This window comes from Rana temporaria, chromosome 7, assembly GCF_905171775.1.
Source record: "Rana temporaria chromosome 7, aRanTem1.1, whole genome shotgun sequence".
NCBI lineage: Eukaryota > Metazoa > Chordata > Amphibia > Anura > Ranidae > Rana > Rana temporaria.
This window is the reverse complement of record NC_053495.1, coordinates 20,724,198-20,985,290: the sequence shown is the minus strand read 5'-3', so window position 1 is coordinate 20,985,290 and position 261,093 is coordinate 20,724,198. Positions and strand designations below refer to the sequence as shown.

Below are 261,093 nucleotides of genomic sequence, written 5' to 3'. Positions count from 1 at the left end.
TGCTAGCTTACAAAAAACACTATCGCCTCCTGTCATCCAACATTTGTTGACCGAAAGTTGGACAACAATTGTCAAAAGGAGTGTACTAACGGTAAGATTTTAGGACAACAGTCTGTCAACAGACAATCCTCTTCCAACAATCAAACCGTGTGTGCGAGGCTATAGTGTGTGCCTTTATTCTCAGAATGATCTCCCTCTGGTTCAATGTTACAAATTATTTACGTTCCTAAGCTTGCAACATTGTATCCTGACACCGATGCATTGTTTTATTTTCACTTAGGCTTAGGTCACACCTTACAGCTGTGATCATGTGCGTTGTGTGTAGAAAAGCACATTCATTTCAGTGGGCTATTCTATGCAAAATAGACCCTTTTTCAAAAATGTGCAGCACCGAACTGCATGGCTCTGTGGTCCCATGCGGTTTGGCGCACACGTTTTCAGATGAATGGGGGTACCATTAACAATGACCACTGCGCATCTGCTAAATTATGCATTTTCCGGACATGCATAGATGTGGGCCTGGCCTTAGAGGCAGAAGACCTCAGCGGAGAGAGAGGAGACCCAGCAGAAGAGGGAGAAGAACTGGCAGAAGAGGGAGAAGCGCGGAGAAGAAATCAGAATAGAAGCCGGAGCTGGTTTAATAAATTACTGAGTACTGTTTTTATTTTTGACACTTTTTTTTTTTTTTTTTTGTAAATGGGAAGGCACCCCCATACTCGTTCACATAGGGTGAGGAGGGGGCCCTTGTTAACCACTTAAGACCCGGACAATTAGGCAGCTAAAGGACCCGGACAGGTTTTGCGATTCGGCACTGCTTCGATTTAAGACAATTGCGCGGTCGTGCAACGTGGCTCCCAAACAAAATTGGCGTCCTTTTTTTTCCCCACAAATAGAGCTTTCTTTTGGTGGTATTTGATCACCTCTGCAGTTTTTATTTTTTGCGCTATAAACAAAAATAGAGCGACAATTTTGAAAAAAAATCAATATTTTTTACTATAATAAATATCCCCCAAAAATATATCTAAAAAATGTTTTCCTCAGTTTAGGCCGATGCGTATTCTTCTACCTATTTTTGGTAAAATAAATCGCAATAAGCGTTTATCGGTTGGTTTGCGCAAAATGTATAGTGTTTACAAAATTGGGGATAGTTTTATTGCAGTTTTATAAAAAAAATTTTTTTTACTACTAATGGCGGCGATCAGCGATTTTTTTCGTGACTGCGACATTATGGCGGACACTTCGGACAATTTTGACACATTCTTGGGACCATTGTAATTTTCACAGCAAAAAGTGCTATAAAAATGCATTGTTTACTGTGAAAATGACAATTGCAGTTTGGGAGTTAACCACAAGGGGGCGCTGATGGGGTTATGTGTGACCTGATGTGTGTTTACAACTGTAGGGGGTGTGGCTGTAGGTGTGACGTCATCGATTGTGATTCCCTATATAAGAGATCACACGATCGATGACGCCGCCAGAGTGAAGAACGGGGAAGCTGTGTTTACACACGGCTCTCCCCGTTCTTTAGCTCCGGGGACCGATCGTGGGACTCCAGCGGCGATCGGGTCCGTGGGTCCTGCAGCTTCTGACCTGGTCGTGGGCACGCGCCCGAAACCCACGGCTGGGTACTAGCACAGGACGTACCTATACGTGCATGTGCCCAGCATGGGTGTAGGAACCCTTACAAATCTGGGGGGGACAGCATTTTTACTCGCCAGGTATATTCGTATCTCAAGCCAATAAATCAAACTATTAAAGCAATCCAGAGAGGGTAATGCGAAGAGTGGCTGCGTTTGATGGGCACAGTGGCTGTGTGTAATTGGCACAGTGGATGCATTTGGGCACAGTGGTGACAATTGGTGGGCACAGTGGCTGCGTTTGATGGGCACAGTGGCTGCATGTGATGGCACAGTGGCTGCATGTGATGGCACAGTGGTTGCATGTGATGGCACAGTGGCTGCGTGTGATGAGCACAGTGGCGACAATTGATGGGCACAGTGGCTACTACGTTTGATGGGCACAGTGGCTGCATGTGATGGCACAGTGGCTGCATGTGATGAGCACAGTGGCGACAATTGATGGGCACAGTGGCTGCATGTGATGGTACAGTGACTGCGTGTGATAAGCACAGTGGCGACAATTGATGGGCACAGTGGCTGCATGTGATGGCACACTGACTGAGTTTGGTGGCACAGTGAGGCTGCAATTAATGTTTTTTTTTCTTTAGTCAGAGAAGGCAAGCTCAAAATAACAAACATTTTTTTAAAGGAGTTCTCTGACCTAAAAGTTTTAACCCCCGCTGTGCCCGGGCTGTAAAAAAATAGAAAATAAACTGTCACTTACCTGCCTACGATCCCCCGTTGTTCCGATATCGCCGTCCCGTTCTCCGGTCCCGGGCCCCTTCCGCTTCCTGTGTGTCGGTGACTCATAGTGCGCTCAGCCTATCAGCGGCCGCAGCAATGTTCCGTCGCGGCCACTGATAGGCTGAGCGCACTATGAGTCACCGACACACAGGAAGCGGAAGAGACCGGGACCGGAGAACGGGACGGCGATATCGGAACAACGGGGGATCGTAGGCAGGTAAGTGACAGTTTATTTTCTATTTTTTTACAGCCTGGGCACAGCGGGGGTTAAAACATTTAGGTCAGAGAACTCCTTTAAACTGCTATTTTGTATTTAAAAAATGATGGTCACCTCAGGCTGAGGTGACCATAATTTTTTAAATAAAAAATAGCAGTTTAAAAAAATGTTTGTTATTTTGAGCTTGCCTTCTCTGACTAAAGAAAAAAAAAAACATTGAGGTCCTCAGCTCAGTCCAACACCCCCCCTCCTCCCTCCTCCCCAATACACAATACTTTCTTACTTTTTACCGGTGCTAGAGGAAGCATGCGGCTGCCGTAGAGAGCACTGATCATAGAGGTGCCTGCGCAGTTCTTACAGGAACCATATTGGCAGATCACCGGCCCTGTGTACACTCCATGCATCTACAGGAATGGAGTAGGGTGCAGACACCGGTATCCCAAGTTACATCATCGGTGGTCACAGAGAGGACAGAAGATGGCTTCAATGCTGTATGTGTGATAGTATGATGTCATAGAAAATGCACCACAGACTGACTGGATTTATTAAACTAAAATCATTTGTAACTCCTCACAGATTGTATGTTAATACTAAAAGTTTACATTGAAGTTACTACAAAAGGCAGAATTATCCTCCCAGCTTCCACATGCTGCAGGCATTACAGATAAGAGGTGTGTCATGACTAGTCATTTCTATCAGGCATGCTCTTTTCTCTGGTCACTAAATATGAATTATCTGCTTTATTATAGAGCTTATGTCATGAAATGGCCGGAGCTGATATAGTAGAGCCCTTGTACAGGTGGCTGGTGCACCAAGGCCTTCATTTACACCTGTGGGTGTTCCTGAGCGGCAGTATAGGTCGGTATGGCAGCACACTGCATAGGAGAGTACATACACACTACAGGTGGTGCTCTTACCAGTTTTTACTGTAATCAGTAAGGCAGGCCCAGGCGCAGCAGCAGGCTCCTCGTGAGTCATGACTTGTTCTCTGACGCCGACAGTCACTCTCGCTCCCTCCTCCCTCTCTCACCTCTCACCTCCGGCCGCCGGCGTGACGTCACGCGGCGCACGTCGGTGGAACTGGAATGTACCAAATCAATCCTCCATGGGGGGGGCGAGGAGACGCACAGGAGGAAAGGGAGCCAGCCAGGAGCGCACGCGGCAGCCAGTGAGTCGGCGCCAGCGGGCACACAATTTAGTGACTGCGCTGTCACATCTGGGGGGGATTTTACCATACATGTCCCCCCTGCATTATTTCCTGGGGGGGATGCGTCCCCCCCGTCCCCCCCGGTTCCTACGCCCGTGGTGCCCAGCCGTGCCATTCTGCCGACGTAAATGTGCAGGAGGCGATCCTTAAGTGGCTAAAGGGGGTTTCCAGATTCCAATAAGCCCCGCCGCCCCCCGACAATCACTGCCCAGGGATGTCGGTAAGAGGCCCCTCAACAACAAGATGCTTTTGGGGGTGGGGGAAGGAGGCCCCCCCCCCTGCCCCAAAGCATCAACACCCCAATGTTGAGGGCATGTGACCTGGTATGGTTCAGGAGGGAGGCGGTCGGTCGGCGCACTCGCTCGTCCCCACCCCCTTTCCTGACCTGTAGGGCTGTGTTTTGCGGATACGGATCTGGTATGGATTTATGGGGGGGGGGCGCACCACGCTGTTTTTTTTTTTTTTTTTTGGTGTGAGGGTTCCCCTTTAAAATTCATACCAGACCGAAGGGCCTGGTATGGTCTTGGAGGGGGAACCCCCATGCTGTTTATTTGGTGTGGAGTTTCCCCTAAAGATTCATACCAGATGCAAAGTGCCTTATTGGGATCAAAGTTGGATCCCCGTTCATTGAAGTCGGATCCATAGTCGTACGACTGTTGTGTCCCCTGATAATTTTTTACATTACTAGAATATCCAGGAGTACCTGAACCATGAGATTTGTCTCTAGTGAATTGACTTTTAATAAAGCTTTGTTATTATTATGTTTACTTAGGAACTGCATGATGAATTTTAAATGCCATAATTTATGCAAATCGGTCTTGTGACACGAATATCGCATGCAGGGCTGTTGTTAGAAATCACGGGGCCTCGTACAGCCTACCTGGCAGGGCCCCCCCCCCCCCCTCATATATAAAAAAAAAAACATTTTCACAATAAATATACTAAAATCATTCTTAGCGGACACACAGATAACAGAGAAGCTGTGTAAATTAGCCCTTTTTAAAATAGTTTTCAACGTTTTTGAACAAAAACATTTGATAATTTTTTTTTTTTTTTTTTAAATAAATAAATTATTTTATTTTACAATTTTTAAACAATTTTTTTTTTACAATGGATTAAAAACAATACAGGGGTAATTTTTATTTATTTGTTAATAGGACAAGGAAGCCGGCAGTTGTGTCTGTGTCTCTCCCTGCAACAGCTAAAAGTCGGCGCGAGGGTTTTCAGCTGCTGCCAAGTGCCGCACAGGGCATTCTGTAATTGCCCCTCCTTCCCTCTGGTGTTTGGGCCCCCCTGTGTGCCTAGGCCCCCTACAGGAGGACTGGTGGTCCCCCCCCTATCAGCGGCCCTGATCGCATGCAATAAATGTTAGTGAATTGCCCCCCCCCCCCTCCCTCAGCTGAGGACATACAGTAGGTGTCCTAATCCTATTTTTTTTATTAATTGTTCCACATCCACTGGCTGTTAAATGCACAGGGATCTCCGACGGCGTTCCCTTTCCCTGGAAAGTTTGTGCCCCTAAAACTGTGGCTGCATAGAACGTAGTGTCTGTTTTCTTTAGAATTCGGCAATGCATAGTCCTTTCTTTGTGTTCACCCATCTTCCTGAAGACCCCCTTGTGTCCCTCATCAGCATTCAGCGTGATTAACTCTCCGCTCGCCCTCCGGTTCACCCACCTCCACACCATGTGCTGACGGAGCACCTCTAGTGCCAGCATCAGCATCCCCATGGCAACCACGGCAAGGTTTCCCTGGCAACAAGAGTGCGCCTGTAGCACCTTCTCCCTAGCTGATCCTGCCTCCCTTGTTTAATCTCTACCTTCGCCCCCTCACATGTGAAGCCCTGCTTGCCCACTTGTATTTAAATCTGCAGGCAGCCTTTTCTTAACGAATGTCCCTAGCCACCAATCGGAATGTAACCCTCTTCTCCTAAATTTCAAGGTCCCGTGTATCTAGGTCCGAATCCCTGCATGCTTCTATGAAAGAAAAATTCAAGTTTATGTACACAGCACCAATAATTCGGCGTGAGCTTAACTTGCGTCCGGCCATATTCTGAATCGACTTACGCAAACGACGTAAAAATTCAAAACTCCGCGTGGGAACGACGGCCATACTTAACATAGGATACCCCTCACATAGCAGGGGTAACTATACGCCGGAAAAAGCCGAACGCAAGCGGCGTAAAAAAAAAGCGACGGGCGGACGTTCGTTTCTGAATCGGCAGAACTCCTCAATTGCATATTCGTCGCGTACAAAAAAGGAAACGCCACCTAGCGGCCAGCGGGAGATTGCAGCCTAAGATCCGACGGTGTAAGACACTTACACCTGTCGGATCTTAGGGAGATCTATGCGGAACCTGATTCTATGAATCAGCCGCTTAGATCCGACCGTCGGAACTTTGAGATACGACAGCGTATCGCTATCTGAATCCGGGCCCAGAAGTGGCTGCAAAGAGATCAGAACTGTGATGCAACTAAGGAGGGGAAAAAAGTTGAGTTGTTTTTAAAAAAAAAAAAATTGCTTTTTTTTTTTTAAGACTCTGGGCCAGATTCAAGAAGCAATTGCGCCTGTGTAAGCATAGGTTACACAGCGCAATTGCTTACTTGCTCCAGCGTAGCGAATGCTCCTGATTCAGGAACATCGCTACGCCGACTGCAGCCTAAAATCTGAGTGGCATAAGGCTCTTATGCCACGCAGATTTTAGGCTGCATTCTTGCTTTGGGCGCTAGGGGGCGCTCCCATTGTGATCTGTGTATAGTATGCAAATTGCATACTAACACCGATTCACAACGTTGCGCGAGCCCTGCGTACGCAAATTACGTAGTTTGCGTACGTCGGGTTTCGCGTAAGGTTACACATCCTAATAGCAGGCGCAGCCAATGCTATAGGATACCCACGTTCCCGCGTCACGATATTTAAAATCTACGTCGTTTGCGTAAGTGAATCGTGAATGGCGCTGGACGCCATTCACGTTCACTTTGAAGCAAATGACGTCCTTGCGACGTCATTTGCCGCAATGCACGTCGGGAAAGTTTCCCGACGGAGCATGCGCTCTACGCTCGGTGCGGGAGCGCGCCTAATTTAAATGATTCCCGCCCCCGGCGGGATCATTTACATTGCGCGCGCTTACGCCGGGCAATTTTGCCGGCGCGCCCTCGCAAATTACGGAGCTACTGCTCCATGAATCGAGGGCAGCGCAAAATATTTGCAGGGGCGCAGGGCAAAATCGTTGCCCTGTGCCTCCGCAAATAAAGCGCAAATGTACCTGAATCTGGGCCTCTGTACTTTAGGAAACTGCACGTCATTGTACATATGTGTACATGCATTTCAGGTTGGGTATATATGTAATGGCAGAGCCTTCTGGAGCTTGTAGTTCCACAATACAGAAAGCCCTCTTTTGTGGTCTGCTCTCCTCTATTCGCGCCGTATTTGTCCTTCACGGAGTATTGCTGCGCTGGTGACGTGAGCGGCAAAGTCCGGAATTTTTCCACTTCATTTGTGTCACCTTCTACATCGTCCCGTTGAAGGGTAGATTTGATGCCACTTAACTCCAATGGGCACTTCATAAATCAATGCCAACATCCTGATGTGCAGCTTTATAGCTCTGAGCTGGCAGATGTGGCGGACTAGGTGACACAGTCCTTCCTGGCTGATGTGAAACGCCAAATCACTGGAAAGTTACTGAGAATTCTATTAGTTATGTGGATGGACCCAAACATCTCGTGATGTCTTCCATAGATTTCTATGAATTTGAAGGTCAACTCCCTAAAACAGAATTTGCATTTTAGTTGAACTCTTAGTAAAGGTAGGTGGTCATTTGTGACATCCTCCATGTTTCCCTCCTTCTTGGGCACCAACTTGCGGCGGCGGATCGTAAATCCCCTGGCGGAATTCAAATTCCGCGGCTAGGGGGAGTGTACTATTTAAATCAGGCGCGTTCCCGCGGCGATTTAAATGAGCATGCGCCGTCCGCGGAATTTCCCGGCGTGCATTGCTCCCACTGACATCACTAGTACGTCAGTGGTTTCGACGTGAGTGTAACTTGCGACGCGCGTCTTTCTGAATCGGCGTACGCAAACGACGTAAGAAATTTTAAAAGCGTCGCGGGAACGACGGCTATACTTAACATTGGCTGCGCCTCATAGAAGCAGGGGTAAGTATACGCCGGGAAAGCCGCTACGGAAACGTCGTAAGAACACTGCGTCGGGTCCGCGTATGTTCGTGAATTTGCGTATCTCGCTGATTTACATATTATTCAACGTAAATCAGCGGGAACGCCCCCGGCGCCATTTTTAAGTTGATAATAAGATCCGACGGTGTAACACAGTTACACCTGTCGGATCTTAGCCATATCTATGCGTAACTGATTCTATGAATCAGGCGCATAGATAGGAGCAGTGTAAGTCAGAGATACGACGGTGTATCTGGAGATACACCGTCGTATCTCTTTGTGAATCTGGCCCAGATCTACCTAAGATCCGACAGGTGTAAGTGATTTACACCGTCGGATCTTAGGCTGCAATCTCACGCTGGCCGCTAGGTGGCGCTTCCGTTTGTATACACGAGGAATATGCAAATGAGGAGTTTAGCAGTGTGTCTATGGGAAAGTTTGACCATTCTTCCAGAAGGGCATTTGTGAGGTCAGGCACTGATGTTGGACAAGAAGGCCTGGCTCGCAGTGTCCCCTCTAATTCATCCCAAAGGTGTTCTATTGAGTTGAGGTCAGGAATCTGTGCAGGCCAGTCAAGTTCCTCCACCCCAAACTCGTTGGAACAGGAAGGGGCTATCCCCAAACTATTCCCACAAATTTAGGAGCATGAAATTGTCCAAAATTTCTTGATATGCTGACCCCTTCACTGGAACTAAGGGGCCAAGCTCAAACCCTGAAAAACATCCCCATAATCCCCCCTCCACCAAATGATTTGGACCAGTGCACAAAGCAAGGTCCATAAAGACATGGATGAGCGAGTTTGGGGTGGAGGAACTTGACTGGCCTGCACAGAGTTCTGACTTCAACCGGGTCCAAATCATTTGGTGGAGGGGGGATTATGGTGTGGGGTTGTTTTCCAGGGGTTGGGCTTGGCCCCTTAGTTCCAGTGAAGGGAATTTCTAAGGCGTCAGAATACCAAGAAATTTTGGACATTTCATGCTCTCAACTCTGTGGGAAGAGTTTGGGGAAGGCCCCTTCCTGTTCCAACATGACTGCGCACCAGTGCACAAAGCAAGGCCCATAATGCTTAAAGCGGTGTTCCGGCCAAAAAAAATACACATACTGCAGCTACTGGCTTTTAATAATTGGACACTTACCTGTCCAGGAGTCCAGCGATGTTGGCACCGCAGCTGATGTTTCCAGCAGCTGTTGGGTGCTGCCGCCACCATTGCAGGTAAGGGAACCCGGCAGTGTTGTCTTTCGACTTCACTCCAGGAACCGTACTGCACATGCTCCTCTCTTCTATTGGCCTGGCGGCCGGGAGCGGAGGAGGGAGCCCTGCAATGACGTCTCGGGACGCGGCCCGGACTCCCAGAAACAGGGAAAGGTGCCAATTGTGGCACCGGGGGGGGGGGGGGGAGAATTCAGATGAGCGGAAGTTCCACTTTATGCCCTGTACACACGATCGGCCCATCCGATTAAAACAGACTGATGGATTTTTTTTTATCAGTTATCCGATGAAGCTGACTGATGATCAGTCGTGCCTATACAACATTGGTTAAAAAAAAAGATCGTTTCAGAACGCGGTGACGTAAAACACAACAACGTGCTGAGAAAAATTAAGTTCAATGCTTCCGAGCATGCGTTGACTTGATTCTGAGCATGCATGGATTTTTAACCGATGGATGTGCCCACAGACGATCGTTTTCTTCTATCGGTTAGTTAACCATCAGATGATTTTAAAACAAGTTCCTAGTTTTTTAACCGATAGAAAAAAAAAACAATGGGGCCCACACAATCGGTTAGTCTGATGAAAACGGTCCATCAGAGCGGTTTCATCAGACAAACCGATCGTGTCTACGCGGCATTACGGTATAACTCCGCTTTAACCACTTCCATACAGGGCACTTATACACCTTCCTGCCCAGACCAATTTTTAGCTTTCAGCGCTGTTGCACTTTGAATGACAATTGCGCGGTTGTGCTACACTGTACCCAAACTAAATTTTTATCATTTTGTTCCCACAAATAGAGCTTTCTTTTGGTGGTATTTGAACACCTCTGGGATATTTATTTTCTGCAAAAAAAAAATTACCGAAAATGTTGTTTCTGTTATAAAACATTGTAAATAAGTACGTTTTCTCCTTCACTGATGGTACTGCACTGACAGGCACTGATAAGGCGGCACTGATGGGCACCGATGAGGTGGCACTGATGTGGCATTGATGGGCAAATAATATGCGGCACGGATGGGCACTGATAGGTGGCATCAGTGATGCCCATTGTGGGCACTGATTGGCATCCATTGCGTCACTGATTGGCATCCATTTTTTGTGTCCTCATCCCTGGTGGTCTAGGGTGGCATACCTTTATTTTTATTTTTTTAATCCCTGGTGGTCTAGTGGGCATCCCTGGTGGTCTAGTGGGCATCCCTGGTGGTCCAGTGGGCATCCCTGATGGTCCAGTGGGCATCCTCGGGGGGGCTGTGCTGATAATCGATCAGCACAAACCCCCCCCTGTCACAGGAGCAGCCGATCGGCTCTCCTCTACTCGCGTCTGACAGACGCGAGTGAGGAAAAGCCGATTACTGGCTTTTCCTGTTTACATCGTGATCAGCCGTGATTGGACACGGCTGATCACGTGGTAAAGAGTCTCCGTGAGTCTTCTTATCTTAGCCTAATTTAAGCGTATCTGGTTTCCAGAATACGCTTAAATTTACGACGGCGCAGATTCAGAGTTACAACGGCGTATTTACATATACGCCGACGTAACTCTTTGTGAATCTGCCTAATAGTGTATGTTTTCAAGTTGTCACCCGCTGTATCTGAGCCCCTACTGTTGCATCCTATTCAGCGATCCTATCAATGAAAGCAGCATAATATTTGTGCTTGTTGGCTAACATTTAGCAGCAGAAGCACCTCACGGATCATGATGTTCTCTCTCATTCACCAGCAATAACTCTGGAAGGATGGCCCACTGAAGGCTGTTGCAGCTTTAGAACATCTCATTCTGCTCCACAGAGGAGCCCAGATTCCAGGCTGGAGATGGTAACACATGGGGCTTGTCATTTCTCTGTCTCCTTATCAGAGGCGTCACCAGCCTGGGGCCACAGGGGGCCCTGACCAGGGCTGTCTTAATGAGAGGGCACACCTGGGCACTGCCCAGGGGCCCCAGCTGCATGGGGGGCCCCTGCCCTTTCCCCAAAGCAGCTGGTCCTTGAGCCCGGGCTACCCCTCTACACCCCAGATATCCCCCCAGCACTCTGACCCCTCTACACACCAGATATCCCCCCAGCACTCTGACCCCTCTACACCCCAGATATCCCCCCAGCACTCTGACCCCTCTACACACCAGATATCCCCCCAGCACTCTGACCCCTCTACACCCCAGATATCCCCCCAGCACTCTGACCCCTCTACACACCAGATATCCCCCCAGCACTCTGACCCCTCTACACCCCAGATATCCCCCCAGCACTCTGACCCCCTCTACACCCCAGATATCCCAAAGCACTCTGACCCCTCTACACCCCAGATATCCCCCCAGCACTCTGACCCCTCTACACCCTAGATATCCCCCCAGCACTCTGACCCCTCTACACCCCAGATATCCCCCCAGCACTCTGACCCCTCTACACCCCAGATATCTCCTACACCCCAGATATCTCCCCCAACACTCTGACCCCTCTACACCCCAGATATCTCCCCCAACACTCTGACCCCTCTACACCCCAGATATCTCCCCCAACACTCTGACCCCTCTACATCCCAGATATCCCCCCAACACTCTGACCCCTCTACACCCCAGATATCTCCCCCAACACTCTGACCCCTCTACACCCCAGATATCTCCCCCAACACTCTGACCCCTCTACACCCCAGATATCCCCCCAACACTCTGACCCCTCTACACCCCAGATATCTCCCCCAACACTCTGACCCCTCTACACCCCAGATATCTCCCCCAACACTCTGACCCCTCTACATCCCAGATATCCCCCCAACACTCTGACCCCTCTACACCCCAGATATCTCCCCCAACACTCTGACCCCTCTACATCCCAGATATCCCCCCAACACTCTGACCCCTCTACACCCCAGATATCCCCCCCAACACTCTGACCCCTCTACACCCCAGATATCCCCCCAGCACTCCGACCCCTCTACACCCCAGATATCCCCCCAGCACTCTGATCCCTCTACACCCCAGATATCTCCTGCCTTCTACCTACTTGATGTCTGTTTACCTGCACTGTCTCTATTGTAGGGGCCCCAGAGCATTACTTTGCCCAGGGGCCCATGATGCTATGAAGACGGCCCTGACCCTGAAACATCATACTGGTTTCCCCCCCCCCCTCCCATCTCCTTATTCCTTCTTTTGTTTTTCTTTTAATAAATATAAAATCTGGAGAGCAGAGGATGAATCCAGCTGGAGAAGGGCAGACAAAACCTCGGCCCAGAGCAGGCTCAGGTGTTGTGTGATGGAGTGTGGTGGCTGATGTGTGGACAGGTCTGCGGCCCATCTGCCGTCTGTAGCTCCAGAGTCACGATCTCCCACCATCTGTCTGCTGTGCAGCTCTAATGAGCCCATAGAAAAAAGAAAAATGTTCAGATTTACACTCAGTGTTGCGGAGAACGGACTAGAAATTTGTGATTATAGAAGAAAGAGGTCACTTTGCTTTCTCTGGAGAGGAAATGGTCACCGATATGACCCTTGTCTGTGATTGTGGTCTTGGTACCCAATGTATGACCTGCCCCATCCAACGCCAACAGCTGCCATGGATCGACCGCTCATTCACAGGGATGGTAAATAGTGTTGCTCACGAATATTCGCATTGCGAATATTCGTTACGAATATGGTATATTCGAATATTCGCGAATAACTCGAATTTCGCGGCCAAAATTCGCTATTCCGAATATTCGTATTTTTTCAAATTTATTTTTAAAACGGATCACATCCTATCGACGTCTAAAAGCATTGCTGGTATGATTAGAGACCCTGGGCCGAGTAGCTAAGCTGAGGCGATCCTTTTATGTTGCTGAATATTCGCAATCGCGAATATTCGATTTGCGAATATTCACGAATACTTTCTCCGCCCTTCTTTTGCATCAGAGCCAATCAGAGTTCTCCTACCACAGTTGTCAACATTTCGCAATCAATTTCGCAAAAATATTTTTTTGATAAAATATCACGAATATTCGTTTTTAGCGAATATTTCATGAATATTCGTCTATATATTCGTGATATATCGCGAAATCGAATATGGCGTATTCCGCTCAACACTAATGGTAAAACCCATACTAAAGGTTCGATAAAAAAAAAAAAAAAAAAATAACAAACCTATCATAATTACCTCCAATGTGCAGTTTGTTTTGCACAGAGTGGCCCCGAACTCCGTCTTCTGGGGTCCCCCGGTGGCTCTGGCGGCTCCTCCCCGCATCGGTAAACCCCTTAGGAGAAGCGCTCTTTTCCGGGGGGTTACCTTGCTCCTCCCTCCCATTAATCTGTATGTCATTTTTTCCTTTATATATATTACAGGGCTTTTTTTCAGGGGGAACTTGGGGGAACTCAGTTCCACCACCTCTGGCTCAGACCCTTTGGTGTCTGCTCACCACAATCACTTGTAAACACAGAAGTCTGGTTTCTGTGTTTACAAGTGACAGCTTTGTAACCTCCTGAACTCTGCACTCTGCAATTCTGGTATTTAATGCCCCTTTAAAGGGGCTTTACAATGCCCACAAGCAAAATGACAACGGCGTGGACATAGTTTTATAAACTATCTTTTTTTGAATAACTATGCGGAGCGGCGGCGGATTGTAAAATAGTAAGTGACCAGATTTATATTATAAAAACGCAGGATGAAAGGACATACATTTAAAAAAATGTTAATTGTGGTTGGAACCCCGCTTTAATTATGGATTGAATTCAGCAAACAAATATTTGCATACAGAAGGAAAAAAAGAGAAAAAAATGTCACAAGATGAAATACTTTTGTGGCTTGTGGGAAGATATGTTGATACAAACAGATTAGAATCTGTAACCCGGGTGCAAACAAAATGTATCTTTCTGATTTAGAGACTTCAGAAGGAAAAAAGTGGCAATAATAATGTGACTTTATTGTACATATATTAACTTCACTGTTTATGTTACACATGTTGGAAAAAAAAAAAAAAATCAAGATAAAATGTACTCTTCAGCTTTGGGTTGTTTTTTTCGTAGTCTTTATTTTTGGTTTATTATTGTATAGGTTTTGAATTGATTTATTTAATAGAGAACCAGAAGTTGTAGACATCATTATATTGAATGTAAGAGCCTGGCATACCTGAAGCCCCCCCCCCCCCCCATCACAATGCGCACCTGAAAACTCAGCAACTAAAGCCCCGTACACGCGATCGAAAATTCCGACAAGAAAACCGCAGATTTTTTCTGACGGAATGTTGGCTCAAACTTGTGTTGTATACACACGATCACACAAGTCTGAAATTCCGACCGCCGAGAACGCGGTGACGTACAAGACGTACGGCGAGCCGAGATCAATGAAGCTCAATAGGCAGTTCTGCTCTTCTGCTTGATTCTGAGCATGCATGTTTTTTTGCGCTTCAGAATGCATACAGACGAGCGGATTTTCCGACAAGAACTTTTTCCGTCGGAAAAATAGAGGGCCAGATTCACAGAATAAGTACGCCGAAGTATCTGCTGATACTTTCAAATTTGCCGCGTCGTATCTTTATTTATTTGTAATTCACAAACAAAGATACGACGGCATTTGGCTAAGATCCGACAGGCGTACGGCTTCGTACGCCTTCGGATCTTAGGATGCAATACTTTAGAGGCCGCTGGGTGGAGATCGCGTTGTTTTCCGCGTCGGGTATGCTAATTAGCTGTTTACGGCAATCCACGAATGTACGCGCGTTCGTCGCATTCTCTTACGTCGTCGCTAGTTGGCTTTTCGCGTCGCAAAGTTACGGCTGCTATTTAGGTGGTGTAACAATAGACAGTCCATGTTAGTTGTCCGGCCGCTGTGGGAGAGACCTGTCAAAGTGGGCCAGTCTGGATGAAGTCCAGGGCCAAATTTTTGTCCCAGTCCAGCCCTGGGGAATAGGTTCGATTTTTTTGTTGTGTGGGATCTTTCCTCTTTGTCCTGGTGACCAGGGTAACTATAAGAAATCATGGGGCCTCATACAGCCTAAATGACAGGCCCTTCACCCCCCTCTTATCCCCCAAGGATTAGCAGTGAGGTGGCACAGAGAGAAGACTGTGGCTAACAGCCACCTTAAGGAACATCCCATATCCCTCGGCTTGCCTTCCTAAGAGGTCACTGATTGGGCAGCTTCAAACTGCGTGCGGTACTGTCTCATACCCCAAGGACACCACATTGGTGGTCCTGGCAACCACCTGTGGAGCGGGCATGACTCTGTATGGGCCACTTCACTTTCTAAATGGCTGGCATGCAGCTTGTGTGAGCTCAGACCAGGCACTCTTTCTCTGTGGTCAGTGAGCAGTGTAGAGGACAGTGATGGTGCCAGGAACTACTGGGGGGTGGGCACAGCAGGCGGCCCCTGACCGGCCTAGCCATCTTGCTAAACCAATGGGGCCTGGTACAAGAGGACTGCTTGTATCCCAACCTGCAGAAGTAAAGAAACTAAGTTTATTTCAGGGGTTTCCAAACTTTTCAAAGGGCCAGTTTACTGTCCTTCGGGCTTTAGGGGGGCTGGGCTGTGGCCAGTGGCAGTAGAAAATATCCCAGTGTCAATAGGGGAAAACAATGCCCAATCATTGATTTTTGGGAGGAAAAGTGCCCAATTATTGGTGTCAGTGGGAGGAATGGAGCTCATCATTGGGGTCAGTGGGAGATATAGTGCCCCCATCATTGGTGTCAGCAGAAAGAATAGTGCCCCATCATTGGTGTTCATAGAAGAAATGGTGCCCTATAATTGGTGTCATTGGGAGGAATAGTGCCTCGTCATTGGTGTCTGTGGAAGGAATAGTGCCCTATAATTGGTGTCATTGGGAGGAATAGTGCCTCGTCATTGGTGTCAGTAGGAAGAATAGTGCCCGATTATTGGTGTCAGTAGGAGGAATGGTGCCCCATCATCGGTGTCAATGGGAGGAATAGTGCCCCACCATTGGTGTCAGTGGATAGAATAGTTCCCCAAGGGCTGAATAAAGGCAAGTAAAGGGCCATATCTGCCTTGTGGGCCACAGTTTGGAGACCACTGGTATAATTTAATATTATAGAGCTGATCTGGTGATATCAATGGGCTTTTGAACTAGATTTAGCTTGGGTCTTATATTAATTTTAGCCACCAAAAACACAGCAGGGCTTGCCGTTTAATGTTCTGTCTTCCCAACCCCTCTCCTTCCCTGCCTGTCAGAAATCCCCAGTGTGAAAAATAGTACAAGTGCTACAATCCTCTCTATTACTGTAGTATGTAATGTGAAAGGTGTATGTTTCTGTAATCTAATTGAGTCAAATACCTTCTTATAGCGTCGCTCAGCGCTTCTGTGACTTGCCTGAGCTGTCTTCCCTGCCCCCAAACACTGCACAAGGAGGGGCCGAGTGCCCCCGCTGACAGCCAGGAGAATAGAAGGGGAGAGCAGCGGCGCGGCGCTTTCATGGCCCGCACCGCGCACAAGGAGGAAGGGGGTTCGAGATCCCCCGCTGACACCTAGGAGAAGAGAAGGGGAGAGCAGCAGGAGATCCGCTGAGCGCCGAGCGGCGCTATAAGAAGGTATTTGACTCAATTAGATTACAGAAACACCTTCAACATTGAGAGGATTTTAGCCACTTAACCTCCGGACCATATTGCTGGTCAAAGACCAGAGCACTTTTTGCGATTCGGCACTGCGTCGCTTTAACTGACAATTGCGCGGTCGTGCGACGTGGCTCCAAAACAAAATTGGCGTCCTTTTTTTCCCCACAAATAGAGCTTTCTTTTGGTGGTATTTTTTTTCACCTCTGCGGTTTTTAGTTTTTGCGCTATAAGCAAAAATAGAGCGACAATTTTGAAATTTTTTTTTTTTTTTTTTACTTTTTGCTATAATAACTATCGCCCAAAAATATATAAAAAAAACATTTTTTTCCTCAGTTTAGGCCGATACGTATTCTTCTACATATTTTTCGTAAAAAAAAAATCGCAATAAGCGTTTATTGATTGGTTTGCGCAAAAGTTATAGCGTTTACAAAAAAGGGGGTATTTTTATGGCATTTTTATTAATATTTTTTTTTTTACTAGTAATGGCGGCGATCAGCGATTTTTTTTCGGGACTGCGACATTATGGTTGACACTTCGGACACATTTTTGGGACCATTGGCATTTTTATAGCGATCAAGCTATAAAAATGCATTGGATTACTATAAAAATGGCACGGGCAGTGAAGGGGTTCCCAAAACCATAAGACAGAAAAATTGTTAGTCCAAAAATTATGTGATAATGGTAATGTCCATGTAACAAAAAGACTGCAGATATATGTGCCCAGCTCAAATTTCATGAATCGGTTTACATCCACTTTAAGGAAGCAGGGTTTATGATAGTTTAATTTATTTAAAGTGGAGGTTCACCCGAAAAGTAAATTTTTAACCTTAGATTGAGGCTCATTTTGTGAAGGGGAATCGGGTCGTTTTTTTAAAAATCGAAGCAGTACTTACCGTTTTAGAGAGCGATCTTCTCCGCCGCTTCCGGGTATGGTCTTCGGGACTGGGCGTTCCTATTTGATTGACAGGCTTCCGACGGTCGCATCTATCGCGTCACGATTTTCCGAAAGTAGCCGAACGTTTGTGCGCAAGCGCCGTATAGAGCCGCACCGACGTTTGGCTTCTTTCGGCTACTCGTGACGCGATGTATGCGACCGTCGGAAGCCTGTAAATCAAATAGGAACGCCCAGTCCCGCAGCCCATACCCGGAAGCGGCGGAGAAGATCGCTCTCTAAAACGGTAAGTACTGCTTCGATTTAAAAAAAAATACCCGATTCCCCTTGACAAAATAAGCCTCAATCTAATGTTAAATTTTTTTTTTTCGGGTGAACTCCCGCTTTAATTTACTATTCTTTGTATTTTTTCCATTTTTGTGTGTATTTGATCACTATTTGTGTACTGTTGGTTTATTTTTATTTTATTTCACTCTTTCTGTTTGATTTTTTGTGAACAAAAGTAAAACAAAAGGCTAATGAAGGGCTATTTTTTTTTCCCACTAGAACAGATCCAAGGATAATTGAAAGAAGCTTCTATAACTGTAAAGCCTCGTACACACGATCAGTCCATCCGATGAGAACGGACCGATGGACCGTTTTCATCGGTTAACCGATGAAGCTGACTGATGGTCCGTCGCGCCTACACACCATCGGTTAAAAAAACGATCGGGTCAGAACGCGGTGACTTAAAACACAACGACGTGCTGAAAAAAACGAAGTTCAATGCTTCCAAGCATGCGTTGACTTGATTCTGAGCATGCGCGGATTTTTAACCGATGGTTGTGCCTACTAACGATCGTTTTTTTTCCCCATCGGTTAGGAATCCATCGGTTAAATTTAAAGCAAGTTGGCTTTTTTTTTTAAAGATGGTTAAATAACCTATGGGGCCCACACACGATCGGTTTTGACCGATGGAAACGGTCCATCAGACTGTTGTCCTCTGTTTAACCTATCGTGTGTACGAGGCCTTAGAAATCCCCCCTAAAAAAACACCAACTTAATTGCACTTTTCTTCTTGACTTCAATGCATTTCACCAAATTCTTTGGGAAATTAAAATTTCCACTTTTGTTCTTCCCTAGTTAGGGGATTTTACAAAAAACAGAGGAGAGAAAAGCAAGGGGTGACATTTTTTGTTTTTCTATTCAATTGCCATAGTAGGCTCAAACCACAATTCTGGAACATCAGGATAAGGATCCTCACACGACTTGACATAACAAACCCAGTTTTTCTTCTTCCAGTCTTTTGTTTTCTGTTCATCTTTCTTGTTTTTGGAGAAATAAAATTCCGGGAAGGTTTCTTAGGACTGGTGAAAGAATACCGTACATACCGACCAACACGTCCTGAAGTCTTCTTGGACTTTTTTTTTATTAGGCAAGAAAAGCAATCAATTTGAAAAGTAGAAGCCACTTTCCTCCAACACTCCCGTACATCTTAGAAGCCATTAATAAATACATCATGACATTTGTACAAGGCGGTATTCTCCCCACAAGGGCACCACAAAAACTTCAATAAAGTTTGCTCACTCTATTCGTAACCTTGTCAAATTTTCCTATTATTTTGTAAACTGGGTTTCTGAATGGGAATGTGAGGGCACGTGCAACCATTTCTTCTTCATTAATTAGAGCATTTTATTATGGTATGTCAAGCCACGTACACACGACCGGTTTTCCCGGTGACTTGTCGTTATGGTTCCCCTATCCAGATGGTTCCTGTAAGGACTGCCCAGGCGCAATCCTTGCTGACAGAAATCTCCGAACCTCGGCCGGCATCCAGGCTCATTCCTTAAAGTGGATGTTCACCCGTACATATCATTTTTTAACCACAGATTACTGCTCATTTTGTCTAGGGGAATCGGCAATTTTTTTTTTTAAATCGAAGCTGTACTTACCGTTTTAGAGATGCATCTTCTCCGCCACTTCCGGGTATGGGCTGCGGGACTGGGCGTTCCTATTTTGATTGACAGGCTTCCGATGGTCGCATTCATCGCGTCACGATTTTCCGAAAGTAGCCGAACGTCGGTGCGCAGGTGCATTATAGAGCTGCACCGACGTTCGGCTTCTTTCGGCTACTCGTGACGCGATGGATGCGACCGCCGGAAGCCTGTTGGAAGACTGTCAATCAAAATAGGAAAGCCCAGTCCCGAAGACCATACCCGGAAGCGGCGGAACAAGATCGCTCTCTAAAACGGTAAGTACTGCTACGATTCCCCTAGACAAAATGAGCATCAATCTAAGGGTAAAAACATTTTTATAGGTGAACTCCCGCTTTAACATCCCCGTGGATTGGAGGATGTTAAAAAAAAGAGCCAGGAGGCCGAGCAAAGCGAGGACGCGAGGCCGACTGGCCACTTTCCTCAAATTCCACGTCGCCCTGGATGCCGGCCGAGGTTCGGAGATTTCCGTCGGCAAGGATTGCGCCTGCACAGTCCTTACAGGAACCATCTGGATAGCCGGAACCATATTGGCAGATCACCGGCATGAAAACTGCCGGGAGAGCTTTTGGACAGGAAAACCAGCCGTGTGTATGCTCCCTAGCAGTTTTCCCATCAGGAAAACAGACGGGAATCCCAACGGGAAAATAGAGAACCTGCTCTCTATTTTCTCATCGGGTTTCCCGGCAGAGTGTTTGGGTGAAAAACCGCGCATACTCGATAACGCTTCAACGCATGCACGGTAGCATACAAGGTTAGTGTGGGGTGTAGCAAGATGGCGGCGAAGGCATCGAATGTGACGAGACACCGGCTCGTCGTAGTCGATGACATCACCGCGTTCTTGCCATTCAAAAGAATGGCAGGATTTTGTGTGGCCGTGTGTATACACGGCTTTTCAAGTCAAGCCTGCCAGGAATCCTGTTGGGAATACCGATGTTTTTTTTTCCCGACGGGATTCCCGGCCGTGTGTACAGGGCTTTAGAGTAGAACTCCAGGCAAAGGTTATAATTTTAGGATCTAATGCCGCGTACACACGGTGGGATTTTCCGACAAGAAAAGTTCTATGTGAGCTTTTGGTCAGAAATTCCGACCGTGTGTAGGCTCCATCTGACTTTTTCTGTCGGAATTTTCGACAGCAAAAATCTGAGAGCTGGTTCTCAAATTTTCCGATGGGAAAAGTTCTTTTCGGAAATTCCGATTGTCTGTATGCAATTTCGTTGCACAAAAAAAAAACATGCATGCTCAGAATCAATTCAACGCATGCTCGGTATCATTGAACTTAATTTTTCTCGGCTCGTTATAGTGTTGTACGTCACCGCGTTCTTGACGATCGGAATTTCAGACAACATTGGTGTGACCGTGTGTATGCAACACAAGTTTGAGCCAAATTTCAGTCGGGAAAAAAAACACAGGGCTAGATTCAGAGAGAATTTAGGCCGGGGTATCTATAGATACGCCGCGTAAATTCAAATCTGCGCCGGCGTATCTTCTTTCTGTATTCAGAAAGCAAGATACGCCGACATTAGCCTAAGATGCGACTGGCGTAAGTCTCTTACACCGTCGTATCTTAGGGTGCATATTTACGCTGGCCGCTAGGTGGCGCTTCCGTCATTAAATAGAATATGCAAATGACCTAGATACACCGATTCTCAAATTTACGTACGCCCGGTGCAATTTGTTTACGTCGTTTACGTTAGGCTTTTTCGGCGTACGGTTACTCCTGCTATTAGGAGACGCACGCAATGTTAAGTATGGCCGTCGTTCCCGTGTCGAAATTTTAATTTTTTACGTCGTTCGCGAATAGGGCTGGACGTAATTTACGTTCACGTCGAAACCAATGACGCCCTTGCGGCGTACTTTGGAGCAATGCACACTGGGAAATTCCACGGACGGCGCATGCGCCGTTCGGGAAAACCGTCAATCACGTCGGGTCACCAACAATTAACATAAAACACGCCCCCTCATCCACATTTGAATTCCGCGCGCTTACGCCGGCCCAATTTACGCTACGCCGCCGTAACTTAGAAGGCAAGTGCTTTGTGAATACAGCACTTGCCTCTCTGACTTACGGCGGCGTAGCGTAAATGCGATACGCTGCGCCGCCGTAATTATGCGCACCCCTACCTGAATCTAGCTTACAGTTTTCTTGTTGGAATTTCCGATCGTGTGTACGCGGCATTAGAGTAGATCTATACTGTTCCAATGGACCAATGTGAGCGGAAACTGACTTCTTCTAGCTGGTTTCTTCCATGTTTGGAATTTTTATGTATATATATATATTTATACAGTATATTATATATATATGACACAGATTTAAGCTCGTTCGTAGCTCATATAGTACTGTGCAAATGTTTTAGGCAGGTGTGAAAACAATTCTGTAAATTACGAACGCTTTTAGAAATAGAAGTGTTAATAGATTATTTTTTATCAATTAATGAAATTGAATGTAAATGAACGGAAGAGAAAGCCAAATCAATCAAATCAATATTTGGTGTGACCGCCCTTTGCCTTCAAAACAACATCAGTTATTTTAGGTACACTTGCACAGTTTTGAAGGAACTCGGCAGGTAGGTTGTTCCAAACATCTTGGAGAACTAACCACAGATCTGCTTTCAGAAATAGAAGCAATAATATATATATATTTTTTTTTTATCAGTTAACAAAATGGAAAGTACCGTATTTTCCGGCGTATAAGACGACCCCCTAATTTTCCAGGAAAAATTTTGGTTTTGGGATATACTCGCTGTATAAGACTACCCCCTTCTTACTAGTCTTTCTGGAAGCTGAGGGGTAGCCAGAACCGCTGACAGAAACAGGCTTTTTCAAATCTCAGGCCTCGTACACACGACAGAGTTTCTCGGCAGAATTCACCGAGAAACTCGGTCAAAACCCGGATTCTGCCGAGAAACTCTGTCGTCTGTACAGTTTTGGCTCGATGGAGCCGCCGAGGAACTCGATGAGAAAATAGAGAACATGTTCTCTATTTTCTCGTTGTTCTATGGGAGAAGGCAGCCCGCCGAGCTCCTCGGCGGCTTCATCCCAAAACTCGACGAGGAACTCGACGTGCCAAGCACGTCGAGTTTCTCTGTCGTGTGTACGAGGCCTAACTGTGCCATTACATTACATGCCCTCACTGTGCCATTACATTACATGCCCTCACTGTGCCATTACATTACATGCCCTCACTGTGCCATTACATTACATTCCTCACTGTGCCATTACATTACATTCCTCACTGTGCCATTACATTACATGCCCCCACTGTGCCATCACTTGCCCCCACTGTGCCATCACTTGCCCCTCACTGTGCCATCACTTTCCCCTCACTGTGCCATCACTTGCCCCTCACTGTGCCATCACTTGTCCCTCACTGTGCCATCACTTGCCCCCACTGTGCCATAACTTGCCCTCACTGTGCCATCTCTTGCCCCCACTGTGCCATCACTTGCCCCCACTGTACCATCACTTGCCCCCACTGTGCCATCACTTGCCCCTCACTGTGCCATCACTTGCCCCTCACTGTGCCATCACTTGCCCCTCACTGTGCCATCACTTGCCCCTCACTGTGCCATCACTTGCCCCTCACTGTGCCATTACTTGCCCCCACTGTGCCTGATACCGCGCACTTTTTTTGCCCTGAAAATCAGGGCAAAATCGTTGGTGCGCAATATACGCCGATACCTGCTACCGAGCGCAGTACACTCGGGTATAGTCGGGCAGGCTCGGCTCCTCTCGCGGTCACGTCCTGTGCGTCCTGTACGTCCTTTACGCGAGAGGAGCCGAGCCTGCCCGAATATATACCCGAGTGTACTACGCTCGGTATATGCCGGCGCAGTGGTTCAAACTCAGCGTGGGAAGCGGGGATCGAGCGGGGAGGACACCACGATGGCCAAAGAAGGACGCCGGACCCGACGAGGAGGACACCACCGAAGCCGCAGACGGACGCCGGACCCGACGAGGCCGCCGATGGACGCCGCGCAAGACAACAAAACTGTAAGTACTAAAATGTTTTTTTTACAGGAATGCGGGTCCACATTAGGGGTGCGCACTATACGCCGGAGCGCGCAATACCCCGATAAATACGGTATCTACCTGTATTTCTCAATCTTGAGGACACCATTGATCCTGACCATATATTACAACTTACCTGCCGAGTTCCTTCAAAAACGATGTAACTAGAAGAATTGATGCTGTTTTGAAGGCAAAGGGCGGTCACACCAAATATTGATTTGATTTGGATTTCACTTCTGTTCATTTCCTTTCCATTTTGTTAATTGATAAAAAATAAACTATTAATACTTCTATTTCTGAAAGCATTCTTCATTTACAGCATTTTTTCACACCTGCCTAAAACTTTTGCACAGTACTGCATATTATATAAAAAATAAATGTTTAAAGATGTATTAACAAATAAAGAACTGTAATAATTTGTGTCTTTTATATCTGTCCAGCGATTAGCGTTAAAGGATGTTTTTAAATATTTGCCTGGTGTTCCACCTTTGTATATGAGTAGATGGTTGATGTGGTTTTTAACTACAGTGGAACCTCGGATTGCGAGTAACGTAGTTAACGAGCGTTTCGCAACACAAGCGATGTATTTGAAAAAAATCCTAACTCGTTTTGCGAGTGTTGTCTCGCAAAACAAGCAGGATTCAGGCCAAAGCGGTGTGCAGTACCACGTTTGGCCTGAGGTGAGGGGTGTCGGCGCCGAGTGGAGCCAATCGGCACCGTTTAGAAATGCTCGGAAAGACGAGGAAATACTCAGTTCCCGAGCCTTTCCGAGGTAAGCCGAGCTGTCCTCGGGCCTTTACGGCTTTTTCAGAGGCTCTCCTGGGCCCCCCCACCTCTGGCCACATGTGGTATTGCATGCCATTGAAGTCAATACAGAACTAATTCTTTTTGTTTCCATTGACTTCAATGGGGAAACTCGCTTTGATATGCGAGTACTTTGGATTGCGAGCACTCTCCTGGAATGGATTATGCTCGTAATCCGAGGATCGGCGCCGTTCAGAAATGCTCGGAAAGATGAGGAAATACTCAGTTCCCGAGCCTTCCCGAGGTAAGCCGAGCTGTCCTCGGGCCTTTACGTCTTTTTTAGAGGCTCTCCTGGGCCCCCCCCACCTCTGGCCACATTTGGTATTGCATGCCATTGAAGTCAATACAGAACTAATTATTTTCGTTTCCATTGACTTCAATGGGGAAACTCGCTTTGATATGCGAGTACATTGGATTACGAGCATTCTCCTGGAACGGATTATGCTCGTAATCCGAGGTTCCACTGTACAATGTTATTGGGCTCCAGTACTTCATGTTCTTCAAACGTATAAGATATTACATTTAGCCTGACATTATTTTGGATAATTTGGGGGAGGGACGGGGAAGGACTGAGTGCAAGATCAACAAGATTTACTGTATATCTGTTCTTTCATGTCCTGGGAACATGACACAGTGCAAATGACAAAAAAATTATAAAAACAGTATAAAAAAAAATAATGGTGAACATTTTTCATCAAGAATTTTATGTTGCCACAAAAAAATAAAAAAAAATAAAAAGCACAGTGATGAAAACACACCACAAAAAAAAAATCCTTTCCACATCTTCTATAGATTACCCCCCTTCATATGACAATTTATATACATCTCTCATTAATTCTCTGTCAATATTTAAAGATTTGAAGTAATCCCGTTGGGCTGATCTGTAGAATCTTTCATAAAGCTCTGACGATAAAGCTGAAATAAATGATCTTTTTTTTTTTTCTTTTTTTTCGTAAAGGACGCCAAATTCTTCCTGCTGCCGCTTTCCACCCACCGGCTCTGTGTCTCTCGGACCGCCGCTCTGGTCCGTTACCCAACGCATTTCCCCCACGGATAACTAGACAACGCACTCAACTTTTCCGGGAGTCTGTAAAGAACACGTCAAAATTGCTTATTTTTACCCTGTTGCGAGAAGTTTTTTTTCTTTGTTTTTTTTTTTTTTTTTGTACGAGCAATGTCAATGTAAAAATAAGAAATAAATAGTTTTCATGGCACTGTACAAAAGGCATTTTGCTGGAATCAGGCCAGCGCACAGTTTAGCCATAGTAACGCCTATAAGGCTTTGTTCATAATGTACATATATGTACAAAGTTATCGAAATGAAAAAAAAAACATTTTTTTTTTTTTTTTTTTCAGGCAAGGTGGGGAAATACGTCTATGGAGATTTGTTTTCATAAGTAGAAACGCTTTGATTTTTCTTTATTATAAAATTGGAACATATTTGATATCGGGTTCTTATGCAGCACCCTTTTGTAATATTTTTTTTTTTTTCTTTTTCTTTACAGCGATGGCAAGTAGAAAGATGGTGGGGTAAAAAGTCTTATTTCATAGCATCTTTACAAGTGATGGTTGAGTACATCCACGGTGGCGTGTAGGGTGTAGGGAACGGGTGCGCTGTTGCTGGTTCTTCCATAGCAGAAGGGGGGGGAGGGGAGGGAGTCTTGGTTTGGTGGAGCAGGCACCGTTTTGGTGGAAGAAAAGCACTCTTCAAGGCTGAGATGCAGAACCAGGCTTCACCGGTGGTGGGAGGGTGGAGAAGGGTTCAAGGCAGTGTGGCAGAGGGCAGCAATACAAGAATCGTAGGGCAACAATACCAATGGGGTAAGATGGCTGACAGCCTGAAGACATTCCTGCGTTGGTGAAGGTATCCCGTTTTCCCCCTTTGAATTTTCATCTATTTAATATCATCTGTGGAAAGAACACAATATTTGTATTAAAATAGGTTACCATCACATTCTATTAAAAAGGGGGGGGGGGAACTAATGCGCAAAACCACTCTAACCAAGGGCACTATAAACTGAATAATAAAGTATAAAAGCAAGTAAAATTAAAATTAAAAGCAGCAGCCACTACTATAGGTGCTCACACATCGAAGATAATATGTAGAAGAGGGGGTGTAGTGGCGCTTGCCAATAGGGAAATAATAAATGGTCAATAAAAACATAAACGTAAACAACACATCAACGTAAATGCCTAACCAATGTATCCAATTAAAGCGGAGTTCCGGCCACAATTTCACTTTTTAAATATAAATACCCCTGTAATACACAAGCTTAATGTATTCTAGTAAAGTTAGTCTGTAAACTAAGGTCCGTTTTGTTAGGTTGTTACAGCATTTAGACACTTTATAAAATAGAAATTGACTGGGGCCATCTTAAGTGTGGGCATCATGAAGCCAGACTGTACGACTTCCTGGATTTCAGCCTTGCAGATCCTGCACATGCTCAGTGCTGCAGATCAGGTTTCAGCACCTGTGCTGTCCAAGTCACATGATTCTTTGAGACTGGGGAGTGCACAGACTCCTGGAAAGTTACACCCACTACATTCCCAGGAGTCTGTGCGGTGTAGGTTAGGAAGCATTACGCACCTAGGTGCAGGAAGTGGGAAGATTCTGCCTAGCAACAACACTTTGAAGGCAACTAAAAAAAAAAAAAAAAATTCATAAAGGACTAATGACATTTTTTAAAAAATACTGATGTAATGTTATATTTATGGGTGGAACTCCACTTTAAACATGTTCCACTCCTATTTCCTTATATCCCACCGTACATCAACAACCATGATGAGAGGGATGGACACCGTGAAGATAATGAAATCCAAAATAAATGAATGACTAGAAATGATTTTTCGGTCTTTAAAAATAATTCAAAATATTAAATAAATAATAAAAAGTGAAAAAAACTCCTTAATGGGTGAAGAAAGTCCAGTGCAAAAATAAATATATGTATATATATAAAAAAGTGATAAAGTAAAATCCAGAATAAATAATCAATAGTAAAGTGCCAAAAGGTAATAAATATATGCAAAAAAGTCTATATGTGCACAATAAACCGTGCTAAATAAATAAATAGTGTTCAAAAATGGCAGTGCTTCAGTAAAATTTCCAAAGTGCACAGCGCTTCAAAACAAAGTCCATTGATTATTTATTCTGGATTTTACTTTATCACTTTTTTTTATATATACATATATTTATTTTTGCACTGGACTTTCTTCACACATTAAGGAGTTTTTTTCACTTTTTATTATTTATTTAATACTGTGAATAATTTTTGATGACCGAAAAATCATTTCTAGTCATTCATTTATTTTGGATTTCATTATCTTTACGGTGTCCATCCCTCTCATCATGGTTGTTGATGTACGGTGGGATATAAGGAAATAGGAGTGGAACACGTTTAATTGGATACATTGGTTAGGCATTTACGTTGATGTGTTGTTTACGCTTATGTTTTTATTGACCATTTATTACATCACATTCTATGACTTCAGTCCACATGAAAGTTCATTTTCCCCCAGCTGGGAAAGCTGTTTACTTTTCTTTATTGGTTATTTTTGGGAGGCAGATATTTCTTAGATAAATAAGGGCAATAACAGCATGTTCAAATCCTTAACAAGAATTAAAAACTGTCTAAATGGATGCTTATTTATTGGATAGGTTCCAATGCAAACCGGGTGGTCAGCCTACGCTTTGCCACAAGGTGGCGCCCTAAGTCCGGTTGTCATTCCAGATACAAGTTTTAAAGTTTTGAACAATTATTTTTTTCATACGATTCTTGAATTCACATCTTTGTGCTGAGTTTGGGGAATATTGCTGAACACAAGATGGGATCTTAATTTTATATTTACATATTTTCCATACTTTAAAAATGATCTGTTTACAGCTTTAAAATCTGCTCAACTTTATTTGTTATATATTTATCCTTTAAAAAATTATACTTTTTTATATATACATTCTTTTTATACTTTAAAAATTATTTTACATTTACTGTACATCCTTCTGTATGTTAAAAATAATTTTAATATTTAAATCGTTTATTTGATTTTAATATTTAAATCCTTTATTTGCTTTACATATCATTTTTTATATTTACATCATTTATAAACCTGAAAGTACAAAGTTATTTATTTCAATCTTTTACACACTTTTAACATAATTTTTATATTAACTTACTTTACAATCTTTTCACCTTATTTTTTAAATTGACAAAAATTTAAAGATTGTTTTTTGTATTTATACACCCAGGCCCGGATTCACATAGCACTTACGCCGACGTATCTCGAGATACGCCACGTAAGTGTAAATGTGCGCTGTCGTATCTGTGCGCCGTGCCCACAGAACTAGATACGCCTGAAATTAGGCTTCATCCGACCAACGTGAGTTTCCTACGTCGTCGTATCTTGGGCGCATATTTACGCTGGCCCCAAGGGGCGCTCCCATTGATTTACGATTCGAATATGCAAATGAGTGAGATACGCCGATTCACAAGCGTAGTTGCGCCGGGCGCATAATATACGCGGTTTGCGTAAGGCTTACGTCCGGCGTATAGTTATTCCCCATCTATGAGGCGCAACTCAAGCAAAGGTATGGACCTGGGAACTATTTTACGTCGTTTATGTAGTAGTACGTGAATAGGGCTGGGCGTAGGTTACGTTCACGTCCTAGGCAGTGATCCGTCGTATCTTAGGGAATAGTTTTGACGTGATTCTGAGCATGCGCACTGGGATGCGTCCACGGGACGGCGCATGCGCCGTTTGTTCGGCCCATCATTTGCATGGGGTCACGGTTCATTTAAATGGATCACGCCCACTTCCACCTACTTTGAATTAGGCCGGCTTACGCCTACGATTTTACGTTACGCTGGCGCAACGTTGGGAGCAAGTGCTTTGTGAATACTGTGCTTACCTCTCTGTGTTACGTTGGCGTAGCGCATATAAGATGCGCTACGCCGGCAGAAATATGCGCCGATGTATGTGAATCTGGGCCCCAGGGGGTAATTTACAAAGGTCAAATCCACTTTGCACTACAAGTGCAAACTACAAGTGCAAAGCGCACTTGAAATTGCACTTGGAAGTGCAGTCGCTGTAGATCTGAGGGGGACATGCAAGGAAAATAAAAAACAGCATTTTAGCTTGCACACGATTGGATGATAAAATCAGAAAAGCTTAATTTCAGATCTACCCCTCTGATTTACAGCAACTGCACTTCCAAGTGCACTTTCAGTGCAATTTCAAGTGCGCTTTGCACTTGTAGTGCAAAGTGGATTTTCCTTTTGTAAATAACCCCTTATATTACCAAAAGTATTGGGACATCTGCCTTTACACGCACATGAACTTTAATGGCATCCCAGTCTTAGTCTGTAGGGTTCAATATTGAGTTGGCCCACCCTTTGCAGCTATAACAGCTTCAACTCTTCTGGGAAGGCCGTCCACAAGGTTTAGGAGTGTGTCTATGGGAATGTTTGACCATTCTTCCAGAAGCGCATTTGTGAGGTCAGGCACTGATGTTGCACGAGAAGGCCTGGCTCGCAGTCTGCACTCTAATTTATCCCAAAGGTGTTCTATCTGGTTGAGGTCAGGTCTCTGTGCAGGCCAGTTCCTCTACCCCAAACTCGCTCATCCTTGTCTTTATGGGCCTTTCTCTGTGCACTGGTACAAATCATTTGGTTGAGGGAGGATTATGGTGTGGGGGTTGTTTTTCAGGGGTTGGGCTTGGCACCTTAGTTCCAGTGAAGGGAACTTTTAAGGCGTCAGAATACCAAGACATTTTGGACAATTTCATGCTCCCAACTTTGCGGGAACAGTTTGGGGATGGCCCCTTCCTGTTCCAACATGACTGCGCACCAGTGCACAAAGCTTGGCCATTCATACGACCGAAGCCTATGAATCTGGAAGGAAGACCTGGTGAAGACGGAAGCGCCTACATCGGTGACACCGTGCCGCTGGAGGGCTTCGCTTTCAAGTCTGTCATAATGTGCTAGTATGAGGTGCATACTAACATATTATGACTAAATGGTCCAGGGCCCCTTTTATTTTTATTTTAATTTTTGCTGCAGTTTACTACTGCTTTAAAGATTTTATTTTATTTTTTTGCATCTATATCCTTTTTCTATATCCTCATCCTTTACATATTTTGAACATTATTATTTATATTGTTTTATATACTTAAAAAAATATTTTATATTTACATTTCCTACATATGTTAAAATATTTGTATGTTTACGTCCTTTAAACATACATTTTTATATTTACACCCTGTACATGCATTAAAGATTTTTTTATTTTAAATATTCTTTATTCGATAGGAAAGAATTTAATATTTTGCATTCCAACATACAGCTAATATCAATATTCACTGTAACAGAAAAACAAAAACAAATCTAGTAAAAACATTAATGAATAATGTGATACATAGTAGTTAAATTTTCCAGACCAAAATTAACATTAGTTAAGTAAAATATCCTCCCCGAAATTAAGATTAGATATGTAATAAATCCTCCCCGAAATTAAGATTAGATATGTAATAAAAGTAATGGGAAGTAACAAAAAAATAATTTAATTACTTAATAAAAAAAAAAGAGGGGAGGCGGCATATGGTAGGGAATAAGGGGTAAAGTAGGTAGAATGATAATTGTCATAATTCAGCAACTGGTTTTAATTAAAGTCTTTCCTTCATTTTAAAAATATTCCAATGAAAACATGTTTTACTGTAATCTGCAGTTGCATTATGGGATGAGAGTATTGGATCTTTCATTACATTAATATCTTCAATCTTTGACAACCATAGTGACAGAGTAGGAGGATCTCTCCATTTCGAAGAAATACATCATTTAGCGGCGTTGATGAGGTGCCGCAAAACATTTTTTTTTAAATTTATATAATTTAAAAACAATTTTTATATTAACATCTTTTAAATATTCTGAACATTAATATTTATATTGTCATGCTTTACTTACTTTAAAAATATGTTTATATATTTACATCCTTTAATTTAAAAATGTTCATTCTTTAAATGTTATGTTATATTTTCAGTCTGACTTTATTAAGTTTTGAATTTTAAAAATGTACAGTATTCAGAGACAGTGGCGGCTGGTGCTAAACATTTAGGGGGGGGGGGGGGGGTAGGGGAGACGCAAACAAATCCCTCCAGGTCCGCACTCACCGGAGGATGCCTTGCGTTCCACGTGACGAAAATCCGGAATCCGGAAGTGACGTGATGACGAATATTGATTCGCTAAAATCAAAAGTGGGAGGGTTCGGGGCGCAATGCTCTGCACCCCGAGGACAACCTGAAACAAGCCAATTAGAGCCTCAGCCTCATATCACATGCTTTTCAAAAATTTACGGACCTAACAGACACTCATTAGTCCGGCGCCCTGCACAGTGCACACACATATGAACGATTTATTTTTTGACAAATGATATTATTATGACTAACATTTTTTAACTTGTTAAAGTAGCTTTTTTCTTTGGCAAACTAACTTTGGGAACTTTGGGGCCCCCTGTGGACCGGCCGCCACTGTTGGGTTGTGGAATAGACATCTTTGTGAATAGCAGTTGTTTGCAGTACATTGACTGGTAAACAACTGTGCAACAAGATCTGGTAAAATTATGTTCGCCGAACATGAGAAAGCCTTCTGTGGCTCATCTGGTCCTTGATAAGCTATATAATGGTGTATAAGCATTTAGAAGAAGGTCAGAGCAGGGCTGTCTTAATGAGAGGGTACACCTGGTCACTGCCCAAGGGCCCCAGCTGCACGGGGGGCCCCTGTGTTTTCCCCAAAGCAGCTGGCCCTTGAGCCCACGCTGCCCCAAAACTGGGGGCCCTATGATGGCACTGGGAGTGATATATACACAGGGGAGGCAGTCTGCCTCCTACCTACTTGATGTCTGTTTACCTGCACTGTCATCATTGTAGGGGGCCCCAGAGCATTACTTTGCCCAGGGGCCCATAATGCTATTAAGATGGCCCTGGTTCAGAGGGTAGGTCTAGTTGGCATAGGTGTATTAAGGTGGGGTCCTAGACTATACAGAGATCAGGATATCTCAGGTCCCTGATTATGAATATATAACTCACATAGGCAATGAAAATGTTGAGTACAGTTACCACTGAAGGAAAGAAAGGTTGGGGGTTATATTTTCCCACGCAGTGGGTCTGTGCATGTGTTAATGTGTGAGCAGAGATATACATACCTAATCCTCCAATTCTCCCCGCACAAGACTGGTCCCTGCGGTTCCTACCCCCAGTGGTCTTGAATAGTGGACTGTTCCAGACGTCATCACCCCCAGAGAAGGCTCCAAAGACCATGAACAGTTCATCTCCAAAGACCATGAACAGTCCACCTCCAAAGACCATGAACAGTCCACCTCCAAAGACCATGAACAGTTCATCTCCAAAGACCATGAACAGTCCACCTCCAAAGACCATGAACAGTCCACCTCCAAAGACCATGAACAGTCCACCTCCAAAGACCATGAACAGTCCACCTCCAAAGACCATGAACAGTTCATCTTCAAAGACCATGAACAGTCCACCTCCAAAGACCATGAACAGTCCACCTCCAAAGACCATGAACAGTCCACCTCCAAAGACCATGAACAGTCCATCTCCAAAGACCATGAACAGTCCACCTCCAAAGACCATGAACAGTCCACCTCCAAAGACCATGAACCATTCACCTCCAAAGACCATGAACCGTTCACCTCCAAAGACCATGAACAGTCCACCTCCAAAGACCATGAACAGTACCATGGGGGAGCACTGTTTTTTTGGATGATCGAAGTATAAGGTGAGTATAAGCTTTCTGCTCACCCCTAGACCAAAAATATTTTTGTCCATAGTTAGGCTAGTTAACCTCCCTGTCGGTAATCCCGAGTATGGCTTTGGGTTGAATTTTCACTACCAAAAGCGGTAACCCCGAGCCACACTCGAGATTGCATCAGTACAGTGGAACCTCGGATTACGAGCATAATCCGTTCCAGGAGAATGCTCGTAATCCAAAGCACTCGCATATCAAAGCGAGTTTTCCCATTGAAGTCAATGGAAACTAAAATAATTTGTTCCATATTGACTTTAATGGCATGCAATACCGCATGCGGCCAGAGGTTGGGGGTCGCCGAAGAACCTCAGGAACACACGAAAAGGCCCGAGGACAGCTCGGCCGACCTTGGCAAACCATGGAAAGCCTCGGGCGTATTTCCGAGTCTTTCTGATCATTTCCGAATGGCGCCATTCGGCTCTGCTCCCGCTCCCCCCACCTACTGCACACTGCTTTGGCTTTAATCCTGCTCGTTTTGCGAGACAACACTCGCAAACTGAGTTAGGATTTAAAAAGATGCAGTGCTCGTATTGCGAAACGCTGGTTAACTGCATTACTCGCAATCCGAGGTTCCACTGTATCTTGGGAAAGTTACTTACCTTGTTCCCAGGATCCTGCAATGTCCTTCTGCTGTGTCTGCGGGTTGTGTCCTCCGCTCGATGTACTGTGTGCCAGGCTCCGTTCCCTGCAAGCGTCGCAACGCATGGGGGCGGAGCTCGGCACCAAATTCAAAAAGCGAAAAAAAAAATACACATACAGTACACTGTATTCTTACAAATTACATTACTGTATCAAATCCTTTCACATCTCTTTTGTCCCTAATGCTTTCTCTGGTGCCCTGCATGTAGTTTTATATTATATATACTGTCCTTTCTGCCTGGAAACTGGAGATTGTCCATAGCAACCAAAAAGTGTCCCTTACGTCAAAAGTGATTTTAGACCAGCTAGAAAACAGCGATAATAAATTAGAATCACTTGTAGAATTGAGCGATAGCGATTTGTGGGGAAATTTGTCATTAAACACTGAAAGTGACGACAGCGACAATTCTGCGACTGAGAAAATTTCAGTGTTTTTGATTTGATTACATTATTGAATCCATTTTATTATTATTATATTATTATTTGTTATAATTATTTATAGTTATTTATTATATTATAATTTATGATTTTGTGTTTCAAACTTTATCATACCCGGGATATGTACTAGACTCTTGTTTGGACAGATTTAAGTGAGTTATTTCTAAGAATTACAGACCTACAATATAAAACGCTTTGAGACGCAAAAATCTGACATAATCATACTGCCAGGGTGTGTAAAGATTGTTTTTTTTTTTTATAAAACATCATTTTTTTAATATATTTGTTTATATTCTTGATACACTTAACATTTTAATTTAAATCCTTTATATTATACAGTAAAACCTTGGTTTGAGAGTAACTTGGTTTGAGAGCGTTTCGCAAGACAAGCTTATTTTTTTAATACATTTTGACTTGATATACAAGCGATGTCTTGATATAAGAGTAGCGTCATGTCACAACTGAGTATAAAATAGAAGAGAGACGCCTCTAAGTGTAGCAATATGGTTACTTGCTACAGTTAGAGGCGCCTCTCTATCGTTACATATAATGAAGGTACAACATTTAGCAACATATTGCTACACTTAGAGGCGCCTCTCTTCTCTTTTATACTCTGGAGCTCCTGCTGGATTTTGCTTCTAATCCCCTTGTGGAGGCTTCCATTTGTGGATGGACATTTTATGGTCACACAACTTATCACATTGCTATAATCTTTTTATATGGACTATAAACTGAAGGACCTAGGAATAAATGGTTGTGGAACGAATCATTTGAGTTTCCTTTATTTCTTATGGGGAAATTTGCTTTGATATACAAGTGCTTTGGATTACAAGCATGTTTCTGGAACGAATTATGCTCGCAATCCAAGGTTTTACTGTATTTATGTTTTAATATATACCCATTTTACATTAAAATACACTATATTGTCAGAAGTATTGAGGGGGGACGGCCCTTTCCTGTTCCACCCTCCATGACAACATTTTAGCATAAAATGAGGCATAGTAGCGCGAGCTACAGTATGCCTGTCTTTATTTTTTTAGCCCGGTACTCACTGTGTAATTGTAGAGACAAGATTCCGACTCCCCGCGGGGAATGGGCGTTCCTATGGAGAGGGAAGATGATTGACGGCCGGCTCTGGCACGTCACGCTCCCCGAAGACAGCCGGAACAGGTCTCGGCTCTTCACAGCGCTATACGGCGCCTGCGCACAGACTATGCGCAGGCGCCGTGAAGCGACAAGTCCTATTTTGGCTATTTCCGGAGAAGCGTGACGTGCCAGAGCCGGCCGTCAATCACCTTCCCTCTCCATAGGAACGCCCATTCCCCGAGGGGAGTCGGAATCTTGTCTTTATGATTACACAGTGAGTACGGGGCGAAAAAAATAAAGACAGGCATACTGTAGCTCGCGCTACTATGCCGAATTTTATGCTAGAGGAGATTTTATTTTTATTTTTTATTAATAACGCTTTAAGCGAGTTTGGGATGGAGGAACTTGACTGGCCTGCACAGAGTCCCGACCTCAACCCAATAGAACACCTTTGGGATGAATTAGAGACTGCGAGACAGGCCAGCATCAGTGCCTGACCTCACAAATGCACTTCTGGAAGAATGGTCAAACATTCCCATAGACACTCCTAAACCTTGTGGACAGCCTTCCCAGAAGAGTTGAAGCGGTTATAGCTGCAAAGGGCGGGGCCAACTCAATATTGAACCCTATGGACTAAGACTGGGATGCCATTAAAGTTCATGGGGTAGATTCACGTAGAATGGTGTTTCTTTGTGTGGGCGTAACGTATCCTATTTACGTTACGCCTCCGCAACTTTTACAGGCAAGTGCCGTATTCTTAAAAGAAAGTTGCGGCGGCGTAGCGTAAATAGGCCGGCGTAAGTCCGCCTAATTCAAATTGTAAAGAGGTGGACGTGTGTTATGTAAATTAACCCTGACCCGCCGTGATTGACGTTTTACACGAACGGCGCATGCGCCGTCCATGGAATTTCCCAGTGTGCATTGCTCTAAAGTACGCCGCAAGGACGTCATTGGTTTCGACGTGAACGTAAATGACGTCCAGCCCCATTCACGGACGACTTACGCAAACAAAGTAAATTTTTCAAATTTAGTCGCGGGAACGACGGCCATACTTAACATTGGTGCGCCGCATATACGCCTCATATAGCAGGGTTAACTTTACGCCGGGAAAAGCCTAACGTAAACGGCGTAAATGTACTGCATCGGCCGGGCGTACCTTCGTGAATTCGCGTATCTAGCTGATTTACATATTCTAGTCGTAAATCAGCGCACACGCCCCTAGCGGCCAGCGTAAATATGCAGTTAAGATCCGACGGCGTAAGAGACTTACGCCAGTCGGATCTAATAGAAATCTATGCGTAACTGATTCTATGAATCAGGCGCATAGATACGACCGGCCAGACTAAGGCCCCGTACTCACGACCAAACATGTCTGCTGAAACTGGTCCGCAGACCAGTTTCAGCAGACATGTTTGGCCGTGTGTTGGCCCGAGCGGACCATTTTGGGACGGATCGGACAGGTTTCCAGCGGACAACTGTTTCCCGGACTTGTTTTAAAACAGTCCGCTGGAAACCTGTCCGCCCGGACATGTACGGTCGTCTGTACAGACCTACCGTACATGTCCTGCCGCCCGCATCCCTCGCATGCGTCGAATGACTTCGACGCATGCGTGGAAGCATATTTAAGGCGGCCCGCCCACGTCGCCGCGTCATTGTCGCGGCGACACCGCGTCATCGACGCGGCAACACCGCGGACACGCCCCGCGTAATGTTTACGCGCGGGCTTCTGTTCGATGGTGTGTATAGCCATCGAACAGAAGTCCCCGGGCAGTCCCCGGCCAGACATGTCCGATGGAAACGGTCTGCAGACCGTTTTCATCGGACATGTCCTGCCGTGAGTACAAGGCCTCAGAGATACGACGGCGTATCTGGAGATACGCTGCCGCATCTCCTCTGTGAATCTACCCCTATGTGCGTGTAAAGGCAGGAGTCCCAATACTTTTGGTAATATAGCGTATCTTCAGTTCATGAATTACACTGATTGGCTGAGCTCTTGCTCCATTGGGATTGGTTCGCTCATCATTATTACCTACCATGACCTGTGTATGGGGTAAATGCTTAAACTGCTGTCCCAGCCTCACTCATGTCAGCTGGAAAGCCAGTTCTCACATCTGCCCCGTCCACAGGTAACGGCCCACCATTGTCATTGGCCATCACACAACCGGTTTGTAGCCCCTTTACCTTTGTTATCTGCCTTCAGCTCTTCGTGTAGCAAGTCGTTCTGTCTGTTGCCCAGGACAAAGGCCAGGAAGGAGAGGATGAGGGCGTTTAAGATGCCGATGATGGCCAGTATGTAGGCCCAGCGGATGGAGCAGTCTCCGAGAGAGTATTTCCCAGTTTTGTCTCCGCACATGTCTCTGATGGTCTCGGCGTCCCACCCATCCGGAAATATCATGCAGGCAAGCACCAGGCACAGAGCTGGAAAAATAAGAATTATAACATTAATCAGGGGGTGTCTGGTTTTAACAAGGCCCCATAGTTAAATTATTACTTCTTAACTTACTATTCTCATTAAATGCTCTCCTGATTGTACTACTACCATGTAAAGATAATTACTAATATGGCGGCACCCTGTAAAAAAAAAATTAACAGAAGCCCCCTAAAGAGTATCTAATCCTATTAACAAAAATATAATTTATAACAGCTTACTGGTCCTTAACAACTTGCCGACCAGCCGCCGTAGTTTTACGGCGGCAGGTCGGCTCCCCTGCGCAAAAGCACCTAGCCATACGTCGGCTCTCGTGCAGGCCACTAGGGGCGCGTGCCCGGCGGGCGGGATTGCTGCCGGGCACACGCGATCGCTCGTTACAGAGCGGGGACCGGGAGCTGTGTGTGTAAACACACAGCTCCCGGTCCTGTCAGGGAGAGAAATGCTGATCTTCTGTTCATACAATGTATGAACAGAAGATCGGTCATTTCCCCTAGTGAGGCCACCCCCCTACAGTTAGAACACACCCAGGAAACATACTTAACCCCTTCCCCTCCCCCTAGTGTTAAAGGAGTTGTAAAGGTAAACGTTTTTTTACCTTATTGCATCCTATGGCGGCCCTGTAGGTGTGTGCAGCCTATTGCATTAGGATGTGCACCCCAAAGCTCTAACACATATCAGTGTGTGTGTTTGTATATATATATATAGCAGTAGGGTAATGAATAGTGTCAGTAGAACAGTGGACAATGTCAGTAGAGCAGCAGATGGTGTCAGTAGGGCAGAGAGTAGTGTTAGTAGTTTATTTTTTATAAAAAAAATGATATTACTTTTTTTTTACAATTTTTTTCTTACTTTTTACAATTTTTACAATAATCTTTTTTTACTATTTTTTTTTTACTTTTTGATTTTTTTTACTTTGTACAATTTTTTTTAAACAATTTTCATTTTTTTTTTTAACAATAATTTATTATTTTTTTTACAATCTTTTACAAGCTGCATTGGGGGACTTTGGTGAAATATCAGGGGTCTAAAGCGACCCCTGATGTCTCACTTTTGAGACAGAGAATCCCCCAGTCCCTTTCAGCAGCCAAGCAGCAGGGGAAATCTGGGCAGCAAAGGGTGATTAGGGTGTGCCCAGGCACACCTGGCATACCCTGTGCGCACGCCTATGATGAGGCTACAGAACAGGAGTGCCTACTGCACTGTTATTTTTCAGGAGGAATTAAAGGCAAAATGTCGATTTTTTTTAGATTACTGCTTTGGAACAATTAACATTTCTAGATGTTCAGTTACAGAACGATGTAGTTGATTGGCGTAGCCATTAATCAAAAAGCATGTTTGTTAAGATCCAGAAGAATTTTGCTAGCAGTGGAGAGAAGGCAGCGGTAGAAGAGGTAGACATCTGTTCTTTATATTTGTTATTATAGGGCTTTACACCCTAGAGGTTACACCAAACACATAAAACGATCCTTAGTTCTTATATAAAACAGAGCCCAGCAGAGAAGGGAAATGTCTCTATTCTACAGAAAGCTTGTAAAATCGCTGGAGAGATTCCCCAGTGTTACTTTGTCAACTGACATAATTCTGTGTTCTATAAAGAAACAGAATAGAAATTTTCTCCCGCAAGCTCTTAATGGGAATTGTATGTTTTCTGTCCACTGTGCTAAACGTAAGTGACTTTTTAAGTAAAAACAAATCTATTTAGCGTCTTTTTTCACCAATAAAACTAAAACAGAGATTATAGCTGGTCATACACTGTACGAAATTCATCAGTAACCCGCCAAAATTTGCTTAGTGGGTGGTCCTGTCACAGATCCCCCCGGCTCTAGGAGCCAGCTAAAAAAGTAAGGATCCAGAAAACGCACCCCGTCCCGACGAGCTTGCACGCAGAAGCGAACGCATTCGTGAGTAGCGCCTGCATATGTAAACGGTATTCAAACCACACATGTGAGATATCACCACAATTGGTAGAGCGAGAGCAATAATTCTAGCCCTAGACCTCCTCTGTAACTCAAAACATGCAACCTGTAGAATTTTTTAAACGTCGCCTATGGAGATTTTAAAGTGTAAAAGTTTGTCGCCATTCCACGAGCGGACGCAATTTTGAAGCGTGACATGTTGGGTATCAATTTACTCAGCGTAATATTATCTTTTACAATATAAAAAAAATTGGGCTGACTTTACAGGTGTCTTATTTTTTAATTAAAAAAAGTGTATTTTTTTTCCCAAAAAAGTGCGCTTGTAAGGCCGCTGTGCAAATACGGTGTGACAGAAAGTAACGACCGCCATTTTATTCTCTAGGGTGTTACAATAAAAAATATATATAATGTTTGTGGGTTCCAATTAGAGGCAAGGAGATGGCAGTGAAAACACAGTGAGAAACACATTAGAATTGCTGGATTGCTGTTTTACTTGTAATGCCAACGGCCACCACAAGATGGCACACCACAAGATCACAGAAGGAAGCTTAGGCCTGTAGAAGGCCACAAAGCCGTGGCCTCAATGGCAGCTACAGTATTTGTAGCTGCTGACTTTTAAAAAAAATTCGTCAAATACGTGGGGTCACACTAAATTTGAATAAAACACGCCCACATCATCCAAATTTGAATTAGGCGGGCTTAGGCCGGAGCACATACGTTACGCCGCCGTAACTTAGGGTGCAAGTTCTTTCTGAATACGGAACTTGCGCCCTAATTTATGGCGGCTTAACGTCCGCACAACATTACGCAGGGCTATCTGAATCTAGTCCATTGTGTTTACTATGCTTCAGTTTGTGAAGCTATTCCTGTCTATTCATTCTGTGCTGCTGAGGCTGCAGAAAAGGTGAAACATCAGAGGTCTGTTTAGAACCTTGATATTTCACCAAATCTCCCCAAAAAAAAAATAGAGGGCCAGATTCACAGCAGAAATATGCCAGCGTATCTACTGATACGCCAACGTATTTTCAAATTTGCCGCATCGTATCTTGATTTGGAATCCTCAAACCAAGATACGACGGCTTTTGGCATAGATCCGACAGGCGTACGGCTTCGTACGCCTTCGGATCGTAGGTGTAATTCTCCGGCGGCCGCTGGGTGGAGTTCGCGTCGTTTTCCAGCGTCGGGTATGCAAATTAGCTGTTTACGGCGATCCACGAAGGTACGCGCGTTCGTCGCATTCTCTTACGTCGTCGCTAGTCGGTTTTTCCCATCGCAATCTTAAGCCTGCTATTTCATGGCTTAGAAGTATGGCCGTCGTTCCCGCGTCGAATTTCAAATTTTTTTTTTTTGCGTAAGACGTCCGGGAATACAAAATGACGTAACGCACGTCGCCGTTCAAAAAACATGTCGGGGCGCCGTAATTTCGCGCAAATTTCCTAACAGAGCATGCTCAGAACGTTCGGCGCAGGAACGCGCCTAATTTAAATGGTACACGCCCCATTTGAATTAGGCGGGCTTGCGCCGGACGGCTTTACGCAAGTTTACAGGCAAGTGCTTTGTGAATCAAGCAACTTACGCCGAAAACTTGCGGCGGCGTAATGTAAAGGGGATACGTTACGCCGCCGTAATTATTCGTGAATCTGGCCCAGAATTTTTTTTTTCAATAAAAAATACAATTTAAAATAAAATAAAATGGTAACAAAGAAAAAACAGCGGCGAAACGACCAGGGTCACAAAGATGGCACTTGCGACCAGGCCCTGGTGTTCCGCCTCCATGGTGTGGGGCCCTTGAATGATTTCTTACACCGGGGCCCTAAAGGCTCTAGTTACGCCTCTGGTTGCCATTGCTGATCCTCTAAAAAGCTATTTGCCTGTTACCATGGTGATCCTAAATCTTCAATGATTTATAGATCTCTGACTCATTACTAGTATGCAAATCGGCCGCTCTAAATACATTTCCGACTTTACTTGCGGCACGCTTGTTCCTGATCTTTGAAAATATTGAAGCCCCAGAAAGCCAACAACTAACTAGCTTCCCTATTAAGGTTTAAAGCTCTGCCTTCTGTTCCAGTAAAAATATAATGACGTTCTTATGTGAGAAAGGAAAAGATTTGCAATTCAAACAGCGATACAATATTAATAGGAGGGATGTGACACTCTCTCCTTTTTTTTTTGCCCAGAGGACCCGAGCAAAAGCTCATCCGCGGAGAAGAGCCTGTGATTCAGACACAAGTGTAGGTGCTTCTTATTATACTTTGGGTTAAAGCGATGTTCCTCCTCTGCAAATTAGAATCAGTGGCTGGCATTATGTTTAATGAAAATCCTTCTCCCCAGCCACCCACCTGCTCTGGCAAACACTTTTAATTTTAAGATCCGCTGCCTCTCAGACAAAATCTATTTACCGCCTGTACATCCCTCTTAAGTTTGGGCTCCGTTGGGGTCGCCTCCTCTAATATACTTGAGAATTAAGAGCTAACAGAGGGTAATAGAAAACTTTTATCCTGTGCACTTAGCTGATACCGCTCTAGCATGTGATGGTACAACTTCCTCCATGACTGGTAATATAAATCACTTCAACCTGACGGAATGTTGGCTCAAACTTGTGTTGCATACACACGGTCACACAAATCTTGTCAGAAATTCTGACCGTCAAGAACACGGTGACATACAACCAGTGGTGTAGCGCGGGGGGTGCGAGGGGGGCCACCGCCCCGGGTGCAAAATTTAGAGGGGTGATGTCACGAGTGTGAAGAGGAGGGAGCGCCAACAATAGATGGGACATAGGAACAAATGCATGATGTCACCACTCTAGGCTTTACCAGTCATTATCAAGCACGCTCTCCTCTTCCCTACAGCCACCGCTGTCTCACACAGTGGATCATGTGACCAGATATTTATTTATTTATTTATATATTTATTTATCTCGCTATCTATCTATCTATCTATCTATCTATCTATCTATCTATCTATCTATCTATCTATCTATCTATCTATCTATATATCTATCTATCTATCTATCTATCTATATTTATTTATATATCTATCTATATTTATTTATATATCTATCTATCTATCTATATTTATTTATATATCTATCTATCTATCTATATTTATTTATATATCTATCTATCTATCTATATTTATTTATATATCTATCTATATTTATGTATATATCTATCTATCTATCTATCTATATTTATTTATATATCTATCTATCTATCTATCTATATTTATTTATATATCTATCTATCTATCTATATTTATTTATATATCTATCTATCTATCTATATTTATTTATATATCTATCTATCTATCTATATTTATTTATATATCTATCTATCTATCTATATTTATTTATATATCTATCTATCTATCTATCTATCTATATATATACTTATATATTTATTTATTTATATATCTATATCTATCGAATTATTTATATATATATATATATATATATATATATATATATATATACATTTTTATTGTGTATTTAGCTGATTGCTCCAGCTCAGCTTTAAGGTTTATCCTTATTTTCTGTTTATCACTCCAGGTCCACCAAGAGGATCCCCAAGGTTATCTGCATTCAGCACCTTCTCTCTTATTTTCAGGTTGTTTATTCTGGGTTTCAGCTTTGAATTTGCAATGTCGACTAAAAATTCCGGGGTCATTCATCAAAGACCGCAAAGTGATGCTCCTCTAATTTTTTTGTAGGTCCAGCAAGCCTTTGCGGACAACTGATTAATGATTCCGGCAAGTACCCAGTTTGTAACCTCCACCTGCATCCGGAATTGGCCAAACAAATTTGTCTTGTTCATTCTGGACTTGGTAATTCAGATTCCCCAGCCCCCCCCCCCCCGGCTCCTCTGGGAGTTCTCGCAATTATTTGTGGTCATATCCTCAGAGGCTCCACTTCAGAAATCAATAAGAACTGAATAGAAGCAATTTATGTCTAAAGGAAAAGAACAGGCCCTCTTGAACCAATATGTAGCCTGGCAGAACTCCATGTCTTAAGAGTGTCTAAATGAGCAACTGTAAGTGGGCTATTGGAGTTCTTCATTGACATCCTTCTTTTGAAATAAGTAGGTTACACCAGGTTAAAGGAGGCATGACTTCCCGGCAAAAGTTTGGGCAAAAAAGAGGTGGGAAGGTACAAACACGATTAGGTCTGGCTCTCAAGAAAACATCAATTCTAGTGTCTCCATTAGAAATTCTTGTAACTAAATGAGTCGGCAATTTCAAAAAGTATAAGGCCCGGATTCACGCAGAATCGCGTATCTTTGTGCGGGCGTAACGTATCCTATTTACGTTACGCCTCCGCAACTTTTACAGGCAAGTGCCGTATTCTCAAACCAAAGTTGCGGCGGCGTAGCGTAAATAGGCCGGCGTAAGCCTGCCTAATTCAAATGTGGTAGATGTGGGCGTGTGTTATTTAAATTTAATGTGACCCCACGTAAATGACGCTTTTTACGAACGGGGCATGCGCCGTCCGTAAAAGTATCCCAGTGAGCATGCTCAAAATTAACCCGCAAGAAGCCAATGTGTAAATGACGCCCAGCCCTATTCGCGAACGACTTACGCAAACGACGTAAAATGTTCAAAATTTGACGCGGGAATGACGTCCATACTTAACATTGGTACGCCGCATGTACGCCTCATATAGCAGGGGTAACTTTACGCCGGGAAAAGCCTAACGTAAACGGCGTATCTGTACTGCGTCGGCCGGGCGTACGTTCATGAATTTGCGTATCTAGCTGATTTACATATTTCTAGGCGTAAATCAGCGTACACGCCCCTATCGGCCAGCGTAAATATGCAGTTAAGATCCGACGGCGTAAGAGACTTACGCCAGTCGGATCTAATACAAATCTATGCGTAACTGATTCTAAGAATCAGGCGCATAGATACGACGGCTCGGACTCAGAGTTACGACGGCGTATCTGGAGATACGCCGGCGTAACTCGTACGAGAATTCGGGGCCACTGTCTCTTTAAAGTGAACCTGTCACAGGCCCAGGCAATCAAGACTAAAACTGGATTTACACTATTAGATTATTTTTTTAATATTCGTACAAAAATTCTCAGTACATTTGATGTTTGATGAATGTTGTTCGAACATTTTGTTGGCTTTAAATTTCAAAATAAATGGACTTTACAAAAGGGAACCACGAACCACAATATTTTCCATCATGCTCCTTCAAACTGTCTCATCCCTACAGTTGCAAACAACTGATGAAGTGACCCCTCTAACGATTAGAAAAATCTAATTAACTTTCTTAAAACTAAAAATTTTGACCAAAATTCTACTAGTGTATGGCCAGCTTTAGAAGGGAATGGAAAGTCCCCTTAAATATATATAGATAAGGAAAAACATCCAAGTGCAAAAACAATTAGTTCCAGTCCATAACATGATTAGACATCAACCATATCGAGTGAAGAAAAAACAAAATCCAGTGAAGAAATATTGCATCCACCACCACCAATAGATGAAATGGCCGCTCATCTCAGGTAACGACCATAGGGTTAAACAAAGCTTTTGGTAACCAAGAGGATACCTGCTGGGCACCACGTTATACGACTCCACGATATCTGCCGTGATGCTCAAAATCCACCATTCACGGTCCGTAAAAACTCAGAAAGAGCACAAGAACACTATAGCGCAATATAGCCAGTAAAATGTAGTACATTTAATGAATATCTGCCTACGATATGCAGGAGAAAAAAAATTGCCTCCTCACCGCACTTCCATACACTGTAAACTCAGGAAGTGATGTCACAGGCTGCACCCGACGCGTTGCGTCACTGGTCACCCGACTTCCTCACGTGACCAGCTTTGTTTGACCTTTGGTCATTACCTGAGGTGAGTGGCTGTTTCATCTATTGGTGGTGGATGCAATATTTCTTAACTGGATTCATTTAGTTTTTTCTCCACTCAATTTGGTTAATGTCTAATCACATTATGGACTGGAACTAATTGTTTTTGCACTTAGACATTTTCCTTATTTATATATACTGTATATATACTGTATTTTTATCTTTATAAAAAAAATGTTCATACCTATCTGAAGGTTAATGGTTTATGTGTTTGATTGATCACTGTTTACACTGTTTACAATTTATACACTTGTGGTATGTTAATTGAATAAGCGCACCATTTATACCCCTTATCCTTTTTGTAGCTAGTGTTGGAGTTCACTAATTAATGGTAGTAACTGTTCGTTTAATTTTCTATTTTAGTTTATTTTATTATATTTGTTACACATAGCAGCGTGCAAGTATACTATTATGCACTTATTGGTTTCTATGAAGATCTGCACTATATTTTGCACTCTCCAGTTTTAGCAAATAAACTCCATAGTGTAGCTGGGCCTTGTTCTGGCCCTGAGCAGCTATCGCTTGGATCTCAATGAGAGCTCAGCAAATGATGAACTCTGGGGTTGGGATTGAGGAGCACCTAAATAATACAAAGGGTCATATTACTAAAAGGTCTTTTTTTAAATGTTTATTGGTTAAGAGCATCAAATACAGCCAACATGCTTTGGGAGAAAGGTCCTGTCCTTCCTCAGGACTTGAGCAGTGGATGTTAGAATCTCAATGAGATACAGAAGGATCAGGACTGACCCAAGACATTGTGCTGCCTGGGTCCGAGAATCAAATGCTGTCCCCCCCACCAAACAAAAAATCACTCCCACCAAAAAGGCCCCCACATCCATTATTTTATATCATGATACATAAAACTAAAATTTCATTTATCAGGAAGTTGGATTTTGCACTAAATACATAAGTGTGAACCTAGGTTAAGGGCTAGTGTAGAATATAGACAGGCTAGTGTAGTATATAGACAGGCTAGTGTAGTATATAGACAGGCTAGTGTAGTATATAGACAGGCTAGGGTATATGGACAGGGTAGTATATAGACAGGCTATGGTATATTGACAGGCTACGATAGAATATAGACAGGCTAGGTTATATAGACATGTTAGGGTAGTATATAGACAGACTAGGGTATATAGACAGACTAAGGTATATAAACAGGCTAGTGTAGTATATAGACAGGCTAGGGTAGTATATAGACAGGCTAGGGTATATAGACAGGCTAGTGTAGTGTATAGACAGGCAAGTGTAGTATATAGACAGGCTAGGGTAGTATATAGACAGGCTAGGGTAGCATATAGACAGGCTAGGGTAGCATATAGACAGGCTAGGGTAGTGTATAGACAGGCTACTGTAGTATATAGACAGACTTGGGTAGTATACAGACAGGCTAGTGTAGTATATAGACATGCTAGGGTAGTATATATACAGGCTAGTATAGTAAATAGACAGGTTAGGGTACATAGACAGGCTAGGGTACATAGACAGGCTAATGTAGTATATAGACAGGATAGGGTAGTATATAGACATGCTAGGGTATATAGACAGAATAGGGTAGTATATAGACAGGCTAGTGTAGTATAAGGACAGGCTAGGGTATACAGGGTAAACTTTATCTTGCTCTACATGTTGCGCGCCATTCGCTTCTTCAGGAGCATTGGGGTGATATGTAGTAAATAATATAAACTTGCAGCTAAAAACAAACAAAATGCAGGGCAGCTGCTGAGGAGTCGAATAATCCCATCAACCAGTGTAGTGGGGTATACAGAATCAGTTTCAGAGAGAGCCAGCAGCTACAGATGGAGGGATATTATTATTTACTACATATCACCCCAATGCTCCTGAAGAAGTGCATGGCGTGTAACATGTAGAGCAAGATAAAGTTTACATCGCTTCACTGCAATATAACCACACTCTGGGATTTATTGTTACTATGAAGTAATCTTTCCCTTTCCATGTAGTTGCATTATGGTTATATACAGCTGCAATTTTTAACCATTGGCTGATCTAGTAATGTGGATTTAACATACACCTATTTGTTATGTCTATATAATAAAATATATTTTTTTACATATTTTGTTTTGTCGTGCCTAAAAAGTCCAAGCCTATATACACTGAAAATTCTCTCAAATCTGAATGGGACGTGACACAGTTTACTCCATGAAGTGTCCACAGTACCACTCTTGGTTCCACCCCCTACCCACCTCCGTGCACTGTCCCTTGGTCCCACCCCCTACCCACCTCCGAGCACTATCCCTTGGTTCCACCCCCTACCCATCTCCGAGCACTATCCCTTGGTTCCACCCCCTACCCATCTCCGAGCACCGTACCTTGGTTCCACCCCCTACCCACCTCCGAGAACCGTACCTTGGTTCCACCCCTACCCACCTCCGAGCACCGTCCCTTGGTTCCACCCCCTACCCACCTCCGAGCACCGTCCCTTGGTTCCACCCCCTACCCACCTCCGAGCACCGTCCCTTGGTTCAATCCCCAACCCACGTCTGAGCACCGTCCCTTGGTTCCACCCCCTACCCACCTCCGAGAACCGTACCTTGGTTCCACCCCTACCCACCTCCGAGCACCGTCCCTTGGTTCCACCCCCTACCCACCTCCGAGCACCGTCCCTTGGTTCCACCCCCTACCCACCTCCGAGCACCGTCCCTTGGTTCAATCCCCAACCCACGTCTGAGCACCGTCCCTTGGTTCCACCCCCTACCCACCTCCGAGCATCGTCCCTTGGTTCAATCCCCTACCCACGTCTGAGCACCGTCCCTTGGTTCAATCCCCTACCCACGTCTGAGCACCGTCCCTTGGTTCCATCCCCTACCCACCTCCAAGCACCGCCTCATTTAGAGAATACAGAACTAAGTACCATTTTGTGGTGCTATGGAATATGTGTCTGAAAACAAGAAAAGCAGTTAAATAGATTCCCCATAGCCAGCAGCAATATACCTCCCCAGCAACAATGGACCCCTGCAACAAAATAGCACTCCAAAAACAACAGACCCCTGCCAGCAATAACAGATCTCCCAGCAGACAGCATCAATATACTATCCAGCAGCCAGGAATAATAGTCCCCTCCCTCAAAAGTAGACCCCTTCCAGCAACACTTGTTCCCCCCCAGCAACATATGCTGCCCCCAACACATTTCCCACCAGCAACAGTAGACTGCCTCGAAAAAATAGATTTCCTCCAGCAACAATAGATCCCCACAGCAGCTAGCATCAATAAATCTTCCAGGAGACCCCCCAGCACATACTGTATATTCTAGGGTGACCAGACATCCCCAGTTTCAGGGGACAGTCCCCTGATTGAGGACACTGTCCCCGGACCAAGTCTGTCCCTGGTTTTGTCCCCAGATTGGATTTAATAGGGGGCAGGGGCAATTCCAAAGACAATCACTGCAGAATTAAAATAAAAACAATTAGAATTACACCCCCCCCCCGCTTCGCCATGCCTACTAGCATAGGGGGGTTGTATTTTTCCCATTATCTGTGCCCCTTTCTGATGATCACGTGCTGGTCGAAGCGGAGGGAATATTTCTTCAGTTTCGGGCGCATGCCCATTCAGCTTCGCTCGCATGTTCTTCTGCCTTGGCTCAAATCCTGGCCAGCCACCTGCCTATCTCCTTGCCTTCCCTGGCGGAGTGATCTTCCTCCGCTCCCCATCCAGTAGTAGCCGGGGCCCGAAGAGTAAGACTTGAGAGGCTGTGAGGCGGGCGGCGACGGGCAGAGAGTCGCTGATTGTTGCCATTACTAATAAAGAAAAAATATGTCCCCGGATTTCATTTAAAAAATCTGGTCACCTTAGTATATTCAGTGCTGGAGGTGCCAGAACTGCGTTCCCCCCATGTTCCTGCTGAAAAAAAGCCCTGCTTACACATTATCATGAAAAAATATCTCTAATGCCAGGTCCATTTGTTTTTTTTACAATCGAAGCCGTACTTATCGTTTTAGAGATGCATATTCTCCGCCGCTTCCGGGTATGGGCTGCGGGACTGGGCGTTCCTACTTGATTTACAGGCTCCCGACAGGCTTCCGACGGTCGCATACATTCGCGATTTTCCGAAAGTAGCCGAACGTTGGTGCGCAGGCGCCGTATAGAGCCGCACCGACGTTCGGCTTCTTTCGGCTACTCGTGACGCAATGTATGCGACCGTCGGAAGCCTGTCAATCAAATAGGAACGCCCAGTCCCGAAGACCATACCCGGAAGCGGTGGAGAAGATCGCTCTCTAAAACGGTAAGTACAGCTTCGATTTTAAAAAAAACTACCCGATTCCCCTTGACAAAATGAGCCTCAATCTAATGTTAAAAAAAAAAAATTCGGGTGAACTCCCGCTTTAAGCCCACATAAAAACCATCATTCAAGACCAGCCTAGAGCTTGTATGGATTACAGGTAAAGCCCTAGTCTACAATTATATATCTAGTAAAAGCACATTAAAAGAGTGAACGGCTTTGCTCTGCTGTGGGATAGGCAGCGCTCTCTGGCTCATTTACTCCAATGATCTGCAGAGGGTTTTCTGTTGTGCGCCCAGGACCTGCGGCCATTTGTTGTGTAGGAGCGCACAGAGAGCCGGCTGGAAGAAGATACAGAAAAGCATCTATCAGAGAAGCAGGCCATTAACTTCACTATTCCTTAAAGTAACTGTATTGGCAGACGTTTAATGCAGATGGAACGAGAAGCGCCGCCATCCATTCATTACTGCTCCTGAGACGAGAGATTTGATTGCTAACCACACAGAACCGACCATTAGTGCCGAAGACGAATACACAGTGGAGATGTGATACGGCTAACTCTAAAAACACTCCAATACCGAACAAAAAAAACCTGCAGTTCTAATAATCATTGTTGGCTCGAATATTTTGTATATATTTGTATATTTTAGTATATAATACCCCCGAGCCTGAGACTCCAATTCCCATTACCTTTAATTACTCCAGGGAATCTTAAGTCTGTCATCTACAACATCTAAACTCTGCCTGACCTTTTTATGTGTTCCTGGAGAAGCTGCACCATCCAATCCTGGTGCATTTCGGCTCCATTCACACCTAAGTAAGGGCACTGGTGCCCGCGGGTTTTTGCACGCAGTGTTTAGGACAACCTGTTCATTTTCATGGGCTGCCCAAAAAATGCACGAAGCGCATATCCCTTTTTAACCACTTGCTTACCGGGCGCTTAAACCCCCTCCTGCCCAGATAAATCTTCAGCTTTCAGTGCTGATGCACTTTGAATGACAATTGCACGGTCATACAACACTGTCCCCAAATGAAATCTATAGCATTTTTTTCACACAAATAGAGCTTTCTTTTGGTGGTATTTAATCACCTCTGCGGTTTTTATTTTTTACGAAACAAACAAAAAATTATGAAAAATGTGTAAAAAATAAATCATGTTTCATATTCATGTATTCATATTTTGTTATAAATTTGTTCTCCTTCATTAATATGCGCTGATGAGGCGGCACTGATGGGTACTGATAGGCTTCACTGGTGGGGAGTGACAGGCTGCAATGATGGGCACTGATAGGCACAGAGAAGGCGGCACTGATAGGCATAGATAAGGCAGCACTGATGGGGACAGATAAGGCGATACTGATGGGCACAGATAAGGCGGCACTGATGGTTACTGATAGGCTGCACAGGTGGGGAGTGATAGGCTGCACTGGTGGGCACTGATAGGCACAGATAAGATGGCACTGATAGGCATAGATAAGGCAGCACTGATGGGGACAGATAAGGCGATACTAATGGGCACAGATAAGACAGCACTAATGGCTACTGATAAGATGGCCCTGATGGGTGGCACTGAAGGGCACTGATAGGTGTTACTGATAGGTGGCACTGTGGGCACTCTTAGGTGGCGCTGGTGGGCACTGGTAGGCAGCATTTTTGTGCACTGGTAGGTGGCACTGACAGGTTCGGGACTAATGTCCCTCTGACAGCCGCCAGTGATCGGCTTTTTTTTCTCCTTTTTTCTCAGCGTGAGGAGAAAAAATAGCCGATTACCGGCTCTGTTTACATCACATGATCAGCTGTGATTGGCTGACAGCTGATCACGTAGTAAGGGGTCAGGATCGACCCCTTACTCCAATCTGTGATCCAGCAAGTCTCATAGACTCGCTGATCACAGAACGAGCCACACGCGCCCTGTAGGGGGCACGCAGGCGGCTCGAGCAAGGGAGGACGTCTATTGATGCCCTCCCGGCAAAGTAGGTCCGCGCTGTAGCCGTCATTCGGTTATACCGCGGATCTGAAGCGGTTAAAAAAAACGCATTGCACCAAAACGCATGGTACTTTGTTTTTTTGGGGATTTTCGCACAGGAATTAGGCAAGATGTGTTGGGATGCCACGTTTACAAAAGTGATGTGTGTTTTTGTGCATTGTGGAAACGTCTTCATTGCCCTCATTTTCTGCAGCCATTTTTAATGAGAGTTTTATTTCTTGGCACCATATGATGTTGACTTGCTTGCGCAGAAGCCCCTGGTGCAGGACTTGGGGTAAGTGTTGGTGTTGAGTTTAGGGGTTAGATTTAGGCAGTGGTGGCCTACTGGATTTGGGGGTTAGATTAGTGTTAGGCCCCGTACACACGAGGAGACATGTCCGATGAAAACGGTCCGCGGACCGTTTTCATCGGACATGTCTGCTGGGAGCTTTTGGTCTGATGTGTGTACACACCATCAGACCAAAATCCCCGTGGACAGAGAACGCGATGACGTAGAAGACACCGACGTTCTCTAACACGGAAGTGCAATGCTTCCACGCATGCTTTGAATCAATCCGACGCATGCGCGGGATTTCGGGCTGCTGGTTATACGTCATAACCAATCGGACATGTCCGATGAGTCGTACTAACCATCGGACATGTCCGACGGACATGTTTCCAGCGGACAAGTTTCTTAGCTGGAAACCTGTCCGCTGGAAACATGTCCGCTGGAAACATGTCCGCTAGGCCCTACACACGATCGGACGTGTCCGCGGAAACTGGTCTGCTCGACCGTGTGTACGCGGCCTCACACACACTGTAACGCAGGGCTTGACAAATTTGCTTTGAATCTAGGAGCCAGCTAAAAAAGTTAGGTGTCAGTTTTTTCAATGGGGAAGCTGTGCTGGGAGGCTGTGCTTCCAAGAAGAAAGTGCTTAGAAGCACAGGTAGGTGACGCTGATGGACACTGGTAGGCAGCACTGTTGTGCACTGGTTGGGAAGGGGGTTAAACATCTAGAGCGATCAAATTGTTAAATGTGTGCCTAGCCAGTGTTTTTGTGTACTGTGTAAAGTGCTTTTACTAAGGCATGTGATGGATTTTTTCCCTGCTTTTCAGGGAAATAAAATCCATGACATCCCTGCTGTCAGGACAGGGCTCTGCCTTGTTTACACAATGATCGGCGGGTGCCGGTGGATCGGCGGGCGCCTGTGGACATTCATTCTCCGGAAGTGCAGGATCACATATTCTTTATGTAAATCTGCTATGGGGCGGTCGGGAAGCGGTTAATGACACCCACAGTGACCACTATACATTGCAGCTTCTATTTCTAATACATTATGGTCTTGTCAGGCTTGACATCTTAAGAATTGGAAGCAGCATATGTATGCAAGGGACGCTCCGGCTGTCAGCACTGGAAAAGGTCATAGTGAAGTTTCATTGATTGTTGTCATAATGTGTGATAGATGTATCACTGGCAGATTACGTCCAGGGTCCAAGAATGAGATATCTTTCTGCTGTCTCGTCCTAATTTATAGAAATAATTAGTGAACATTTTCCAGCTCCTCCTTAGCCATGAGGGTCAGCACCCTGCCATACTGTATGTATAAAGGTATTCAGTACTGCTGATCATCCAGGGTCGTCTTTATAGCATCATGGGCCCCTGGGCAAAGTAATGCACTGGGGCCCCACCAGCGTGCTTCAATTTACACATATACTTTCAAGAAATAAAGTATAAATGGTTGAATTAAACATCTTCTCATTAGTACTTTCAATAAAATCGATTTTACAAAAGGAAAACATTCCATAAATCAAAGACTAGTCAATACGAAGGTTACAGTACAGGGGGAATGCAGAAGGGCACAGTACAGGGGGGAAATGCAGAAGGGCAAAGTACAGGCGGGGAATGCAGAAGGGCACAGTACAGGGGGCAATGCAGAAGGGCACAGTACAGGGGGGGAATGCAGAAGGGCACAGTACATGGGGAATGCAGAAGGGCACAGTACAGGGGGAATGCAGAAGGGCACAGTACAGGGGGAATGCAGAAGGGCACAGTACAGGGAGGGATGCAGAAGGGCACAGTACAGGGGGGAATGCAGAAGGGCACAGTACAGGGAGGGATGCAGAAGGGCACAGTACTGGAGGGGGGGATGCAGAAGGGGCACAGTACAGGGGGGATGCAGAAGGGAACAGTACAGGGGGGAATGCAGAAGGGCACAGTACAGGGAGGGATGCAGAAGGGCACAGTACTGGGGGGGGGATGCAGAAGGGGCACAGTACAGGGGGGATGCAGAAGGGAACAGTACAGGGGGGAATGCAGAAGGGCACAGTACAGGGAGGGATGCAGAAGGGCACAGTACTGGGGGGGGATGCAGAAGGGCACAGTACAGGGGGGATGCAGAAGGGCACAGTACAGGGGGAATGCAGAAGGGCACAGTACAGGGGGGAATGCAGAAGGGCACAGTACAGGGAGGGATGCAGAAGGGCACAGTACTGGGGGGGGGATGCAGAAGGGCACAGTACAGGGGGAATGCAGAAGGGCACAGTACAGGGGGGAATGCAGAAGGGCACAGTACTGGGGGGGGGATGCAGAAGGGCACAGTACTGGGGGGGGGATGCAGAAGGGCACAGTACAGGGAGGGATGCAGAAGGGCACAGTACAGGGGGGGGATGCAGAAGGGCACAGTACAGGGGGGATGCAGAAGGGCACAGTACAGGGTGGAATGCAGAAGGGCACAGTACAGGGAGGGATGCAGAAGGGCACAGTACAGGGATGGATGCAGAAGGGCACAGTACAGGGGGGGATGCAGAAAGGCACAGTACAGGGAGGGATGCAGAAGGGCACAGTACAGGGGGGAATGCAGAAAGGCACAGTACAGGGTGGAATGCAGAAGGGCACAGTACAGGTGGGAATGCAGAACTACACAGTACAGGTAGGGTCAGGAGGGTACAACACTGGGATCAGGAGGGCACAGTAGAGGTTCTGGGCCACTTCCCGGGACACGGCCATATCAGGACAGTTTAGTAAAAAGCATGACTGTCCCAGCAAATCTGGGACAATTGGCATGTATGATGTAATGCAAGATTATTGTGGGGTCCCCCATGAACCTGGGGCCCCTGGGCAGTGCCCAAGTGTGCCCTTGCAGTAAGATGGCCCTGTGATCATCCACATGTGAGAACTCACAGGGCATGAGGAATGCCTGTTTGACCACTTGAAGTTCAGGCTTTTTATGTCAGAGTCTTTCTATGCCTCATGGCACTTGTAGTTCTGCAAGAGCTGGAGGTCATATCCCTGCCCTAGGGAATGAAATGGCGATTGTTGCAACACAATTTTTGGAAATTTTTGGAAATTTGAAAAAATACACTTTAACCACTAGACTACCGCCCGCCGTCAAATGTCAGCGGGACGATGAGCCTCTCGTTCTGGGAGGACGTCATATGACGTCCTCGCCTTCCTGAGCCACTAAAGGGCGCGCGCATGCACTCGCTGTGTCATTGGGAACCCGATGCGTGTACCCCTGCACTAGGGTACACAATTAACCCCTTCCCTGCCAGGCACATTTATACAGTAATCAGTGCATATTTATAGCACTGTTCGCTGTATAAATGTGAATGGTCCCAAAATAGTGACAAAAGTGTCCGATGTGTCCGCCGCAGTATCACAGTCACGATAAAAATCACTGATCGCTGCCATTACTAGTAAAAAATATAATAAATATATTTGTGTTTATAGCGCAAAAAAATAAAAACCGCAAAGGCGATCAAATACCACCAAAAGAAAGCTCTATTTGTGGGGAAAAAATGACGTAAATTTTGTTTGGGAGCAAAGTCGCACGACCGCGCAATTGTCAGTTAAAGCGACGCAGTGCCGAATCGCAAAAAGTGGCCTGGTCTTTGACCAGCAAAATGGTCTGGGGCTTAAGTGGTTAAAGATGTCCATTTCACATCTCCACTTCCCATGATTGAATCTATAACCATATTTTCTGAGGCAGGCAGCCGCGTCTGATGGACAAAACGTTAACGTTTCCTTTTTTTCCCCGCATTTCCTGTAGTTGAATACGAGCCCATTGTGTTCTTGACCAGTGATAAATCTAATTCTGTATCATTTTGCCATTTTTTTGCAATTTGCGCCTCTTCCTGTCCTGAACATTTGTCCTTTTTCTTCCTCCTTATTCGTTCTCGCTGTATTTTAGAAGTACCCGGAGCGTTCGGTTCTCTATGAGTCAACGAAAAATACTGACCCCAAAAGTAACAATGTCTCTGCGGCGCCTAGACACGAAATGATGTGCATTCATCCCGCTACCGGCTAAGGGAGGTAAAAGGGACCAGAACACAGGAATGCAGAAGGGCCAGGAGACTGAAAATGAGTAATTAGTAATTAGACAGCAAGTCCTACTCCGCGGCTTTGCAAATAATGCCACAATGATTTCCTATTAAACAGCGGTATGAGACATTGCAGTGTGGCTTCGTAATATATATCAGTTAGCCTGTCAGTGGTGCTTTGTGCCTGAAGACTCCTACGTAGCTGGTTATGTATTCAGGGCCAGATTCTCGTAGATTCCGGCGTAGCGTAGCGTAAGCTATTTACACTACGCCGCCGCAACTTTGTGGAGCAAGTGGCGTATTCTCAAAGCACTTGCTCCGTAATTTGCGGGGGCGTGGTGTAAATGGCCCAGGGTATCCCCGCGTAATTCAAATCGTTAAGCGCGCCCCCGTGCAGAACGAACTGCGCATGCGCCGGCCTTAAACGTAGCCCAGTGCGCATGCTCCGTAGTACGCCGCAAATACATTGGTTTCGACGTTAACGTAATTAACGCACAGCCCTAATCGCGACGAGTTACGTAAACGGAAAAACCCGACGCTGTCCCGACAGCCATACTTAACATGGCATACGACGGACCTTCGTAAACTTACCCCTCATATAGCAGGGGTAAGTTTACTCTTACAGGAAACGACGTAAACGACGACGAGGCGGCGCAAAAACGTTCGGGAATTGGCGTATCAGGCTCATTTGCATAGACAAATGAGAAATCGTCGTAAACGCCATCTAGCGGCCAGCCTGGAATTACATCTAAAATCCGACAGTGTAAGTGACTTACGCCAGTCGGATCTACGCCGTATCTATGCGTAAATGATTCTAAGAATCACTCGCATAGATATCCGGGCTCAGAAACAGAGATACGACGGTGTATCTGGAGATACACCGTCGTATCGCTTTTGAGAATCTGGCCCTCAGTTTTTACCATCACTTGTAAAAAAAATATTTTCTTAAAGGATAAGCCCACCCTAACACTAGTGGGCCAGATTCAGGTACCACTTACGCCGACGTATCTGTTGATACGCCGCATAAGTTGTAGGATGCGCCGTCGTATCTCTGTGCCGTATTCTTGAAAGCAGGTACGCCTGAATTTCGGCTTGATCCGACCGACGTAAGTCTCCTTACACCGTCGTATCTTGGGTGCATATTTACGCTGGCCGCTAGGGGCGCTTCCGTTGATTTACGCATCGAATATGTAAATGACCTAGATGCGCCGATTCACGAACGTACTTGCGCCCGTCGCAGTAAGCTACGCCGTTTACGTAAGGCGTACAGTTATCCCTCCTAAAGCAGGGGTAAGTCATGTTAGGGTATGGACGTCGGAACAGCTGTCGGATTTTACGTCGTTTGCGTAAGTCGTACGTGAATGGGGCTGGGCGTAGGTTACGTTCACGTCGAAAGCATTGAGCCGACGTATCTTAGGGAGTATATGCGACGTGATTCTGAGCATGCATGCGCCGTTCGTTCGGCCATGCATTTACATGGGGTCACGGTTAAGTTTAATACAACACGCCCACTGCCTTGCTACTTAGAATAAGGTGGGCTTACGCCGGCCATTTTACGTTACGCCGGCGCAAGAAAGGGAGCAAGTGCTTTGTGAATACAGTACGAGCCTCTCTATGTTACGTCGGCGTAGCGCATATCAGATGCGCTACGCCGCTCTAAAGATACGCCGATCTCTCTGAATCTGGCCCAAAATCTCTACATCTACAGACATCCACGATCTAACACTAACCTATCTAGCCCTGTGAAGAAGAAATCAGTATACATACCTTTTTTTAAGTCAATCCGATCCGGTCTCCAGTGGAGGAAACTCTGTAGAGGACACAGCTGACAACGGCTTTAAAATGAATGGGGAGTGACATCACCCAAGCAGGGGCAACCAGTCCATTAAGGGTGCCGCTCCCTCTATCCACGCCACCCCCTATAAGAATAATAGATAGATTCATGCATAGCATGGAGAAGCTGGCAGATCTTGCACGTGGTGTGCAACATGGGAGCAATAGGTGAGCAGGGACTGGAGTCAGTTTACACACGGCTCTCCCCGTTCTTCAGCTCCGGGGACCGATCGCGGGACTCCAGCGGCGATCGGGTCCCGCGGTCAGGGAGCTTCGGACCGGGTCGCGGGCGCGCGCCCGCAACCCACGGCTGGGCACTTAAAGAGGACGTACCTGTACGTGCTTGTGCCCAGCCTTGCCATTCTGCCGACGTATATGTGCAGGAGGCGGTCCTTAAGTGGTTAAGGAGTGGCCACGTGTCTTGTTAAACTCCCTTCCACGAAAAAGTTTTATCCCTATTGTGGGGTCACCAGTACGGTATTTATGAATTTAAATCATATCCCTTCTCAAGCGTCTTCTCTCCAGAGAATGGGTTCAGAGCTCGTAACCTTTCCTCAAATATCCTCCAGACCCTTTATTAGCTTTGTTACCCTTCTTTGTACTCGCTCCGTTTCCAGTACATCCTTCCTGAGGACCGGTGCCCAGAACTGGACAGCATACTCCAGGTGCGGCCGGACCAGAGTCTTGTAGAGCGGGAGAATTATCGCTTTATCTCTGGAGTTAATCAAAACTATATACATATATAAATCCCTTTAAGCAATTCTGGGCAAATGGAAAATAATTTTCTTCGTTTCTAGCGATCCTTAGATGCTGTGATGTATAATTACATGTAAACTTTATATGCTATTCCTCCAGAGAGGGGAACTGAGTGGTGGACACCGGGGGAAAGCGAGGTAATGAGGGAGCGAGTTAGTGGAGTAATGAGATAGAGGAGATGAGAGAGGGATAATGGGTCTGATTCATCAAGCTGTCATTGCCCTTATAGCATGATAAAACTGCGCTCTTACACACTGTTATCACATGGAGTAATGCTGCCTGATGCATCAAAGAGGAATAAGACACATTGGCCCAGATTCAGGTAGAATTGTGCGATATTTGCGGGGGAGCAGGGCAACGATTTTGCCCTGCGCCCCCGCAAATATTTTGCGCTGCCCTCGATTCACGGAGCAGTAGCTCCGTGAATTGCGAGGGCGCGCCGGCAAATTTGCCCGGCGTAAGCGCGCGCAAGTTAAATGATCCCGCCGGGGGCGGGAATCATTTAAATTAGGCGCGCTCCCGCGCCGAGCGTACAGTGCATGCTCCGTCGGGAAACTTTCCCGACGTGCATTGCGGCAAATGACATCGCAAGGACGTCATTTGCTTCTAAGTGAACGTGAATGGCGTCCAGCGCCATTCACGTTTCACTTACGCAAACGCCGTGAAATTCAAATTTCACGGCGCGGGAAGGCCGGCTATACTTTAGCATTGGCCGCCCCTACTATTAGAAGGGGCAGCCTTGCGCTAAAAGTAGCCGTACGGAAACTCCGTACCTGGCTTGCGCGGGGCCCGCGCAAGCTTGTGAATCAGTGGTAGTATGCAATTTGCATACTACACGCTGATACACAATGGGAGCGCCCCCTAGCGGCCCCCGCAAGAATGCAGCCTAAAATCTGCGAGGCATAAGAGCCTTATGCCGCGCAGATTTTAGCCTGCAGTCGGTGTAACGAGGTTCCTGAATCAGGAGCACTCGTTACACCGGAGCAAGTAAGCACTTGCGCTGCGTAACCTATGGTTGCGCGGGCGCAAGTGCTTCTTGAATCTGGGCCACTGGGGTTGATTTACTAAAACTGGAGCGTGCAAAATCTGGTGCAGATCTGCATAGAAACCAATCAGCGTTCAGGTTTTTTCGTCAAAGCTTAACTGAACAAGCTGAAGTTAAAAGCTGATTGGCTACCATGAACGGCTGCACCAGATTTGCAATCTCCAACTTTAGAAAATCAATCCCATTCTGCCAAATTCTTTTTTAATATCCACCAGGTCTCCATTTCCATTGGGGTTGTACAGAAGGCTTTGGCAAAGAGTAATTGTATCTTTTAATTGTTCATGTACAGTGTAATGGCAAATGTGTTTTAAAATACATACACTATGGCTCAGATTCACAGAGAGCACGGCGCACATTATGCCGCCGTAGAGTAACCCATATACGCTACGCTGACACAGCGCAGAGAGGCAAGCATGGAATTCAGAAAGCCAGTGCTCCCAACGCTGCGCCAGCGTGGCGTGGGTATCAAAGGCGCAGGCCGGCGTAGGTGGAAGTGGGCGTGACCCATGCAAATGAGGCGTGACCCCATGTAAATGATGGGCCGAGCGCCAGACAAGTATTTATAACGAACTGCGCATGCGCCGTAACGTGGACGCATCCCCCTGCGCCTGCTCACAACCACGTCGGAACAACTGCCTAAGATACGCCGGATCACTGCGTACGCCGTGAACGTAACCTACGCCCAGCCAGACACACGTCCAACGTAAAATGCGCCAGCTTGTGTTCCTTGGTGCAGACCTTTGCATGTCTGCTGCTGGGTTACACCTCCTTTATGGGGCATAACTTTACGCCGGACGTACAACTTATGCGCACCTCTCGTAGCCTGCGTCGGGCGCACGCAGGTTTGTGAATCGCCGTATTTCTCTCATTTGCATGTTTGAATAGCTAATCAATGGGAGCGGAACTATGCGCCCAGCCTAAATTTGCGCCCACTCTACGCCGGCGTAGGCAAGTTACGTCGGCGGGATGAAGCCTGTTTTTAGGCGCATCTTAGTTTGTGGGTCCGGCGCACAGATACGACGGCGCACATTTGCACTTACGTCGGCATTTCTTGTTATACGTCGGCGTAAGTGCTTTGTGAATCTGGGCCTATATTGTCAAAAGTATTGGGATGCCTGCCTTTACATGCACATTGACTTGAAAGGCTAAGTTCACCTTTTTTAACTCTTTGGCCTCAACACCAAATGATATGTCTGGCAGAAATCCAATACCTATTTTTTCTAAATTCCAGCTCCCCTATGTACCAATATTGCATTAATGTACTTCTTTTGCAAAAATAAAACAGCTTTCCATTTATTCTACACACGCTTACCTCACTGTCTTCATAGCTGTTTAAAAACACTGCTCCATTACTTCTGCCTTACTTCCTGGACAGACTTTAGGTCATGACAAAGGGAGGAGTCGACCAGCTGATCTCATTAGCACACACCCTGCATCATCTACCCTCAGTTGGTCAACTCCTTCCCGTGTCATGACCTAAAGTCTGTCCAGGAAGTAAGGCAGAAGTTATTGAGCAGTGTTTTTAAACACAGTGAGGCAGGAGAGGAAAGGGAGAAGGAGAGAGAGAAGGAGAGGAGGAAGGAGAAGGAGAGGGAGAGAAGGAATGAGAAGGAAAGGGAGAGGGAGAGAAGGAAGGAGAATGAGAGGGAGAGAAGAGGAGAGGAAAGAAGAGAGGAGAGGGAGAAGAGAGGAGAGGGGGAAGGATGAGGAGAGGGAGAGGAGAGAGGCGAGGGAGAAAAGAGGAGAGGAGGAAGAAGAATGAGAGGGAGAGGAGAAAAGAGAGGAGAGGATGAGGGAGAAGGAGAGGAGAGGGAGAAGAGAGGAGAGGAGGAAGAAGGAGAGGGGGGAAGAGAGGAGAGGAGGAAGGAGAGGGGAGAAGAGAGGAGAATAGGAGGGAGAAGGAGAGCGGAGAGGAGAGTAGGAAGGAGAAGTAGAGGGAGAAGGGAGAAGAGGGGAGAGGGAGAGGGAGAAGAGAGGAGAGGAGGAAGGAGAGGGAGAAGAGAGAAGAGGGGAGAGGGAGAAGAGAGGAGAGGAGGAAGCGGAGGGAGAGGGAGACGAGAGGAGAGGGAGATAGGAGGAGAGGAAGGATTAGGCCCCGTACACACGGTAGGACAAAACCGATGAGAATGGTCTGAAGGACCATTTTCATCGGTTCACCTCTGAAGTGGCCGTACGGCCTGATGTGCGTACACACCGTCAGTCCAAAAGCCGATCGGGTCAGAACGCGGTGACGTCAAACACACAACGTGCTGAATAAAACGAAGTTCAATGCTTCCAAGCATGCGTCGACTTGATTCTGAGCATGCGCGGGTTTTGAACCAATGCTTTTCTGTACTAACCATCAGTTTGGTCCGATGGGGCAGCGGTCCATCGGTTCGGTTTTGAAGCATGTTTTAAAATTTTGGACCGAAGGAAAACAGACCGATAGCCTATACACACGGTCGGTTTGGACCGATGAAACTGAACTTCGGTTCTTTCTCATCGGACCAAACCGACCGTGTGTACGGGGCCTAAGGAGAAGGAGAGGAGAGGTAGAAGAGAGTAGAGGAGGAAGGAGAAGGAGGAGAGGGGAGAGGAGAGAAGAGAGAAGAGAAGAGAGGGAGAAGAGAAGAGAGGAGAGGCAGAGGAAGAGTGAGAATAGAGGAGAGGGAGAGGAGAGTAGAGGAGGGAAAGGGAGAGGAGAGGAGAAGGAGAAGGAGGAGGGATAAGGAGAGGAGAGCAGAGGAGAGGAAAGGAGAGGAGAGAGAGAAGAGAGGAGAAATGAGAAGGAGAGGGAGAGGAGAGGAGAAGGAGAGGGAGAAGGAGAGGGAGAGGAGAGGAGAGGAGAGGAAAGGAGAGGAGGAGAGAGAGAAGAGAGGAGAGGAGAAATGAGAAGGAGAGGGAGAGGGCGAAGAGAGGAGAGGAGGAAGGAGAGGGAGAGGAGAGGAGAAGGAGAAGGAGGAGGGAGAAGGAGAGGAGAGCAGAGGAGAGGAAAGGAGAGGAGAGGAGGAGAGAGAGAAGAGAGGAGAGGAGAGGAGAAATGAGAAGGAGAGGGAGAGGGCGAAGAGAGGAGAGGAGGAAGGAGAGGGAGAGGAGAGGAGAAGGAGAAGGAGGAGGGAGAAGGAGAGGAGAGCAGAGGAGAGGAAAGGAGAGGAGAGGAGGAGAGAGAGAAGAGAGGAGAGGAGAGGAGAAATGAGAAGGAGAGGATGAAAACAACGAGAATATGGAGAAGGGGAGAGAATAAAAGGGGAGATAGTGAGAAAGAGGGAGGGAGGGATTAAAACGTAGGAGACTGGGGCCAAGAACGGTGTAAATAGAAAGAATAAAAGAGAGAAAGATAAAAGTAATACAAAGGTATTTGAGGGATAGAGAAAGAGAGGCGGTGGTGGTGGGGGGGATGGGGATAAATGAAAGAGATAGGTGATTACATATCTGCTGTAGAATCCCCTGCTAACATACTCCATGCTGACTTTAGGCGGAGACTGCACATTTCAGAGCAGTAGTTAATGTTCCACGGCGTCATTTATTGAGCCGTCAGCAATGTATTGGGAGGCAGAAGGTGAAGTGTCTCCCGGCATCAGCCACACAATATATACATTATACATTATTATTATTATATTACAGGATTTATTTATATATGCATTGGATGCAGCAGTGTATCCTCCTGTACTGAGCAGGTCCTTGTGTGCACTACAGAAATAGTCACATTGATTAAAGTGGCTGTAAACCCTTACATATACCCAGTGAAGTGAGAAGCCTCCGGATATACACAGAGATGAAACAAATTCTCCTACATAAGTTGTACCTGTTTATCTGCAGGCCCTCTCTCTTTCTCTCTTGGTGCGCATTTTTCATCAATTGCGGGCAGAATCGCAGCAATTCTACCCATGATTCCAAATCGCCAAGTGTGAACGGGGCCTAACAGTTACCTTTAGTGCTTCATACTAATTGACCAAATGTACGTTCAGCATGTGTGACAGGCGCACTTTATTTTTACTACTAAATGCTGCTGTTATGGAAAACTATAAATTGTAATCATTTTTTTTATTGTTAACAGGCTCCTTGCCACCATGATGAAGGAAAGTGGAATGCGCATTAAACCCACCTCATCCAATCATAATGAATTGTTCATGGATATTAAAGCAGCAAACAGAAATCTAATTGGTTGCTCCGCAGCACTTCGCTGTGAACATGCTCAATCAGGGCCGATCCTAGGCAGGGTGCACAGGGTGCATTGCACCCAGGCGCCTGCAGAGGTGGGGGCGCCGAAGTGCCAGAGTTCTCCCCTCCCTCCTTCTCTCCTTGTTTGTGTACTATGTCTGCAGTCTCTAACCATCTTCTGTATCATGTCTGCAGTCTCTAACCGTCTTCTGTATCATGTCTGCAGTCTGTGACCGTCTCCTGCATCATGTCTGCAGTCTCTAACCGTCTTCTGTATCATGTCTGCAGTCTCTGACCGTCTCCTGTATCATGTCTGCAGTCTCTAACCGTCTTCTGTATCATGTCTGCAGTCTCTGACCGTCTCCTGCACCATGTCTGCAGTCTCTAACCGTCTTCTGTATCATGTCTGCAGTCTCTGACCGTCTCCTGTATTATGTCTGCAGTCTGTGACCTTCTCCTGTATCATGTCTGCAGTCTCTGACCGTCTCCTGTATCATGTCTGCAGTCTATGACCGTCTCCTGTATCATGTCTGCAGTCTGTGACCGTCTCCTGTATCATGTCTGCAGTCTGTCACCGTCTCCTGTATCATGTCTGCAGTCTCTGACCGTCTCCTGTATCATGTCTGCAGTCTCTGACCGTCTCCTGTATCATGTCTGCAGTCTGTGACCGTCTCCTGTATCATGTCTGCAGTCTGTGACCATCGCCTGTATCATGTCTGCAGTCTGTGACCTTCTCCTGTATCATGTCTGCAGTCTCTGACCGTCTCGTGTATCATGTCTGCAGTCTGTGACCTTCTCCTGTATCATGTCTGCAGTCTGTGACCGTCTCCTGCATCATGTCTGCAGTCTCTGACCGTATCCTGTATCATGTCTGCAGTCTCTGACCGTCTCCTTTATCATGTCTGCAGTCTCTGACCGTCTCCTGTATCATGTCTGCAGTCTCTGACCGTCTCCTTTATCATGTCTGCAGTCTGTGACCGTCTCCTGCATCATGTCTGCAGTCTCTGACCATCTCCTTTATCATGTCTGCAGTCTGTGACCGTCTCCTGTATCATGTCTGCAGTCTGTGACCGTCTCCTGTATCATGTCTGCAGTCTCTGACCGTCTCCTGTATCATGTCTGCAGTCTCTGACCGTCTCCTGTATCATGTCTGTAGTATGTCTGGGGGTCTTTCTAACAGAATCCCTCTCTGTGTCCATCAGAGAGCCCCCCCTCCAGGTCCCAATAAAGTACTCTGCTTCTCTTCCTGTATTTTGTTTATTGTTAACAGATCATGTAAGGATCCCAGGGTAATGAAGACTTCGTAGGGGAGCATTTTTGTGGTTGAGTCATTGCCATGGAAACATTTGTAAAGGGGAGGAGTTAGTAAAATGACCACGCCCATGTGGGGGCGTAAGAAACATTTCTGCACTCAATACTCTTTGCATTGCGTTGTGAAATAATCCCATACCTGAGAGCGCAGTATAGTCCACATGAGCCTGCTCCAGCTAATCTGCGGTCACCCTGACATTAGCATATATAGATCCTTCAGCTGAACAGCATTTCATGTATATTATCCTGAAAGCCGTGTAACCCATCAGTCTATTGAATGGCCTTTATTCGATTTTTAAAAGGCTTGTAAGTATCAAGCCGGGGGTAGGATTCTTCATTCATAGCTGAGAAAAGAAATAAATTAACCTTTTCACTCACTGATCACCTGCTATGGATTTGTTCAGCATCGTCAACCTCCGTCCTGACAGCTACATTGTCAAAATCCCTTCTCTGACGCCGCGCCCCGTGCCTTCCCGCTTTCATTTTCATCTCAGCAGCTTGTATTTCACTAACATCTGTGGCCAGTCTGTTCTGCAGTCCCTCGGAAAAAAAAATCAATTTTTTTTCCGTTTACCTGTGGAACGCTGAAATTTAATTTTTACGCTTACATTTTTTTGAAGGCTTCTCAATAACTTTCCTAATATACACACAATTTAAGAAATGAGACCACCGCTTTCTTTTGTATCGCTGGCCTGAAATCTATGCAACATTCAATATGTGGGTAGAACTACAAGTCGTTTAAGCAGGGGCGGCCTGTCTATTGAGGGAGCCACCCCCCTGTCCATCGCCTCCTCCCCTATTCATGCGTCTGGCCATAGGTGTGCGCAGCCTATTGCATTAGGGTGTGCACCCCATAGCTCAAATATATTTGCATGTGTCTGCATGTGCATATACAGTATACTGATGGTGTCAGCAGAGCAGTGGACAGTGTCCAGGGTTGGACTGGCCATCGGGACTACCGGGAGTTTTCCAGTGGGCCGATGGCTCAGTGGGCCAGTTGTCACTCAGGGGCGTTGGGAGGGGGTGGCTAAAGCCCCGAATGGGTCCCCAAAAAGCCCGGAGTCCGCCCTGACTGTAAACATCCAGTGATGATTGGTGGGCAAGTGGGGGCGTGCGGCCGCAGTGAGAGTGGAGCTGTCAAAACGATGTCGGGGATGGGCGGGGTCAATATGCGGGGGCACCCCCATCATCAGTGCTTAGATGTGACAGCTCCACTCTCACTGCAGCAGCAAGCCCGATACCAATGTGCGGGGCCCCTTTCGTCCAGTACATTTGCAAACACTGCCTGTATACACTCTGACAGTCAGAATGTATACAGGCAGTGTTTGCTATGTACTGGACGAAGGGGCCACCGCACATTGGTATCGGGTCGTGCGGCTGCAGAGTCTGACTGCTGGCTGGGGAGGAAGGTGGTGGCCGCACCCGTTGCAACTACTGCATGTGCACGGTTCCAGTGCAGGCTGCAGAGTATCGCTGCTGGGTGGCGTGCATGTGCAGGGTGACAACAGTGAACCTGTTGAACATCCTGCCTGTGTGTCCTCTCAGACCTCTTCTCTCCCGTGTGTAACTCCTCCTCCTTCCCCCCCACAGCCGCTTTCATCCATGCAATACAATAGAAGACAGACTGTCCGAGCAGAAGGCGGAGCTGTCCAACTTTTCAAGTTTAAAAGCCTGTGATTGGTTGCTAGGGGCAGTCCTAGCAACCAATCGTCTGTCTGTAACATTGAAAGTTGAACAGCTCCCGCCTTCTGCTTGGACGCTTCGCATCCTCTGAGTGTCTTCTCCCTGCTGTGTAAGGTACGGGAGGGGGCACTGACATAAAGGGAGCTGTGTTGGTTGCAAAGAAAGAAGATGACTGTAAAGGATACCAGAAAGGAGGGGACTGTGTAATGAGGGGGGGACAGTGTTTGTGTAATGAGGGGGGGGACAGTGTTTGTGTAAGGAGGGGGGGACAGTGTTTGTGTAAGGAGGGGGACAGTGTTTGTGTAATGAGGGGGGGACAGTGTTTGTGTAAGGAGGGGGGGCAGTGTTTGTGTAAGGAGGGGGGGGCAGTGTTTGTGTAAGGAGGGGGGACAGTGTTTGTGTAAGGAGAGGGGGGGCAGTGTTTGTGTAAGGAGGGGGGGCAGTGTTTGTGTAATGAGGGGGGGACAGTGTTTGTGTAAGGAGGGGGGGGGGACAGTGTTTGTGTAATGAGGGGGGGCAGTGTTTGTGTAATGAGGGGGGGACAGTGTTTGTGTAAGGAGGGGGGGCAGTGTTTGTGTAATGAGGGGGGGACAGTGTTTGTGTAATGAGGGGGAGACAGTGTTTGTGTAAGGAGGGGGGGGCAGTGTTTGTGTAATGAGGGGGGGACAGTGTTTGTGTAAGGAGAGGGGGGGACAGTGTTTGTGTAAGGAGAGGGGGGGCAGTGTTTGTGTAAGGAGGGGGGGCAGTGTTTGTGTAAGGAGGGGGGACAGTGTTTGTGTAAGGAGGGGGGGACAGTGTTTGTGTAATGAGGGGGGGACAGTGTTTGTGTAAGGAGGGGGGGGACAGTGTTTGTGTAAGGAGAGGGGGGGCAGTGTTTGTGTAAGGAGGGGGGGCAGTGTTTGTGTAAGGAGGGGGGACAGTGTTTGTGTAAGGAGGGGGGGACAGTGTTTGTGTAATGAGGGGGGGGACAGTGTTTGTGTAAGGAGGGGGGGGGGCAGTGTTTGTGTAATGAGGGGGGGGACAGTGTTTGTGTAATGAGGGGGGACAGTGTTTGTGTAAGGAGGGGGGAGACAGTGTTTGTGTAATGAGGGGGGGACAGTGTTTGTGTAAGGAGAGGGGGGGACAGTGTTTGTGTAAGGAGAGGGGGGGACAGTGTTTGTGTAAGGAGGGGGGGCAGTGTTTGTGTAAGGAGGGGGGGCAGTGTTTGTGTAAGGAGGGGGGACAGTGTTTGTGTAAGGAGGGGGGGACAGTGTTTGTGTAATGAGGGGGGGGACAGTGTTTGTGTAAGGAGGGGGGGGGACAGTGTTTGTGTAATGAGGGGGGGGACAGTGTTTGTGTAATGAGGGGGGACAGTGTTTGTGTAAGGAGGGGGGAGACAGTGTTTGTGTAATGAGGGGGGGACAGTGTTTGTGTAATGAGGGGGGACAGTGTTTGTGTAAGAAGAGGGGGGACAGTGTTTGTGTAATGAGGGGGGACAGTGTTTGTGTAATGAGGGGGGACAGTGTTTGTGTAATGAGGGGGGGCAGTGTTTGTGTAATGAGGGGGGACAGTGTTTGTGTAATGAGGGGGGACAGTGTTTGTGTAATGAGGGGGGACAGTGTTTGTGTAATGAGGGGGGGACAGTGTTTGTGTAATGAGGGGGGGACAGTGTTTGTGTAATGAGGGGGGGGACAGTGTTTGTGTAATGAGGGGGGGGCAGTGTTTGTGTAAGGAGGAGGGGGACAGTGTTTGTTTCAGGAGGAGGGTCAGTGTATGTGTCTGTGATTTTTTTAATATGCAGCAAGGCGGGGGGGGGGGGGGTAAATGCACTGCCGCTGGTCATTGTAACTGATTTATTAGACCCCTTTCACACTGAGCCGCCCATAGCGTCGGCAGTAAAACGCCGCTATTTTTACCGCCGACAACTGCGTATAGTTTACTGTTTTTGTGCGTGTTTGCAAAAATTAAGTGGGCCGGTCTGGATGAAGTCCAGGGCCAAATTTTTGTCCCAGTCCACCCCTGACAGTGTCAGAAGTTTTTATTATATTTTTTTATTTTTGGAGCCACATTAGGGACTTTGGTGAAATATCAGGGGTCTATTTCTGTGCGTTACTGCGCGTTTAATGCAGTATATTTCTGTGCCTTGCTGCATGTTTAACGCAGTATATTTCTGTGCATTACTGCATGTTTAATGCAGTATATTTCTGTGCATTACTGCATGTTTAACGTTGTATATTTCAGTGTGTTATGTGCCATTTAATGCTGTATTTTTCTGTGCATTAGTGCACATTTAAGGCCGCATATTTTGGTGGAATCTGTGCCACACAGGATGATTAGGGTGTGCCCAGGCACACCCTGTGCGCACGCCTATGCGTCTGGCCCAGGGGTGGACTGACAACTCATGGGGTCCCCGGGCAATAGAAGATTATGGGGCCCCTGGGCTTACAGGTGGCCACCATGCCAGGAGGCAGTGCAGAGGCAGGGCAGCTAAAATCTCAGTATTTTCCCATCAAAAGCATGTCGGTTTCGGACATATCAGGGACAGATGTAAAAAAAACACAGATTTTTACATACATCCCTGGTTTTATTGAGTCTGGCAACCCTGGTGGGGCCCCCTAGTGGCATGGGGCCCTCGGCAGTGCCATCATGGGGCAAGCGTACGTTCGTGAATCGGCGTATCTAGTCATTTACATATTCTACGCCAAAATCAACGGAAGCGCCACCTAGCGGCCAGCGGAAAAATTGCAGGCCGTCGTATCTTAGCTAGGTTTAAGTGTATTTCAGTTTGAGCATACACTTAAACTTATGACGGCTTAGATTCCGAGTTACGTCGGAACTCTTTGTGAATCCAGCCCATAGGGTGCAGGGTAACCCATGACAGGAAACAACTTTAAACAATTAACTGGAAAGAAATAGATGTATCAACCCACGATGGGGGATTTGATATTCATCTTTTTCCAGTTACAGACTCTACATGTTTCATGGAAATACGCTTCTTCAGGAGTATAATCCAGAGAAAGGTTTATTCAGCAGGACCATCACCAACAAACAAGGCACCTCAGGGCTGCAATGGCAGTCTCCTGGGCAAGTGTCGGAGCCAGGTGAGGGTAACACAAAATAAAAAGCAAAAGGAGTCTTTATAGGGTTACACAAGGCATGGTGGGGCTGGAGAGGGGGTATAGTCCTCGAATAGGGAGCTCAGGGCTAATAGTAGACTGTTTGAAAGCAGTGTTTGAGATGCTGGCTAGGATTATTAGTCACTTAAAAAATCAATCAGTCCACTTTGACATCAGATCCTGAGAACTCAGCCAAGGATCTGGCAATTAGATAGTAAAATATGATAGAAGTAATGCCAATGCATCAAATCAGCTTTAGCCAGACATGTAACCAGCCATAAATCCCATAGTACCTGCTCCTAAAGGCAAACCCCGTCGCCATCGGCACCGCCGCTCATGCAAAAAAAGAATTGTTGCTCTACATAAAGATGGCCTAGGCTATAAGAAGATTGGCAAGACCCCGAAACCGAGCTGCAGCACGATGGCCAAGACCATACAGCTGTTTAACAGGACAGGTTCCACTCAGAACAGGCCTCGCCATGGTCGACCAAAGAAGTTGAGTGCACGTGCTCAGCGTCATATCCATGATGAAGAGGTGGAGCGGTCAGTACTCAGACCATACGCCGCACACTGCATCTAACTGGTCTGCATGGCTGTCGTCCCAGAAGGAAGCCTCTTCTAAAGATGATGCACAAGAAAACCTGCAAACAGTTTTCTGAAGACAAGCAGACTAAGGACATGATTACTGGAACTATGTCCTGTGGTCTGATGAGACCAAGATAAACGTATTTGGTTCAGATGGTGTCAATCGTGTGTGGTGGCAATCAGGTGAGGAGTACAAAGACAAGTGTGTCTTGCCTACAGTCAAGCATGGTGGTGGGAGTGTCATGGTCTGGGGCTGCATAAGTGCTGCCGGCATTGGGGAGCTACTGTGACATATTGAGCATGATCCCCTCCCTTCAGAGACTGGGCCGCAGGGCAGTATTCCAACATGATAACGACCCCAAACACACCTCCAAGACGACCACTGCCTTGCAAAAGAAGCTGAGGGTAAAGTTGATGGACTGGCCAAGCATGTCTCCAGACCTAAACCCTATTGAGCATCTGTGGGACATCATCAAATGGAAGGTGGAGGAGCGCAAGGTCTCTAACATCCACCAGCTCTGTGATGTCATCATGGAGGAGTGGAAGAGGACTGCAGTGGCAACCTGTGAAGTTTTGGTGACCTCCATGCCCAAGAGGGTTAAGGCAGTGCTGGAAAATAATGGTGGCCTCACAAAATATTGACACTTTGGTCCTAATTTGGACATTTTCACTTAGGGGTGTACTCACTTTTGTTGCCAGCGGTTTAGACATTAATGGCTGTGTGTTGAGTTATTTTGAGGGGACATCACATTTACACTGTTATACAAGCTGTACACTCACTACACAACTTTGTAGAAAAGTGTAATTTCTTCAGTGTTGTCACATGAAAAGATAGAATCAAATATTTTCAATAATGTGAGGGGTGTACTCACTTTAGTGTATATCTGCTGTATACCAATCTTATTGTTAGCGACCAGCTTTGAAGTCTGTGGCTGTTTTTATCCACTTGATTGCTTGCTTGAGCACCCGTGTGTCATCCATTTCTCTCACATGACAGCCAATGATGCTCTTATAAACACCCCCTTATGCTCAGAACTCCCATTCCCTATGATTAAGCTCCAAGAGGGGAGCTGAGCTGGGGATGTGGCGAGGCTGGAGTCCGGGCTCAGGCTGCCATTCATCTCACTTCATGCACATGGGTCTGCTTCATCATGTGCGGCTTATGGATCTTTTCCTTTAACATTGAGCTGTGTATGACTTATGCCCCTGATGCCCAACCTTTGGCCCTCATGAAATTACTGTACCAAGAAGCCAATAATCAAGCTGTATTCAAATCAATAAGTGTGTTAACATAGATTCTTTGTGCATTGATGCCAAGCCCAAGCGATATTCAACCCACTTGCTGTGAGCTAAGGACATCAAGAAAATGCTTCATCCTCTGGGGGATGCTTCATCAAGATGCCCCCTGGGCTCATAGGAGAATGCTGCAAGAAACTGCACTCGCATTACTACACAAGAGATGTTCTCTACAGCAGCCCTCAAAATTTACACTCGCCTGCTCGCATTTTGCGAGTAAATTTTGAGGGCTGGCGAGTGTGGGCTGCCTGGGAGCAGGGGGGGCGAGCGAGGAGAGGAGAGTCGCTGATGATGTCGCCGCCGCCTGGTTGTTCAAAGCGCGGGGAACATAACAGCTTTCAATTCAGGATTGGACGGGTGATCTGTCTATCAAAGTTTCCCGGACAAGGGGGGAGGAACACAGCTATTGAATTGAAAGCTGTTATGTCCCCCTCGCTTTGAACAACCAGGCGATGGCGGCGGCAGCGGCTCCTCTCTGTTACCCAGCACAGGTAGGCTGCGATATGGGGACATTTGGCTGCAATATGGGGACATTTGGCTGCGATATGGGGACATTTGGCTGCAATATAAAGACATTTGGCTGCAATATAAAGACATTTGGCTGCGATATGGGGACATTTGGCTGCGATATGGGGACATTTGGCTGCAATATGAAGACATTTGGCTGCAATGTGGGGACATTTGGCTGCAATGTGGGGACATTTGGCTGCAATGTGGGGACATTTGGTTGCAATATGGGGACATTTGGCTGCAAAATGGGGACATTTGCCTGCAATATGGTGACATCTAGCTGCAATGTGGGGACATTTGGTTGCAATATGGGGACATCTGGCTGCAATGTGGAGACATCTGACAAGGGGGAGGAACACAGCTATTGAATTGAAAGCTGTTATGTCCCCCTCGCTTTGAACAACCAGGCGATGGCGGCGGCAGCGGCTCCTCTCTGTTACCCAACACAGGTAGGCTGCGATATGGGGACATTTGGCTGCAATATGAAGACATTTGGCTGCAATGTGGGGACATTTGGCTGCGATATGGGGACATTTGGCTGCAATATGGGGACATTTGGCTGCGATATGGGGACATTTGGCTGCAATATGAAGACATTTGGCTGCAATGTGGGGACATTTGGCTGCAATGTGGGGACATTTGGCTGCAATGTGGGGACATTTGGCTGCAATATGGTGACATCTGGCTGCAATGTGGGGACATTTGGTTGCAATATGGGGACATCTGGCTGCAATGTGGGGACATCTGACAAGGGGGAGGAACACAGCTATTGAATTGAAAGCTGTTATGTCCCCCTCGCTTTGAACAAGCAGGCGATGGCGGCGGCAGCGGCTCCTCTCTGTTACCCAACACAGGTAGGCTGCGATATGGGGACATTTGGCTACAATATGAAGACATTTGGCTGCAATGTGGGGACATTTGGCTGCAATGTGGGGACATTTGGCTGCAATGTGGGGACATTTGGCTGCAATATGGTGACATCTAGCTGCAATGTGGGGACATTTGGTTGCAATATGGGGACATTTGGCTGCAATGTGGGGACATCTGGCTGCAATATGGGGACATCTGGCTGCAATGTGGGGACATCTGGCTGCAATGTGGGGACTCTGGCTGCAATGGGGACATTTTGCTGCAATATGGGGACTTGGGGGTTGGGCGGGGCAACTGGTGGCGAGTACGCCTCGAGGCCTGGCTAGTAGCTCAGGACTTCAAATTTTGAGCCCTGTTCTACAGGATTTAGAACCTTCCACCACCAGAGGAACAAAAGAAGGAAGAGGACCCCTTGAGGCCAGGGGAGGACTGGGTAGGGGGCAACGGCCCCCAGAGACAGATAAAGACTTAATAAAGTATGTTGGGCTGGTGGCCTTGATTGGATGAATGTGAGTGTTGATTGGGGTGGCATCTGCTCTTGGGTGGTCATGCAACATGTTCATTGTTCGGTAGACTTTTCCCAGCCAATCATTCTCTGAGAGTTATCTGCCCGGGTAGGGTCACCCATACTGCGCCATGCCAATGTGAATGCCAGAAAACATTAGTGTCTCTTTGTTTTTTAGGAAGGAATTTTATACTTTGGGCAAAAAAAGACCCCTCTGAGGAGAAGAGACTGCAGAGAGCACAGGAGGAATATTACTTGTACACGCTAGTTTGCTTTACACCCCTTGATGAGAAGGGAACGCATATTGACACAGGGAAATGGCTGTGGGAGGGCCAGGGCTGTCACGCTGCCACCTTGAAGCTGTTATTCATTGTTACAAGAGCAGACAGAGATTTATCAGAAGAGACAGCCGGGGACAGAGGGAATTTGGCTTACTTTTCTTATGTAATCTCTTTGGAGGTGCTGCGGAAATATGTAAAATAAAAAGAAAGCCTAAAAAAAAAAAACATTGCATACATAATAAAAAATATTACGGTAGTTTATTTATATGAATATTCTTTAATTAATAGTCAAATCATTTTTGTACTAGTCCCAAAATCTGCATTAATGCCCAAATGAACGCTCTTAATTTATGACTGCAGTAAGGCTGATAATGAATATGTAATGAATATGCCTCTTTCATTTTTTGATTGGCTAGGTGCTGCAGCAAGGATTGAATCTGAAGTTGTTATTTAACCACTTAACCCCCGGACCATTTTGCTGGTCAAAGACCAGAGCACTTTTTGCGATTCGGCACTGCGTTGCTTTAACTGACAATTGCGCGGTCGTGCGACGTGGTTCCCAGACAAAATTGGCGTCCTTTTTTCCCCACAAATAGAGCTTTCTTTTGGTGGTATTTGATCACCTCTGCGGTTTTTAGTTTTTGCGCTATAAACAAAAATAGAGCGACAATTATAATAAATATCCCCCAAAAATATATAAAAAAAAAACATTTTTTTTCCTCAGTTTACGCCGATACGTATTCGTCTACCTATTTTTCATTAAAAAAAATCGCAATGAGTGTTTATTGATTGGTTTGCGCAAAAGTTATAGCATTTACAAAATAGGGGGTATTTATATTAATATTTTTTTTTACTAGTAATAGCGGCGATCAGCGATTTTTTTAAGGTACTGCGAAATTATGGCGGACACTTCGGACACTTTTGACACATTTTTGGGACCATTGGCTTTTTTATAGCAATCAGTGCTATAAAAATGCATTGAATTACTATAAAAATGCCACTGGCAGTGAAGGGGTTAACACTAGGGGGCGGGGAAGGGGTTAAGTATGTTCCCTGGGTGTGTTCTAACTGTAGGGAGGGTTGGACTGACATGGGGAAATGACTGATCTTCTGTTCATACATTGTATGAACAGAAGATCAGCATTTCTCTCCCTGACAGGACCGGGAGCTGTGTGTTTACACACACAGCTCCCGGTCCTCGCTCTGTAACGAGCGATCGCGTGTGCCGGGCACGCGCACGGGAGTCGGAGGTGAGCGGCCTAGAGGCCTGCGCGAGAGCCGACGTATAGCTAAGGGCTCTCGTGCAGGGGAGCCGACCTGCCGCCGGCGGCTGGTCGGCAACCAGTTAACTTGTCTTTAAATCAGTACCAGGAACAGTACTTGCATGAATGAAGACCCGGGCTGCTCTGCTGCTTGATAATGTAATTTCTCTGCCCGTGGATACCACCACAGCCAATCCTCCGGCATACCTCCCAACTGTCCCTGATTTCGAGGGACTGTCCCTGACTTGGAGCAATGACCCTCTGTCCCTCATTCCTCCTCATTTGTCCCTAATGTTGGTCTGATCTATATAGTTGTATATGAAATAGACATGTGCACATTGAAATATTTCGTTTCGGAATTTCGTTTTCGTCCGAAAAATAAATTGATTTAGTTACTCCCGAAATTCGTTTTTATTTATTTTGTTTTTCGTTAAAAAAATGCATTCGTCCGAAAATCCAAATTAAAGCGGAGTTCCGGACACAATTTCACTTTTTAAATATAAATACCCCTGTAATACACAAGCTTAATGTATTCTAGTAAAGTTAGTCTGTAAACTAAGGTCCGTTTTGTTAGGTTGTTACAGCATTTAGACACTTTATAAAATAGAAATTGACTGGGGTCATCTTAAGTGTGGGCATCATGAAGCCAGACTGTATGACTTCCTGGATTTCAGCCTTGCAAATCTCGCACATGCTCAGTGCTGCACAAGCAGTGTCAGATCAGGTTTCAGCACCTGTGCTGTCCAAGTCACATGATTCTTTGAGACTGGGGAGTGCACAGACTCCTGGAAAGTTACACCCACTACATTCCCAGGAGTCTGTGCGGTGTAGGTTAGGAAGCTTAAGCACCTAGGTGCAGGAAGTGGGAAGATTAACTATTCTGCCTAGCAACAACACTTTGAAGGCATCTAAAAAAAAAAATTGTTTTCGTAAAGGACTAATGACATTTTTTTAAAACTACTGATGTAATGTTATATTTATGGGTGGAACTCCACTTTAAGGTCAAATGTGTCATTGAAGGCTTATGGTGTCTGTCGAATGTTCTAAAAAAAAAAAAAAGAAGATTCGACAGAATCTTAAAAAAATAAAAAATAAAAAAATTTGAATCTTCATGTCTCTCTATGTCGAATCTTCATGTCTCTCTATGTCAAATCTGTCATTGAAGGCTTATGGGGCCAGATTCACAAAAGAGATACGACAGCGTATCTCCTGATACGCCGTTGTATCTCTGTTTTAGGGCCGTCCTAACTATGTGACTGATTCATAGAATCAGGTTATGCATAGCTAGCCCTAAGATCCGACAGGTGTAATTGAATTACACTGTCGGATCTTAAGGATGCACTTCTAGGCCGGCCGCTAGGTGGCGAGGCCATTGCGGCCGGCGTAGAATATGCAAATGAATACTTACGGCGATCCCCGAACGTCCGAACGGCCCGTCGATCTAACAGTACGTTGTTTCCGTCGAGTTACGCCGCGTAAAATTAGGGCTGAGCCCTAGTTGTCCTAAGCCATGTTAAGTATGGCCGTCGTTCCTGCGTCGAAATTTAAAAATCAACGTCGTTTGCGTAAGACGTCCGTGAATGGCGCTGGACGCCATTTACGTTAACCAACAAAAGGGCAATACCAGAAGTATGATTAGCAGCCCTGAGTTATGGGTTTATTTATGGTCAACCAGATTGTCACAATTTGGATGTAAGACCCGTGCTGTCGCAAAAGAGCGCCTGAAGAAAATCCACCTTTACACACTTTTCTTAACCATTTCAGGCTTGCACCCTCCTACCCCTGGTCATGTAACCCCTCTGCCTAGGCTCTGCACTTTTCTTTGGGGGCTTTCTTAACAAGTAAGCTCCCCTGGTGAATAGTTGTGATCAGCGCTTGTCAAAACCACTCAGTGTGGGCTGCCACCAGGCCCGTCGCTACAGGACAGGCAAAACAAACAATTGCTTGGGGCCCGAGCTGGCCTAGGGCCCCCAACTTCCCCTTCCCAGGATGTAGCGTGGCTGAGCTCCTCTTCCTTCCACCTGGAGTCCTGTCAGTCCGGCTGGATACCGCGCGTGGTACAGGAGATTCAGTTTCCTTTTCCCGGCCGGACTGACAGTAAGTGCACACTGAGTGCTCACTTCCTTTCAGTCCTGCCGGGAAGACAGGAAACTGAATCTCCTGTACCCGGCCCGGGCACTATCTGATAGGGGACTGGGGAAGAGGCAGGGGGAAGAGGAGCTCGGCCACGCTACAGCGGCAGCCTACAGGGAAGAAGGGGAGGTAAGAATAGAAAAAAAAATTGTGTAGCGTTAACGTAGGCTTTGCATGGGGGGGATGCTTGGGGGCCCCCATTTTGCTTGGGGCCCCCAAATTCCTTCAAACGGCCCTGGCTGCCACTGCCAAACTCCTGGACGCCAGGCTAGTTCCAGGGCAGAGCACACCTCAGAGGCATCCCTTGGAACTAGCACTTCTTCTGGAAACAAACGAATGGCAACCCACTGCGCGGGAGAGGAGCCTCTGATGTGCCAGGTAACAGCCTTTCTGACAGGTTCCCTTTAATATGAAGCATTAATGAGATGAGCTGTTCTATAGCATCCCCTGATTAATCCAGAGTACGCTCCATGAGCCGGGGTGATGTGCAGATCTGTGTGCCTGGCAGATAAAAAATGTATACTCTTCACCCACTGCGACAGAGAAAAGAGCTTCCCACGCATGGCCGATCGCTGGGAAGGCTAGAGGCTCCTGGCATCAAAGCTTGGGATTAGATCCATGAACGCTCCAAATCCATATGAGCTCCGTGCAAAGCGTTCTCCAAAGACGACGATTAACCCATTCGCTCCAGGCAAAGGCCCACAATGCTCGGCTCGGCAGTAGGTCCTGGCGGAACAGCCTGTGATGTCCTGGGGGAGGAATAGAGCATCTTTTTTCAATCTAAAATCCCAACAGCAATATAAGCCGTACATGTGTTTCTCTAGAAAAAACTTTACAGGACGAGCCTTTCATAGGAAATGCCCTGCTGGGGATGGGTTGTGTCTGCTACTTACTGGGAAGACCAAAGTTAAAGTGAACCGGTTGCTTTGACCCGCATAGGCAAAGCAGAGGTTCATTTTAGACCTGTCACGCCATCAGGGCCACCATCAAGGGGGTACAGGCAGAACACCTGTAAGGTGTAAAATGTTTTTTTAATTATTTTTTTTATATATATTTTTGTTTCTATTTATTAAAGGGCCCAGAGGCCCCCAGGAGCCTGGAGGTCCCCAGGGCCCCAGATGGCAACCCCCCTTTTTTTTTATAAAAAAAAAATTAAATTTTTTTATATATATATATTTTTTTTATTTCTTTTTTTTCTTTTTATTAAAGGGCCCAGAGGTCCCCAGAGCCCCGGATGGCTACATTTTTTTTTTTTTATAATTGTTTATATATATATATATATTTTTTTGTAAGGGGCCCAGAGCTCCCCAGGGCACCCCCCCCCCCCCCCCCGCTTCTCAATTTTCTCAATTAGCGGCAGCACCTCCCCGTTTCTTAATTTGCTACAGCCCCCACCGCTTCTTAATTTGAGGCGGCAGCATTACCCTCCCCACCCTGGTTCTCTGCTCCAGAGGGCCCATGCCTGAAGCTGTTTTAGGCTGCATTCACACCTAGGCGACAAAACGCCTGAAGAGCGACGCTACAATACGCTGGAGGGGAGAAATAATATGATTCTCGATGGAGATGGTTCACATCTCCACGCCGAACGCCGAAACGCCAAACGCCTGAAGCTCAAACAAGTCCTGGACCCTTTTTTGTCGCGGCATATCGGGCGGCTTCGGCGTTCTCAATACCCGACAATGACCTATACAAAACCGCGGTTAAAAACGCAGCGTTTTGTCGCGGCAAATCACGGTAAAAAACGCTGCAATTTGTCGCGGCAAATCGTGGTAAAAAACGCCGCAAATCGCCTACGCCTAGGTGTGAATGCAGCCTAAGGGGCCTCATAATTCCTGATGGCGGCCCTGCACGCCATGGTCATGCCATGGTCAAAGGGAAGTAAAATAGAGGCACACTGGATTGGAACAGGACCTACAAAATACATTATAGTTTATAACCCTTTATTATTTAAAGGAGACAGAAGGAAAGAGTACAATGTTCAAATCCTGTACCCTTTTAGTCCATAAGAATATGTTTATTCATAAATCACAGGTACACCTACAGGTATGTAAACACTAACAAGAACTTCTCTTATGCCCCCGATGTGAGCTTTTGAACAGAAATTCCAACCTTGGGTAGGCTCCACTGGACTTTTGCTGTCGGAAATATCCGCCAGAAAAATATTGAGAGCTGGTTCTCAAATTTTCACCGGCTCTCACCGCTGTCAGTCTGCAATCATGACCGGGAAGACTACCCTGCAGTAGAGTTATCTGAAAGCGAGGCTTGAACCGCTCGTGAAAGGGACGACATCAATGGTGGTGAGGAGGACGATCTATGTGGACAGCTTTACCACAGATCCCTGCATAATTAGGTGTACCTGTTTTATTCATCAACCATGTGAGTTTCTAAATGTTGTCTTCATTAAATGTAACCGTATTGCTACACTTAGAGGCTCCTCTCTTCTATGTTATACTCTGTTGTGACATGACGCTACTCTTATATCAAGACATCGCTTGTATATCAAGTCAAAATGTATTCAAAAAATTAGCTTGTCTTGCAAACGCTCTCAAACCAAGTTACTCTCAAACCAAGGTTTTACTGTATATTAAAAAAGGCTTGAATTGATATCAACATGTTAAATCATTCTCAACCAGGGTTCTGTGGAATCCGAGGGTTCCCCCAGAGGTTGCTATGGGTTCCTTGACCTGTGGCTGATTGATCTCCTATCTGATGGTGCCTGTAAAGTCCCAGTACCAACACTACTTGGCAAAGCCAACTGAATAACATCCATGATCTTTTTTAGTTGTCTGTTAAGCCTCGTACACACGATCAGTCCATCCGATGAGAATGGACCGATGGACCGTTTTTATCGGTTAACCAATGAAGCTGACTGATGGTCCGTCGCACCTACACACCATCGGTTAAAAAAAACGATCGTGTCAGAACGCGGTGACGTAAAACACAACGACGTGCTGAAAAAAACGAAGTTCAATGCTTCCAAGCATGCGTCGACTTGATTCTGAGCACACGTGGATTTTTAACCGATGGTTGTGCCTACTAACGATCGGTTTTGACCTATCGGTTAGGAATCCATCGGTTACATTTAAAGCAAGTTGGCTTTTTTTTAACCCGATGGTAAAATAACCTATGGGGCCCACACACGATCGGTTTTGACCGATGAAAATGGTCCTTCAGACCGTTGTCCTCTGATTAACCCAGTGTTTCTCAATTCCAGTCCTCAGGCCCCCCCAACAGGTCAGGTTTTCAGGATTTCCCTCAGATGAAAAGGCTGTGGTGATTACTAAGGCAGTGAAACTGATCAAATCACCTGTGCAAAATAATGGAAATCCTGAAAACCTGACCTGTTGGGGGGGCCTGAGGACTGGAATTGGGAAACACTGGATTAACCTATCGTGTGTACGAGGCCTAAGGGTGCCATTCTGCTCATCACTCTAAATTCTTCCCACTGGCCACCAATGAAAGTAGGGTTGTCCCGATACCGATACTAGTATCGGTATCGGGAACGATACAGAGTATTTGCAGGAGTATTTGTACTCCCGCAAATGCCCCCGATGCCTGGCCGAATACTCAGCCCCCCACCCCCCCGCCGCTGCTACGCCACAACGCCGCCGCTGCTTGGTTAATACGGGCGGGGAACATTACAGCTTTAATTTGAATAGCTGTAGTGTTTCCCGCCATATAGACACTTTCGCCATTTCCCGCGTATAGACACTCCCCCTTGCTCAGGATTGGACGGGTGATCTGTCCAATCCCGAGCAAGGGGGAGTGTCTATACGCGGCGGGAAACACAACAGCTATTCAAATGAAAGCTGTAATGTTCCCCGCCCGTATTAACTAAGCGGCGGCGGCGCGGCAGCATCTAGGTATGGGGGACATGGCTGCTTATATGGGGGGGGGGAGATGGCTGCTTATATGGGGGACATGGCTGCATATATGGGGGGGACATGGCTGCATATATGGGGGATTTGGCTGCATATATGGGGGATATGGGGGACATGGCTGCATATATGGGGGGGACAGGGCTGCATATATGGGGGATATGGGGGACATGGCTGCATATATGGGGGGACATGGCTGCATATATGGGGGGACATGGCTGCATATGTGTGGGGACATGGCTGCATATATGTGGGGACATGGCTGCATATGGGGGGGGGACATGGCTGCATTTGTGGGGGGACATGGCTGCATTTGGGGACACATTTAAAAATAAGTATCGGTATTCAGTATCGGCAAGTACTTGAAAAAAAGTATCGGTACTTGTACTCGGTCCTAAAAAAGTGGTATCGGGACAACCCTAAATGAAAGGAGCATTTTTTCCATGGACCACCAATAAATTGGGTTTAGCAGAGATCTAAAAAGTAGGGGTTCCTCTGGGGTAAAAAGTTTGAGAAAGGCTGCTTTAGTGATGGGCTAGAATTTCGGTCCCACGCTATCCTATGTGTAGCCCTTTCTGTAAGCTGGCTTTCCGGCTCTGCCAGTGTTAATTTATAGCGGGAGTTAGACCCCATTCACACCTTCGCGTTTTGTCGCATGTAGCGCGACGCGAACAAACGCCAGAGGGACGAAAAGCAATGAAAGTCAATGGGGATGGTTCACATCTGAACGCTGATGCGCCTGACGCGCATCGCCTGTAGTCAAAAGAAGTTCTGGACCCTTTTCTGTCGCGCAATACGCGCGATATGCGCGTATTTGAGCGTTTTTGGTTTTCCATTGAAATCAATGTAAAACGCCAGATACGCGCGTATTGCGCGACAACAAGCGTTTGCTACGGGCGTTTTGTCAATAGAACTTGTCGCCCATGCAGAAGATTTAAAAAATCTACCAACATAGCAACAAGTGATGAAAAGATGATAGTTTTTCCTATTGGCTAAAAAAAAAAACGTCTAAGTACAAAAACGTCGGACAACGCTGTATGCAAACGCGCATATTAGCATGAATACGCGCGAAAAAAACGCCTAAAAAAACCGCCGGAAAACGACGCTATTGCCTACGCCTAGGTGTGAATGCAGCCTTAGGATGAAGTCTTCTGAAGCATACACTTCACAATGTACTGTACCACCTCATATCACAAGAGGCACTCAGCGCATTAATAGGAAAATACATTTTCTCCTCCTTCCAACAAGGCTAGCATTTAAGTGTGGTCCCTGTGCGGCAGGTCTGCATCCTGCAGGTAATTTCGGATGCCGTGTTGTTGTTAACATCCGCTCCTCTGCGGCAGTCTGGTTCTCGCCATCGCTATCCAATGCTAATTGCAAACTTCCATGCTATGGTAATTGTTGGTTCAAACGTATTTCTTTTAGTGGAAAAAAGCGGAGTAAAATGACTTCCTACACATATATCTCACCCCACTTTGAACCTTCTTTTCTATACAAGAGACTGAGATATGACTACTATAAAGGAAAAGGGTTCTGCTAAGGGCATTTGGTTAGCGTTTTTGTTATCAAGTCTAAATAAAGATTACCTTATTATCTGGAAAAAAGGTCCTTTTGGGTACTGCGGGGCCAAAAGGGCCATGTCACTAATCCTGGTGGAACTAAACCCTTAAAAATTTGCTAGGAAATAGAGTTTTCCCTTTTCTTTTTTGTGTGTGTACACCACCTGTGACGCATACTAAGGCAGTGTACACTCCAAGAATGTATAACATAACATACAGATTGTAAACTGCGCTAAAGTGTACAGTGATTTAATAGCGGAAAGCAGCACACATACTATGGGCCAGATTCAGAGAGATCGGCGTATCTTTAGAGCGGCGTAGCGCATCTGATATGCGCTACGCCGACGTAACTTAGAGAGGCTCGTACTGTATTCACAAAGCACTTGCTCCCTTTCTTGCGCCTGCGTAACGTAAAATGGCCGGCGTAAGCCCGCCTAATTCAAAGTAGCAAGGCAGTGGGCGTGTAGTATTATAATAAAGCGTGACCCCATGTAAATGCATGGCCGAACGAACGGCGCATGCTCAGAATCACATCGCAAATACTCCCTAAGATACGTCGGCTCAATGCTTTCGACGTGAACGTAACCTACGTCCAGCCCCATTAACGTACGACTTGCGTAAACGACGTAAAATACGACGCTGTTCCCACGCCCATACCTTAACATGACTTACCCCTGCTTTATGAGGGGTAACTTTACGACGGACGTACGCCTTACATAAACGACCTAGCTTACTGCGACGGGCGCAAGTACGTTCGTGAATCGGCGTATCTAGCTCATTTACATATTCGACGCGTAAATCAACGGAAGCGCCCCTAGCGGCCAGCATAAATATGCACCCAAGATACGACGGCGTAAGGAGACTTACGTCGGTCGGATCAAGCAGAAATTCAGGCGTATCTGGTTTCCTGAATACAGCGCATAGATACGACAGCGCATACTACAACTTACGCGGCGTATCAACAGATACGTCAGCGTAAGTTGTCTGTGAATCCGGCCCCTTGAGTTATAAACATAATTTTAAAGTAGTCACAACCACATGTTGCGTTAACCCCAACAAAAATTGAAAAGCATCATGAAAAGTGATAAACAGTTCATAAGTCCAATATAGAAAAAAAAACTAAAGTTAGATAGAAAAAAGTGCAAAGTGGCCCAAGAAATACACGATATTGCCCGTGGCTAGGATTAGTTGAAAGTGGTGCTTGAAAAAAGATGGAATAAACGCCACCAAAGTGCTTTCAGAGAGGCTTACCATTAAAAAAAAGTTTAATAGTAAAAATAAAGGAACTCAGAATTAAAACGCAATAGATAGCTATGCCCCAGAAGATGTCAGGTGTGACAAAATGCGTAGGGCGGAGCCTGCTGTGACGTCCTTCCCCCAAGGCCCAAGGCTTACTGGTTGTTGAAGGAGTAGCGGTGCATGGCATGCCGGTTAACGGTTGTCATGGGGGGGGGGGAGGGAAGAGAGGAGAGAAAGTAGAGAAGAGTTCAGAGCCATCCTTAACTGCACTGAGCAGTGCACCGCTCGCTCTCCCCAACTCTACCTACTTCGACCTGAAACCTAGAACTGTCCACACAGCCTGATGCCACGTACACACGATCGGTTTTCTCGTCGGAAAAACCTTGGATGTTTTTTCCGACGGAATTCCGCTCAAGCTTGGCTTACATACACACAGTCACACCAAATTCCACCCGTCAAGAACGTGGTGATGTACAACACGTGCGACAAGCCGAGATCAATAAAGTTCAATAGGCAGTTCGGCTCTTCTGCTTAATTCTGAGCATGTTTTTTTGCGCATCGGAATTCCATACAGATGAACGGTTTTTCCTCTAGGATTTTTTTCCGGCAGGAAAATAGAGAACCTGCTCTCAAACTTTTGCTGGCGGAAATTCCGACAGAAAAAGTCAGATGGAGCATACACACTGTCGGAATTCCCGTCCAAAAGCTCACATCTGACTTTTTCCGACGGAAAAAAACTATTGGGCTAGATTCAGGTAGGGGCGCGCAATCTAACGGCGGCGCAGCATATAGTATTTACGCTACGCCGCCGCAACTTACAGGAGCAAGTGCAGTATTCAAAAAGCACTTGCTCCGTAAGTTGCAGCGCCGTAGCGTAAATGGGGCCGGCGTAAGCGCGCGTAATTCAAATGTGTAAATTAAGTCCAGCCCTATTCGCGAACAACTTACGCAAACGACGTAAAAAATAAAAAAATCGAAGCGGGAACGACGTCCATACTTAACATTGAGTGCGCCTCATAGAAGCAGGCACAACGTTACGCCGAAAAAGCCTTACGCAAACGATGTAAAAAACGAACGCCGGGCGCACGTACGTTTGTGAATCGACGTAACTAGGTAATTTGCATATTCTACGCTGAAAACAACGGAAGCGCCCCTATCGGCCAATGTAATATTGCACACAATTATACGCCGTCGCATTCAAGTTACGTCGGCGGAGGAAGCCTATTTTTTAGACGTATCTGCCTTGGAGAATCGGCGTAACGATACGCTGATTTGAAATTACGGCGGCGTATCTGGAGATACGCCGCCGTAAATGTATGCTGAATCTAGCCCATTGTGTGTAGGCGGCATAAGAGGGATCGTGCACAGACCAATCTCCTGCCTCTTCTCACTGTGCCCCTTGTGGTCCTGCCCACTCTGCGCCAGTGCTTTAGGGTATTTCAAGAAGCAGCAAAGTGCATAGCACCCGTGCACTCAGGAAAAGGGAAATGCTAAGCTCTTCAACTGTCATAATGTATGGGGCTTGTGTTGCTGTCACAATCCTGTCTGGTTGGCTCCAGGAAAGGGCAGAAGGCTCAGAGGAGAACGGGAGATCATACAAGACGCTACAGGGAGTTTGCTGGAGCAGGTCACTGGGAACTAAACATTTTGCAATCTCTCTTTTTTTGTGAACTACTTACATGTCACAGATATCTCCATCAAGCGAATATCCTTGTTCCAGGTCGGATGATGGTTCACGTGACCTAGTTCACTTAACTCTACTCTTCACATTTTATCTGGGAGCTCTTCCAGAGATGAAGTTAGCAGCAAAAAGCAATTGTTGCTCTGCTAAATTCTAATCTGACCCACTGGGAGGAATTTAAGTGCAACAAAAGCTTTTAAAAACATCCGGGCAATAAATGTGTATCAGCAGGAAGAGATGGGGAAGAAGATATATTATCTTCTGAATGAACCTGAGCTCTCCCGGTGGGAGCAACTCTTTTAAAAGTTCCTTTGCACGGCTCTTCAATCAAAGTTTTAAGAACTTATTTAACAAAGCAGTTCAAAATGCGAAGGCTGTGGGCAAAGCACTGCAACCAGGGCAGATCCTAGGCAGGGTGCACAGGGTGCATTGCACCCAGGTGCCTGCAGAGTTGGGGGCTCCGAACATCTAACAGACTCTCTAACAGAAGCCCTCTCTGTGTCCATCACAGATGCCCCCCTCCAGGTCCCAATAAAGTACTCTGCTTCTCTTCCTGTATTTTGTTTATTGTTAAGAGATCATGTAAGGATCCCAGGTTAATAAAGACCCGAGGAAGGTAAGTGCCGGGCTAGGGGGAAACTGGCTGCATTTGGGGACAAATTGGCTGTATTTGAGGAGAAACTGGCTGTATTTGAGGAGAAACTGGCTGTATTTGGGGACAAACTGGCTGCATTTGGGGGGAAACTGGCTGTATTTGGGGACAAACTGGCTGCATTTGGGGACAAACTGGCTGCATTTGGGGGGAAACTGGCTGCATTTGGGGGGAAACTGGCTGCATTTCTGGACAAACTGGCTGTATTTGGGGACAAACTGGCTGCATTTGGGGACAAACTGGCTGCATTTGGGGGGAAACTGGCTGTATTTGGGGACAAACTGGCTGCATTTGGGGACAAACTGGCTGCATTTGGGGACAAACTGGCTGCATTTGGGGGGACAAACTGGTGGCGTTTGATGGACACAGTGGCTGGGTTTAATGGGCACAGTGGCGACAATTGGTGTTTTTTTTTTTTTTTCAGTTTGTTTGCGCCCCCCAAAAATCTTGAGCACCAGCCGCCACTGATGAATTGTTTAAATGGACTGGCTGATTTACGTGCAAATAAAGATATCCACAACTGTGGAGCTATTTTTTCCTCCATAGGCAAAATCGGCAGCAGTTGCCTAGAAAAAAGGTAAGGGGATGTTTTTTTTTGCCTTCCTCTGGATCAAAACTGTAGGCGCAGTGAAAGGTATTCCCTGATGGAAATTAATCTTTTCGCCATCATAATTGCCGACGTAGTTTTGTCACTGCGCTAGCAGATTCAGATAGAATTTTCCAGGTCAGAATGAATGAGCCAAATACAAGAGATCTGCCCAGTACAAATACATATACAAAAGATATAACCAAAGGCAGTTCCCTAATTCCCCCTGGGAAGAGATAGCAGCGATGGTTCGCTTTTTCTGTTCTTCTGAATGTATTCTATGCACTGAAGCAGAAAATGTTCTGTACATCTTACACAGTACTGTATGCAGTTGCAACAGAATGATAAATCATTAATATATAACTACCAGGACTAGTGCTAGGACTGTATTCTACGGTCACTGGACTTATTTGGTATCTTAATGGACAAAGTTTTGAAAAAGAATAAGTCTAAGGCCGGGTACTCACGAGCAAACATGTACGGTGAAACCGGTCCGTCGGACCGTTTTCACTGTACATGCCTGCCAGAGGGCTTCTGTACGATGGTTGTACTAACCATCGTACAGAAGTCCGCGCGTAAACACTACGCGGGGCGTGTCCGCGTCGTCGACGCGCCGATGACGCGCCGATGACGCGGCGACGTGGGCGGGCCTGCCATTTAAAGGCTTCCACGCATGCGTCAAAGTCATTCGACGCATGCGAGGGACGGCGGGCGCCTGGACATGTACGGTAGGTCTGTACTGACGACCGTACATGTCCGAGCGGGCAGGATTCCAGCGGACGGTTTTAAAACACGTCCAGGAATATTTGCCCGCTGGGAAAAGGCCCGGCGGGCAAATGTTTGCTGGAATTCGGCCCGCTCGCGCCTACACACGACCGAACATGTATGCTGAAACTGGCCCGCGGACCAGTTTCAGCATACATGTTTGGTCGTGTGTATGGGGCCTAAGGCCCCGTACACACGAGAGGATCGATCCGCTGAAATTGATCCGCGGATCGGTTTCAGCGGATAGATCCGCTGGTGTGTACGATCCAGCGGATATTTATCCACGGATATATTTCGGGCCGACCGATTTCCAGCGGATAAAAATTTCTTAACATGCTAAGAAATCTATCCGCTTGAATCGGCTCCAGCGGATCGATCCGGTGGTCTGTACAGACTCACCAGATCGATCCGTCCGAACCCATCCCTCGCATGCGTCGTAATGATTCGACGCATGCGTGGAATTCCTTATATGACAGCGTCGCGCACGTCGCCGCGTCATCATCGCGGCGACGGCGCGACACGTCATCGCGATGGGAATTCGGCGCGGATTTCGATCCGATGGTGTGTACACTCCATCGGATCAAAATCCTCAGAGGATTTATCCGCGGAAACGGTCCGGAGGACCGTATCCGCGGATAAATCCTATCGTGTGTACTAGGCATAATACATATCCAAACCTCACACACACTTACCTAAAATTCTTGAACCATATTATTTTAAAACAATACCAATGTATATGTTGGACTAATGAAGCTGCAAGCATACAGTATAAGAAGTCCATAATATGGATGAATTCCAGAGTGTATTAGCCTTAAATGTAGGACGGCGCGGATTCAGAGTTACGACGGCGTATCTACTGATACGCCAGCGTAACTATACCTGAATCCGCGCCGTCCTACATTTAAGCGTATGCTCAAACTGAGATACGCTTAAATGTTGCTAAGATACGAGCGGCGTAAGTCTTCCTACGCCGTCGTATCTTAGCTGTCTATTTACGCTGGCCACTAGGGGCGTGTACGCTGATTTACGCCTAGAATATGTAAATCAGCGAGATACGCCTATTCACGAACGTACGCACGGCCGTCGCAGTAAAGATACGTCGTTTACGTAAGGCGTTTTCAGGCGTAAAGATAAACCACCAAAAAGATGGCGCAGCCAATGTTAAGTATGGACGTCGGAATCGCGTAAAATTTTTCACGTTTTACGTCGTTTGCGTAAGTCGTCCATGAATGGGGCTGGGCGTAATTCACGTTCACGTCGAAATCAATGAGTCTTTGCGGCGTAATTTGGAGCATGCGCACTGGGATACGTCCACGGACGGCGTTCGTTCAAAACGTCATTTACGTGGGGTCATGCTTTATTTACATAAAACACGCCCACCTCTTCACAATTTGAATTAGGCGCGCTTACACCGGCACATTTACGCTACGCCGCCGTAACTTAGGACGCAAGTGCTTTGTGAATACAGCACTTGCCTCTCTAACTTGTGGCGGCGTAACGTAAATTACATACGCTACGCCCGCACAACTTTAAGCCGCCGTACGTGAATCTGGCCATTTCTCTATAGGCTTCACCACCACTCCTGCAGCAAGACATGTGTTCAAGCAATGAAAGTCATCCAAAAACTAGTATATTTGTAGGCGGGGGCCTAATGAGTGTACCCAATAATTCAATAGACATAGGCAGGGCAGCTGATAAGGGGGGTACCACCAGTCCTCCTGCACACAGGGGGGCCACAGCAAGACAAGGAGGATGATAGGTGCGGTGGTGGTGTGGTGGGATGGGGGGAAATTACAGGAACGATGCTTGTGCAGCTCTCTGCAGCAGCTGAAAGACGGTTTATCCCCCTCTCCCCCTGCTGGCTTTCAGCTGCTGCAGGGAGAGACACACAGGGTATCGTTCTGTAATTGCTCCCCCCTACTCCATCACACCGATCCCGCTTCCTGTCTTGTCCACATCTGATTTTTTTTTTCTTCTGTGTTTCTAGGCCCCCACCCACAGCTGCCAGCTCCCCTATGCCTCCAGCTGCTGTGGGTGGGTATACGCAGAGATGTTCAGGGTGGAGAGTGGGGGAAGAGACAGGGAAATATGCCCCAAGTAGAGTAATAATGTGGTGCGCATAATGGGCTGGATTCAGGTAGGACTTGCGCCCTCTTACGGAGGCGCAGCGTACCGCTTTAACGCTGCGCCTCCGTAAATTACCTGCGCTACGCTTCATTCATGAAGCAGTAGCTACGTAATTTGCGCGGGTGCTCCTTAAAACTGCCCGGCGTAAGGGCGCGTAATTTAAATGATCCCGTAGGGGGCGTGGATCATTTAAATTAGGCGCGTTCCCGCGCCGAACGTAGTGCGCATGCTCCGTCGGGAAACTTTCCCGACGTGCATTGCGGCAAATGACGTCGCAAGGACGTCATTTGCTTCAACGTGAACGTAAATGGCGTCCAGCGCCATTCACGATTCACTTACGCAAACGACGTAATTTTCAAACATCGCGACGCGGGAACGACGGGTATACTTAGCATTGGCTGCCCCTGCTAATAGCAGGAGCAGCCTTACGCGGAACCCGACGAACGTAAACGACGTAAACTGCGTACGTAGGACGTGCGTACGGTTGTGAATCGGCGTTAGTATGCAATTTGCATACTCTACGCTGACCACTACGGGAACGCCACCTAGCGGCCATCGTAAGAATGCAGCCTACGATACAACGGCATAAGAAGAGCCTTATGCCAGTCATATCTTAGGCTGCAGTCGGCGTAACAAGCTTTCTGAATACAGAAAAGTCGTTACGCCGGCACAACTAAGCATTTGCGCTGCGTAACTATGGTTAGGCAGACGCAATTGCTTACTGAATCCACCCCAGTGTGTCGTACCGAATAGTGGGTGTGGCCAAAATTGCTCTTACTGACATCATCGCTTTTCCCCCCAGTGATGTCGAACCTGCCCCCAGATAGCCACCCGCAGTGTGGTTACTTGGGGAGCCACAGCCGGTCTGAATAATGTGTCCAGGTTTCAGCCTGCCTTTCAAAACCTGGACTGTCGGGGTGAATCCCGAACAGGTGGCAACCCTATTTACACTGGACAGGACCCAGCACCCTTGTGAATGAGCCCTCAGACATTAGTTACACGCAGACATGTATTTATTAACTCAATACAGTTGCATCTTTTAGATTTAGCAGAATTTTTGTAAGTTGTCATGCTTTTAGTGTATTTTAAGTGAAAATATCATATTGATATTTTTGGTGGGGGGCTGATAAGGAGGCTGTACCCCATGATTTATAACAGCAGCTCTGGACATATATAAATGCTTAAACTTGCCTATATTGTAGAAATTGACTGTACACAGAAAGAAATAAGGCAACTTACAGCAATGGCACCACATTTGTTGCAGGTCATACACATCTTGAAGCAGAAGAGGGCGCTGTTTATCCACAAGGCACTTTCCAATAGTAATTAGGGAAGAAACAATATCAAGCAAGTGGACATTGATGGTCAGACTTTCAGGCCAAGGAAGTATGGTTTTGTAAAAAAATATATAATTTAATGGCATATAGATAAATTAAACAAGATATACAGAAGATAAAAATAAATACAAAAAAATAATCATAAATTGATTAACAGCAAGTGACCACTGTACATTCCTCGGAAGTCGCCAACGCACGTTTCGCCGTGGGGCTTCTTCAGGGCGAAGATGAGGAATATAAATTTAGCAGAGAGATAGAGACTTATATGACTGATGGTCCTCTGGCGGATGCATCCATGGGGCATACAAGACACAGGTGGAGACAAACAGGTCGAGAAATAAGCTTCAGTAAAGGCTTTCACATATCGAGAATCTTGGGTAGATCGAAAGGGTCAAAAATAGAAATCCAGGGATTGGAAATTATACACCACAGGGAGAGTTGTAACTCTAACGTAGACTATTTCTATGAGGTCCTGGACAAACTGGGACAGCCGATGGCAGCAAAGCAGCAATGTAGGGGAGCTTTCACAAGGGAACCCTTACTTAACAGCATTTGCAGAGGGCATTAGTAAAGGCCATACAACTGATTGCAGCAATGCGTCTGTGTCCCAGGGTGTACACACGGTAACAGCATTGCTGCAATCAGTTGTATGGCCTTTACTAATGCCCTTTTTCCATAATTTTTATTGTTTTCTAGATAATTTGTACAAACAAGAGGTTATCATACAGCATGTGTCAAATAACGCTTATATTGAAAGAATGGTAAATACTTTATCTTATTTTAATACCGAAAGCACACCAAATGATGCAGTATACTACTATTTAAAGAATCCTTAGTCAAGAGGGCTGCCCAAATCTCGCGGGACTTCAGTATCCAATAGGATTGCGTCGGAACTACTCCCTAAGATACGACGGATCACTGCCTACGACGTGAACGTAACCTACGCCCAGCCCTATTCACGTACTACGTAAACGACGTAAAATACGACGGCTGTGTTCCCTGGTCCATACCTTAGCATGAGCTGCGCCTCATATATGAGGAATAACTTAAGCCGGACGTACGACTTACGCAAACCGCGTATATTATGCGCCTGGCGCAAGTACGTTCGTGAATCGGCGTATCTCCCTCATTTACATATGTGCATAGAAAATCAATGGGAGCGGCAAATGCGCCCAGCGTAAATATGCGCCCACGATACGACGGCGTAGGCAAGCTATGTCGGTCGTAGGAAGCCTATTTTTAGGCGTATCTCAGATTGTGGGCACGGCGCACAGATACGACGGCGCATAGTTACACTTACCCGGCGTATCTCGAGATACGTCGGCGTAAGTGCTTTGTGAATCCGGGCCTTAGTCTTCAATCGACTCCTGCCAGCTTGAAAAAATGGCACAGCGCCACCATCAGGTTGGAGGATATACTGCAGCCTCCAACTGCCTACATATTGGTGTCATGAGGAGTGACTGCAGTCAACTGCCATTTGTCAGGTGACTCTCACCAGTTATTTCATCCCTCGCCTTTATGCCTCTTCCAGCTGCTGCAAAGTGGCAGTTGTCATAGTGGATATATTCTGCTGACCTATTCTCTTCCCGGGTGACCCGTATCAGCAGCTTATCACATTAACTCTAGCGGCAAAAAAAAAAAAAAACTGTAAAGACTGCATTTTTTCGAAATATACAGGGATCGAGGGACAGGCTTTGTTTCTGGAACAAAAATGTTGATTTATTTGGATTCTAACCTGCTGGCGTAGTGCACTGATTTGGAAGTGCTACTGCAGTGTTTTGCATAATAATATCACTCGGAGGCGATAGCCAAAAAACAGCACATTCCTGAGTCCAGAGTACATAAATGACAATGCACAACACACAATGCTAACACCCAGGGTGACATGCTGTTCAATTCAAAGAGTTGTACAATTTCTATTGCGGTAAGCTACCCAGGCTCTGCCATGTATGTGATTTCATGTTCTGCACTAATACAATAAGCAGTGTGATCTGTGTTTCTGGCAAAGAAACTAACTGCCTTTTAATGGACAGTCAAAGTAGCGAATTAAAGAAGAGATGAGGTGTAAAAAGGAAATGATGTTATAGCCTTTTTATGGTTTTATAAACAAACATAACTTTGAAACCTACAAACAGATTTGTGTCCATTCATGTCACAAAAAATCCATCTATCTTTCGAAAAATGTTCAGTAGAATGCTTGAAACCCCTCTCTGTGTATCTCTACCTCGTTTTACCCTTTCTGCGTCTTCCCACTATTACCCCTCTTGCTGCACCCCTTCCCGAACCCCTCTTGTCCTTCTGCTACCTTTTATTTTCTCTTTCTTCCCACTCTCTCCTTACCCATCTCACCTTCTATCTTTCCTCTCAGTCTTCTCCATTCTTTTCTCTCTCATCTCACTATCACTGTCTCTCTTCCTCCTTTTCCCTTTATTACGTTCTCTTTCTCCCTCTCTCCTCTCTTTATTCTGTTCTTTTCTCCCTCTCTCCTCTCTTTATTATGTTCTTTTCTCCCTCTCTCCATCTTGTTCTCTTTCCCCCTCTCTCCTTTTCTCTTTATCCTGTTCTCTTTCTCCCTTGCCCTTCTCTTTTTATCCTGTTCTCGTTTTCCCCTTCTCTCCTCTCTTTATCCTGTTTTACTTCTTCCTCTCTTTATCCTGTTTTTCTTCTTCCTCTCTTTATCCTGTTCTTCTTCTTCCTCTCTCCTCTCTTTATCCTGTTCTTTTTCTCCTCTCTTTATCCTGTTTTTGTCTCCGTCTCATCACCCTTTTCGCTTTCTCCTTCTCTCCTCTCTTTATCCTGTTTTTCTTCTTCCTCTCTCCTCTCTTTATCCTGTTTTTCTTCTTCCTCTCTCCTCTCTTTATCCTGTTCTTTTTCTCCTCTCTTTATCCTGTTTTTGTCTCCCTCTCATCATCCTTTTCTCTTTCTCCTTCTCTCCTCTCTTTATCCTGTTCTCTTTCTCCTCTCTTTATCCTGTTTTTGTCTCACTCTCATCATCCTTTTCTCTTTCTTCTTCTCTCTTCTCTTTATCCTGTTCTCTTCTCCTCTCTTTCTCCTGTTTTTGTCTCCCTCTCATCATCCTTTTCTCTTTCTCCCTCTCCTCTCTATTCATCCTTTTTTCTTTTTCTATCTCTCCTCTCTTTCTACTTTTCTCTTTGGCCGCGTACACACGATCAGTCTAAACCGATGAAAACGGACTGAAGGACCGTTTCATCGGTCCAAACCGACCGTGTGTGGGCCCCATCGGTCAGTTATTCTTCGGTCCAAAAATGTAGAACTTGCTGTACAATTCAACCGATGGACGCCTAACCGATAGGTCAAAACCGATGGTTAGCACGCAAAAGCATCGGTTAAAAACCTGCACATGCTCAGAATCAAGTCGACGCATGCTTGGAAGCATTGAACTTCATTTTTCTCTGCACGTCGTTGTGTTTTACGTCACTGCGTTGGACTCCCTTTATCTGATGGTGTGTAGGCACATCAGACCATCAGTTAGCTTCATCGGTTAACCGATGAGAACGGTCCGAAGGACTGATCGTGTGTACAGGGCTTTTCTCTATCTTTCCTCTTTCTCCTTTTCTCTATCTCCTTCTCTCCTCTATTTATCCTGTTCTTTGTCTCCCTCTCATCATCCTCTCTTTCTCCCTCTCTACTCTCTTTACCCTGTTCTCTTTCTCCTTCTCTCCTCTCTTTATCCTGTATTTCTTCTTTCTCTCTTCTCTCTTTATCCTGTCCTCTTTCTCCTTCTCTCCTCTCTTTATCCTGTTTTTTTGTCTCCCTCTCATCATCCCTTTCTCTTTCTCCCTCTCTTCTCTCTTTATCCTGTTCTCTTCCTCCCTCTCTCCTCTCTTTATCATGTTCTCTTTCTCCCTTTTCTCTCTTTATCCCATTCTCTTTCTCAATTTCTCTATTTATCCTGTTCTCTTCGTATTTTACGTTGTTTGCGTAAGTTGTATGTGAATGGGGATGGGCGTAGGTTACGTTCACGTCGACTAAGCATTGAGCCGGCGTAATTTACGGAGAAAATTCGATGTAATACTGAGCATGCGCCGTTCGTTAGGCGCGTCATTTACGTGGGGTCACGATTCATTTCCATACAACACGCCCCCTACCAGCCTACTTTGAATTACGCGGGCTTACGCCGGCCCATTTACGCTACGCCGCCGCAACTTACGGAGCAAGTGCTTTGTGAATACTGCACTTGCCTGTCTAAGTTGCGGCGGCGTAGCGTAAATAGGATACGCTACGCCCAACTAAAGATACGCCATTGTATCTGAATCTGGCCCCTAGTGTTATTTTCCAGGAGGGCTTCAATATTAGCCCTACCCCCGAAAATAAGCCCTAGTTCAAAATGCTTGTAAAATCCTATAATCCACTCTATTATAGTGGTATATAATGTACAATGTGTGTGTTTCTGTAATATAATTGCGGGGAAGAGAGCTCTGGTGGATAACAGAAGCGCAGAGCGGCGCTATAACGAAGTTATTTGGTATATTACAGAAAAACACACACAGTACAGTAGTTATATACTACTGTAATAGAGTGGATTATAGGATTTTACAAGCATTTTAACTCAGTTTACACTGGGGATTCCTATCAGACAGGGAGAGAGAGGGTATCACATTACATGGTAAGACCTACCCCAAAAATAAGCCCTGCTGTGTCTCTTGTTGCCAAAATTGATATAAGACCCGGGCTTTTTTTCGGGGAAACACGGTAGCAAGGATTGCATCAATATCTCCAAGGTGTGGAAAGGTGAAAAACTGTAACAAAAAGTTTCTAGAATCCCTGTAATATATAGTTCACACATTGGACATTTTCTTTAAAAAAGTGACATTTTACCTTAAATTTTCACTTTTAAGAGCTGATGGGTGCCACATAAATCTATTGCATGGCCATATACATCTAACAACTTGACATCCGGGCTACCTAGCTGTAGATTATAAAGGATGCGGGAAAAAAAGATTAATACACTGGTATGAATCAGGATGTACCTAAAACAACAGACATCGCAATATATTTAATCCAACATGAGATTAAAATGTAACCAGCAGAAACATATATAAACCTGCTGAGCTCTGCAGATGACAATAGGCAGACAGAGCAAAAGTGACTGTATAAAAGGTGTTTATACAGATGACTTGCAATAAAAGCCAAGGACAGATCTGTCTTCAAGCTCCTGTTACATTCATATTTAATCAACCATGATTCATCTGCTTGGTTTTGGTTTCCAAGCTGAAATGTCCCACATAAATCACAATGCAAATCACACGGCTCCTACTCTAAACTACATCCCACTCCGTGTATCTGCGAGTGCCAGCCTCCCGCAACTTCTACGTTTCCTTCCTTGTAAGATGTGTCCTTCAAGGGAAGCATAAAAGCTTAAAGTAAATAAAGTTGAGCAAACTTTATAACACATTCCCACCTACAGCTGTTCTTCAGCTTGTGGGAAATGTGACCTACAAAAGCATAAAAAGCACCAATTTATTTTTTCCTGGGGGAGAGGGTTTAGCCTTAGATCTCCAGTCCCTGCCTTCCACTAGTAAAGATCCCGTCCCCAAGTACAAATCTCCCCCTAGTACATTAACCTCCCCTCCAGGTATAGTTTCCCACTTGCAGTACAAATCTCCCCCAAGTACTGATGTCCACCCAGTACAGATATCCCAATCACCCAGTACTAGGGTGACCACGTGTCCCAGGTTGCCCGGGACAGTCCCGCATTCTGCAGGTCTGTCCCGGGCACCTTCACTATGGGACAATACAGTGTCCCGGAATGAAACTGACACAGGTCTCAGCATGAACCCCTCAGAGCTTAAAGCGGAGTTCCGGCCACAATTTCACTTTTTAAATATAAATACCCCTGTAATACACAAGCTTAATGTATTCTAGTAAAGTTAGTCTGTAAACTAAGGTCCGTTTTGTTAGGTTGTTACAGCATTTAGACACTTTATAAAATAGAAATGGACTGGGGCCATCTTAAGTGTGGGCATCATGAAGCCAGACTGTATGACTTCCTGGATTTCAGCCTTGCAGATCTCGCACATGCTCAGTGCTGCACAAGCAATGTAATAGTTTTCAGATCAGGTTTCAGCACCTGTGCTGTCAAAGTCACATGATTCTTCGAGACTGGGGAGTGCACAGACTCCTGGAAAGTTACACCCACTACATTCCCAGGAGTCTGTGCGGTGTAGGTTAGGAAGCTTAAGCACCTAGGTGCAGGAAGTGGGAAGATTAACTATTCTGCCTAGCAACAACACTTTGAAGGCATCTAAAAAAAAAAAAATTTCTTAAAGGACTAATGACATTTTTTTAAAACTACTGATGTAATGTTATATTTATGGGTGGAACTCCACTTTAAGTTGTGACCCCCCCCCAAACTAGTGAAGAACTACAGGTCCCAGCATAGATCTGTGAAATCTATGGGGTCACACCCTTAGATCTCACAGGTTCATGCTGGGAGTTTCAAAATTGGGGGGGGGGGGGGTCACATCTTTAGATATCATCGGTTCATGCTGTGATTGGTAGTCCTTTACTTTGGGGGGGGGGGTGACCTCCCCAAAGTTAAGGACTACAGGTCCCAGCATGAACCCCCCCCCTCCCCCAGAGCTGAAGATGTGAGACCCCCCTGCCCCCCAAATAGTGAAGAACTACAGGTACCAGCATAAACCTGTGAAACCTATGGGATCACACCCTTAGATCTCAGGGATTTCATGCTGGGTGTTGTAGTCCTTCAAATTGGGGGGGGGGGGGGTCACATCTTTAGATATTAGGAGTTCATGCTGGGACTTGTAGTCCTTCACTTTTGGGAGGAATGTGACCCCTAAAAGTGAAGGACTACAGGTCCCACCATGAACACCTCAGAGCTGGAGATGCGACCCCCCCCCCCCAACTAGTGAAGAACTACAGGTCCCAGGATAAACCAGTGAAAACTATGGGGGGGGGGGGTCACAATTTTTTTTAATAAAAAGTTATCTTTTTTTAGGAGGGGGGGCCCTGAATGGCAGTTTGGAAATGTGGTCACCCTACCCAGTACAGATCTCTCCCCACTACAGATCACCTCCCCCCAGTTCATAATCCCCCCTCCCCCCAGTATAGATTCCCTCCTACAATACAGCTCCCCCCCCCCAGTACAGATCTATCCCACCCCCCAGGTATAGATTCTCTCATGCAATACAGATCTCCCCCCAGTACAGATATACCCCCGCCCCACAGGTATAGATTCCCTCATGCAATACAGATCTTCCCCAAGTACAGATATATCCATCCCCCAGTACAGATCTCTCCCCACTACAGATCACCTCCCCCCCAGTTCATAATCCCCCTCCCCCATAGTATAGATTCCCTCCTACAGTACAGCTTTCCCCCCAGTACAGATCTATCCCACCCCCCAGGTATAGATTCTCTCATTCAATACAGATCTACCCCCAGTACAGATATACTCCTGCCCCCCAGGTATAGATTCCCTCATGCAATACAGATCTTCCCCAAGTACAGATATATCCATCCCCCAGTACAGATCTCTCCCCACTACAGATCACCTTGCCCCAGTTCATAATCCTCCCTTCCCCCCAGTATAAATTCCCTCCTACAGTACAGATATATTCGGCCCCCCCTGGTATAGATTTCCTCATAGAAAATACATGCAACGCCAAAAAGAAGATAGGTATAGAAAAGTGCCACTACATAGAGCCTTTGAGATATAGTGTCTGGAAAAAATATATTAACTACAGTTATCAAAAAATTGAATTTATTACAGTTATCAATGAACCAGGTACAATTCATAAAACCATTGATCCTCCAAGATCCTTCACCAAACACCATCCATAGACAATGTTGTCTGGGGACACACAGGACAAACAAACAGACAAGGAGCAGTCCCTGGCTCCTAGGCAGTAATGGAGCGGTACATGGAGTGTCAGACATTTAGGAGGATGATATCAACGCGTTTCGTCAGGACGTCCATGCTGTTTACATATTTTCCATGTTTTCTCTGATCAGTGTACACCAACAAGTCCACCAACAAGTCTACTGTACAGTGTTCCATCCCGTGTGTATCTCAGCTATATATATATATTTTTTTTAATTTTGCATTTGATTTTTTCATTATTCATATTAGGACTGTGGGCATTTGGCGGTGTCCCCTCAATTTTTGCTTTTTGCCATTTGCAGTATTTTTACATGGTTTCTATTGCAGATACATGTGTAGTGTATAGACGTCCTGTTTGTTTGTCCTGTTTGACCCCAGACAACAGACAACGTTGTCTATGGATGGTGTTTGGTAAGGGATCAATGGTTTTATGAATTGTACTTGGTTCATTAACTCTGTAATAAATTCTATTTTTTGATAACTGTAGTTAATATATTTTTTTCCAGGCAATATATCTCAGAGGCTCTATGTAGTGGCTTTTCTATACCTATCTTATATTTGGCGTAGTGTGTTTTTTCTATGTTATTTAGCCACTGAGCCCCACCTCTCTACTTCTGGGGTGAGTGGATGAGATCCTGGCGTTAATTCCATTTAATTTAAATGGTTTGGTTTCCATAATCCTTCGATATTCCTATAGATTTCATCATGCAATGCCGGTCTTCCCCAGTACAGCTATCCCCATCCCCTAGAACAGATCTCTCCCCACTTCAAATCACCGCCTTCAGGGATGGACTGGCCATTGGGACTACAGGGAGTTTCCCGGTGGGCCGATGGCTTAGTTGGCCACTTCAGTGACAGCGGACTGCTGCCCCCCTCCACTCCTCTGTCTCTCCCTCCCCGCAGCGCTCAACTGGGAGGAACAGAGAAGCAGGGGGAGGACCAGAGGAGCAGGGGGATGACAGAGGATCACGGGGGAGGGGACAGACAGCTGACTCAACAGCTATGGCGTGGGAGTTTATCACTTCTGCCTAATCTTGTCCCATAAGGGGGGGCACCGAACTGATTCTTTGCCTCGGGTGAAATAATGTCTAGCTTCCCCACTGGTACTGCCTATAAGAGTACCAGTACCAGCCGTTCTACTCTAATAAAGTAGAATGACTAGTGAAGGGGGAGGGGGGCTTGGGTGGCCAGGGGAGGTGCAGGAGTTGTCCGGCCACCATGGGAGAGACCTGTCAATGTGGGCCAGTCTGGATGAAGTCCAGGGCCAAATTTTTGTCCCAGTCCAGCCCTGCCGCCCCCCAATTCATTATCCCCTTTTCCCTTGGTAAAGGTTCCCTCCTGCAGTAATGATCTCCAACTAGTACTGATCTCCGCCCAGTACTGATATCCCCCTCCCCCAGTACAGATCTCCCTCCACTACTGATCACCTCCATCCAGTTCATAGTCCACCCTTCCCTCGGTATAGGTTCCCTCCTGCAGTACAAATCTCCCCCCAGTACAGATCTCCCTCCAGTACAGATATCCATATCCCCATTACAGATCCCCCCCCCCCACTACAGATCACCTCTCCCCTGGTCTTAATCCCCCTTCCCTCAGTATAGGTTCCCTCCTGCAGTACAAATCTCCCCCCAGTACAGATCTCCCTCCAGTACAGATATCCATATCCCCCATTACAGATCCCCCCCCACTACAAATCACCTCCCCCCAGTTAATGTACCCTTTAGTACAGCTATCTACCCAAGTACAGATTCTTACATTGTTTTATATTCTGATATATGCAACTGTAGGAGCTTCTCAAAATGGACAGCATCAGCCAAAAATACACAGACAGGAACTACAGGCAGGGGCATCTAGAGATCCCAAAAGAGAAAGAACCAGGAGCCAGTAGGTAGATAACCGGACTCGTCCTGTTACTAAAATATTACCAAAGAGGGGAGAGATTATCTTTTAGTAGATGAGGAAATCAATGACAAGAAGAGTGTAAATATGTGAGGTTATTGGTGTTGTAATAGTAAAACGCTGCGCCACAGTAAATATAATTGCTTGGAGTTCGATCGATTATCAGGAGAATCTTTGTTCTTGCCTCTGCTTTCTGGTGCGGCCAAACAGCTGCAAATATCTCATTTATATTCAAATTGCTTAGTATGGCAAGGTCACTGCAAGCCTGCTGCGGGTTGCAGGAAAATGAGCTGAAGCTGTTTTCAGTCACAAATGCACAATGAATAGTTAATAGAGAGATGGGGAGAGAGAGAGAGAGAGAGAGAGAGAGAGAGAGAGAGAGAGAGAGAGAGAGAGAGAGAGAGAGAGAGAAGAGAAGATAAATAGAAAAGGGAGACAGAGGAGAAAGAGAAAAGGGAGAGAGAGAGAGGAGAAATAGAAAAGGGAGACAGAGGAGAAAGAGAAAAGGGAGAGAGAGGAGAAAGAGAAAAGGGAGAGAGAGAGAGAGGAGAAATAGAAAAGGGAGAGAGAAGAGAAATAGAAAAGAGAGACAGAGAAAGAGAAAAGGGAGAGAGAGGAGAAATAGAAAAGGGAGGCAGATGAGAAATAGAAAAGGGAGAGGGAGGGAGAGAGAGAGAGAGAGAGAGAGAGAGAGAGAGGAGAAATTGAAAAGGGAGAGAGAAAGAGAGAGAGAGAGGAGAAATAGAAATAGGAGGTAGAGGAGAAATACAAAAGGGAGAGAGAGAGAGGAGAAATAGAAATGGGAGGTAGATGAGAAATACAAAAGGGAGAGAGAGATAGAGGAGAAATAGAAAAGGAAGAGATTGAGTATAAGGGAGAAATAAAAGAAGAGAGAAGGAAAGATAATGAGCGAGACTGAATGAGGAAAAGAGAGAGAGAGGAAGTCAGGCTGAGTGAGAGAGAGAAAGAAAGGGAGAGAGAGAGAAGGGGGAAGGAGAAACAGAAAAGGGTGAGAGATTACGTGAAAGGGAGAAAGAAAGGAGGAGAGAGAGAGAAGAAAAGAGAGAGACTGAATGGGGGAAAGAGAGAGAGAGGAAAAAAAGTCAGACAGGCTGAGAGAGAGAGAGAAGAGAAATAGAAAAGGGAGACATATATTGCTATCTGCGCCCCCATTAGCGAGATTCACCCTCACTATTTGTCCTGGTGAGTATTATAACCGAGAGTGAAAGTGGGTTGTCACCAGAACAAGAATAGAGGGGAAATCTTCCACTTGGTGAACTTCCTCACAACCAGAGATTCCCACACTTTGGATGGATTTTTTCTCACTTCCTGTTTTGGCTATGGGACCAGAAGAAAGGGAATTTTCCCCAATGGGTCACAAATGGCAAAAAAAATTAAAAAATCTGACAGGGGATATAATTCTCCCTTAGGCCAGCCATACACGATTCGGACCGTAATTGGGCAGGCTGAATGTACCCAGTTGAAATCGCACAGCTTGGGTACTAACAGCCTGCTGGATTCTCTTATGACTGTTGCTAGCAGCTGCTGTAGCCGCTAGCGATAATCGCTGTCTTCCCCCGCTTACTTGCTGAGAGCAAATAATTGCTGTTGGGGAAGCAGGCCTGTTGCTACAGGACAGGCAAAACAAACAATTGCTTGGGGCCCTGAGCTGGCCTGGGGCCCCCAACTTCCCCTTCCCAGGCTGTAGCGTGGCCGAGCTCCTCTTCCTCCCTCCTGGAGACCTGTAAGTCCGGCCGGGTACCGCACGTGGTACATGAGAATCAGTTTCCTGTTCCCGGGCCGGACTGACAGGAAGTACACACTGAATGCTCACTTCCTTTCAGTCTGGCCGGGAACACAGGAAACTGAATCTCCTGTACTGCGCGGTACCTGGCCCGGGCACTATCTGATAGGGGACTGGGGACCCATAATGATAGAACACCGGACTGACAGGAGGAAGAGGAGCTCGGCCATGCTACAGTGGCAGCCTACAGGGAAGAAGGGGAGGTGAGAATAGAAAAACATAGGGACTAGGGGGGGAGTAAGAACATGGGTGTAAAAAATGAGTGCAGTGCTAATGTAAGCTTTGCGTGTAGGGGGGGGGGGTTGCTTGGGGGCCCCCATTTTGCATGGGGCCCCCAAATTCCTTCAAACGGCCCTGTGGGGAAGTTGTGCTGATGGGGGAATTGTGCTGATGGGGGAATTGTGGTTGCAGGAAAGAAATTTTCACTGTGTATGTCCTTTAGTTCTACTTTACAAATATCGCCGGAAAAAAAAAGCATACAATGGCCGGTTCTCCTGAAAGGCCTGGCATTAATTAGCAGAGAGCACCAGTGTTTTGGGAATGGCTGCCCTTTTTGTGGTAGGTGGTATGAATAGTAATGCACCTATATGTCCTGTCTGGTGTAGGTATGTAGCAGGGGATAAAATGAGAGATACAGTGGGGATCGAAAGTTTGGGCACCCCAGGTAAAAATTTGTATTAATGTGCATAACGAAGCCAAGAAAAGATGGAAAAATCTCCAAAAGGCATCAAATTACAGATTAGACAATCTTATAATATGTCAAAAAAAGTTAGATTTTATTTCCATCATTTACACTTTCAAAATTACAGAAAACCCAAAAATGGCGTCTGCAAAAGTTTGGGCACCCTGCAGAATTTATAGCATGCACTGCCCCCTTTGCAAAGCTGAGACCTGCCAGTGTCATGGATTGTTCTCAATCATCGTCTGGGAAGACCTGGTGATGTCAATCTCAAAGGTTTTAAATGCCCAGACTCATCTGACCTTGCCCCAACAATCATGGGTTCTTCTAAGCAGTTGTCTAGAAAACTGAAAGTGAAAATAGTTGTCGCTCACAAAGCTGGAGAAGGCTATAAGAAGATAGCAAAGCATTTTCAGATGTCAATATCCTCTGTTCGGAATGTAATTAAGAAATGGCAGTCATCAGGAACAGTGGAAGTTAAAGCAAGATCTGGAAGACCAAGAAAAATATCAGACAGAACAGCTTGCAGGATTGTGAGAATAGCAATTCAAAACCCACGTTTGACTGCACGATCCCTCCAGAAAGATCTGGCAGACACTGGAGTTGTGGTACACTATTCCACTATAAAGAGATACTTGTACAAATATGGTCTTCATGGAAGAGTCATCAGAAGAAAACCTCTTCTACGTCCTCGCCACAAAAATCAGCGTTTGAACTTTGCAAATGAACATATAGACAAGCCTGGCGCATTTTGGAAACAAGTTCTGTGGACTGATGAGGTTAAAATATAACTTTTTGGCCGGAATGAGCAAAGGTACGTTTGGAGAAGAAAGGGCACAGAAATTAATGAAAAGAACCTCTGTCCAACTGTGAAGCATGGGGGTGGATCAATCATTCTTTGGGGTTGTATTGCAGCCAGTGGCACAGGGAACATTTCACGAGTAGAAGGAAAAATTGATTCAATAAAATGTCAGCAAATTTTGGATGGTAACTTGATGCCATCTGTGAAAACGCTGAAGTTAAAGAGAGGATGGCTTCTACAAATGGATAATGATCCTAAACACACCTCAAAATCCACGGGGGATTACATCAAGAGGCGTAAACTGAAGGTTTTAGCATGGGCTTCACAATCTCCTGACCTCAACATAATTGAAAATCTATGGATAGACCTTAAAAGAGCAGTGCGTGACAGACAGCCCAGAAATCTCAAAGAACTGGAAGAGTTTTGTTAGGAAGAATGGGCAAAGATACCTCAAACAAGAATTGAAAGACTCTTGGCTGGCTACAAAAAGCGTTTACAAGCCGTGATACTTGCCAAAGGGGGCAGTACAAGATATTACCTCTGCAGGGTGCCCAAACTTTTGCAGACGCCATTTTATTATTTTCTGGAATTTTGAAAGTGTAAATGATAGAAATAAAATCTAACTTTTTTTTACATATTATAAGAATGTCTAATCTGTAATTTGATGCCTTTTGGAAATTTTTCCATCTTTCCTTGGCTTCGTTATGCACATTAATACAAATTTTTACCTGGGGTGCCCAAACTTTCGATCCCCACTGTACAGGAATCATTTTCTATGAATCACTTGCTATCTTCTCCTTAACCATCATTATCCTATGAGTGCCATTGTGTACCCTGCTATGGATTTTCCTATTTTAGTCCCAGCAATAAAGGCCCTGTACTTATTACTAAGACGCCCACATAAATGTATATATATATATATATATATATATATATATATAAAGATACATATATAACACCTGACTCATAGAGGAAGTTGTCAGTCTTGTGATTAAATGTATTAGCAGCTTTGATGTAGTTACAAAGAAAACCCTAATAATATAAACCCTAACCCAGGGGTGCCCAACCTTTTGAAGAGCAAGGGCCACCCAAGCAACTTGGTAACCGGCCCGCGGGTCACAATGAGCGAAGCGGGTGGATGGCAGCCCTCTCTACTCTATAGAGCCCACTCTTCTTTTTTGTTTTCGTTTCGTGGTTCGGATTTGAGGTAGGCGTTTGTAAACAGAAACAAGTCCATTTACATTTGCTACTCCTTAAGCCTGCATTCACACCTTGGCGACAAGTAACGCCGCGTACGCGGCGTATTTTGCCGCGATTCGTGTAACTTTTTTTAACAAATCTTTCCCATTGCTGTCTATGGCCGAACGCCAATGCCGCCTGAAAAAAAGGGTCCGGGACTTGTTTTCAGGCGGCAGGCGTACGGCGTCTATGAGATGTGAACCATCTCATAGACAGCAATGGGAATTCGCCCCTCCAGCGTATCGAGCGTCGGGCGTCGGGCGTTTTGTCGCCAAGGTGTGAATGGAGCCTAAGGCCTCGTACACACGATAGGATAGCCAGAGGATAACGGTCTGAAGGACTGTTTTTATCGGTCAAAACCGATCGTGTGTGGGCCCCATAAAAAAATAGGAACTTGCTGTAAAATTTAACCGATGGACGCCTAACCGATAGGTCAAAACCGATCGTTGGGATTTTGATGTAAGGGGAACACTGATGGGGAGGGGCACCGATGAGGACTCTGATGTAAGGAGGGGCACTGATGGGTACCCCGAGGTAAAGGGGATGCTGGTGAGGAACCTGATATGGGGGGGGGCACTGATGGGAACCATGATGTAAGGGGGGGACTCTGATGAAGACTCTGATGTAAGGAGGATTTTGATGTAACGGGACTCTGATGGGGACCCTGATGTGAGGGGGGACTCACACAGGGATTTGTTTTCCCATGAATATTTGTAAAATATAGCCACAAAGTATAGTAATAGTGGAACCCTCTTGTGAGTACTTATATCACTCTTCGGGCACCATCACTTGTTCAGAACAACAAAATTATCCTTCCTGCCCAGAGGGCATTAGGAGAGAGAAAATATGGGACTTTAAATGTGCCACAAAGAAGTCATGCACATATATATGAATAAAACATTCACAATCTTTATTATACATTTAAAACAGTGTTAAAACAATGACCAAGTTTAGTATATATCATGTATAAATGCATCCATTTATTGTATCTAGTGTTGATTTGGATCGACGCGTTTCGGAAGTAACTTGCTTCCTCAGGATCCAACACCCTTTATACATGCAATTTTACCATTTAAAAGCAATTCTGGAATAGAAAGAAGCCTGACAACATATACATCAAATTCAGCTGCAGAGTTCTTTCCTCAAATTGGGGAGTTACAGGCCCGGATTTAGATAGGAGATACGACGGCGTATTGCCTGATACGCCGTCGTATCTCTGAGTCCGGCCGTCGTATCTATGCGCCTGATTCAGAGAATCAGTTACACATAGATTTCCCTAAGATCCGACAGGTGTAAGCGTCTTACACCGTCGTATCTTAGGCTGCAATTTCAGGCTGGCCGCTAGGTGGTGCTTCCGCATGTTTACGCGAGGAATATGCTAATTAGGTAGATACGGCGATTCAGAAACGTACGTCCCGCCGGCGCATATTTTTACGTCGTTTACGTTCGGCTTTTTTCGGCGTATAGTTACCCCTGCTATATGAGGCGTAGCTAATGTTCAGTATGGCCGTCGTTCCCGCGCTGAGTTTTAAAAAATTTTACGTCGTTTGCGTAAGTTGTTCGCGAATACGGCTTTACGTCATTTACGTTCACGTCAAATCCAATACGTCCTTGCGGCGTAATTTGGAGCAATGCACACTGGGATATTTTACGGACGGCGCATGCGCCGTTCAAAAAATACGTCAAAAACGTATTCTGAATAAAGAACTTGCGCCCAACGTTAGAGCGGCGTAACGTATCGGAGATACGTTACGCCAGCAGAAAGATGCGCGCATCTTTCTGAATCTGGCCCACAGTGTCCAGCACCTTACTTTGCGCTGGGGCGCCATTTGGTTGGATGCAATGCATTGTTCAAGAATACTGATTGCATTGTCTGACATGGATGTGACCATTAGAGGGCGCTCTCACCAAGCTGTAAATGAAAGAAGATCACGGAAACGAGCAACACAAAGTAGATTGATGATAACTTTCTGAAAAGTTTATAACAATAGGAGCAGACCTACGTCATGGCTGCCCCCTCGGAGTGCAGGGAGAACAGGCTCTCTTATTGGATGGAATGAAGCATCACTTTGCTTTGACCTCTTCCCCCAGGATTTATTTTTAATCTCCCTTTCTGCAGACCCTCTCCTCCTCACCACCAAGACCCCAAACAAAGCGAGGAAAGGAGAAAAAAAAAAAAACCCTTCGAAGTTGGTTGATTCTGGATTCTGGTCGCCATGGAAACTATCTGCAGCAGTGGCGCTATGTAATCAGTGGTGCTCTCTGGAAGTCTCCTGCTGCTCCCTCCTTCTCACCATTTATCTCCGGTCCACGTCTCTCTTCACTTTCCCGCTAACCCTGAGATTCGCTATTCCTTCCAATCCCATTGTCCTCATCCTTCCTCCCTCCTCGTCTTTTATACGATGATATGTGAGGTGCTATCAGTGTAACTGGTGCTATAAAACAATACAGGAATGCATGCCTGCCGCGATAAAAGAAAACCTGTGCTGAGAGGAATATGCGCGCTGACCGTCTTCAGAAAATGCCAACCGCCTAGCTGTCATGGTGATCAAAAGGGGTTTAGTGATTTTTAGCTGACCATGCGCGTCCATTTACGCTGTTTAGTGTGGAAGGGGGAATCCATTGATTTCCAGGGAAACATTTTTTGCGCTATAAACAAAAACAGAGCGACAGTTTTGAAAAAGATGCAATATTTTTTACATTTTGCTATAATAAATATCCCCCAAAAATATATATAAAAACAATTTTTTTCCTCAGTTTAGGCCGATATTTATTCTTCTACATATTTTTGCCAATAAACGTTTATTTATTGGTTTGCGCAAAAGTTATAGCGTCTACAAAATAGGGGATAGATTTATGGCATTTTTTATAATAATTTTTTTTTTTACTAGTGTGGCGGCGATCTGCGATTTTCATTGTGACTGTGACATTATGGCGGACACATCGGACACTTTTGGCACCATTGTCATTTATACAGCGATCAGTGTTATAAAAATGCACTGATTACTGTGTAAATTACACTGGCAGGGAAGGGGTTAACCAGTAGGAGGCAAGGAAGGGGTTAAGCGTGTCCTAGGAAGTGATTCTAACTGTGAGGGGGTGGGCTACCAGTGACACGACCCGCACGGTGGCAAATTCAAAGGGACGTACAGGTACGTTCCTTTGCCATTCTGTCGACGTCAAAGTACATGCGGCTGTCGGCAAGTGGTTAAAGTGTTACAAAACCCACAACAGTATAATCAGTCTGTATATGCAGTAAATCATGCTTGTTATACTCACTGTTGAACCTAAGAGGTTAATCCTCAGCATTGTGTAAAAAGGCTGTATGATCCTGTGTTCTCTGATCCTTCCCTTCTTCCACTGTCCCCAATCCATCTGCTTGGAACCTCTGAGCCATTATTACATTAAGGCACCTCTGAACCACCGCCATGTCAAGGACCCTCTGAACCAGCACCACGTCAAGGCACCTTTGAACCACCATCACCACGTCAAGGCACCTTTGAACCACCACCACGTCAAGGCACCTCTGAACCACCACCACGTTAAGGCACCTCTGAGCCACCGCCATGTCAAGACACCTCTGAACCACTGCCACATCAAGACACCTCGGAACCAGCACCAAGTCAAGGCACCTTTGAACCAAGTCCACATCAAGGCACCTTTGAACCACCACCACGTCAAGGCACCTCTGAACCACCACCATGTCAAGGCACCTTTGAACCACCCCCATGTCAAGACACCTCTGAACCACCGCCATGTCAAGACACCTCTGAACCACTGTCACATCAAGACACCTCGGAACCAGCACCAAGTCAAGGCACCTTTGAACCACCACCACGTCAAGGCACCTCTGAACCATCGCCATGTCAAGGCCCCTCTGAACCAGCACCACGTCAAGGCACCTTTGAACCACCACATCAAGGCACCTTTGAACCACCACCACGTCAAGGCACCTCTGAACCACTGCCATGTCAAGACACCTCTGAACCACCGCCATGTCAAGGCACCTTTGAACCACCCCCATGTCAAGACACTTCTGAACCACTGTAGCATCAAGACACCTCGGAACCAGCACCAAGTCAAGGCCCCTCTGAACCACTGCCACACCAAGCCACCTTTGAACCACCCCCAACGCCAAGGCACCTCTGAGCCACCACCCCGTTAAGGAACATCTGAGCCATCTCTGCATCAAGGAACCTGTGAGCCACCTCTACATCAAGGTGCCTCTGAGCCACCTCTGCATCAAGGTACCTCGGAATCAACACCACATCAAGGAATTGCCATCTAAGCTCAAAATTGAGAGCAGGTATGTCTTCAAAGCTGGCTCTTGAAAATACTATTTCCAGGGACAAATCTCAAAATCCTGAAATCTGCACCAGAAATCTGGGATAGTTGGCATTGAAACCTTCCTGCGTGTTGCTATAATAAATGTGAATCCTTTCTTCCTTTCCACGCCTAAACAGATAACCGCCCCGGGCCGATTAAAAGTTGATTAATGCGATACATTGCGTAAAGGGTTCTTCTAGCCATAAGTGATATCGTTTGAATACATCTCAATTTATCAGTGGCCTTCTGGGAATTTTCTCTTCCCGCATCTCAATGGAAAGACATGGAAGGGTATCGAAAGAACCCTTTTAAGTAGTGACTTATAGGTTGCCAAGCAACAGCACAGAGAGGTAAACAGCGTTTTGAAATCCCGGTGTTTGATGGTGGCGCGGCTCTTCTGCCTATCAGGTCCCATCTTCAAAGGTGTTTAAATAATTTAAAAAAAAATGGTTAAACTGTGAAATTTGCACAGTTGGGTATTTATTTTCGGATGAAAAATGGCTGCTGGCTTCTGTTTTTGGAACTTGGCCATTGTAATCGGGAACGACTGTAGATGTATTATAGCATACAGATAATTTTACGCTGGTGTATTATGGTTCTGAGTAAAAACCCATCAAAACATATCCAGATGGCACAGTAACTTCAGAAAATAGTCTTAATACTTCTCCTGTATCCAGTACAAAAGAAGATAATCCACTCATACAGGGCTTAAATCTCTCATCAACATAATACATTTTTTAGGAAGGCTGTTCAGGGATAAGATAATGGTTGCAGCAGCTTCTTCTTACACTTAAAGTGTAACTCCACTTTTAAGAAAAAAACATTCCCCTCCGGGTGATCTATTGTATGTGCATTGCAGGGATTTTAAAAAACTTTGTTGCAGATGCCTACCTTTTGTTATTCTGAAAAAAAATCGCTGTTTGTTCCCCTGTGCCCCTGTGCCTTAGTATGTCTAATGGGAGTGGTTTCATAATTATCAACCAGCTGCTGCAACTGCATGGCTCTAATGAGGAAAACTGCTGGGTCTGCATCCTAAAGCCCTGTACACACGACCGGGTTTCCAGGCAGTAAAAAGTCCACCGGGAATCCCGGGGGGAAAACCGAGAACCTGCTCGGTAACTTTCCCCCTGTACACACCAGAGGTTTTCCCGTCGGGAAAACTGTGGTGAGAGCTTTGGCCTGGGAATCCCGGCTGTGTGTATGCTCCACTGCAATGTTTCCCATTAGGAAACTGCTGGGAAAAAGACCGATGGGAATCGTGGCAGGAAAAATAGGCTCACCTGTAGGCTTACCTGTAGGTAAAAGTGGTGTAACTAGGTTTACAACCACTTTAAGTCAAGTGTTAGCACGACGGTACTGCTTTAACCACCTGCCGATTGCACTATAGTCGAAAGACAGCTACAGCGCGGTCATTCAGTTCTGGGAGGGCGTCAATAGACGTCCCCCCAGAACTACGCCTCTTGCACGCCTCCTACGCCACTCATCGGGCGCGCTTTGTGACCATTGTGTTGTGACACAGCTTAACACAGATAGGCGTAAAGGAGCAATCACAACGGCCCTTTACCATGTGATCAGCTGTGTCCAATTACATAGTATGTCTAGTGCAGGGGTGCCCAAGAGCAAGGGCCACATAAGTGACTTGGTAACCGGTCGCGGGCCACAATGAGTGGAGTGGGTGGATGGCGCCCCACTCGGCTCTATAGAGCCCACTCTACTCTCAGCACACCAAACTCACAGGTAATAGAAGTTTATGGTTCAGTGCAGGTAACCCACAGGTGCACTTCTCTGCACCTGTGGATCAGTTTGAAAGCAGCCCAGTAACCACTGCAGAACTTACCTTTAATAACAGTATTCTATTCTATTTTATTCCATCCCAGAGCAGGAGGTCCGTGGGCCACATCAGAGGGCTCCGCGGGCCACATCAGAGGGCTCCGCGGGCCACATGTGGCCCCCGGGCCACTGGTTGGGCACACATGGTCTAGTGCATCACTACAGTCATGTTTGTTGGCTGACTAAATTTTGCCATCTGTATGCAGAACAAGTTCACGGCCAACGCCCTTCGCACAAAGTTCCACGGATTTGTCCGATGGAAATCCGATCGTGTGTACGAGCCTTTAGGGTTCACACACACACACACTTCAATCTGAATATATAACACCAGCCAGCCTGGGTTATGTGCAATATCATTTCATTAAGTGGAATCAACCTAATTAAGGTGGCATTATGGAATGTAGCCGTCCATTTTGTTTTTTCCGAGTCGCCGTTTCTGCCATCGTGAATGTTCCTGCACACAGAGCTGTGACGATCATGATGACTGCTGTTGTTTATGCTCTGAAGGAGGATACCATATGTAAAGCAGAAGACAGTCTGCGGCACATGATATTGCCAAGGGGCCAGTCAGTCTGTGGGTGGATAAATATAGGTTCAGCTATCTCCTCTTATAATAGCCCTTCCTCCCATATATTCATAGGAATAATTTCACTACTGAGAACAAGAATCTAAATTAGCATTTCTTTGTTGAAGTGGCATTGTCTCTTCTGGTTTTAATTGTCTTATTAACTGGAAGCCTCTCAGTGATAATAGAGTTGAATTTCACTAAGCCTTCATCTCTCAACATGGGAAATGATAGATTATTAAAACTGCTGGCCAGTACACAGGGCTAGAAAACACATCCCCGGAGGTTCACGGAAATGCTTCCCTTTCTTGCCTAGTTTCTGGGCACCATCTGGTCACAATTCCCCTCTTTGGTCAATGGCATGGCTCCTGATTGTCCATCTTTTGGACTCATTTCCATTTGTCAATCTTCCCTCTTTAGGCTTCATTTCCATGGACGTTTTTACAGCCTTTTTTACAGCTTAAAAAAGCCTGTCCATGTTTTTTTCTTTTGAGCTGGAGCTCAAAAACGCAGCGGTAGCGTTTTTTTAGCGTTTTTGCGTGTTTTTGTGCGTTTTTTGAGCGTTTAACGTCTGGCGTTTTTACAGCTCTAAGACTGGAGCTTCAGAACGCACTGATCCTGTTTTTTTTTTTGCAGCTTAAAAACGGCTCAGCCATCTACAGCTCAAAAACGTCATGGTGGGCATGAGACCATAGACTAACATGGAGAGCCGTTTTTAAGCTGCAAAAAAAGCTCAGAAAAGTGTCTGTAAAAACGTCCATGGAAATGAAGCCTAATTGTATCCTTGTAAATGACTGTACTGCTTAATCTTTAAAACAAAAATATAAAGAGTATTAAAGGGACACTAAAGGTACGTTTCTTCACCTTAATGTGAAAAAACATCCGGGCTTACTTACCTGAGCCCATTCACCTGTGGCGCTCGCCCCCCTGACGTCCTCTTTGCCGCTGAGCCTGGTCGTTGATTGGCTAGAGTGGATGGATTGAAAGCAGCGCAGCCATTGGCTTGCGCTGCTGTCAATCACATCCAATGACGCGGCGCGCCGGGGTGGCGGGCCCTAGTGATACAGTGAGCGGCTATAGCCGCCGGCTGTATCACGGGAGCGCGCCCGCAAGAACTTACCCCCATGTGAGCGAGCTCGCATGAAGATGAAAAGTTCTTGTGGGCAGGACCAGAGACAGCTGCCGAGGGACCCCAGAAGACGTGGATCGGGGCCACTCTGTGCAAAATGAGTTGCACAGTGGAAGTAAGTATAACATGTTTGTTAATTTAAAAAAAATTCTCTTTACAACTCCTTTAATGAGCAAATAATACTTTTTCTCTTTGATCCAATGAACCTGCCAATTCTTTTAGATGATGGTTTGTTTGCCATGGATCACCCCCATTACTTAAAGTGATATTAAAGGTTCAGTTTTAAATAACAAACATGTCATACCTCCACTGTGCAGCTTGTTTTGCACAGAGTGGCCCCCGATCTAGCTGTTCTGGGGTCCCAAGTCGGCTTTTAAGGCTCCTCCCTGCATTAGGTAACCCCCTTCGGGAAGCTCTCTCCCGAGGAGGTTACCTTGCGGGCGTGCTCCTGTGTCACACACTCGGCGTCCATAGACGCAGAGTGTATGACTTGGCCCCGCCCCCGTCATTGGATTTGATTGATAGCAGCGCTGCACTGCTATTAATCTATCCAATGCAGAACTGAGAACCTGTGGAGAGAGCGACGCGGGATCGCGCCCACGTAAATTTAGGGCTCAGGTAAGTAAAATGGGAGGGGGGGGCTGGGGGGCCGGACATTGCAAGGTGTTTTTTCACCTTAATGCATAGGATGCATTAAGGTGAAAAAACACGTAGGTTTACAACCCCTTTAAGAATGTTCATAGTCTGAGAACAAATGTACTTTAACTAAAAGTACACCTGTGCCCACTGACACCAACAATGGGGCACTAGTCCTTTCACTGACACCAAAGATAGAGCATTGTTTACTCCTACTGGATGCCAGGACATCTTTCACTCACACTGGCCCTAGTCCGGCCCCCCTAAAGTCTGAAAAAGAGTAAACTGGCCCTTTGTTTAGAAATATTGGAGACCCCTGCTCTAGAGTTGGAAATCACTGATGTAGACACCGCTTCTCCACTAGCTTCCAGGTCCTGTCCCGAGCAGCTGTCCTGATGCATTCTAAACACAGGAGGTCGGCCACTCGGAAAGGCTCCATTTAGAGTATGCTTTGCATTTGCATGCAAAACGTTCTCTGTCATACCTGGAATTCTTCTTTAACCTTTGTAGCCCTGTTGTGATTTTCAGCCATTTAAGAAGATATATATATATATATATATATATATATATATATATATATATATATATATATATATATATATATATATATATATATATATATATATATTGCAGCAGGTGGAGCCAGAGAGCACAGATTTGGAGGCTGCAGTACAGAACAGACATAGAGATACATTTTTACAGCAAGGGGCTGGATAACTGCATTTTCCCAGGAGGCTTTGAGACAGGAAGTTCCAGGAGAGAGGGGAGTCAGGAGGAAGCAGTGAGGAGAGGGAGTCTGGAACAAGGACCCAGGCAAGACAGATCTGCATCAGAGGGTGATTTAAGACGGCCTGTGTCAGAGCTGTGTGTTTGCCACTGAGACACAGGCTCTATGCAATAGTTCTTGGAGAGACTGATGTTCGTCTACTGTGTCAGAGAGAGACTGTGTTTTGAGCGATAGAACTGAGGCCTGGTCGCAGGGCCGATCCAGCCACCGGAGTAATCCAGCCTGCCCAACTGAGTGAGGACAGCTGACGGAGGTTATTGCCAGATTCCCCAGACAGCCCCTAGACGATCTGAGTTGTCCTGCCGAAGGCTTTAAAAGACTGCATCCATTTCACAACCGTCGGTCTGAGGAGAGAGGGACATTCGCTTCCGCAGACAATCATCCTCCTTTCCCAAAGAGACACTAGAAGTGGTAAGCGGCCTTTGGCCATTGCAACAAGTGTACTTCCTACACCAGGGCCCCAACGTTGGCTAGCCTAGGACAGTACTACTGGCCAGTAGTTTAGGGTGGGGTAGATACCGCTAAGTATATATATATATATTACTGTTCATTGCATTCAATCTAAACGTATTATCTCATCCTGTTATTAGTTGTATTATATTAGAGTGGGGAGACGTTAAGGGCTTTTGCTCTATCCCACAGTTATTAAATCTGTTATAAAGCTTCACAAGGTGTGCTGGTGTGCTGTGGATTCATTGTTTGTGGTGGGTCACAGAGGTGAGACAGAAGACCCGATAATTCAGCGGCTCCTTCGGGGGTGAGCGCTACACGTGGGGGCTCGTCCGGGATTTCTTCTGATACCTCTCGCAAAGTGATAACCGCACAAACGAGCCAGCAATGGATCCAAACACCGCAGCAGAGTGGTGCAAAGAACAAAATGGCCAATTAGGGCTGAGTATAGTAATGGACATTCCTGCTGACAAATGGACAGAGGAACAGATCCGTCAAGCAGTAACTACACTAGCACCTGACCAGAAAGTGTTTGTAATAGACACGAAAATAGATCAAAAAGTCTCCCATACCTATGCCCTACTAGAATGGAAGAAAGGAGTCCCAACCTGCTTCCAGGGTGATAGCATCCAGCTAGCCGGAGAAGTTAAAGCACGGTTATTCCCTCTACTCACCTCAGCAAGTTGTCTGGAGGGACCAAGCCAGGCCATGTCAGACACAGTGGAAGTAACTACCACTTCTGTACCAACCACTAACTACCCCCCAGCTTCCTTCTTCATGGACATAGGAAAACTGGTAGAGAGCGTTAGAAAAATGTCCTCGCCATCTGTGAACTATGGCTACAGGAAGTTGAGAATTTTTTCTGGAGTGCAGCCTGTACCTCCTGGAGAAGAAGAGTATGAAACCTGGATGGAACAGGCTATGCAAGCACTGGAAGAATGGGATGTTCCAGAGGCTCAAAAGAAACAACGCATTACTGAAAGTCTGAAAGGCGTTGCAGCAGAAGCCATCCGAAATTTGAAATTCAGTCAGGAGTCTTGTACAGCATATGACTATCTTCGCATGCTACAAGATGAGTTTGGGCGCACAGAGAAAGCTACAGATCTAATCTTCCTATTTGAACACATGTTTCAACGGGAAAATGAGCAGCTTTCCGAGTATATTCGACGACTAAACAAAATGCTATACCAGATTGTACTAAAGAAAGGAATAGAAGCCAGGGATATGGATCAAGTTAGAATGAAACAGATCCTGAGAGGCGCTCTGAGTTCCGATCCCATCTGGATCCAGTTGAAGACCTTACAAGGGGGTACCTCTTTGCAATACTCTGATCTCATTAAGATGGTAAGGGAGGAAGAGGCTATCCTAGAGGAGAAAAAGAAGGGCTCAGGATTTTCATTTGCTGCTGAGGTTCGAACGCTCAATGTGTCGAATGGGAATTCAGAAGTGGACCAATTAAAGGCTCAAGTTTCCCAGCTGATGCAAATGCTAACCCTTTTGTCTGCAGGTGTCAAGTCGCCCCTTGAAAAAGTCACTTCAGAACCAGTTCCTGAATCTACTACTCAGGTGGTGCCTATCAAGAAACCGTCAAACATCTGCTATAATTGCGGAGGAGTGGGTCATTACCGAAATACCTGTCCGAGCCCATCGAATGCAAGAGGAAGTTATCGACCAGCGGGAAACTACAGAGGGCCCCAGTGAGGGAGCAAACTGGGTGCCCAACTACTGAAGACTGCTCTGATTCCCAGGATACCAATAAGAGGCCCAAGTCTTTACCCAGAGCCTCACCTGCTACGACAAAAAGATCCCCTCCCCTGGCGTCTGGTCCTGTGTCAGAGGGAGGCAAGGCACACCCACAACCTAAACACCCGGAAGGGGGAAGAAAACAACCACCACAAGCGAGGAAGAGGGCTAGAGTGCAGCCGACTGGGTCTATGCCTTCTACTACTCCGAAGAAGTTCCCTGACCAGTTGATAGGCCCTTCACCCATTATCCCAGTTCAAGTAGAAGGGGTTTACACGAAGGCTCTCCTCGATTCAGGTGCTCAAGTAACACTGATTTACCGGGACTTCTACCAGAAGCATTTGAAGCATCTACCCCTGATGGAGTTAGAGGATCTCGAAATCTGGGGTATTGGGACTCAGAAGCTTCCATATGATGGGTGTCTACAAGTGAAGCTGGAGTTCAGTTCGGCAACTGTTGGACAACCAGGGGTCTGTGACGCCTTAGCCATTGTATGTCCCCGCCCACCAGGAGCTAATCGAAGTTCTATGATTGTGGGAACAAATACTGACTTGGTGAGACGCCTTATAACTCCATTAGTGACGGAAGAGAGTTCTACTTCAGAGGAGATGCACCCGATGTTGCGGCCAATCTACCAGCGGATTATTCAAGAACAGAGGGCCCCTGCAGAAGTGGGACGGCTTTGGAGATTAGAAAGAGCAGAGAAGGTCTTACAGCCAGGCGAAATGACTAGTTTCCGGGCCTCAGTCAAGTTGAATTGGTCACAACCAGGCCCCTATGTGGTCCTGGAAACTGATCCCAGAAATATGAAGAGATCTGGAGTGGAATTGGTGCCTGAGATAATATCCATCAGAGCTCTACAGCGGGCCCGTGGGAGAGTCTCTGTAAGTGTATGCAATGTGTCAGACTCCCCAGTGACCTTGAAGGCACGGATGCCGATTGGACAAGTGGCCACTGCCACACCCCTCTCACCCACTGAATTGATAGAGGGAGTAGACAGAGAGATCCCAGCTGAACGATTCTATCCTAAAGATGCCCCTATCTCGCCTGAGTGGAAGAAGCGAATTCAGTCTCAGCTCCTCAAGTGGCAAGATTTATTCTCCAAGGATGAGTTTGATGTGGGGTGTGCTAGGAGCACTCAGCACCGCGTTCGCCTCCAAGATGACAAGCCCTTTCGAGAAAGGTCACGGCGAGTCCCATTGGGAGATCTAGATGACCTAAGGGAACAGCTGGCTGAATTGAAAAGGACCAGGATAATCCAAGAATCCAGGAGTCCTTATGCCTCACCCATCGTGGTAGTTCGCAAGAAAAACGGTTCCATCCGTTTGTGCATAGACTACCGCACACTCAACCAAAGAACCATTCCCGACCAATACACTACTCCTCGAATAGAAGATGCCTTACAGTGTCTGTCAGGAGCAAAGTGGTTTAGTGTACTTGACCTGCGAAGTGGATATCACCAGATACCCATGCATCCTGAAGATAAAGAGAAGACTGCTTTCATCTGTCCACTGGGATTCTTTGAGTTTAATAGAATGCCCCAAGGCCTCACAGGAGCCCCAGCAACTTTCCAACGACTAATGGAAAAGACGGTGGGAGACATGCACCTGATCGAGGTACTAGTGTATCTAGATGACCTAATAGTCTTCGGAAGAACACTGGAAGAACATGAGCAGCGGTTGGAAAAGGTCTTGAAGCGGCTGCATGAAGAAGGATTGAAACTTTCCTTAGAGAAGTGTCAGTTCTGTCTGCCTTCAGTCACGTACCTGGGACATGTTGTTTCAGCAGAAGGCATATCAACTGATCCTAAGAAGTTGGAAGCTGTGGCTTCATGGCCGAGACCTCGTAATATTACTGAACTCCGGTCCTTCCTAGGATTCTGCTCATACTATAGGAGGTTCGTAGAGGGGTTTGCCAAGATAGCTCAGCCTCTGAACACGCTTCTAAGAATGGAAGGAGCAGAAGATGAATCAATGTCATCAGCCCACGGAACTAGGAAGCCTCGTGAATCAATACAGGAGGAATGGACCGACCAATGTGAAAAAGCTTTCCTCCAATTGAAAGGAAGTCTAACACAGGCTCCTGTCCTTGCCTACGCTGATCCTGCCAAGCCTTATGAACTACATGTGGATGCTAGCAGAGAAGGGCTAGGAGGAGTACTATACCAGGAATATGATGGCCTCCTGAGACCGGTGGCATATGTGAGTCGGGGTCTCACCCCTTCTGAAAAGAATTACCCCACTCACAAGTTGGAGTTCCTGGCCTTGAAGTGGACAGTGGTGGAAAAACTAAAAGACTACCTGTACGGGGCCAATTTCGTGGTCAGAACTGACAACAACCCACTCACTTACATTCTCACTACGGCCAAACTGGATGCCACTGGGCACCGGTGGTTGGCTGCCCTGTCAGGATTCCGCTTCAGCCTCAAATATCGCCCTGGGGTCAATAACCAAGACGCGGATGCCTTATCCAGGAGACCCTATAGCACAGGGGTCCCAGAAACAGAGTGGACTCATTTGACTCCAGATGGAGTTCAAGCCCTATGCCAAGGGGTGGAGTGCCGAACCAAAGGAATGATTGGAGCAGAGGCCATAGGAGTCATGGCTGCCGGTGTCCCTAAAATGTATTGTAACCCTACACAGCTGAGGAGTGAGGGCCTGCCTACTTTTACGAAGAAGGACCTGAGAGTAGATCAGGCTGAAGATCCTTTGATCGGGTTAACTCTGAGAGCAATGAAAGCGGGTCAAAGAGGGCTCCTACTAACCGATTCACCAAAAGAGGCTCGTCTGGTCCACAAAGAGTGGGAACGGTTGAAACTGCTAGACGGGGTGGTCTACCGAAGGGGCCCCTCGGATGACTTAGAAGAAAAGCAGCAGTTGTTCCTCCCAGAGAAGCATAGAGAAAATGTGCTGAAAGCTTTGCATGATGACCATGGTCACTTAGGAGCAGAGAGAACTTTTAAACTGGTCCGAGACAGATTCTATTGGCCCTGCATGAGATCCGAAGTTGAAAGCTACTGCCATTCCTGTCTAAGATGTATCCAGAGGAAAACTTTACCTTCGCGGACTGCTCCAATGAGCCATCTGCAGAGTCAAGGGCCTATGGACCTGGTGTGTATTGACTTCCTCTGCTTAGAGCCTGACACTAGTGGACAGGGAAATATCCTAGTGGTGACAGACCACTTTACCCGTTATGCTCAAGCTTTTCCAACCAAAGATCAACGTGCTCCTACTGTAGCCAGAGTCCTAGTAGAAAAGTTCTTTGTTCATTATGGTCTACCTCAGAGGATCCATTCTGATCAAGGCAGAGACTTTGAAAGTCGACTCATCAGGCAGCTCTTGGATCTATTGGGGATTCAGAAGTCAAGAACCTCCCCCTATCACCCCCAGGGTGATGCACAACCGGAGAGATTCAATCGGACTCTACTCAATATGTTGGGAACACTGTCGATCAGGAAGAAACAGCACTGGAGTCGGCATATCTCTACCATTGTGCATGCTTACAATAGCACAGAAAGTGATGTTACAGGATACTCACCGTACCGCCTCATGTTTGGAAGAGAAGCCCGATTACCAGTAGATTTAGCTTTTGGCCTCTCCCTTGACCAGACGTCTATTGCCTCTCACCAGGGTTATGTGGATAGACTGAGGAGAAACCTGGCTTCTGCATTTGAGAAGGCCCGTTTGACATCCGGGAGTAGAGAACAAAGAAACAAACGGAACTATGACTTGAGGGTTCGGGTACAGGATTTACAGCCAGGTGATCGAGTTCTATTAAGAAATTTGGGTGCTTCGGCCAGACACAAACTAGCTGATAGATGGAGTTCTCAGATCTACATCGTCTGTAAACAATTGCCTGGCCTGCCAGTGTACCAGATTCGACCAGAGGGAAAGACCGGGCCACTGAAGAATTGGCATCGGAATCATCTCCTACCTCTGAATGAAGCTGTGCGGGTACCAGATAGAGATGAGTCTCCTTCACCCATTCCATCCACTTCCCGTCAAGCACCTGTTACTCGGTCCCAACAGCCACCTTCTACAAGAGAAAGTGAGGACGACAGCGATGAGGAAGATGTGTGTCCGAGTTGGATGTGGCCATCTGAACCTATGGATGTTCATCCAACTATTATGACTCCTGAGCCGGATTTGAGCAATCTAAGACCAGATGCCCCTGAATTTGTGCCTCAAGCAAACGAGGATAATTCTGTACCCTCTCAAGGGGAAAGTCTCTTGCCGGAAACCTCAGTGCTAGAAGATACCCCTGTTGAGCCAGTTGAAAAGGAAACTGAATTCCCTCAGTTAACACAGCAAGTAGAAGAGGACTCAGCAGATGAAGGCCCATCCAGGTTTCTAGAATCAAGGTCCAAACGACTGGTGCGACCTCCTCAGAGACTCACTTATGACTCACCGGGGAACAGCACAGAGGAAGCTATCACTACTGTACGCAGATCACCCAAAGTGTCCACCCTAACCACAGAGGTATCAAAGGACTTGTGTCCAATCCCGACCATCAGCACACCTTGGTGGAGTGTTCCTCTGCCCCCTCCACTTGCTAGACGTTGTCATAGACTGCATCTATCTATGCGCAGTAAAGGTATTCAGATGGTCTAGTATAAACTTTATATGTGCCTTTCATACTGTATACATTGTCTGTAGAACTTACAAATACAGTTTACCCTTTGGGGGGGACCCCAAAGACTTTAAGTAGGGGGAGAATGTAGCCCTGTTGTGATTTTCAGCCATTTAAGAAGATATATATATATATATATATATATATATATATATATATTGCAGCAGGTGGAGCCAGAGAGCACAGATTTGGAGGCTGCAGTACAGAACAGACATAGAGATACATTTTTACAGCAAGGGGCTGGATAACTGCATTTTCCCAGGAGGCTTTGAGACAGGAAGTTCCAGGAGAGAGGGGAGTCAGGAGGAAGCAGTGAGGAGAGGGAGTCTGGAACAAGGACCCAGGCAAGACAGATCTGCATCAGAGGGTGATTTAAGACGGCCTGTGTCAGAGCTGTGTGTTTGCCACTGAGACACAGGCTCTATGCAATAGTTCTTGGAGAGACTGATGTTCGTCTACTGTGTCAGAGAGAGACTGTGTTTTGAGCGATAGAACTGAGGCCTGGTCGCAGGGCCGATCCAGCCACCGGAGTAATCCAGCCTGCCCAACTGAGTGAGGACAGCTGACGGAGGTTATTGCCAGATTCCCCAGACAGCCCCTAGACGATCTGAGTTGTCCTGCCGAAGGCTTTAAAAGACTGCATCCATTTCACAACCGTCGGTCTGAGGAGAGAGGGACATTCGCTTCCGCAGACAATCATCCTCCTTTCCCAAAGAGACACTAGAAGTGGTAAGCGGCCTTTGGCCATTGCAACAAGTGTACTTCCTACACCAGGGCCCCAACGTTGGCTAGCCTAGGACAGTACTACTGGCCAGTAGTTTAGGGTGGGGTAGATACCGCTAAGTATATATATATATGTATTACTGTTCATTGCATTCAATCTAAACGTATTATCTCATCCTGTTATTAGTTGTATTATATTAGAGTGGGGAGACGTTAAGGGCTTTTGCTCTATCCCACAGTTATTAAATCTGTTATAAAGCTTCACAAGGTGTGCTGGTGTGCTGTGGATTCATTGTTTGTGGTGGGTCACAGAGGTGAGACAGAAGACCCGATAATTCAGCGGCTCCTTCGGGGGTGAGCGCTACACCTTTTTTTATCCATCTTTTTTTTTTAGAAATACCCTTTCTCATTTAATTGCCCTTATTCAGTGTCATCAATGGAAGTTTTAATGCCGCGTACACACGGTCGGAATTTCCGATAACAAATGTTCGATGTGAGCTTGTTGTCGGAAAATCCGACCGTGTATAGGCTCCATCGGACATTTGCTGTCGGAATTTCCGACAACAAATGTTTGAGAGCTGGTTCTCAATTTTTCCGACAACAAAAGTTCTTGTCGGAAATTCCGATCGTCGGTAGCCTTTCCGACGCACAAAAATCCTACGCATGCTCGGAATCAATTCGACACATTCTCTGAATCATTGAACTTAATTTTTCTCGGCTCGTCGTAGTGTTGTACGTGACCACTTTCTTGACGTTCGGAATTTCTGACAACATTTGTGTGACCGTGTGTATGCAACACAAGTTTTAGCCAACATTCAGTCAGAAAAAATCCACGGTTTTGTTATCGGAATGTCCGATCGTGTGTACGCGGCATTAGAAAGTAACCATTTTTCCACTTTTTATAAAACAAATAAATTAAAAATGATTTACAGTAATTCTTATATTTAATTGTTTATTTGTTCTACGCTTTAAAGCTGAACTCCAGGTATGGTTTGTATTGCATAGTTGCATTGATCCAGCTCGGACCAATGTAAGTATGCATATTCCATACCTATAAGACTGCTGTAAATGGTGACAATCTCTGTAGTAGTTTCTGCCACTACAGTGATCCCCACAGCCTTCTGAGCCCTGTGATGAAACCACCCTAGCTCTTCACCTCGTCTAATCTAAGAATATTTTACATTCATTGAGAAAAATACTGTGCAAGCAACCACCTCTTGTTATTATGCAGCAGGGAAGCTGTACAACTCCTGGAAGACTATAGTAGCGGCAACTACTGCAGTGACCCTCTGCTTCTTAAGGTATGGAACCCCTCCAAGGTGGACCAATGTAACTCTGTGATACAAACCATACTTGGAGTTTAGCTTTAAAACGCTAATCTGTAAATATTAATTACTTGTTTTTTCTCAAGTCAAGGAATGAGGTTAGATGCTTACCTTATTGCTTGCTCCCTCAGGCTTCCACCCCACTGCACAACAGGTCCGCCGAAACCACGCCTTTTTTCTGCGTGCTCACGTTATCACATAAATGAAGGGACCACTTACATCCCCGGATTGTCAGCCTTTCTCAATCTTCTTATCCTAGAACAGGGGTCTCCAAACTTTCTAAGCAAAGGGCTGGATTACTGTATTTTAGACTTTAGGGGGACTGGACTGTGGTCACTGGGTGTAGAAAATTCCCTAGTGTAAGCAATATATAGGCTTGGTTGTCAGTGGGAAGAGAAATAGTGTCCCATCATTGGTACTGGTAGGAGGAATACTGTTGGTATCAATGGCAGAAATAGTGCCACATCATTGGTATCAGTGGGAGAAAAAGTGCCCCCTTGTTGGTGTCAATTGGAGGAAAAGTGCCCCATCGTTGGTGTCAGTGGGAGGAAAAAAGCCTTTTATCAGTGGGAGAAATAGTGCCTGTGACGGGAGGGCCCGTGGAACCCAGAATCCCTTGGAAAGGTTGGGAAACCGTTGTTTCAACTCCCCGCAGGGTGACTTAGAAAATATATCTTGGATTACTTAAAATGGGACAGTAATATTTATCCACATTATCTCCCAGGATATATGTAAAGACTATTCTTGGTTTGTTTGATTCTGAACTCACTGTGTTAGTTGAGAAAGCTGATCACATTGTCCTCTGTACAATGTATGAGACAGCCCGACTCCTGCTGGAGCTCCCGCTATTGTGTGAAGGTGTCCTGTATTTATACTGTACTTACAGTATGATAATGTATCATCTACTGTGTGAAGCTCGGTGACAACAAGTCTGACCTGCAGTGGAATCCTGTCGGGCACGGAGTCACATTGGCTGCTTTAAGGGATTAGTTAATTAGCTCATGTTAATTTATGTTTCTGGTTACAAGTGTATTGTTAGAGTAATATGAGCAGGAGAGGAGAACCTCCTTTTTAACTGTATACAAGACTTGTATTTTGGTTTTAATAAACAGTCCCTGTTCAGCAATCAAACGAGTATCGTCTTGTTTGTCGTTGATTGCGTTTGGAATATCTGATATCTATATTCAGACTGGGAGGAAGTGGTATATGACGAAAGCACTCAAGAGGAGTGTGTGACGTTTCTTTACAGTGCCCCAAGGGTCAGATAAAGGCAAGCAAAGGGCCTGCTGGCCACAGTTTGGAGACCACTGCCCTAGCGGAACCCTTGAAATAATTTTCCGGTCTTAGGGAACCCTTGCTAAATGCTAATTTTTCAGGCTCAGTGGGAACAATGCCCTCTACGTTGATAGCAAAATCAACTAGTATAGTTATACTGTAGAAATATTGTACTAGTTAGAATTCTATGCTTACAGACAGCTAAAAGGTCTGTTTACATTGCTGAGAGGACAAGCTAGCTTCAATCTAGCCCCAATTCAGGCCTTCTATGTTATTTCATCCAGATTGATTTACAAATCCTTATTCAATCCCTGAAGAAGGAATCATTTTCCCCTGAAACACATAGGCGGTATTTGATGTTGTTAACACATTTTGAATTAGTTTCAAGCAAAATAGAAGTTTGCTCCTAAGCACATACCCAGAAGATAGCTAAAATGACCATTGATGTCATGCCTCCGGCTCTACCAAGTGGTGTTGGTCCCATAACTATGTAGACACCAACAGATGGGAGGTCAATTAGTCGCAGCTCATGGAGCCCCTAGCAACCTCTGGAGGAACCCTGGGGCACCATGCAACCCTGATTGATAATGGTTGCCTTAGATTAAACATGCATTTAACCATGTTTGACCGGTAGTGTATATCATACTGCAGTCTGAGTTTATTTGAGTCTACACTGCAGGCTATGGCCTAATATTTCCCAGCTCAGCTTTCTACTGTTCTTAAAGGGGTTGTAAAGGTTTACATTTAAAAAAATAAAATAACAAACATGTTATACTTACCTCCACTGTGCAGTTCGTTTTGCACAGAGTGGCCCCGATCCTCGTCTTCTGGGGTCCCTCGGCGGCTGTCTCGGATCCTCCCCACAAGAGCTAACCCCCCTCTGGGAAGCCCTCTCCCAAGGGGGGTTAGCTTGCGGGCGCGCTCCCGTGTGATACAGTCGGCGGCCATAGCCGCTGAGTGTATCACTCGGCCCCGCCCCCCAGGCGCGCCGCGTCATTGATTTGATTGACAGCAGCGGGAGCCAATGGCTGCGCTGCTATCAATCATCCAATGAAGAGCCCACAAGAGCTGGGGGAAAGCAACGCGGGATCGTTCCCATGGAAATTCGGGGCTCCGGTAAGTAAAATGGGGGCTTGGGGGGGGGGGGGCCCGAGAGTGCAAGTTGTTTTTTCACCTTAATGCATAGAATGCATTAAGGTGAAAAAACACAAGGGTTTACAACCCCTTTAAAGTGATTTGTAAGTCAAGGTAAATTTGAAGTTTCTGGAGCCAAAGTAAAGGAATGCAGATGCTTGGCTGGGCTGATCCGCAACCCCCAGAAACTCCCTTTCTCCAGATCTGCATTTTCCTTACAGGGCAGTCCTGGATCTCTCTTGTCAACCGCCGCCCGGAACGATTGGGGCAATCGTCATTGGCTGCTGAGTAAAGAAACAATTTGCATCTGTGATTTATAGGTAAAGCTGGATAATGTGGCCAAATTTGCTCACGTAGAGAAAGGTCTTGGTGCCCCACAGACTGATTGTCATCTCATCTATTCTCTCTTGCAACCTCCGCAGGCTAAAACTGCTGACTGCAGCAAATTTCCCTGCAAGGCGTTCTCTCCTCCTCCCTGGCTAAATTTAACGTAAAACAAGAATCTGCTAAACTATGCAAGTTGTTGATCCACAACTGCATACGAGGGCTCCCTGCATGCTCTCCAGAGGGCTGTGACGCACAGGGAATTTCTTTCTCACCAAAGCCATAAATAAGCCTGCAGAGGCATCCCTGCACAATGAGGGAAGATGAGATAGGAGACTCAGTAGCAGGAAAGGCTCCCCTGGGATTCAGATCAACACATACCCAGTCTTATTTAGCGAGACGTAGTGCAAAATGCAGTAATCTATAACAACACATCATCCTATTAATCCCCTGATTTCAATTAAGCAGAATCTGATTGTTTGATAACAAAGGTAGTTCAACTGACCAATTAGCAATGTTTTAGTGAATAAGCACAGGCAGTGGTGGCTGGTGGGTTTTTCTTTTGGGGGGGCGGCAAATAATCACCCCCTAGCCCAGCCGGTGGTGTGGCACTACCACCCTCCTAGCCCAGGTGGCCGGCGGTCCGGCACTTACCCAATCTAGGTGGAGGGCTGTAGTGTCCGCTCCTCCAACAGCTTTCTTCTCTGTGTGTCTCCTCTATCTACCGCCAAAGCGCTAGGCATCCAATAGGAAATTACCTGCCTCCTGATTGGCGGGGAGGAACTTTAGTGTGAAAATAGCGAAAAATTTATTCGGTGGGCTCAGAGCGCAGTGCTCTGTGCCTAAGCCCACCCTTTTTTAAGCCTATTAGAGCCCTTTTCAAAAAAACACCCACCTCACATTGGAATACATAGTCTGGCGGCCTGATATGTAGATCAGGGGGCTGGATGCATGGATAGGGGGAGCAGCGCCCGTGCGCCCTCTATTAAGGGGCCGCCACTGAGAACAAGTGCAGTGATCTTAGTTAGAAGGAATGAGGGTTTTCACATTACTGCAAAGTAAACAAGTAGACAAGTCTTGGGATAAACGTTCGATTCCACATCCCAAAAAAATCATAACAATTGAAATGAAACATTTCTTATAGTAATAAAGGGACTTTAAAGGCTTTGTACTCAAGGCAAAAACACATTCAGTTTTCGTAAAAGAATATACATTTTACTGCAGGGTGTTTTAAAAGGATCTGGCCTTTATGATCATATACACTATATTACCAAAAGTATTGTGACGCCTGCCTTTACACACATATGACGTTTAATGGAACACCAGTGAGTGAGTGAGTGAAAAACTTATATAGCGCTGCACATGCGAACTGAATCGCCTCTGGGCGCTTGTTGACCATTTCTCCTTTGACCTCAAAAGAGATGGGTTTTGATCTTTCTCCTAAAGGCCAAGTGGTTCTACTCCAACCAGTCTTAGTCTGTAGGGTTCAATATTGAGTTGACCCACCCTTTGCAACTATAACAGCTTCAACTCTTCTGGGAAGGCTGTCTATAAGGTTTAGGAGTGTGTCTATGGGAATGTTTGACCATTCTTCCAGAAGCGAGGGATAGAGTTTCCAGTTTTCTTATATCAGGTGACTGACCAGATCAATCAGTCAACAGGTGAACACAGACAGGGAGGAAAAGCAGCAGTCAACACCCGGGTGCTGGAATGAGGAACAGGGTAAAAGATCATGAAAACCCCCCAATCAAAACAAAGACCTTTATTATCACCATCCTCCATAATCCCTATATGTAGTAATGCCCATGTCCAACTTTTATCCATGAATCCACAGGTGACTAGATCAAGAAGTGGCAAAAAGGCATGCCATCAGAGACCCAGCGTCTGACATCACATCCATTGCGGGTGCCTGACCACGTGCATGCGCCTGCACCGGACATGGTGTCAGAAGCCGGGTCTATGGTGCTGATGGCTGGCCCAGTAGGAGTGTAAAAGGAGGAGGTGGTTTCCGTTCTGGTAGGCTTTTTACATCTGGTGATCTGAGTACATGCTTCATAGGTATGATCTATTAATGTTTTTGATCTGCGTGTAGCACTGCTTGTAGTGTATTTGTTTTTAAAACTTTTTGGCCTAGTCACTTGTGGATTCGTGGATAAAAGGTGGACATGGGCATTACTACTTATAGGGACTATGGAGGATGGTGATATTATGGCACAGAGTTTATGGGGTTCATGCATGCCCAGTATGTAGGAATTATGTGTTAATCCTCTGTACTGTACTGTATTTTATCTGTTCATATTGTGTGAGGTTACTTTGCTTTATGATTATTTTTAAATGTAGATGCTCCTGTGAGGTTCCTAAAGAAGCAGCAACCATGTTGCCAAACGCGTTGGCCTAAGCCATCAGGAACATACAAGTCTCTATTTCATCTTTGCAGAACCCTTTATGGGTTTAATGTTGTTTTGCTATATTGTGGAAGTATTTATGCTCATGAAGGTCAGATCCTTTTTAAACCATTTGTATTTGCTGCAATAAAAGTTTATATTCTTTTATGGAAACTGATTGTGTTTTTCCTTCAGTATGAAGTCTTTAAAGCCCCATTATTACCATTAGGAATGTTTTATTCCCATTGTTCTTTGTGACATTCACTGCAAAATAATAGGTTCAACTGATACTTAGTAATGATTCATGTTCTATATATATTTTACGCAATAAATATATATATATATATATATATTTGATCTAGTTGAATTTTTTCAGCTGCCTATAGGCCTTTGGGAGCATTTATTTTTTCAATTTTGATGATTAGCTTTTCCGCCCCCTTCTGTCTCTTTGTCTACTGGAACCCAGTGAAATAGCCGAGGTGCAGGGGTCCTTTAACCTTGAGTAAGCTCCAAGTCATACATGACTTCGAACTTATTAAGGGCTTTTTCCTAGAGGAGGGTGGGAAAGGTAATTATGAGCAGATTATAGTTGCAGACTATCAAGTAAACATATGACCTGAATTTGCATTGGGTAAAAGTTGACATTAATATACCAAAAACAATAAGTATGGGTTCACGGGCAAAAGGTATAGGTTCATATTAATATGCCAACAAAACAATCATGATCTAGTCATTGAAGTTGAGACTTTGGGCCAGATTCACGTAGATCCGCTCGATCTACGTGATTTAAGATCCGCTCCTGCAAGTTTGAGAGGCAAGTGGCTAATTCACAAACTACTTACCTCCAAACTTGCGGCGGCGGATCCTAAATCCCCCGGCGGAATTCAAATTCCGCGGCTAGGGGGAGTGTACTATTTAAATCAGGCGCGTTCCCGCGCAATTTAAATGCGCATGCGCCGTCCGGGGAATTTCCCGGCGTGCATTGCTCCCACTGACGTCACTAGGACGTCAGTGGTTTCGACGTGAGCGTGACTTGCGACGCGCGTGTTTGTGAATCGGCGTACGCAAACGACGTTAGAAAATTCAAATTCGACGCGGGAACGCCGGCTATACTTAACATTGGCTGCGCCTGATAAAAGCAGGGGTAAGTATACGACGGGAAAGCCGCTACGGAAACGTTGTAAGAAGACTGCGTCGGGTCCGCGTACGTTTGTGAATTTGCGTATCTCGCTGATTTACATATTATTCAAGGTAAATCAGCGGGAACGCCCCCGGCGCCATTTTTAAATCGAAAATAAGATCCGACAGTGTAACACATTGTAACACTGTCGGATCTAAGCCCTATCTATGCGTAACTGATTATATGAATCAGGCGCATAGATAGGACCAGTGTAAGTCAGAGATACGACGGTGTATCTGTAGATACACCGTCGTATCTCTTTGTGAATCTGACCCTTTATGTATAATAGCACTCATTGGCCAGTGCCTAGGGGTGGCTAGGTATGGAAGGTTGCACCAAGCCTCAAAATGTAAACCTTTTAAAAACGTTCTTATTTTGTATCCCTCTTCTACCCTACTTATGTATATTTGTAGCTACATTCACCAAGAGAACTGTAATGGGAAGAGGGTACATAGAATGTTGAGAGTCAAAAGACACTTTGCAGTTCCGAAAAACACGAGTCCATTAAAAAAAAAGTGTTGTTTTTGGTTTGTACAATTGAAAATTTGCTGTACATATAAAGTAGACCCCATACTCCCTCCAATACGACATTTGAGGAGTGAAGTTTTTTTCCAAAATAATTCTTCACAAAAGAATGGGACTTGTACAAAAAGGCATTGCCATTTTGGTGTGCCAACCACGGCATGATAGGATAGCTAAATGCAACCTTGAACACAGTTACCAAAATATGAAAGAAACTAGACATGTTCACTGCCGAAAAATTTGTTCATTTTAGTTTTTCGGGTCATTCGTTATGATCGCAATTCATAAATTCGTAAATTTGAAAATTCGTAAATTTGAAAATAAGAAAGAAATCCAAAAATTCGAAAGAATAACTAACTAACTAACTAACTAATAATAACTAACTATTAAATTATAGGTACTGGAATTTCGTTTCAGATTTGTCTGTTAGTGAATGTAACGAATACAAATTTATCTGAAGCTTCTAATTATCCGAAATAATGCTGCATCTAAACAAATGGAACAGTTTTATTGTGAAAAAACAAACAAACAAATGAAAGAGAACTAATTATTAATAAATAATAATAATAAAAAGTTTTTATAATAATTATTGTTATTTATTATTATTAATTTGCTACCCTCCATTCATTTAGATACAGCATTCATTATCTCGGATGATTTGTAACTAATTCGTATTCGTTACGCTCACTAACAGACAAGTTTAAAAGGAAATTCCAATACCTATAATTTAATATTTAGTAAGAGTTAAGTTATTATTAGTTACAGTAGTTATTATTTAGAATTTTAGGGGTTTCGGTTTTTTAAATTTACGAGTTTGCAAATTTGCGAATTTACGATTTTTCGAATATTTAAATTTACGAATATTGAGAAAATTTGTTAAGCGGGTTTTTCGGTAATTTGGATAATTCCGAATTAACAAATTTGTCTAAATTAGTTAAAAAACAAGTTCAGGAACAGAACGAATTGCACATTAAACATACCCCTTTTGTTGAAGTTGGCATTGATGAGTGGGCAGCAAAATGTACCCCCACAAGCGGCACAAATAAGCCTCGCCCACAGAGTGACCCTGGAAAACTAATCTTCACCAGTATCTAGGGTAAAGAGCTTGGTCCTGTTCTCTCCTCCCTCCATTGCCTCCTTATGAATCCACAAGGCTTACTATCATCGCTATGGCCCATAGAGAGACACTAGTGGGTGTGGACTCAAGTCATCAAGCAAAGACGCTAGTCAAAATTTAAATATATCAAGAGCACTATAGGCTTTAGTATGAGCAGGCACCTTGATATGCCTGCTTTTTTATCACTGCTGTCCATTTAGGAATTTTTAAACAACCAGTCAGAAAAGATCCTTCAACACTTCAGAAGATTGATAAATTATATATTTATAGCAGCAAAAATCACTATAGCCAGATCTTGGAAAACAACAACCCTACCATTTGACATCCTAAAAACGAAATGATTAATGAACATCTTTCAGACATATGATAAGGTTCAATTATTTGAGAAATCCTAGGATCCATAGATTAAATATCAAATTGATGGTTCTAAAACTATTTCCATTGAAATTACATAAAAAAGAAAAGTCGGCACAAGATACCTTATGGGGCAGATCCACAAAAGTATTACGCCGGCGTATCTCTTTAAACGGCGCGTAATTTCAAATTTTGCGGGTCTTATCTTTGTTTTGTATCCCGAAAACAAGATACAACGGCATCTCGGCTAGATCCGACAGGCGTACGTCTTAGTACGCCGTTGGATCTAAGCTGCAATTTTTCGGCGGCCGCTAGGTGGCGTTTCCATCGAATTCCGCGTCGAGTATGCAAATTAGCTAGTTACGGCCATCCACGAAACGTACGTCCGCCGCATTTTTTTTACGTCGTTTGCGTTCGGCTTTTTGCGGCGTATAGTTAAAGCTGCTGTCATGAGGCGTACTCAATGTTAAGTAAGGCCGTCTTCCCGCGTAGAAATTTGAAATTTTTACGTTGTTTGCGTAAGTCGTTCGCGAATAGGGATTTGCGTAGAATGACGTCACCATCGGAAACATTGGCTTGTTCAGGGTTAATTTCGAGCATGCGCACTGGGATACCCCCATGGATGGCGCATGCGCAGTTAAAAAAAAACGTTGTTTACGTCGGGTCACAACGTATTTACATAAAACACGCCCCCATCACAGAGATTTGAATGGCGCGCCATTACGCCGCCAAAGATACACTACGCCGCCGTAACTTACGGCGCAAATTCTTTGAGGATTCGAAGGAAAAAAAATAAGTTACGGCGGCGTAGTGTATCTTAGATACGCTGCGCCCGTCGTATTATTGCGCGCAGGTACGTGGATCTGCCCCTATATCTTTAACCTTTTTCCTTTCTTATCTCTTTTCTCTCTTTCCTTTCCTTTTTTTTATTTTGGCCCCATAAGGTCTCTGTTGGACCTATTGTAATATTCACCTACTATATTGGGATGACAAACTCATCCTCATTTGTTTACAAAAGCTTATTAGACTTCATGTACATTTAAGGGTACTTTTCTTTAGCAGAGTTTAATAACTTATATCGTATATAAAATATATCTATTAGATTTCCATGTTACAGTATATTAATTTACTTGCAAAATTTGAAAACATTTATTTATTTATTTATTTTTAGTCTTTACAATATATTTGTATAAACTATTAGATATTGTACCCTTGCTGTACTATTCAATGAATTTCATTATTTATACATTCTTTATTTGAAAAAATCTGAATAATAAAATATAAATATATATATATATATATATATATATATATATATATATATATATATATATATGTATATATATATGTATATATATATATATATATATATATATATATATTATATATATATATATATATATATATATATATAAAGTCACTTCAAGGAGGCTCTTAAAGGGTTAATCAGGAACATTTAGCGGGGGCAGTGCATGTATGTCTAAATGAGACAGTGTTTTCAGACATGACCTTTGTCAAATGTCAAACAGGCGCTCCTGTAAAAAAAAAAAAATCGGAGAGCATGTATCTAAAGGTCACACATGTAGTGACAGTGGCAGCTCTCAGCCAGCTATGTTCACACGCGTGACCTCCCAGGGTGTCTAAAAATCATATTAAGGCCCAATCAGGGTCACACAGGCTCTGTGATATCCTTTCCGGCTGTCCTTTAAAACTGAACCTTGTGTCCATCCCTGCTAAAATCCAACCAAAAATGGAGCCGCTAAATTCGCAATGCCTATTCTTTACATTGCAGCTATGAACTTTCAAGACTAGCAAGGCAGAAATCAATGATTTAGCAGATTGATCTCTGCAGGCACCTGAACCATCTGAATCTTTACACTTTAAAGTGGAGTTCCGGCCACAATTTAACGTTTTAAATATAAATACCTCTGTAATACACAAGCTTAATGTATTCTAGTAAAGTTAGTCTGTAAACTAAGGTCCGTTGTGTTAGGTTGTTACAGCATTTAGACACTTTATAAAATAGAAATTGACTGGGGCCATCTTAAAGCGGGGGTTCACCCTTAGAGAGCACTTTTTCCCCTTAGCTTCCTGCTCGTTTTCTCTAGGGGAATCGGCTATTTGTTTTAAAATATGTGCAGTACTTACCCGTTTACGAGATGCATCCTCTCAGTCGCTTCCGGGTATGGGCTGCGGGAATGGGCGTTCCTTCTTGATTGACAGTCTTCCGAGAGGCTTCCGACGGTCGCATCCATCGCGTCACGATTTTCCGAAAGAAGCCGAACGTCGGTGCGCAGGCGCAGTATAGAGCCGCACCGACGTTCGGCTTCTTTCGGCTACGAGTGACGCGATGGATGCGACCGTCGGAAGCCTCTCGGAAGACTGTCAATCAAGAAGGAACGCCCGCTCCCGAAGACCCATACCCGGAAGCGACGGAAGAAGATGCATCTCGAAAACGGGTAAGTACTGATCATATTTTAATACAAATAGCCGATTCCCCTAGACCGAACGAGCAGGAATCTAAGGGGAGAAAAAAAAAATTTAATAAATGGGTGAACTCCGCTTTAAGTGTGGGCATCATGAAGCCAGACTGTATGACTTCCTGGATTTCAGCCTTGCAGATATCGCACATGCTCAGTGCTGCACAAGCAGTGCAATAGGTTTCAGATCAGGTTTCAGCATCTGTACTGTCCAAGTCACATGATTCTTCGAGACTGGGGAGTGCACAGACTCCTGGAAAGTTACACCCACTACATTCCCAGGAGTCTGTGTGGTGTAGGTTAGGAAGCTTAAGCACCTGGGTGCAGGAAGTGGGAAGATTAACTATTCTGCCTAGCAACAACACTTTGAAGGCATCTAAAAAAAAAAAAAAATTCTTAAAGGACTAATGACATTTTTTTAAAACTACTGATGTAATGTTATATTTATGGGTGGAACTCCACTTTAAGAAGCTGCAGAAAGAAGAAATTTAAGACAACTCATACTCATTGACAGACAATGAGAGCTAAGGTGAGAAGGGTTGAGGTAGTGTCTCAGTCCCAAATTGGTATGTATAACACAGAATTATTATTTTTTTTTGCCCACAAGACTTTTAAAGAGTCACACCTCAGACAGTAGATATAAAAATATGAAAAATGTATTAAACCCTCTGGAGAAAAATAAAATAAAATAAAACCTGCAAGACAAAGGCATAATGAGCTAATATGCATAGCATACTAGCTCATTATGAATTACTTACCTGAGATTGAAGACCCCGCAATGGTCCTTGTTCCCCTCCTCCGTCGCCACAATCTCTCCCGGAGTGACTTCCGGGTATCGCGGCTCTGCCGCTGTGACTGGTCGGAGCATGCGTGAGGGAGCCGCCAGTCACGGCACGATCGGCACCCTCAGTGCGACTGTGCCGTTGTCTATGGTGCATGCGCCATAGACATCGATTCCTTTGCAAATATTTCCTAAACCATGTAGGTTTAGGAGATATTTCTTGCACCTACAGGTAAGCCTTAATCTAGGCTTACCTGTAGGTAAAAGCGGTCTGTAAGGCTGCGTACACACGGTCGATCCATGCGATGAGAATGGTCCGACGGACCATTTTCATTGGTTCACCACTGAAGCGGCCTGATGTGCGTACACACCATCAGTTCGAAATCCGATCGGGTCAGAACGCGGTGACGTCAAACACACGACGTGCTGAAAAGAACGAAGTTCAATGCTTCCAAGCATGCGTCGACTTGATTCTGAGCATGCGCGGGTTTTGAACCGATGCTTTTGTGTACTAACCATCGGTTTGGACCAATGGTCAGCCGTCCATCGGTTCGATTTTAAAGCAAGTTCTATAATTTTTGTCCGAAGGACAACAGACCGATGGGCCATAAACATTATAATTGCACTGATGTCAGTTTATGACATTTCTTCTTTCATTTCTGGATCCTGGCTCATTAAATATGGCTGCTTCCTAAGTTGTGTTTGGGTGACAGTTTCCAGAATAATGATTTCTCATTTAAAAGAGCAATTAAGTCTAATTTTCTCGATTTTCTGAACAAGTATTAGACACAGGGAATTCCACATCTGATAATTACATCTTGCGGACTCTAGGTACTTAATACTGTAACATTATCATGTAGAATCCAAGCTATCTAATAACTGTCTATGAATTATTTCCTAGGGCAGAATGATTAGCGCTATCATTTTTGTAGATCCTTTAAATCAGTCGCTTCCACTTAGCCAGAGCAAGGTATATTGATGAAGTAATGGAGTGAAAGAGGCACTTTCCGAAAGCAGGCGCTGCCCAATTATAAAACATTTATTTTATAATTTAATCGCGGTTTGCTTAGTCTAACAGCTCAGCACAAAATGTCCTCTTTGAAGCCTAACCCGCCTATGGAGCTTTGAATTGTACAGGAGACCTGTACTGGGAATATTTGCAATACAATCTGTTCAGCATTCACGCCCTGCTAGTGGGAATAACTTAATATTTTCCTCAGCTGGCTTCTGTTGGAAAAAAACATTAGTGTATCTATAGCCCAGACTATCTTTTTGTTTTACAGTAAAAACTTGGATTGCGAGCATAATTAGTTCCAGAAACATGCTTGTAATCCAAAGCACTTGTATATCAAAGAAAATTTCCCCATAAGAAATCATGGAAACTCAATTGATTTGTTCCACAAACATTTATTCATAGGTCCTTCAGTTTATAGTCCATATAAAAATATTACAGCAATGTGATAAGTTGTGTAACCATAAAATGTCCATCTACAAATGTGAAGCCTCCACAAGGGGAATAGAAGCAACATCCAGCAGGAGCTACAGAGTATAAAAGAGAAGAGAGGCACCTCTAAGTGTAGCAACATATTGCTAAATGTTGTACCTTCATTTAATGTAACCATATTGCTACACTTGGAGGCTCCTCTCTTCTCTTTTATACGACATGACACTACTTGTATATCAAGACATTGCTTGTATATCAAGTCAAAACCTATGGGCACGTCTATGGCGGACACCTTGCCGATCAAGGTGTCCACCATAGGCGTGCCCACAGGTTGTGCCCAACTCTGCATTATACAACAGAGGAGGGGCGGGTTATCCACAGCTGCTCAATGCATACTGGCATAGGACACACCTGGAATCTGAACCATGTACATAGCACATGCCTGGAATCTGATCCCTGTACACAGCACACGCCTGGAATCTGCACCCTGTACATAGCACACGCCTGGAATCTGATCCCTGTACACAGCACACTCCTGGAATCTGATCCCTGTACATAGCACACGCCTGGAATCTGCACCCTGTACATAGCACAGGCCTGGAATCTGCACCCTGTACATAGCACAGGCCTGGGATCTGCACCCTGTACATAGCACAGGCCTGGAATTTGCACCCTGTACATAGCACAGGCCTGGAATCTGCACCCTGTACATAGCACAGGCCTGGAATCTGCACCCTGTACATAGCAAACGCTTGGAATCTGAGCCCTACCTGCAGACGGCCATGGATGAGTGATCCAGTTTCAGTAAGAATTCACCAGCTCCATGGTTTTGGAAAGGCAAGCCCATCAAGATCAGGTTTCCACAAGCTTTTGCCTATAAAGTGTACTTTTTCAAAAGCACAGCACAAAACGCTTTACAGTAAAAAAAAAAAAAAATGAACAAAGCAGTCCTATATCTGTCTACTTATTTCAACTATGTTACATTGACTAATTGCAATGTTAGAAAAAAAAAGTAAAATAAAATGTCTAACTTCAAACGGCTCACACTTCAAACAACGCCCTGTAGCTTCTCCCGAACAGTGCAAGGTCCTGCCAGGTGGGCTTTCTGGACACATGGAGGCTTCCTATTATTCTCCGCTCACAATAATAGATCTGTAACCTCAATGCTGTGTCTCTAATTAGACTCAAGCCCAAGAGCACTCCACAAGGTTCCCATTCAAGTCTGTGACCTTTTCTGCTCCAGCTTCCCCTCACATCCTGTAATCAGCATGTGGACCCCTGGGGAGAAGAATTCCTGAACTTCTCGCAAGAAGACATTATGATACCTTCCAACAGAAAAACTATTAGAACATATTTTGGAGAAGCAATCATTAAAAGTGCACTTTTCATGTTAAATAGGGCCTGTCATTTATGTAAGAAGTAATGATCGAAAAAAAAAAATTGCAATGCCTTAAATCACTCGTAATAGATTTCGCAGTGCGCTTTCTGGTGCAAGGCAAGGGTCCTTTGGCCTGTAAGTTTACACATGACTGTGCAACAGTGAAACATACTATCTCTACCACTGCAGCTAATGCCAAAAAAAATCTAAAAAGGGGTGATCGAAATTTAGTTTTCAGTTTCTTGAAATTTCAGTAAAAACTGATGCCGCGTACACACGATAATTTTTCATCATGAAAAAAACGTTGTTTTTCAAAAACGTCATTTAAAATGATCGTGTGTGGGCTACACATCATTTTTCAGGTTCTGAAAAACGACCCAAAAAAATTCGAACATGCTGCATTTTTTAACTGGATTTACGTAGGGCGGCGTATGTTTGAGCCGGCGTAGCGTATCGTATTTACGCTACGCCGCCGTAAGTTAGAGAGGCAAGTGCTGTATTGACAAAGCACTTGCGTCCTAAGTTATGGCGGCGTATCGTAAATGTGCCGGCCTAAGCGTGCCTAATTCAAATGAGGAACAGGGGGGCGTGTTTTATGTTAATGATTCGTGACCCGACGTGATTGACGTTTTTAACGAAAGGCGCATGCTCCGTCCATGGACATATCCCAGTGTGCATTGCTCCAAAGTACGCCACAAGGTCTTATTGGTTTCGACGTGAACGTAAATTATGTCCAGCCCCATTTATGGACGGCTTACGCAAACAACGTAAAATTTTAAAAATTCGACGCGGGAACGACGTCCATACTTAACATTGGCTAGGCCAGCTTTTTGGTGGAATAACTTTACGCCTGAAAACGGCTTACGTAAACGGCGTATCTGTACTGCGATGGGCAAGCGTACGTTCGTGAATAGGCGTATCTCGCTGATTTACGCATTCTAGGCGTAAATCAGCGTTCCCGCCCCTAGCGGCCGGCGGAACTGAACAGCTAAGATACGACGGCGCAGTTTTTATCCCACTGAAAAAAGAAGGGGATTGCTCAGTTGAATTAACTCTTTGTGGCAAGAATAGGCACAGATGGCATGATATCCTATACTGTACAAGGTGCATCCACTTTACATCCACTTTAACTGAACAAGCTGAAGTTAGAAGCTGATTGGCTACCATGCACAGCTGCATCAGATTTCTCTGCTCTAATTCATCTCAAAGGTGTTCTATCGGATTGATATCAGGACTTTGTGCAGGCCAGTCAAGTTCCTTCACCCCAAACACACTCATTCATGTCTTTATGGACCTTGCTTTGAAAACACATCCTAGAAGCTTTAACCAGACACTGATAGAAATCACAAGACTGTTATATACTGCTGATGAGAAAAGGTATTTCGCAGTTTATATTTACTAAAGTAATTGCATTTCTGTGTTCTGTGTACTGTGGGAGACCAGATATAGTGAATGCAGGGTCCTGGGTTTAGTAACACTTTAAGCTTTATACAGCATGTATAGGAGTATAATCTTGATTTCAAATGTACTTTTTTAATTTAATAAAGCCTTCTGCATTGAGGATCCATTTTGCACCTAATCATAGTCACAAAGTTGCATAGTAGGAGAGGCTGTCCAAACTATGGGGGTGATTTACTAAAGGCAAATCCACTTTGCACTACAAGTGCAAACTACAAGTGCAAGGTGAAATTGCAACAACACTTGGAAGTGCAGTTTCTGTAGATTTGGGGGGGACATGCAAGGGTAATAAAAAACAGCATTTTAGCTTGTACAAGATTGGATAATAAAATCAGCAGAGCTTCCCCTCATTTCAGACCTTCCCCTCAGATTTACAGCGTCTGCACTTCCAAGTGCATTTTCAGTGCAATTTCATGTGCACTTTGCATTTGCCTTTCGTAAATAACCCCCTATGTGTGTGATTATATGTCGGTCTTACATTGTATATCCCTGTATGTTGCGGTTTCTCAGATGCTTATCGAATAGTTTCTTGAAACTATCGAGGCTCCCCACTGAGACCACCGCCTGTGGAAGGGAATTCCACATCCTTGCCGCTCTTACAGTAAAGAACCCTCTTGCAGTTTAAGGTTAAACCTCTTTTCTTCTAAGTGGCCACGTGTCTTATTAAACTCCTTTCTGGAAAAGTTTTATCCCTATTGTGGGGTCACCAGTACGGTATTTTTAAATTGAAATCATATCACCTCTGAAGCATCTCTACTCCAGAGAGAATAAGTTCAGGGTTCGTAATCTTTCCTCATAACTAATATCCTCCAGACCCTTTATTAGTTTTGTTGCCCTTCTTTGTACTCGCTTCATTTCCAGTACATCCTTCCTGAGGACTGGTGCCCAGAACTGGATATGCTACTCCAAGTTCGTCCGGACCAGAGTCTTGTAGAGTGGGAGAATTATGGTTTTATCTCTGGATTTGATCCCTTTTTAATGCCAATATTCTGTTTGCATTGTTAGCAGCAGCTTGGCATAGCATGCCATTGCTGAGCCTATCATCTACTAGGACCTCCAGGTCCTTTTCCACCCTAGATTCCCCCAGATGTTCTCCCCCATAGTGTATAGATTGCATTCATATTTTTGCCACCCAAATGCATTATTTTAAATTTTATCAACCTTATACCTAATTTGCCATGTAGTTGCCCACCCCAATAATTTGTTCAGATCTACTTGCAAGGTTTCCACATCAGTTTTTTGGCTGTATCTGTTGGTGTAAAGGAGTCAGGAAGGCATTCCCTACTTAGAGCGGTAACTATTCGTGTGATCTATCTGCTGAGATAAAGCTGCAGAGACAGAAGTATGATGACATTTGGGATCTGGTGTCCAGATTTTGTCTTTCTTTCTTTCTTTCGTTCTTTCTTCCTTTCTTCGCCTCCCTCTCTCTTCCCTTCTGTCTTCAAAACACCATTGCCAGTTGTGAACTTATCTCCTGCTGCCATGGTAATATGCATACACCAGTGTTTCTCAACCTTTTTCCAGTCGGGGCACCCTTAAAAAGTATTTTCAGTCTTGAGGCACCCCAGTCCAAGGCTTGGTTCACATTATGGTGTGTCGCAGAACACGCGCAAAATCGCGCTCATTCCTGACACACAGAATAATGCTCTGCTCGTTAGAGGTACCATTAATTCTTAATGGTACCCCCACACATTGGAAAATGTCGGGTGCTTTAGCTGCAGTGCAATTAAAAAAAAAAGAAGAAGGTTGGGGACTTGTTTCCCTGCATTTTTGTGGGTACAGAAGCCCATTGAAATGAATGGTCTGCCCTACATGCAGCTGCACAGATGTGAACCAAGGGCTTGTTAACATGTCAAAGGGGCGGTAAAACCACATGGTTGAGAAGTTTTTACCACCCCCAACTTCTCTACCTTTAGCTGCAGAGGCAGCAGCTGGGGTGTTCACATGCTGTGGCTGCAACTGGAGGTATACCGAGGGTGAATGGGGGTGCACTGCAACTACCCCGCAACTGTGTGCATTGCACGGTTGCGGTGTAGTGATGCTGCATTTACGGGCTTAAAACAGGTAGTAAAGAGGCAACATAATGCCTCTTTACGGCCTGTCAAATGCCTCTGAAAAGCGATCTGTGCATGGATTGCTTTTCAGAGAAGCAGCAGTCCTTGCTATCAAACAAGCCCTACAAAATCCATTGTCATGGTACAGGAATGGGGGGGGGGGGCAGGATTAAAAGTAACATACATACAGACTACAGACACAGGCTTACACATGCATACACATACATACCAGGGTTGCCAACTTTCAGTAAATTTACGAAGTTTGTAAAATCCGTACTTTTTTCATCTGTCCTTGAATGTCCATTGCGGACATGTAGGCTGCATGTCTGTAACTGACATTCATGGACAAATGCAAAAAGTATGGATTTTACAAACTCTTTGTAAATTTACTGAAAGTTGGCAAACCTGATACACACATACATACACACATACAGTCACATGTGCACACACATACAGACAGACAGTCACATGTGCACACACACACATACACAGTCACATGTGCACACACACACAGTCACATGTGCACACACACACACACACATACAGACAGACAGTCACATGTGCACACACACACAGTCACATGTGCACACACACACACACATACAGACAGACAGTCACATGTGCACACACACACACATACAGACAGACAGTCACATGTGCACACACACACACATACACAGTCACATGTGCACACACACACATACACAGTCACATGTGCACACACACACACACACATACAGACAGACAGTCACATGTGCACACACACACACACACACACATACAGACAGACAGTCACATGTGCACACACACACATACAGACAGACAGTCACATGTGCACACACACACATACACAGTCACATGTGCACACACACACATACAGACAGACAGTCACATGTGCACACACACACATACACAGTCACATGTGCACACACACACATACAGACAGACAGTCACATGTGCACACACACGCACACACACACATACAGACAGTCACATGTGCACGCACACACACACAGACAGTCACATGTGCACGCACACACATACATACAGACAGACAGTCACATGTGCACACACACACACACACACACACACACATACAGACAGTCACATGTGCACACACACACGCACACACACATACAGACAGTCACATGTGCACACACACACACAGAGACAGTCACATGTGCACACACACACAGACAAATGTATAAAGCCATTTAAAAAAAAAATAATGTAGCTTCTAGCTCAGTACCTTTTCAGATTTCTCTTTAGCCGGGTACTGCACTCTAGGGGGAAGCAGAGAGCACAGCACACTCCTCTGCACTTCACTTTCATTTTTGAAGCCGACAGAGCTTCTCACAGTTCGGCAGGAGAGCTCATTTGACAGCCTTCTCTCCACTGACCCCCGCGGCACACCTGAAAACCTCTGACGGCACACCAGTGTGCCGCGGCACACTGGTTGAGAAAGGCTGGCATACACAATGGGGCCTTCTGCCTAAGCAGCACAGGAATAAGGCTTAAAGAAACTCTATCATAAAAAAAAAACACCAATCGATTGTTGCTGAAGATAAAACAGACCTAGCAACACATACATTTTTCATGTCAAGCACATGCATGCAAAGTTATCTGATTTCCAGGTATGTATTACGTTTCACAGAGATCACAGTACTTCCCCTGACAATGTCTTCATCTGCTTTTCTCACTAGAGGGACAAAGTCATCTTTTTTTTCAGGCATCATCAAGGGCCAGCATCTTCTTCCTCGCAAAATCATTAAAATCCCGGAGCTTGTGTAGTCCTTGGGTGTTTTTACTAATGACTGACACATATCAGTGCCACTTTGTGATTGGTAGAAAGTTACAATGTTGCAATCATTTCACTATGGGAGAGGAGACCAGTGGCGGCAGGTGCTGGAGGATTTTGGGCGGGGGCACGGACAGGCCTCTCCAGGTTCGCACTCACCCTACCGGTGGAGCACTCCCCTGGTGCCACTTTGTGATTGGTAGAAAGTTACAAAGTTGCAGTCATTTCACTATGGGAGAGGAGACCAGTGGCGGCAGGTGCTGGAGGATTTTGGGTGGGGGCAAGGACAGGCCCCTACAGGTTCGCACTCACCCTACGGCTGGAGCACTCCCCTGGTGCCACTTTGTGATTGGTAGAAAGTTACAATGTTGCAGTCATTTCACTATGGGAGAGGAGACCAGTGGCGGCAGGTGCTGGAGGATTTTGGGCGGGGGCACGGACAGGCCCCTCCAGGTCCGCACTCACCCTACGGGTGGAGCACTCCCCTGGTGCCACTTTGTGATTGGTAGAAAGTTACAAAGTTGCAGTCATTTCACTATGGGAGAGGAGACCAGTGGCGGCAGGTGCTGGAGGATTTTGGGCGGGGGCAAGGACAGGCCCCTCCAGGTCCACACTCACCCTACGGGTGGAGTACTTCCCTCCCTGGTGGACGATGCCATGACTTTTGTATTGACCTGGTCTTCTTTCCGTGTTCTGGGTCTTCAGCCTCCTGTCCTGCTTGGATGGATTGGAAAGCCAGAAGCCGATGGCGAGTGTTGATGTCACTAGTTTATTTTTTTATTATTACATTTTTACAATTGCATTATTTTTTATAATATTTTTATACAATGATTTTTCTTATTGTTTTTTTAAAAAAAAATTTAGGTGCCCCATTGGGAGCTTTGGTGAAATATCAGGGGTCTAAACAGGCCCCTGATGTCTCACTTTTGAGACAAAGAAAGGGACTGGGGAGAGAGATTCCCCAGTCTCCTTCTCGCAACCAAGCAGCAGGGGGAATCTGCCCAGCACAGGGTAATTAGGATGTGCCCAGGAACACCTGGCAAACCCTGTGCGCATGCCTATGTCTCTGACCATCTCTTGCATTATTTCCACAGTCTCCTTCCCATAGTTTTGACTCTACCCTGTTGTATGTCCGCTGTCTGACACTAAATATTTACAGAATTTTATGTGCATCCCTTTGGTTATGTTGAGGGTCGCACTTGAGGTCCCCCATACCAAGAAAGTTGACCACCATTTTTTTAGATGGATGGATCCCCCAGGTATGGTTTATGTACATAGTTACATTGGTTCAAACATCTAACTATCTAAAAATATCCATACTTGGAATTCTTCTTTAACCCCCCTGGCGGTATTCCCGAGTCTGACTTGGGGTGAGATTTTTTGGCTACGATCGGTAACCCCGAGTCAGACTCGGGCTCGCCTCGCTGAATCCACAGGCATGGTTTACTTACCTTGTCCCTGGATCCAGCGATGTCACCGCGCTGTGTGAGCGAGCGGGACCTCGCTCAATTCACACAGTGCCTCTGTGTGCCGCCGATTCAGTGATTTTGAGTTAATTACATTATTGAATAATTTTTATTATAATTATATTATTATTTGTTATAATTATTTAAAATGATTTATTATATTATAATTTTGTTTTTAAAAAAATGTCATACCCGGGATGCCTACTAGACTCTTGTTTGGTCAGATTTAAGTGAGTTATTCCTAAGAATTACAGGCCTACAGTATAAAACGCCAAATTTCCTTGCAAATAATGGTACCGCTTTCAGCACCTTTTTTCTGAAAGAATCATACCGCCAGGGAGGTTAAATTGAGTGGACTTTCTGACTCGGTGGTAATATTTCCTGGACATTTGGGAAAGCCGGAAGATTCAACAATACAGCATAAAGAAATAAGTTTAAAACTCTTTCCCTAATCTCATGAGACCTGGAAAAATGACGATGGAAAAACAATGCAGAACAAATATTTGCAGATACCGGGTGGCTGGCACAGCGTACAGTAATGAGTACAGAAGGGGACGGGATACTGATATGCGTCTCCTGATGATGGCAGCCTAGGTCTCCGCAGTGTCGGGTACGTCATTAATATTCCTCCTGCTGCTTATGTTTCTTTGTGCATATTTTGTGCCACCCTACACACAGCTAATGAGTTGCAATCTATTCCCACCAGGGAGAACAGACACAGGAGCAGCTTCAATTGAGAGTCAATACGTTCCAAGTTTTCATGTACGCAGAATGAGATTCTGGCGGCTGAGATACGTGCAGTATTTGTGGCGTGACATCTGGGGAATTTCAAGAGTGGTAAATGGAATTTTAAATATTTTAATGTGAAGTAATGCATCTTCATAAAGTAGAGGGAATTGCATTACCGGACTAATAATCTAGTATAAGTTTCAACTTAAAGCGTACCTGCTCTAAAAGCAGCTCATTAAAAGCGAGCTGAGATATTGAGATCAGACACGTACCGCCATTCATCTTCTAGGGCGCACAGGTCTTGACTTTCTTCGCCAGCGCACCCAGTACTCTCTTCAGTCATATAGGCCGTATGATGAGCTGAAAGTTGACCTTTAAGTCATTTTAAAGACCGCAATAATAAGTTCCAGACGTGTCATAATATACATATAGAAAAATCAGCCCATCAGTTCCAGTTCAGCCTAAGCTGGGAATTCAGCCTCTCTATGGGCTCTTTCACACTGGGGGTAAGGCTTGTGGTATAGCAACAGCAGGCAGGCTGACTGTTTTTTTTATTTATTTTTTATTTACTTGCTGAATGGCAATTTTACATTGTGGGACCGTGTGCCAAGTGGTTGTGGTAAGACCCCATTGATCTCAATTAGGGTTGTCCTGATACCACTTCTTTAAGACCGAGTACAAGTACTGATACTTTTTTCAAGTACTCGCCAATATCGATTACCGATACTTTTTTTAAATGTATTTGATGGGCACTGATAGGTGGCACTGACTGATGGCTGGCACTGATAGGCAGCACTTTTGGGCACTGATAGATGGCACTGATAGGCGGCACTTATGGGCACTAATAGATGGCACTGATAGGTGGCTGGCACTGACTGATGGGCACTGATAAATGGCACTGATAGACGGCACTTATGGGCACTGATAGGTGGCACTTATGGGCACTGATAGATGCAGTGCCGATCCTGACCTTCCTGGGGCCCTAAGCAAAATGGCACGTCACATTAAAGTTGAGAAGCCGAAAATGATATGTCACACTAAAGTTGAGAAGCAAGGGGGGGCGCTGCTGACGGTGACATGTTACATTAAAGATTAAAGTTGAGAAGCGGAGGGAGGGGGTGTTCTGCTGTCGGAAATGGCATCTTACATTAAAGTGAGAAGCGGGGAGTGCTGACTTCTTACCTCTTCTCCCATGCAGCCAGCGAGTTGAGAAGCGGGGTGAGGGGCCGAAAATGACTTCTCACCAGGCGGGGACTCTAGTAATTTGGGGGGCCCTCCGCAGCTTTCCGGGGCCCTAAGCGGCTTGCATAGTGAGCCTATAGGGTGGATCGGCCCTGGATAGATGGCACTGATAGGCAGTACTGTTTCCCTTAGTAAGGATGGAGGCGCCAGGACCGAGCGATCGCCGTCGGGGTGACCGGCATCGCGGGCGACTAGGACAGGTAAGTGTCCTTATTAAAAGTCAGCAGCTACACTGTTAGTAGCTGCTGACTTAAAAAAAAAAAAAAAAAAAAAAACCTTGGGTGGAATCCCGCTTTAAATCTATATAAAAATATTTTTAAAAAAAATTACATTTTAAAATCTTATTAAATATTGTTTATTTTAATTTAAAATGTTAGAGAAAGCAATACAGAAAAGAAAGCAAATCACTGTATGAACCCTTGGGTGGTTGTATAGGCCCAGATTCACAAAGCACTTACGCCGACGTATCTCAAGATACGCCATGCAAGTCTAACTATGCGCCATCGTATCTGTGCGCCGTGCCCACATTCTGAGATACGCCTAAAAATAGGCTTCCTACGACCGACGTAACTTACTTAGGCCGTCGTATCGCGGGCGCATATTTACGCTGGGCGCAATTGCCGCTCCCATTGATTTTCTATGCACATATGCAAATGAGGAAGATACGCCGATTCACAAATGTAGTTGCGCCCAGCACATAATATACGCGGTTTGCGTAAGTCGTACGTCCGGCGTAAAGTTATTCCCCATATAGGAGACGCGACTCTTGCAAAGGTATGGACCAGGGAACAGAGCCGTCGTATTTTACGTTGTTTACGTAGTACATGAATAGGGCTGGGCTTAGGTTCAGGTCGTAGGGCAGCGATCCGTCGTATCTTAGGGAGTAGTTCCGACGTGATTCTGAGCATGCGCACAGGGATGCGGCCACGGGACGGCGCATGCGCCGTTCATTTTAAGTACTTCTATGGCGCATGGGGTCACGCCTCATTAGCATGGCTCACGCCCACTTCCACCTACGCTGGCTTACGCCACGGAAACCCAGCGTATCTTTAAGAGCGAGTGCTTTGTGAATCCAGTGCTTGCCTCTGCGCGCTGCGTCGGCGTAGCGTATATTAGATACGCTACGCCCGCATAAATATGCGCCGATGTATGTGAATCCGGGCCATTGTCTCTAAGCATATCTGTCAAAGCCGTGACACAAATAAAGATAACTGCCCGCCGCCTTCTGTCTTCAGAATATAAAAAATCATTTCTTTCTCTGACACACCAAGAAAAAATATAAATCATCAATAAGCCAGATAAAGAAAAACTGCAGTTTTATTGCCCTCTCTGTATTAAATTGAATTAGGCGCACACACGCGTACAGCTGAGAGAATCCAGGGGCCTTTGCGCCATCGTCGTGATGTTTTAATGCAATGAAGTGGGAGCCAATTCAATTATCCCGATCGTTGAAGATGAATAAATGTATTTCATTTCTCATAAGACAATAAACATATCCCCAATATTTTGCGGCCTTTGGGAATCACGTTATGAATATTGAAATCTATTTTTCGCTCTGGGCTTGAATCAATCCATTGAATGTGTCAGCCGACTCGGTTTTGTGTACCAATGAGGATGTGACCTTTTCTTATAGCGCACTGTACTATATGTGCAAGAACAGGAAGGTGACCGTGTCAGTGGGTGAAGTATTGGTTCAGGCCCCAAAATGGCTGCTTTAACCACTTCAGCTCCGGAAGATTTACCCCCCTTCATGACCGGGCCATTTTATGCGTTATTTTAACTGACAATTGCACGGTCATGCGACATTGTACCCAAATAAAATGTACGTCCTTTTTTTTCCCACAAATACAGCTTTCTTTTGGTGGTATTTGATCACCTCTGCGTTATTTATTTTTTGCCCTATAAACAAAAAAAAGCCGGCAATTAAAAAAAAAAGAGACAACGGCCCGGATTCACAAAGCACTTGCGCCGACGTATCTCGAGATACGCCGCGTAAGTGCAAATATGCGCCGTCGTATCTGTGCGCCTGACTCAGAAACTTAGGCCCTGTACAGACAAGAGATTTTGATCTGATGGCTGTACACACCATCAGATCAAAATCCCCGCGGAAAACATCCGGGGTGACGTGGCCGCCCCGTCGATGACGCGGCGACGTGCGCGACCCTGGAAGGTAAATCCTTCCACGCATGCGTCAAATCACTTCGACGCATGTGAGGGATGGGGATCGGACGGACTTATCCGGTGAGTCTGTACAGACGACCAGATAAGTCCGAAGGACAGGATTCCAGCAGATAGATTTCTTAGCATGCTAAGAAATTTTTATACGCTGGAAATCCGTCGGCTGGATTTTTATCCGCTGGAAAATGTCCGCTCGGGCCTACACACGACCGGATCTGTCCGCTGGAACGAATCCGCGGATAAATCCCAGCGGACAGATCCGGTCGTGTGTACAGGGCCTAAGATATGCCTGAAAATAGGCTTCATCCGACCGACGTAACTTGCCTACGCCGGCGTAGAGTGGGCGCATATTTACGCTGGACGTATTTGGCGCTCCCATTGATTTTCTATTCACATATGCAAATGAGGGAGATACGCCGATTCACGAACGTACGTCCGTCCGCCGCAGTGCGCATAAAGTCATACGTCCGTCGCAAAGTTATGCCCCATAAAGAAGGTGTAACTCAGCAGCATCCATTCAAAGGGAACACAAGCCGACGTATTTTACGTCGTTTACGTAGGACGTGAATATGACTAGGTGTACGTTACGTTCACGCCGTAGGCAGTGATCCGGCGTATCTTAGGGAGTAGTTCTGACGTGATTGTGAGCATGCGCACTGGGATGCGTCCACGGGACGGCGCATGCGCAGTTGGCGATTCGTATCTGTCTGGCGCTCGGCCCATCATTTGCATGGGGTCATGCCTCATTTGCATGGCTCACGCCCACTTCCACATACGCCAGCTTACGCCTAGGAAACCCAGCGCAGTTTTGGCAGCACTGGCTTTGTGAATCCAGTGCTTGCCTCTCTGCGCTGCGTCGGCGTAGCGTAAAGGAGATACGCTACGGCGGCATAAATATGCTTTCTGCAATAAAACAAATCCAATAAAAAAATGAAATCAATTTAGGCCAATATGTAATTCTAATAAAACATTTTGGTAAAGATAATCCCAACAAGTGTATATTGATTGGTTTGCGCAAAAGTTATATTGTCTACAAACCAGGGTGGATTTAATTTTTTTTTTATTTAAATCAAATGATTTATTTCTTTTTTTAAATCCATTTTTTGGATTTTTATCAAATTTATTTGAATAAAATGCTTTTGGAGTAAAAATCTAGCTAAAGATAGTTTTCTATTTAAAGTGGAGTTCCAGCCAATTTTTATGTTTATTAAAAGTCAGCAGCTACAAAAAGTGTAGCTGCTGGCTTTTAATAAACAGACACTTACCTGCTCCAGCGTTCCAGCGACGCGCCAGCCGGGGCTCCGCTCCTCTCCCCCCCTCCCCGGCCGGTGTCTTCATTTCAACTGTGGGCACCTGGCCGTGACAGCTTTCGGCTTCACGGCCGGGCACCCACTGTGCATGCGCAAGCGGCACTGCGCATGCGCGCGTGGCGCGGCCTAGCGCTGCGCCGTCTGATTGGACAGGAGATCGCCTAGGACCTGTGACGTGTCCTAGGCGATCGCCTACAGGGAGGGGCTGCTGTAGGCGTTTAAGCTTAATCGCCTAACCAGCCTCTAGGCAGAAGGAGGAAGTGGGACAGGAAGTCCCACTCCTCCTGAAGCCCCCACTCCCCCCCCCAAAAAAATTACATGCCAAATGTGGCATGTAAGGGGGTGAGGAGTGGGATAAGCGGAAGTTCCAATTTTGGGTGGAACTCCGCTTTAAGAGACATTAATAATTTAGTTTATTCAGCATGAAATGGGGCTAAGTTGTGTAGCATGAGGCTGTATAGTCTGCAATATAATTTTTTTTGGTAAACTCATTTAATAAATCCAAGCTCTGTCAGCTGAGATAACATGCACTGCATTGATGCATTCACACAATTCCACAGTACCAATGAGATATGAAGATGGTTTAATCCTCCAGTTCCCAATTGTTGGATGAAGTTGGCCTTTAACCACTTGCCTCCTGTATAATTTACTTATTACGGCAGCAGGATGGCACTTCTAGGTCTGGGGCGCACATGTGTGACGCCGGCGACCCACCATTTACAACAGGAGCTGATCTGCGGGTACCGCTGACTCGATTTCGGCCATTACACGCCAATCATCCAACACAGAGGCAGAACGGCGGTATGCCTATGTAAACCAAGCAGATCACCGTTCTGTCAGTAGTGAAGGCATGGATTCTGTGTTCCTGCAAAACAAAGACATGGATCCATGTCTTCCCCTAGTAAAAGCAACTCCCACAGTACATTAAAGTGGAGTTCCACCCATAAATATAACATTACATCAGTAGTTTTAAAAATAATGTCATTAGTCCTTTACGAAAAATTTTGATGCCTTCAAAGTGTTGTTGCTAGGCAGAATAGTTAATCTTCCCACTTCCTGCACCTAGGTGCTTAAGCTTCCTAACCTACACCGCACAGACTCCTGGGAATGTAGTGGGTGTAACTTTCCAGGAGTCTGTGCACCCTCCAGTCTCAAAGAATCATGTGACTTGGACAGCACAGGTGCTAAAACCTGATCTAACACTGCTTGTGCAGCACTGAGCATGTGCGAGATCTGCAAGGCTGAAATCCAGGAAGTCATACAGTCTGGCTTCATGATGCCCACACTTAAGATGGCCCCAGTCAATTTCTATTTTATAAAGTGTCTAAATGCTGTAACAACCTAACAAAACGGACCTTAGTTTACAGACTAACTTTACTAGAATACATTAAGCTTGTGTATTACAGGGGTATTTATATTTAAAAAGTTAAATTGTGGCCGGAACTCCGCTTTAAAACACTGGTCAGGCACCAGTCGGATCTTAGGGAAATCTATGCGTAACTGATTCGCTGAATCAGGCGCATAGATACGACGGCCCGCACTCAGAGATATAACGGCGTATCAGGAGATACGCCGTTGTATCTCGTATCTGAATTTTTTGCCATCCGTTCATTTCCCTTTATTTCTTGCCCCATAGCCAAACAGGAAGTGAGAGGAAATCTCTGCAGATTAAGGGAATCCCTCCCCCCCCCCAAAGCCCTCATAACTAGTGTCCCCACTGGAAAATCTCAGGACAGGTCTTAAACAGGAAGGGGTGTGACCTTGACAGGAAGGGGAGGATCATATTTATATTAAGGGTTGCACGAGTTTAGTCAGGCCTAGGGCAGCACAAAACCTAAATACACCACTGGGAGGAAGGAGAATTTCAGTGCAATTCTTAGAAGTGATTGGCAACCAATTTAAAAAAAAATGAATAGGAATTGGAATTGTGCTTTAAATACTAAGGAACAGATTAAATATTCAACAATTTTTTATTTATTTTTTCAAATTTAATTCTCACTGCTGCTTATGTCTAGAGATATAAAAAAAAATATGACTACGCCACTAATTAATTCACCTGCATTCAAGCAGGATTATCTGCATTCTCCTGGCCTCTGAGGGGCCCTTGAGAACCATATCTGAGAGCCACAGGAAAGCTAAGCTAGTGAGATTGATCTTGCATTCAATAGCTTCATTTACGCCGCTGCTTAATTGCCATTACCTTCAAATTAAAAGCAATATGCTTTCTGTAATTAGCTACCTCCTCTATTCCCTTGGCCGTGTTTTCATGTTTTTTTTTCCCTTGCACTTCGTGTTTCCGATTTCATTGGAAGAAAAAAAAAGGTTATTTTTCAAAACTTTTCAAAACTTTTCTCATTCCGATTGACTCCTCTCTGTTCCGCCTGGAGATTTATGTTTCATCCCGGCTGGCCCGTCTGACCTTCTCTTGAAAATTGTCGATATCATCATTTATCCCACAGGACAGTGTGTGGCTCATTACACCCTTCGCCTCTCCCGATCGCTCTACTTTACTGGCAGGTATGTGCCGAAATGTAATTCATCTGGTTGTTCATTACGCAAGTTCCCGTATCGTTCCTCTCTATCAGAATGTGTGCAAAGAAGAGGCACTTAAAATGCCAAGACCAATTAAGAACGAGTGTCGGAAAAGGCTTGATTAACATATTCCGTGATACGTTTGTGACTAACGAATAATGCCGGCATCCCGCAAGGGAAGAGGTGGGGGGGATTGGAGCGCGATCGTCAGCAATCTATAATAACATGGACAAGATTTATCTATATTCAGATCGATTGGTTGTAAACAAGATTTCCTGAGCTAACATCTCAGTAACATGTCTGATATTAACCACTTGCTTACTGGGCACATATACCCCCATCCTGCCCAGGTGAAATTTCAGCTTCTGACACTGCGTCGCTTTAACTGACAATTGCGCGGTCGTGCGACGTGGCTCCCAAACAAAATTGGCGTCCTTTTTTCCCCACAAATAGAGCTTTCTTTTGGTGGTATTTGATCGCCTCTGCGGTTTTTATTTTTTGCGCTATAAACAAAAATAGAGCGACAATTTTGAAAAAAATGCAATATTTTTAACTTTTTGCTATAATAAATATCCCCCAAAAACATATATAAAATTTTTTTTTCCCTCAGTTTAGGCCGATACGTATTCTTCTACCTATTTTTGGTAAAAAAATCGCAATAAGTGTTTATCGATTGGTTTGCGCAAAATTTATGGCGTTTACAAAATAGGGGATAGTTTTTTTGCATTTTTATTATTTTTTTTTTTTTTTACTACTATTGGTGGCGATCAGCGATGTTTTTCGTGACTGCGACATTATGGCGGACACTTCGGACAATTTTGACACATTTTTGGGACCATTGTCATTTTCACAGCAAAAAATGCATTTAAATTGCATTGTTTATTGTGAAAATGACAGTTGCAGTTTGGGAGTTAACCACAGGGGGCGCTGTAGGAGTTAGGGTTCACTTAGTGTGTGTTTACAACTGTAGGGGTGTGTGGCTGTAGGTCTGACGTCATCGATCGAGTCTCCCTATAAAAGGGATCACTCGATCGATGCGCCGCCACAGTGAAGAACGGAGAAGCCGTGTTTACATACAGCTCTCCCCGTTCTTCAGCTCAGGGGAGCGATCGCGACGGGGCGGCTATAAGCGAATAGCCGCGCCGTCTTCCCGGGAATCCGCCCGCCGCACGCAGCGGAGGGGGTACCGATCGGACCCACGAACCGCTAGAAGGCAGGGATGTATATATACGCCCATCTGCCTGTACGTGCCATTCTGTGGATGTAAATAGGCGTGCGGCAGGCGTTAAGTGGTTAAAGGGTCACTAAAGGAAAACATTTTTTTTTTGCTGAAATGACTGTTTACAGGGAATAGAGACATAGGGGCAGATCCACAAAAAGAATTACGCCGGCGTATCTATAGTAATTTTAAATTTCCCGCGTCGTATCTTTGTTTTGTATCCACAAAACAAGATACAACGGCATCTGGGATCGATCCGACAGGCGTACGTCATAGTACGCCGTCGGATCTTAGATGCAATTTTTCGGCGGTCGCTAGGTGGCGTTTCCGTCGAAATCCACGTTGAGTATGCAAATTAGCTATTTACGGCGATTTTCGGGCTTATAGTATTATCCAAAATAACCATACAATACAGATGCAACTGATTGGATCTCTACATGTTTCGCCATTGCAAAGGCTATCTCAGGAGAACTTTTATCAGGCACTGCATGTCTGATCACTGAATTTGATAAGTATTAAAATCCAATAGATATTTGGCTCCAAAACCACAGGGATTGACAGATATGGATAACTGGTGAAATCACAGAGAAAGGCCCAAAGACGCCCCCTACTGGCCAATCTGTAGAAACTGGTCACTTCCTAGTGTCTCAAGACTGGAAATGAAGAAAAATCACCCTAACTGAACGGTAACTGAACGGTAGAAAAAAAAAAACACTTCCTACAAAAAGTTTTAGATATACTTTGTGAGTGGAATATATTATACAGTATGGGGCAGATTCACGTACCTCGGCGCATCTTTCCGCCGGGCGCAGCGTATCTAAGATACACTACTCCGCCGTAACTTTTTTTTTTTTTTCGAATCCTCAAAGAATTTGCGCCTTAAGTTACGGCCGCGTAGTGTATCTTCGGCGGCGTAAGGGCGCGGAATTCAAATGGATGTAATGGGGGCGTGTTTTATGTAAATACGTCGTGACCCGACGTAAACAACGTTTTTTTTGAATGGCGCATGCGCCGTCCGTGGGGGTATGCTCGAAATGAAACCGGAACAAGCCAATGTTTAAGACGGTGACGTCATTCTACGCAAATCCCTATTCGCGAACGACTTATGCAAACGACGTAACCTAGTTGCCGCCGAAAGATTGCACCTAAGATCCGACAGGGAAATAAGACGTACGCCTGTCGGATCGATCCGAGATGCAGTCATATCTTGTTTTGTAGATACAAAAGATACGACGCGCAAAATTTGAAATTACGCGGCGTATCAAGAGATACGCCGGCGTAATTCTTTCGTGGATCTGGCCCTATGTCTATTTGTCTTTTATTAATGATAGGTTCACTTTAACCCTTAAGAAGAGTGGAATATTTCAGACATTCACAAGTAGTTTCATCAATGTGTTGAAGAGACACAATAACACTCAATTAAAAAACAAACAAACAGGCAATCTCATAACAGAGATAATTAGTGCCTGCTAAATATTCCAGAAAGCTGCATTGTTTTTCTTTAACAAAATGTAATTAGAATCTGCATTTGCAAATACGCCTATGATTCATAATGTGTCAACAAAGGTTGTGATACACGTACATTGCTAGAGATACACCGAGAATATGTGGATTGCACATATGAAGCACAGACTCGTTACTTCATCTCCATCTGGGGGGGGGCAAAAAATATACATCATAGAATTGTAAAGAGCCGTGCAAATCAATAAACGACAGGAGCCAATAAGGAATCAGCTGTCAAAAGCTTGTCCATGCTTGACTGCTAAAAGCTGATATCAGATTGGTTACCACGGGCTTCTGCCTTTTGCCCAATTGGTGTTATTAACCACTTAAGACCCGGACCATTATGCAGCTAAAGGACCTTCCCTCTTTTTGCGATTCGGCACTACTTCGCTTTAACTGACGATTGCGCGGTCGTGCGACGTGGCTCCCAAACAAAATTGGCGTCTTTTTTTTCCCACAAAGAGAGCTTTCTTTTGGTGGTATTTGATCACCTCTGCGGTTTTTATTTTTTGCGCTATAAACAAAAATAGAGCGACAATTTTTTAAAAAAATGCAGTGTTTTTTACTTTTTGCTATAATAAATATACCCAAAAAATATATAAAACAACTTTTTTTTCCTCCGTTTAGGCCGATACATAATCTTCCACATATTTTTGGTAAAAAAAAATGCAATAAGCGTTTAACGATTGGTTTGCGCAAAATTTATAGCGTTTACAAGATAGGGGATAGTTTTAAGGCATTTTTATAAATAATTTTTTTTTTTTTACTAGTTTATTAATAATTTTTTTTTTTACTAGTAATGGCATCGATCAGCGATTTTGTTTGTGACTGCGACATTATGGCGGACACATCGGACAATTTTGACACATTTTTGGGACAATTGTCATTTTCACAGCAAAAAGTGCTATAAAAATGCATTGATTACTGTGAAAATGCCAATTGCAGTTTAGGAGTTAACCACTAGGGGGCGCTGTAGGGGTTAAGTGTGACCTCATATGTGTTTCTAATTGTAGGGGGCGGGGCTGGACTTGTGACGTCATTGATCGTCTTTCCCTAGATCAGGCAACAGACGATCAGTGACACTGCCACTGTGAAGAACGGGGAAGGTGTGTTTACACTCACCTCTCCCCGTTCTTCCGCTCCTGTGACCGATCACGGGACACCGGCGGCGATCGGGTCCGCAGGTCCCGCGGCCGCGGAGCTTCGGACCAGGTCGTGGGCGCGCGACCCACGGCTGGGCACTTAAAGGGGACAAACCTGTACATGCCTGTGCCCAGCCGTGCCATTCTGCCGACGTATATCGGCGTTAGGCGGTCCTTAAGTTGTTAAAGCGGTAGTAAACCGCTGAAAAAACAAAAAACAACCTTGCAAGACAATAGCATAGTGTGCTAGTATGCATCACATAGGAACGAAAGCAAAACATCTGTGTATGAATATAAAAAAACATTATAAATACCTTTTTTCCCCTTTCATATAAAAGATCACATTTCCATCACATTGTTCTCAGCTGCATAAGAGCTGGGGGGAGAAGAAACAGCAGTCCACTGAGCTTCACAGTGAAAGGCTGTGGGGGGGGGGGGGGCATGTCAGGGCAAGTCTGATCATTGGAGGAGAGCAGGCTGAGTTCCCTGCATGTAATATATAAGTGCGCAAATTATTTTTTTATATAAAATGTGTCAATGGGCTAGATTCAAAAAGATAAGCGCCGTAAATTAGGGCGCAAGTTCCGTATTCAGAAAGAACTTGCGCCCTAAGTTACGGCGGCGTAACGTATGTGGGCCAGCGTAAGCCCGCCTAATTCAAATGGGGATGATGTGGGCGTGTTTTATTTAAATGAATGGTGACCCCGCATATTTTACGTTTTTTACAAACGGCGCATGCGCCGTTCGTGAAAGAATCCCAGTGCGCGTGCTCGAAATTCCGCCGCAAATCGTCATTGCGTTCGACGTGAACGTAAATTACGTCCAGCCCTATTCGCGAACGACTTACGCAAACGACGTAAAATTTTCAAAAGTCGACGCGGTAACGACGTCCATACTTAACATAGGATACGCCTCATATAGCAGGGGTAACTTTACGCCGGAAAAAGCCTAACGTAAACGACGTAAAAAATTGCGCCGGGCGGACGTAGGTTTCTGAATCGGCGTAACTACCTAATTTGCATATTCCTCGCGTAAATATACGGAAGCGCCACCTAGCGGCCGGCGTAAATATGCAGCCTAAGATACGACGGTGTAAGACACTTACGCCGGTTGGATCTTAGGGAAATCTATGCGTAACTGATTCTATAATTCAGTCGCATAGATACGACGCTGTAACTCAGAGATACGACGGCGTATCTGGAGATACGCCGTCGTATCTCGTACCTGAATCTAGCCCAATGTGTTTTAAATGATGGGTCTGCTGCAGTTATATATTCCCCACCAATATTGTGGGGAAAACAATGTCACGGGGAAAAAAAAGTGATAGCTGCGCCAACCCAAATATATTAATAATTATATCTTACCACTACTCTTAGAACAGTGAATATTCAAAGATACCCATCAATAATTAATAAAAGACCATCAAGTGCATAATTAAGTGTACAAAATTAACATATAAAGAATATCACTTTTTTTTTATTTTGTTCACTTAAAGTGGAGTTCCACCCATAAATATAACATTACATCAGTAGTTTTAAAAAAATGTCATTAGTCCTTTACGAAAAAACATTTTTTTTTTAGATGCCTTCAAAGTGTTGTTGCTAGGCAGAATAGTTAATCTTCCCTCTTCCTGCACCTAGGTGCTTAAGGCTTCCTAACCTACACCGCACAGACTCCTGGGAATGTAGTGGGTGTAACTTTCCAGGAGTCTGTGCACTCCCCAGTCTCAAAGAATCATGTGACTTTGACAGCACAGGTGCTGAAACCTGATCTGACACTGCTTGTGCAGCACTGAGCATGTGCAAGGCTGAAATCCAGAAGTCATACAGTCTGGCTTCATGATGCCCACACTTAAGATGGCCCCAGTCAATTTCTATTTTATAAAGTGTCTAAATGCTGTAACAACCTAACAAAACGGACCTTAGTTTACAGACTAACTTTACTAGAATACATTAAGCTTGTGTATTACAGGGGTATTTATATTTAAAAAGTGAAATTGTGGCCGGAACTCCGCTTTAATTATGTGCTTTTTTTTACCACTACTATTTCTTTATATTGGCTTTTGTAATTTACAAATGCAGCAATTTAGAATTCAGTTGAAAAGTTTAGCCCCCGGGAAACACTTTTTATAGATAAAAAGTGCATTTTATATACATCTGTATAGATCAGACCAAAATGAGGGACAAATGAGGAGAATGAGGGACAGAGGGACATTCCTCCAAATCAGAGACAGTCCCTCGAAATCAGGGACAGTTGGGAGGTATGCCTATGGGGTAGCTCTACACATATAGTAAGTCAAAAGTCTCATACACACGATCGGATTTTCCAACAACAAATGTGTGATGGCAGGGTTTTCTCGGATAATCCAACCGTTTGTACGCTCCATCGGACAATTGTTGTTGGAATTTCCCACAACAAATGTTGTATAGCATGCTTTCACATTTTCCGACAACAAATGTGTCTTGTCGGATTATCCAAAGTACAAACACACATGCTCAGAACCAATGCTAACCATAGCACAACATTAGCAGAAGTTGCCCAAAGGGAGGAGCTAAAGAGCTGAAAAAACACATGGTTTTCCGTGAATGTTGGCTGAAAAAGGTTCTGCCGTCTGTATGCAGAACAAGTTCATGGCCAACGCCCTTCACACAAAATTCCACGGATTTGTCTGATGGAAATCCGATCGTGCGTACGAGGCTTAACAGATTTTATGGGAGTGGGATGATGAGTATGTACTGCAGGGGAGGGAATAATTACGTGAACTCTGAGGATCTCAAATGATCACAATCATTAACTCCCAGTACATGACATATGACATAACCAGAAGATGAATAGACTGTTATGACAATCACCCCTGCTGTCATTTCAGGAGTCAGTACAGACACTCCCACTCTCAGCCTGAATTAACATTTTAGTTTGTGTGATTGCCTTCCAATGGATCGCATAAAAATGTCACTATAATTGCTGAAAGACATAGTGATAAATTTGGAAATGTTTACTTTAAAAATGACTAATCAAGCCAAACATGGGCTGGCGTATTCATTAGAGACAAAGGGCTAGATTCACATAGATCAGCGGATCTTTAGATCTTTAGAACAATGTTGGAACACACACACTCTGACATGGTCACTTCAAATGGACTCAAAAGATCTCCAATTGTTTTACAAATATGATCTGATATGAGGTCTTTAAATACATGTGGACTTCTTCTCTATAGTTTAAAAATACACATGAAACACAAATACACGCATGGGTGAACAATCTTTTTAAAATAACGCACAATATCCTTTTAAGGTTGCGCTTGTACATTAAAATGCATGAACTGCCGTAGCACACTATACTTAGAACACGGCTGGCAAGAAAATTAGAGTTCTTCTAAGCAGCATTGGCAGTGGTGTCACTACGGGGCTTAACGAGCACTATGAAGAACATTTCTCTCTGTAAAGCTAATGTTTAAAATGCCTTAATTTTATTACACCTTTCTATATGTCAAGTGATACAGAAACCTAAGGCCAAAACCCTGTCTAACCAAAAGGAGAAAATGTGCACATGTTGAAAACCAGGAGCTATTGCTATGATTAAAGCGGAAACAAAATATATTAAAAGCCAGCAGCTACTAATATGCTGCTTATTTTCTCCATTTGTATATATATATATATATATATATATATATATATATATATATATATATATATATATATATATGGGGCTAGATTCAGATAGCCCGCCGTAACTTTGTGCGGGCGTAGCGTATCTCAGATACGCCACGCCGCTGTAACTTAGTGAGGCAGGTTCTGTATTCACCAAGAACCTGCGCCCGTAAATCAGCCGGCGTAAGCGCACCTAATTCAAATTGTGAAGAGGTGGGCGTGTTTTATGTAAATAAAACATGACCCCACGTAAATTACGTTTTTGACTAACGGCACATGCGCCGTCCGTGAACGTAACCCAGTGCGCATGCTCCAAATTAACCCGCAAAAAGCCAATGCTTTCGACGTGAACGTAAATTACGCACAGCCCTATTCGAGAACGAATTACGCAAACGACGTAATCGACGGAAAATTAGACGCTGGCACGACGTCCATACTTAACATAGGATACGCCTCATATAGCAGGGGTAACTTTACACCGGAAAAAGCCTAACGTAAACGATGTAAAAAAATGCACCGGACGGACGTACGTTTCTGAATCAGCGTCTCTACCTAATTTGCATATTCCTCGCGTAAATCGACGGAAGCCCCACCTAGCGGCCAGCGTAAATATGCAACTAAGATACGACGGCGTAGGAGACTTACGCCAGTCGGATCTTAGCCAAATTCCGGCGTATCTTGTTTTCTGAATACAGAAAAAAGATACGCCGGAGCATCCTAGAAGTTTTGCGGCGTATCAATAGATACGCCAGCGTAACTTCTTTCTGAATCTACCCCATGAATTATAATTTTGATGTCATGTAGATATATGAAATTATTTATTTCCTACATGTATATACTTATCACAATGGGATATGGAAATTATTTATGTCAGTAAATGTGTCAGAGATGTTTTTTTTTTTTTTTACCAAGGTTTGGTCTTCTGCCACATTCAAAGTCCCACCCCCTCCCCCCTCTTTAATTACAGATGTAGGGACGGAGACACGTGAATATATATGTGTCTCATTTAAAGTCCCAATTGCCCTCTACTTTACAAAATAAAAGTTGTGGGCTTAATTCACTAAGCTATAGTGCATGTGCCATTGCTGAAAATGACAACTGTTATGGCAAATGACTATCACTATCACTTAGTCCAAAAACCTAATTTGCATCATATTTTTAGCACTCCTGCACATCCATACCTCCCAACTTTCTGAGATGGGAATGAGGGACACCTATCGGCAAAAGTATGCAGGCATAGGACACACCCCTTGCCACGCCCCCTTAAAGGAGAATTGTACAAAAACAAGATTGGTTAAACCCACAAGTGCTTTTTTACCGCTACTATTCCTTTATATTGGCTCTTGGAATTTAAAAATGCAGCAATTTAGAAATCAGATGAAAGGTTTAGCACTGGGAAACACTTTTTGATAGATAAAAAGTGCATTTTATATACATCTATATAGAACAGACCAAAATGAGGGACACATGAGGAGAATGAGGGACAGAGGGACATTGCTCCAAATCAGGGACAGTCCCTCAAAATCAGGGACAGTTGGGAGGTATGCACATCTGCTGAAATTTTATGATAGCACCCGCTTGCTGAAATGGTAATGAAACTGAGGCAGAGTTCAACCAAGTGTTAGGATTGTAAAAACACATACGGAAGGAAATGCAGACCCAGGACATGTGGTGTTGCAAACAGACAGCACGGCTTTTTTCCTTTTTTTTCCAACCTGTTGATCCTGCCAGTAACACACTTCCTGTTTAAAAGAGTCCCCAATCTTGATGGAGGAGCAACGGCGACACCTTGTCAGTCCAGGGGATGGGCAGTGTTAGGCCCCGTACACACGTCCGAGAAACTCGACGAGCAAAACACATCGTTTTGCTCGTCGAGTTCCTTGTGAAGCCGCCGAGGATCTCGGCGAGCCAAGTTTCCTCATTGACTAACGAGGAAATAGAGAACATGTTCTCTATTTGGCCCGACGAGATCCTCGTCGGTTTCCTCGGCCAAAATTGTACACATGACCGGGTTTCTCGGCAGAATACGGCTCCGATCGAGTTTCTGGCTGAATTCTGCCGAGAAACTCGGTCGTGTGTACAGGGCCTTAGACAAGCAGATTTAGACTGGGTTCACACCATTGCTATTGGATGCAGAAATTCTGCATCCTATTCGCAATAGCAGGAGATTTGGGCTGAAATCGGACCTGAAATGGTGAACCAGCGCCCCGGACCCCTGCTGGGAGCCGCATGCGGCCCATATGTGAACCCATCCTTAAACCCTGTACACACGATCGGATATCTGATGGAATCTAATCCGATGGATTTTTTTCGTCGGATATCCGATGAAGCTGACTTTCATCAGTCTTGCCTACACACCATCGGTCAAAAATCCAACCGTACCAAAACGCGGTGACGTAAAACACTACGTTGAGCCGAAAAAAATGAAGTTCAATGCAGACGATCGGATTTTTCGATCGTTTTTTTATCCATAGGAAACATTTCAAACATGTTGTATTTTTTAACAACGATGGAAAAAGACCGATGGGGCCCACACACGATCGGTTTGTCCGATGTAAACAGTCCATCAGTCTGTTTTCATCAGACAAACCGATCGTGTGTACATGGCTTTAGATGGACTTGACTAACCAATTAAAGCTGAACTCCAGCTTATGCTTTTTTAAGAAGTTACAGTTAACAGTTTTTTGTTTGTTTTTTTGGGGATAAAAAAAAAACAAATAAAACAAAACAAAAAAACAAACAAACAAGAAAAAAAAAATAATACAAAACATGCAAATAAAATATAGAAATGTGCAGACTCAATAGACCACTCAGTCTTTTTTCTGTCTATACTTTTCTGTGTTTCTTTTCTATAAAGATTTTACATGAATAAATGAAAGCTGACTGTTGTAATGTCAATAGTAAATGTTTAGTCTCAACTCTCTAATGCCCCGTACACACACAAGCAGAAATTCCGCCAGCAAAAGATTGACAGCTGGTTCTCAAATTTTCAGATGGAAAAAATTCCTATCGGAAAATCCGATCGTCCGTAGCAATTCCAACACGCAAAATTCCGACGCATGCTCGGAAACAATTCAACGCATGCTCGGAAGCATTGAACTTCATTTTCTCTCCTCGTCGTAGTGTTGTACGTCACCGCAAACAGATAGGAGAGACTGCCGCTCCAGGTGAGCACACCTACGGCAATCAATGTCCACTCAAGAACCAACGGGTGCTGGCAATGCACAGAGCATGCAAAGAAAAAGAACGTATATGGACAACCGCACTCCAATAGGTCTAAAAAAGACGTGCCCTTTATTGGGTAAAAAATGATGCACTACAAAAAAACAGCATACAGTGGGAAATAAACAGCTGACGCGTATCACATTGAACTTCAATGCTTAGTCACCGCGTTCTTGACGGTCGAAAGTTCAGAGAACTTTTGTGTGACCGTGTGTATGCAAGACAAGCTTCCGTCGAAAAAAACATCCAAGGTTTTTTGGATGGAATTTCCGCTCGTGTGCACGTGGCATAAGGCCTCGTACACACGACCGAACATGTCTGCTGAAACTGGTCTGCAGACCAGTTCCCGCGGACATGTTCGGTCGTGTGTAGGGCCGACCGGACAATTTTCCGGCCGACCGGACAGGTTTCCAGCGGACAACTGTTTCCTAGCATGCTAAGAAACATGTCCGCTGGAACCATGTCCGCCGAACATGTCCGATGGTCAGTATGACTCATCGGACATGTCCGCTGGCCCGAGAACCCGCACATGACGTCGAAGTGATTCGACACATGCGTGGAAGCATTGAACTTCCGAGTCAGAGAACGTAGGTGTCGTATACGTCACCGCGTTCTCTGTCCACGGGGATTTTGGTTTGATAGTGTGTACAACCATCAGACCAAAATCTCCGAGCGGACCGTTTTCATCGGACATGTCCCCTCGTCTGTACGAGACCTAACTGTCACTTTTGCTGGGTCTGCTGAAAAATAAGAGGTTTACTGGCCAGATCACCAGGTAAAGAAAATAAAAAATAAAATGGAAAAATGCTTAAAAAACAAAAACGAATGCCGCTACCACACCTAAGAACTGGAGAGTCACAATAAAATACATTTTTATCTTTGGGTTTAAAAAAAAAAGGGGGAAAAAAGCCTAAAAAAAATAAAAAACGAATGCAGCTACCATATCTAAGAACTGGTGAGCTACAATATAATACATTTTTATTTTTGGGTTAAAAAAAGGGCAAAAAGCTTAAAAAAATTAATAAAAAATGAATGCAACTACCACATCTAAGAACGGGTGAGCTACAATATAATACATTTTTATTTTTGGGTTAAAAAAAAGGGCAAAAAGCTTAAAAAAATTAATAAAAAATGAATGCAGCGACCACATGTAAGAACGGGTGATCTGCAATGTAATACATTTTTGTTTTTGGGTTTATTACCACTTTCAGAATATTGCCCAGGTGCCAAGAGATGATTAAAATGTAAAATATGTTTTAGGGTTCTAACATATCTGCGTATTGACTTTATCAAAAAACGCTTTGTACTGTAGATTTGGTATGGATGTGATTGCTTTCCTACTCCACAGCTAATGTCCATTTCTGATGGATTCCAGAGACTAAACCATTAACATCATTACTACATTGCATTCCAATTGGCACATCTATATATCAGATAATGACGGGATAAAAATATAATGCAAAGAAGCCATCAGAACAGCGGATTGGCTTATGCAGCAAAATGGATTTCCCGTTTACAGACCACTATGCCATAGATGTGAATATTATTTAAATTGTTCATTAAAAATGCATGTGTTTATGTATCCTCCTAATGAGCTACTAAAGTGTATACCTTATAGACACATAAATATGTTGATGCTCTATTGATTACTAGTGTCTTTCCTACGCGAGCCGAGTGCAGTGTGGGAAATTCTCCCTCCCTAATCCACGGTTACTAACGTCATGGCAATATCCAGGTACCTTGCTGCAAAGGAGATGCATTCATACTGTACATAGCTAATGCAAAACTGACTTTAACCCCACACCCAACATGACATAAACCACTGAGATGGTGAACATATTGGGGTAGATCCACAAAGAAATTACGCCGGCGTATCTACTGATACGCCGTCGTAATTTCAAAATTCCTGCGTCGTATCTTTGTTTTGAATCCTCAAACCAAGATACGACGGCATCTGGGTTAGATCCGACAGGCGTACGTCTTCGTACGCCTTCGGATCTAAGATGCAATTTTTCGGCGTCCGCTAGGTGTCATTGCGACGTCATTTGGAGCAATGCACCCTGGGAGTTTTTACGGATGGCGCATGCGCAGTTCGTTCGGCGCGGGGACGAAACACGCCCCCTACCCGCCAAATTTGAATTCCGCACACCTTACGCCGCGAGAGATTCGCTGCGCCGCCGTAACTTATGGCGTGGATTCGTTGAGGATTCGAACCAACTAAAAGTAAGTTACAGCGGCGTAGCGTATCTTAGATACGCTGCGGCCAGCGCAGATGTATGTGGATCTGCCCCATTGTACGCTGGATGTAGTATATACAACAGATAGTAAGTACAAGCGAGCACTGAGCATCTAGACTCTCTTAAAGCGGGGGTTCACCCAAAACATTTTTTTAACATTACATTGAGGCTAATTACGGGAAGCAGAATCGGGTATTTTTTTTTAAATCAATGCAGTACTTACCGTTTTAAAACACCCGATTGTGCTTCCCGTAATTAGCCTCAATCTAATGTTAAAATTTTTTTTTTTCGGTGAACCCCCCGCTTTAAGTACACAATGGGACCAGAGCATGTATGTAAAACGAAAATCTACTTAAAGTGAGACAATACATTTTTTCACTTCTAGGGTGTTAGTGGGGGGTCAGGAACTGTAGTGGGGGTGTCAGGAGCTGTAGTTGAGGTCTCAGGGGCTGTAGTGGGGGTGTCAGGGGCACACTGTAACAGGGCGGCTATGCTCTCTGAGCTTCAGCTCCTTCTACTGTGACTGCAAAATGTCTGTACAGTACTTGTAAGGCACTTTACATACACTCGCAGGTATGTCTTTACTCGCGAGTGTATGTAAAGTGAGTGTACTTAAAGCGGGGTATGCCTGTACACCCCTCACACAAGGAGAAAATAAGCATTGATTTATTGAAACTGTACATGCCATCTATTGTTCTATTTCATATTACTCTATTAGCCAGATTCACGTAGGGTTACGCCGGCGTATCAGTAGATACGCCGTCGTAACTCTGAATCTACGCCGTCGCAAAATTTAAGCGTATTCTGGAAACCAGATACGCTTAAATTAGGCTAAGATAAGAGCGGCGTAAGTCTCCTACGCCGTTGTATCTTAGGGTGCAATATTTACGCTGGCCGCTAGATGGCGCTTCCGTTGAGTTCGGCGAAAAATATGCAAATGACTAGATATGCCGATTCAGAAACGTACGTGCGCCCGGCGCATTTTTTTACGTTGTTTACGTGCGGCTTTTTCCAGCGTAAAGTTAGTCGAACAAATAGCTGGCCTAGTCAATGTTGAGTATGGCCGTCGTTCCCGCGTCGAAATTTGAAAATTTTACGTCGTTTGCGCAAGTCGTCCGTAAATGGGGCTGGACGTAATTTACGTTCACGTTGAAAACCAATACGTCCTTGTGGCGTACTTTGGAGCAATGCACACTGGGATATGTACACGGACGGCGCATGCGGCGTTCGTAAAAAACGTCAATCACGTCGGGTCACCAATCAGTTACATAAAACACGCCCCCCTCATTCTCATTTGAATTAGGCGCGCTTATGCCGGCCCCATTTACGCTACGCCGCCGTAACTTAGGAGGCAAGTGCTTTGTGAATACAGAACTTGCCTCTCTGGCTTAAGGCGGCGTAGCGTAAATACGATACGCTTCGCCGCCTGAAAGATGCCGCAATCTACCTGAATCCATCTAATTTTCTGTATCATCCATCTAATCTCTCATCCCCTATCTATGGCTATAAGTAGACTGATCTTTTATTAGATACGCAGAGATTATACATGACTCCTTATAGTAACAATTAAGCAACCAAATGTGTGGGCAGCAGACACTTTGCCATCCAATCTGTTGCGATGCATCTGTTCTCTACGTAACAATAAAAATAAAAAGTGTACAGCCATATTAGTGTCAGAATGCCTGTGATTAATGAACAAAGCATGGCTGTCTTAGCTGCATAGCAGCCCATAGATAAATACGGCTCATAAAGGATCACTCCTCGTAGTACAGAGGACACCAATGTGTTTATTTTTAGGTTATCAAAGGTTCCGTAATACAATTGTATCCTATTGCTGCCAAGAGGCAGATTTTTCTCTCAGTTATTGTCCCCTCTTATTAAAATAGCATTCATACATCCCAGAGGATGCGTAATACCTTGTAATTAAACTCTCCTCTGCAACTCCCATTCATATATTGGAAGGACTGTGTTGTAAGCTGATGTAACATTAGGATGTGTGACAAAATAAGCCCCGGTTGGTAATTGGGCACCCCCATTAGCATTTCACTCTTGGTCTACAACACTTTTCTTCCTCCTCACCAAAGATTAACCATAAGCTATCAAAGGATACTTCCTTTCTGCCCCACCAGCAAAGCAGCCCAAGGGCAGCTGCCCAGTTTGACTGCATGTCAAAGAGACCTTCATAGGACACCATATCCTCCATCTAAAGTGTTATGACTAATGACGGTGCCTAGACACAAGAAGGTAAAAGAAAACCGTACTGTCTTATTGGACATTACTACAGGCATGCACCTTGTCTCTACACTAAGGCTCCCATAATGAAAACCATCCATCATCTACGATCCACTTTACTGCTGAATGGTGGTAAGACTCTGAACTTCAGCTCGGTGTAAACATGAATACATATAGGTAGATTCAGTAAGAGTTAGGCCGGCTTATCAGTAGATAAGCCGACCTAACTCAGAATCTACGCCGACTTATGTTTAGGCGTATGCTCAAACAGAGATACGCTTAAACATATCTAAGATACGACAGCTTGCGCCGTCCTATCTTAGATTGCAATATTTCGGATGGCCGCTAGGTGGCGCTTCCATTGCGGTCGGCGTAGAATATGTAAATGAGTAGATACGCCGATTCACGAACGTACACCCGGCCGACGCAGTACTTTTACGCCGTTTACGTAAGAGATAGGCCGCGTAAAGTTAGAGCTAAGCCGCGTAAAGTTAGAGCTATGCCCTATTGGAATAGTAATGTCAAGTATAGCTGCCGTTCCCGCGTCGAAATTAGAATTTTTTACGTCGTTTGCGTAAGTCGTCCGTGAATCCGGATTTACGTTGTTTACGTCCACGTCAAAATCAATAGGCCCGTGCGGCGTAGTTAGCCGCAATGCACACTGGGAAATGTAGGCGCCCGGCGCATGCGCAGTAGAAAAATGTAAAAAACGTGAGGTCAAGCCTCATTATGATAAAACACGCCCCCCTCAAACACATTTGAATTAGGCGCCCTTACGCCTGCCGATTTAGGCTACGCCGCCGTAAGTTAGCAGGCAAGTACATTGTGAATCATGTACTTGCCTCGCTAACTTACGGCGTCGTAGCTTAAATTCCTTAAGCCACGCCGCCGCAAAGTTGCGGCAACGTACGTGAATCTACCCAATAGCTATTAGGGATCAGCAGAGTGATTTGGGCAAAATGTATTCAGTGGTGCTAATTTCACCAAAGCCTCATACACACGGCCAGTTTTCCCGACGAGAAAACTGTGAGGAGAGCTTTTGACCGGGAATCCCGGCCGTGTGTATTCTCCTCAGAGTTTTTCCGACGGGAAAACTGCCCAAAAACCTCCGGACAAAAAAAGAGAACCAGCGCTCTTTTTTCCCCCTGGGAAAACCAGTTTTTGGCAGTTTTCCTATGGGAAAACTGCAATGGAGCATACACACGGCCAGGATTCCTGGTCAAAGCTCCATCGCAGTTTTCCTGTCGGGAAAACCTCTTGTTTGTAGGGGGAAAGACTGACCGAGCAGGTTCTCGGCTTTACTCTAGGGATTTCCATCGGGAACTTTTCCTGTCGGAAATCCCCTAACGGGTGTACAGGGCATTAGAGCTGCTTAGGCAACATTTATTTGAAAAAAATCTACTCTTGTTCATTTATGTTTTTAAGGGGGGGGGGAGTTGAGCTAAATAATGAGGCTAGAGGTCACCAGGCACAAGAATAGGTCCAATATATTTAGAAGGAGCTTTTTTAACCCTGAGGAACCATTAAAACCATGCTTAAACTAAACCAATTTAATGCCCACTGGGGGTTAGTCAGCAAACTCGCCCCCTCCCTTAGGACTACATCCCTGCGGGGAGACACTGTCTCCCCACAGGGATGTATCCCAAGGGAGGGGGCGAGCAGGCTGACTAACCCCCAGCCAAAACAGCTCCGATGATGGGGGCAAGCTTACTGAGGAGGAACAGGAAGTGAGAAATTCAGACAAAGAAAAAAACATTTATAAGGGAAATTGTAGGAAAAGGTAAGTGAACCAACAATGCACTAGCTTAAAGGAACCTATTTAGAAAATAAAAAACCTTTACAACCCATTTAAAACCCACCAAACCACGTTCATTTTGCTTTCTCCATTGCCACCAATGCCTTTTCCAGAAATTGCAAAATTTACTAACATTTCTCGATTTTCACAGAAATTTTGGAGACATCTTAAACACTCAAAAACTCTCAGGAAAGACAAAATATTGCAATAAGGTTTTGACTGACAAAAATAAGCACAGTAGGTGCTTGGAATCCTTTGAGAGCCAGTGACTACATTCTAGAGAAGACCCTTCCTCCTGGCAGACAAGAGAATTAATGTCTGGTCACCCTCTATCTAGTCTTAAAACCCACCAAAACCACGTTGATTTTGCTTTCTCCGTTGCCACCAATGCCTTTTCCCGAAATTGCAAAATTTACTAACATTTCTCAATTTTTCATAAATTTTTGGAGACATCTTAAACACTCAAAAACTCTCAGGCAAGACAAAATATTGCAATAAGGTTTTGACTGACAAAATAAGCACAGTAGCTGCTTGGAATCCTTTGGGAGCCAGATACTACATTCTAGAGAAGACCCTTCCTCCTGGCAGACAAGAGATTTCATGTCTGGTCACCCTCTATCTAGTCTTAAAACCCACCAAAACCACGTTGATTTCACTTTCTCCATTGCCACCAATGCCTTTTCTCAAAATTGCAAAATTTACTAACATTTCTCGATTTTTACTGTAATTTTGAAGACATCTTAAACACTCAAAAACTCTCAGGCAAGACAAAATATAGCAATAAGGTTTTGACTGCCAAAATAAGCATAGTAGGTGCTTGGAATCCTTTGGGAGACAATTACTACATTCTAAAGAAGACCCTTCCTCCTGGCAGACAAGATATGTTATGTCTGGTCAGTGGTCACCCTCTATCTAGTCTTAAAGCCCACCAAAACCATGTTGATTTCGCTTTCTCCGTTGCCACCAATGCCTTTTTCCCGAATTGCAAAATTTACTAACATTTCTCAATTATTTTGCTTTCTCCGTTGCCACCAATGCCTTTTCCCGAAATTGCTAAATTTACGAACATTTCTCGATGTTTACAGAAATTTTGGAGACATCTTAAACACTCAAAAACTCTCAGGCAAGACAAAATATAGCAATAAGGTTTTGACTGACAAAATAAGCACAGTGGGTGCTTGGAATCCTTTGGGAGCCAGTGACAACATTCTAGAGAAGACCCTTCCTCCTGGCAGACAAGAGATTTAATGTCTGGTCACCCTCTATCTAGTCTTAAAACCCACCAAAACCACGTTGATTTCACTTTCTCCATTGCCACCAATGCCTTTTCCCAAAATTGCAAAATGTACTAACATTTCTCGATTTTTACTGAAATTTTGGAGACATCTTAAACACTCAAAAACTCTCAGGCAAGACAAAATATAGCAATAAGGTTTTGACTGACAAAAATAAGCATAGTAGGTGTCTGGAAACCTTTGGGAGCCAATTACTACATTCTCAAGAAGACCCTTCCTCCTGGCAGACAAGAGATTTTATGTCTGGTCAGTGGTCACCCTCTATCTAGTCTTAAAGCCCACCAAAACCACGTTGATTTCGCTTTCTCTGTTGCCACCAATGCCTTTTCCCGAAATTGCAAAATTTAGTAACATTTCTCGATTTTTACTGAAATTTTGAAGACATCTTAAACACTCAAAAACTCTCAAGCCTCGTACACACGACCGAGTTTCTCGGCAAAAACCAGCAAGAAACTTGCTGGGAGATATTTTTTCGCAGAGGAAACCAATCGTGTGTACATTTTCGTCAAGGAAACTGTTGAGAAACTCGACGAGCCAAAAAAAAAAGCATGTTCTCTATTTCCTTGACGGGAATGGAGAAAATTGGCTTATCGAGTTCCTCGACAGCCTAACAAGGAACTCGACGAGGAAAACGATGTGTTTCGCCAGTCGAGTTCCTCGGTCGTGTGTACGAGGCTTCAGGCAAGACAAAATATTGCAATAAGGTTTTGACTGACATAATAAGCACAGTAGGTGCTTGGAATCCTTTGGGAGCCAGTGACTACATTCTAGAGAAGACCCTTCCTCCTGGCAGACAAGAGATTTAATATCTGGTCACCCTCTATCTAGTCTTAAAACCCACCAAAACCACGTTGATTTCACTTTTTCCGTTGCCACCAATGCCTTTTCCCGAAATTGCAAAATTTACTAACATTTGTCAATTTTTACAGAAATTTTGGAGACATCTTAAACACTCAAAAACTCTCAGGCAAGACAAAATATAGCAATAAGGTTTTGACTGACAAAAATAAGCATAGTAGGTGTCTGGAAACCTTTGGCATTCTAGAGAAGACCCTTGCTCCTTATGGCCAGATGTCATGTCTGGTCGCCTACTGCTTACAATTTACTACCCCCCAACCCTTCCCCCATTTACCTGCACACAGCTGCATCCAGGCGCAGATCTTGTACACAGTGGCCGTGTTGCAGAAGAAGAACAGGGCGAAACAGGTAATGCAGCCCAGGATCAGCACCATGGACAGCAGCACGAAGAAAGCGGCTGCTTTGAAGGCTCCGGAGGGGATGGTGCTGAAATCGGTGAAGGACCCCCGGCAGGTAAACTCCCTGTTCCCCCCTCCATTGCCCACACAGTAGTGGAAAAGCCCAAAGTAACCGGGCTTGGGTGTATTGACGCTGTCCCCTATCCAGTAGGGTTGTATGAAGACCACCACGTTGATGATGGCAAAGCAGATGGTGAAGATGGCCCAAAGCACACCTATGGCTCTCGAGTTTCTCATGTAATTGTCATGGTAAAGCTTGGAGGCTTCTTGAGATGGCAGCATCTTGGCTAGCTGATCAGATGCCCTCCTGCACAGTGTAGTAGACAAATAAAACAATCAAAACCCCCCCCTTTAGATGCCACCACAATCCCTAGGAACGCTGGCTGTCCATGCACCCCTTGTGTTGGGCATGCAGTTGGTAGGAATTGGGCAAAGCCCAGAGGAATAGGGGGAATTCCGATGCTAGTTTGGGGATGCAGAGAGGAGGATGCCAACGTTCAGAGTCCTTGGGAGCAACATTTGCCTCTTGAGCCAAAGGAGATGCAAGCCATCAGATGCCCCCAGCTGGAAAGAAGCCTAGTAGGCAATGCCATGGACCCGGGCCATTTGCAATGTAAGGAGGTCTCTTAAAACAGCGGAGACTTGGCCGGCTCTAGCCTTCCCTGCAGCTGCTGGGACTCCATCTTTGCTGTGTGCCTGATGCGCGCTCCTGAACATCTGCGCGCTCCCGCTGTAATGCAGACTTGGGGGAGCAGAGAGAATAAAAAAAAAAAAAAGCAAGCACTCTTTGCCACTCTTTGTGAGCTGTGATCTCATCTGCTTTCCTACAACTGTGACAGCATCCTCTGCAAAAGGACAAGCGCAAATAGCCTTCTTATTCACCAAGGATGGCAGATTTAAAGGGATTAATCCGGCCCCTCTTCTCCTCCCCATCCAGCAGTAATCCTCCACTGATGCTCTCTGTTAACACAGCATGCGGCCCCCATTATTATCCATGCCAGCCAAGGAGGAGGTGAGCAATGCACTCTGAATGGAGCCCAGGCAGGGTTTCCCCCTCCGTCCTTCTCTCGCTGTGTGTGCCAGGCTGCCACACACTGGTGATGTGATGTGGCATGTGCCCACTAGGGGCCAGGAAAGACCACTGATCCTGTTCATCTTCATTAGGCATAAATGCATAGATTTTCACTTCACTGCCTGACAAATGTTCCATTGCCTTTTCCCCCCCCCCCCATAATTTTCTTTAAAGGGTCAGTTCACCCAAAATTGATATTTCAGTTATTGGTTGAGGTTGAAGAGCTGAATCACTTAACAAATAAATGCCAGATTCTCGTAGATCAGCGTATCTACGAGCGGGGCGTAGCGTATGCCATTAACACTACGCCACCGCAACTTAGGCCCCGTACACACGTCCGAGGAACTCGACGGGCAAAACACATCGTTTTGCCCGTCGAGTTCCTTGTGAAGCCGCCGAGGATCTCGGCGAGCCGAAATTTCCCATTGAACAACGAGGAAATAGAGAACATGTTCTCTATTTCCTCGCCGAGGTCCTCGTCGGCTTCCTCGGCCGAAAGTGTACACACGGCAGAATTCAGCCAGAAACTCGGTCGGAGCTGAATTCTGCCGAGAAACTCGGTCGTGTGTACGGGGCCTCACTGGAGCAAGTGCCGTATTCTCAAAGCACTTGCTCCGTAATTTGCGGCGGCGTGGTGTAAATGGCCCGGCGTATCCCCGCGTAATTCAGAGGGGGCGACTTGTATTTAAATTAAGCGCGCCCCCGTGCCGAACGAACTGCGCATGCGCCGGCCTTAAACGTAGCCCAGTGCGCATGCTCCGTAGTACACCGCAAATACATTGGTTTCGACGTGAACGTAATTAACGCACAGCCCTATTCGCAACGAGTTACGTAAACGACGGAAACAACGGAAAAACCCGACGCTGTCCCGACAGCCATACTTAACATGGCATACGGCGGACCGACGTAAGGTTACCCCTCATATAGCAGGGGTAACCTTACGCTTACGGAAACGACGTAAAGTACGGCCAAGCGGCGCAAAAACGTTCGGGAATCGGCGTATCGGCTCATTTGCATATGCAACGCTGAAATTGACGTAAAAGCCACCTAGCGGCCAGCATTTAGGATCCGACGGTGTAAGTGACTTACACCAGTCGGATCCTAGCCTAATTCTGGCGTATCTTGTTTTGAGAATACAAAACAATGATACGCCGGCGGGATTTTCGAATTACGCCGCTGTATCTGTAGATACACCGGCGTAATTCTTTTGAGAATCTGGCCCTAAATGTTTAAAAATAAGGAAATGTTTACCAAATATCTATATCAAAATAAATATCAATCACAAAAAACTCAAGATACTCTGAATAGCGCTGAAACTGACCAATTAGGCACCAACGTCCCCGATGACGTTACAAACAGTATAAGAAAAATAATGGGACTTATAGGGTTCTAATACAGAGCATGACAACATCAAAAACTAGTAAAAGATCCCATTGATTTTATTGTTTTCTGTTTAACCACTTAAGACCCGGACCTTTAGGCAGGTAAAGGACCTGGCCAATTTTTGCGATTCGGCACTGCGTCGCTTTAACTGACAATTTTCCCACAAATAGAGCTTTCTTTTGGTGGAATTTGATCACCTCTGAGGTTTTTATTTTTTGCTCTATAAACAAAAATAGAGCGACAATTTTGAAAAAAAACAAAATTTTTTACTTTTTGCTATAATAAATATCAAAAAAAAAAAAGTCTCAGTTTAGTCCGATACGTATTCTTCTACATGTTTTTGGTAAAAATAAAAATCGCAATAAGCGTATAGTGATTGGTTTGCGCAAACGTTATAGCGTCTACAAAATAGGGGATAGAATTATGACATTTTTTTTTGTTATTTTTCTTTTTACTATTAATGGCTGCGATCTGCGATTTTTGTCAGGACTGCGATATTGCGGCGGACACATCGGACACTTTTGACACATTTTTGGGACCATTCACATTTATACAGCGAACAATGATATAAAAATGCACTGATTACTGTATAAATGTGACTGGCAGGGAAGGGGTTAACACTAGGGGGCGAGAAAGGGGGTTAATGTATTCCCTAATTAGTGATTCTACTGTGGGGGGAGGGGGGCGACTGGGGGGAGGTGACCGATGGTTGTCCCTATGTACAAGGGACACATCATCGGTCTCCTCTCCCTGACAGCACGTGGAGCTCTGTGTTTACACACAGAGCTCTACATCCCTGTCTCCGTGACCGCCGATTGCGGGTGCCCGGCGGACATCGTGGCCGCCAGGCATGCGCAACGGCACCTAACTGACGCGGCGGGCATGCGCGCGCACCACCAGAGCCACTCGCGTGCCCCCCAGTGGCCTGGAGGCCGTATAAAGACGGCCTCCCGGCAATTCAGAGCCACAGCGTGGCCGTAAAAACCCGCCGTGCGGGCGGGAAGAGGTTAATAAAACATTCATTAGTTAGAAAGATATCCATATAACAAGCTTTAGGGCCAGTTCACACCAAACGCAGTTCCGTACAGTTTCGTGTGCATTTTTTCTGCACTAAAAATGCATGCACAGTGTTTTCCATGTATTCCAAAGGCTCTAGTTCACACCATGCAGTCAGTTTCCAGTGCAGAAACTGACCGGAAACTGACTGCATAGTGTGAACTAGAGCCAACTAGAGCCATTGGAATACATGGAAAACACTGTGCATGCATTTTTAGTGCAGAAAAAATGCACACGGAACTGAACGGAACTGCGTCTGGTGTGAACTGGCTCTTAAAGAGGCTGTTCTTTATACATTACAATCATAAGTGTGCACAGCGTGTACACAGCAGGTACACAGGATGTGCACCCCAAAGCTCAAACACACATGCGTGTGTGTGTGTGTGTGTATGTAAATATATATATATACACACTCACCGGTCACGTTATTAGGTACACCTGTTCTATTGCTTAGTAACACAAATTGCTAATCAGCCAATCACATGGCAGCAACTCGATGCATTTAGGCATCTAGACATAGTGAAGACAACTTGCTGAAGTTCAAACCCAGCATCAGAAGAGAGGGAATTTAAGTGACTATGAACGTGGCATGGTTGTTGGAGCCAGACAGGCTATCTAAAGATCCGCTAATCTATCTGAATCTACCCCTGTATGTAGCATACCCCTGAACACTGCACTCTGTACATAGCACATCCCTGAATTCTGCATGCTGTATGTAGCATACCCCTGAACACTGCACTCTGTAAATAGCACATCCCTGAATTCTGCATGCTGTATGTAGCATACCCCCTGAACACTGCACTCTGTACATAGCACATCCCTGAATTCTGCATGCTGTATGTAGCATACCCCTGAACACTGCACTCTGTACATAGCACATCCCTGAATTCTGCATGCTGTATGTAGCATACCCCTGAACACTGCACTCTGTACATAGCACATCCCTGAACTCTGCACATAACACACTCCTGGTATTTATTTTACTGCAATTTGGCCACATCCACCGTTTGATGCGGTTCAGCAGGGAGGGGGGGTTTGGTTAAGTTCCTCCACCTATTCTCTGAGGAAAAAAGCCCTGGAGAAATTTATATAGTCTAACAGATACAATTAAAGGGAAAACATAATGTTGGTGCAGAATCAATACATCAATGAAAAAACAGATGGCATATGGGAGAAAAAAAATACCGATCTGAGCTGGATCATCTGCTGGCTTTTAACATACGTTGGAGGTTCCAGCATTTTTTTTCACCTATGGTTTCTCAGCCAAATGTTGCAGCTGTTTCAATGATCAATTTATTTGATGTAACAGAAATTCAGGAGCTGATGGGAGACTCCTTGCAGCAGGTGGGAGACCTTTTTGCAGCAGCAGCAGGAGTGAGACTTTCTTTGCAGTGGGAGTGATGCCGCGTACACACCGTGGTTTTTCCTGACGTTCAAAAACCCAATCGTTTTTCACAACGTGATTCCTCTCCAGCCCGACCTGCATACACACCTTCATGCAAAAAAAACGTCCGGCCAAAGCGCGTCGTGAAAACCGGTCGTGTGTACGAGGCATGAGACTGTCTTTGCAGTTAGATGAGACTTTTTTTTTCAGTTATTTGCAGTGTAATGAGAATTTCTTTGCAGTGGGAGACTTTGTTTCCTTTTGGATGAGACTGTCTTTGCAGTGCAATGAGACTTTCTTTGCAGTGTAATGAGACTGCTTTTGCAGTGGGATAAGATTTTCATTGCAGTGGGATAAGATTTTCATTGCAGTGGGAAAAGGGCTTTTTTTGCAGTGGGATGAGATTTTTTTTGCAGTGGGATGAGTTATTCTTTGCAGTTGAATGAGAATTTCTTTGCAGTGGGATGAGACTTTCTTTGCAGTGAGATGAGATTTTCTTTGCAGTGGAATCAGACTTTCTTTGTAGTGGGAAGAAGACTTTTGCCTAGATTCACATACAATGCCGCAACTTTGCGGCGGCGTAGCTTAAGGCATTTAAGCTATGCCGCCGTAAGTTAGCGAGGCAAGTACATGATTCACAATGTACTTGCCTGCTAAGTTACGGCGGCGTAGCCTAAAGCGGGCGGGCGTAAGGGCGCCTAATTCAAATGTGTATAAGGGGGCGTGTTTTATGTTAATGGGGCTTGACCTTACGTTTGTGACGGTTTCTTTTTCTGCGCATGTGCCGGGCGCCTACATTTCCCAGTGTGCATTGCGGCTAAGTACGCCGCACGGGCCTATTGATTTCGACGTGGACGTAAACGACGTAAATCCCGACTCACGGACGACTTGCGCAAACGACGTAAAATTTTCGAATTTCGACGCGGGAACGGCGGCCATACTTAACATTACTATTCCAACTAGGGCCTAGCTCTAACTTTAGGCGGCCTATCTCTAACGTAAACGGCGTAAATGTACTGCGTCGGCCGGGCGTACGTTCGTGAATCGGCGTATCTACTAATTTACATATTCTACGCCGACCGCAATGGAAGCGCCACCTAGCGGCCATCCGAAATATTGCAACCTAAGATAGGACGGCGCAAGCCGTCGTATCTTAGATATGTTTAAGTGTATCTCTGATTGAGAATACACTTAAACATAAGTCGGCGTAGATTCTGAGTTAGGTCGGCTTATCTACTGATAAGACGGCCTAACTCTTACTGAATCTATCTATTTCTTTGCAGTGGAATGAGACTTTCTTTGCAATGGGATGATATTTTCTTTGCAGCGGGATGAGATATTCTTTGCAGTGGAATACGACTGTATTTGCAGTGGGAGTGAGACTTTCTTTGCAGTTAGATGAGACTATTTGCAGTGTAATGAGAATTTCTTTGCAGTGGGAGTGAGACTTTTTTTCCTTTTGGATGAGACTGTCTTTGCAGTGAGATGAGAGGTTCCTTGCAGTGTAATGAGACTTTCTTTGCAGTGTAATGAGACTGCCTTTGCAGTGAGATGAGACTTTCTTTGCAGTGTGAAAAAGGCTTTCTTTGCAGTGGGATGAGATTTTTTTTGCAGTGGAATGAGATTATTAGCTGGATTCAGGTACACGTGCCTAACGTTAGGCAGGCGTAGCGTATCTCATATACGCTACGCTGCCGTAAGTTAGAGAGGCAAGTGCTGTATTCACAAAGCACTTGCGTCCTAAGTTACGGCGGCGTAGCGTAAATGTGCCGGCCTAAGCGCGCCTAATTCAAATTGTGAAGAGGTGGGCGTGTTTTATGCTAATGACTCGTGACCCGACGTGATTGACGTTTTGAACGAACGGCGCATGCGCCGTCCGTGGACATATCCCAGTGCGCATGCTCCAAATTACGCCGCAAAGACTTATTGGTTTCGACGTGAACGTAAATTACGTCCAGCCCCATTCACAGACGAATTACGCAAACAACGTAAAAATTTTAAAATTCGACGCGGTTCCGACGTCCATACTTAAAACATTGGCTGCGCCATCTTTTTGGTGAAATATCTTTAGGCCTGAAAACGCCTTACGTAAACGGCGTATCTTTACTGCGACGGGCAAGTGTACGTTCGTGAATAGGTGTATCTCGCTGATTTACGCATTCTAGGCGTAAATCAGCGTACACGCCCCTAGCGGCCTGGCGTAAGTAGACAGCTAAGATACGACGGCGCCGGCGGTCGTATCTTAGCTAGATTTAAGTGTATCTCAATTTGAGAATACACTTAAATATACGACGGCGCAGATTCAGAGTTACGCCGGCGTATCTACTGATACGCCGGCTTAACTCTTTCTGAATCTAGCTAAATCTCTGCAGTAGGATAAGACTTTCTTTGCAATGGGATGAGATATTCTTTGCAGTGGAATGTGACTTTCTTTGCAGTGGGATAAGCAGGGCTGTCTTAATGAGAGTACATACACAAAATGGGGGTGTTGGCGCTGTCTGTTATAGTCCCTGTGTGACCAGGGTGTGAGTCTGTGATCAATCTTACGCTAAATGGCGAGGATCAACAAAATGAACTGAATGAATAACCAATCAGAACATTTAGTGGTGTAGTAGTAATCTCTGTCCACTAGATAGCGGTATTGTAAATACCTAAATTAGTGTGATACCAAAAATAATAATAATACTCAAAAATGTAACCAGTTGGCTGAGTGTATACATATACCATACAGTGAAGTAAAGATATATTAAATATAGTGAAAAATGTTTCTAACATCCACATTGGATGCAAGCGTGTGTTAAATTGATAACCAAACAAAAGTACATATTCAAAATAAAAATAAATATAAAAATAGGAAAAAATATATATGAAAAAATATATATATATAGTCCTTCCAACTTGCAACTGTGAATAGATAAGAATATGTATATATAAAAAATAATAATAATCAGCAGCAGATAAAAAGTTCATTCGGTGGGTGTCATCATGGTGACTTGCTGGGTGAACAAACAAATACTTTAGAGTGCAGTCGCTGTGGCTCCGGTGCTCCCCCTTATGTGTCCCCACTCACCAGAGTTGAACACCCCTGCAGGGGTAATAAGCGTGGGTAAGGCTTTCCAGGCGCTCCTCAGCTCAAATCTCCAGGCACTCGATTGTCCCAACTTTTTCTTTAAATTCCACAGTGGGGCAAACAGTAGAGTAGGCTGCTCTCCTTACACACCTCCGGAAATAAGAAGGACAGGGACTCCCATAGTGTAATATGTATAAAAATAGCACTAGGGCTAGTATTTATTGGCTATGCCAGCAAAAAATGTATATATGGAAATACAAATAACAAAAGATATCCGAGGGACAAATAAGAATAAAAATAATAATAAAATGTTATTTAAAAAGGGAGGATCCAGGCTGGATGGATATGCCAGCCGAATAAGAATAAAAACAAAGTCAAATATCGAAAAACTGCTAGTCCAGCAGTGTCCCACAAGGCACTTTATCCAGTACTCGTGACAGAGCTTGTTGAGCGGCGTGCGCTCCAGGTGCGTTCCAGCTCGTCTCCCGGAAGTGCCTGGGGGTGTGCGTGTATCCGCTTGACGATCGTTTCGTCCAATCACGTCTTCTGAAGCGGGTACACGCCTACCTCTTCTTCTGGATTATATAAGAAACGTCAGCGTGTAACCTCCCGCCCACTTAACGGCATCGGCCAATCGGGATTTTGTGCAGGACTCCCTCCAAATTAATAGGTTGGCTAAACGAATCAATTCCCTTGGGATAATTAAGGTTACCGCGGACTGAACATTATAAACATATGGGTCGTGCAAACCCTTCATTCATATTACTTTAACACCTCAGGCATTTATACAAACCAATACACAAAAGGAATAAAACCTATATGCGCATGAATAGTATATGAGAAGAAGGGGATTGCAGCGCAAGTGTATATGAGATGGTGATGTGCTCATCAAAGCTTAGTGTAAGATACAGAGATTCCCCTATATCAATGTAGGAAGAATAGACTTGATAATAGTAATGTTAGAAATGGAAAGCTTTGATGAGCACATCACCATCTCATATACACTTGCGCTGCAATCCCCTTCTTCTCATATACTATTCATGCGCATATAGGTTTTATTCCTTTTGTGTATTGGTTTGTATAAATGCCTGAGGTGTTAAAGTAATATGAATGAAGGGTTTGCACGACCCATATGTTTATAATGTTCAGTCCGCGGTAACCTTAATTATCCCAAGGGAATTGATTCGTTTAGCCAACCTATTAATTTGGAGGGAGTCCTGCACAAAATCCCGATTGGCCGATGCCGTTAAGTGGGCGGGAGGTTACACGCTGACGTTTCTTATATAATCCAGAAGAAGAGGTAGGCGTGTACCCGCTTCAGAAGACGTGATTGGACGAAACGATCGTCAAGCGGATACACGCACACCCCCAGGCACTTCCGGGAGACGAGCTGGAACGCACCTGGAGCGCACGCCGCTCAACAAGCTCTGTCACGAGTACTGGATAAAGTGCCTTGTGGGACACTGCTGGACTAGCAGTTTTTCGATATTTGACTTTGTTTTTATTCTTATTCGGCTGGCATATCCATCCAGCCTGGATCCTCCCTTTTTAAATAACATTTTATTATTATTTTTATTTTTATTTGTCCCTCGGATATCTTTTGTTATTTGTATTTCCATATATACATTTTTTGCTGGCATAGCCAATAAATACTAGCCCTAGTGCTATTTTTATACATATTACACTATGGGAGTCCCTGTCCTTCTTATTTCCGGAGGTGTGTAAGGAGAGCAGCCTACTCTACTGTTTGCCCCACTGTGGAATTTAAAGAAAAAGTTGGGACAATCGAGTGCCTGGAGATTTGAGCTGAGGAGCGCCTGGAAAGCCTTACCCACGCTTATTACCCCTGCAGGGGTGTTCAACTCTGGTGAGTGGGGACACATAAGGGGGAGCACCGGAGCCACAGCGACTGCACTCTAAAGTATTTGTTTGTTCACCCAGCAAGTCACCATGATGACACCCACCGAATGAACTTTTTATCTGCTGCTGATTATTATTATTTTTTATATATACATATTCTTATCTATTCACAGTTGCAAGTTGGAAGGACTATATATATATATATTTTTTCATATATATTTTTTCCTATTTTTATATTTATTTTTATTTTGAATATGTACTTTTGTTTGGTTATCAATTTAACACACGCTTGCATCCAATGTGGATGTTAGAAACATTTTTCACTATATTTAATATATCTTTACTTCACTGTATGGTATATGTATACACTCAGCCAACTGGTTACATTTTTGAGTATTATTATTATTTTTGGTATCACACTAATTTAGGTATTTTCAATACCGCTATCTAGTGGACAGAGATTACTACTACACCACTAAATGTTCTGATTGGTTATTCATTCAGTTCATTTTGTTGATCCTCGCCATTTAGCGTAAGATTGATCACAGACTCACACCCTGGTCACACAGGGACTATAACAGACAGCGCCAACACCCCCATTTTGTGTATGTATTTTCTTTATGTTTTCCTTGGATAACATGTTTTAGGGGGGGCAGCAGTCTGCTATTCACTTATTTTTCCTTCCTCATACCTACTTCACATACGCGCAGGAAACACCTCTTTCTTCTTTTTGTCTTAATGAGAGGGCACACCTGGGCACTGCCCAGGGGCCCTAGCTGCATGGGGGGCCCCTGCAAATTTCCCAAAGCAGCTGGTCCTTGAGCCCACACTGCCCTGAAATTGGGGGCCCCATGATGGCACTGAGAGTGATAGATGCAAAGGGGAGGTAGTCTGCCTCCTACCTACTTGATGTCTGTTTACCTGCACTGTCATCATTGTAGGGGCCCCAGAGCATTACTTTGCCCAGGGGCCCATGATGCTATTAAGACGGCCCTGGGGATAAGAGTGTGTTTGCAGTGGGATGAGACTTTCTTTCTTTGCAGTAGAATGAGACTTTCTTTTCCATGGGATAAGAGTGTATTTGCAGTGGGATGAGACTTTTTCTGCAACAAGAGCGAGATCCGCTTCTCTGCTGTATAATTGGCTGGAGGGGAGTGAAACCAATGAGAAGATCATGGGTCTGGAGACCTGGAGCGACATAAGCAATCAGAGAACTGCTGCATCCGTTTCAAAGATCAATTTATTTGATATAACAGCATTTCAGGAGACTTTTTTTGCAACAGGAGTGATATACTCTTTTTCAGTGTCCTATACTCTTTCCATATTGAGAAGATGGATTGAACAGAGCTCCGTGAGATGTTCACAGCCTTTTTATAACCTAACCCTGCTTTTTAACTTCTCCACAACTTTATCCCTGACCTGTCTGGTGTGTTCCTTGGCCTTCATGATGCTGTTTGTTTACTAAGGTTCTCTAACAAACCTCTGCGGGCTTCACAGAACAGCTGTATTTATACTGAGATTAAATGACACACATGTGGACTCTATTTACTAATTAGGTGACTTCTGAAGGCAATTGGGGCCAGATTCACAAATGAGATACGACGGCGTATCTCCTGATACGCCGTCGTATCTCTGTTTCTATCTATGCGGCTGATTCATAGAATCAGTTCCGCATAGATATCCATAAGATCCGACAGGTGTAATTGTTTTACACTGTCGGATCTTAGGATCCAGTACCCCGGCCGCCGCTGGAGGGAGTTTGCGTCGTAAACCAGCGTCGGGTATGCAAATTAGGAGTTACGGCGATCCCCGACGGTTTTTCGCGTTCGCTACGTCGCCGCTAGTCTAGTTTCCCATCGCAAAGTTAGTCGTTTTGTTTGGTGCCTTAACTTTACACAGCAATCGTATTGCTGTATAAAGTATGGCCGTCGTTCCCGCGTCGAAATTTAAAAAATAACGTCGTTTGCGTAAGCCGTCCGGTAACACGGAATTACGCTACGCGTGTCGCCGGTCAAAAAAATGACGTCACTTTGCGCAAAGCACGGCGGGAGTTCGGAAATGGAGCATGCGCGGTAGGTCCGGTGCGGGAGCACGCCTAATTTAAATGGCACACGCCCATTTGAATTGGCCCCGCCTTGCGCCGGAGGCCGCCGGCGTAGGTTTTCATCGCAAGTGCTTGGTGAATCAGGCACTTGCGATGAAAAATCTACGATACGTTACAGCCTACCGTGTGAACTTTAGGCCCCTGTTCACATGTGTTCCAGGCTATCTTAATCTGCTTGTTATCTGATGTTATAGAGCTCAGTAGCTCAAGCTGAAGTTTCCCTACAGAACTGTTTAGGTAAGAAAGATGGCTCTTCTCTCCTTTCCCTACTGCTCTGTTCACAAGAAGTAGTATAGAGTTTAACCCAAACTTGAACCACGCCACCTTCTTTCCCCCCCAAAAACCCCTCAAGAAATAATTAACCACACTACTCATGTAAAACATATAGGGCCAGATCCACGTAGAATGGCGTAATTTTAAGCAGGCGTAGCGTATCGTAGTTACGCTACGCCGCCGCTACTTTGACAGGCAAGTGCAGTATTCTCAAAGCCAAGTTGCGGCGGCGTAGCGTAAATAGTCCGGCGTAAGCCCGCCTAATTCAAATATGGAACATGTGGGCGTGTTTTATGTCAATGTAAATGACGCTTTTTACGAACGGCGCATGCGCTGTCCTTGAAAGTATCCCAGTGCGCATGCTCCAAATTAACCCGCAAAAAGCCAATGCTTTCGACGTGAACGTAAATGACGCACAGCCCTATTCGGGAACGACTTACTCAAACGACGAAATCAACGGAAAATTCAACGCTGGCCCGACGTCCATACTTAACATTGGCTGCGCCTCATATAGCAGGGGTAACTTTACGGCGGAAAAAGCCTTACGTAAACGGCGTATCTGTACTTTCGACGGCCGGGCGTACGTTCGTGAATTGGCGTATCTAGCTGATTTACATATTCTAGGCATAAATCAGCGTACACGCCCCTAGCGGCCAGCGTAAATATGCAGTTAAGATACGACGGCGTAGGCGACTTACTCTGGTCGTATCTTAGCAAAATTCTGGCGTATCTTGTTTTCTGAATACAGAAAAAAGATACGCCGGAGCATCCTAGAAGTTACGTGGCGTATCAATAGATACGCCAGCGTAACTTCTTTGTGGATCTGGCCCATACAGTATAATAGATTAAATGCAATAAAATTAGAAAACATAAACTCTAAACCCTAAAAACAATTGCAAGTCCTGTGTAAGTGACAAAGGAACACTAAAAGAACATTATTTTCCCCAAAAGGGCAAGGACAGCAAAGTGGGACTCTCTATGTGCCACCACACAAATCACATAAAACCATTTTTTTTTTAATCTACAAAATATCACAGAATTTATAAAACCATAATCATCAGTATGTAGTCAATGTGTGGTATCAGGTATCTGGGATCGACACGTTTCGTTAATAACTCGCTTCCTCAGGATCCACGCTTGTTTATATTACATAAAAAAAAAAAATGAAATTATCAATATTTCATTCTCCAGGGTCTCTGCTTTCAGAAAATATATAATGTGTTTGGGATTTTTAGGCTAATTTGCAGACCTAAAATATTTTTTTTAAGTGTGTGCAAAAAAAATGCAAAATCGCCTTTTGCAGCAACAGGGTTAATAATCTCTGTCACTGGCCCCTCTGAATTTTTCATATAATTCTTCAAATAGAGAATCCTCTAAAGGACACTATATTGCTAGATCACTTAGAAGTTACCGGGGAAATAAAATTGCAGTTGGACCTCAGTGCCGGCCACTCCGGGTGTTGGAATTCATCATTAGATGCTGTTCTTAAAATGACCCTGACATGATCTTTCCTATAAAACTAAAGCGGAAAACCAGGGAGATATAAAATACACCAATTAATGCAGCTGAATGTTCATAAATACATCATTAAATGTCTTTTTTTAAATGCAAGCAGTGAAAGTGTCTGAATTTGAGCAGATATAAGCCTCAGTTCCTGTAAAACAGATCCGGAGTGTAGGAGGAAGAAGAACAGTCAGTAAAGGCCCCGTACACACGATCGGATTTTCGGGTGAGCGGTGGGGGCTGAAGGAGCAGTCCCAGCTGCCTTAGGGCCCCACATGGACATGCTGCCTGCACGTCTTGTGGAGATGGCACCTGGAGCCGTCATCCGGACACTGCCGCCACCTAGAGGCCTTTGCTGTCCCGTACCTGCTGCCACCGGACCGGACGCTCCATGAGGAGTCAGCTATTAGCCAGTACCCGATTGGTTGTCAGTCAGCCCCTGGGCCACAGAGTCCCAGCAGGGGTAGGGTGAGCCACCGGCGCTGTAATCAGTGTTTGATCACAGGCAAATTAGGCGGCTGTGAAGCCCCTGTGAGTGCAAGGCCTTAGGCGGTCGCCTAATTTGCCTAATTAGAGAGCCGTCTCTGGGTATGCTTAAACCAAAAGTCCGTAGGTGGCCTGTCCCGGGAGCTGAGGTGGGTGACCTGCAGGCAGAGTACGTGCACATGGGGTATCCCAAAGAGTAAAGAGCTCCAGAGGTGCTAGATAATGGTGCATGACCGCAGGTCTGTAAGGAATATACAAATAGTAAAGCCAGTGAGTGTCTCACATGTGGAGTAGTACAATAGAGGTAAGCACAGGGCCGATCCTAGGCAGGGTGCACAGGGTGCATTGCACCCAGGCGCCTGCAGAGGTGGGGGCGCCGAACATCTAACAGACTCTCTAACAGAAGCCCTCTCTGTGTCCATCAGAGGCCCCTCTCCAGGTCCCAATAAAGTACTTTGCTTCTCTTTCTGTATTTTATTTATTGTTAAGAGATCATGTCATATAAACATGTGTAAAGGGGAGGAGTTAGTAAAATGACGACGCCCATGTAGGGGCGCCAGAAAATGTTCTGCACCCAGGCGCCTGTGACCCTAGGATCGGCCCTGGGAAAGCACCTAGTACCGTGGAGGGTAGTGAGGGAGTATGGAAAGTGAGGATATAAGGTGAAAAAATAAGATTTGGGTGGGTGGTGAACAAAGAGAAATTAATTTTCTGGGCTCGTCGTAGTGTTGTACGTCACCGCGTTCTTGACGGACGAAAGTTCAGAGAATTTTTGTGTGACCGTGTGTATGCAAGCCAAGCTTGAGCGGAATTCCGTCAGAAAAACCATCCAAAATCCGATCGTGTTTACGGGGCATTAGAAATAGAACTGCTATAAACCTAGGGCCAGATCCACAGAGCGAGTACGCCGGAGTATCTACTGATACGCCGGCTTACTTTCAAATTTCCCGCGTCGTATCTTTAGTTTGAATCCTTAAACCAAGATACGACGGCTTCTGGGTTCGATCCGACAGGCGTACAGCTTCGTACGCCTTCGGATTGTAGGTGCAATACTTCGGCGCGCGCTGGGTGGAGTTCGCGTCGTTTTCCGCGCCGGGTATGCAAATTAGCTTTTTCCGACGATCCACGAACGTATGCGCGGCCGTCGCATTCTCTTACGTCGTCTCTAATCGGCTTTTTCCGGCGTATAGTTAAAGCTGCTATTTTGCGGCGTATAGATAGACTTGCCATGTTAAAGTAATTCGAAATTCGAATTTTTTTTTTTTGCGTAAGTCGTCCGTGAATAGGAATGGACGTAAGTCACGTCTAAGTTCAAAAAATGACAGTTTGTAAAAATCTGTAATTTTTTTACAACTGCCAGTTATTATCAGGGGCTGATAAATTTATGAAGTGCTGACTTTTTAAGTGTAAATCAAGCAAATTACAGTGGAACCTCAGTTTGCGAGTAACACGGTTAAAGAGCGTTTCGCAATACGAGCACTGTATTTTTAAAAATCGTAACTCGGTTTGTGACTGTGGTTACGCACAACGAGCATGATTCAGGCCAAAGCGATGTGCAGTATCGCGTTGGCCTGAGGCAGGGGGGGGCGCCCAAACCAAGCGTCGCCAAACGGCGCCGATCGCAGCCGTTCTTTACAGTTCGGCTGACCTCTGCAAATTTCGGGAACAAAGTCTTTCCGAGGTTTGCTGAGGTCAGCCATGGTGGCCGTTTCCAAGGCTCTCCGGCGCTTCCCGCCTCTGGCCACATGCGGTATTGCATGCCATTGAAGTCAATGCGGAACAAATTATTGCACACAGAAACAGCAACACACTGATCTTCCCATTGAATGGCTGTGTGGGTTTGGGGGGGGGGGGGGAGGGGGGGGGTCAGCACAAGCCAGATCATTGGATTAGCTTCCAGCATAGACAGAAAACTGACCAGGCTGTGCTCTCATGCCTAGTGTGGTCAGATTTATTAGGAAAGCAGAGGAACTGGCAGTTATACAGAAAGAAAGCAATACAAAGAGAACATGATATATTTGCATACAAGTACATGGTACAGCAGGCACAATTGAGGAATATGAAATTCAAACTTTTCATATTTTTTAAGGCTTGGTTCACATTTGTGGGATGCAGGAACATGCACAAATTTGCACGCGTTCCTGCAAAGCAAGAAAAGCATATCCCTTTTGCAGGTGCACGACAGTGCCAATGATTCTAAATAGAACCCTCATAAACCTTGCTAATGCACATGCACAGGAGCAAAAACACGCGGTAACAAAGTACTACGTGTTTCGTTGCAGCGTGATTTAAAAAAAAAATAATTAAAAAGGCGCTTGCACATCTTTCGTGCGATTTTCACACACAGGGCAGCCCATTGAAATGAATAGTCTGCTCTTAATATGACACACACGCACAATCGCGCCTACATAGATCTTAACTGAGCCAAACTGAGGACTCAATAATGACACTGGCCCGGATTCAGAGAGCAATTGCGCCTGCGTAACCATCGTTACGCAGCGCAATTGCTTACTTGCGCCGGCGTAACAAATGCTCCAGATTCAGGAACCTCGTTACGCCGACTGCAGCCTAAGATATGCGTGGCATAAGGTTCTTATGCCCGCATATCTTAGGCTGCATTCTTGCGATGACCGATAGGTGGCGTTCCCGTTGTGCTCTGCGTATAGTATGGAAATTGCATACTAACGCCGATTCACAACGTTACAAGAGCCCTGCGTACGCAGTTTACGTCGTTTGCGTACGGTGGTTTTCGAGTAAGGCTGCCCCTGCTATTAGCAGGGGCAGCCAATGTTACGCATACCCGTCGTTCCCGCGTTGCGAAATTGAAAATTTACGTATTTTGCGTAAGTGAATCGTGAATGGCACTGGACGCCATTCACGTTCACTTTGAAGCAAATGACGTCCTTGCGACGTCATTTGCCGCAATGCACGTCGGGAAAGTTTCCCGACGGAGCATGCGCACTACGCTCGGCGCGGGAACGTGCCTAATTGAAATGATTCCCGCCCCCTACGCGCGCTTACGCCGGGCAATTTTAAAGAGCGCACACGCAATTTACGGAGCTACTGCTCCGTGAATCGCGGGTAGCGCAGAAAATTTGCGGGGGCGCAGGGCAAAAACGTTGCCCTGTGCCTCCGTAAAAAAAGCGCAAATGTACCTGAATCTAGCCCACTGATTTTGGTTCAAAAAGTTTCTTCTATATTCCTGAGCCGGTATATATTTTTACCCAAAACATATTCTTGGTCCATATTTTTCAGGAAAAGGAACTTTCCCACCGCTTCAAAGCAATGATAATGTCATTTTTTTGTGTGTTCGGGTACAAAGCTGACACAAAGAATAAGCCATGGCGCAGAGCAGACTGCAGGGAACAGATCGCTGGACACCAGCCAATCGTTGTCTGTTCTCCTTTTCTTTAGAGAACCTTTTCCTTACCACTGTCACTGTGTCAGCAACTTTGTCCCAGAATTTCTACTAATAAGATTACATGCATTGCTCCCTCCCTGTTGCTGGAGTTGGTACAGTGATGTCTTTATAGAAAGAAGAGTGCCAGTCAAAGAAGGAAAAAAGCTTATAATGGTCACAGCCAACTGTTACAATCTTTCCTTTATCTGTGTTCCTCCAGCTCCGTTTTCTAAGGCACTGATTTTTAAAAGGTTAAAATAATTTATATTTTCCAATTGTTTTTTTCTTAGCTTTTTCTCCAAACGGTTGCCCTTTTTTTGCCCTTTTTTTGTTAGAGTGATTTACAAGAACGTATTTGTTATCGAAATGTAATCTGCAAACTCTTCTTCCCCAGATCCAATTTGGATGTATTTCTTTTATGGAAAACTATTAAAAAATGACAATATCATTTCACAGTAAAAACTGAAATTCTTGTAGCATCCAACTATGCATTTGAAGTATACCATTAGCTGGATTCAGGTACAGTTACGACGGCGTATCAGTCGATACGCCGTCGTAACTCCGAATCCGCGCCGTTGTATATTTAAGCGTATGCTCAAACTGAGATACGCTTAAATGTTGCTAGGATACGACCGGCGTAAGTCTCCTACGCCGTCGTATCTTAGCTGTCTATTTACGCTGGCCGCTAGGGGCGTGTACGCTGATTTACGCCTAGAATATGTAAATTAGCAAGATACGCCTATTCATGAACGTACGCACGCCCGTCGCAGTAAAGATACGCCGTTTATGTAAGGCGTTTTCAGGCGTAAAGATAAACCACCAAAAAGATGGAGCAGCCAATGTTAAAGCGGGAGTTCCGACGGTCGCATACATCGCGTCACGAGTAGTGTTGAGCAGAATACGCCATATTCGATTTCGCGATATATCACGAATATATAGCCGAATATTCGAGAAATATTCGCTAAATTCGAATATTCGTGATATTTTATCGAAATGAATTTTTTGCGAAATTTCGCTATTGCGAATGCGAAAATAATTGCGAAATTTCGACAACTGCGGTAGGAGCACTCTGATTGGCTCAGAATATTCGTGATATTTTATCGAAATTTCGCAAAATGCGAATGCGATATTTATTGTGGAATTTCGACAACTGTGGTAGGAGCCCTCTGATTGGCTCAGAATATTCGTGATATTTTATCGAAATTTCGCAAAATGCGAATGCGAAATTGATTGCGGAATTTCGACAACTGCGGTAGGAGCACTCTGATTGGCTCTGATGCAAAAGAAGGGCGGAGAAAATAATTGCGCGATATTCCGATTGCCGAATAATCGCATTGCAATGCTTTTAGACGTCGATGGAGATCTCTAGGATGTGATCTGTTCTAAAAATAAAATTGAAAAAATTTAAATATTCGGAATAGCGAATATTCACCGCGAAATTCGAAATATATCGCGAATACTCGAATATGCCATATTCGAGCCGAATATTCGCAATACGAATATTCGTGAGCAACACTAGTCACGAGTAGCCGAAAGAAGCCGAACATCGGTGCGCAGGCGCCGTATAGAGCCGCACCGACGTTCGGCTTCTTTCGGCTACTCGTGACGCGATGTATGCGACCGTCGGAAGCCTGTCGGAAGCCTGTCAATCAAATAGGAACACCCAGTCCCGCAGCCCATACCCGGAAGCGGCGGAGAAGATCGCTCTCTAAAACGGTAAGTACTGCTTCGATTTTAAAAAAACTACCCGATTCCCCTTCACAAAATGAGCCTCGATCTAATGTTAAAAATTTACTTTTCGGGTGAACCTCCACTTTAAGTATGGACGTCGGAACAGCGTAGAATTTTTCACGTTTTACGTTGTTTGCGTAACTCGTCCGTGAATGGGGCTGGGCGTAAGTTACGTTCACGTCGAAAGCATTTACTATTTGCGACGTGATTTTGAGCATGCGCACTGGGATACGTTCAAGGACGGCGCATGCGCCGTTCGTTCGGCGTGTCCTTTACGTGAGGTCACAATTCATTACCATACAACACGCCCACTACAGCCTACTTTGAATTACGCGCGCGCTTATGCCGGCCCATTTACACTACGCCGCCGTAACTTAGGACGCAAGTTCTTTGTGAATACTGTACTTGCCTCTCTAACTTACGGCGGCGTAGCGTATATGAGATGCGATACGCCCGCCTAAAGTTAGGCACAGCTACGTGAATCTGGCTACATATTTTTATTTATGTAGCGCTTCCCCAAAAAGGAGTCGCTGTAACGCAACTGGTTCCTTCCCTGAGTTTAGTACAGAGGCAGATAGGCACACAGCAGGGACGGACTGACCATTCGGGCACTACCCGAGGGCCCCATGTCACTGGGAGGCCCCATCAGGGTTGCCAGCCTCAGTAAAACCAGGGACAGTATGTAAAAATCTGTGTTTTAAAAAAAATCCCAAGATTATAGCAGCCCCACCTCTCCAGTACCTTTTCAGTGTGTGTGTGTATATTGTGTATACTGTGGGCCAGATCCTCAAAGAAGTTACGCTGTCGTATCTATTGATACACCGCGTAACTTCTAGTTTGCTCCAGCGTATCTTTGTTTTGTATCCACAAAACAAGATACGCCTGAAGCTGTGCTAGATCCGACTGGCGTACATCTTAGTACGCCGTCGGATCTAAGTTGCATATTTACGCTGGCCGCTAGGTGGCGCTTCCGTCGAATTCCGCGTCAAGTATGCAAATTAGCTAGATACGCAAATCCACAAACGTACGTCCGGCCGGCGCTTTTTTTTACGTTGTTTCCGTAAGGCTTTTTTCGGCGTATAGTTACCCCTGCTATATGAGGCGTATGCTATGTTAAGTATGGCCGTCGTTCCCGCGTCGAATTTTGATTTTTTTACGTTGTTTGCGTAAGTCGTTCGCGAATAGGGCTTTGCGTAGAATGACGTTCACGTCGTAAGCATTGGCTTGTTGCGGGTTAATTTCGAGCATGCGCACTGGGATACCCCCACGGACGGCGCATGCGCAGTTAAAAAAAAAAAGTAATTTACGTCGGGTCAAGACGTATTTACATAAAACACGCCCCGTCACATCCATTTGAATTGCGCGCACTTACACCGCCAAAGTTACACTACGCCGCCGTAACTTGCGGCACAAATTCTTTCAGGATACAGAAAATACGCTGTAAATTATGGCGGCGTAGTGTATCAGACATACGCTACGCCGGACGGAAAGATGCGCCAGGATACGTGGATCTGGCCCCGTGTATGTATACTGTATGTGTGTGCGTGTGTGTATACTGTGTGGCCCCATAATCTATTGCCTGGGGGCCCCATAATCTCCTATTGCCCGGGGTCCCATAATCTCCTATTGCCCGGGGTCCCCATGAGTTGTCAGCCCGCCCCTGTCACACAGTGGCCCAGATTCAGGTAGATCCGCGCAATATTTGCGTGGGCAAAGAGCAAAGATTTTTCTCTGCGCCCACGCAAATATTTCGATTTGCCCGCGATTCACGGAGCAGTAGCTCCGTAAATTGCGCGGGCGCTATGCTAATTAGCCCTGCGTAAAGGCGCCTAATGTAAATGATCCCGCCGGGGGCGGGAATCATTTAAATTAGGCGCGCTCCCGCGCCGAGCGAACAGCGCATGCTCCGTCGGGAAACTTTCCCGACGTGCATTGCGGCAAATGACGTCGCAAGGACGTCATTTGCTTCTAAGTGAACGTGAATGGCGTCCAGCGCCATTCACGAATCACTTACGTAAACGACGTGAAATTTAAATTTCACGAGCGGGAAGGGCGGCTATACTTTAGCATTGGCTGCCCCTGCTATAGCAGGAGCAACCTTGCGCTAAAGTCGCCGTACGGAAACTCCGTACCTTGCGTGCGCAGGGCCCGCGCAACTTTTGTGAATCGGTGGTAGTATGCAATTTGCATACTATACGCCGATCACAATGGCCGCGCCCCCTAGCGGACAACGCAAGAATGCAGCCTGAGATATGAAGGCATAAGGAGGCTTATGTCTGTCATATCCTAGGCTGCAGTCCGCGTAGCGATGTTCCTGAATCAGGGGCATTCGCTACGCGGGAGCAAAACAGCTATTGCGCCGCGCAACCTATGGTTGCGCGGGCGCAATAGCTTCTTGAATCTGGGCCACTATCTTTTATCCATTATCTGAGCCCCTTGCTGATAATCATGTGCTGGTCGAAGCGGAGGGAATATTTCTTCAGTTTCGGGTGCATGCCCATTCAGCTCCGCTCGCATGTTCTTCTGCCTTGGCTCAAGTCCCGGTCGGCTGCATGCCTGCTTATCTCCTTGTCTTCCCTGGCGGAGTGATCTTCCTCCGCTCTCCACCCAGAAGCAGGGGCCAGAGAGTAATGCCGCATACACACGATCTGGCTTTTGCCCGGCCAAATCACATCGGAATTCCGACGGAATTCCATCGGAAAAAAATAGAACATGTTCTATATCTAAACTTCGATGGAATTCATCGAAGTTTAGATATAGAACACAATCAGAAAATCCGATGGAAAAAGTCCAATAATTCATCTTTACCTAACTGGTACTTCTAAATATGTTGTAATCCAAAAACGTGTACAGTTTATTTTTAATTTCTTTTTTTTTTTTTTAAATCTAAAACAAACTTTAATATCCAGAATTTAGAACAAGATAATGGAAAGGGAAGTATAAAGATAGGTTTGGCCATTTAGCATACAGTAAATACAATGGGCTAGATTCAGGTAGATTGGCGCATCCTTATTCCGGCGTAGCGTATCTCTTTTGCGCTACGCCGACGTAATTTTGAGAGGTAAGTAATGTATTCATAAAGCACTTGCGCGTAACGTTGCGCCGGCGTAACATAAATTTGAAGGCGCAAGCCGGCGCAAGTGTAAGTGGGTGTGCCCTTATGCAAACGATGTGCTGAACTTGGAGCAGTGGATTGCGCCCGGCGTAACACAGACGGAGCATGCGCAGTCACGTGGACTCTTGGTAGCTTCCATGTGAGCATGCTCACAACTACGCCGGCCCAACTTCCTGGGACGTGCCGGCCCACCGGCTTACGGAGAGCGCATAAATACGCCCAGACATGCGCCCGCCCGGCGCAAAATTACATCCTGTTTTTTCCCCCCCATAGCAAGGTAATTTTGTTTGATCTTGAGATGGCACCTCCCAGGGGTGTATTTAGGTTTTGTGCTGCCCTAGGCCTGACTAAACTCGTGCACCCCCTAATTTAAATATGACCCACCTCTTCCTGTCAAGGCCACACCCCTTGCATTTTAAGACCCACCCTGAAATTTTCAAGTGGGGACACTAGTTCTGATGGCCTGGGGGCGGGGGGGGGGCAATGGATTCCCTTAATTTGCATAGATTTCCTATCACCTCCTGTTTGGCTATGGGACAGGAAGTGAAGGGAAATCTCTGCAATGGGACAGGGATGGTAAAAAATTTGAAGCGACGCTCCCCTCCCCACAGTTGCAGAATGCCAACCGCCCACATACTGGAAGCAGTGCGGCCGATTTATGGGGGCGCTAAACTAATTTGCCCAACAGTGTAGCGCAAGCTAGACATGTGCAGACTGGAATATTCTGTTTCGTTTTTTCGTTTTCGTTTGGAAAATAAATTTATTTAGTTACTCCCGAAAATCGTTTTGATTTATTTCGTTTTTCGTTGGGGAATAGCTTTCGTCCGAAAATCCAATAATACTTGGTTTCTGTCGAATGGTCAAAAGAATATTCGCCGGAACGTCGAATCTTTGTTGGTTTCTATCTAGTGGTCAAAAAATCTTTACGTCGAATCGTACATTTCCGTTCGAATATTCCGCCTACTAGAAATTCTAATGTTGTATGACTAGTAATAATGTCGAATCTATTCTCTATAAATCGAAATCTATTCTCTGTAATGTCGAATCTATTATTTCTATAGTGTCGAATCTTTTCTCTATAATGTCGAATCTTTTCTCTATGATGTCGAATCTTTTCCCTATAATGTCGAATCTCTCTATATCGAATTTTTACCGCAACGAAAACGAAAATAAAGCATTTTTTATGTCGGATCTTTCGGTTTTCGTTTCTGCCGCCTGCCGCCTGAAAAAAGGTCCCAGACCTTTTTTTCAGGCGGCTTTCGGCGTTCAGGAACCATCTCCATAGAGGGGCACATTTAGGGGCACATCTATGGGGAAAATCGCGGCGTTTTGTCGCCGCAAAACGCGGTACAAAATGCCGCTATTTGCAGTGAATTTGTCTGCCTAGATGTGAATGGAGCCTTAGAGACGCCTCAAAGTTTCCAATGTAAAACTGAAAAGTGAACCATAAGTTAGGGCTTGGGTTACTGACTTGCTTATGGCTAAAGCATCTTCAATGTGCCGCTGCAAGCTCCAAGGCGCCTTAGATGAACCCCCTGGAAGGGCCTTTATAGGCATCAGCTCCGCACTTGATCTGCTTTTCATTGCTCTGCATTCCATATATTAGTCTTTCAGAGCGTTCTGCAGAAAAAGCACAACTGCAAACAATGAAGACGTATAAAACGCTTTTTATTCATCCTATCTGCACCCCGCTCCCTCTGCTGGCCTAGCCTCATATTGTTAATGGAAGATGAATAGGAAGATTCCGGTATGTGTTAGAAATTCAGATAAGCCTGCCTGGTAATGTGTTCAGTCTCTGGCGTAGCAACAGTGATGTAGAGTGGATTGGAAATATCACCTCTGTCGGGGAAAGTGGTGTAGGCTAACTCATTTTCTACCTACACAGCTTAGTATGCTGCTGATTCTAATATTACGTTGACACTGATTAATAGTTGACCTATTACATAATGCAAAATACCGTAGAAAGATTCTGCAGCATTCAGATGTAGTAGTCAGAAAGTCCACATTCATTCTGTTTCTGGTGTCATTTGCATATATATCATAGAAAAACACATAGGCAAGAGTCAACAAGGCTGGCATATATTTGCAGATATGTGGGGATGCAACTCCATGACACTAAACTGCTCTCCCAACTCCCATACCCAGCACAGTAGACGTATCTTTTGTGTTTGTTCCCTAGTCTACTCCGGTGACTTGTCGTTAAGGTTCCCCTATCGAGATGGTTCCTGTAAGGACTGCGCAGGCGCAATCCTTGCCGACGGAAATCTCCGAACCTCGGCCGGCATCCAGGCTCATTCCTTAACAACCCCTGTGGATTGGAGGATGTTAAAAAAAGAGCCAGGAGGCCACTTCCCTCAAATTCCACGTCGCCCTGGATGCCGGCCGAGGTTCCAAGATTTCCGTCGGCAAGGATTGCGCCTGCGCAGTCCTTACAGGAACCATCTTGATAGCCAGAACCAGATCGTCAGATCACCGGCACACTCATGTCCAAAGACCAGACCCTTCCTTGGAACTCCTGAGCCAGTCATCAACTGGTACAGATCCCTTCATAAGCAGCTATACACCCAAAACACTATTCAGTGACGTCCACATGTAAAAGGAACCCGTTTCTCCATTATAAATATTTTCTGAACGATCAGGGATATGGACAATTATAGCTAGATTCAGAAAGAGTTAGGCTGGCTTACCAGTAGATAAGCCGACCTAACTCAGAATCTGCGCCGACTTATGTTTAAGCGTATGCTCAAACAGAGATACGCTTAAACATATCTAAGATACGACGGCTTGCGCCGTCCTATCTTAGATTGCAATATTTTGGATGGCCGCTAAGTGGCGCTTCCATTGCGGTCGGCGTAGAATATGTAAATGAGGAGATACGCCGTTTCACGAACGTACGCCCGGCCGACGCAGTACTTTTACGCCGTTTACGTAAGAGATAGGCCGCGTAAAGTTAGAGCTAGGCCCTATTGGAATAGTAATGTCAAGTATGGCCGCCGTTCCCGCATCGAAATTAGAATTTTTTACGTCGTTTGCGTAAGTCATCCGTAAATCGGGAATTACGTCGTTTATGTCCACGTCAAAATCAATAGGCCCGTGCGGCGTACTTAGCCGCAATGCACACTGGGAAATGTAGGCGCCCGGCGCATGCGCAGTTCGCAGAAAAAGTGAAAAACGTAAGGTCAAGCACAATTAGCATACAACACGCCCCCCTAACACACATTTGAATTTGGTGCCCTTACGCCCGCCCGCTTTAGGCTACGCCGTAGTAACTTAGCAGGCAAGTACATTGAGAATCATGTACTTGTCTAGCTAACTTACATCGGCGTAGCGTAAACACGCTAAGCTACGCCGCCGCAAGTTTAGGCTATTGTGTGTGAATCTACCTATTAAAGTGCAGTTGTAAGTCCTTGACAAGGGTTTGGATTATTTTTTCATCAAGTATGAGCAAAACTGGTATGCCCTGTACACACGATCGGTTCGTCTGATGAAAACGGATATCCGATGAAGCTGACTTTCAACAGTCTTGCCTACACACCATCGGTTAAAAATCTGATCGTGTCCAACGCGGTGACGTAAAACACTACGACGTGCTGAGAAAAATGAAGTTCAATGCTTCCGAGCATACGTCGACTTGATTCTGAGCATGCGTGGATTTTTGACCGATGGATTTCCCCGAAGACGATCGTTTTTTTCTATTGGTTTTTTAACCATAAGAAAAATTTAAAACAGGTTCTATTTTTTTTTCACCGATGGGGGAAAAAAACGATGGGGCCCACACACGATCAGTTCGTCCGATGAAAACGGTCCATCGGTCCGTTTTCATCAGACGAACCGATCGTGTGTACAGGGCATTCGTTTTAATTTCCCTGTAAATTTGGCAAGAATCGTGAGATATCAGCAACATTTGGCCATTTGGTTAAATGCATTGGAGTCAATGGGAAAGACAAAATAAATTGTATCTAAGCCCAAAACAAAAATGTTATATGTTTCAGCGTATCCGTCCTTAGATTTGGTGGCTAAATTCGTTTTCTTTTTTTTCAGGCTTAAGCCTCGTTCACACGATCGGATTTCCATCGGACAAATCTGTGGAATTTTGTGCGAAGGGCGTTGGCTGTGAACTTGTTCTGCATACAGACAGGGAGCCCTGAGAACTGAATGATCTGCAGTGTTTGATCGCTCGGTTCTCAGTGTTAGAGCCGGCAAGGGACGGAAGCTGCATCCACCTAGGTAAGTATAATTCTGCAAAAATAACAAACCCCATACTTCTCTTTTAAGCAGCTTAACCTCTTGCCAACCATGTACTGCATATATGTGGTGGCATGGAGGCTTGGCCTTAAAGCTCACACCGCACACAATGCATCCATAGTGGCTGAGGTTTCTGTGCTAAGAGTGGACTAACTAGCTAGCGTACCCCTAGCAAAGTGAACGAGCTGCAACCAACAGCTTCCAGTCTTTAGTTATGATCAACAGTTGGCAGGATAGTCACATTGGTCTCATTCAGGAAGTCCTTTCCACCCCACACCCAGTTAAAGGGCCATGGCAGGAAGAAATGGATTAGTTAGCAACATTTTTTTTTTTTTTTCTGTTAATTTAAATTACATTTCTATGACTGCAAAATTGTTTTGCTAAAATCCCTCCCTATTTTTGTGAGTTTTTTTGAGTGAAAAGCCATATCCCTGGGTAGGTAGGTAAGAGAGTGGTTATGAAATTTAACTTTAATGAAACTATGATCAACCTAATTCTTCCATAATACTATTTGCATTGTAAAACGTAAAGGCATTTGCAAAATTTGGCTAAACCATTAAAACCCCTTTTCTTTTTATTCATAATACCATTGGGTTTTTAACCGCTTGCCAACAGTGGACTGTATACAAAGGGTGGCAAAGTGCCTCCTCTGCGCAGGATCACATACCTGTACGTGATCCTGCACTTCCGCCGGAGACCCGCTCCCGCTGTTATCGCTCCGGAGAGAGACAAAACTGCCTATGTAAACAAGAACTGCCTATGTAAACAAGGCAGGTAAGCAGGAACACTGATCTCCGCCTTTCCACAGCACAAGCACCTCCCACACAGTTAGCCATAACGCCCTAGGAACACATTTAACCCTTTGATCGTCCCTTATGTTAACCCCATTCCCTGCCAGTGTCATTAGTAGAGTGACAGTGCATATTTTTAGCACTGATCGCTGTATTAGTGTCACCGGTCCCCAAAAAGTGTAATTTAGTGTCCAATGTGTCTGCCCTAATGTGTCTCACTATAAGTCCCTGATCGCCGTTATTATTAGTAAAAAAAATAAAAAATAAAAATTCAATAAATCTATCCCATATGCTGTAGAAGCTATAACTTTTCCGGAAACCTATATACGCTTATTGGGATTTTTTTTTTTTACCAAAAAATATGTAGCAAAATACATATTGGCCTAAATTGATGAAGAAATGTAATTTTTTATTGGATATGTTTTATAGCAGAAAGTAAGAAATATGTTGTTGTTTTTTTAGAAATTGTCAGATTTTTTTGTAAAAAAAAAAATATGTAAAAATTCCAGACGCGGTTTTGATGACCGTCACACAGTTGACATGCTCACAACCCTGGCTCGCCCATCCCCCCCTTTCCTCCTCCCCCCTTTTCCTTCTCTCTCTCTCCTTATTTCCCCACTTACCTCCCTTACCCCTCTACCTCACTTCACCCCCCCTCCTCTTTTCGCCCTTTTTCTGTCTCTCTTTTTTTCTAATAAATGACATACGAGACCTGGACAGGGCGATTTAGTTGGGCGTAGCATATCCTATTTACGCTACGCCGCCGCAACTTAGACAGGAAAGTGCAGTATTCACTAAGCACTTGCTCCGTAAGTTGCAGCGGCGTAGCGTAAATGGGCCGGCGTAAGCCCACGTAATTCAAAGTAGGCTGGTAGGGGGCGTGTTGTATGGAAATGAATCGTGACCCCACGTAAATGACGCGCCTAACGAACGGCGAATGCACGCGCATGCTCAGTATCACGTTGTATTTACGCCCAAAGATACGCCGGCTCAATGCCTGTGACGTGAACTTAACCTACGCACAGCCCCATTCACGTACGACTTACGTAAACAACGTAAAAAGATACGCTTGTTCCGACGTCCATACCTTGCATGGGCTGCGCCACCTAGAGACCAGCTTTATCTTTACGCCGGCGTATGTCTTACGTAAACAGCGTAACTAATTGCGACGGGCGTACGTACGTTCGTGAATCGGCGTATCTTGCTCATTTACATATTCGACGCGGAAATCAACGGAAGCGCCACCTAGCGGCCAGCGTAAATATGCACCCAAGATACGACAGTGTAGGAGACTTACGCCGCTCGTATCTTGGCAAGATTTATACGTAACTGATTCTATGAATCAGGTGCATAGATACGATGGCGCCCATTCGGACTTACGACGGCGTATCTCCATAGAATCTTGGCCTCCTTCTGTTAAGAAAAAAAAAAAGTAGGGATGTAGAAGCCATTAACAAATTTGACTTGGATGAACCTATAACCACCATAATTTATCTGTTCCATTTGGATTGTAAGCTCTTGCGAACAAGGAACTATATATCCTCTTATTGTGTCATACATTTTGACTTATATTATTAATATATTTTGTCTTTGTGTGCAAATTTTTATTTTGTAGTGTGCTACATACACTGAGTGAGTGAGTAACTTGTATAGCGCTGACAAATGTGAACCAAATCGCCTCAGTGTTATATAAACTGTGTATATATATATATATATTTAAAGATCTGCCTGGATGAGAGAGAAGACGGATCTCATATGGGGAAGTCAATGGTGAGATGGGGCTTTGTTACCTATACGGAGATTCATGAGTCCATACAAAGATTGTCTCTTTCTATCTGTGACACACCAATAAATAAGAAGAGGTGTCAGGACACCAAGAAATAGAACTAGGTATAATTACAGAGAGATGAAACACGGCAAATGCAGAGACAGGGAGCCGTGTACAATTACAGCAGAGAAATGTGACAAGGATCACATAGAGGGCGACAGACATACAGAGAGCGTGTGATATGGAGAACCATCCTGAGAGATCACAGAGACAATCAGAGACACTGGGCTCTGCATGGCTCTGCATGGCAATACATATTCTATGTAGGTGATGAGGGAAGAGGGAGAGAGACAGAAAGATAAATGGTACAGAAAGAAACAGAGAAAGATAAATGGTACAGAAAGAAACAGAGAGTAAGGGCCCCAGAGATAGAGGAGGGAGAGAAAGACGGTGAGAGAGAAAGTGAAAGGGGGAGAGCGAGAAATGAGAGAGAGGGGAGAGAAGGAGGGAGAGAGAGAAAGAGAAAATGGAAGTGAGAGAGGGAGGGGGAGAGAAAGTGGGAGAGAGAGAAAAGGGGGAGCGAGAGATGAGAGAGAGCAGGAGAGAAAGATGGAGAGAGAGAAAGGGAAAAGGGGGGAGCGAGAGATTAGAGAGAGCAGGAGAGAAAGAGAGAAAGAGAAAAGGGGGAGTGAGAGGAGAGAGAGCAGGAGAGAAAGATGGAGAGAGAGAAAGGGAAAAGGGGGAGCGAGAGATTAGAGAGAGCAGGAGAGAAAGAGAGAAAGAGAAAAGGGGGAGTGAGAGGAGAGAGAGCAGGAGAGAAAGAGGGAGAGAGAAAGAGAAAAGGGGGAGTGAGAGGAGAGAGAGCAGGAGAGAAAGAGGGAGAGAGAAAGAGAAAAGGGGGAGCGAGAGATGAAAGAGAGCGGGAGAGAAAGAGGGAGAGAGAGAAAGAGAAAAGGGGGAGCGAGAGAGCGGGAGAGAAAGAGGGAGAGAGAGAGAGAGAGAGAGGAGGGGGCAAGAAATAAATGGGGGGGGGAGATGAGAGGGAGTGGAAGAGAGAGATAGATGGTACAGAAATAAATGTAGAGTGGGTGTGAGGATCAAAAAGATAGAGGTGGAGGGAGAGAAAGATACAGGAGGGGGGGGGGAGAGAAAGTGATGAGACAGAGAGAGGAGGGAAAGAGAGATAAATAAATGGTACAAAAAAATGAAAATTAAGATGTGAGTGTTTGGATGTGGGGGAGGGGGGGGGGGAATCAGAGGGGGGTGAGAGGGGAGAGATAAAAGAGAGAGAGAGAGAGAGAGAGAGAGAGAGAGAGAGAGAGAAAGATGGGAGGGAGGGAGAGAAAGAAAGAGAGGGGGAGAGAGAATGATGGGAGATAGAGGGATAAGGAGAGATAGATGTGAGGGGGGAGAGAGAGGGGGAAGAGAGAGGGGGGAGAAAGGGAAAGAGAGAGATGGAAGGAAGAGGAGGAGATGGGGAGGTATAGAGAGAGAGAGAGATGGATGGAGAGAGGTGGCAGGCAGATAAAGGAGACTGAAGGGAGAGAGAGATGGGGGAAAGAAAAAAAAGGGGTAGAGTGGGGTGAAAGGGAGAGAGAGGAGGGGTGAGAGGGAGAGGAGAATTGAGAGGGAGAGAGAGGATAGTCGGAGGGAGGGTAAGGGAGACAGAAGCAAGAAAGAAAAAAACGGGGGAGAGGGAGGGAAAGAGGGGGGTGAGAGGAAGATGAAGAGAGAGAGAAAAAGAAGGGTGGGAGGGAGGGAGGAAGGAAGAAAAAGAGAGGAAGAGAGGGGTGAGAGGGAGAGAGATAAGAGAAGGAGAGGATTGGAGAGAGAGAAATAGGAGGGGGAGGGAGAGAGAGAGGCCGGGGAGAGAAGGGGGGAGATTGGAGGGAGATAAAGAGAGACAGAGGGGAGAGAGAGATGGGGAAAGAAAGATAGAGAGGTGGGAGAGAGTGAAAGAGAGATGCCTGGAAGTGCTTGGGAAGAACAGTATACAAGACAGTCAAAGTTAATTGTTTTAATTCTGCCATTTTTAGTCTTCCCAAATGTATGCAATATCCGAGCCCTGACAAAAAGGGCTTATGGGCCCTCTAAAATCACTGGCTATATTGTATTGTCCTGATGGACCCATTTTTTGACTCTGAGTTTGGCGCTCTCTGTGGACTTGGTACACAATGGAAAAGGTTATAACAGGGAGGGGAAGAGAGAAACAAAGAGGTGAGGGTTAGAGAGAGAGGGAACAGGGAGAAATACAGAGTGAAGAAGGGTAGAACAAGGAAAGAACCAGCACTTTTTGGGCTCTATATGTTGTACACTCTTAATGAAGCAATGAAAGATATGACGAAACATGTTGGGTGATTAGGGTATTTGTGTTTTTGACGTCAAAGCTATTATTTTTTGGAAGGTGGATGTACTGACTTTTTAGACTGAGATTGGTTGGTCTCTCATTTTTAACACTATAGAATTGAGGCTAAGATAGCTTAATGAGCAAAATGTTGGGGTGAGAGGAATCCTTGGAAGGACATATCGAAGTAGAAATCGATTGCTCTATATAGATAAGGTAGAAAGTGGCAAGCTTTATGACCAGACCTATCAGTTTTGTAGCCCACCTTTCAAAAATGGGAATATTGTCAAATACAACCCCTGCGTCACGAGAGCCCACGTACCTGAGGTGAGACTGAAGTAGTGGGGAGGCTTCCCTTGCACCTCGGGTCCTTAAAGCCTCTGGAGTTGGACACTGAGACTTGGTGGACACCGAGGGGCACGGGTGCCAAGGGTGCGGAGCACCGTGCAAGCCTTAGTCCGAGATCCGAGCCGAGGTCAAGTCTGCTCTGGCAACGAAGTACAGAAGGGTTAATCAGAAGAAGAATGGTCGAGATCCAAGCCAGGGTCAGTTCCAATCTGGAAGCTGAGTACAAAAGGGGCAAAGAAGTAGAATGGTCAAGCTACAAATCCGAGGTCAATGGCAAGCAGCAAACAAGAGTAGTCAAATAGGTTTCCAGGTCACAAGTTCAGACAGATCACACACTAGCACAGGAACAAGGGGGGACGGAAGATAATCCAGCAATTTGGCAGTGTCTGGGCTCGACTTATATAGGGAAGTTTGAGGTCACTTCCTGTGCGCCTCGTGGGCATTTTCCCACCTTTTTTCGATCAGGTTGAGGTCACTTCCTGTGCGCCTCCTGTGTATTTTCCTGCCTTTTTCCATCAGGTTGAGGTCACTTCCTGTGCGCCTCCTGTGTATTTTCCTGCCTTTTTCCATCAGGTTGAGGTCACTTCCTGTGCTCCTCCTGGGCATTTTCCTGCCTTTTTCCATCAGGTCTTCTGCTCAGGTGCGGGTTGGAGCACTGAGGCGTCTTTGACGCATGCTCAGTTGCTATGGATTTCCTCTTGCGGCAACGCGCCATTGGTGCATGCGTAGTAAGCCCTGGACTCTTACACCCTGCCTCTACTACACCAGTCTCAAAAAAAACTCTCTCATCCAATCACTGTCATCTCTTTTCTACCCTTAATTCCCTACTTCACCCCCACTACCTTGACCCACTAAAAAAATCTTACTGCCAAATATTTCAAAAACAAGACTGATACAGTTGGAGGTGAGATCGCCAGTGTCCTGCTTTCTCCTCCAACCAACAAACCAGGTGCAACACCACACTCAATACTTTCTTTATTTGACCCTGTAAGAACTGAGGAAGTTGCCAAACTCCTTTCTGAGGCCCACCTTACCACTTGTCCCCTGGACCCTGTCCCCTTACAACCACTACAGCCCCCTTCCTGCTCCATCCTACACTCTCTAACCCACATCTTCAATCTTTCCCTCTTAACTGGCACCTTTCCTTCCCATTTCAAATATACCCTGGTTACCCCCATACTCAAAAACTCTCACTGGATCCTACCTGTTTGAACAACTAAAGACCCTTCTCTCTGCTCCTGTTTGCCTTCAAGATTCTTGAACACCTCGTCCACAACCACTGATAACAACCATCTTGACTCCCTACAGTTTGGCTTCTGACTGCAACATTCCACTACAACTGCCCTACTAAAACTCTCTGCCCTCCATGTCCATTTTGCTTGGGGCCCCCAAATTTCTTCAAACGGCCCTGATGATAGGTTATATAGGTTGGTCATTATTAGCTGCTGTGCTGTGTACATCCTATAGCTCTCTCCGTAACATCTCACAGGTGCCTTCTGTGACAGATGAGCAATGGGACATTTCAGAGCTGGAACGTTAAGATGGATAGACAGATTATGATTGTCTATAAAAGATGCCTTATAGTTGGTCTAATTAACATGTACCCATAACTGAAGGCTGATATAAAATGTCTACTAATTGAATTTCATGGCTTTCACCGTGAACATAAGAGCCAAGGTGACTGTTAGGAGAGGTGATATCACTGTCTGCATAGAAATTGGTACGTCATTGTCTTTGTAAATTGTATAGAATTCTATAACAACTGCGCTTCATCAAATGCATTTAAAATGATTTGGATACAATGTATACATTGATACAGATAATGGATACCTTGATTGGTGTACCAGAGCATGGAATTTAAAGGGAGCTTTAATTAGTGAAATAAAGGAGCTGCCATTGTTGACTCAACACTTGTTAACTTCATCCTTGACCACAAAATTCAGGGTAGGTCAAAAAAGGAAATAAGAATTGTTATTATTGGAAGTGCACCTTGAAAAGCCATGTGTGCTGCCTTTCAGTGCCACCTATCAGTGCCACCAATCAGTGCCCATCGGGGCTTTTAATCAGTGCTACCAATTGTTGCCTCCTCATCAGTGCCCATCAGTGCTGACTATTAGTGCCCTTCAGTGACACCTATCAGTGCCCATCAGTGCTGCATATCAGTGCAGCTCCATCAGTGCCTCCTCATCAGTCCCCACCAGTGCCTCCTCATCCTCTGCCCTGTTTACCCTGTCCTCTGTCCCATTGACCCCATCCTCTGCTCCATTGACCACATATATGGCACTTGGACGAATCATGTCACTGTGAATGGCTGCTTTAATGAAGCTTGGCAAATGTCTTGTGTGTTGATTTTCTCTTAGTTTTAAAGAGGCTCAGTAGAACACCTGGCTCAGTAGAACCCCCAACTCAGTAATACCCCTAGCTCATTAGTACCCCTGTACAGCAGGTCACCAAATCATTGATACCCCCACTCAGCAGATCCCCAGCTCATTTGTGACCTTGTTCAGTAGATCCCTGGCCCAGTAGTATGCCCAACTCTTCTGATGTCCGGCTCAGTATTACCCCCAGCTCTGCTGATCCCCTGCTCAGTATTAACCTCCAGTTCTGCTGATTCTCTGCTCATTAGTAACACCCAACTCTGCTGATCCCCCACTCAGTAGGAACCCCCAGCTCTGCTGATCCCCTTCTCAGTAATAATCCCCAGCTTTGTTGATCCCCCACTCAGTAGTAACCCCAAACTCTGTTGATCCTCTGGTTTGTGGATCCTCCTCTTTCCAGTTTCTGCTCACCTCCTGCTATATTGCTCCCATGCTGCACACCACGTGTGACACCTGCTAGTTTCTCTGGCCCTGGTCCCTAAGCTCTGCTGATCTCTGCCACTCAGTCCTTTCTTTGTCCAGTCTCTGCTCACCTTCAGCTTTATTGCTCCCATGCTGCTTACCATGTGTGACATCTGCCACATTTTGAAGCAAGTGTAAATAAACCCTAAGGAAAGCTATCATACATTCACCATGGGGTATCTGTTATATATTTACAGTGAGGTTGAAAAAAGACACAAGTCCATCAAGTCCAACCTATATGTGTGATTGTATGTCAGTATTAATTGCATTTGTGGTGGCTTATGAAATAACTTTACATTTAATAATTCAATTCTTTAACGTTGATCTAGGGCCCCCCCATAAAAAAAACTTACGTTTGGGCCCCCACACCTTTAGCTAATCTAGCTTTTATTTAAATCAAAAACAAAAAAAAAGCCCAATTTCTTAATTTCTTACTGTAACGGTCAGGGGTTAACACCGTTTACGATATTCCATTCCACCAACCCAAGACAGCTTATCTGACACTCCACAATCCAGCAGACACGATCCATATGGATTTCCCCCCAGAATAACCAGACACAGCTCTGTTCTCTGGTTCCAAACAGAATGAATACTTTAATGGTAAACTCAGCTCTTCTTATACAGTTAGCAACCAAATATGGACAATGACTCAACTCCACCCACAACATGACACAAGGAACTTCAATACACATTCCTTTAGATAATGACATTCAGATAATCTACATGAACTAATTACTAATCATTACCCAGACGTTCTGACTTCGCGATAAGTTATTCTCACCTGCTACACAATACACATTCCTTTAGTAAACATAAGTCAGACGTCTGACCTTTAGAGGGTGCTAAGTCACATTCCATATTATCATCAATAGTATTTTCACACAAAACAGTGCTAATTAGCATCACACAATTAAAGGTCCTTCAGAAGCCAGACTTAATTAGCACAATAGACAATAGAATGCAATCACAGCAAGCTTTTATCACTACAGCCAGGTAGCTGGAGGTGATTAACATCAATTAACATCTTTACAGTATGTGTCCCCACATGAATGAGTCACTCTCCTATTGACCTGTTGGGGTCAGAATAAACAACTTGTAATATTTCAAGATATCCTGCAATACATGAATTATCGTTACTGTCCCATCTCATGTAATCCGAGATATCATTTCTCAGTCATCCTATGCCCCTATTGGACATAGGATGATCCTAGACATAAGAGTCATTGGTGAAGCTGGTACAGGAGTACTCTGCATCCTTTAAAAAACTCTTTGGGCCAGATTCACAAAGAGATACGACGGTGTATCTCCTGATACGCCGTCGTATCTCTGATTTCCGTCGGTCGTATCTATGCGACTGATTCATAGAATCAGTTACGCATAGATATGCCTAAGATCTGACAGGTGTAAGTGACTTACACCGTCGGATCTTAGGCTGCAATTCCAGGCCGGCCGCTAGGTGGCGCTTCCGTGTCTTTTACACATCGATTATGCTAATGGGCATTTACGCCGATTCTGAAACGAACGACCGCCCGGCGCTTTTTTTTTACGTCGTTTGCGTTCGGATTTTTCCGGCGTATAGTTACCCCTGGGTCTATGAGGCGCAGCCAATGTTAAGTATGGCCGTCGTTCCCGCGACGAAATTAGAATCTTTTTACGTCGTTTGCGTAAGCCGTTCGCGAATACGGCTGGACGTAATTTACGTAAACGTCGAAACCAATGACGTCCTTGCGACGTCATTGGGAGCAATGCACGCTGGGAAAATTTCCGGATGGCGCATGCGCTGTTCGATCGGCGTGGGGACGCGCCTGATTTGAATAGTACACTCCCCCTAGCCGCGGAATTTGAATTCCGCCGGGGGATTTACGATACGCTGCCGCAAGTTTTGAGGTAAGTGCTTTGTGAATTAACCACTTGCCTCAAAAACTTGCGGCGGCGGATCTCAAATCAGATAGGTTACGCAGATCTAAAGATCCGCTAACCGATGTGAATCTGGCCCTTTGGGTATTACGGGCCATTCCGTTACACTTACCTTAAACTCTGTTAACACGATAGGCCAGGGCAGGTCCTGATTCTCCTGTCCTGTAATGTGGAAGTGTCCACATCCTAAATCACATGGGGGCCTAACAAAGGTGTCTATCAAAGGGGTTCTCAAGACTCCCTTTAAGGTTATTTATGATTTAAAAAAGCAGTGTCATGGCACTACAATGTAATATGGGCAGCAACAAGACTGATGGGTGGACCTGGACTGCAGTACTGAATCATCATCATCTACTACCAAAAGATGCTTCTTAGGCCCCGTACACACGAGAGGATCGATCCGCTGGAATTGATCCGCGGACCGGTTTCAGCGGATAGATCCCCTGGTGTGTACGATCCAGCGGATATTTTTCCGCAGATTTTTGTCCCCGGGGATGGATTTCCAGCGGATCAAAATTTCTTAACATGCTAAGAAATCGATCCGCTGGAATCCAGTCCAACGGATTGATCCGATGGTCTGTACAGACTCACCGGATCAATACGTCCGAATCCATCCCTCGCATGCGTCGTAATGATTCGACGCATGCGTGGAAGTCCTTATATGACAGCGTCGCGCACGTCGCCGCGTCATCATCGCGGCGACGGCGCGACACGTCACTGCGGACGCAATTCCGCGGGGATTTTGATCTCATGGTTAGTATAACCATGAGATCAAAATCCGCCAGAGGATTTATCCGCGGAAACGGACCTCCGGACCGTTTCCGCGGATAAATCCTCTCGTGTGTACTAGGCCATAGAAGGTGGCGGTGGACTCAGCTAAGCAAAAATAAAATCACTTTCGTTGTTTTTTTTTTTTTATCTTTGATAATGGGTTGCAGCAGTTGAGAGTATTGAGAGTTTGTTTTATTGTTTCCCAGAGATGGGCTTTAAGCTCCATCCTAAAGTACTTTACAATCGCGCTCACTAGCAAACTCTCAAGAAATGCACATTTTTAGAAGAGAATTTACAAAATCTTTCACAGATGGTATATTACTACAGATGGCTTCCTATGACAATGCAAATTCTTCTCTTGTGTTTCGTGGGTGAAATGAAAAAGCATTTTTTTTTTTCACATTTAGTGGCTCTGTCCTCAGGCAAAACTATTCTGGAAAAAAAAAAAAAGTTGAGATACTATGGTGCTTAATTGCAAAAAAATGTAAAATTCTAACTTAATCCGATTTGGTACCTTTTAGCTTTGCAGATGTTATGATGGAATTTATCATTTTTCTTCTACTTATTTATATTGCAGTGATCTGCTTCCAAAAGTTTCAAACACACTGGTGCATTCTCTGAAACATGGACAGGAAAACTTTGAAGCTACAAGAGCTAAATACAGGGCCGTCTTAATAGCATCTGGGGACTCTGGGCAAAGTAATGCTCTGGGGCCCCTACAATGATGACAGTGCAGGTAAACAGACATCAAGTAGGTATGAGGCAGACTGCCTCCCCTGTGTATCTATCACTCTCAGTGCCATCATGGGGCACCCAATTTCGGGGCAGGGTGGGCTCAAGGACCAGCTGCTTTCGGCAAATTGCAGGGGCCCCCCATGCAGCTGGGGCCCCTGGGCAGTGCTCTCTCATTAAGACAGCCCTGGCTAGATATCTCCTACAGAGCAAGCGGGAATTATTATTATTTCAGGTACTTATATAGCGCCGTCAATTTATGCAGCACTTTTACATACCGTATATACTCGAGTATAAGCCGACCCGAGTATAAGCCTGGGCCCCAATTTTACCACAAAAAAATGGGAAAACGTATTGACTCGAGTATAAGCCTAGGGTGAGAATGCAGCAGCTACTGTAAGCTGAAAAGAGGGTCAACAATGCTCATTTGCAGAATTACTATGCCCATTTGCACGCCTCACTGTGCCCATTTTCAACATCACTGTGCCCATTCTCACTGTGCCCATTGCAGCCTTACTGTGCCCATTCTCACTGTGCCCATTGCAACCTTACTGTGCCCATTGCAGCCTTACTTTGCCCATTCTCACTGTGCCCATTGTAGCATTATTGTACCCATTGCAGCCTTACTGTGCCCATTCTCACTGTGCCCATTGCAGCCTTACTGTGCCCATTGTAGCCTGTAAGCCGAGGGGGCTATTTTGAGCCCTAAAAAAAGAGCTGAAAAACTTGGCTTATGCTCGAGTATATACAGTATATATTATACATTCACATTAGTCCCTAACCTTTAAGGAGCTTACAATCTAAGGTCCCTAACACACATTCATACATACACATATTGGGGCCAATTTAGACAGGAGCCAATTTCCTAAATGGCTTGTATTAGATGTCATTATGTATTCCATTGTATCACCTTTCACAAAGGTTACATAAAAGATAATTAAACTCAAGAACAAAAATCTAACATACTGTATGTAACATTTCAACTGTTTGGTCTTTAGACATGGTGGCTACATTCATTTTTTTTTTCTGGCTAAAACATTTTTGGCTTATACAGAAAAATACTTGTTGATCCTGCCAGTCCTTTGAGCTGCAATGAAAAAAGAAATAAAATCTGTAATGAAGATGAACAAAAGCAGACATGTACAGTATGAAGTTGAGTGGCTACCATAGCTCCTTTCATAGATACAGTCAGGGCTGTCATCAGGAATTTGGGGGGGGGGGGGGGGGGTCGCAAGTTGAGAAGCGGGGGGGGGGGAATGGGGGGCGCTGCAAATTTAGAAGCTAGAATTGAGAATTAAGGTCGGGGGGGGGCTTTGGGTGCTGATGAAAAAAAAAGGGGATGCCATCCGAGCCCCTGGGGACCACCGGCCCCTTAGAGGTCGGGGGGCTTTGGGTGCTGACGAACAAAAAAAAAAAGGGGGGATGCCATCCTGGCCCCTGGGGACCACCGGGCCCCTTACAGGTATACTGCCTGTACCCCCCTGATGGCAGCCCTGGATACAGTGCAGGATTGAAAAGGAAAAAAAGGTTAAAAAAAGGAAAAAAATGCAGCCAGCTCATCTAAGTAGTAGTATATGGTAATATAATACATGTTGGGCCAGATCCACGTAGCGGATCGTAATTTTAGGCAGGCGTAGCGTATCATAGTAACGATACGTCGCCGCAACTTTGAGAGCCAAGTGCTTTATTTACAAAGCACTTGCCTCTAAAGTTACGGCGGCGTAGCGTAAATCTGCTGGCGTAAGGGTGCGGAATTCAAATGATAAAGATGTGGGCGTGTTTTATGTTAATTTGACTTGACCCCTCGTAATTGACGTTTATTGTGAACGGCGCATGCGCCGTCCGTGGGGGTATCCCAGTGCGCATGCTCCAAATTAACCCGCAGCATGCCAATGCTTTCAACGTGAACGTAATTCTACGCAAAGCCCTATTCACGGCCAGCGTAATTATGCACCTTAGATCCGCCAGTCAGATCTAGCCCAGCTTCAGGCGTATCTTGTTTTGTGGATACAAAACAAAGAAACGCCGGAGCAAACTAGAAGTTACGCGGCGTATCAATAGAAATGAAACCATTCTCTTTAATGAAACGTGAAGACAAAAAATGTTCATATTTTATTGGTTGCTTTGCTAAGATGTTTATATTTCTTGACATTTTTTTTTTTTTTTTTTGTTATAACCCACCCATGAAGTGAATTTTTGTAAAATGATATTTTTTGTGTATCATGTTACCAGGCACCTCGTGTAAAGATTTGGGACCTATGTATTAATCATGAAAAGACTTAAATATTGTTTGTTAATATTCCTCTGCTTTATTTATTTATTTATTTATTCATTTATCCTTCCCATAGATTTCAGTTTCATCTTCTTTTTTAAACTTGTGGATTATTCATAACAATTGTTCCCTTCAACAGATTTTTTTTCTCTAATGTTCTTTTGATTATTTCACTATTTTATGAGATTTTAATTTCAAGAGATTTAATTTTGTAGGCTTTAACTAATTACTAGTGTTTATTGGATGCAGCTTTTATTAATAAACATCCAATATCCTGCAGGCTTTCACATACAGCTTAGTGGTTAGTGAAGATCAATATAGCATTGTGCTCCATGCATGTATTGAACTGCTTTCCTCTGTGTTGTTTTTCTAATCTATATCAAAATGTATGTATATACATGATATACTGTATATATACATATTTATATGTACAGTTAAGTCCATGTATATTTTAAAACAGGCACAATTTTTGTCTTTTCAGGTATTTACCAAAAATAATTGCAGCCTCACTGTCCCTACAAAACATTGTATAGCATTTTTATTATTATTATTTTTTTTACTAGTAATGGTGGTGATCAGCGATTTTTAGCGGGTCTGCGACATTGCGATGGACAGATAGGACACTGACACTTTTTTGGGACCATTTATACAGCATTTAGTGCTATAAAAAAAACACTGATTACTGTAAAAATGACACTGGCAGGGAAGGGATTAATACTAGGGGTGATCAAGGGGTTAAATGTGTTCCCTGGGAGGTGTTTCTAACTGTGGGGTTGGGACTGACTGAAGGAGGAGACCAATCTCTGTTCCTGATCACTGAGAACAGACAATCTCTCTTTTCTCCCCGGTCAGAACAGGATCTGTCTGTTTACATTGACAGATTCCGATTCTTGCTCTCTGTGGAGTGACTGCAGGTGTCCGGTGGAAATCGTGGCCGGCGGACATGTGCATCGCCTCAGGTGTTGCAGAGGCGTGCCTGCCCCTCCCACAGCTCTTAAAGCGGCCGACGTACACGTACGGCGGTTTGCGCAGCCGTATAACAACGGCAGCTCGTCAGCAACAGGTTAATGAAATCAAACCTAGAACCATCCTTAATATGCATATTTCCAGTTCTTATTTTTTTTAAAACATGACAGGTTCAATTTAAAGGAGCTTTTTCCTTTTTTTTTGTTAAAGCGGTTGTATACCCGCATGACATTTTTTATTTTTTTTCCTCCTGTAGGGCAAAAGTCATAATGAGCTAATATGCACCGCACATTAGCTCATTATGAAATACTTACCTCGGAACGAGGTGTGTAGCACTTACCTGGTCCACACCGAGCGAGATTTCATCTTGCCTCGGCGTGTCTTCCAGGTATTGCCGCTCCAGTGCTGTGATTGGCTGGAGCGGCAATGACGTCACTCCCGCGCGTGCGCGCAGGAGATTTAAAACTCGGCAAGGTCCGGCGGCTGCCGGTCCTTTCGCGTAGATCCCCCCTGCGCATGCGCCGCGGCGCATTGCGAGGGGAATATCTCCTAAACCGTGCAGGTTTAGGAGATATTCTCCTTACCTACAGGTAAGCCTTGTTATAGGCTTACCTGTAGGTAAAAGTTAAAAAGTGGGTTTACAACCACTTTAACCTTTGTTAACTTGTAAATATAATGTTAGTACCTAAAAAGACATTTAGGGGCAGATCCACAAAGATCTGCCTATCTTTAGGCAGGCGCAGCTAAGATACACTATGCCGCTGTAACTTACTTTTTCTTCTTGTGAATCCTCCAAGAATCTGCGCGGTAAGTTACGGCGGCGTAGTCTATCTATTGCGGCGTAAGGGCGCGCAATTTCAAATGGGAGTGATGGGGGCGTGTTCTATGCAAATACGTCGAGACCCGACGTAAACAACGTTTTTTTTGAACGGCGCATGCGCCGTCCTTAAAATATCCCAGGGTGCATTGCGACAAATGACGCAAACAATTTTAAATTATACGCGGGAACTCCGGCCATACTTAACATTGAGTACGCCACCATATAGCAGCTTTAACTATACGCCGGAAAAAGCCAAACGGAAACGACGTAAAAAAATGCGACGGCCGCTCGTACGTTCGTGGATCGTCGGAAATAGCTAGTTTGCATACTCGACGCGGAAACGCCACCTGGCCGCCGAAAAATTGCATTTAAGATCCGACAGCGTACTAAGGCGTACGCCTGTCGGATCTAACCCAGATGCCGTCGTATCTTGTTTTGTGAATACAAAACAAAGATACGACGCGGGAAATCCTTTTGTGGATCTGCCCCTTAATGTATAGATCACGGAGGAATCTTGTATTAGTTTTTTTTTTTAACCACTTTAAGACCGCCCTACGCAGATATTCTGTGGCAGAGCGGCCCTCCTGTGTGAAATCACGTACCTGTACGTGATTTTGTACACGGGGTCTGGGGCACGCGCGCGTGCCACTAGCAACCTGCTCTCACTGTGATTGAAAACAATGGGAGCCAATCAGCGAGTCTGACGGATGCGATGTCCACCAGGACCAGCCGATCATTCACGGGAGAGGCAGAATGACAGTCTGCCTATGTAAACAAGGCAAACCACCGTTCTGTCAGAGGGGAAGATGGAGATCCTGTGTTTCTGCTAAGCAGGAACAAAAATCTTTGTTTTCCCCCAGACAAGGCACATCCCCCACACAGTTGGAAAGCACCCCCTAGGGACACACTTAACCCTTTGATCGTCCCTGATGTTAACCCGTTGCCTGCCAGTGCCATTAGTACATTTTTTTAGCACTGATCACTGTATTGGTGTCACTGGTTCCCAAAAAGTGTCAGTTAGGTGTCCAATTTGTCCGCCGTAATGTCACAGTATCGCTAAAAATCGCTGATCGCCGCCATTACTAGTAAAGAAAATAAATAAATACAAATTCCATAAATATATCCCACAGTTTGTAAACGCTATAACTTTTGCACAAAATAATCAATATACGCTTATTGGGATTTTTTTTCCGCAAAACATATAGCAGAATGTACATATTGGCCTAAATTGATGAGTGGTTAAATATCTTTATTCACATATGATAAAAAAATATAAATTCTCGTCGTATAAAAATTTTAACTTTAAAAATGATAAGTAAAATTGACCAAAAAACATTCCGCTATCCACTTAAAAGCCAATTCTGCCTCACCTCATAATCAGATTATTATCCGTGTTCCGTGTGTTCTAAATTCATTCGTTCATTATTGGTCTTTTTCTGGTTTATCCTTCTTAAAAGATTGAAGTTTGTTAAATGTTGTATTTTTGGTGAACATCACTGCTAATGAAAGAAGAAGGGTCAATGCAGAAGTCACTGCAAACCGTGAGATCAAAAATTGTGAAGAAAGAAAAATAGGTTAAAGTGCCACCTGCTGGATCAAACACACTTAGCATGAGACTTTTAAAAAGCTATTTCAATCTTCTCCCTTTTTTTTTTCTTACAGATACAATATTTTCCTTTACTTCCTACAATATATATATATATATATATATATATATATATATATACAGTATATATATATGTATATACTGTATGTGTACACTATTAAAACCAAATTGTTAAAACATTAAAAAGTACTGTAAAAAAATTGACACAAAAAGGAGAAACTGTAATGTTTTGGTTTTACTATGTATGGGCAACATTACTTAAAAAAATAGGTTAAAAGTAAATGTATTTTTATGTACCCATTTTCTTTATTAAGACTGCATTTAAAAAAAAATATCAGGTTAATATGAAACATTGCATATAGTATTTTATAGTCTCCTTTCGAGCCAGCAGGTGGAGCAGTAGGTTGCTTTTTGCATGCTTTAAAGTTTATTTAAAGCAGAATTAAACCCTTCAATAGTCACCTAACCTCTAGAGATGCAAAATCCACAAACTTCTTCCCTGGCAGGCTGGCACTGACATCTCCCTGGCTTCTTCTGGGTCTGGGGGTCTTTGACCATCTTGATTGACTAGGGTGGGATGATATAACGCCTGCACGTGAGCACAGAAGTATATTCATCCTGACACCAATAGCCAGATTCAGATAGACTGGCTTACTTTTGAGGCGGCGTAGCGTATCGCATACACGCTACGCCGCCGTAAGTCAGAGAGGCAAGTGCTGTATTCACAAATCACTTGCCTCCTAAGACACGGCGGCGTAGCGTGAATAGGCCGGCGTAAGTGCGCCTAATTCAAATGAGGATGAGGGGGGCGTGTTTTATGTAAATGACTCGTGACCCGACGTGATTGACGTTTTTTATCCCAGTGTGCATTGCTCCAAAGTACGCCGCAAGGACGTATTGGTTTCGACGTGAACGTAAATTACGTCCAGCCCCATTCACGGACGACTTACGCAAACGACGTAAAATTTTCTAATTTCGACGCGGGAACGACGGCCATACTTAACATTGACTAGGCCAGCTATTTGTTCGACTAACTTTACGCTGGAAAACGCCTTACGTAAATGGCCTATCTTTACTGCGACGGGCAAGCGTACGTTCGTGAATTGGCGTATCTCGCCGATTTACGCATTCTAGGCGTAAATCAGCGTTCACGCCCCTAGTGGCCGGCGGAACTAGACAGCTAAGATACGACAGCGCAGTGGGGTGTCCCCACTGGAATATTTCCCTATTCCTGATCTGGCAACAACTCAAAATCTGGTATTTTCTTTCCTATTGACTTTTTAGATAACCCATAGCTCGGGGACATTTTTTATTTGTATTATATGGTTATTTGTAAAACTAAAATTGTATAAATAAAAAAAACGCTATAAAACATCAGTATAAAAAGTGTTCACCTTAAAATGATCATTTAACATAAAGCAACAAATAAAATGTACCAATGACATTTTTTTACAGGTTTTCTAAACAGAGAGTACAGCAGAAGCTGTTTGCTTTTAGACATACTCTCTTTTATTGAAACTATGTACGGCTTCATCTGACCAAATCAAGGAGGCCGGATTTGTCACTGAGTTGTGAGTGTAATCTGAGCTTCACTTACTGAGTTCTGGTAAAAAGCAGATGACCCATGATTAAGTCACATGATGATTGACGTAACGCGTAGGGGGAGGAGCCAAGTGACGCGATAGACAGTGACAGAAACCGTATGAGGAGATCGCTACACTGAGCTGTATCAGAGGCTGCTCGTTTTTTCTGTCCAGGGATTCATCAGTGTGATTACATCACTGTAGTCCCCGTGCTTCTCATTGGCTTTTACTTATTGCGCTATGAGCACTCCTTTGTTTTTGTCTACTTTTCTATGAGCTGTCTTTCTGGACCAGCAAGTGTCACTAATAGGTTGTGGTGTGAAGCGCTGTGGAGGAATGATCGTACCATAGGAGACCATTATGACTGACATAGTCTAGATGCAGGGACTGTGAATTGCCTATTGTTGCCTTAATTGCATATTGGCACTGATTTATTCACATCACGTTATTGTTTTGGAGTCTATTTACCCAGCATCTTTTTTCAGCACTTATCATATTGCGGTGTATGCTATCAGGAGTGACATCACAGTTATTGCACATTGTATATTTTCTGTATAGCATTGAGGGTTGATTTTAGCGTATTATTACATCACATTATATTTATATTGGTAAAAAGCAGACTTTTTTTCAGCAAGGGAGTTAAAGCGGTAGAAAACAGCTGAAAAAATGAAAAACTGCAAGACAATGTTATAATATGCTAGTATGCGTCGCATACTAGCACATTATGAAATACCTTAGAACGAATCTCCTGAGGGGGCTGACATGTTCCCCCCAGCATTTCTCTGGGGTTCGTGGGCTCCGGAACTGTGAGTGGCCGGAGTCGTGATGAAGCAAGAAGCTCTGGCACGATACGCCGGAAGCCTTAACTTCAGGTAAGCCTTATTATAGGATACGCCGGAAGCCTTACCCACAGGTGAGCCTTATTATAGGTTTACCTGTAAGTAAAAGTCACCAAGCGCAAGCGGGGTATACAACCACTTTAAGATCAACCTAGCAAATATGTGAAAAGTACATAGGAGCTAACATCAAAAAGCCAAAACCTTGCCTGATGGACAAGCTGTCCAGCACACTTATTTGTAATGTGCTAATCCATAACCATGGTAGCTCACCATTATTAGGGATGAACAAAGCATACCTGGGTTCAGATTTATAATCCTAAACTAGGGGTCTCCAAACTGCGGCCCGAGGGCCAGATGTGGCCCTTTGCTAGCCTTTATCCGGCCCTTGGGGCATTATTCCTCCCATTGACACCAACAATGGGGCACTATATTATCCACTGATATCAATGATGGGATACTATTCCTCCTACTAATAGGGGAAATACTCCTTTTCCTATTGACCATCAACCTTGAGGCCATATTTGTTCTCACTGATGCCGGGCCCGTGACATTTTCTTCCCTTGCTGGCCCCAATCCGGCCCTCCTAAAGTCTGAAGGGCAATAAAGTGGCCCTTTGTTTGAAAAGTTTGGAGACCCCTGTCCTAAACGAACCTTAAGTACATGGAGGATATAAGATCACTGGGTGTAAGGGTGATGACAAGCACCAGGAGGGGTGGGGGGGGGGGGTTCCCTCACTTTTCGATGAAGTGCGCTGTTGGACTTAAAGTGGATGTAAACCCAATCCATGAAATTTTAGCTGGGCACATATGTCTGCAGTGTTTTGTTATCTCTCTTCAATAAGCTATGTCTCGCAGCTCTCTCCTGAACTGTTCCCCTGTTATCAGCCTGAGAACTCCTGACAAATTCTCTGACACATCAGTTAAAAGCAGCCTGAAATTTCTGTCGGGGAAGGTTGCTAAAATAGATTAGCAGGGAGATGGCCCTATTACAAAACACCTCTGACAGTCTCTTTCTATGTGGAGAGGGGGTGTGTGCCTTTCCTCCAATCAGCAATGTTAGCTATTTTGGCTGTATGCCCAGACATCACACTCTGTGTTAACCAGGAAGAGAAAATCTCCTGACACTATCTAATAGTTCTAAACAGTATATACATGTGAAGACAGCAGATATGGATGTAAAACCTATGTAAGGAGATTTGTTTCATCCCTGTGTATCATCTGAGGCTGTTCACTTCACTGGGTGTATGGAGGGTTTACATCCACTTTAAGAGTCCCTTTGTCTCTTTCCTTGTCCCCCCCCTTTTTTTTCTCTTCATTTTCTTTCTCCGCTCCCTCAACACCCCCCCCCCCATGTAAATGGTTGTGTTGTATATATTTTTTTTCAGCAACCCGTCGGCTTTGGGGTGCACGAGGCAGGGAGAGGGTTGGCCTGGCTTCTTCCTCAATGGACCGTAAGGAGTTAGTCGGGGATACCTGACATGTTTGGGCTGGGTATTGTTAACAGCTAGCCCTAACTGCCCGCCTACATTTGATGTATGACATAGTTTGCTGGGTCCTTGTTTAGTGTTTATTTATGTTTTTAATGTAGTTACTATTTATCATTTTGCATATAGTTGTAGCTTCTTGCACCCCTTGGAGGTTTTGACTCCTCAGACAAGCTTGTGATCACATTTTGAGACTTAAAGCGGAGCTCCACCCTAAAGTTGAAATTCCGCTCATCGGACCCCCCCCCCCCCCTCCAGTGCCACAATTGGCACCTTTTGGGGGGGAGGGGGGACAGGATACGGGAGTCCGGCTGCGGCCATGACGCGGCAGTGACGTCACTGCGGGACTACCTCCCCCTCCTCCCCTGAGGAGCGGGGCCTCGCACATGCGCAGTAGGGTTCCCGGCGTGAAGCCAAAAGCCAAAAAAGGCTACACTGCCAGGTTCCCTTACCCGCACGCGACAGCTGATGGAACGACATCGAGGGACAGTAGGACAGGTAAGTCTCCATTTATTAAAAGCCAGCAGCTGCAGTAGGTGTAGCTGCTGGCTTTTATTTTTATTTTTTTTCTGGACCTCCGCTTTAATTGTGTATGATTCTTCATGGAGTTTTATCTGCTGAGCTGTTGACCTGTATTTGATGTTTCTGGGCCATATTCTCAAAGAATTTACGCCGACGTATCAGCAGATACGCCGACGTAACTCCGAATCTAAGCCCGTCCTATGTTTAAGTGTATTCTCAAACTGAGATACACTTAAACATGCCTAAGATACGACGGCCAGCGCCGTTGTATCTTAGGCTGCAATATCTACGCTGACCGCTAGGTGGCATTTCCTTTGCGGTCAGCGTAGAATATGCAAATGACTAGTCACACCGATTCTCTAACGTACGCTTGCCCGTCGTAGTGATTTTACATTGTTTCCGTAAGCGATACGCGGCATAAAGATAAACATGCCCCCTAGGTGGCGTACTCAATGTTAAATATGGCCGTCGTTCCCGCGTCAAAATTTGAAAGTTTAACGTCGTTTGCGTAAGTCGTCCGTGAATGGCGATGGACGCCATTTACGTTACCGTCAAAACAAATGACGTCCGTGAGGCGGGAGCGCGCCTAATTTAAATGATCCACGCCCCCTACCAGGATCATTTGAATTAGGAGTGCTTCCGCGGGTGGACTTTACGCTACGCCGCCGCAAGTTTACAGGTAAGTGGTTTGGGAATCAGGCACTTGCCAGTTAAACTTGCGGCGGAGTAACGTAAAGGACATACGTTACGCCGCCGGAGATCTCTAAGAATATGGCCCTCTGTGGACAACTTTTTTTGTTCCTTTATTTTTCATTGAATAAAAAATGTATTATGGAAAAAAAAACATGAGCTGATATCCAAGTTATTGTACCTTGCGATACTGTATGTGGATATGTATTCATGTCTATCTGTACAATTTTGATCTATTGTACTTTGCAAAATAAACAACTAATACAAATTATTGGAAAAGAAAAAAAACTGTATTTGCTATTTTCTAGGCTAATAGGCAAGAGATTGTCAAACAAATGCCACGGGGGACTGGACACTGCCTGGGGGGAACATGTACCAAAGCAATAAAAAATCTTTTAAAAAATGTGTTTAGCGGGGAGCAGTGATTTTAATTATACTTTTGGATCAACATTAAAAATGTTCTACTTTTAAATAACATGCCTGAGGGATGCCCTTAACTGGCCTGTGAAGTATACAACCTAAAACAGCAAAACTGACATTTACAAGGAAAGAAAAATGGCATTAAAATTGCAGCTAATAACAGCTTTGGCTGCTCAACATTTGTTAGAAAACAAACACTGGGGTTTCCCTTCTTCCACACCAGATCCTTTTTCTAGATGAGGGTCTGGTATACACTATACTACCAAAAGTATTGGGACGCCTGCTTATACACGCACATGAACTCTAATGGCATTCCAGTCTTAGGCCTCGTACACTCGACAGAACATGTCCGCTGAAACTGGACCGGCGGACCAGTTTCCGCGGACATGTTCGGTCGTGTTTTTACGGCCGACCGGACAATTTTCCGGCGGATCGGACAGGTTTCCAGCGGACAAATGTTTCTTAGCATGCTAAGAAACATGTCCGCTGGAAGCCTGTCCGTCGGACATGTTCGGTCGGCCGAAAGCCCTCGCATGCATCGAAGTGATTCGACGCATGCGTGGAAGCATTTACCTTCCAGGGTCGCGCACGTCGCCGCGTCATCGTCGCGGCGACGGCGCGGCCACATCACCGCGTATCCTGTCCGCGCGGATTTCTGTTTGATGGACTGTTTTCATCGGACATGTCCCCTCGTGTGTACGAGGCCTTAAGCCCTGTACACACAGCCGGGATTCTCTTCAGGAAAAATAAATACATTCCTGACGAGATTCCTGGCAAGATTTGCTGAGTGTACATGCATACGATTCAAAAGAACCGCTGTTCTTTTGAATGGCACGAACACGGTGACGTCATCGTCTACGACGAGCATGCGCTCGTCACATTCGATGCCGTCGCCACCATCTTGCTTCACCCTACCTATGCCTTGGAAGCTACCACGCATGCGTCAAAGTCCTTTTGAGCATGCACGGGTTTCCATGGAGACAGGTAAGTATACACATGCTCGGGTTTCTCGGCAGGAAAACACTGCCGAGAATCACGACGAGAAAAAAAGAAAGCAGGTTCTCTATTTTTCTCGGCGAGATTCTGGGCAGTTTTCTCGACAAAAAACCTCAAAGCCTCGTACACACGCACGGTTTGCTCGGCAAGAAAGCTCTGCCAGCAGTTTTCTTGCTGTTTCTGGCCGAGAAAACCGAGCGTGTGTACAAGGCTTTACTCTGTAGGGTTCAATATTGAGTTGGCCCACCCTTTGCAGCTATAACAGCTTCAACTCCTCCGTGAAGGCCGTCCACAAGGTTTAGGAGTGTGTCTATAGGAATGTTTGACCATTTTTCCAGAAGAGGATAAATCTTGGGATAGCTCTGGAGGGTGGAAAGGGAAAGTAAAGCTTGGACCCCCCCCCCCTTTTTTTAATATAGGGAGGGAAATTTAAAAAAAGACCGAAGGACTCCTCATGGCTGATTTACTGAAACTGGAGAGTAAAAAAATCTCTGTATAGTAGCCAATCAGCTTCTAACTTCTAACTTTTTTGCTTGCAATTGCTTCAAATGAGTGGGGCAGATTCACGTACTGCCGCGTAAAATTGTGCGGGCGTAACGTATCTGATTTACGTTACGCCGCCGCAACTTACACGGGCAAGTGCTGTATTCTCAAAGCACTTGCTCCGTAAGTTGCGGTGGCGTAGCGTAAATCGGCCGGTGTAAGCCCGCCTAATTCAAATGTGGAAGGGGGGGGTGTGTTTATGTTAAACTACTGTGACCCGACGTGATTGATGTTTTTGCAAGACGGCGCATGCGCCGTCCGTGGAATTTCCCAGTGTGCATTGCTCCAAAGTACGCCGCAAGGACGTCATTGGTTTCGACGTGAACGTAAATGACGTCCAGCCCCATTAACGGACGACTTACGCAAACGACGTAATTTTAGACGCAGGAACGACGGCCATACTTAACATTGGCTGCGCCTCATATAGCAGAGGCAACTATACGCCGGGAAAAGCCTAACGTAAACGTTGTAACTTTACTGCGTCGGCCGCGCGTACGTTCAGGAATTGGCGTATCTAGCTAATTTGCATTCTTGACGCGGAATTCGACGGAAGCGCCACCTAGCGGTGAAAAAAAAATGCAGTTTAGATCCGACGGCGTAAGAGACTTACGCCTGTCGGATCTAATGGATATATATGCGTAACTGATTCTAAGAATCAGACGCATAGATACGACGGCTCGGATTAGGACTTATGACGGCGTACATGGTGCTGCGCCGTCGTAAGTCCTTTAAGAATCTGGGCCAGAGTTTTTAATTCTATATTGAAACAATAATTAACTAAAATTATCATGCTGCCCTCAAATGAGCCTCAAAATGCATTGGCCTGTGTTGACCTTCCCCAGATGTGCAAAAGAATAATTGGGACTTCAAGGAAAGGAAATAGAGATGAGATATAGGACATGATAACTGCTTGAGATAATTTTCCCTGACATAAGGTGCCTTTTCAAATAAAAAAATCCCCTTAGAAACGTGGAGACGCTTCTACTCTGCGGGTTGTAACACAGCTATTCCGTGAAATGCAGATGATTTTGAAGCTCTTGCGTGGGTGTCTGTGGTGTGAATTCATTTCCATTCTTTAGAAATGCTTTCAGAATGTAGAGTATAGTAGCACCCGCCACAACGAGGACTTCATTGTTATGCTACATGCGCTATCACAGTCTTTAATGAAAAGCCCCTCCACGCTGATACGAGGAACCGCAATTCAGCTAGTAAACAGCACCTGGATCAGCAGCCAGGCAATCTCTTGATATTGTATATAACAGATGGAAGTACGGCCAGAGGGAAGCTGCAAGGAAGAAGGGGGGTATAAATCTTCAACTGGAAATCTGGGACACGCTTGGAGTGGTGGATATAGTGAAAATTTCTTCAGATATCAAAGAAACAAAACAAAACAATATTTAAAGTGACAACATGTACCACACTATAGGTCAGCCATTCTCAACCAGGGTTCCGTAAAACCCTAGGGTTCCCCCTTAGGTTGCTAGGGGGTTTCTTGAACTGTGGTTGATTAACTTCCTATCTGATGGTGCTTGCATAGTTTGGGGTCTTGTGCCATTTTTGCAGAGCCAGCAGCATGACACCAATGAACTTCATAGCTGTCTGGAAGGGTGTAATTCTGACCACTGTGATAAGGTGAGCTTAAAGGATACCATAGATACGTGGTAAAACATTTTAGGGATCAGTGAAAACAAATGCGGATAAAGACTGGAGATCGAGGTAACATGTTTGCAGGATGATACAGATGTCAACCAACAAGGGAGCGTGGGAAAATGGAGAAGAGTAGACTGACTTAAGTAAGTGAGGGTGGGGTGTGGTGGGGTAAGGATTGCTTGCCACCATGCCACCATTAAAGGCTTCTGGTCTTGTGAGAACCATGCCAATAGACATTCAATGAGATGTGTCCATTACTAGGTAGGGACGGGGGCACTGTCAGGAATTATCAGGAGGGATGGCCAGATCTGGGTGGCTACACTCAGGAAACTGGGACCAGGCAGTAGATGCTTTAAGTGAGATTTATTTACAGTGAAACACAATCCATCCAAACACCAACACACAGTAAACATAAAAATAATGTAAACAAAAACCCCAGAGATATAATACCTGACTAATAAACCTAACAAACAAAAAACCTAAATAACAACTAACTACTAAGGCAGAGGAAAACTGGAGGTTCAGGGAGCAGATGGGAAGGAGGAGCAAATCTCGGAAGAGGAACAAGGGAGAGCAAGAACAAGCCAGCAGGGTACTGGGTACAAGGTATAGGGAAGGAGTAAGGTTAGGATAACTGCCAACAAGATCTGGCAGCAGTAAAACACTGGAGTCAGAGGGACTAATAGAGGAGAACCTACATACCTGCCAGCATGAGATGGAAACTGATTACTGGCTTCTGATGTAATACACCAGCTGGTGAATATTGGAATTGCAACCCCTATCCACGGGTTAGCTTGCGTGTGCGCTCCCGTGAGATACAGTGGCGGCCATAGCCGCCAAGTGTATATCTCGGTCCCGCCCCGCGGTGCATCATTGATTTGATTGACAGCAGCGGGAGCCAATGGCTGCACTACTATCAATCATCCAATGAAGAGCTGAGAACAGCCGAGAAGACCGGGGGTGAGCAGCCAGCGCGTTCATGACGTGGGACTTTCGAGGGCTCAGCAAAGTAAACGGGGGGGCTGGGTGGGCCTGTAAGCATCGGATGTTTTTTCACCTTAATGCATAGGATGAAAAAATAGGAAGCTTTACAACCCCTTTAACTCTGCTAGGAAGGGATTCCACGAGATTATGATGTATGTCTGTGGAATATTTGTGCACATTCAACCAAAGGAGTTTTTGTGAGGTTGGATATTGATATAGGAGAAAAAGATAATGCTAAACATTGGCATTCCAATTCATCCCGAAGGTGCTCAGTAGGGTTGAGGTTGGGGTTCTGTGTACGCCACTTGTGTTCCTTTATACCAAACTGGTCATGCCATGTCTTTATGGTCCAGGCTTTGGGCTAGATCCAGCATACATTTACGGCGTCGTATCTCCAGATACGCCGCCGTAATTTCAAATCTGCGTCGGCGTATCGTTACGCCGATTCTCCAAGGCAGATACGTCTAAAAAATAGGCTTCCTCCGCCGACGTAACTTGAATGCGGCGGCGTATAATTGTGTGCAATATTACGTTGGCCGCTAGGGGCGCTTCCGTTGTTTTCGGCGTAGAATATGCAAATTACCTAGTTACGTCGATTCACAAACGTACGTGCGCCTGGCGGTAGTTTTTAACGTCGTTTGCGTAAGGCTTTTTCGGAGTAACGTTGCTCCTGCTATTAGGTGGCGCAGCCAATGTTAAGTATGGACTTCGTTCCCACTTCGAAATTTGAATTTTTTCCGTTGTTTGCGTAAGTCGTTCGCGAACAGGGCTGGACGTAATTTACGTTCACGTCGAAAGCAATGACGATTTGCGTCGGAATTTCGAGCATGCGCACTGGGATTCTTTCACGAACGGCGCATGCCGTTAAAAACGCGGGGTCAACATAATTTTAAATAAAACACGCCCCCTCATCATCTTTTGAATTACGCGCGCTTACGCCGGCCCCATTTACGCTACGCCGCCGTAAGTTACGAGGCAAGTGCTTTGTGAATACAGCACTTGCCTCTCAAACTTACGGCGGCACAGCGTAAATACGATACGCTTCGCCGCTGTAAGAAGGGGCGCAGCTAGGTGAATCTAGCCCTATGTGTACAGCCATGGTGGAACAGAAAAATGACCTTCCACAAACTGCTGTCAAAAGATTGGAAGTGCAAAAGCTTGGAAGTGTACAATTGTGATGGTGAGTTTGAAGTCCACCTGAAGACCCAGTGGAGCCAGATGGATGGCACCCTAACCTATGAAGCTTCTGCTAAAACCTTTGTAGAAGTTATCATAACCATTTCTGCCTACAAGCATAGAATGCAGAGGCTCCAAATCTCAGTAAGATATACGGATTTATATAAAGATTTCTTATGGCTCAGACAGTTCTATTCCACAAATAGGGACTGGTGACATAAAAAACAGAGCGTGCCTTTGTAAAGATGCCTCTCCCGGCACAGCTTTTACCTTCCTCTGTGTTGTCATTAGCAGTTTATCTTTAAAATGTTGCTGTCTGATTGGATGATATAGCCTGAGGCGGCAATGATAGTGGAATGCATACATCAATGATTTCTTCAGCTACTTCCCCAGACTCCTTGCAGGCTGCTCCCTAGGCTGCATCTAATGTCCGGATCTGTGTCACAAAACATGCCACTGTTTTGCTTCCAATTTATTTGTGCTGTCTTCCCTGAGGATATTCACTGCTGTGCCGAATACACCTAGAGAAGTTTATTGAAGTCACTGCTTATGTATAATAGAAGAGATTCTAATAAAAATGCAGTGACAGGATCAGTATACCATGATGTCTGTTTGTCAGTATGTGAATGAGCTACAATTGCGGGGCAACGGCCCACTGCATAAGAAAATGTTTATTTTGCCTAGTTGGGCTTTAGGCCCCTTTCAGACGGACGGATAGAATGGTGCTTTTAGCTGCGGATTTTCTATTTTTCTACCGCAGCTAAAAGCACACAATGTTTTCCTATGGCCCCATTCACACACAACGTTTACGTGCGATTTCGTTACATGCGGTTTGGTGCGAATAGAAAAAATAGAATTGAATGCGTCCAGGTGCGATGTAGCGCAGCTATATGCACATAACCGCAGGTAATCGCAGTCTTTTTTGTCAACTGCGGATAGCAGCGTTGAAAAAAAAAAAGAACAACAGGAAGCACATCATAATCCCAAAAAATAAAAGGGGTTGCTATGGAAATTAATACCGCAGCTAAACGCGGCCGCAATTAAACGCACGTAAAAGCATGTAATCGCAATGTGCAAATGCAGCTAATCGCAGTGCCTGGAGCCTTGAATTTCACAAAACATTGGTAGTGCTTTTTACTTCGGCAAAACAGCCGTCCGTCTGAAAGGGGCCTTAAAGCGGGGGTTCACCCGAAAAACACATTTTTAACATTAGATTGAGGCTAATTGTGGGAAGCACAATTGGGTGTTTTTTTTTTTTAAATCAATGCAGTACTTACCGTTTTAGAGATAGATGTTCTCTGCCGCTTCCGGGTATGGGCTGCGGGACTGGGCGTTCCTATTTGATTGACAGCCTTCCGACCGTCGCATACAGCGCGTCATGAGTTGCCGAAAGTAGCCGAACGCCGGTGCGCAGTCGCCGTATAGAGCCGCACCGATGTTCGGCTTCTTTCGGCAACTCGTGACGCGCTGTATGCGACGATCGGAAGGCTGTCAATAAAATAGGAACGCCCAGTCCCGAAGACCATACCCGGAAGCCGCGGAGAACATCTATCTCTAAAATGGTAAGTACTGCATTGATTTAAAAAAAAAACACCCGATTGTGCTTCCCACAATTAGCCTCAATCTAATGTTAAATTTATTTTTTCGGGTGAACCCCCGCTTTAAGTATGTGTAGCAAACCCCCGAGGGAGCTGCTTTTGTTTGTTCAGTCTGTTACTCTGCCTTCCAACCCCAATGAACTGTCCCAGACCCTCTGGCACACCTAGCAATGTTATTAATGGAATAAGGACCCCTTCACACCTGCGGACCGTATGTCCGCTTTTTCATCCATCCGTTTGTGGATGAAAAAGGGACATACATTGGTCCCTATGAGATTGCGGGTGTCAGCGGATGAACCCGCTGCTGTATCACCGGAGCGCGCCCGCAAAAGCTTTCCACCATGCGAGCTCGCTCGCATGAAGGTGGAAAACTTTTGCGAGGAGGTGCCGGCCCAAGACATTGTGCTGCCTGGGACCAAGAATGAAATGCTGCCCCCCCCAAAAAAAAATCACGCCCACCAAAAGGCCCCCACATTCATTATTTTATATCATGATAACTAAAGGGGACCCGTCATGGCTCTATACATGTATAGGAGTATAAAGAGGACCTGTCATGGCTCTATACATGTATAGGAGTATAAAGAGGACCTGTCATGGCTCTATACATATATATAGAAATGTTCTGCCTGCCCACTCTTGTCACCACTAACAGCAGCAGCGCCGGGCACCTCACAGGCAGTGGCGCCTGCCCGCTCACTCGCTGACTGCTCCCCCCCCCCCTCTGCGAGTGTCTTCACAGGCAGCCCGGCGCCGCGCTCCTCACATGCAGCGGAGCAGGCGGAACGGGCTGGCTGGCAGGCGTCAGTATGCTTCCCCCCTAAAAGTGCCACCTGGTACCCATGGTACCACCCAGTCCCATCATAGGGCCGGCCCTGACCCCAGAAGACCGGATTCGGGGACACTCTGTGCAAAACGAGCTGCACAGTGGAGGTAAGTATAACATGTTTGTTATTTAAAAAAAAAAAAAATTCTGCCTTTAGTGTTCCTTTAGGTTATCCTGCAATTGCTGCATCCCCTTCTAGCCACTTAATTATCCTGTAATTATCAGCAGCTACCCTAACACCCACCCACAAGCAACACCGGACCCAAAACATCAACGGTTTCCCAGCAGACTCTGGGGGATTACTTGTCATGAATGGAATAGTGTTCGGGATAGAGGTTGGAGGCAGTAGAGGTAAGTATTTACAGGCACGGCGCCTGACCTGGGAAACTATTATATAGCAAAAGGGTCACTTTACAAGATAAAATGCATGGTTGTGGTTTTAATAACATACCCCAAATAACCATCCCCCAGCTCAGAACATGTTTTTATTGGTGATGGTTCGGTTCTTAAGCCAGACACAGTGGGCCAGATTCACAAAGAGATACGACGGCGGATCTCCTGATACGCCATTGTATCTCTGAGATTCATAAGAATCAGTTACGCATAGATCTCCCTTAGATCCGACTGGTGTAAGTGACTTACACCGTCGGATCTTAGGCTGCAATCTCCCGCTGGCCGCTAGGTGTCGCCTCGGTTTTTTACGCGTCGGATATGCAAATGAGGAGAACCGCCGATTCAGTAACGAAAGCCCGCCCGTCGCTTTTTTTTTACGTCGTTTGCGTTCGGCTTTTTCCGGCGGATAGTTACCCCTGCTATATGAGGGGTAGCTAATGTTAAGTATGGCCGTCGTTCCCGCGCCGAGTTTCAAATTTTTACGTCGTTTGCGTAAGTCGGTCGGGAATACGGATGGCCGGAATTTACGTAGCCGCCGAAAACAATGACGTCCTAGCGACGTCATTTGGAGCATGCGCACTGGGAAATATCGCCGGCGGCGCATGCGCAGTTAAATCGGTGCGGGAACGCACCTGATTTAAATTGTACACTCCCCCTAGCCGCGGAATTTGAATTCCGCCGGGGGAGTTACGATCCGCCGGCGCAAGTTTGGAGGTAAGTGCTTTGTGAATACTGCACTAGCCTCGCAAAAGTGCGCCGGCGGATCGTAAATCACATAGATTACGCAGATCTAAAGATCCGCTAATCTATGTGAATCTGGCCCAATATGTAATAGGTCAGGAACCTGCCCCCCCTGCTTGTCTCCTTGGATGCTGACTGCATAGACACAACACTGATCACGCAGCTTTCGTGGGACCTCTGCCAGACCAATAATCAATAAATGAGCTGGCTGGGAGTGACCTTTATATCTTGAGAACATCTCTCACTGTGAAACAGAGGAGGGTAGCTGGTTGGGAAGACACAAAGGCATTTCCAAGGCAACAAGGCACAATAACAAAGGGATCCCCGATGTGCAACTTATCTTGCACCTTATCTGTTTTTAGATATTTTTTTTGTTAAACTGGAACATAAAAAAATAAATAAATAAGCAAATAGGTTTTTTTTTTTAATCAGAAGAGGCATACCATGTATTTTGTGCAATAAAGTTGCTTACCCCCCAAAAAAAGAGAGCTATAGTAGGTGTGGCGCTGTTCGATTGATTATATACGGCCCCTTTCACACTGGGTGCGGGAGGTGTGCTGGCGGTATAGCGGCGCTATTTTTTATATTATAGCATTTTTGCCGCGATATTCGCCCGCTAGCGCTGCGGTTTTAACCACGGCTAGTGGCCGAGAAAGGAATAAAACTGCCCGCAAGCCGCTGCTACAGCACCGGTTTGCGGGCGGTATAGACGCACTGTCCCATTGATTTCAATGGGCAGCAACGGTAAAGGAGCGGTAAACACACCGCTCCAAAGATGCGGCTAGCAGGACTTTTGGAGCGGTCCTACTAGCGCACCGCTTCAGTGTGAAAGCCTTTGGGAGTGAAGCTGTGCGAGTTCAGGTCTCTGCACAGATGTCAATGTAAATCGCGGCCCGAAATCGCAAAAAGTAGTACAGGAACTACTTTTTGAAATCAGTGCAGCGCCGCAGAAGAAGGTAGAATAGCAGATTCAGGCATGATGATAGAGAAACAGTCCTGCTCCCAAGTGTAACACTTCTCTGCGCCACTCCTGCCGGAGTGGGTTTAGTATACCCAGACAGGCCTCTCTCACTGACCTGGCAGCCGGAGTATCACTCAGACAATTTTAGGATAAAGCCTCTGCCACAGACCCTCCTCGGTGAGCCTCAGAAAGATACCTCTGCCATAGGCCCTCTATGGATTGAATTCTTGGAGATATCCCTCCTTAGATGAGTTACGCCTGGATCTCCTTTAACTTGTCGCCCAGGTGCCGACTGACAGGTGATCAATCCTTCAGTGTCCGGCTACCTTGATCCCCGGTGGTTTATCCAGGCCCTTTTGGACCGCCAGCCTCTCAATGGCACTCCTCAGACTGACTCCCCACCGAACAGCAGCACGGCTTGGGATCCTCAAAGGTGGGAACCCAGTCACTCACTGGGTCCCTATCGCTATTCAGATGCTCCTGGCCAGCATGGCCCCGGAACCAGGAACACCACCTGGCACGCACGCCCCGGCCAGGTAGGCCATAACGCGGGGGCGTCGTGATGTGGCCACCCTAAAGGTGGGTGCCACACTGGACGAAGAAGACCCAGAACCAATGTCGTCTGCCCCATAAAGACCCCTCCCCAGCATGCACAGCGAGGTCAAACCCTCCTGATGCTGCTGGGAAAGAGCACCCAAACCTTGACTCCACTGCTGCCACCTGCAGCACCGGAGCTGGAAAAACACCCCAGTACAAAAGAATGAGCTCACACCACAGCCAAGCTGAGGCAGAGACCCTGTTTTTCACTTAATCTGGATCAGAGTCTAACTACACTCTGATCTACCCTTAAATTTGACTAGCACCGGTACTATAAAGTACACAGGCGCTACAACTGTATATACAAAAGTCCACTTTAACCACTTGCTTACTGGGCACATATACCCCCCTCCTGCCCAGGTGAAATTTCAGCTTTCGGCACTGCATCGCTTTAACTAACAATTGCGCGGTCGTGCGACGTGGCTCCCAAACAAAATTGACGTCCTTTTTTCCCCACAAGTAGAGCTTTCTTTTGGTGGTATTTAATCGCCTGTGCGGTTTTTATTTTTTGCGCTATAAACAAAAAAGTGAGACAATTTTGAAAAAAATACAATATTTTTTACTTCTTGCTATAATAAATATCCCAATTTAAAAAAAAAATAACATTTTTTTTTCTCAGTTTAGGCCGATACGTATTCTTCTACATATTTTTGGTAAACAAAAAAAAAAAAAATCGCAATAAGCGACTGGTTTGCGCAAAAGTTATAGCGCTTACAAAATAGGGGACAGAATTATTTTTTTTTAATTATTTTTTTTACTAGAAATGGCGGCGATCTGCGATTTTTAATGGACTGCGACGTTATGGCGGACACATCGGACACATTTTTGGCGCCATTCACATTTATACTGCGATCAGTGCTATAAATATGCACTAATTACAGTATAAATGTGACTGGCATTGAAGGGGTTAACACTAGGGGGTGAGGAAGGGGTTAAATGTATCCCTGCTTAGTGTTCTAACTGTAGGTGGAGGGGGGGTGACTGGGGGGGGAGACCGATCTGTGTCTCTATGTACAAGGGACACAGATCGGTCTCCTCTCCAGAGACAGCACCGCTGTCTCTGTGTAAAACGGCAATGAGAGATGATCTCATATGTTTACATATGAGATCCTCTCTCATTGGCCGCACAGATCGCCTCGCGAACGGCCACTCTGATTGGCCGTTCGCGGCGATCTGTAATTGGCTGTGTCCGAGGGACACGGCCAACACAGATTTTCCCTGCAGCGCGCTCTGGAGCGCGCGCGGGGAACGCCCTAAGGGGCGGCCGTCAATTGACGGCGGTTTGGCTTTTGGGATCCGCACTGTAGCCGTCAATTGACGGCAGGCGGATCCCAAGTGGTTAATAAAGTGTTATAATTATAAACCCGAAAGTCAAGGATTTCCCCCCCCCCCCATCCTCTTCATGGCATGTGTTGTTTTCACTGTGAAGTGTCATATTGGCTCTTTTAGACATATGACCATTGAAGCGTGAACAGGAGCATAATCGCTGTCCCGCAGGCTCGCTCCTGCATCTCATGGCCTCGCCGGAGCTGGTGTTCTGTCTGGAAGGGCGAACGGGGCATCGCAGGTCAGAGAGGCGGCAGCTGGAAGTCTGTCGCGGGCATCCATGTTTAGCCACGACTAGGAAGAGGGTGAGCGTGTTGGCAAAAGATAGCTGGCAGCTGCCACAGCGCAGTCACATCCGTCACACTACACCAACCTGTAATGACAAGAGCAAGGAGGATTAACCTGTTGGATACACTATGGATTTCATGTCACTTGTGGTAAATTGCTTTCAAGAATGGGAATAATCGTCCTTTGGGGAACAGAAGAGCCTGTAGTATGAGGAACAACAAGAAAGGCGACAGTAAAGCTTATGTAAACCCAGAATCTATTTTTCTGTATGCTTGCATTGATGTCTCACTATATACAGATTTCTTTACAACAAAAAAAATATAAAAATAAATAGATACACTATATTTCCAAAAGTATTGGGACACCTGCCTTATCATGCACTTGAACTTTAAGGCCCCGTACACACGACCAAACATGTCTGCTGAAACTGGTCCGCGGGCCAGTTTCAGCAGACATGTTCGGTCGTGTGTAGGCCCGAGCGGGCAGAATTCCAGCAAACATTTGCCCGCCGGGCCTTTTCCCAGCGGGCAAATATTCCTGGACTTGTTTTAAAACAGTCCGCTGGAATCCTGCCCGCTCGGACATGTACGGTCGTCAGTACAGACCTACCGTACATGTCCGAGCGCCCGCCATCCCTCGCATGCGTCGAATGACTTCGACGCATGCGTGGAAGCATTTAACTGGCAGGCCCGCCCACGTCGCCGCGTCATCGTCACGGACACGCCACACGTATTGTTTACGCGCGGATTTCTGTACGATGGTTAGTACAGCCATCATACAGAAATCCCCGGCCAGACATGTACGGTGAAAACGGTCCGGCGGACCGCTTTCATCGTACATGTTTGGTCGTCTGTACACGGCCTAACTTTAACCTCTTGCCGACTGCCGCACGCACTTTTACATCGACAGAATGGTATGGGCAGGCAGATTGGCGTACAGGTAATTCCCTTTAAATCTGCCGCCCAGCGGGTGCGCATGCGCGTGCCTGCAGCGTGCCTCGTGAGCGTGTTCGCGGGTCCTGGGAACTTGATGTTCCCGGGCGGCCTGCGATTGCGGTCCGCAAAGGCAGAACAGGGGGATGCCTTTGTAAACAAAGCATTGCCCTATTCTGCCTAGTGACACTGTCACTGATGACCGTTCCCCGTGATCTGGAACGGTCATCAGTGACGTGTCACGTGTAGCCACGCCCCTCAACAGTAAGAATCACTCCCTAGGGAACACTTAACCCCTGAGGACCACCTAGTGGTTAACCCCGTCACTGTCATTTCCACAGTAATCAGCACATTTTTATAGCACTGATCGCTGTAAAAATGACAATGGTCCCAAAAATGTGTCAAAAGTGTCCGATGTGTCCGCCATAATGTCGCAGTCACGATAAAAATCGCTGATCGCCGCCATTGCTAGTAAAAAAAATATATATTAATAAAAATGCCATAAAACTATCCCCTATTTTGTAGACGCTATAACTGTTGCGCAAACCGATCAATAAATGCTTATTGTGATTTTTTTTACCAATAGAAGAATACGTATCGGCCTAAACTGAGGGAAAAAAAATATTTTTTATATTTTTTATGGGGATATTTATTATAGCAAAAAGTAAAAAATATTGTATTTTTTTCAAAATTGTCGCTCTATTTTTGTTTATAGTGCAAAAAATAAAAACCCGCAGAGGTTATCGAATTCCACCAAAAGAAAGCTCTATTTGTGGGGAAAAAAAGGACGTCAATTTTGTTTGGGAGCCACGTCGCACGACCGCGCAATTGTCAATTTAAGCGACGCAGTGCCGAATCACAAAAAGTGGCCTGGTCTCAGACCAGTGTAATGGTCCGGGGCTGAAGCGGTTAATGACCGCGCAATTGTCATTCAAAGTGCGACAGCGCTGAAAGCTGAAAATTGGCCTGGTCAGGAAGGGGGGAAAAGTGGCCGGTATGGAAGTGGTTAATCTACATGTATAATGACATAAAGAACGCTCTTGTCGTCTTTTGCGTAAATGGGATGATAAGTTTCCTAAAGTTCAACTTTTTCCCCCCATAGGCTTTTGTTAGCAATATAAAAATAGGAGCAGAGTGTACATTGCAATTACATTTTACGTAAGACGGGATATTCTGGAAATGCCAGCTTCTATTCATGGCACGTTCAAAGTGCTCTGTTGGTATTAGAGCTGCTGTGCAGACGGGAGGTAGGCGCTGTCAAATTTTATTTAAACTATAAAGGTTTTAGCATAATTTAGATGGGTGATTTTAAAGTGCACCTGTCCTGACAAATACTATATAAATTATTGTTATCATTTAACCCCTTGTCCTACAGTGTAATGTTTACCACAATCGGGGGCCACCGAGGAGCAATGATGTTTTCATACCAAAACCAAATGTATAATTTCTGTCTAATCTTTTAATAACCTGTTTCCTTTTCTCTTTTTATTATCAGATGACCCAGTGGGAGGTTTCATTCAGACATATGGAGTCTCAAAGTAAGTTGCTCCATTGCACATTCCATTTAGCTCTGGGAATCCTTTGTCATCTATTAAATGTTTGTTTGTAAACCATTGTGAGTGGAGATATTCTGTATTTACTATATGTTCTCCCACTCTTTTTTGGCCCCCCTTCACACGAAGGCTCAGCTTCCTGATGACGCATTCACGTATGCGAAACACGTAGAGGCTTCTGGGTAATCCAAACTAGCCTAACTACGTCACGCGACACCTTCGAACGTTGAACAGCTCAAACACCGAGGCGTGGAACGCACGCCGGTGGGAAAACATAGTGAGCGGTTACGCAGGATAGACTAGTGCCGGTCAGAAGAGGCACAAACACATGTGAGGCCTCGTACACACGACCAAACATGTCTGCTGAAACTGGTCCGCGGACCAGTTTCCGCGGACATGTTCGGTCGTCTGTACGGCCGACCGGACCGGATTCCCGGCCGAGCGGACAGGTTTCCAGCGGACAAATGTTTCTTAGCATGCTATGAAACATGTCCGCTGGAAGCCTGTCCGTCGGACATGTTCGGTCGTCTGTACGACTCACCGGACATGTCCGCTCGGCCGAAAGCCCTCGCATGCGTCAAAGTGATTCGACGCATGCGTGGAAGCATTGACCTTCCAGGGTCGCGCACGTCGCCGCGTCATCGTCGCGGCCACGTCACCGCGTTCGCTGTCCGTGGGGATTTTGGTCTGATGGTGTGTACACACATCAGACCAAAATCCGGCAGCGGACATGTCCGACGAAAACGGTCCGGCGGACCGTTTTCATCAGATTGTCCGTCCGTGTGTACGCAGCCTATGGCCCCATACACACAAGAGGATTTATCCGCAGATACGGTCCAGCGGACCGTTTCCACGGATAAATCCTCTCAAAGATATCCGCTGATTTCGATGGGATGGAGTGTACACACCATCCCATTGAAATCCGCGCGGAAATCCTCTGCCGATGACGTGTCGCGCCGTCGCCGCGATTATGACGCGGCGACGGGCGCGACGCTGTCATATAAGGAATTCCACGCATGCGTCAAATCATTACGACGCGTGCGGGGAATCCCTTTGGACGAATGGATCCGGTAAGTCTGTACAGACGAGCGGATCCATCCGTTGGAATGGATTCCAGCAGATGGATATGTTGTGCAGCACAACAAATATTCGATCTGCTGGAATCCATCCCAGAGGAGATTTCTCCGCGGAAACAGATCCGCTGGCGTGTACACACCATAGGATCTATCCGCAGAAACCCATTTGCTGGGATTTATCTGCGGATAGATTCTATCGTGTGTACGGGGCCTAAGTGTAAATTTTATATGATTCTTGTATGAATAAATCCTTTACCTTTTGAACATACTACACCATATCAGGCCTTTTATTTTAAGAACCTCATTGGGGAAAGAAAGCAGCAGGAGTGCTGCAGCAAGAGGAGAAACATCCCTGGCTGATATCGTTATAGGCATTAATTACATCTTGGTCTGGTGAGCGCATATTTTGTAAAGAGGTGGTGGTGACACAACGGGTGGAAAAGTCACGAATATCTGATTGATTCTTTATGGAATTTCCAATGGAATTTGCATTCATTTTACTTTGAAGAGAAATGGACTGTTTTTTTGGCACTTTTCACTTATTGATTTATGTACTTTAGGGGTTTGATCACTTTTTGTCTGTTTTTTGGTGCACATTGGTTATTTATTCATTTATTTAACTAACTTATTTGGTGAATCAGATTTATAATACTTGCAGGTGTATCATATTCACATTTTGGTATAGAATCAGCGCCGTAATATACTGTATGTACACATATATAAAAAAATATCTCACAATATAAAGAAATAGTAGTGGTAAAAAAAAAGCACTTTTGGGTTTAACCAATCTTGTTTTTTTGTACAATTCTCCTTTAACCACTTCAATACCAGCCCATTGTCATATTACGTCCACAAAGGACCTCTACCGTTCCGGGTGGACGTCATATGACGTCCTGGGCTTTGTGGGGGGATATCTGAATGATGCCTGCAGCTAGAGGCATCATTCAGATATCCTTCTCTTCTGCCGCCGCTTAATCGTTCTTATAGGTGGCGGGAGAGGACATCCCCCCCCTCCCGCTGCCATCCGGTGCTTTTCCGGGCTCTCCCGTGCCATCGGGGGCCCGGAGAACGAATCGTCCGGCGCTGGCAGGAAGCATAGAGATGACTGGTGACCAGATGGTCACCAGTCATCTCTATGACCGTCAGAGGACCCATGCGTGATGTGATGACGTCACGCCCGGGTCCCCGTAAGTAAACAAAGCCGCGATTGCGGCTGCTAAGCAACAGGAATCATGAGATCGGTAAATTTTTTTCACCGATTTCATGCTTTCCAGCCTGGAGGAGAGATGTGGGGTCTTATTGACCCCGCATCTCTCCATAAAGAGTACCTGTCACACACATTCCTATTACAAGGGATGTTTACATTCCTTGTAATAGGAATAAAAGTGATAATAAAAAAAATAAAATAAAAAAAAAAGTGTAAAAAAAAAAAAATATATGTAATCTAAACTGGTAACCTGTAAAAAAATTCAAAGCGTTGCCTATGGAGATTTTTAAGTACCGAAGTTTGGCGCCATTCCATGAGTGTGCGCAATTTTAAAGCGTGACATGCTAGGTATCTATTTACTCGGTGTAACATCATCTTTCATATTTTACAAAAAAATTGGGCTAACTTTACTGTTTTGTTATTTTTTTAATTCATGAAACAATTTTTTTCCAAAAAAAGGCGTTTGAAAAATGATTGCGCAAATACCGTGCAAAATAAAACGTTTCAATGACCGTCGTTTTATTCCCTAGGGTGTCTGCTAAAAAAACATATATAATGTTTGGGGGTTCTGCGTAATTTTCTAGCAAAAAAATTATGATTTGTACATGTAGGAGAGAAGTGCCAGAATAGGCCTGGTATGGAGGTGTGTATAAAAGCCCTGTATGGAAGTGGTTAAGGGGGCGTGGCAAGGGGGTGTGTCTTATGCCTGCATACTTTTGCTGATAGGTGTCCCTCATTCCCATCTCATAAAGTTGGGAGGTGTGGATATTCGCTATAGATTCACAACTTTTCAAATGACTTTAACATGTTACAACTCGTATAAGATTTTTATTAGGTGCAGAACGTACATCCTTGTTTTCGGTTACTGCGGACAGACGGAGCTTTTTGTGATGATACCGAAGCTGACATGTCCCTCTTCTATAAGGCCTGCCAGACTGGGTTAAAGTGTTAATATGCCTTGGAAGAGAGGGATGCAAGGGCACCAATTCAAGGACACATTTTATATCCAATTAGTGTGAAAGCCGACACAAGATAGGTGCTTGAGGGAACAAAGGAGATGTCTCAATTGAAGCAATTGAAGTATACCAGGACATGAGGGACATGTGCTGTCTTACCGATAGGGGAATGAATAGCACAATGAAGTCTCACAATAAACTTTGCCTTATAAAGCTGTCTAGCACATGTCAAATGGCATTAAGGCAAGATTTGGCATTAACTTAAAGTGGCACTGGCTTCTTTCTGTATGCTTTCTGTATACTTGTGTTTGGTTATCCACACGTTATTCCCCATAGGCCCATCTCAGCACTATAAGTATCTTTCATGCAGTAGATTATGACTTATTGTCAATTTTAGATATTTTGGGATTTTTCCTCCATAAAGATTTTACTAAATATGAGGCAGTCATCGGCATCCGCTGAAATTTTTTCAGAGGGGGGCGCTTCGGCAGCGGCGATACACAGTCACATTTTATCCTTTCTTCGACCGCTAGCGGGGGTTAAAAGCGCCCCCCCCCACGTTAAAATGTAAAAACACCCCACTGTGCCCCCTGCATCTTTCAATATCTCTTTGTCACTACTGCATACCCCCTCTCCACAACTACACCTCTGGACCCCTTTACATTACACAGCACCTCACAGCTCTGGACCCCTTTACATTACACAGCACCTCACAGCTCTGGACCCCTTTACATTACACAGCACTCCACAGCTCTGGACCCCTTTACATTACACAGCACCCTGCATCACTGCCCCCCTTTACATTAAACAGCACCCTGCACCATTGGACCCCTTTACATTACACAGCACCCTGCATCACTGGCCCCCTTTACATTACACAGCACCCTGCACCACTGGACCCCTTTACATTACACAGCACCCTGCATCACTGGCCCCCTTTACATTACACAGCACCCCACAACTCTGGACCCCTTTACATTACACAGCACCCCACAGCTTTGGACCCCTTTACATTACACAGCACCCTGCATCACTGCCCCCCTTTACATTACACAGCACCCTGCACCACTGGACCCCTTTACATTACACAGCACCCTGCATCACTGGCCCTTTACATTACACAGCACCCTGCACTACTGGACCCCTTTACATTACACAGCACCCTGCATCACTGCCCCCCTTTACATTACACAGCACCCTGCACCACTGGACCCCATTACATTACACAGCACCCTGCATCACTGGCCCCCTTTACATTACACAGCACCATGCATCACTGCCCCCTTTACATTACACAGCACCCTGCACCACTGGACCCCTTTACATTACACAGCACCCTGCACCACTGGACCCCTTTACATTACACAGTCCCCTGCACCACTGAACCCCTTTACATTACACAGTCCCCTGCACCACTGGACCCCTTTACATTACACAGCACCCTGCACCACTGGACCCCTTTACATTACACAGTCCCCTGCACCACTGAACCCCTTTACATTACATAGCACCCCTTTCCCTTGACTGAAACACTACACTATATTCACAGTATATTTATTTCAGGTCTAAAAGAGGAATCTTTTGGACTGAGGGACAAATGGATTTGATTCCAGAAGAGGGACAGGCACTCTAAATAAGGGACAACTAGAGGGGAGGGGAGCACTGCATTCACCGCTTAAATCGGCCCCAGGGCCAGTTCGACCTGACGACCCCCCTTGCCCTATGGAGCGGACGCCCTTGGAGGCAGTCAATATAACTGCTTTCATAACCCAAATGCAGTCCCGGCCTTTTATTCCAAGCTCTTTACCATAAAGCAGGGGTGTCCAAACCTTTTTCAAAGAGGGCCAGATTTGTGGTTGTTTTTCTTCGACAGGGAAAAAAACACGCATGCTCAGAATCAAGTCACGCATGCACAGGAGCATTGAACTTCATTTTTCTCGGCTCGTCGTAGTGTTTTACGTCGCTGCGTTTTGGACGATCAGAATTTGGTCTGACAGTGTGTATGCAAGACAGCTTGAACGGAATTCTGAAAGAAACCCTGTTAGATTATGCAAAAGACTTAGGCCCCGTACACACCATAGAATCCATCCGCAGATAAATCCCAGCAAATGGGTTTCAGCGGATAGATCCTATGGTGTGTACACGCCAGCGGATCTTTTTCCGCGGATATATCTCCCCTGGGATGGATTCCAGCAGATCGAATATTTGCTGACATGCACAACATATCCATCTGCTGGAGTCCATCCCAACGGATGGATCCGCTGGTCTGTATAGACTCACCGAATCCATCCGTCCGAAGGGATCCCCCGCATGCGTCGTAATGATTCAACGCATGCGTGGAATTCCTTATATGACAGCGTCGCGCACGTCATAATCGCGGCGACGGCGCGACACGTCATCGCCAGAGGATTTCGGCGCGGATTTCAATGCGATGGTGAGTACACTCCATCGCATTAAAATCTGCTGAAATCCTCGAGAGGATTTATCCACGGAAACGGTCCGCTGGACCGTATTCGCGGATAAATTCTATCGTGTGTATGGGGCCTAAGGTTTACCTTTCAGCAGGACAATGACCCTAAACATCCAGAGCTACAATGGAATGTTTTAGATCAAAGCATATTCATGAGTTAGAATGGCCCAGTCAAAGTCCAGACCTAAATCCAATTGAGAATATGTGGCAAGACTTGAAAATTGCTGATTACAGACGCTCTGCATCCAATCTGACAGAGCTTGAGCTATTTTGCAAAGAAGAATGGGCAAAAATGTCCCTCTCTAAATGTGCAAAGCTGGTAGAGACATAACCAAAAAGACTTGCAGCTGTAATTGCAGTGAAAGGAGGTTCTACAAACAGGGCCGGACTGGGAGTAAAAACCAGCCCTGGAAAACATTTCATACCAGCCCCATAGCATTATTATACCAGCCCAACATCATAACGTCATTATTTTTTTGTTCATAAAAGAGAAAACCATACATTTTAAAGAAACATTTAAAGAGTGTATTATATATCACTTGGACTGGGTGACAGCAGGGGGACTGGGCGACAGCAGAGGACTGGGCGACAGCAAGGGGACTGGGCGACAGCAAGGGGACTGGGCGACAGCAGGGGACTGGGTGACAGAGGACTGGGTGACAGAGGACTGGGTGACAGCAGGGGACTGGGTGACAGAGGGGGGACTTGGACTGGGTGACAGCAGGGGGACTGGGCGACAGCAGGGGGACTGGCTGACAGCAGAGGACTGGGCGACAGCAAGGGGACTGGGTGACAGAGGACTTAGCGACAACAGGGGACTGGGTGACAGCAGGCTGGGTGACAGCAGGGGACTGGGTGACAGAGGGCTGGGTGACAGAGGACTGGGTGACAGAGGACTGGGTGACAAAGGACTGGGTGACAAAGGACTGGGTGACAGCAGGCTGGGTGACAGAGGACTGGGTGACAGCAGGGGACTGGGTGACAGAGGTCTGGGTGACAGCGGGCTGGGTGACAGGGACAGAGGGCTGGGTGACAGAGGGCTGGGTGACAGCAGGGGGCTGGGTGACAGGGACAGAGGGCTGGGTGACAGGGGGCTGGGTGACAGAGGGCTCAGTGACAGAGGGCTGGGTGACAGGGGACTGGGTAACAGGGGGCTGGGTGACAGGGGGCTGGGTGACAGAGGGCTGGGTGACAGAGGGCTGGGTGACAGAGGGCTGAGTGACAGGGGACTGGGTGACAGAGGGCTGGGTGACAGGGGGCTGGGTGACAGGGGACTGGGTGACAGAGGGCTGGGTGACAGAGGGCTGGGTGACAGGGGACTGGGTAACAGGGGGCTGGGTGACAGGGGGCTGGGTGACAGAGGGCTGGGTGACAGAGGGCTGGGTGACAGAGGGCTGGGTGACAGAGGGCTGGGTGACAGGGGACTGGGTGACAGGGTGACAGAGGGCTGGGTGACAGGGGGCTGGGTGACAGGGAACTGGGTGACAGGGGGCTGGGTGACAGGGAACTGGGTGACAGAGGGCTGGGTGACAGGGGACTGGGTGACAGGGGACTGGGTGACAGAGGACTGGGTGACAGAGGCTGGGTGACAGGGGACTGGGTGACAGAGGCTGGGTGACAGAGGACTGGGTGACAGAGGCTGGGTGACAGGGACTGGGTGACAGGGGACTGGGTGACAGGGGACTGGGTGACAGAGGCTGTGTGACAGGGGACTGGGTGACAGGGGACTGGGTGACAGAGGACTGGGTGACAGAGGACTGGGTGACAGAGGCTGGGTGACAGAGGACTGTGTGACAGAGGACTGGGTGACAGAGGACTGGGTGACAGAGGACTGGTGACAGAGGCTGGGTGACAGAGGCTGGGTGACAGGGACTGGGTGACAGAGGCTGGGTGACAGAGGCTGGGTGACAGGGACTGGGTGACAGAGGCTGGGTGACAGAGGCTGGGAGACAGAGGGACTGGGTGACAGAGGCTGGGTGACAGAGGCTGGGTGACAGAGGCTGGGTGACAGGGACTGGGTGACAGAGGCTGGGTGACAGAGGCTGGGTGACAGAGGCTGGGTGACAGAGGCTGGGTGACAGGGACTGGGTGACAGAGGCTGGGTGACAGGGACTGGGTGACGGAGGCTGGGTGACGGAGGCTGGGTGACGGAGGCTGGGTGACGGAGGCTGGGTGACAGAGGCTGGGTGACAGAGGACTGGGTGACAGAGGCTGGGAGACAGAGGGACTGGGTGACAGAGGCTGGGTGACAGAGGCTGGGTGACAGAGGCTGGGTGACAGAGGACTGGGTGACAGAGGCTGGGTGACAGGGACTGGGTGACAGGGGGCTGGGTGACAGGGGACTGGGTGACAGGGGACTGGGTGACAGGGGACTGGGTGACAGAGGCTGGGTGACAGAGGCTGGGTGACAGGGGACTGGGTGACAGAGGACTGGGTGACAGAGGACTGGGTGACAGAGGCTGGGTGACAGAGGCTGGGTGACAGAGGCTGGGTGACAGAGGACTGGGTGACAGAGGCTGGGTGACAGAGGACTGGGTGACAGAGGCTGGGTGACAGGGACTGGGTGACAGGGACTGGGTGACAGAGGCTGGGTGACAGGGACTGGGTGACAGAGGCTGGGTGACAGGGACTGGGTGACAGGGACTGGGTGACAGAGGCTGGGTGACAGGGACTGGGTGACAGAGGCTGGGTGACAGAGGCTGGGTGACAGGGACTGGGTGACAGAGGCTGGGTGACAGGGACTGGGTGACAGAGACTGGGTGACAGAGGCTGGGTGACAGGGACTGGGTGACAGAGGCTGGGTGACAGAGGCTGGGTGACAGGGACTGGGTGACAGAGGCTGGGTGACAGAGGGACTGGGTGACAGAGGCTGGGTGACAGAGGCTGGGTGACAGAGGCTGGGTGACAGGGACTGGGTGACAGAGGCTGGGTGACAGAGGCTGGGTGACAGAGGCTGGGTGACAGGGACTGGGTGACAGAGGCTGGGTGACAGGGACTGGGTGACAGAGGCTGGGTGACGGAGGCTGGGTGACGGAGGCAGGGTGACGGAGGCTGGGTGACAGAGGACTGGGTGACAGAGGCTGGGTGACAGGGACTGGGTGACAGGGGGCTGGGTGACAGGGGACTGGGTGACAGGGGGCTGGGTGACAGAGGGCTGGGTGACAGAGGCTGGGTGACAGAGGCTGGGTGACAGAGGCTGGGTGACAGGGGACTGGGTGACAGGGGACTGGGTGACAGGGGACTGGGTGACAGAGGACTGGGTGACAGAGGACTGGGTGACAGAGGCTGGGTGACAGAGGCTGGGTGACAGGGACTGGGTGACAGAGGACTGGGTGACAGAGGCTGGGTGACAGAGGCTGGGTGACAGGGACTGGGTGACAGAGGCTGGGTGACAGGGACTGGGTGACAGAGACTGGGTGACAGGGACTGGGTGACAGAGGCTGGGTGACAGGGACTGGGTGACAGAGGCTGGGTGACAGAGGCTGGGTGACAGAGGCTGGGTGACAGGGACTGGGTGACAGAGGCTGGGTGACAGGGACTGGGTGACAGAGACTGGGTGACAGGGACTGGGTGACAGAGGCTGGGTGACAGGGACTGGGTGACAGAGGCTGGGTGACAGAGGCTGGGTGACGGGGACTGGGTGACAGAGGCTGGGTGACGGGGACTGGGTGACAGAGGCTGGGTGACAGGGACTGGGTGACAGGGACTGGGTGACAGAGGCTGGGTGACAGGGACTGGGTGACAGAGGCTGGGTGACAGAGGCTGGGTGACAGAGGCTGGGTGACAGAGGCTGGGAGACAGAGGGACTGGGTGACAGAGGCTGGGTGACAGAGGCTGGGTGACAGAGGCTGGGTGACAGGGACTGGGTGACAGAGGCTGGGTGACAGAGGCTGGGTGACAGGGACTGGGTGACGGAGGCTGGGTGACGGAGGCTGGGTGACGGAGGCAGGGTGACGGAGGCTGGGTGACGGAGGCTGGGTGACGGAGGCTGGGTGACGGAGGCAGGGTGACGGAGGCTGGGTGACGGAGGCTGGGTGACGGAGGCAGGGTGACGGAGGCTGGGTGACGGAGGCTGGGTGACAGGGACTGGGTGACAGAGACTGGGTGACATGGGCTGGGTGACAGGGACTGGGTGACGGAGGCTGGGTGACGGAGGCTGGGTGACGGAGGCTGGGTGACAGGGACTGGGTGACGGAGGCTGGGTGACGGAGGCTGGGTGACAGGGACTGGGTGACGGAGGCTGGGTGACGGAGGCTGGGTGACAGGGACTGGGTGACGGAGGCTGGGTGACGGAGGCTGGGTGACAGGGACTGGGTGACGGAGGCTGGGTGACAGGGACTGGGTGACGGAGGCTGGGTGACGGAGGCTGGGTGACGGAGGCTGGGTGACGGAGGCTGGGTGACAGGGACTGGGTGACGGAGGCTGGGTGACAGAGGCTGGGTGACAGGGACTGGGTGACGGAGGCTGGGTGACAGGGACTGGGTGACGGAGGCTGGGTGACAGGGACTGGGTGACGGAGGCTGGGTGACAGGGACTGGGTGACGGAGGCTGGGTGACAGGGACTGGGTGACGGAGGCTGGGTGACGGAGGCTGGGTGACGGAGGCTGGGTGACAGGGACTGGGTGACGGAGGCTGGGTGACGGAGGCTGGGTGACGGAGGCTGGGTGACGGAGGCTGGGTGACAGGGACTGGGTGACGGAGGCTGGGTGACGGAGGCTGGGTGACGGAGGCAGGGTGACGGAGGCTGGGTGACGGAGGCTGGGTGACAGGGACTGGGTGACAGAGACTGGGTGACAGGGACTGGGTGACGGAGGCTGGGTGACGGAGGCTGGGTGACAGGGACTGGGTGACGGAGGCTGGGTGACGGAGGCTGGGTGACAGGGACTGGGTGACGGAGGCTGGGTGACAGGGACTGGGTGACGGAGGCTGGGTGACGGAGGCTGGGTGACGGAGGCTGGGTGACAGGGACTGGGTGACGGAGGCTGGGTGACAGGGACTGGGTGACGGAGGCTGGGTGACGGAGGCTGGGTGACGGAGGCTGGGTGACGGAGGCTGGGTGACGGAGGCTGGGTGACGGAGGCTGGGTGACAGGGACTGGGTGACGGAGGCTGGGTGACGGAGGCTGGGTGACGGAGGCTGGGTGACGGAGGCTGGGTGACAGGGACTGGGTGACGGAGGCTGGGTGACGGAGGCTGGGTGACGGAGGCTGGGTGACAGGGACTGGGTGACGGAGGCTGGGTGACGGAGGCTGGGTGACGGAGGCTGGGTGATAGGGTAGAGAGAGATTATACAGTCCAGATTACAATTTGCAGGGGCAGCAAAGGTGACAGAGAAAGGGGGGTGCACCATGCAACCCCCCCCCCCCCTCTCTGTGTCACCTTTGCTGCCCCTGCAAATTGTAATCTGGCCTGTATAATCTCTCTGACCATTGCATGGACCTCCCCCCCTCTGCACCTACCTTTTCTGCCTTCTGCTCCAAGGGTGGCCGGCGCGCGCCGTACACTTCTTCTCCTCTGCGGCTCTGCCTTCACACGTGGAGAAACATAGTGGGCGGTGCTGGCGCCGCACGGGACGATGGGACGTTCGGTTCTCCCTCCATCAGCATGATCACTTCACACAGCGGCGCGGGAAGGAACGTGTCAGTGAAGCGGCGAGCATGGCGGCCGCAACCCGCCGGCGGCCGGCCCGCCGCTGCTTAGAGACATCACACTGGAGTGGCTAATCATATCGCACGCAGGGGTACAATTGTAAAGTGCGGCCGCGATGGCGGCCGCGGCCCACAGCTGACGCTGACCTGATAAATTTGACTGACACAGCAGGCGGCCTACCGGGAATTTTCCCGCTATCCCGGTAGGCCAGTCCGGCCCTGTCTACAAAGTATTGACTCCGGGGGGTACTGAATACAAATGCACATATTTACACATATTGATTTGTAAGATTTTTGGAAAACCATTTATCATTTGCCACTTTGTGTTGATCTATCACATAAAATACCAATAAAATACATTAATGTTTTTGGTTGTAACATGAAAAAAATTGCAAGATTTCAAGGGGTATGAATACTTTTTCAAGGCACTGTATATATATTTTTACATACTGCCACCAGAGCAGTATATATATACACACACATATATATATATACTGCTCTGGTGGCAGTATGTAAAAATAAATGTAGAAAAAAACAGCAAACATTTTATTTAATTTCATAATTTTCCAAAAAATGACAGCTTCAAAAAACTCACCATGCCTCTTACTAAATACCTTGGACTGTCTACTATCAAAAAAGGTGTCATTTGGGGGGTACTTGTACTGTCCTGGTATTTTTAGAAGTCAAATTTATGAAGAAAGAATATTTATTTGCAAAATGTTATAACTTAAAAAACGCATTTTCATTTATTTAGCAAAACAATAAAAATAAAATTTTGGCGTAAAATGAAGGATGGATGGCCGCACTCCAAACCAAACAGGTTGTCTTTATTTAAACGAACAGCAAAAACATACCAGATCACAGCAACAGAAACAGGAGGATAACCGACGTTTCGCACTGACTTAGTGCTTATTCATAAAAATAAAATGGTGATAATTAAATACCACTAAAAGAAAGCTCTATGGGCTCTTTCACACGGGCGGCCCATTCAGGTCCACCTGCCAGTTTTTTATGCGGACTTGAACGGGCGCTCCGTGCTCCTCTATGGAGCCGCGGATGTCAGCGATGACATGCCCGCTCACATCCGACCCGCCAAAGTGTGACGGAGGAAAAACCTACTTTTCCATCCATCCGTCTGGCGGATCGGATTGGGTGAACACGGACAGACGGTCCGTGTTCATCTGATCCCCCCATAGGGGAGAGCGGAGAAAAGACAGGCCGGTCCCTGCGCAGTGTGCGGGGACCGCCCTGTCATCCGCCGGCTCAGCGGGAATCAACGGAGCGATCCCCGCTGAGCAAGCAGAGATTCACGGGGCGGATCATTACTGATCCCCCCTGTGTGAAAGGGGCCTATCTGTTTAAAAAAAATGTCATATGGGTACAGTGTTGCATGAGTATTCGCCATTCAAAGTGTGACAGTGCTGAGATGTGAAAATTGGCAGAAAGGGGGTAAATGTGTCTAGTATTGAAGTGGTTAAACATGTAGCTTTATAGCTGGATTCAGGTAGGCGGGCGCAGCGTTAGGCAGGCGTAGCGTATGGCATTTACACTACGCTGCCGTAAGTCAGAGAGGCAAGTGCTGTATTCACAAAGCACTTGCCTCCTAAGTTACGGCGGCGTAGCGTTAATGGGCCGGCGTAAGCGTGCCTAATTCAAATGAGGATGTGGGGGGCGTGTTTTATGTAAATTACTTGTGACCCGACGTGATTGACGTTTTTTACGAACGGCGCATGCGCCATCCGTGTACATATCCCAGTGTGCATTGCTCCAAAGTACGCCGCAAGGACGTATTGGTTTCGACGTGAACGTAAATTACGTCCAGCCCTATTCATGGACGACTTACGCAAACAACGTTAAATTTTCACATTTTGACGCGGGAACGACGGCCATACTTAACATTGGCTAGGACAGCTATTTGATGAAATAACTTACGCCTTACGTAAACGGCATATCTTTACTGCGACGGGCGCACGTACGTTCGTGAATCGGCGTATCTAGGCATTTACATATTCTACGCCGAACTCAACGGAAGCGCCACCTAGCGGCCAGCCTAAATATTGCACCCTAAGATACGACGGCGCAGGCTGTCGTATCTTAGCTAGGTTTAAGTGTATCTCAGTTTGAGAATACACTTAAACTTAGGACGGCGCAGATTCAGAGTTACGTCGGCATATCTCCTGATACGCCGGCGTAAATCTTTCTGAATCTAGCTCTGCTGTTTTATTTGGGATAATTCTTAGCCAAGAATTGCTTAATCTTCTGTGCATCATTGGAGGGAGGCTTAGCTTGCCCAAATTTTTATAATTATTTTATTGCTTCACAAACTGCGTATATCTGTGATTGGATACACTCTGCTACTTCCAGTCCCTCTGCTATTCGTTTGGCAGAGTCTGAAGACTCCCCCCAAGACCTATTAGATGATACCCATCACACATCTTTGCCTAATGCCGCGTACACACCATCGTTTTCTGCGATGGAAAAAAGCGACGCTTTATGTGCTTTAAAAAAACGTCATTTTTCAAACTTCAATTTGAACAACGACGTAGCATACACACCATCGCTTTTTCACAACGCTCTAGCACAGCGCAGTTCCGTCAATCACGCACTACGTCACTATAAAGGGTCGTTTCCATGCGGAAGACGGCCTCTTTTGCTGATATCGTGTTGCTGCGTGTTAGTAAAAGTTTGGTGAGATACGATTCGTGATTTTCAGTGACTGTGCTTTAAATTTCGTTTTCTGTCGTACAGTTTGTCTATTTGTTGTCGGATCTGTGATACAGTGCTTGTACTAAGGACGTATTTGTTTAGGCATTACGTTTGGTGTGCACGGTGCTGTTTAGCAGGTCGTTCTTCAAAGGCCATTCTTTACTTCAGGGCGTAATTTTTAGTCTGATCTGATTTGACGACCGTTTTCTAGCCATGTTGCGGGTACGAACTCGTCGCCGAGATCGTGCTGTGCTTGTTGTTAGGATGTGTGCTGCATCCCAGCGACGGTCCATGAACAGGGTGAGGAGGAGGTTGTGGACCAAGAACTGGTTGCTACGCAGGGACCAGTTCTCTCATATGCCTCTGCTGCGGGAGATCCGAGAAAATAACCCTGATGATTTCAGGAATTTTCTTAGGATGTCTGACCCCGTATTTCAGCAGCTTTTGGCTTTGGTGTCGCCATATATCACCAGGCAGGACACCGTTATGCGGGAAGCCATCACTGCTGAGCAGAGGCTAGTTGCTACGTTGCGCTACCTTGCAACAGGGAGAAGTCTGCAGGACTTGAAGTTCTCGACGGGCATCTCCCCCCAGGCTCTGGGCCTCATAATCCCTGAGACCTGTTCGGCCATCATTCAGGTTCTTCAGGAGGACTATGTTAAGGTAAGTGGTGTTCTTTCAATGGTCAAACTAATTCCCAAAAAAAAAAAAAAAAAAGTAATAATTTTCTAATATGCTCAGAATGCTCACTTTGTCTCTATGTATGCTGTTCTACACAATTAGTAAAGCCCTACATGTTTATTTAATTTAGCCAACCTGTCCATCATTCTATGTTGTGGGCAAACCCACCTAGCATAGTCCCTATCTTCCCGTTTATTTGTGGCCTCCATTGTAGTGCTGCATTTTGTGTGTCCCTATATCCCCGTTTATTTGTGGCCTCCATTGTAGTGCTGCATTTTGTGTGTCCCTATATCCCCGTTTATTTGTGGCCTCCATTGTAGTGCTGCATTTTGTGTGTCCCTATATCCCCGTTTATTTGTGGCCTCCATTGTAGTGCTGCATTTTGTGTGTCCCTATATCCCCGTTTATTTGTGGCCTCCATTGTCCAAACCCCCCCCCCTAGATTTTTGAAATACATACTAATAATTATTTTTCTTATTTAGATATTTTTTGGGGGGTTGTTTCTCATCTCATCTTGAGCCCCACTCCCCCTAAATATATTTTTTAAACATCAGAGGGGGGTGATTAATATGCTTAATTGTTCAAATTTTTTTTTTTAATACTAACCTTTTTTGTTGAATTGTTGGTGGGATCCCTTGTAATTTTAGCTATATTCTGTTTAAAATCTTTGTTCTAATGTTTTTTATTTTTTCTTTCTATCCAGTTCCCCACCACGCCACAGGAATGGCAGACTGTGGCAGCGGACTTCTCCCAGCGTTGGAACTTTCCGAACTGTGGAGGAGCCATTGATGGCAAGCACATCCGCATTGTGCCCCCACCCCATAGTGGATCCCATTTCTTCAATTATAAGGGATTCCACAGTGTTGTTTTGATGGCGGTGGTCTCAGCAAATTACGAGTTTTTGTACGTGGATGTTGGGAAAAATGGCCGGATGTCGGACGGCGGTGTCTTTGCGGAGACGGAGTTCGCACAACGGCTTCGGTTGGAGGACCTAGGATTGCCACCTGCGGAGGAGAACGAAGAGGGTCTGCCCTTCGTGTTTGTAGCAGATGAGGCTTTTGGTTTGGGTCCCCACCTCATGAGGCCATTTCCCGTACGCACCCTCACCCATGAGAGGAGGGTTTTTAATTATCGGCTGGCCAGGGCAAGACGTGTGGTAGAGAATGCCTTTGGAATCATGGCCAGCCGATTCAGATTGTTTTTAACAGCAATAAACATGGCGGAATACAAGTGGAATTATATTATACTATCTTGTTGCATTTTGCACAATTTTTTGAAAAGAAATTCTCAAACGTACCTGACGGTATTGCCTGATGAGGCTGATCTTGTGGCTCCGGAGCCGGGACATCAGGCTAGCCATAGAGGCTTGGCCCCCCAAACCGCACGTGCAGTGCGTCAATCCTATGTGGACTATTTTATGGGGAGGGGGGCCATTGCAATGCCTGATCTTGTTTAAAAAAATAAATTTACTTTTTGTTTGATGAAACAGTGTTTATTTGTTTGATTTTAGTTATTTGTAAGTTTTGGGGGGTAATGTTTCTTTTTCGTAGGTTCTCATCCAGCCATGTGTTTGGGATGTAATAAATTCCCATGAGTGTTAAATCTTAATAACTCTACAAATATGCCTGATTAATTTAATGAGTCTGCATTGATACCAATAACTACACACAAATTGTTTGGAGTCCAAAATGTTATTTATTTGTTACTTTTTTAGTTTTGATTAGTACAACAAATCATTTTTTTTTTTTTTTTCGTCTTTTTTGATTATTTCAAAATATAAAATATTTTCTTTATTTTTTTGGTCTTTTTTGATGATTTAAAAATATAATATATTTTCTTAATTTTTTTGGTCTTTTTTGATTATTACAAAATATAATTTTTTTTTTTTTTTTTTTGGTCTTTTTTGATTATTTCAAAATATAATATATTTTCTTTATTTTTTTGGTCTTTTTTGATTATTACAAAATATAATTTTTTTTTTATTTTTTTTGGTCTTTTTTGATTATTTCAAAATATAATATATTTTCTTTATTTTTTTGGTCTTTTTTGATTATTACAAAATATAATTTTTTTTTTATTTTTGTTGGTCTTTTTTGATTATTAGAAAATATATTATTTTATTTTTTTTTTTTTTTTTTTTTTAAATTCAAGGAAAAAAGAAAATACACCAAAAATTAAACCCTCCCCAAAACATTAATAAAATTTTTTAGCTGCCGTTCCAGCGTCTTGGCTTTGTGGCGTATTTCACGGCAGGCCAGACGTATGTCCTCAACTTGGGCCCTGCAGGTGAGAACCTCGCCGATGAGGAGCTGGGCACTATACGTGTCCAGTCCCTGACCAGCCCGATTTCCTCCTGAAATGTGGAACCAAAACATGTGTTAAAAGATTGTATGCCTATATCTATATTCACAGAAAATGTGGTAGATGTTACTTTACCGGATGTTGAGGCAGGTTCCTCTTCCTCTACATCCCTCGGGGGTGTGGCTTGATTGGCTTGTGCCTCCTGCCTTTGTGCTTCATTGTGCCCTACAAGATTGAAGAAAGGGAAAACATGAGGTTCAACCATTAAGAGCGGCCTGAAATGACACCCAAAAATTAAAAAATGATAAACAAAAGGTCACTATTGTTGATTTTTAAACAATTATCAATAAAATAGACCAATATTTAATCCATTCACAAAGTAATCTCAAATCAGTTAACACAATTTTTACGTTTAGATATGTAAGCTAAACAAGTCTCCCCTGGATCTGCTCACCCCTGTGTGTGACCCAACATAGGTTGTGATTGTGACAAACAATTGTGCTACTGAGTACACATGTTCAATAAAAAAAGGAGTAGCAAACGCTCCTTTTTGTGAATCTCAAGGTATTTACGTTTCTTCTAAAATAAGCTGAAACACATTTCCATCTAGTCCAGAATTGAATACACCTTTTTTTTAAGCCCCAAAAATGTCACAACTTTCATATTTGTGTCGACTAATTGGTCATAGGAGTCGTCGTTCATTCGCCCACAATTCCTCAATTTACGATTTTTGATCAGATACAGTGCTTCAACTCCCCTTTGCACATGCCAACTAGGCATGATGCCATTTCTCGTTAATATGGTCTTGGATTATTGAAAGTCACCGAATGAACGACGACTACGACGACTGCATCATGCGTCCACATTCATAATATTCATTTTATGGTCAACCTGGCACAAAAAAAAAAGGGCACAAAGAACACACAAAAATAATTAAATACACATGGAAAAAACTTACTTCTTCTTCGAATCACCTTATTAATTCGGTAAAGTTGGTGGGGTTCCCTTTTTTTCAAATCCGACCACCTTTTGCGCAGGTGCTCTCTGCTCCTGGTTTTACCAAACTTCCGCTGGAGCCTACGGATGACCTTCTCCATAATTTGTGCTTTTACTTTATTGGGATGCATGTAGGGGCCATGCTTGGCATCATAGTCCTCCCTCCTCAATATGGTGACCATCTCCACCATTTCATTAAATGACATGTTGGAGGCTCTGCAGCGGAATCTGCGGCGTGGTTGGGCCTGGCCTGCCTCCTGGCTTGAGCTGGAATACACCTCCATGTTGTCCATCTTTTCTCCCTCACCAAACGACAGAGAAGGGGCGTGGAAAGGACGATACCGAACGTCAGGGGCGGGGTGTCGTGCGGAGCGTCACGCGTGCGTAGTGTAAAAGGGATGGGACGTGTTTGGAAACGGCCTGCATAGTCTGTGGAAGAAGTCGTAATTCCCGATCTTTCCTAATAACGACGAGACGTAAGTTTTTAATTCCGACTTTATTATAGTGAATAGGGAATGAGTTTGTGGGCTAGTTAGGGGAAGTAAGCTAGTGCCTTTAATTACATTATGTTTTGGCTTCTGTTTCATGTGCAGAAAGAATGGATGCCTTCAAGGATGCGGACTTCCTGACAGACTTCATCCAAAAATGGAAGGAACATCCAGTTCTGTGGCAAACCAAAAGCACACTAAATAAAAACAAAGATGCCAGGGAGAAAGCTAGACAGAGCATGCTTGTTTTTGTGAAAACAAGGGTCCCCAACGCCACAACAGCCACTGTGAAAAATAAAATCAATTCCATCAGGGGCACCTACAGGGCCCAACGGGTCCAAGTCCTGGCCTCAATGAGGTCTGGGGCTGCAGCTGACTCCATCTACAAACCAACCCTGTGGTACTACAGTCAGCTGCAGTTCCTGGACGACCACATAGAGACCAGGCCATCCCTGTCTACCCTTCCCCCAAGAGGTAGCTCCCAGCTTCCCAGCAGCCAATCCTCCAGTCTTCCCTGCAGACAAGAGCAGACAAGCTCGGAGGAAGAGGAAGAGTTCCTGGAGGACCCCAATTGTGAGCCGTGGAGAATGGTATGTGTTTTTTGTTTGAATTTAGTTAGTATATGACAAGTATAGTAATAATGGTAAATGTATGTTACTATTGTTCTAAATTCTATGTGAATCTTGTAAAGTTTAGGGATAGGATCAATAGTCAGTAGTGGGAAAACATGATGGGGTCAAAATGGGCAAATTAATAATGTTGATGAAGGAGTGGGTGGCATTTTCAGATAGGCCAGTAGGGGGGGAGTAACGCAATACACCTGCAAGGGGTCCCAGATGGAAGACACCCTTTTTGAGTACTATCTAGTTGACACTAAATTGATTAACCTAATTTTTGGGTAAAAGGCCACTTATTTACTAAATTAGGCATGCAACAACCCACATAATTCCAGGGGGACCATGTCTGAAGGTGTTTAAGGGGCCACATAATTAAGGATGGCGACCCTGTGTGTAATATATATTGACATTCAATTTGCATCACTCATGATTGTAAAAATGTGTGTGATTAATGACAAACACAAATAACATATGTTCCTTTTTTTCATACACAGGCAGACCCAAGCCAGGAACAGCCAGGGCACACAGGGAGCCAGGAACAGCCAGGGCCCACAGTGAGCCAGGAAGAGACAGGGCCCACAGGGAGCCAGGAGGAGCCAGGGCCAACTGCAAGGCAGGAGGTGGCAGAGCCCACTGGGAGCCAGGAGGTGGCAGGCCCCAGTGGGACCCAGGAGGCACGCCGGCGGGATACCATCTCCCGGATCCCTCCATTCCGCAATCCCAATAAACGGCTCAGGAGTATGCGACAGATGGAGGAGGAGACCCAGGGCCTGCTTCGCCAAGCTACTGCAGCCATCCGAGAGCCACCCAGTGAAGTTGAGGGGTTCGCAGCGCTCATTGCAGCCAAGCTGTACAATCTGGAGCAGAGCCAGCGTGTGCGCTGCGAACTCCTCATGTTCGAAGCCATAACCATGGCATCCCTGGGGCAGCTCGATGACGACACCCACATTGTGCGGATTGCTCCTCCTGTCCTTGCTGCTCCTCCTGCTCCTGCTCCTGCTCCTGCTCCTGCTCCTGCTCCTGCTCCTGCTCCTGCACCTGCTCCTGCTCCTGCTTCTCCACCTCATGAGGCTGCTATGGCTCCTGCCACCTCATCTCCTCCAGGAACCCAGCCCCCAAGGACTCGGGCTTCCGGGAAGGCTGCAGGGAAGACTGCAGGGAAGGCTGCTGGGAAGAAAAGGGCGAAGAAATAATACGGTGCCCCTGATGGAATTTTTATGTGGACTCACAGGCTGTATTTGTGGCTTCGGGGACCCTTGTTTTCAGAAAAAAACAAGCATGCTCTAAAGTGCTGCCTACCCTGGCATCTTTGTTTTTATTATGTTGTGTTTTTGGTTTGCCACTTTTTTTTTTTCTAAATTTTTATGAAGACTAAAATAAAAATTTAATTTTCAGCCAAATTTAAACATGTTTCTTTATTGTAGATTTGAGAGATCAGTATTGAGTGGGCAGACCCATGACAAAAAAAATAATGAAAACATTAACAAGGTAAAAAAACATGCTTGTGGGTGAGTAAACTAAAAAATTAGGTTGTTGCATACACTTCACACACTCCTAAATAAAAAAATAATAGAGATTACTAATCAAATTGGTGAGAAAAATTTTTAAAAAAAATAAAAGGTGGACCAATATATATATTTAAAATGTTTAAGATGGAAGATACAACTAAATAACAGAACACAAACATAAACATTATCAAACAAGAAAGAAACTAATTAAAAGCTTGTCATAACTATGCAACAAGATCAGCCGCAACAAACGTCCATTTCTGGGTAGCAGTTAAAAGCAGGGGTTAAAGATGCGGTTTATTTTCTTGTCTATAAGCTGAAAAACACCTTAACGAATGTGCTGATTCCATTCTGAACAGTCGTTTTACATGAATGAGCGCTGCCGTCTCCTAACTTGCTTCTGAGCATGCGCGGGCTTAAATCGACGTTTTTACGTACACACGGTCAATGTTTAGAACACAGAAAACGACGTCGGCCAAAAACGACACATAAAATTGAAGCATGCTTCAATTTTTTTCTGTCGTTTTTTAGAAGACATAAAACGACGTTTTTGCCCACACACGGTCAATTAAATTGACGTTTTTGAAAATGACGTTTTTTTCCATCGCAGAAAACGATGGTGTGTACGCGGCATAACAGTAATCAATGGTCTCCAATGGATGCGCTTGGCATGGCTTGGCTTTAAGCGGAGAAAACACTGTCATACACCGCTTGTCACATGTCACCAGGAATTGTTTAACCGCCCGGAGGCTGCCTAGTGGTTTAGTAAATGCATCAAATATACTCTGTTTGATAATAGCTTGTTTATCTCTTTTGGGACCCTTATCCCCCTTCTCACTTTAAAAGGTTCTGAACACCTGAAGGTGATCAATGATCATGTGACCACTGTGATTGCCAGAGTGGTCACATGATCGGGAGCCGTTCCCATCATCTTCTGATCGTAAGTGGGGACCCAGGGCTGTCTTTGACGGCTGGGAGCATGCAGTGAGCGCGCTCTCAGGACAGAAACATTGGGCGGAATGGAGCTTAAGAGCATGTGACCACCATGATTGGTTGTCACGGCGGTCATGTAATCGTGATCTAAGCACGGGACTGTCCCAGGATCGTAGCACGGGACTGTCCCAGGATCGTAGCACGGGACTGTCCCAGGATCGTAGCACAGGACTGTCCCAGGATCGTAGCATGGGACTGTCCCAGGATCTGAGCACGGGACCGTCCCAGGATCTCAGCACGGGACCGTCCCAGGATCTCAGCACGGGACTGTGCCAGGATCTGAGCACGGGACTGTCCCAGGGTCGTAGCACGAAACTGTCCCAGGATCTGAGCACGGGACTGTCCCAGGATCTGAGCACGGGACTGTCCCAGCATCGTAGCACGGGACTGTCCCAGGATCTGAGCAAGGGACTGTCCCAGGATCTGAGCACGGGACTGTCCCAGGATCTGAGCACGGGACTGTCCCAGCATCGTAGCATGGGACTGTCCCAGGATCTGAGCAAGGGACTGTCCCAGGATCTGAGCACAGGACTGTCCCAGGATCTGAGCACGGGACTGTCCCAGGATCTGAGCAGGGGACTGTGCCAGGATCGTAGCACGGGACTGTCCCAGGATCTGAGCACGGGACTGTCCCAGGATCTGAGCAAGGGACTGTCCCAGGATCTGAGCACGGGACTGTACCTGTATCTCAGCACGTGACTGTCCCAGGATCTCAGCACGGGACTGTCCCAGGATCTCAGCACGGGACTGTATCTGGATCTCAGCACGTGACTGTCCCAGGATCTAAGCATGTGACTGTCCCAGGACCTAAGCACGTGACTGTCCCAGGATCTCAACACGGGACTGTCCCAGAATCTCAACACGGGACTGTCCCAGGATCTCAGAACGAGACTGTCCCAGGATCTCAGCACGAGACTGTCCCAGGATCTCAGCACGGGACTGTCCCAGGATCTCAGCACGGGACTGTCCCAGGATCTCAGCACGGGACTGTCCCAGGATCTCAATGCGGGACTGTCCCAGGATCGTAGCACGGGACTGTCCCAGGATCTCAGCACGGGACTGTACCTGTATCTCAGCACGGGACTGTCCCAGGATCGTAGCACGGGACTGTCCCAGGATCGTAGCACGGGACTGTCCCAGGATCTCAGCACGGGACTGTACCTGTATCTCAGCACGGGACTGTCCCAGGATCGTAGCACGGGACTGTCCCAGGATCGTAGCACGGGACTGTCCCAGGATCGTAGCACGGGACTGTCCCAGGATCTCAGCACGGGACTGTCCCAGGATCTAAGCACAGGACTGTCCCGGGATCTTAGCACGGGACTGTCTCAGGATCTCAGCACTGGACTGTCCCAGGATCTCAGCACGGGACTGTCCCAGGATCTCAGCACGGGACTGTCCCAGGATCGTAGCACGGGACTGTCACAGGATCTCAGCACGGGACTGTCCCAGGATCTCAGCACGAGACTGTCCCAGGATCTCAGCACTGGACTGTCCCAGGATGTCAGCACGGGACTGTCCCAGGATCTCAGCACGGGACTGTCCCAGGATCTCAGCGCGGGACTGTCCCAGGATCTCAGCACGGGACTGTCCGAGGATCTCAGCACGGGACTGACCGAGGATCTCAGCACGGGACTGTCCCAGGATCTAAGCACGAGACTGTCCCAGGATCTCAGCACAGGACTGTCCCAGGATGTCAGCACTGGACTGTCCCAGGATGTCAGCACGGGACTGTCCCAGGATCTCAGCACGAGACTGTCCCAGGATCTGAGCACGGGACTGTCCCAGGATCTGAGCACGGGACTGTCCCAGGATCGTAGCACGGGACTGTCCGAGGATCTCAGCACGGGACTGTCCGAGGATCTCAGCACGGGACTGTCCCAGGATCTAAGCACGAGACTGTCCCAGGATCTCAGCACGGGACTGTCCCAGGATCTCAGCACGGGACTGTCCCAGGATCTCAGCACGGGACTGTCCCAGGATCTCAGCACGGGACTGTCCCAGGATCTCAGCACGGGACTGTCCCAGGATCTCAACGCGGGACTGTCCCAGGATCTCAGCACGGGACTGTCCCGGGATCTTAGCATGATCCGGCTTCCTGTGAATCCAGACTGTGTTCCAGCTAAGCATCAGGGCACTCACTCCAGACCCCAGCTCCAACTCTTTGGACAAACTGACTGGCAGAGTGATCTTCTCCCCGACAGTAGGTGCAATGTCCCAGAAGTGGGAGGGGGCAAAGACCAATGTGCAAGGTTGAGTGCTTTACAGGTGCTTTATTGCCCCACTGATTTGTAACACGTCACATTTTATAGCAGAGTATATGTGCTGAAATCCCAATGGTCGATAAAAACGGCAATATTTTTTTATCTCCTTTTTTCACTTGTAACCTCATCTATCTGGAGGTATAAAATAATCATTGGAACAGGTTCTATACTGCCGCCGGAATATCTGTACAGCAAGGTACTGAGGATCAAATTCTAATAAGTATGAATAAAATATAACAGTCTATGCATACCCTCCAGTGAGGATAGAAAAAGAAAAAAAAGGAAACACTGGCCTAGTGCATTCTCATCGTGGCCTAGTGGCTATTTCATCGGTTGCTCGAATCACCGAACCTGGGTCTTGGATGAGGCCTCTCAGTCTGAGGTGTTTCAAGAGATGGTCAGAGACTGAGGACACGATACAAGAGATGGTCAGAGACTGCAGACATGATACAAGAGATGGTCAGAGACTGAGGACACGATACAAGAGATGGTCAGAGACTGCAGACATGATACAAGAGATGGTCAGAGACTGAGGACATGATACAAGAGATGGTCAGAGACGGCAGACATTCTACAAGAGATAATCAGAGACTGCAGACACGATACAAGAGATGGACGGAGACTGCAGACATGATACAGGAGATGGTCAGAGACTGCAGACACGATACAAGAGATGGTCAGAGACTGCAGACATGATACAAGAGATGGTCAGAGACTGAGGACATGATACAAGAGATAGTCAAAGACTGAGGACATGATACAAGAGATGGTCAGAGACTGAGGACATGATACAAGAGATGGTCAAAGACTGAGGACATGATACAAGAGATGGTCACAGACGGCAGACATTCTACAAGAGATAATCAGAGACTGCAGACACGATA

General features: G+C 45.6%; 1 protein-coding gene across 3 annotated transcripts; it reads right to left on the bottom strand.

Annotated features, from left to right (window-relative positions):
- Positions 1-25,054: 25,054 nt before the first annotated feature.
- On the bottom strand, positions 25,055-173,427 carry LHFPL4 (LHFPL tetraspan subfamily member 4). Of its 3 annotated transcripts, none has more exons than XM_040359041.1 (4): positions 172,221-173,427; positions 37,532-37,768; positions 31,531-31,657; positions 25,055-26,279 (listed from the first exon to the last, which is right to left on the bottom strand). In XM_040359041.1, exons 1-4 carry the CDS (start codon positions 172,624-172,626, stop codon positions 26,276-26,278), a joined length of 774 nt encoding a protein of 257 aa, XP_040214975.1. In that variant the 5' UTR covers positions 172,627-173,427; the 3' UTR covers positions 25,055-26,275. The 3 variants fall into 3 exon arrangements, with proteins under 3 accessions (XP_040214975.1, XP_040214976.1, XP_040214977.1); XM_040359042.1 differs by having other exon boundaries at positions 31,531-31,602; XM_040359043.1 differs by lacking the exon at positions 31,531-31,657.
- Positions 173,428-261,093: the final 87,666 nt, after the last annotated feature.

Excerpts from the sequence above, each read along its gene's own strand:
- LHFPL4 (XM_040359041.1), bottom strand. The coding sequence starts at position 172,626 with ATGCTGCCATCTCAAGAAGCCTCCAAGCTTTACCATGACAATTACATG. Across the intron at positions 37,769-172,220 it reads CTGGATGCAGCTGTGTGCAG|CTCTGTGCCTGGTGCTTGCC; the intron begins GTAAATGGGGGA and ends TTATTTTTCCAG. Across the intron at positions 31,658-37,531 it reads GCTGAAGGCAGATAACAAAG|GTTGTCCTCGGGGTGCAGAG; the intron begins GTAAAGGGGCTA and ends GGCTTGTTTCAG.